Source organism: Microtus pennsylvanicus, chromosome 11 (assembly GCF_037038515.1).
Source record: "Microtus pennsylvanicus isolate mMicPen1 chromosome 11, mMicPen1.hap1, whole genome shotgun sequence".
NCBI classification, from domain to species: domain Eukaryota; kingdom Metazoa; phylum Chordata; class Mammalia; order Rodentia; family Cricetidae; genus Microtus; species Microtus pennsylvanicus.
In genome coordinates this window covers 3920422-4202841 of record NC_134589.1, presented here as the reverse complement: position 1 = coordinate 4202841, position 282420 = coordinate 3920422, and the positions used below count along the sequence as shown (strand labels likewise).

The 282420-nt window shown below is 53.2% G+C and overlaps 3 protein-coding genes and 1 pseudogene across 4 annotated transcripts; 2 read left to right on the top strand and 2 right to left on the bottom strand.

Moving 5' to 3' along the window:
- Positions 1-90633: 90633 nt before the first annotated feature.
- On the bottom strand, positions 90634-93698 carry Socs3 (suppressor of cytokine signaling 3). Its single transcript, XM_075989970.1, has 2 exons — positions 93381-93698; positions 90634-92853 (listed from the first exon to the last, which is right to left on the bottom strand). The coding sequence occupies exon 2, from the start codon at positions 92763-92765 to the stop codon at positions 92088-92090; it is 678 nt and encodes a 225-aa protein (XP_075846085.1). The 5' UTR covers positions 92766-92853; positions 93381-93698; the 3' UTR covers positions 90634-92087.
- A 5078-nt stretch (positions 93699-98776) lies between these two features.
- Positions 98777-98891, top strand: LOC142832018 (U6 spliceosomal RNA; annotated as a pseudogene).
- A 12952-nt stretch (positions 98892-111843) lies between these two features.
- Positions 111844-150092, top strand: Pgs1 (phosphatidylglycerophosphate synthase 1). Its single transcript, XM_075989968.1, has 10 exons — positions 111844-111995; positions 123035-123224; positions 125762-125839; positions 128048-128147; positions 128761-128950; positions 129443-129621; positions 131740-132261; positions 142871-143019; positions 146926-147051; positions 149584-150092. Exons 1-9 carry the CDS (start codon positions 111862-111864, stop codon positions 147043-147045), a joined length of 1662 nt encoding a protein of 553 aa, XP_075846083.1. The 5' UTR covers positions 111844-111861; the 3' UTR covers positions 147046-147051; positions 149584-150092.
- On the bottom strand, positions 149251-256271 carry Dnah17 (dynein axonemal heavy chain 17). Of its 2 annotated transcripts, none has more exons than XM_075989966.1 (80): positions 255936-256271; positions 254276-254469; positions 253238-253430; positions 252953-253052; positions 252728-252813; positions 252471-252596; positions 251914-252066; positions 251646-251732; positions 249091-249258; positions 248650-248766; positions 246160-246425; positions 245351-245546; positions 243787-243933; positions 241832-241940; positions 240777-240880; positions 239271-239411; positions 237498-237641; positions 234499-234681; positions 232210-232464; positions 231281-231450; positions 230553-230775; positions 228497-228613; positions 228295-228396; positions 225873-225998; positions 224646-224894; positions 221276-221398; positions 219946-220293; positions 219768-219859; positions 219345-219471; positions 218640-218792; positions 216552-216677; positions 215885-215971; positions 213997-214122; positions 213204-213364; positions 212314-212470; positions 211357-211461; positions 207749-207906; positions 207227-207365; positions 206851-207078; positions 206494-206631; positions 205472-205604; positions 204728-204855; positions 203955-204103; positions 198948-199230; positions 198676-198849; positions 198316-198523; positions 197699-197864; positions 195446-195548; positions 194297-194444; positions 193867-193958; positions 192614-192775; positions 191767-191931; positions 191211-191402; positions 186198-186464; positions 182753-182914; positions 180608-180841; positions 179039-179203; positions 176834-176929; positions 176530-176747; positions 175585-175792; positions 175254-175369; positions 173145-173337; positions 171900-172135; positions 170974-171096; positions 168852-169056; positions 167764-167928; positions 167084-167224; positions 166808-166978; positions 164344-164466; positions 163554-163747; positions 161774-161922; positions 160146-160287; positions 159585-159831; positions 157530-157721; positions 152770-152949; positions 152417-152599; positions 151625-151807; positions 151235-151378; positions 150736-150961; positions 149251-149676 (listed from the first exon to the last, which is right to left on the bottom strand). In XM_075989966.1, the coding sequence occupies exons 1-80, from the start codon at positions 256269-256271 to the stop codon at positions 149429-149431; spliced, it is 13374 nt and encodes a 4457-aa protein (XP_075846081.1). In that variant the 3' UTR covers positions 149251-149428. The 2 variants fall into 2 exon arrangements, with proteins under 2 accessions (XP_075846081.1, XP_075846082.1); XM_075989967.1 differs by having other exon boundaries at positions 159585-159812; positions 160160-160287; positions 213991-214122; ... (1 more) ...; positions 225873-226025; positions 228310-228396.
- Positions 256272-282420: the final 26149 nt, after the last annotated feature.

Below are 282420 nucleotides of genomic sequence, written 5' to 3'. Positions count from 1 at the left end.
GGAGTTGGAGTCCTCTCTGCAACGCTAAACATTGTGACTCCTGCAGCATGCTGGGAATTGTAGTTCATGTTCGCCGTGCAGCCTGAGAATTTGGGAGCTTTGCTGAAGGGGTAATCTTTTTTTTTTTTTTTTTTTTTTGGTTTTTCGAGGTAGGGTTTCTCTTTGGAAAGAGCTCTGGAGTCTGTCCTGTAACTAGCTCTCGTGGACCAGGATGGCCTTGAACTCACAGAAATCCACCTGCCTCTGCCTCCCAAGTGCTGGGGTTAAAGGCATACACCACCACTGCTGGGCAAGGGTAATCTTTTATGCAGTGCCATTCAGCGTGTACCTGGCCCTGCTCCCGACACTGCAGATTTAACTTAGTTAAGCATCCCTGCCACTAACTAGCCTGGAATACCGCCGAGCCATCTCTCCAGCCCCTCAGGGCCCTTATTTCACACCAGAGGAAACAGACTGCAGGCGCTGCTGAGAGTTCCTGATGTCCAGGAATCACATGTGGTGCCATGTTGACCCTAAAGAGTAGCTTTCCACCGTTGGAGTATTTAATTTTTCCCTTCTGAAACAGGGTCTCATGTATCCCAGGCTCATTCTGAACTCACTGTGTAACCTAGGTGACCTTGAACTTCTGATTGACTGGCTTGGGGTGACGGGTGTGTGGCACCATGCCCAGATTATGCTGTGTTGGGAACTGAATTAGGACTTGGTGCATACTAGGCAAACACTCTACCTAATACGGTACTTATCCAGCTCGCTCTCCCCCTCGCTCTCCTTTCTGATAAAATGAATTTAAAACCTTTAAAATTGTGTGTACACATGAAGTCACCCATTGGGTCCAGAAGAGGGCTTTGGACACCCTGGAGCTGGAGTTACAGGTGTGGGTGCTGGTACCCAAACTCAGGCTCTGTGCAAGAGTGGTATGCGTGTTTTAGTGTTGAGCCGTCTCTCTAGTGCCTGTGTTAAGGTAGCTTGTTTCTTCTTACGCATAGATCTCATTCTGCACAGTCCCCAAGTGCTGGGATTACAGGAATAGGCCACCATGATCAGCCTTCAGTGTGGTTTAACCGAGCACTAGCTAGATTCCAGGCAGGGGTCACAAGGATTGTTTTCACCTGGAGCAGCCACAGAGGTATCTAGGAATCCCCCTCCTTCCTACACCATTGCTTCCATGGAAGCCCAAGAACGCTGTGACAGAGCCACCTACCAGCAAGTAGGAGACCCCTGGGTTGATTCCCAGCACTGCAAAAGATAGATGTGGTGGCTCATGCCTGTAATCCCAGTCCTGTGGGAGGCTGAGGCAGGAGGATGGTTGAGAGTTCCAGGCCAGCCTACACCGGACTCAAAGACTCTGTCTCAGAAAAAGAAAACAATCACAGCCGGGTGGTGGTGGCACACGCCTTTAATCCCAGCACTCAGGAGGCAGAGGCAGGCGGATCTTTGTGAGTTCGAGACCAGCCTGGTCTACAAGAGCTGGTTCCAGGACAGGCTCCAAAACCACAGAGAAACCCTGTCTCAAAAAAAACAACAACAAAAAAAAAAAATCACAAGGAAAAGAAGATTCCCCCACTCCATTCCCAGCTGTGGGTCAGTTTACCCAGGAAGGGCGGTTAGGAGGCTGTACTGACCCTGTGCCTGGCTCACGGAGACTCTGCTCTTTACCCTAATGTTGGAGCTGCAAGACTGCGGAGCTCGGTGCTTCACTGACTCACCAGGACCAAAGGATGACCCCCTCATACAGGGAGGTTGGGAACTCAGCCCTACTTGTTGTCTGTCTGTGGTGTGTGTGGCCTCACAGATCAGTCTAACAAGGTACCCCTCAGGTATTCCAGCCTGTCTCAGATGCTGACCCTGCCCCCTCTCTGTCACTTCGCCATCCTCCTGCTGGGTTCCTGGAGGAAGCAATAGTCTTTGAAGACAGGGAAGTGTACTAAGCAGGTGATGGAGTAGGGGAGGGGGACAGGGAAGGGGCAGCAGGGGCCACAGTAAGGGAGCAGACCCTGTTGGAAGTCCTGGGGGCTGGAGGAGTGAGGAGGAGTGGCCATGAGGCTCAGAGGCCACCTGCAGGGACTCTAAGCGACTCTTCCCCTCTCCCCAACTCCTAGCAGAACCATCCTCAAAGGGTGCAGAGGTCAAGTCCCTGTAGGCCTGGGGCCCCAGGGACTTGCACCTAGTAGAAAGGCTCCTCCTTCCCCATAGCGGGGTGCTCTGGCCCTGACCCACAAGCTCTGCCTAATTCCCGAATTCCAGGCCGTAGAAAACAAGCCCTTATCTCATTGTCTGGCTCCAGCCCTTCTGCTGGGAAGTGGGGGGCGGGAGCGAAGACTCCGTGGGAAGGGGGGTGAATGGGCTGGGAGCAGTCATAGGAGCTCTCAGGGGAGAGATGGGACAAAGGAGCAGCCACCTCCCTTTGACTAGAACTAGAGAATGACCACCTGCTTGTAACCCTCTCAGAGGCTGCAAGGCCGTCCCAAGGGGGCTCCCTGTCCACCGTTAAGCAGCTATGGGGAGGAGGAACAGGGCACAAGGCTTGAGGACCCCACCCAGGGGACACAGCTGGACCACTGGCTTTTGTCTCTCCCAACTGAGTCTGTCTCCTTACAGAGGCAAACAGTTTCTATGGCCAGGTCTTCCTGGTTGGTGCCCCAATATGTGTACAACCAGGAGTGTTTGGAGGAGACTGGGAATCTCTCTCTCTCTGTGTGTCTCTCTCTGTTGTGTGTGTGTGTGCGTGTGTTGTGTGTATGTATCTGAGTGTGTATCTGTATGGATTGTGTGTGTGTGTGTGTGTATGTATCTGAGTGTGTATCTGTATGGATTGTGTGTGTGTGTGTGTATGTATCTGAGTGTGTATCCGTATGGATTGTGTGTGTGTGTATGTATCTGAGTGTGTATCTGTATGGATTGTGTGTGTGTGTGTGTGTATCTGTATGGATTGTGTGTGTGTGTGTGTGTATGTACCTGAGTGTGTATCTGTATGGATTGTGTGTGTGTGTGTGTGTGTGTGTATGTATCTGAGTGTGTATCTGTATGGATTGTGTGTGTGTGTGTGTGTGTATGTATCTGAGTGTGTATCTGTATGGATTGTGTGTGTGTGGGTGTGTATGTATCTGAGTGTGTATCTGTATGGATTGTGTGTGTGTGTGTGTATCTGAATGGATTGTGTGTGCTAGCATGTGCATGATTATGCATGGGTCTGTGTGCATCTCTGTGTGTACCCGTTTGCAGGCTTCCCTCGCTGTACCTGAGGTTTGAGTCGTCCTGGTGAGAGATCAGGAGGTACACAGGCCCCCTGCTAAGCAGGCAGCAGGAAGAGGGGATCATAACTAGGTAATAAAAGTGGCAAATTTCCAGCATGGCCATCCTCTTCCTCAACCTCCTGACTTAAAACAAAAGCTGGCAGCTTTGTTCTCCCACAGTTTGGCATCCCGCTCATGGGCAAGGCTGGATCGGGACATGGGACACAACAGTTCTGGGCTAGGCAACTGTCCTAGCTTTACACTGGGGGTTTGGCCACTCTGTTCTACAGAGGGAGCATGCATGTGCCCTCTACCTCCAGAAAACGCCTTCCTTTACCTGCTGATCCTGTCTGCCATGTTGGAGGTTTCCCTGCTGCTACTGGTCATGTTCCAGACCTTTCCTGCCTTTTAACTCTTCGACTGTATCATTTGTAGACTGCATCACTGGGGACAGTCAAGGACCAGCCACCCTCCCTGGGAGGGGTAGGGAATCTCTTACTACACCAGCTCCTTTTGGGTTCTGACTTTTCCCATGTCCCCAGGCTGACCCCATCCCTTGTCCTCTCTAACTGTGGCCTGTATGCAGTAGTTAACACTAAAGAGTCCCCCATGGCAGAGGTCACCAGGTCTCCTCTCCTCACAGCCAATACACCGGGCAAAATGGCCTGAGTGCCTGCCCTCGTGGGACCTTTTATTCGGTGTTCATGTGCAGGTGCATCCGTGCACGGGTGTGCACGTCCACATGGAGGTCAGAGGTCAGCTTCACGTGTTTTTCCTCTGGTGCCGTCCACCTTATTTTTGAGACAGAGTCTCTCCCCCGGACCTGAGACTCACTGACTAGGGTAGGCTGGCTAGCCTGACAGCCCTTGGAATATGTCGTGTCTGCCCCTGTCCCAGAGCGGGGATTTCAAAGCTGGTTGCAATTATAGCTTTTCACACAGATGCAGGGACGGCGCTCAGGCCCCTGTGCTCACAAGACTGGCAACACAGTAATCACCAGCACAGCTGTCTCTCCAGCTACCCCTCGTCCAGCCAGACTCTTGATGTAGCTTTTTTTTCTGGGGCTTCTCACCAGCACTGCAGCCTCTGGTCCCCACGTGTGCTTCCTCCTGCAGTCTCAGGCCTATGCCCCCTCTGTCGGGACCCTTCCCCCACCCAGCTATCAGCACATGGCTCTGGTCACCACCTCCTCAGTCTCTGGGTTTCAGCTGAAGTACTCTTCCACCAGGAAGCCCCCTGGCTCAGTTCAACAAGGGAGGGAGTGGGCCCTCTTTCTGGGGTCCGCACAGTTCCTTTCTTCCCTCTGTCCACGGCCACGGGTTCATGTTTCTCTTGCTTGCTCTGTTTAGCTGATGCACTAAACCCAAAAGGCCACCTGGGGCCTTTTGTGTCATGCCCTGTGTGCCTAGCCCAGTGCCCAGTTCTGGGACTTGGTGAATGACAGCTGAGAGGCAGGTGAGGGAGGGACACCTGGGGCAACCTGCGTATATGTGTGTCCCTGAGGTCAAGTCATGCTGGTGGCAGCTGAGTGGCTGACAGGGAGAGAAACTTGGTTCAGTGGTCCTTGATCTTGGTCACTGGCTGTGCACACGGAGAACAAGGTCTGTGCCGTCTCTGAGGACAATCTGGAGAGCAAGATCAGCTCCCCCTCCAGCCACTTGAGGGAGGATTCTCAGAGGTTCACATCAGGATTTCTGGGGGAGAGCTTCCTCTGGGGGTACCTTTGACTCTCTGGCACCTGGCCAGGCTGGTGCAGGCTGTGGGGTATGAGCGCACGTGCACACACACACACACACACACACACACACACTCACATGCTGGGTTAGTTCAGTGTGCTGCGTGTGCTTATTCCTGTAATACTGGGCCACTGGCAGGAAGTGAGCAGCGGGGAGGCTGCTGGGAACCCAGGCGGTCCCTCAGAGATAAAGAGAGGCAGCAGATTGGAGCTGTAGATAGCAGCTGGGCCCCAGTAAACACGGGGAAGTGTCTTTCCCATCCACTCTACCCACCCCTCTATGCGGCACTGGTCCAACCCAGTCCCACCACCCTGAGAGACCAGGACGTCACCATTCCCAGCAGGGGGAAGGGTAAGGGCAGGTGCTAGAAGAATGGGGGCTGCTGGCTGGTGAGCAGTGAGCAAGTACTTGGCCCATGTAGCCCCATTATACCATAGCCTCCTGTTTTCATGAAAAATTGGGAACGGGAAAGCAGTTTCTCCAAGTCCTTGTACCTCCCCTCTGAGAAGACCCCACTGGTTGGAAGGTTTTTGCCTTGAGACAGCTGAGCAAACCCAGCACTGTGCCCTGAGGGTGGACTGAGGAGGGGTACCGCAGGCAGGCTTGCTATGCAGACAGGCTACAGTGGGCTTTGGTTCCCATGAGGCCAGGAACGCCTGTCCCCTTTGCACCAGCTCGCCTCGACTCGGGCTGTGTGAGAGCTGGATATGGCCGGATCCCAGGGCTCAGCACAGAGTCTCCTGTTTTCCTTTCGCAGTGATGAAATCGAACTCTCTCACAGAAAAGCAAACGAGGCATATCTGTGCCGTGTCACAAACAAATCTGAACAGCAAATGAACTCCGTGTTGTGGCCACTCCCATCAAGAAGGGGACAGTGAAACTCGCTGTGGTGGTGGCTCAGGCCTGCACTCCCAGCACTTGAGCAGTGGCTGAGGCAGCAGGATTCCCATGAGTCTGAGGTCAACATGGGTGGCAGAGTGAAACTCTATCTGAAAGAAAGAAAAGAAAGAAAGACAGACAGACAGACAGACCATGGCCAGGGTTCTAGAAATTTCCTTCCCATCCACTCTCTCCCTCTGGCTGCCGCCTGTTTTGCCAGCATGCCGTGTTTCTCTCAGGGGAGTGGATTGTTGTTGGATTTGGAACTGTGTATGTGAAATTCTTGTAGTTTGGCACAATCTTCCTGAGAGCCATCCGCCTTTCAGTTGTCCTTCCTGTTTTGTGGTGGCCGCATACCTTTCTGCTCCAGACCTAAGCTTTAGGGTGTCAGTTCTCACCTTCTCCCCCATGGTCGCTGGGTCTTGAACTCAACTCTTCTGGCTTGGTAGCAATCGCCTTTACTGGCTGCGCTGTCTCGCAGGCCCTAGGACGCAGTTCCAGTCAAGATACCCTCAGCTGTGTCTGTTTAGCTTTGTGAGCTGTGCTGCTGGGAGCATCCTTGTTCCTGGCTCCAGGAACCTTCACTTCTGTGGTGCACAGGCCTGGGGGGTGGAGCCAGTGAGTCAGCGTGGGCTACCTCGTAAGCCCTCTCCCCAAGGGATGGAAGTGGTGTGCTCTCCCACTTCCCTGCTGCCTGTTTATCTGGACAGACAGACAGACAGACGCTTGCTTGCGTCACCAGACTTACTCCAGCCCTCTGGGCAGGCAGGCCTGTGCTGTGTGTGTCCTTGGGACTTTCAGGACCTTGCTTTGTGTTTGGGCCATTTGTACTCCCTTTAAGGAAAGGGTCTGTCTTCCTGAGGACCAGGCAGCCAGTGATTAGCTTGTAAATGTTGCAACCTACTCTCCTAGCCGGGAAATGCATGCCCTCCCCACAGGGTTTGCTCTTACCTTGTAAGGCATTTATTTATTTATTTGTTTATCTATATATTTATTTATTGAGATAAGGTCTCTTTCCGTAGCTCTGGCTACCCTGGAACTCTCAACGTAGACCAGGCTGTCCTTGAACTCTTAGAAATCTGCCTGCCTCTGCCTCCCCGGCTTTATGAAGTTCCCCTCAGCACTTCGTGGACGTAGGTTTCTGCCAGGGGACACGGTGCTGTGTGCATCTTCAACGTGTGTACACGTATCCACCACCTGCTGGGCTTGCCCCTTTGGAGGAGCGGCAGTGTGGAGGAGAGCTGTCTGGTCCCTTCTCTGGAGCCTCCACTTGTCCTATGGGTCTCAAGATGGCCATCGTGTCCTGCCCTGGCTTGTATGTCAGACAGGCTATATAGGACACAAGGCGGGGATCGGAGGGGACTGGACCCAAAGGAAGAGCAGTTCAGATGGATCTAGAGAACCACCAGAGATGATGAGTGCGCCGTGGAGGCCAGGGACACCAAAACCAGTGCAGGGGACTCAGAGGTGCTGGGTAGATTGGGAGCTCTACACACACAGCCAGCAATGACAATGAGATTCTACAAGGGGCTGGAGATGTTCTTGGCTCTTGGTGAGCTAGGGAGCCGGACAATCCACAGTCACCCAACCTGCTCAGAGCTTGGAGCTTCTGGACTCATGTCCTGCATCTAAGAAGAGTGATGGTGTGCAGATGCGGAGCAAGCATATCGGAGGGACAGAGGGACGTGGACTTATAAGGAGCGGTAAGGAAGAACTCATGGAAGAGGGAAGGTCCCATGACAGGAGTGGGCAAGACAGAGGTGGCCTTACAGAGACTTTTGAGCTTTCCTGCCAGGCCAGTGAGGAGACCACGCACCCTCTCACCATGTGAACTCTCTCAGCCCAACTGGAGAGGTGATCATGTGTGTTACTTTTCCAGTCAGGGAAGTGGTCACATGTTACAGTCATGACCAGCTCATGATCAGGCCTGCCATTACTTCCTGCTATGAGCCAGCTCCATTTCATGCCCAGGTCCCCTCTGGCCACCTCCAGCACCATCCCCTCCCCAGATGTCACAAAGACTGAGATTAGATGTCTTGGAACTGCAGCATCTGGCTGATGTACCTGTCCTTGGAGGTCCCCTGGGACAAAACCATCAGGATCTGCCTTAAAGAGAACTTGAGGGGCAGCTTTGGAACCTGGGAACCCAACAGAGACAAAGGGTTGGAAGAGGGGAGGGCACCCTGGGGGATTGTGGGGGCTATTGCTCTTGTGTGTGGTTGGGAGGCAGCCAGCCTCCAGGAATCTCAGATTGGGATGGGGGCAGAGGGGAGCATGGGGAGGTACTTGAGACAGCCCAGTTCCCTCCACTCAGGGTCTCCCTGAGAGGCTGGATGTTGTGACCGGTTTGGGCACTGAGTACTGCAGCCTCTGCTCCCCTGCAGGGTTTGAGAGAAGCCCACCTCCTGACCCCTGCCAGCTGCATTTAGAGGCTGTGAGGGCGCCCACCTTCCCGGGTGCCTCAAGTTCCAGGAGGCAGCAGACTAAGCTTTTGGTATTCCCTGACACCTGTTTCTTTCCAGGCCCGCTCCTCCCTTCTGGGTCCTACCCCTCCCTCCAGGCCAGCTCCCTAGCTCTCTGCCCACGTGGCGGCTGGCCCTGCTCCCTTGCTCACAGGGCAGCCTGGCAGCCTGGCTCCTGTCAGCTGGGGCCTGGGCAGTACCGCGTTTGACATTATTTACTGTGCAACTTCCTTCTTCTTCCAGGAACTTGTCCTCTAACTTCAGGCGGCTTCTGATCAGGCAGCAAGGCTTCTAATCTCTCGTATCTCATTTACTGGCTTCTGCGCCTCTCAAGCTTCCTGCTACTGAGCCCGGGCTGAGGTGCCGGGTCAGCACCCTGCCTGCTGAGGAGATCCTCGCCCCTCTGGAGCCCCAGGGCAGACAGGAAGACAGAGGGGTCAGATTCTGGGGCAGGGGTGGCCAGCTGTGGAACAGGCTTGGTACATTAGCCACTGGGCCAGTGCTGCATGCGGTAGAGGACTCTGGCCCCGGGGCTCAGGATGTAGTTCCTCCCTCTGCCCCTGTGGGTTTAGCAGAGGACCTACAAGACGTGCCTCTCTGGAGACCATCCCGTGTTCCCTGAATTCCCTGCTTCTGCAGCCTGAGGCCAGAGCTCAGTGGGTGAGCGTGGGAAGGCTTGGGAGATGGACAGATCTGTGTGGATGTGTTCGAGGCTTTGGGTCTGCTGGAGATGGGGACGGGCAGGACCGGCCCGCTTGTCAACTCTGGTTCCCTAGTGTACACTGGCATCTCGGATCGCAATGAATGTGGGTAAAAACATCCATGTAGCCCCCACCTAGGACCTGAGTCTTTGGACAGTCAGGTTCTGCTTTGCTCAGGGGCAGTGTTCTCACAGATGTCCCCAACTTCAGACTGTCTGGACGACTCTACTGTGGTGTGAAGCAAAATGCGGTAGGTAGAAACGGTTCTTGCACTATTTTTTTTCCTAGACTATCAACAGGTCACGTGAGGGAAAGGGCACACCCCACTGTGACTGTGGCTCCTGCCGGGATGTTCCAGAGCTTAGCAGTGGTGTTCCCATCTGCTGCTTTATGCTTACGATGGGTCAGATGGGTCATCATAGCCACTGTGCATGAAGGACAAGTATAATGTCTCCCAAGAGCTGGACACCTACTGTGCGCCCAACACCTATTGTGCACCCAACACCTAATATGCGCCCAACACCTATTGTGCACCCAACACCTAATATGCGCCCAACACCTACTGTGTGCCCAACACCTACTGTGTGCCCAACACCTACTGTGTGCCCAACACCTACTGTGCCCCACCTTTTCTGTTCACCAACACCTATTGTGTGTCAGAACCTACTAGGCACTGAATACTGCCTACTGGTTACCCACTGTGGGATATTAACTCTAGGCTCTCCAGCAATCATTTACCCCAGAGCCAGGCTTCAAACTCCAGATTCTTCATGTAGCCTTTACACCATATTCTCAACTGATGAGTCACCATTCCAGCCCAATGATAGTCTCCTAATGCTAATCGTGATGAATTTTTATTCCTATTATTTTTATTTTGCTGTTGAGAGAGCAGAGACAGGGTTTTATATACCCCAGTCCATCCTCAAACTTGCTATGTAACTAACAATCTTAAAGTCCCTGCCTAGCGTCACCTCCGTAGGCTGGAAGCTGCAGAAGTAGGTGAAGTCCTGAGTGAAATGTGTATTGTTGGACATGGGTTACATGTCAAGGACCAATGGGAATGGCAAATTCTTCCCTGGCATGAGGCTCAGAGGGACGGCAAAGCCTACCTCGGGCTCCAGAGTGAATGTTGGCAGTGTGTGCAGAAAATACCTACCATACTTTCTCTGCAACCTCCATGTTTACCATCTGAAGACCACTCCTACAGAAATTAGCAGACCCGCTTCCTCGTTCAGTTGTGTGTAATAACCCCGCCTCCTTGTTCATGTGTGTGTAATAACCCTGCCTCCTAATAACCCCGCCTCCTTGTTCAGTTGTATGTAATAACCCCGCCTCCTCGTTCATGTGTAGACAATAACCGGCCTCCCTGTTCAATTGTCTACAAAAGAAAAGTCAAGCTTCTGGGGTGCTGTGGCTTCTTCCACCAGAGCCCAGTCCCCTGGATCTTGGCTTTTCTGTGTCCGCGTGTCTGTGTGTCATTGTCTCTTCATTCCCTGGTCACCCTACTTAATTCGGTCTCTCAACCTGTGCACTGCCGAGGCGCTTGCCTTTGGTTTTGCTTGTTTCTTTGAGACAGAATCTCGCCCTGTGACACGGTTGGCCTGGCACATACTGTGAAGACCAGGTTGACCTAAAACTCACAGCAATCCTGCCTCAGGCTTTCAAGTGCTAGGATCGCAGCCATCATACCTGGCTTTTTGGTGAATATTTTATATACAGTAATGTACACATGCCCGCAGAGACTCACCATATGCAAACTGCGTGTATGTGTTGGTTTTTATGGGAAGGCAGGTGCACCGTACCAGCAGTGTGAGGTTTGAAGGCCATGTTTCTCAGGTCTGATCCTTCTCGTCCTAACACATGCTTGTTGAGCCCAGGCCGGAGGACAGTCCCTCCCCTGGGGTGTCTGGAGGGCTGTTGGCAATGCGGGGTCCCAAGCTGGCTTGATGAAGATAATGGGGGGAGCAGGTGGCCTGGGGGTGATGTGTAAACAGTAGGTTCAGGCCTCTCCCTGGTGGGGAATGGCCCTGCTGGGAGCAGAGACCAGCCTGAGTGTCGCTGACTCTGAGGGGTGGGACCCTGTAACCATACCCTAAGACATTTTCACTCAGCACCGAACAGCAGGCAGAAGTGACACCTGCTTTGGCTGAGACCTTGCACTCCCAGCTGTGGTGTAAACGGAGGTGAGCGGCCATTTGGGGGAGGAAGATGCCAGCCCACCTACCCACCAGTTTGCCTTTGCGGGTCTCCTGTTGGAGAAGTCACGTGAGGGCTGGGAGCTCCACATTGCAGGACAGGGACTCCACTGGTGAAGAAACGGGCTCAGGAGGTAAACAGCCTGTAAGTGCTGCAGGCCTGGAATCTGTGTGGCCAATGTGTGTGTGTGTGTGTGTGTGTGTGTGTGTGTGTGTGGTGGGGCCAGCTGTGTGTGGAGCCAGTGGGGGACAGCGCTGTGAGGGTGGGAGGCACCGCTCAGCTCTCATTCCTCTTTTCCCCTCTCTCCCTGGATGACTCACCACCATTCTTAAGCCTGACTCTTCCTCCAGGGAGTCTCCCAGGATAGCCCCATCTCCGCCAAGATCCCATTCTCCCTGTCTCTCCTGTACCTGATATCTCCAGGCAGTGTCTGTCTTTGTCGCTATTGTCCCATGTCCCTCACCAGGCTGTAGGATGTGTCATTGGTTCTTATTTCAGTATCCCCGTCATGAGGTTGGGCATCATCAGTGGGTGCTCAGGAAGGTTGAGAAGGTCGACGGGGGCGTCCTTCAGAAGATGGGCAATGGTCCTGGGGGCAGGGAACCAGGGGGTAGGTCGTCAAAGGCAAGGAGCTATGCTTGCCCGGGACAGACCAGTGGGATTAGCTCCTACAGTCAGTAGGGGCCCCTCTAGGGTTTTTCGTTTGTTTTTGAGACAGGGTCTCCCTGTGTAGCGCTGGCTGACCTGGATCTCACCTAGATCTGCTTGTCTGGTCTGGGACATGCCAAGTTCCGAACCAGGAACATCGCAAAAGCAAGCCTTCCTTTTAGAGTCCAGTGTGAACCCTCCAGCAGAGGAGGAGGCACGGAGGGCAACTGAGTCCCTCTGAAAGTTTACTCAGACTTCCTGCCTGGGCCACACAGTTCAAGTCTGACCGTCCTCTGGAATCTAGAGGTCATATGTTCAATTTACTCATGTCCTGTATAAGTGTTTACTGAGAACCAAGAACTTTCTGGAGCATTCCAGGCACTGGGCTTGGGTTGCCTTGAGTAGGGGCTGGGCTTCAGGATGCCCAGTCTATGCTAGTGCCCTGACCCCACCCCTGGGGCACCAATCCCCACTGCCACCCTTTCTCTGCTTACTCTGGGGTGGTCCCTGGGCTTCGGGTACAGACATAGAGGGCTCCTCCCTGTGGAGTCCATAGGGGATGGGTCTAAACAGCCTGCCTAGGGCTCCATGGGGGCAGCTATTCCTGGAATGGGAGTTTAATTTCTTTTGTTGGCGAATATGCGTATGGTCTTGATTATGTATACATAGTGCTTATCTCCCCCAAATGTCTGATCAGGATTCTGTGGATAGTCAAGCAAGCATGGCAGGCGACAGGGTGGAGGCAGACACAGGCAGCGCCCAAATCAGCCTGGCCCAGGGGTGCAAGGAGGAGGGACCCCATCAGTGGCAGCCTTGATCCTCCCATGCACTGGTGTTGGGAAGACGCACATGTGTGTGTTGTGCCCATGGGAGACTATGGTTGGCAGGTTTGCCCACGTTTTGCTTTGGTTGCAGGGGCCAGGGGTACCACCCAGGACCAGTTTTCCTGATGCACTTGGAGCAGAGCAGCACAGGTAGCCAGACCCACAAGACCCTAACTGCCTGTGGCCACGTTTGTCAAGAATCCTGGTCCTTGAGAGGTGGAGGCAAGGGGCTTGGGAGTTTAAGGCCAGCCTGGGCTACATAATGAGTTCTAGGATAGATTGGGCAACATTAAACTCTTTCTCCAAAAGCCAAACCAGGGGTTGAAGGAATACCTCAACAGTTAAGAACAGTGGGTGCTCTTGCAGAGGACCAAGTTCAGTTCCCAGACCCATGTGGCAGCTAGCAAGCATCTGTAACCCCAGTTTTGGGGAAATCCGATGCCCTCTTTGGGCATCAGAGATACATGTAGTGGATGCACATACTCGCAACCACATACAATAAAACATTTTGAAGTATTTTTAAGTACTTGCTGCCCTTGCTGAGGACACGGGCTCTGTTCCCAGCATGCACTGGGTGCCACAACCATCTGCTGCCTGTACCTCCAGTTCCTGTGCATCTGAACCCCCCTTTGACTATCAGGCATACAAGTAGTCCACAAATATACGTGCAGGCAATCATTCATACACATAGAATAAATGAATCTTTAAAAAAGGCCAACGCAAGCTGAGCATGGTCATGCACACCTATAGTCCCAGCATTTGAGAGGCAGGTCTCTGTGAGTGTGAGTTTGAGGCAAACCTGGTCAATACAGGGAATGCCAGACTAGCCAGGGTTACACAGTGGGTCTCAAACCAACCAACCACAGTAAAGGTGGGCCGGGAGAACCCAGACCTTGGCAACAGCTATGTAACTTGTTTCTCTACAAGCTCTCCAGTGCCTGGAAACCGAGTGGCCTTACTGTGTTTATTTTGTGGATGAGACCGGGGCTGGAGCCCTGGTTATTCCATTCCGAGCAGCAGCCCCAGGGACTGGGACTAAAGGAGCGGCACAGTGGGTGTGGTCCACCCCTCCTTGCCAGGTCCCAGTTCTGGCAAACCCATTGGAGATTCCTGAAGTGTCCTTGCCCTGCACCTGCCCCTGCTTTTGTCGAGTTGTTGTGGTCTCGGAAGCCAACCTTCCCACGCTGGGTCAGCCTTGATGTGCTCCGTGTGCAAGCACCCTTACCCAGACATCCCTTACCCAGGGCATCAGGGAGGGTGTGGGTGGGATGTTCGGTGTGCACTCCCAACAACTCCCCCCCCCCCCGCCCCGGGGAAAGAAGCTGGACAGCATCTGTGCCAACAGCTACTCACAAACTCAGGAAAGCGAGGGCAGGCAGGGCAGGGCGCGACGAGGAGCTGCCCCTGGGAGCACCTATCCCTTGCTCACACCTATCGTGGGGCTTTCGGAGGCCGCATCGCGCTACGTGTTTGTGTCGGCTGGAAAGGACTGGCAATTGGCGATTTAGCCCGAGTTTTTACCACTGGGATCAGAGTGGGGCTCCTGCCACGTTCCCCCTGGCCTCCGGGACTGGTGTGTGGGGCCAGGTCGGGAGTCTCCCCCTGAAATTGAGCATTTCCACCCCATATCCCGCAGCCTGTGAGTAGTGCTCTCTAGAGGAGAACTCTTCCAGGCCGGAGATTCCCTGCGGCTCCCGGCGGGGGGCTTGCCAGCCTGGTAATTGGTGCATCGATTCGCAGCTGGGGTGTAGGGCTCTCGGATGGGGGCGGGAGGCCGAGTCTTGGGTCGGCCCTGGGGAGACATTGTCAGAGGGAGGCGGGGAAACCGGTGAGGCCAGGTTAGGGAGGGCCTTCTTGCCTCGCTGAGCCACGGAGAAGGGGGACGGGTAGGATCCCCGGGGTGGCCAGGGCCGCTCGGGCCTCCCTTGGGCCCCTGGAAGAATTGGTTCCCACCAGCCAACCTGTTCCCACAGCCAGAAGTTGCCATGGTGACCCCCTCCCACCTTCAACTACAGCTTTTCCAGTAAAACCACTGCCGAGATCCATACTTCCCGACAGGCACGCCTGCGGCCCCCACCCCCCTCGTGGCAGCCGGGAGCAGCTGGGAGTTAACCCTGCATATGCCGGGACTGTTGTTTGGGGGGCGGGGAGCGGGAGCCAGTCGTGGGGGCCATAGGTAGAAGCAAAGGTAGGCAGGGGCATGATCTTGGTCAGCGACTTGAGCAAGTCCGCAGCTTGGAGCAGGGAAACCAAACTGGACTTGACTCAGCCAAGCCCCCTGGGCCTCAGGGAGGCCTTGCTGGGGCCCACTGGCAGCTGTACTCCAGCCTCGGTGTGTGTTGGGGGGGGGCCACTCAACTCAGTGGGTTCTGTCTAGCTTGATCTGAGCCGCAGTCCCTCTCTGGTTTCCTCCTCTGTTCCGCAGGCACAAATTCTTTTCCTGGAGGCGGAAGGGTCCCAACAGCCTGGAGTTTAGCTTTGCAAGTCGCTCTCCTGTGGGCTGTGGAACCCCAGAGGTCTCAGAAACCCCACCCCCACCCCCGGCTTACACTACTTAGGGGTCTGTGGAAGAAGATGGCTTCTTCCGAAAGGCACCGCCTCCTGGGCCCCAGGGACCCATGGTCAGGCCTTTATCAGGGAAGGGGTCCTTGGGGACAATGAGGCTGCAGGCCCAGGGGGCTCCGTCTGTGGCTCTGACCGGCCTCACTCCCACTATGAGCTGCGAGCTGCAGCAAGCTCTAATTGTTCTCTGAAGCCGGATGAGTAATTGAGAGGTCTTTGAAGGGAATTAATTAGGCCACTTATTGACTGTAAATGCTTGCCGTGGATGATAAAGGGGGACTGGCCGCCTGTGTGGGCCCGGCTGGGGCACAATCAGACATTTCATTCGGCTCCCTCTGGGGGTCAGCTGCTCAGCTTGGCAGGGACTTGACCCCCTTGTCTGTCCTGCCCCCTCCTTGAAGAAGGGACCAGGCAGGCCGAGCCCTGCTTCATCTTTGAACCTCTACACCCCCACTTCTGGTATTGGAGGCAGCACACTGTGTGCCATAAATCTTCCCGAAGGTGAGCTGGGTTCCCCGCAGAAGGAATGGGGGTCTTTCCTGTCCCATGTTGGGAGCACTTCCCTAGAATGTTAGGTTCAAGTCCAGAGGCAGGCTGGGGGCATGTTCTTCCACTCAGTTCTTGGAGAGAGGTACCTACGCTGGGGACCTGCTGGGCTGGCGCTGGGCCCCGTCTGTCTAGCCCACCCCCTTGTCCCAGCCCTTTTCTGGGAAGAATGGAGAGACTGGAAATCTAGCGAGCATTCCTGCCCCGCTAGCTAGGGTCAGAGTGTAAACAGCTCTGCAGTTGGACACAGTAGGGGTGAGTGAGGAGGGCAGGGTAGCGCTGGAGTGGTGCCTGTCTGGCTTGCTAGAAGGTGGAACTGTAGCCTAGATCGAGAAGGAGCCGTGGTAGCCCCCAGTTCATATGGCCTCTCTTCCCTTCTGGCCGGTTCTAAGCCAGGTCCATGCTGACTGACTTGCTGATCTTATCTTCCAGTAACTCTAGGCAGATCTTTCCCCACAGAACCAGTACTGTGGGAATCTTCTGGTTTGCAGAGTCAGAAGCCTGTGGCTTGGTTAAGAATTGGGTGGATGAGTGAGTGGATGTATTAGCCCCTTTTTCATGGCGCCAGAGGGGTCTGCCAGGACCAGGGAATGGCAGTGTTGATATCTTGAGGTGAAGGACAGACTCAGCCAATTGGGGGGCAGCACCAGGTGGGGTCCCTTGAGGCTCACCCCAGGAGTTAGCCCTCCATTCTAAAGCTATCACTCGACCCAGTGAGACCTTGCAGATCAGTTCCGGCCTGCAAGGGTGGGCACAGGAGCTGGTACAGGAGGTCAAGTGTGATCATGCTCCAGACGGACCGGCTGTGACAGCTCTGGGACAGCTGGACAGGAAAAGGCTGTGGGCACCAGGTGACTGGATCCGAAGTTGGGGCACCAGGAGGAGATGGCATCAGGTGTCACCTAAGAAACACAGGGATTCCGCTGCTGCCTTCAGGGAGTTAGGGTTGTAATGATACTGACAGGAGGGAGGATAATCTTTTTATTTGTTTGTTTTTGTTGTTGTCGTTGTGTTTTACCAAGACAGAATTTCTCTGTGTAGCCTTGGCTGTCTTGGAACTCACTCTGCAGACCAGGCTGGCCTCAGAGAGATCCGCCTGCCTCCGTCTCCCGAGTACTGGGATTAAAGGTGTGCACCACCACCGCCCAGCCTAGGAGGGGAGATGTCCCAACAAGACACTTGTGAACCTCCCTTTGGCTACTAGACTATTAAAAAGATGAACCCCAAGGCATTGGAATCTCCCCAGGAGTCTCATGCTGGGAGAAGGGAGAGGCTAAAGTCTGGTGACACCATCCTGGCAACTTGTGAGACCGTCCACAGGAGAGAGGAGCTGGCCTGATGAGGGGTCAGGCCCCACCTTGACCAGGACTGCTTAGTTCTTCATGTCTCTTGCCTTCTGTTTAAACATGACACGTACGCCAGGACCCTCAGGTGGACTTGGAGGTCGCTGGATCTCTTTGTGTCTCTTCCCAATGTGCCCACACTAAATACATCTCTTTTCTCTGCTTTTCGCCACAGCTTGTCTCTTAATCGGCCTGCTGGGGACTGGAGGCTGAGCCTAGCTTGTTAATGCCGCCAGGGTCCAGCCAGGCTCTGACCCTAGCAACTTGGGTAACAGGATGCTCTTGGCGCCTGCTTCCTTATGCCCTCCTCACCCTGTGTGAGCTGTCCTCTGCTTTCTCTGGGGGTCAGTCAGTCAGGAGCACTCGCAAAAGAGGCGGGGGGGGGGGTGGGGGGAGGTGGAACCATGATTGCATTCTCTGGCTATATGGGTCTGTGTCCCTTCCCTCCTCCCACCCAGCAGGCAGCGCCTGAGGGCCAGCCCTCTTTATTCCTCTTTCCCAGCTCATACTCCACACACACCCCTCCTTCAGCTGTCCCCGAGGTTCTGTGTGACGAGTTATTGCATATGGGTTTACACTTCACATCTGACTTAGCTGAGCCACCAAGTTAGTAAACACGCCAACAGAAAGCCTTAAACACGTGCCTGCCTGACGACTCCACACTGGAGTAGGCAGATGCCAACTGTCAGTCTCTTTTTTCCTCACCTCTAGGATGGCTTTCCCCACCCCCACCCCGTGTGGTAACTGGGATTGTCTCCAACTTCAGAAGCCACGGATGGCTCTGAGAAAGGGAAGCCCATCTTCCCCAAGGTGGATGAAGCTGCTGGCTTGGGACCAAATGCATGGGATGAGTCGAGGGGAAACAGAGGCAGGCAGGGACTCAGGCCTGTGTGCAGCCCTTGCTTCATTCCTGACAGAGGTGTGCTTCTGTCCCTTCCGGGTTAGAAGGGAGAGAGACTGGGCTCAGTCCCCTCTATTCCGCTAGCCTATGGCCATGTGGCAAAAGTGACCAATCAAAGGCTTCCTCATAAATCCCTCCTCTGAGGATAAGGAGATAAAGTCAAGCAGAGTCTAGGAGCTGGGGTGCAGCCCAGTGATAAAGTCCATCCTTCACACACTCTGAGCTCTGGATTCAGCTCCCAGCACCCAGAGGAGGGCAAAATGAAAATGCAGGATCGTTCCTGGGGCTGTGGGTCAGACGATAAGGACCCATCTGTGATATCCAGGCAGAATATGATGTCTGAAGGATAGAGCACTGAATAGATAGTCTACCAAGTGAGAGCTCCCATCTCAAGGGCGTTAAGGACAGATATCTGATGTCAGCCTCTTTTTTAATTTATTATTTTTTTCGAGACAGAGTTTCTTTGTGTAACAGCTCTGACTGTCCTGGAACTTACTCTGTAGAACAGGCTGGCCTTAAACTCAGAGATCCGCCTGCTTCTTCCTCCTGAGCGGTGGGATTAAAGGCACCACGCTAAAGAACAGTTCAAAGTAAGGTTGCATAACTCTGCTAGGCAGGGAAAGACGCCAATTCTCTTTTTAGTCTGACCTTTATTACTAATGTGTGTGTGTTTGATGTGTGTGCACACACACGTGTAACCAGTGTACAAGTGGAGGTCAGGGGACGGCTTCGTAAAGTTGGCTCTCTCCTTCCACCTTTATGTGGTTTGGGTTCCAGAGATCAAACTAAGGGCATCAAGCTTGTACAACAAAAATATTTGCCCACTGAGCCGTCTTGCCAGCAGTATATTATATTTTTTTGTGGTTTGTTTCTGTTTTTTTGAGACAGGGTCTATATCTGTAGCCCTGAATGTCCTGTAACTCACTGTGTAGACCAGGCTGGCTTCAATCTCAGAGAGATCCTCCTGCCTCTGCCTCCTGGGTGCTGGGATTAAAGGGGTGTACTGCTGGGCCCGACTCTAGCCCAATTTTTAATTTTTATTATGAAAATATTGTGTTAGTCTCTTTTCTATTGCTTTCTGAAATACCAGAACCAAGGCAGCTCATGGCAGGGAGGGTTTATTCTGGCTTATGGTTCAAGAGGGGTAGGAACCACAGCCACCATGTCAGGCATGGCTGCTGGAGCAGCTCAGAGATCACATCTTGGAGCACAAACAGGAAGCTGAGAGTGAGCTGGGATCCGCGTGAGTCTTTAAACTCTCAAAGTCCACACAAGCTTCCTTCAGCAAGCCCACCCCTACTAAGTCCAAACACACCAGCAGTTGGAACCTGAGCATTCAAGGGGCCGAGACTGTAGGAGACATCTCACTTAAAATACCACAAATGTTTGAATTGTCAGCGGGCTCAAGGATTCCCATTCGGGTTCCATAGTTATTAATGTTTCCCCATAGTTGTCTAATCAGCCTCTTATTTCCTGGTAAAGTAATTTTTAAGCTTTTTCCAATTGTGGTAAAACATGCCATCTTAACCATTTTTAAGTGTCCAATTCGGGGGCATTAAGTAATTCGAATTGTGTAACCGCCATCATCCATCTCCTGAACCTTTCATCTTTTCCGGTCAAAGCTCTGTCTCCACAAGACATAACTCCTCATTTTGGGCTCCCCCAGCTCCCAGGGCCACCCTCACCATCTGCCCCGTCAATTTGTCTACTTGCAGGACATACAAGAGGAGTCGCATGGGCTGGGGATGTGGTTCAGTGGGTAGAGCACTTGTCTAGCATGCACGGAACACTGAGTTCGATCCCCAGCACCACCTACAGCCAACTGCGATGCACACAGGGATGCTGGGTAAGAGGTTCAGAAGTTCAAGGCCAGCCTCAGCTACAATTGGAAGCCAACTTGGGCTATTGGAGATCCTGTCTCAAAAAGGAAAAAGGACCCACAGAACATTTGTCCTGTTGAACTGGCTTAACATTTTTAAAAATATTTATTTATACGTATGAGTGTTCTCCCTGCATGTATGTGTGTGCACCATGTGTGTGCTGGGTACCTGATTAGTCCAGAAGAGTAAGTCAGAGTTGCAGATGGTTGTGAGCCACCACGTGGGTGCTGGGAACTGAACCCAGGTCCTCTCTAACAGCAGAAAGTGCTCTTACATACTGAGCCCTCTTTCTAGGTTCTCACCTGGCATATTTTGAACAACACAGTATCTTCTCAGATTCCCTGGACTTAGTGGCATGTGTTGGAATTACCTGTCCCTTTAAGGCAGAAGGACACATCCTCATTGTAGGGCTATGTAATTGGAGACTTTGCTTTTGTTTCCTGGCCATCCAGACCCGAATAATCACACAAAAACTATATTAATTACAACACAGTTTGGCCAATAGCTCAGGCATATTCCTAGCTAGCTCTTACGTCTTAAATTAACCCATTTCTTTTTCTTTTCTTTCTTTCTTTTTTTTTTTTTTTTTGAGGCAGGGTTTCTCTTTAGCTTTGGAGCCTGTCCTGGAACTAGCTCTTGTGGACCAGGCTGGCCTCGAACTCACAAAGATCCGCCTGCCTCTACCTCCCGAGTGCTGGTATTAAAGGCATGCACCACTACCGTCTGGTAAATTAACCCATTTCTATTATTTTATATTTTACTGCTAGGGTCATGGTTTATTACCTCAGACTACATGGCGTCTGCCTGAGCCTGACTTCTTTCTCCCTGCATTCAGTTTAGTTTTCCTGCCTAGATATATTCTGCCCTGTCATAGGCCAAAGAAGCTTCTTTATTAACCAATAAAACATATTCACAGCATACAGAGGGGAATCCCGCATCAGGGCTACCATATTGTCTGTGTGCATTCATGGGTTGGTGCATAGCGTCCAGTTCCAGACACAGCTGATGTGGGGTTGCCAGGTCATCGACTGAGCCTGCATTAAATTTTCTGAAGAACAGCCAAACTGTTTCCAGAACAGACACACCTTCCATCGCCCCAACAATAGCAGGCACACAAGGTCCCCGGGCTGGCTACATCCTTGCCAACACTTGTCTTCTGTGACTTTGGAGGTTTTCATTGTTTTTGCTTTGGTCTTAGGTTGGCCTCTAACTATGTTGCCAAGAATGACCTCAAATTCCTGATCCTCCTGCCTCTACCTCTCAAGTGCTGGGATTATAGGTATGGCCACCACACCCGATTTATGTAGCGCTGAGGCTCAAACCCAGGGCTTCTCGCATCCTAGGCAAGTACTTGCCAGCTGAGCTATCCCCAGTTCTCATGCTTTTTTGGTTTGATTTTAGTTACATTTATATATTTATTTATTAAATGTTTGTGTATATCTGTGGGGGCATACGTATGCCACGCTGTGTGTGTGTAAGACAGAGCACAGTTTGTAGGAATCAGCTCTCTCTAGCTACTGTGTGGGTCCTAGGGATGTAATCTGGCTGGTCAGGCTTGGCCACAGTGCCTTTACCTACTCAGCCATCTGTCCAGCCCACCACCCCAGCCGCTGTCACCACAACACCAAAGTTATAGAGTTGAACGGTGACCCCCTCACCCCCCACCCCCGGAAGACCTTGTTTGAATCTTCAGCATCTCCTGAGTTAAAGCTGGGACTCTGTAGGGCACTTGGGAGTGGGCAGAGCCATCTGAAGCTGGGGTGACCTTGGAGGACTTAGGTCATTGATGGTGTGACTTTGAGGGGAATGTGTGGCTCTGCCCGCTTATTTTTCTCTCTTTTGTTTCTTGGGAAGAAATGCACTTTTCTCTGTCATTTGAGGGAACACAGTGAGGACTAACCTAGACGGTGCAAGGAACCTCTTACCCCATCTCTGTCCCCATCCCTACTTCTCTCTCCCCCTCTCCTCTCCCTCTATCCCTTCCCACCTCTGCTTCTCTCTTCCTTTCTGTTTTCTTCACTTATTATTTATAGACCGTCCTAACTGAGCTTGTCACCAATCCCCGCCTGACCCTCTCATTGTCCTGTCTACAGCTAAGAGCTCAGGCACAGCCGCGGACTCAAAGCATACAACTTTCCTGGTTGCTGACCCTAGTATCCTCACCACAGGCCTCAGGGTGCCTGGGGGTCCTGGTCAGAGAGGAGAGGCTGGCTCTCTGGGTGACCCTGCTGCTCTCCTGTCCTGCCTGATGTTAACATCCTCTAATGGCTTATACAGCCTTGGACCTTGTGGGAACCCACGGTTGCACACCTGTCCCACCTTGACTGGAGGCCAGAGAGTTCGACCTTATTTTTGCTCTCAAAGTTGTTGACCCCAGGTGTGCCTAGAAACGGAGCAATTCTGACCTAGGGTGTGGTTAATTAGTCTTTTGGTGTAGGGGGGATCTGCTTCACCTGGACTGAAGGTCCAAGAATTCAAGACTATTCCTTATAACACGTGTTAATGAAGTCTGTGCCCCCCCCCCCTTGGGGAGTGAAACATAACAAGGCAGATTCAGTATTCCCTGAATGTCCCTCCTGGTGCCGTTCTGTGTTTCTGTCTCTTCTTTCTCTTACACCTCTCTTCCTTTTGCTTAATAATTCTCATCTTCACGCTCCTACCCTGGACCATAGGAGTTCCTGCAAAGCTGATCTTTGGCAGTACCTCAGTCTCCGGCTTCAAGAGGTAGCCGGTCCTCAGCTGGCCTCTGCTAGTACTCAGTCTGGGGATGCTGGAAGCCTGCTGTGAGCCCACTGTCCCATTCACTGCCCGAGGCCTACTGCAGGGCCAGGTACTTGCTAGGGTCAGCTGGCTATTTCTAGGTCACCACTTGACCCTTCTTCCTGCCCTAGACTGGGAAGGTTCACACTGAAGGGAGGCCTTCAGAATCTGGATAGCCAGGAAATAATAGGTCACCTGGGAGTGATGGCTTCTTGCCCCAGAAGGACTGCTGCAGCACCTGAAATCGAACTTCCTCCCTTCTGGGAAGAGAGTAAGAGGGAAGTTGCCCCCCTCTCCAGACCTTGCACCTGTGTGGTGTGGGCCTTGTGGAAGAATGGCCCCCCTTTCCCAGGAAGCGCTGGCATCAGGGAAGTCCATGGCAGGAAGGCAGAGGAGATGGCCCGGGTACCCCTTTTGTCCATCCCCCACTCTCATGGCCTCAAGAGGCCACCTGCTGTGGGGGCAGGGCGTGGGGGCTGCCAGCACAGCAGGCCTGTGGGAGCTGCTCAAAGCCGCTAGGGAGGGGACTTACCAGCAGCCGGCTCTGTGAGACCCCAGGAGGTTTCCTCACTTCCAGTAATGGCAGAGTGGGGGTGGGGGAGGCATCGCCCAAGGTGCCAACTTCTGCCTGCACAGGCCTGGGCCCTGTGCTGCCTCCCACCTGCTCCCCTTCTCCACCCCCAACCACTGACAGTCAGGAAGATACAGCATCTGTAAGCAACAGCTGGAAAGCAGTTCAGGCCAGGTCTGGTGCCTTCTGCTGAGGGACTGGGGCACTCCAGCCCTCAAGCTCTCAAACACCCGCTGGACATGCCTGACCAATCCTGGATCTAGCCTGGCCGGTCCTGGGTCTAGCCTGTTGACTGTGCTTGTCTGGCTGTGTTACATATACACTTGTCTACCTTCAGCCTGACCAGCCCCGGGGAATTACTCTGTTGAAGGAGCGCTCATTTTAGGGGGCATTCCTTTTTTTCCCAATCCCAGTTCCTTCCTCATTCTCCTCCAGGGGGTAGAGATCTCACCCTGGGAGGTTGTTAGGACTTCTCTCAAATCCCAGCCACTTTGGTACAGAGAGTCTTTGTGGCTCACAGGTGACTTCTGGGCAAATTTCCAGGGCCTTCAGAAAGCCCTCCTTTTCTAGAAAAAGGAGCAGAGAAATACACTATGAAAGCCCAGAGTCCATCTGTGACCTGGCCTTACTCAGTTCCTAAGATGTCCTCCCAAGAAAATGTCTGTTTGGAGGATCAACCCTACAGGGGGGCCAGACCAATCTTCTTTATACCCCACCTTCATTGGCTTAGTCTGACTTCTCTCCAGGGGCTGCCTAGTGACTCTCTGACTCTTGCTAAGGGCGTAGGCCTTGCCCCTCGGTGTTCTGGCAGGTCAAGACCCTAGTCCACTCTGTCCCTGCCTCAAATTGCAAAAAAAAAAAAAAAGAAAAAAAGAAAGAAAGAAAGAAAAGAAAGCCATGCCTCTGCTGGGGCCCCAACTTCCTGCAGCAATGAAAGGGGCAGAGAGGCCGCTCGGCAAGACCTGCCAACAGAGTAATCTACAGTTTCCCACTAAGGGCATAGCCAGAGGAGGTCACAGAAAATAGTATGCAAAGTATATGCAGATGAGGCCCCACCCCACCCCAGCGCGGCACACTTCTGGAGAAGGCCACTCTCTCACTGAAGGCATCACAGTGCCTTCATCACCGCCTTCATCATGACCACCACCACCATCATCTCCATCACACACCGTCTTCATCCCCATCATCACCGTGCCACCCCCTCGTCACTGTTACCATCACCATCACCACCTCAGTAACACCATCATCATCACCATCATCTGTGGATGCAGCAATGCAGGGATTCAGGGCATCTGCCACAGGCAGAGTCCAGCCTGGGTCTCAGAGCCAAGGTGGGAAACGTCAGCTCTCAGGGGATAAATCCCTTTGGGGAGGAGCAGCCCGTGAAGGGGACGCACCACAGTGACTAGGAAGTTCCTACTTCAGAGAAAACAGAAGACACTCGAAGCTGCAGACAGACAAGTTGGCTCTTAGTTATCCCTGCGTTCACTCCTCCGCCCCCCCCCCTTACTTCTCACCCACGCCTTCCCTCCTAGCTAGTGGCTCACACGTTTATGTGGCAGGTATTGTAGGGCCAGAGAGACAGCTGAGCGGGTAAATGTGCTGTTGTGAAAGGCTGACAACCTCAAATCCATCTACAGAGCCCACAAAAACATGAAGATTACAGATGTTCCACATCTGTAACCCCACTTCTCCTACCGCAGCCTATGAGGCAGAGGCAGGAACCTCAGGACTGGCTAGCCTGGAGTATGCAGAGGGTAGAAAGCACCCCGCCTCAACAAGATGGATGCAGGGAACCAAGTTGTTTGCAGCCGGCGATGGTCCCTCACGTGTTTAATCCCAGCACTTGGGAGGCAGAGGCAGGTGGATCTCTGTGAGTTCAAGGCTAGCCTGGTGTACAGAGCTAGTTCTAGAACACAGAACAGCTAGGGCTGTTACACAGAGAAACCCTGTCTCGAAAAATGAAAATATCTATAAAAAAGGTTGTCTGCTCATTTCCACAGGAATACCCGACTCCCAGCACACACACTAAATATAATATAAATACACATGCAATCTCAGTGGTCATTGTTACAACGTGAGAAGGCAAAGAAGAACATCTGCCTGTGGTGTTTGAACTTCTACAGGAAAAGGTAGCTATAGGAATGATAAGGAAAGTGAGAGCCTGGTGGTGCTGTCCAGGGGGGTGGAGCTGGAGAGCGTGAGTTCAAGACTGACTGTAGGGGTTTGAAGGAAAATGACATCCAAAGGGAGTCACACTGTTAGGTGGTGTGGCTTTTTGGAGTAGATATGGTCTCTCTGGAGGAAGTGTGTTACTATGGGGGCTGGCTTTGAGGTCTCCTATGCTCAAGCTGTGCCAGTGTTTCAGCTCACTTCCTGTTTCCTATGGATAGAGATATAAGACTCTCAGCTGTGCCGGTTGTGGTGGCACACGCCGTTAGGATTTGCTGAAGGAGGCAGAGGCAGGAGGATCACGAGTTCGAGGCCAGAAAAAAAAAAGAAGACTCTCAGCTGCTTCCCCAGCAGTGTCTGCCTGCATGCCACCATGTCCTACCATGAAGACAGTGGACTCAACCTCTGAAGATGTAAGCCACCCCAATTAAATGTTTTCCTTTATAACAGTTGCCATGGTCACGGTGTCTCTTCACAGCAATAGAAACCTTGACTGAGACATTGACCTAGGCAACTTACCCAGATCCTGAGCAGTAAAAAGCAAATAAAAAGCAAAATAAAGGGGGGGCTGATATTGCAGCTCAGAGTTTTTGCTGGCACTCTTTGTGGCCCTCCCTCACAAAGCCTTCAAGCTGTGGTTTGGATCTGGAATATTCCCCAAAGGCTTGCCCTCCACCCCCTGCTTGATGCTATTGGAAGGGAGAACCTTTAGGAGGTAGACCTTGTAGGGGGTCTCCTAGGCATTGGGGGTGACCCTGGCCTCTTTCTTTCTTTTCTCTCATTAGTATTCTGGCCATAATGTGAGCAGTTGGCTGTTGGTTAACTAGTTGTTTCTGAGACAGAGTTTCACATAGTCCAGGTTGGCCTATAACTGGCTACATAGATGAGGACGACCCTGAAACAACTGATCCTCCTGACTCCCCTGCCAAGTACCTGCTTTTTAAATAGTGCTTGGGCTTGAGCTCAGAGCTTAGTGTCAGGCACCCCCACCCCAACCCAACCCCATGGTCCTGGGGCTGAATACAGGGCCTCAGGGATGCTACATGAGCTACAGTCCCAGTTCCAGGAATGGTGTGGCCCAGGCTGGCTTCAAGCAATGATGCTCTTGTATCCCCCTCTTCAACACAGACAAGCACTCAACCGACTGAGATACACCTCTAGTCCTATTTTGAGATTTATTTAGCTGGATGTGGTGGCACATTCCTTTAATCTCAGATTTGGGAGGAAGAAGCAGGTGGATCTCTATGAGTTCCAGACCAGTCATGGCTACATAGTGAGGCCCCATCTCAAATCGACAACAACAATAATAAAGACTGATTTGTTTGTGGATTTGTTTGTGTTCATACGCTCAAGCATGTTTAGTGCACATACAGAGACTAAAAAAGGGCTTGGGTGTCCTCCACCGCTCTCCACCTGCTCGTTTGAGGCAGGCTTTTCCCCTGAACTGGAAGCCCCCAGCCCCAGCAATGCCCCCGTTGTTGTCTTCCTCAGAGCTGGGGTTCAGATGTGTGCAGGGTGCCCTCCTGGATATGTGTGAGCTGAACTCCACTCTTCGTGACTGTGCAGCAAGCGCTGTTATAGCTGAGCATCTCTCTGGCATACTGTTTGGGTTTTGTGGGTTTTTTCATCTGTTCAGGTTTGAATTTTGTTGTTGAGATGGAGTCCCACCATGTAGCCCTGGCTGACCTAGAACTGGCAACCTTCCTATCACCTCCCAAGTTCGGAAATAACCGGGTAATGTGAACAGTTTTACTCGGCTACATGCTCCTGGCTATGATGTTCAGCTTCTCCACAAACCTCAAAGCAACAGGGCATGGACCATGGACTAAAGCTTCTAAGTCCAGGAACCAAAATCTTCTCAACAGCGAGTTTATGCCAGTCTGATGTAAGCTAGAGTCGTTTGGAAGAGGGAACCTCCACGGAGAAAACGCCTACACTAGATTAGCTTGCAGGCAAGCCTGCGGTTCATTTTCTTGATTGATGACAGTTGTGGGAGGACCCAGCTCTCTGTGGGTGGTGGCACCCTTAGGCTGCTGGTCCTGGGCTATACACAAAAGCAGGCTGAGCAAGTCATGGGGAGTGAGCTAGTAAGTAGCACCCTCTGTGGCTTCTGCTTCAGCTCCTGCCTCCAGGTTCCTGCCCTGCTTGAGTTCCTACCCCGAGTTCCTTCAGTGATGGAGTGTTACCCAGAAGAGTAAGATAAACCCTTCAGGTCATGGTGTTTTTCACAACAAAAGAAACCTGTAGTCAGACTTCCTTTGGACCACCAGCTCCCAAATAATGATATGGAGACTTATTAATTATGAATACTTGTCCTTAGTTTAGGCTTGTTCCCAACTAGTTCTGATAACTTGAATTAACCCGTTTATATTAATCTACATTCTGCCATGTGGCTCATAACGTCTTCTCAGTGCCTACTCCTTCTGCATCTTGCTGGTGAATGCTGACTCTTTTTCCCAGAATTCCTATCTCTACCTGGAAGTCCCACCTATTCTCTCCTGCCTAGCTATTGGTCATTCAGCTTTGTATTAACCAATCAGAAGGTACCTTGGCAGAGACACATCTTCGCAGTGTACAAAAAGATCATTCCACAACAGAAACCCTAACTGAGGCACCTTCTGCTCAATAAGTTGACTGTCTCAGATATTTGTTACGGGAAGGCAAACAGTCTGCAAATGTCCCCAGCACCCCAGCAGGGCTTCACTGTAAGCATTCCCTTTGGTGGCTGGAGATTCATCTTCTCCCTCAGGCCTACCTAAAGTCACCAAGGCCAATAAGACACAGAATGAAAGCAACAACTTCCTGGTTAAATTTGAATTTCAGACACACACTGTTGTCATCGCACAGCCTGATTTGCTGTCTGAAGTGTCCTTGTCATTGAGCACCTTGGACCCTCTGTGGCACACAACCCCAGTTTCCAGCCTGAGTCTTATACATGACAGTCCTCTTTATCACTCTGTCTTGGGCCATCAGGGGCTGGTCGTCCATCTCAGGGGTAGGGTGCTTGCCTCACATGCAAAAGGCCCTGTGTTTCATTCCCAGTATGACTTAAAGACAGAAGAGCCAGGCATGGTGTGTGGCTTGTTCCTACAATCCCAGCACTAGGCCGTTGAGGCAGGAGGATTGGCAGGAGGAGTTATAGGCCAGCCTGTTCTAACTAATGAGTCCAGGATAGCCTGGGCTACAGGATAAGACCTTATCTCAACAACAGCAGTCACAGTAGCTCAGACTTTAGTCCCAGAGCTTGGGAGGTGGAGCCAAAGTCATGAGATGGGGGCCAGCCTTCGTTTTGTTGTCTATTTGAAGCTAGCCCGAGCGACATAATATCCTGTCTGAAAACAAAACAAAGCAGATGATCATTGCTTGTCTTTTCAGCATGAAGACCTGAGTTTGAGTCAGGACCCACATGAAGAGAGGCAGGCATGGTGGTGCATGCTTGTGATCTCGGCGCTGGGGAGGTGGAGACAGGAGGATGACTGCGGCTCCTCGGCCACATGGATGGTCTTACTTGGCAAGTTCCAGGCCAGAGGAGAGACCTTGTTTAAAGGAAAAAATTGTGGTTTTTATCTGAGCAAGGACAGGTTGTGCTTTGTCCTTGACACATAGGTACATATATGTTTGTGTGTGCACACACGTGTACAGACACATACAAACAAAGCATCAATAACCAAATAACTTGAGAAGGGAACATCCATCTATTTGGTCTTCGCTGGAGAGTGGTCAGGTCCCCATCACCTGTGTTTTCTCATTATCCACATGGCCGTTCATGCTTGCCAGCCCGGCCTGTTTGCAGCCACGATGGAAACGCTCATTTGTGTTTTGGGCCCAGCAGCCAATTTCCAACAATCTTGCTGCAACAGGTTCTGGTATTTCACAGTTGTTATTATGGGGAAATTTACATTCTACTGAATTATGACAACATTCAGCTGCTAATGGGATTATTAGTTTTGTTTTTGAGTGTTTTAAAGCCACGGAAATAAAATTTACTTCCAACAATGCAGCTGCAATTTCATGTCCCTAAAACTGACCGTAAATAATAAACGCAATAACCGAGTGCCTGTAAGCACATCAGGCATTTTCTCGGAAAAAGTGGCCCCTCTCTTTCCATCCTGTCGGGACAGTGGCAGGGGAGCTGGACAACAGGGGTTCCTGGGCTGACTTCAAAGGGGGTGAGGCAACTCCACAGGCCACAGCAGGAGCGAGCTGCTTAACTCTACAGAGTCCAGCAGCTGGGGACAGGAGGACCCATCTTGGAGAGTTGCTCCCAGGCACTGGAAAGATGGGGCTTAGTGGGGGAGATCTTGGGGCTCTTGGGATTCTCCGGGGAGTCCTGTGTCAAGTTTCTGAGGATACTGGAACAAAGCACCGGGTAACATGACCAACAGGAATGGGTTGTACGGCAGTCCTAGAGACAGAGGCCCGGAGCCCAGGTCTTGTGAATACCACTCCCTCCAAAGGCTCAAGAAAAGACCCCCTCCTGCTCCTTCAGCAGCTGATGGGCCCTGGTGTCCCTCAGCTGTGGTCACATCACTATAGGTTTCGCTTCTGTGGCCTCGCTGTGCAGTTCTGGGACTGTCATCTCTTCTGCCTCTCTTTAGAAGAAAAGCATTTATTAAAATGCATAGCTCAATAAAAACAACAGAAAAACAGGGGTTTGCAAAGCCAACAGATTTACTATAAAAAGATTTATTGAGCCGGGCGGTGGTGGCGCACGCCTTTAATCCCAGCACTGGGAGGCAGAGGCAGGCAGATCTCTGTGAGTTCGAGACCAGCCTGGTCTACAAGAGCTAGTTCCAGGACAGGCTCCAAAGCTACAGAGAAACCCTGTCTCGAAAAACCAAAAAAAAAAAAAAAAAAAAAAAAAGAAAGATTTATTGAAGGGAGGGGGGTGGAGAAAAATGTATAGCTCAATAAAAAGAAGAAAAAAGAAAAAAAGCATTTATTGTTTATGTGTATGTGCATGTGTTTGTGTGTGGGTCTGTGCACAGGAGTATGAATGCCTGTAAAGGCCACAGGGAGGAGTCACAGACCCTGGAGCTGGTGGGAGCCATCTGTGAACTGCCTGACATAGGGGTGCTGATAACCGAACTCTAGAAAAGCAGCAAGTACCTTTCTTTCTTTCTTTCTTTCTTTCTTTCTTTCTTTCTTTCTTTCTTTCTTTCTCTTTCTCTCTCTTTCTTTTCTTTCTTTCTTTCTTTTTCTCTTTCTTTCTTTTTCTTTCTTGCTTTCTCTTTCTCTCTCTTTCTTTTTCTCTCTTTCTTTCTTTCTTTCTCTCTCTCTTTCTCTTTCTTTACCTCCCTCCCTCTCTCTCTCTCTCTTTCTTTCTTTTCTTTTTCCTTTTTCAAGACAGGGTTTCTCTGTGTAGCCCTGGCTTTCCTAGAACTTACTCTGTAGACCAGGCTGGCCTTGAACTCACAGAGATCCACCTGCCTCTGCCTCCCAGTGCTAGGATTAAAGGCGTGCGCCACCACCGCCTGGCTGGAAGAGGCTTTTGCCAAATAATAATCTCCTTTACCGATAAGGGTAGCAAAGCTTTTGGAGGATCAGCTCAGAAGCAAAGACACTCCCCACCCTGTCCCTGGCATACAAGTTGCTGAACTGGAAGAGCTGGTCCAAGATGCAACCTCAGAGGGGCCCCCTGAAAATGAGAGGATGGAGAAAGAGAGGTGGGCAGGACAGGGACCCAAGGCAGCTCAGCTTGTAGAAAACAGGCTTATACAACACGTGACGGATTCGGGGCTGAATAAAGCACTCCTGGAAATTTCCAGAGAGAGAGAGAGAGAGCCGACTGGAGGTGGTCAGGGCTGGGTCTGGGCTTGGGGAGTAGTAGCGAAAGGTGTTTTTCTTTCTGGGATGGCAAGGATGTTCTTCTCTGGATTGCAGTGATGGTTGCCCAACTCTGTAGACGTATGAAAAGCCCTCAGATCGTGCGCAGGGACTGTGAACTGGATCGCAACAAAACCACTAACAATGGAAAGGAAATAGGCAGGCCCCGTGGCCTTACCCCTGTTTGGGGGGTCCAGATGCTGCTTCCTGCTAGTGTGTAGAGATGATTATGGGGAAGGAAATGTGACACAATTCCATGCCGCCTCTTTTTGGGGGGTCATTTGTGCTGCCTCCCATCCTGAAATGAAGTGTCATAACCCAAAGCAGGCCAAGGGACTCCTGGGAAAGCATTAGGCAGTCTCCGGATGGATGCTGACAGGGAGGTAGGAAGTCTCAGGATGGATGCTGCCAGAGATGCAGGCAGTCTCAGGATGGATGCTACCAGATGCAGGCAGTCTCAGGATGCTGCTGCCAGATGCAGGCAGTCTCAGGATGAATGCTACCAGGGATGCAGGGCTACAGGGTCTCTGGAGAACAGGAGGTGGTAATACTAGGAGGAGAAAGGACCCAGGACTGGCTCGGGCCCGTCTCTGCTCACAGCTCTGCCATTGCCTGTTGTGCCAGTCTATCCTCTGAGTCAACAGCCGCCATCTTGGGGCATTCAGCTGTGGAGCTTGAGAAGTCATTCCTGCTGGGCTTGTTGACTGTTCACTTCTCTCATTGAGGGTCGGGGGGGGGGGGGGGGAGGGGCAGAGACTTCAGCTGAGTAAAGAGTGTCCATAGCAGCTGCTGCGTGCAGGGAGTGCCTGCACTCGGTCACGGAGAGGGCTGGGGTCTGTGGGCTGGGGAGGGCTGGGGAGAGGCTCCATCCTGTGCCTGTGGGGAAGTCATTTTCCTGCTGGGTAAAGAGTTTCCAGTGTGGCCTTTCGAGGGTCGTGGACAACGATCACTCCTATAAGTAATCAAGTCTGATGCCAGGCGGTGGTGGAGCTTGCCTTTGGTACCAGAACACAGGAGGCAGAGGCAGGCAATATCTGAGTTCAAAGCCAGCCTGGTTTACAGAGCTAGTTCCAGGACAGCCAAGGCTACACAGAGAAACTGTCTTGGCCTCCCCACCCCCAAAAAGGCCCAATAAAGCAGTCGGTTCCCTAGAGTACATTTTGGTGGAAATGTGCCTGGGTTTGTTGTTGAGGCCTTAGGAGGAGGGGTAGATGTTATATCTCCCCCACCCCGCCGATATATAATTTTAGCGGTACTGCCTATGGACGGAACTGTGTCCCCCAAACTCATATGTTGAGGCTCTAACCTCTATTGGGATAGCATTGAAAGATAAGCCTGGGGGAGGAGACTGGACTTAGACAAGGTCCTGAGGAGCTCCCACAGGACAGCACTGGGGCAGTAGCGCCACTGGTAGAGTCCTAGGTTAGACCCCACGCAGCATAAACCCGACACGGTAGTGTCCGCCTGTAATCCCAGCATGTGGGAGGGCCAAGCAAGAGAGATCACCCTGTCTCAGAACAACAGCAACAAAAAAGCTGACACTTCAAAAAGTAGGGGCAGTTGATTGGAGTTTGAGGCCAGCCTGGGCTACATAGTGAAAGCCTATCTCAAAGAAGAAGAAGAGAGACTATAGCTCACCCACCGACAGAGTGCCTGCCTAGCGAGTGCACGGCGCTGCTTTCATCCCCAGAACTGCAAGAAGAATCACACGCGGGGATTTTACACGTTGTCACACATTCCCCCACGTCCACAGACAGGCATTCAAGCCTGGATGGCCACAGCTCGAGTGTCCGTCTGCTACACAGTTGTTCAGCCATGCAATGCAACATTACTCAGGCGAGAGAGGAAATTCAAACGCGCGCTACAACATGGAAAAGTCTGAGGTCACTGCCCAGCGATGAGAGCTGGATGCAAGGATGCATGCTTACATGTCTGACAGTTCCTGCTGGCTGAGTTCAGAGAGAGCGAGACAGAATGGGCTTCCAGGCTGGGGCAGGGAGAGCTGGGCGTGTTTAACAGGGCAGAATTTCTGACGGGGAGATGAACGGTGCCAAGCGCCGATGAGACAGAAACACCGTGGTTAACACAGAAAATTTTGTTTTGAAAAAGGTGTGCTAGGGGCCTCAGCTGAGGAATTACCTCCATCCGATTGACCTGTGGGCAGCTATGAGGGGCGTTCTGTTGATGAGTGACCAACGGGGGCAGTGCCAACCCGAGGCAGGTGATCCAGGGCTGTACAAGAAAACAAGCAGGTGCCGGGCTGTGGTGGCACAGTGGTGGCGCGCGCCTTTAATCCCAGCACTCGGGAGGCAGAGACAGGCGGAGCTCTGTGAGTCTTTGTCTCCACAATCAGGTGTCTGGGGAAAGCAGAGTATAAATGCACACTTATTAGCACTTGAGGACTGACTGCTGCGAGTTCAGGGCTTGTCTGAGCTATGCGGTGAGCTCCAGGCCAGGCAGGGCTACACAGCGAGATATTGTCTCAAATCTCCAAAGACTTAAAACGCTAGAGCATTCTGTGGAGCGGCAACTCATCCCTGCAACCGACATCTCCACCCAAAGCGCCTGACCCTGTGCCCCTTCTACGCTGCCCTCTTCTCTCTCTGCCTAGGCTTCAAAGCTGTAGGTTTTCAACACCCGCAGAGCCACGAAGCCTGGGCGGTCTGTGTTACTGGGACTCCCTCCTAAGACAGCTCCCTTTCGGGACTTGTGGTTTTTCTCCTTCGGATGAGCTTTTGCTGCTGCAGGTCCGCTGCTCGAAGGATTGAGGGGACAAAGGCAAGCCTGCAAGCACTTCCACAAACTGAGACCCTAAGGACCCTCCAGCACCCGGGGGTAGCAGGGAGCGGGAGAAGGGGCCAGCTTCCAGCTGCTTCCCGTTCCTCTCCAGGGTGAGACCCGGCCCAGAGGCGCATCGTCACACCGGGCCACTAGGGGGAGCCCTTTGCAGCTCCGTGACCCTCAGCGAAAGCCAAAGCTGAGGTGTCTATGTTCCCACCTGGGAACCTGGGAAGGGGTGGGTGCAGCAGGGGCTCCACCTACACCCGCTGGTGGGCAGCTTAACTTTCAATACTTGGAGGTTAGTTAATACAGGAGGTGACCCCAGGAGAGCAAATGAAGCCCACAGTGAAACATGACGGTGGATGGGTGGGGGTGGGAGCGTTATGTGTCGCGGGTTGACCCGTGACTGAGGGGCTTGCTTATTCTTTCTGGGTGCCTTTCCTTACTGCAGGAGGAGTTTCTGGTACTGGTGACCCCAGAATGCACGAGTCCCTGAGTCAGACACCCCTCATATCTCATTCAATGTTCTATCGACATCTTGAAATTCTTCTTTTGGACTAGGGACCCGATGTTTTCACAGTCCCCTCAGCCCTGCGGATGCGGCAGTTCTGTGTCCTTGCCTTCAGCGCTGAAGCATCCCTGTGGCAACTGGCTGCCCGCAGGGAGGATTGCCCTCTGAACTGCATGCTCCCTTACTGCACTCCCAGACCAGTCAGCCCTGTATCTGCTGAGCAAGCAGGACCTCTGACTAGCGCTCCCTGCAACGGGGGGCTTGAGGCCTCCTGTCAAGGGCCTTGGCTTCTGAGCAGAAGTGACCTCTAACTCCCATCCCATCCCATCCCTGGCAGCAGCTGATGCTGCCATCAAAGGGAGAGATCAGGTGACCCGAAGCATCTGTCCTCTAGTCAGCGAAGGGGAGCTGGCATCTTTCATTCCGGGCCCCGGGCTCCCGTTGGTCTGGTATGCCTGGCCAGGGTGAACGGCCTCTGGGGCAGGCAGTGTTCTGGGAACAGGCAGGGTCCCAGCCAGCAGAGAAGCTGAAGCCAGAACGTAGCTGTATCTCCTCAGCGTCTGCTTGGGCCCACTGAAGCTTCCCGCAGACAGGGACACCTATGCCAGCGACCCACTATTTTTACAGGTGGCTGGAGGTTGCTGGATAGAATGGACGGAAGGCTGGCTCCTGGCCGGGCTGTGTCCCCTTACCTAGTTCACTCTAGAGAGCCCAGGACTGCCTTTTGCCCAGATGAACCTTCAGAGTTGTGATTGCCGCAGCTGCCAACTCAGCTCGACTCTCACGACCTTCCCTCGCCCTCACCTGCTCCTCCACGGTGGTTATGAGTGACATTTCTCTCACCTGGGCCTCACCCACATCCTGTTGAGGCCTCTTCCTCTCAACAAGAGTTTGGCCTGATACCCTCAGAAGGAGCCCTTTTCTTGTGACCACACACCTCTACTCTTTTTTAAAAATTTGTTCGACAACAACAAAAGCTGGGCGGGGTGCCACCTGCCTTTAATCCCGGCACTTAAGAGGAAGGCAGATCTCTGAGTTCAAAGCCAGCCTGATTTACTGGGTGAGTTCCAGGACAGCTAGGGCTACACAGAAACCCTGTCTTGAAACATATAAAACAAAGCAAAAAAGATTTATTTTTCTTTATGTGTATACCCACAGAGGCCAGAAGAGGGTATCTTATCTCTTGTAGCTGGAATTACTTGCAGTTGAGAGCTGCCTGATGTGGGTGCTGGGAAATGAACCCCAGTTCTCTGCGAAAGTAGAATGGGCTCCTAACCACTGAGTCATCTCTCCAGGCCCAGCATCAGCCCTCCCTATCTCTTTCTTTCCTTTGTTTCTTTGTTTCTTTGTTTCTTTCCCTCTCCCTTCCTTCCCTTCCTTTCCCCTCTCCTTTTCCTCCCTCTCCCCCTCTCTTTTGGAGTTACTTTTGTGTGTGTGTGGTGTGTATGTGGTGTCTTGAGTGTGTGATTGTGTTGTGTGATTGTGTATATGATTATGTGTGTGTGGTATGAGTGTGTGTGTGTGGTGTCTGAGTGTGTGATTGTGTATGTGATTATGTGTGTGTGAGTATGTGGTTATGTGTGTGTGGTGTCAAAGCGTGTGATTGTGTGTGTGATTATGTGATGTGTGTAGTGTGAGTGTATGATTATTTGTATGTGGTGTATGTGGTATCTGAGTGTGTGGTTGTGTGTGTGTGGTGTGTGAGTGTGTGATTGTGTGTGTGTAATTATGTGTGTGTGGTGTGTGATTGTGTGTGTGGTGTGAGTGAATGTATGTGTGTGGTGTGTATGTGGTATCTTGAGTGTGTGTGTGTAATTGTGTATGTGATTATGTGTGTGTGGTGTCTGAGTGTGTGATTGAATGGGTGATTATGTGTGTGTGAGTGTGTGATTGTGTGTGTGGTGTGTGGTATATGTGAGTGTATGATTATGTGTGTGTGAGTGTGTGATTGTGTGTGTGGTGTGTGTGGTGTATGTGTGTGTCTGGAACTGTGGTGAAGGTCAGAGGACACGCTGTAGGGATCATTTCTCTTTGCCACGTAAGTTCCAGTAATCAAACTCTGCTTGCCAGACTTGGCAATAAGTGTCTTTCCCACTAGGTCTCGCTGGTCCTACCTCATTTGAGACAGGGTCTCACTATGCAGCCCTGGATTGCCTGGAAGTCATTAAGTAGATGAGGTTACCTTCACCTCTCAGAGCAGCCTGACTGAGTCCTGGCACTAAAGCTATGCGCTAGCTTACCTGCCCGGCTTCTTACCTGCCTGGCTTCGCACTTCCTGGGACAGGTCCTGTCCCTGAACATAGAGCTCATGACTAAGCTGTAGGAAGCTTAGCTCCAGGGACCAGTTCATCTCTGCCTTCATGGTGTCAGGAATTATAAATGACTCTGTGCCTTTTACATGGGATCTGAACTCAGGTCCTCATGTTCTGGTAAGAACTTAACTGACTGAGCCATTTAGAGGATTTTTTCTTCTTGGTGTCTTTGTTTGTTTGTTTTTTTTTTCAAGACTGATTTCTCTATGTAGCTCTGGCTGCCCCAAACATTCTGTAGACCAGGCTGGCCTCAAACTCAGAGATTCACCTGCCTCTGCCTCCTGAGTGCTGGGATTAAAGGCGTGACCACCACTGGCCATTTAGAGGGTCTTATTAGAGTACCAAAAAAGAAGTTCGGTCTCAACAGTGCCCTCTACCACTTCACCTTAGTGGAGTGGGACCCACCCGCAAGCCCCACTCTTAGGGTGAGTGTAACAATCTCTGTCACACAACCCCAAATCATCCACTCATTCATCCTTTCAGCCAGCAGGAAAACACTGGGATCTTCAGGGACAGAGAGACAGGGGCTAGGAACTCAGTACAGCAAAGTCCTGCCCTCAGGGATGTATATGTGCATGTATGTGTGTGTAGTGTGTGTGTGCTGTCTGAGTGTGACTGTGTGATGTGATTGTGCATGCTTGCGTGTGTGTGTGTGTGTGTGCGTGCGCGCATGCGTCTGTGTGTGAAGTCTGTGCCTTTGCTTTGTGCCTGCTGTGGTCTATGCTCTCGCCACCCCACATCCCATTCTTCTACACCCTCTCACCACAGCCATGCTCATTCATGGACCAGAATCCCCACACTTGTCTGATGCTAGGAGCTGAGCCTTGGAAGCCTCAGGAAGTGGTTAGCGCTGAGAGCCTGCTTCTCCTCGTGTGCTGTGAGGACTCACAGAAGGTACCGACTGTTAGGAACCCCTCGTCCCATCTGGGGCCAGCCTGCCTGTGCTCAGGTCTTAGAAGCTAGGGCTAGAAGCCTCTAGAATGTCTTGCAACACATTTCTGCTCTTTTTACAAAAATATTTATTATTTTAATTTGTTTGCCTCCATGTATGTGTGTGTGCCATGTGTGACTGGTACTCCCGGAGGTCAGCAGAGGGTGTTGGTGCCCTACAACTGGAGTTACAGGTGACTGTGAGCTGCCTGACTTGAGTGCTGGGAGCCAGAACTGAGTCCCACCTCTGAGCAAAGCTGCAAGGAAATTGGGGTACAACATAAATGTCCACTGTGCCAAGCATGAGCCTTAGATGCCAGCACAAAGGGACTCTGGCCAGTGCCACCCCAAGCATGCATCCTTCATCCTTTAATGGATTTACCTAGTTAGCAATCAGAAATTTACTGTTTTATATTTCTTCTTCTTCTTCTTCTTCTTCTTCTTCTTCTTCTTCTTCTTCTTCTTCTTCTTCCTCCTCCTCCTCCTCCTCCTCCTCCTCCTTCCTCCTTCCTTCTTCCTCCTTCCTCCTTCTTCCTCCTTCTCCTCCTCCTCCTCTTCCTTCTTGAGACAGGGTTTCTCTGTGTAGCCCTGACTGTCCTAGAACTCATTCTGTAAACGAAGCTGTAATGAGTCTTTCTCTGTCCTGCAAGCCAGCTCCCAAATAAAGACACAGAGACTTACTAGTTATGAGAGCTGGGCCTTAGCTCAGGCTTGTCCCTAACTAGCTCTTATAACTGAATTAACCCTATCTTTTAACCTTCATTCTACCACACGTTTTCTTGCCTTTCCTTTATTGTGTACCTCCAGCTCCCCCCACGTCTGGTTGGTGACCCTGCCGTCTCTTTCCTGGAGTTCTCTTCCTGCGTGGAAGTTCCCCCTATACTTCCTGTTTAGCTATCAGCTAAGCCAACCACAACGATGTATCTTCAGGGTACAAATATCTCACAACAGGCCTCAAATTCAGAAATCTGCCTACCTCTGTCTTCTGAGTGTTGGGATTAAAGGTGTGGGCCACCACCACCTGACTTTTTTTTTTTCTTAAGATGTGTTTATTATGTGTACAGTGTTCTGTCTGCACTTATGCCTGTACGCCAGAGGAGGGCACCGGGTCTCATTATAGATGATTTGTGAACCACCATGTGGTTGTTGGGAATTGAATTCAGGACTTCTGGAAATCAGCCAGTGCTGTTAACCTCTGAACCATATCTCCAGCCTGGCTTATTCATTTTTTAAATGTTATGTGTGTGGGTGTTTTGCTGGTATGAATGCATGTGTACCACATGCACGCAGTACCTGCACAGGCCAGAAGAGGGCACAATATCTGCCGTTGTAAGGCACTCTGGGTGCTAAGAATTGAACCCAGGTTCTCTTAACCACAGAGCCATCTCTCCAGCCCTATAGTTCAACAGAAACCTTACATACATGGGTAATGTGGAAAGTGAAGCCTTTTTCCCTAACCCCCAATTCCCAAGCACAGGGTGCTATGCCTGTTCTGCTGCCTTCCGGGGTACAGTCCTATAGTGAGTTACCGATATACTAATAGTTACTCCCCACCACTCTGACCAATGTCCCGCTAGAAGCATTTTATGGGAGGAGGGGCCTGTTGGCTCACAGTTTGAGAAGGTCCAGTCCATCCTGGTGGGGAAGGCATGGTGGCTAAAGCAGCTCTTGTCTGTGGTCTTATGTGTGTGTGTGATGAAGAGGGGAGAGAGGGAGGGAGGGAGGGAGGGAGAGAGAGAGAGAGAGAGAGGCTGAGTGTGAACCGGTGTGAATGGAGGCTGGAGGCTGTGAGTGTGGGCAGGAGTGAATGAACGGAGGCGCTGAAGCAGGTTCAGAAAAACGTGCTGGCAGGAGACTACACAGCTGTGGGTCCATGGTGGTGGGGTGGGGGTAGGGATTGTGTGATGGAGATACGGAATTGGATCTATGTTCCTCCGCAGATAAATCAGACGGGGGGGGGGGGTGGGCCCTGCAGGTGTGGCATCTCTTCAGGGAGTGAACAGTGAGAGAGCTGAGGAGGTAGGAGTGGACCCCGAGAACCTAGGGCACTGTGGTCTCGGGCCATGAGGAAAGCTGTCAGTAGGCAGGACGATCCCCTTGGTGCTGGAGGTGCTGCAGCGGCTCATGTGGGCACGGCGGCTCATGTGGGCACGGCGGCTCATGTGGGCACCGCGGCTCATGTGGGCACCGCAGCTCATGTGGGCACGGCGGCTCATGCTGGCACCGCAGCTCATGTGGGCACGGCGGCTCATGTGGGCACCGCGGCTCATGCTGGCACGGCGGCTCATGTGGGCACCGCGGCTCATGTGGGCACGGCGGCTCATGTGGGCACGGCAGCTCATGTGGGCACCGCCGCTCATGTGGGCACCGCAGCTCATGTGGGCACCGTGGCTCATGCTGGCACCGCGGCTCATGTGGGCACCGTGGCTCACGCTCCCACAGCGGCTCATGTGGGCACCGTGGCTCATGCTGGCACGGCGGCTCATGTGGGCACCGCGGCTCATGCTGGCACCGTGGCTCATGCTCGCACCGCCGCCTCATGCTCGCACCGCGGCTCACGCTCCCACAGCGGCTCAGCAGTGTTGCTCATTCCACAGGCAGGATCCAGGGACCCTGCAACTTCCTTGACCTTCCCACGGCCACCTGGGTTTCCAGGAAGCTGGCTAGTCAACAGTGCTTGACGGGGTTATGAGTAAGGTGCCTGCCCCTGGCTTTGTTTCTGGGGACTTTCAAGGATGGTTACCCTCTAGCTCTGGGAAGTGGAGCATCTGCCAGGGCCTAAGCTGGGTGCTGAGGAAACCACTTCCCTGCCCCTCATAGAATTCGGGGACACTGTCAATGCTGGTGATGTGCCAGGACGGAGCCCCAGGACCCTAACTGTCCCTCATGACACAGTACACATCAGCACTCTGGCTTGGCTGAGCCTCGAGGACTTCTGTAGACTTCCAGAAGAAGCATATTACCCAGGGAGCTGGGACTTGGGCCTGTTCCACCTGCTTGCCCCGCAGTGTCTGATGCTCTCAGATGGAATGTTTTTTTTTTTTTTTTTGGTTTTTCGAGACAGGGTTTCTCTGTAGCTTTGGAACCTGTCCTGGAACTCGCTCTGTAGACCAGGCTGGTCTCGAACTCACAGAGATCCGCCTGCCTCTGCCTCCCGAGTGCTGGGATTAAAGGCGTGCGCCACCATCGCCCGGCTATGGAATGGTTTTGGAGAAGCCAGGCAGATGTTTACAAGTGGTACCAGACCCTCCAGCCATCCTGTGGCCACCGCTGCTGGACACTAGGAGAGAAAAGGACACAGGCCCTTGAGTGGAGGAGGCCAGAGCAGTATGACCAGAGCTGGAACATGGTAAGGCCTCTTAAACAGTGGCAAGATTAGATCCCAAAGAGAAGGGGTCGAGGTGGGGGTGGGACTGGGGACAGCTTGGTGAGTAAAGCACTTGCCTTGCAAGCAGAGGATCTGAGTTCGATCCCCAGAATCAACAATAAGAAACAACAAGCCGGGCAGTGGTGGCGCACGCCTTTAATCCCAGCACTTGGGAGGCAGAGGCAGGCGGATCTCTGTGAGTTCAAGGCCGGCCTGGTCTACAAGAGCTAGTTCTAGGACAGGCTTCAAAGCTATAGAGAAACTCTGTCTCAGAAAAACAAACAAACAAAAGCCAAAACAACAAAAAAAAAAAACACACGTGGACATGGCTCCACTGGATTGGAGAGGTCGCTTGGGTTTGAGTGGACACTGCTCGAGCAGGCCGATGGTGCACACCTTTAGTCCTAGGCAGAGGCAGGTCTGAGTTTCAAGGCCAGCTTGGTCTGTGGAGTGAGTTCTAGGACAGGCAGGGCTACACAGGGAAACCCTGTCTCAAACCCTTTCCTCACCCTCCCCCATCCCCAAACAGTGCACGTTGCTCTTGCAAAAGAACCAAGTTTGGCTCTAAGTGCACACATCAGGTGGCTCACAAGCATCTGTCACTCCAGTTCCAGAGGACCCAAGCCCCTCTTCTGGCCCCTCTGGTCACTTGTACTCATGTGGACAGTGGACACACTCCCCCCTCCCCTGCTCCGCCACGCATAATTAAAAATATAATCTTGACCAAAGCATTTTTAACGGACATGGTGGCATATACTTGTGATCTCAATCCTGGTGAGGTGGTGAAAGGGAGATCCCCAGGCTCCCCAGCCCATTCGGTGAGCTCTAGGCCAGAGAGAGAGACCCATCTCCGAAAACAAGGTGGGGTTAACGAGATGGCTCAGCGGGTAAAGGCGGTTGTCTTGAAAGCCCAGTGACCTGAGTTTGATCCCTGAGGCCCACATGGTGGGAGACCACTGACTCCAGAGTGCATCGTCTGACCTCCTCATGCTCACTGTTGTGTGTAAATGTCCCTCCTGCACAAATGAATAACAGAGGTGGGCGGTGTCTGAGGAGCCGCATCTGGAGCTGACCTCTGACCCACAACAGACCTAACACACAGAAGAAGGGGAGTGCGGGAGACCTGGCACTTTGTGAAAGGTGAAGGCCAATGGCTCTAAATGGATGGACAGATGGACAAAGTGGTTGGGCTGGAGAGATGGCTCAGCAGTTAGGAGTCCCCGCTGGTGAGGGCGCCATGCACTGAGGGTGCAGAGGCAGAAGAATCCCTGGGTTTGTTGGCCGTCATACTATTCAAAATGCGAGAACTCCAGTTGACAGAAAGTGAGGACAGGACACTTGCATACCCAGGGGTTCATACATCACCTCCCCCCCACCCATGCAAGCCCAGACAAGGAGCTCAAAGAATCATACCGCAGGACCTTGCAATGGAAACGGCCCAGCAATGGCGGCAGTATGGAGAGACTGGAATCGCTGTGCTGGGTGTGGTAGACAGCGTGTCCCCAAAGCAGAGCACAGTCACAGCCTGCTCTACAGGGACTTCATCCCCAGGTGCTGTGGGCCGAGAGTCTGTAGGTGTGCAGAGTATGCAGGTACCAAATGGCAGGTGTGTACCAAACAGCAGGCGCTAAAATGTTCCCTGCTGCTCTGGCAGTGAACAGACAAGTGGAACCCACCCTAGAATCCAGGGGATGGAAGGGACAGGCCTGCGCTTTCCAGCAAACAGTGGCCCCATGCCCTGCCTGGAGCTTTCCAGTGTACTGCTGAGTGGGGGGATCCATGTGTGTCCTGAGTAATTCTACCACAGCAGAAAGCACGGAAGCAGCAAGACCCACGTGGGGTGGCTAACAGTTTTGGGGGTGTCCCTCGGGGGCTTCCTGAATCCTGGAGGTAGTTGGCTTGACCCAGATGCAGGCCACACAGGGGCATTGTTGGGCAATGGGACCAGATGGTTATCTGGGCTTCTGAAGGGTTTTGTAAAATAGACTCTGTCAATCAAAACACTTCATAATGGGAGTAAGGACCCGAACGCTGATCTCCAGCACCAACATAAAGACAGGCATGGTGGTGGCACATCTGTGACCCCTGTGCCGGGGAGATGAAGACACTTGACCTGGGGCTGAAAGGCCAGTCAGTCTGTCTTAGGGCTTCTGTTGCTGTGAAGAGACACCATGACTACGGCAACTCATTTTTTTAAATTTTGTTTGTTTGGTTTGTGGTTGTTTGTTTTCTTTTTTAAATATTTATTTATTTATTATGTATACAATATTCTGCTTCCATGTGTGCCTGCAGGCCAGAAGAGGGCAATGCTCTTAACCACTGAGCCATCTCTCCAGCCCGTTTGTTTGTTTTCTTGAGACAAGGTTTCATTGTGTATCTCTGACTGTCCTGGAACTCACTCTATAGACCAAGCTGACCTCAAACTCGCAGAGACCTGCCTGCCTCTGCTTTGCTGAGTTCTGGGCTTAAAGGTGTGTACCACAACGCCTGACCATGGAAACTCTTATAAAGGAAACATTTAATTGGGGCTGACTCACAGTTCAGAGATCTAGTCCATTATCATCATGGCAGGACATGGCAGAGAGCAGGCAGACACGGTACTGGAGCTGAGAGTCCTACAACGTGATCGGCAGGCAACAGGAAGTGAACTGAGAGATATTGAGTGTGGCTTGAGCACATATGAGACCTCAAAGCCTGCCTCCACAGTGACACGCTTCCTCCACACCTACTCCAACAAAGCCACACCTCCCTATGAGCTTATGGGGGTCAATCACATTCAAACTACCACACAGTCCATCCAATCAATGCACTCTGGGTGGAGTGAGACCCCGCCTCAAAAATTAAAAAGGAGAGCAATAGAGGAAGACACCGTTCATTTCTGACCTTCACATGAGCACACACACCTGCACGTCCGTGCTTGTGTACGTGTGCAGACACTCAGCAGGAACATGCGCGCACACACACACAAACACACACGAGACCTTTAAAAATAGCAGCTTTGAGAAGTTTGTGGGAGGCCTTGGAAGGAAGACATGCTGGAATTACAATTTCAAAAATTAAAAAACATTTTTAAAAGTCACCAAGTATTTTTAAAAACATTTATTTTTATTTTACATGCATTGGTGTTTTGCCTTCATGTATGCCTGTGAAGGTGTCAGATCCAGGACACAGTTGTGACCTGCCATGTGGGTGCTGGGAATAGAGCCTGGGTTCTCAGGAAGAGCAGCCTGTGCTCTCAATTGCTGAGCCATCTCTCCAGCCCCAAAAGAAATAGTTTTTAAAAATCAGGTTTATATGTTGGACATGGTGGTGCAGGCTTCTCGTTCCAGCATTTAGGAGGCTGAGGCAGAGAAATAGTTTGAGGTCAGTCTAGACTGCACAGTAAGAGTCTTAAAGTTGTAAAAACGGGTACGTACGAGTTGGTGGAGTGCGTGTCTAGCATGTAGGAAGTCCTGCGTTCATCCCCAGCACCGCATCACGTAAAATGAGCTAAGAGAAACATCCACGCCAGTAATCCCAGCACTAGGAAGTTGAAGGCAGGAGACATTCAGGGTCACCCTCTGCATTGTGGTGAGTTCTAGGCTAGCCTGGGCTACACAAAGCCCTGCCTCAACTCTCCTTTCCCCACAATTCCCTCGGACTTCATCCTCACTGCACGCCTTGATTTTTTTTATTGATTTGTTTACTTTTTATATTCATTTCTGTTTTATCTGTATGTATGTCTGTGTGAGGGTGTCATATCTTGAAGTTACAGTCCTGAGCCACCATGTGGGTGTTGGGAATTGAACCCAGGTGCTCTGGAAGAGCAACCTATGCTCTTAACCACGGAGCCATGTCTCCTTCCCCAGCCTTGATTTCTGAAGTGGGACTGGCTGTCACAGTCACAGCATTCTGGCTGGTATCAACAGTCACATCCCTCCTCCCCTCTCCCCTTCTCCTGTGTTGCTCCTTACATGGGGAACAACGCATCCTGGCATCTATGTAGACACTACGATTTCTTTTCATCCTTGACTCTTTTCACTTGGTAAGGTCCACCCTCTGGGGAAGGTCTGAAGTCAGCAGCTCACGTCCCCTCCCTCCCATTTGTCACAGCCATTCTTCCTTCTCCCCTGGTTTGCTCTTCTCCACAGTAAGAGCCTCTCAGGCTTCACCCAGACTGGCGGACTCACTGTGGAGCCTGAGCCGGTAGTACACTCCCATCCTCCTGCCTCAGGCTCTAGAGTGCTGGGATTACAAGTACTAACTCTGCCAAGAGAATCTTTTAACATGCCAATCTCTCAGGCAGCTAGTCAGCTTCCAATTTGTTCCCTGGCATCTGGTTGGGAGTGACACCCACCCACACTCTCTCCCAGCCCTGGTCTGCACAGCGCCACCCTGGCCCTTCCCTACTGCTATTGCTCCAGCTGCACCCACCTCCCAGGCTGGTCCCCACTCAGGGTACCCATTTATTTACCGGCAGTCTCTTGCATTACCTACCCAGCACCCACTCCCCTGGGACAGTGACTCCTTGGGTCTTCTCTGCCTGGGCTCTGCTTGCTTAGATCCTCTTTTCCTTCCAGAGGCTCCCAGCTCGGTTTTGCAGGAACCTCTTTGAGGCCTGGGGGAAGCCCACACCCTGTATTTCCTAAGGTGTTTGTGTTGAAAAACGATCTCTTACTTGTATATAGTATATTTCTTATTGGGCTGGAGAGATGGCTAAGAGGTTGGGAGCACTGGCTGCTCTTCCACAGGTCCCGAGTTCAATTCCCAGCAACCACATGGTGGCTCACAACCACTGTAATGAGATCTGGTGTACAAGCATACATGCAGCAGAAAAGTGTATATATATCTTATTTGCTGGCCTTTATTATGCGTTTGGGTCAGATAGAATTCTAACCAAGCCCAAGCTGTCCTCGAACTTACTATGTAGCAAAGGATAACTGTGGACTCAAGACTCTCCTGACTCTGCCTCCCACATGTAGACTTTACGGGCGTGCATGTTCATTTGGCGCTAGGGATGGAACCTAGGGCTACATACGTGATAGACAAGTGCTACCAACTGAACTGCATCTCCAGCCCCCCCCCACTTAATCTTTTTGCTCCTGCAGAATGATTTCTCTTTGACTAGAGGATTCTTTCTTACTGGGGTCTCTTCCCAGAAGAGCAAATACTGAAGCCAGGCCGTGATAGTGTAGACCCTTTCATCCTGACCCTAGGGAGGTAGAGGCAAGTGTCTCTCTGTGAGTTCCAGGCCAGCTAGAGGGTATCCTGTTTCAGAATGAAAGAAGAACAAACAAAAAATTAAATACGATTTAAAGTGCTCTTTCTAATGTCGGAGCCCAGAAACGAGCAGAAATGACCCTGCAAGACAGGGGTCGAAGACAAATCAGTGGGCAAAGGAGAGAAAGTATTTGGTGTCTGCTGCGTCTTAGTGGCATTCAGTGGTACCTTTGCACTTGTCACCAGTTTTTTCCAACACGGAAAACATCTGCCAAGTGGCGGCTGCCGAGTGGCTGGTGGGATGGAAGTGAAAACTCCCAAGGAGGATCCTCCCCACCAGACGCCCTGTTGGCTACTCAGTATGTGGCCAGAGATGCAAGGAACTGGGTGTGGCTGTCCTGCACGTCCAACTGGGAGCCACAGGAGGAAACTGGATCAGGAGCCCAGGGCGTCCTCAGAGCTCTTGCTCGCTCAGGGATGAAGATCAGGTGATATCGCCCCCCCCCCCCCCCCCCCCCGTCTCCTCGGACAGGGCCAGCAGGAACTGGGGTCTTTATTCTCCATGTGAACAGGACTTTGCGTATTATTGCGTATTATTTTCTGTTAATAAATGGTTTCATGGGCTGGAGAGATGGCTCAGTGGTTAAGAGCATTGTCTGCTCTTCCAAATGTCCTGAGTTCAATTCCCGGCAACCACATGGTGGCTCACAACTATCTGTAATGAGGTCTGGTGCCCTCTTCTGGCCTGCAGACATACACACAGACAGAATATTGTATACATAACAAATAAATAAATATTTAAAAAAAAACCAGAATGTAACCACATTGTAACTTTAAAAAAAATAAATAAATGGTTTCATGTGCTCTAGTATACATACATACATACATGTCATATTGCTCTATGAGCATGTGTAGAACAACACTATGACTTCCCATCCCCAGCTCCTATCTGCCCTAGGAGCGGCAGGCATGGCTTCCTTCATCTCTTCTCATCCCATCCTTTAGGATGCTTGGCAGGTGGACCAGGGACTTTGTGACAGGGTCTCAATCCTGACTGTCCTGGAACTCTGCTCTACCTCCTGAGTGTTGGGGTTGAAAGGTGTGTGCTGCCAGCATCCCGACTTCACAGGCGTGTTTAACGAATGAAGACACGCCAGACATCCTCTCTGCACCAGGAAATGAAGTAGAGCCTGAGTGGACAGGCATCCTCATCCCGGCCTGGCATCCTCATCCTGGCCTGGCTCATCCCCTCTTCCTTTCGGTTGCTTCAGGGGTTGCTCACTTCCTACTGAGCCCAGAGGCCGCCCCCAGCTCCAGGTGCCCATTTCCGCCTCTTCCTGCAGCTGACTGTCTCTTCCTGTCCTCCCTTCCCACAACAGCCCCACAGATGAATGCTGCTTCTCCTGCCCCAGGGCCTCCAAGCCCTTCCTTCTCAGGTCTGGGCTGACCTGTTTTATAGCTCCTTTTGTTCCCTCTGTTGGCCTTAGTCTCCTCTGGCAAGTAGGGCCCCATCTTGAGACTTAGAGTGGGGTGGGGGCAGGGCACCCTTGGGTTCGTGGGCATCTTCCTAAAGAGCCCCACCTCCGCCTCAGCGGTCAGGGGAAGGAGAACAGGACTGACAGGCTCCTGCGTCCAGGTTGGCCTTGGAGTCCAGGTCAAGTGGGCCCAGCAGGGTTTCCAAGGCTCCACAGGCTTCCAGGGGAATCAGTCTGGGGGGAGGGCGGCTGGGCCCCTCGGGACAGGAGCCAATGGGCTTCCAGGAAGGGAACCGAAGATACCCCTTCCCGGCATGTCCCTGGGAGGACAGGGATCCAGTTCCCTGTCCTCCTCACTGGGGATAAGGGCGGTGTCCTGAGGGCCTGCAGCAGCTGTGCGCACATGCAGTTCAGCCAGGCACTTTTGGGGGCTGGAGCCTGGGGCCAGAATCTATTGGCCAAGGCTCCAGCCGGTGGGCGAGGTCAGGCAGGGCGGGCAACTTACTGGAAGCCAGACAGCTCTGTCTGTATTTCTGCCAATCTGCCCACTGCGTTCTTTGGCCTCCTGTTTCCATGCAGTCTTTGGGACAGGTCCCAGCCTGGCCCGCCCAGAGCCTGGGTGCCCATGTTTGGGTCACTTGAGCTGTTGCTGGGTAGGCAGGGCTAAAAAGGCATGTTAGGGAAAGATCAGGGCTCTTAGGAGTCAGGGGATGTGTGCAGAGATGTGTGTGTGTGTGTGTGTGCGCACGCGTGCACGAGAACGTGTGTGAACATGGTAGGCGTCTGCACTGAGGCCAGGGTCTGCGTGGGTGGCCTGCGTAGAAGAGCATTAGAGGTGTGGGTGCACCCTGCTTTCTCCATGGCTGCCCCAGGGCTGAGATGTTCTCTTGTGACGGGGCAGTTGGTATCTGGCTCCCCGCCCTAGAGCCCAAGGGCCCGTTACAGACCATCTTTAAGGTTCTTGAGTGTTGGAGTCTCATGTCCCAGCATGTTGACTGTGCCCATTCAAAATCACCCTGCCCAGGTTGGGGACCATGGGAACAGCAAGGAGCAAAGGGTGTGGCCCAACAACCTGCCCTCCTGTGCTCTGGCAGGGGTGCCACAGGCACCAAGGGTTGATGTCTGGCTGTTTGGCTTTAATTTCATTTTGTTATTGTGCTAAAACAATAGCTGAGAATAATGGCTGAGAAGTAGTGTTTGCTTAGCCTGCGTGAAGCCCTGGGCTCAGTCCCCAGCAAAGCATAAACCTGGGGAGGCAGAATACACTTATAATCTGCACTACATAGGTAGAAGCAACAGGGTCTGAAATTCAGGCCTAACCTCGGCTACATAGCCGGCTCAGAGTCCTCACCCCAAGAGGAAGTAAGTCCAAGACATGTGAAGAGTTACTGAGGCCCTCAGGCAGTGCCATGCATGGAGCCACCTCAGAAGCAGGTCCTGGGGTCTTAGTAGGGTCTTCTGATGAAGTCAGCCCAGTGGACATCAGCTGACTGCAGAACTCCACCTGAAGACCCACAGAAACCTCAGGTAGTAAGTGGGATCCTCACTTGAAGCCACCAACGAGGTGCATTGTAATCAGGATGCCACAGGGAAGTTGAACCTTGTCCTGCTGAAGCCTTCTGGGCCTCACTTCCCTCTGACATCCCTGGTTGGATACCATAGATCTCCTAACAGGGGCGTCTGCTTCCACGCTCAGCCTGTTAAGGGCCCATCTCCACCCATTTCCTCGAGACCTCGTGTTCCCTCAAGGTGTGAATGTTCTTACCACAGAGGCTATCGCCATCACCGGCCAACATTGCCGTCGCATCTGTCTCTGATTGGCTGAACTGGGATCCCGTGTGGCATGGCGTATTCAGGGAGGTGGCTGGTATGACCACCACCATGGCATGTTCTGTGCCTAAGTAGAGGACTCCGTGCTCTGCCCATGTTCACAGAGTGCGTGAGCGCCTTAGAGCGTGTCCAGGGAGGGATGGCGGTTCTCCCTGCATGGCCCAAAGCATCTCCAGTTGCAGCTGGGTGCCTGGGGACTTGGAATGTCCACTGATGACATAGAATGAGTCAGTGGATCTACAATGGGTGATGGGTCCACCCCGTTCTAATCCAACTCCCCCAAATACTCCGCTGCAACAACCAAGCTCCCCCAACCAAGCTCCCCTGAGCCAGACTCTAATCAGCCCCTTGGTTCACTATGCTACTGAGTATTGCAGCCACCAGGGCAGGTGCTGTTGCTATTGACCATACCTTCTGAAGTCCAGACTGGGTGAGGTGCCCAAGGCCGGCTTAGAGTTTTCTCTCACAGCTCTGTAGAAGCCAATTAAAACTGGATTAAGAAATTTACAGGAGTTGTTCTAGCAGTTCACACGACAAAAACACAGGGCTGGCCTTGAGCCTCAGGCACAGTTGGATCTCGGTTTGCTAAGGATGTCCTGGGAACCCAGTTCTCCCTCTTCCCCTGTTCCCTAGCCTCTGCCATGCCTCTTCCCTTGGGCAAACTTTCCCCAGTGGTGACAAAATGGCTTCAGGCAGCTCTAGGAATGGCCCCAGGTTAGGGCTACTTGGGTTTTGACCCAGCCCGGACCAACAAGGGCTGCCTGTTCTGACTGGCTAGTTCTGGTCCTGTGTCCATTGCTGAGCTGAAAGAGGTGGAAGAGCAGAAACGGGGGTGCTGAGCAGAAACTAGGGTGCTAAGCAGACGATCGTGGTCAGTCTAGCAGCAGAGCTGGGTCTAATATGGTAGTACCAGTAGGGGGACTCTTAGGAGACTCGGTCATGAGGCCGCCTCTCTTGGTCAGTTTCCTCATCTTGGACTCAAACCTCCAGCGTGGTGAGATAATGTTTGTAGTTTATAAACGCTGACGCATCAAGCCAGTGAGATGGCTCAGCAGGTAACGATGCTTACCACCAAGTCTGATGACCCTCAACCTGCGTGGTGGAAGGAGAGAACCGACTCCTTCAAGTGGTCCTCTGACCTCCACATGAGTGGATGGCATATGCACGCCCCCACACTATATAAATAAATGTAAGAAAAATTAAACTTCCAAGCCTCGGATATTTTGTTATAGCCACACAGACAAGGCACCAAGCATCCTAACAATCAAAGTTGTTGTTCACCGGCAGACAGTGAGCCAACTCAGCATCTGCTTTTCCCCCAACTTGATGCAACCAGGCCCAAAGTGCACACGAGTGTGTGTGTACACACACATACATAACACACACACACCACTCACACACACACACACACACACACACACACACTTCCCCCATAAACCCTGGTGCTAAGCCAGACATGGTGGTATGCACCTCTGATCCCACCAGACTGATGAGGTCACTCACCTTCAACACACCCAAGGGCTCATGGCGAGACTGCCAACAGTATCCTCCTGAAGCTAAACAGCACGGGCCTGCTGCACACGACAAGGGAGTCCTGAGTCTACTATTCATAGAAAGGCAAACAAAAGAGAGAGAGGGCCCCAGGGAACCTCAGGAGTAAAGACAGTATTTTCCCTTGGATTTAGACTCACGCGGAACGTGTTTAAGCATACCACACAGTGCTCTGCGTTGGCCTGACCGCACGGTCCTGGCACCACAGGGTTTCTCGTTTGCGGTCACACACGTGCCTTCAAGCACTGCCACCTTTCAGAAGGGCATTCTGGGAAGCATGCAGGTGCTGGTCTTCATCCCTGCTGTTCCCAGCTTGGGGATTGCTTGAGATACCTCAACCTTTCCTTGGGGGCAGGAGTTAGAGGTCAGACATCTCCCATGTAAGCCTGGCCACTAGCTGGCCACTGGCAGGGGACACGATGCAGATTGAAGCACCCCAGGAGTGGGAAAGCCACAGGCAAGTGAGGCGCAGGCCAAGGGTGGAGGGGCTATGGGCAATAGAAAGGAATCGTACACACATCTCCTTCAGTATGGTCCACCTGTCTTTTATTTTGTCTCTTGGGCTGACAGGTCTTATGTCAACTTGACACCTAAGCTAGAATCATCTGAAGGGAGGAAACCCCAATGAAGATGCCTCCAAAAGATCTTGCTGTAATGCATTTTCTTAATTAGTGATCGATGGGGGAGGGTACAGCCCACGGTGGACTGGTGGGTCTGGGTTCTACAAGAAAGCAGGCTGGGCCAGGCAGTAGTGGCGCAGGCCTTTAATCTCTGTGAGTTCAAGGCCAGCTTGGTCTACAGAGTGAGTTCCAGGACAGGCTCCAAAGCTACAGAGAAACCCTGACTCGAAAAAGAAAAGCAAAACAAAAATCAAAACAAACAAAAAAACAAGTTAACAAAAAAAACTAATTAAATAAAAGAAAGCAGGTTGATCAAGCCATGGAGCAAGCTCATAAGCAGCTCTTCTCCATGGCTTCTGCATCAGCTCCTGCCTCCAGGTTCCTGCCCTGTTTGTGTCCTGTCCTGACATCACTCAGTGATGAACAGTGATGTGGAAGTTAAGCGGAATAAACCCTTCCCTCCCCCAGGTTGCTTTGGTCATGGTGTTTTGTCACGGCAATAGTCACCCTGACAAAGGCATTACTGTTGTCTTATTCTACCTTGAGATGGTGTGACACGACCTACAATCACCCGGGAAGACAGTCTGGATGGGGAAAGGTCTACACTGGGCTGGCCTGTAGGTATATCTGTAGGGTTAAGTTATCTGATACGGAAAGACCCAGCCCACTGTGGGCAGCCTCATTCCCTAGGCAGCAGGTCCTGAACGATACACAGTGGAGAAACGGAGCTTGAGCACAAGCATGCGAGCAAGCGAGTATCCACATGTATGATGCTAGACGTGATGTGACCGGCTGTCTCCTCTGCTTTAATGTCCACAAAGGGAGGGACTGTAAGCTGGATCTGTCAGCCAAAATGAACCCTCTCTCCCCCAAGCTGCTTTTTGTCAGGGCATTTTAGCATAGCCATAGAGCTGAAACCAGGGCAGATAGGACCTCATGCTATAGTCCAGGCTGGCCTTGAGCTAATGGAAATCCTCCTGCCTCAGTCTTCGTCGTTCTAGAAATACAGGACGTATTATCATGTCTGGCTGTTTTTCTCTTTCCTTCCTTCCTTCCTTTTCTTTCTTTTTTTTCCAGTCCTGAAGATCAAACCCAGGGGCCCATTCAAGCAATGTAAGAAATCTGAACACAGTTTAGCAGGGGCCATCAAGGACAATGGAGAAGCCATGAGGCTGTGCCATGGTGTTGTGGGATGTCCCCTGCCATGGAGAGGGAAGAAGACAAATTAAGTGGGTACAAGGTCTCTCTATATCTCCTCTTTTATGGAGGGTGGGGTTTAAAATGGTTCTCATGTGGTCTAAGCCGTCTTGAGCATGCTATGTACCTGGGGTGGGTTAGAATTCCCCATCCTCCTGTTTCTACTGCCCAAGCGCTGAGATCACAGGTGTGTGCCACTATGCAAGGTCTGCCTGGAACTGGAGCGCAGGACCATGTCCCACGTAGTAAGCACTCTACCACTGAGCTTCATCCCTGGTCTCCTCTGTGTGTTCTAAGATCCTGCGAGCTGGCAATTCCCAATGCTAATTCCAATGAATATTCATTTCTAGTGCCAGAGTCCTATTTAATGGGGTCTTTCTCAGGCTCCTGGATGCGTAGAACTGTGGCAGGTCCACCCAGCAGTCCGAAGGCCTCCCAGTCCAGTGCCTGGGGTCCTCTAGAAAGGCAGAATGAGGAGGAGAAGACCCCACATTTAACCTCTTTTCCAGCCATCACGAAGGAGTAGAAACAACCTAGGCATAGGCCTCTCTCACCTGGCCTGGTCTGCCCTGATCTCCTGGACGTGGTGGAGATGCAGTCTCTGAGATTTCTGGAGGCCAGGCTCCTGTCTAGTCTGATCTCTGTCCCTGCCTTTCTGTCTCCCTTTCTTCAAACACTGAGACCCAGAGGCAGCAGGTGGACCCCTGAGCCACCGAATGCACCTGACACTTGCAGCCACCCCTGGAATCCTTGGCCTTTGGACTGGAATTGGGGCCTGCTGCCACAGGACACAAGCCCCACTTCTGACTGAGAAATTCCCTGGACACCTTTTGTTGTTGTTTTGTTGTGTTGTTTGAAACAAGGTCTCTATGTAGCTGTAGCGCAGGCTGGCCTTGAAGCATCCAGAACCCTTCTGCTTCAGCCTTCCAAGTGGTCAGGTTCCAGGAAGGTACCAAGGAGCTATTTCTGAGTAAATATTTACCGACCATCTGAATCCTAAGAAAGCATCTTACAAGTGGGAAAGTGGGCCTCTGGGTAGAATTGTTCTACTAAGGGACTGTCAGCTGGTTTCTGCAAGTGAGGGAGGCTCCCTCTATATGCCAGGGAGAGCTGCTGTCCCATGGGATCAGGAGTAGGGGTACCACGACGTGATGGCGCCCTGCAGATCAGTGGTCCCACAGATCATGCGGACCCCCCACAGCCTAGGCCAGGGCGGGAGCTGGGGATGCATGCATTGATCGCTGGCGTAGACGCGGCGGCGGCCCCGGCATCTGTGCACGCCCGCACCGGGCCGAACTGTCGGGAACAGCTGCGCTGGGTGGCTCGAGCTTACTGGAAACGCGCTCCCGAGCGCGCGGAGGCCGGGCGGCTGCAGCTGGGGCCGCCCTTGGCGGAGGGCAGAGCCAGGGCTGGGCACCCGGGCGCCGGCTGGCTGTGCCACCGTGAAGGGCTGCGTTGGGCGCGTGCCACCCCCGGAGGACCGGCAAGGGAGCACGGGGTGGACTGGGGAAGCCTGGGTCTTTCTGTGGGTGGCTGCACAGCCAGCTACCTCCCTTCCCGGTAGGCAAGCTGGCTGCCACCGGGTGTGTGGGTGGGTGGGAAAGGCTCTGAGCCCTGTGAGGGATCAAGTGGAGGAGGCACCCCGGTGAGTCTCCTCCAGCCTGAGAGCGCTCCCCCCCCCCAACCAAAGGGCAGCAAGGGGTTCACAGAGACGTTTATTGAGCATCTACTGACTGGGAGGCGCCGAGGTGCAGCGATCCAGAGAAGAGGGGGCAATTCCTCCCTTTCAGGAAAACGTTTCAGAGACGCATTCTTATTTATTTATAAGCCATAGGCGCTTTATTACTGGGCTTATATTTTATGTGTCCATAAAAGTTGAAACCTAAAGAGGGTGTATAAAAAATAGAAAACGGGTTATGTTTCTTTCCGTATGAGCTGTGCACATGGCCCACCTTGGAGACTTGGGGTGGGTGCTGCATCTTGACTGAGCCTGCGCTGGAGAAAATACCCCACCTGTCTGTGGACTGCCCTGTGTCTTAGGGGTCCTGGCCCCACAGTCCTTGGCACAGGATAGCAGAGGGCAGAGAGGCATCGTGTTCACATCTTACACCTGTTACTTACTGGCTAGTGACTTGGCCTCTATGGGCCTCTGTTCCCTCCCGCCCCCTCCAGTCCACTCCCTCCCTCTCTCCCCTCTTCATTCCTCCCTTCCTCTCTCCCTCCTTGGCAGGGTCTCAAGTATTCCAGGCTGGCCTCAAACTCACTTTGAAGTAGGGAGGATGATCCTGAACTCTTGACCTTCCTGGTTCCTCCGCCTGCCTGGTGCTGGGCTTACAGGCTTGTACCACTGAGCCCGGTTTAGGCAGTGCTGGGGTTCCAACACAGGGCTTCCTGCAGGCTAGGCAAACACTCTCCCCCAGAGCCACCCTGCCAGACTCTGGGCTGCACTTGCTTCTGTGAAATGGAAGGGACTAGCATTCTTCACTGCAGGATGGAGCTTCTGGGGGCGTCGGGCTGAACCTGCCTGGGTACGAATGGAGCCCGGGCACTGCTGTCTTCTAGTGGTCCCTTAGACTCCGAGAAAGATCCGCTTATTGTGGCAGAGGACAGGGTTCCCTGCAAGGGCAGTTGTCAGTAAAGCCCTTCGTGCAACGGAGGGGCTTCTGGGGAAGAAGTGGCGCGGGAGGCCTTATCCAAAGAGAAGTATAAAGAGACAAAGAGAACAGTCAGTCAGCCATTCAACAAATTTTAGCTGACAGCCAGCTCAGTGCCAGATACGTTTCCAGGCTTTGAACAGACAAGAAGCTCGCTCAGCATCCCGAGAGCCCAGAGAGCCCAGTGTGTCACATTCAGGAGTGGGCACGAAAACATCTGTGGAGCAATGGGGTCACCTGCAGGCCAAGGATAAGGGGCCTCTGGGGACAAGGGAGACCCAGCCCAGGCCCAGGCTCAGGCCCAGAGCCAGGGGGCCACCCTGAGGTGTGGCGGCCCCTGGGCAGTGAGTGACTCAGGCCCCGCCTAGCCTCTCTGCTGCCTGGGTTTGGTTTGTTTAAGAACAAATTAGTCACAGCAGGGCAGCTTTCCCGAAAATAAAATGAGAGTCCCCAGGAAGCAGGGAAAACTGAAGGCAGGCAAGTGAGTCAGCACGTGCTCCCCCTAGGGCTCCGCTTTCCAAATACTAGCCCTCCTCCCCCTCCTCTCCCTCCTCCTGCTCCTCCTCCTGTCTTCCCTCCCCTCCCCTCCCTCCTCCCTCCTCCCCAGCCTCTCCCTCTGCAGCCCCCATCTCCCTTTCTCTCCTTTCTTTCTCCCTTTTCTTCTCTCCCTCCACATCCCTCTCCTGATCGCTTGGGCTCCATGCCCAGGGCCACTCCCCCTCCCTTCCCTCCAACCGTAAGCCCCCATGCATTCCTCTCTTCCTTTAGCCTTGCGTTGCTCCGCAGGCCCAGGCACTGCCCACAAGAGGAAACAGCCAAGGCTTGGCCCTCTGAGGACCACCCTGTATTGGGAAGTCTTCAGCATGCTGCCAGACTGCAGACAGTGACCGTGTTACCTGGACGTGGGGAGAGCTGGGCCCCAACCAGAGAAGGGACCCTTGAGGACTTAGTGCAAGCCTCCTTCCTGGGTGTTCCCTGGCCTGCATGCTGGTCTTTCCTCTCTGCACTTTTGCTGCCTAGAGGAGCCTTAAGGGAATTGGGGCTAGGGGCCAGTTTGGACTCAAAGACAGGGCTCTGGTGTTTTCTCTTTCCCTGCCTCTCCATCAGAATTCCCTGTGGGAGGAAGCCAGTCTCTCTTTGGAGAACACTTTGGTCATACAGCTTTGTACCCCAACCACTGAGGGTCAACAGCAAAGGGTCCTGGCTGCAGGAAGGATCCAGGCCCAGACATCTTGGCTTCTACAATCCTCCCAATGATAGCCATTGTGGACCTAGGACACCTCTCCTACAGGGTTCTAGAGTCTTCCTTCAGTCCTGGTCAGCCCCAGATGGGAGCAATGCTATTTCATTGCCCCCCTCCCCGGGACCGCTGGGGATCTTCGTTTCCAAGACCACCCCCAGGAACCAGAGCAGGCAGCCCCGGGCCTGGGTCACTGGGCTGGGCTGGGGTCTCCAGCCTCTCCTGTCGCTGTTCAATCTCTGCCTGCATCTCTCAATGAATAATTTAGCCGTTTGAGTTACAGTAAAGAGAGCACAGCTTCCCTCCCCAAATCGTTAAGAACTGATATGTTCGGCGGCGGCGGCGTCTTGATTCCTTCTGAGGAAAGTCCCTTTCCTAGCAAAACTGAGCCTGCGGATGGGGACCCCCCCGAACCAATATCCGTAACTGTAATAGGCAATTGGTATATATATCTTGGCTCTAAAACTAGGCTGAAGCCTCAGCCACCAGTTCTTGAGAATAGGAAAGAGTAACAGCCTTGAGCATGGGTGTGAGCACTGTCATGGAGAGAGAAGGAGCCATGGTGACTGACCCCAAGTCACAACTGAAGGTCCCTGGAGAGGCTGGAGATATTGTAGGATCCTGCTGGAAGCGACATGGGATGTGAAATGGAGTGGATGGTGCAAGAGTGTATGTGTGTGTGTGTGCATGTGCTTACACGTATGTGCATGTGTGTGGACCTGAGTGCATATGTCCTATATGGATGGGTACATTCATGAGGGTGTGCAGATGCATGTATGCCCATGGAGGGGTGGATGCATACCTAGGCGCATGTTGCCGTGTATGTGTGTGTGTGTGTGTGTGCTCACGGCCTGTATGCATACAGCATGTGTGCATGTGCAGCTGGTGCATCTGTAACATGCCTGCGCCTGAGCTGTGCAGCTGGGAGAAATGGGCTGGGACAGTGGAACTCCACAGTGCAGAGGGACAGTCTGGTGTCTTCACAGCTGGGAAAGTTGGGGTGTGGAATCTGGGTGAGGCTGGGCTTAGGCCTCCCAGTCAGGTGACTTGCAGTCAGGGAGGGGAGAGGCTCTGGGAAGTTCAGAGAGAGGGAGGGACTGAGGCAAAGGGCCAGGGTGGGGACCTGGGCTGGGAGACTCTCTGAAGGGTGAGGCAAGAGCTAGGGGCTGGAGTTCTGGAGCTGAGAGCCAAGGGTACTAGGAGGTGTGGCTCAGAGGTTTGGTGGAGTCGGTGGGTGTGTGAAAGCAGGAGTGGGGCTTCCGAGCACTGCTATGGCAGGTTGCTACCCTGTGGTCAAGAGAGAGGGACAGAACCTGGCAGTGGAAGCTACTGGCACTCGGCTTCCTGCAAGTTCCCTTGAATGGCTGGGGATGGGGTGGGTGTGAGTGTCATGACTGCTCTGGCCCAGAGCCACTGAACCTGTCCCTGGGCCTGATTTGCTGATCCATACCTCACCAAGCCAACCAGCTTCCCCAGGGGCTCCTTCATCCCTGCCCATCCTCCCAACAGGACCCATTGAACTCACACTCCAGGCTGCAGGGTGGGCCTGAGATGGACCTCACGCCTCTGCCCCCTGCTCTTCTCAGCACCCTATCCTGCCTCTGTTTTCAGGCTGAGAATCCCCAGGTACCGGCCCAGAGCCCTCTGCCCCTGTGTAAGCTGCTAGGTACCAGCCATGTGCAGGAGTTTTCTCTCTTCAGTATACAGAAGACGTCATCCAACCTCCTTCCTAATGGAGGAACTTCCTGGTCTCACAGAAGTGCGCTGGGTGCATATTCTGTTGAAGGGCAGGTGAGCAGCAGGCTGGACAGATGCCCCCCTTGGTCCAGCTTCTTGCAGATGCCCTGGGAATCCCAGAGAACCCCTCCCCCTCTCCTCAGGCTTATGTGACAACCAGCTATGACCTCAGCAGCCTGCAATCAGATGTGGGTTTGCTGGAGTTCCCCGGGAGCCCCCCTTCATTTCTTGTGCTGGTCACCATATCCATTGTCCTAGCTTCTAAGGGCCTAGATCTGAGGCAGCTGGAGCAGGAGCTTCGGAATTAGGACAGCAACCCCTAGGGAGTCTTCCGGTTCTCCCCACTCCACAACCCCATCTCAGCTCCTGAAGAGACGGGAAGGACAAGTTCCACAGAAGAGAGGAGTTTCCTTGGACAGGCGGGAAATAGCCTTGTGTCCAAGCTTGGAGTCTCACAGGAGCCCTTGCTTCCTGGGATGAGCACTGGGGGCCTTCTTGGTTCTCTCCCATCTTCCTCTCTTTCCCTCTGTCCCAGAAACACTTGTTCAGGGAGACCTGTCTGCAGGCAACCCTCAGCTTCTATTTCCTTGGTGGGAATGACTAGGGCATCCTTGCTTTTGGGATCCTATACCTTAAAAGGCCACCCTCCCCAGCTCCTTCGGTCTCACCTTCCCGCCTCTGCTCCGTCCTGTGTCCTGTGGCAGTGGGCTTTCAGCAAGGAAATGGCTTTTTTGCTCTTGGCCCAGGACCTTTGACTATGCTTCCTCTAGGCCAGGGGCCAGCAGGCTTTCCTGAAAAGGACCATGTGGTAAATATTTTAGCTTCTAGTCCTGGAGTGAGAGACGACTCAGATCGTGAACAACCATGCCAGTAAACTCTGGACTCCGAAGCTTGAGTTTCACGCAATAGTGGTCACGCGTTGTGAAGCAGCCTTCTCTCGATTTGCTTTTTAAACACCTAAAAATGCAAAAGCCGGGCTGGGAACGGAGCTCAGTAGGCAGGTGCTTACCTAGCACCGAATGCTGCATGAACCAGGCATGACAATGCACACCTACAATCCCAGCGCATGGGAGACAGAGGCAGGAAGATTGAAAGTCATCCTTAGCCTCACAGTGAGTTCAAAGTTGTCTGAGCTACTATTAGACCCTGTCACAAAAAGTAAAACTCCAGCCCAGTGTGTGGAAGCGCGTGTCTATCTATAGTGACAGCACTTGCCTGGGGGTGGGGCGGGGAAACCGTGTGAGCGCCCAGTCCTAAGGATTGCCTTGAGTTTGAGGCCATAGTGAGATCCTGTCTCAAAAACAAAACAAAACTCAGCAACAAATACGTTTGGCCTGAGGCTACAGCACGTGGGACACCGGTCCAGGCGACTGTTGTCTGCCTGTTGGCTGATGTCTCCTCCCCTGCAGGTATGCTGAGCATGGAGGTCTGGCCTGGTGCCCTGGCCTCTTTCCCAGAAGGCGGCATAACACAGAGCCGGGCACATGGGGGTGCAGAGGAACTCTCAGTTAGACTTGCTTGTCACACATTATCCCCTTTTCTATTCCACATTCAAGCAGGCCACAGCTGCGGTCCCCACCTTACAGATGTCCCAACAGAAGCCCATAGAGATCCTGAAGCTGCCCAGAAGTTGCTCAGCTGGGAGAGACAGTGACAAGCATCAGTCCTGGGAGCTAATTTCTCGGTGGCTGAGCAACCAGGACCACATCTGGAGTGCTAAGACCCCAGGGGATGTGGCCAGAAGCCCGCTCTGCCCAAATCCTCATTCCCGGGCTTGTTCTGGAGCTGGCAGGCTTCTGTTGGTCTGTGTTCACCCCGGAACCCCAGGTCTACACACTGACATTCTCTGTGCTTCATTTCTATGACCAGGCTTAGGGCCTTTGGGTTCTGGGTTGGGAGTCCCCATCTTCACAGTGAAACAGGGCCACCAGGCTGAGACCCAGTGAGTCCCGAGCTGATTCTGCATGCCCCTCCTCCAGCCTTCTGTATGATGAGTCAACCCCTTAACACAGCCTGAACCAGAACCAGTGGCCTCCAGAGACATGTCCTCCTGCTATAGACTTCCCAGTGCTGGCCAGGCCTCTGCTGAGCACTGAGCTACAGCCTCCAGTTCAGCCCTCTCTGCAAGCCTTACTCTCTCCATATGTCAGACATGGACATTGGCTTTGATTGATTCCTTCTTCCAACCTGAGAGTTAGACCTGAGCGGGCCGAGCTAGATAGCCAGGTGGTAAGGCAGGATCTGCCTTTCAGTGCTGTGGTCTCTGGGGGCGGGGTGGAGGGAGGGGCGGAGCTCAGTGGCTACAGGTGGAGGTTGCCTCCTCCTCTGAATCTGCAGCAGTGTCTGAGGCCCTGCAAGGTCCCCGATGCTCAGCACTCCCTTTAGCTCTCTCCTGAAGGACATCCTGGCTTCAAGAATTCACACCTCAGCCCGAGTTCGCCCCCTTCCCCATCCCTGGGGAGCCTAGAGGCCAGGGTCATGACTGAACTGGGGGAAAGGACTCTGGACTCTGGTGACAGTGTGGTGACAAAGCAGGGGCTGCAGAGAGGTTGATACGAGGGTAGCTACAAAGGCAGAGTCCCTAAGTGGATATTGCACTTTCAGAGGCCGGAAGAGGACAGGTGACAAACAGCAGCTGTAATGGCCTCTTCTTTGTGGGTGAGAAAGCGTGGCCCAGTGATGGGAGCCTGAGTCCCTGTAGGGTGAGCATGCCCAAAGGAGATGCGAGGGCCCAGAAGAGCACCTCCTCTGAACCTCTCTGTACCTTGCTTTCCCTCCGGTTACAACCCAACAGCCCAGAGTCTCCAGATGGAAGAGCTGGGCCTCTCGGTAGGCAGAAGTGACCAGTGAGCTGTCAGCTGTGCCCAGGGACACCCATTTGCTGTCACCAGGAAGACGGGGGCGGGGGGCAAGATTTTCAGACCAGGACCAGGAACCACATTGAGCCCTTGAGAAAAAGGAAGGGAGAGGGGAGGAGGGAGAAGAAAGGGAGGAGAAAACCAAGGAAAGAGAGGGGAAAGGAAAGAAGGGAAGATGAACAGATACACACATGGAAAGATGGGAGAAGAACAAGAGATGCGGGAGAGAGGAAAAGGGAAGTTGGCAAGACGACGATGCACTCGGAGGCAGAGACAGTGGATCTCTGTGTTCAAGGCCAGCCTGGTCTGCAGAGCGAGTTCCAGGAGATCCTGGGATACTTAGAGGAGCCGTGTCTTGAAAAATCAAAATAATAATATAAATTAATCTGAGCTCCTGAGAAGCAGAAGCAGGTGAATCTTTGTGAGTATGACACCAGCCTGATTTACATAGTGAGTTCCATGACAGCCAAAGCTACAAAGTGAGGCCCTGGCTCAAACAAAACAAAACAAACAAACAAACAAAATCCCACAATGCTCCCCACTTCCAAAAAAAAAAAAAAGGAAGAGAGAGGAAGGAAATGGGTTTCAAGTAACTCTGCCTATCTGTGAGAGTTATTCAACCACGTACAAGTATCATTTATCTCCTGGCCATCTCCCTGGCTCTGGCCCCAGTTCCAGCTGGGATTGGCAGCCCTGTGCTGGCAGGCCGGTTGCCTTGGTGACACCCCTTTGTTAGGCACCAGCATCAGCAAATGTCAAAGGGTTTTCAGTGGGTCAGCCCCATCCCCTCCCTTTTTCCCTTCTCCTTTTTCCCTCCCAGTTGCTGCTGCCTGAGCTGCAAACTTCCTCCGTCTCCATGGTGACGGAGGAGGCTGTCTCCCTTTTTCCATCCCAAACATCTGTCTCTATAAACACTTGTGCACTTGTGGCACCCCCTCCCCCAGGGCTCCAGCTCTGGAAGGAAATACTTTGTTTATCTGGAGGGTGGGTTTCCTCAGCGCTCCACTCCACTTCGGGGCAGGAGGCTGCCCCCACCCCCTGCTCTGGGTGGCTGCAATCCTAGATGAAGGAGCCCTAGGCAGGAGGCCAGGGCTCGCTGATCCTCTATCAGGCTCCCTGCCATCCAGCAGCTCGCAGCTTGGCTTTCTAGCTGGGTTGCCTTACACAGGTTGCTTAACTTCCCAGAGCTCCATTTCCCCTCAGCAAAGGAAAGGGTTCAAACACTGCTTCCCTCGCCTGCTTGTTGGGCTCTCACGGGATGGCCTGCACGGACGTGTAATCTTGGGTGCTCTCATGAACAGCCCACATGGAAGAATGCTCAACTTCATGGTGGTGCTTGCCCAGGGTGACACAGGAACTTGGCTGGAGGGCCATGGTCTGCCTCAAGAGGCAAGCCCACTGCTTTCCTCTTCTTGGTCCCAGTCTTCAGTTTGCAGGCTCACAAGCTTGGGAAGTTACACCACCTTCGCAACTGAAGACTTCTCTAGGTGTCTTCAGGGAAGAGACTGGGACAAACTAAGAAGCTGGTGCCTTTGCCTGGGACTAGGGACAGGAATGCCTACTGTGAAGGCAGGCGTGGCGAGGCGTAGAGTCAGGAACTGGGGCTTTGTGACTCATCCCCATGTTCCAAGCCATGAGAAAATGGCAGCCAGGCTTGGCCTCTGTGGGAGCCGGCCCTAGACCAGTGACCCAAGTGTCACTCCCCGGGGCCTTATGATACCTGTCCCCAAGCCCAACATAGCACCCTTTCTGCATTCCTAGTCCCTGTACAGGTCAAAGAAAACTCCCCTGTGTCCCAAGAAGAGCCCAGATACATTGCAGGATGACATCCCCATCCCCCCAGGATGGCCCTGGGGTAGGAGGAGCTGTGATTGGATTCAGTCCCACCAACTTCTGGCTTATGGCTCCAAGTTCCTGTAAAAATGGTAACACTCCACGGGTCCTACTGTACAGACTTCACGGTGCTTGGGGGCTTGCCTGGTGAGAGACCTTGGAGTAGAGACAGCGGCCCTTGAGACTGCTCCCACCTCCCACGCTTGTCTGGGAGACACACAACCCGGTCTCATAGAAGTAAAACCAGCTGGGGCTGTCGCTGAGTTCAGTATTTGTCTGCCATGGCACCACAAGCCGGCTGTGGTGACACACACCTGCGGTTTCACTACAGGGGAGGTAGAGTCAGGAGGGCCAGATGTTTGCAGCCACCCTCAGCGGTGGAGTGAGTTTGAAACTCGCTGCATAGCTGAAGATGACCTTGAACTCCCGATCCTCCTGCATCCACCTCCCAGTGCTAGGATGGTAGGCCTAGCTTCTTCTGTTCTTATTCTGGGGCAGAGACAACAGCCAAGACCAGCCCTGAAGGCACTCCAGGTCCTGCGGGGGATTATGGTGGCCACAGGAGGGGAGCAGCGCACATGGGGCCAATTATCCGCTCATACCACCCTCAGACTCCAGCTTTCTGGCTCTGTGGCCAGTCTTTCCCTTTGGGGGGCTGGTGACTCAGCCACAGGTCCCATGTGGCAGGAAGTGGGCACAGTGACTCACAGGGTGGCTCAGCACCCTCCCTGTGGAAGCTGGGATGTCTATGGGCAGAGACCAAAGGAGGACCCCGAGAAAGCAGACTTTACCCCCAGTAGGAGCTGGAGAGTAGGGGCCTTGGGGCACTCAACCTGGGGGTTCTTTCTTCTCTCATTCTTAAGGGTCGAGGGGATCTGCCCTCTCTCAGTAAGCTCTGCCTACAGCCTGTGACATCCTCTAGCTACTTGCGGGCATGTGTGTGGTGTGGGACACTCTTAAAGAATGCTAAGCTGTCTGCACAACCAGCAAGTCCTGGGCTGGTCCCTGACCTCGCTGACTGCCCCCTGCTGTGTGTCTTTGATGGGCTGTGTTAGCACTCAGCAGCCACACAGGCTGCTCTTGGGCTGTCCCCTGGGGCCTGGCCCTCCAGCCTGGTTTAAGCTTCAGCTCAGGGACCTTTCCAGCTTCGGGTGTGGGAACTGTCTCCTGACTCATCAGTTTGACAGCGACGCCTTCAGAACTGTTAAGTGAGCCAGTGAGGTTTGGGCGCTGCAGGGACCGGAGTGTACCCTTCTTTCGGTGCGCTCCAACCCTGCCGCTTTTCTTCTCGGGGCTGGGAATTCTCTTAAAGTTAAAACATGCACCGGGCAGGGTGGCACATGCCTGTAATTCCAGCACTTGAGAGGTGGAAGATAAGACTGGGTCGCACTTGGTTACATATCAAGTTTAAGGCCAACCTAGGATACATGACATATGACACCTTGTTGCACACACACACACACACACACACACACACACACACACACACACACAAAGGGACTGGGGGAGATAGCTCTCTGGGTAAAGTTGCTTGTTGCACGTTGTGCAAGCACGAGTTGTTTGAATCCCCAGCACCCACATAAAGCTAAGCACAGTACCACGTGCTTGCAATCCCAGCACTAAGGATGCAGAGACAGGAGGATCCCTGGGACCGACTGGTCAGCAAGTCCAGCCTGATCTGTAAATTCCAAGTTCAGTAATACACGCCTGATCTGTAAATTCCAAGTTCAGTAATACACCCGGTGTCTGCCTGTGATACAGTATTTAAGAGGTTGAGGCAGAAGGATAGCCATAAGTTAGAAGCCAACCCGAACTATATAGCAGAAGTTGGCATCAAAATAAGCAAAAGCTTAAGATAATCAGGCATGGGGGCTGGAGAGATGGCTCAGTGGTTAAGAGCACTGGTTGCTCTTCCAGAGGTCCGGGGTTTGATTCCCAGCACTGACATGGGGGCTCACAACCATCTGCAGCTCCAGTCTCAAGGGCCTCTGCAGGCACCAGCCATATGCATGATATACAGGCGTAGATGCAGGCAGAACACCCATACACATAAATTAATTAAAAAAAAATAAAAAAGTTTATTTAAAAACATGCTTACACCATGAAGGGCTGGCCCACCACTGGGATACCCCTTATTTGATAGCATAACAGAGAAACCGAGGCTCCAGAGGTAGCGAAGCATGCTTGGGGCCACATAGCTCCACGTGGAAACCTCTCTGGCTGGGCTCTGCACTGCCCTCATGGTGTGCCGGGTTTTCTCCTTCAGCCTTGTGTACTCATTGTGAGTCCAGAGGGCCAAATAGAAAGGTGGCACCCTCCTTCATGGATGCTCCAGAGACTCTTGGTCCTAACACCTCAGAGCTGTACAGGTGTGGCTTGCGTGGACAGAGTCCCTGGGGTAATACTTGCCCTCAGTGGCGATGCCACACCTCCTGCTCAGTCCCTGTCCTCCCTCTTGCCCAGGACTCTGTGCCAGCAGTGCCTAGCAGATCCAGGTGCCAGATCCCACTTCCAGGTTCTGTGATGCCACTTCAGCGACTCTCTTCTCCTCTCCGTGGCCATGCTCTTTTTCAGAGTTGCCCTTCGGCTACTGTTAAAGCCAGAGAATGAGCCTCCCCGACAGTGCTGCATCCCCAATCCATACAAGCCACGGGATGGTAGCTGTGCCCTGGGATACTTCCTGCTCAGGGCATGTGTGGTGTTTCAAAGGTGTTTCCCAGTGCTTGTGAGGCTGAGGCAGGTGGATCTCTGTGAGTTCAAGGCCAGCCTGGTCTATCTAGAGCATTCTGGACCAACTAAGGCCACGTAGTGAGACTACCTCAAAAACAAAACAACCCAAGACATCGAATGAGCAGGGAGCAAGCCCAGCTTCCCCCTTGGCGCACTTCACGGCACAAGCTCCCTCATGGATGCCCCTGTACTGACTTCTATGGCCCAGTTGGTGGGATGGCACTGTAGATACCCACCCACCCACGTGAGCTCTCTGGAAGCTGAGTGAGATGGTTCTCGGTTTTTCTGGTTGCCAGAGTGCTTCAGGAGGCCGCACCATTCCTCTCAGGCCTCCTCAGTTGGAATCTGCCCCCGAGAAGCTGTTTCCAGTGTTATAGTTTAAGTCTTAAATGCCTCCCCACCCCACCAGCTCATGTTTGGGACGCTTGTTCCCTTCCGCAGGTGGTGGAACCTGTAGGAGAGCTTGGTTGGTCAAATTGGCGCCAGAGGCCAAGCTTGGAAGCATCTACCTGCAGCTCCGTTAGCATCAGGAAGGTTGACCCAGGATTGGAGAGATAGCTCAGCATCTAAGAGCCCTTGCACAGAGAGTAAGGACCAGAGCTTGAATCCCAGAACCCACCAAGTGTCCACTAACACCTGAAACCCCAGCGTTAAGCGATCTGGCGTCCTCTTCCGGCCTCTTCAGACACTTCATTCACGTGCACAAACGTACTTGAACACAGATGTACACAGGTACATAATTAAAAAAATAAAATCTTACCCCAGCGCTCAGGAGGCAGAGCCAGGCAGATTTTCGTGAGTCTGAGGTCAGCCTGAGATACATAGAACCCATCTCAAACAAACAAAAGCATGTCTCTGTCGAGCCACTGTCCTCCCCTTCCATGGGATGATGGCTCCGGCTTGTGTCCTCCTCCCTTCACAGGTGTGGATCTCAGACCTTCCCTACTTCTCTTTCCTTTTTCAATGCCCACCACAAGCCACTGAAGTCTGGAGACTGCCCTACGGCTCTATCCTGATGAGGCTGTGGGACACGTGGCTGTGTGGTGGCCTGTGGCACTCGAGCAACCTCCCTCCAGCTACTGGTTCTGAACCACGGAGGCTGTCTCATGACTGAACTCTACATTCAATCCTGTAGCCCTGGCTGTCCTGGAACTCACTCTGTAGACCAGGCTGGCCTTGAACTCACAGAGGTCTACCTGCCTCTGTCTCACTGCTATTGGGATTTAAAAGTGTGCACCACCATGCCTTGCTTCAGTTAAGTTTTTAACATTACATTGTGTGTGTGCGTGAGTGAGTGCATGTGTGCATGTGAATGCATGCATACATGTAGAGATCTGCTCATCTCCCCTTCTTGCTCTTTTCTCAGGGGTGAGTCACAAAATACCACTCCCAAGTGTAAGGGGTACTATCTCCCTCCTGTCTCAGGTGTGGGTACAGAGCCTCTGACACACTGCCAGTCTCCTCCCAGCCTGTCCTCTTGGTCTCCCCTACCCTTCTTCTTCTGAGTGTGTCCAAGATGCAGACAGATCCTAAGGTAGGTGGGTGTACCCCTGAGGGACAATGAAGTCACATCCCTTGTAGAAGTATGCCGTAGCCTCTACTGTGACAGACCCTTGTGCCTGAGCATGAGTGCACGGAAACTTGAGTGTGAGGAGGCAACTTGGTCTTCTCACCCCAGACTGGACCTGTCTTGGACTCTTTATTCCAGCCCTGATGTAGCCCTCTGTGTTACCTTTGTCTTCTAGAAACTTTCCTGAGAGTAGAAGCTTAAAGGCATCTTCCACCCAACACTGCCATCCACTCCTCCACCAGGCAACACACCCCTGCTCCTCAACATCTTTCCCTCTCTGAACCCAACACCCTGCATCACCCTTTGGAGGGTAATATGATCAGAATGCAATTAAGATTCAGATCCACACGATCCACGTGTGCAGAGAAAACTGCCTTCACAGTGCCTGCTTATAATAATTCTCAGCCTACTAAAAGATACCAGTGTAAGATTCTCCCACAAGGAATGTTAAATAGCCTCACCGTGTGCCAATATTTTGTGTGTCAGCCATTGGAAATGATCCATAAGCAATTTCCTGAATCTATATTTTACATTTACATGGATGACATTTTACTATCTGATTCAAATGTAGATACTATAGAAAGAATGTTTGAAGAAGTAAAGAAAGTTTTTCCTCATTGGGGATTACACACATTGCCCCCCACCAAAAACCCAAAAACTAAACAAACAAAACACCAGGAGGCACATGTGGATCCTGTGGATCCGAATCTTAAATGCATCTGGTCACATTACCCTCCAAACCATTCTCCATCCTTCAGCACCCTCCCCCTCCTGAATCCCCCCCTGCACTACCCTCCACTCTGAGATACCCCCCCTGCATTGATTCCCACCCTGTGCTGCCCTCCCATGTCCAGCCCCCCACCCTGCACTGCCCCCACCCTGCACTGCCCCCTCCCTGAGCTGCCCCCACCCTGCGCTGCCCCCACCCTGCACTGCCCCCACCCTGCGCTGCCCCCACCCTGCACTGCCCCCACCCTGCACTGCCCCCACCCTGCGCAGCCCCCACCCTGCGCTGCCCCCCTCCCTGAGCTGCCCCCGACCCTGCCCAGCCCCCCACCCTGCCCAGCCCCCCACCCTGCGCAGCCACCACCCTGCGCAGCCCCCACCCTGCGCTGCCCCCACCCTGCGCTGCCCCCCTCCCTGAGCTGCCTCCAACCCTGCCCAGCCCCCCATCCTGCCCAGGCCCCTACCCTGTGCTACCCCCACCCTGCCCAGCCCTCCGCCCTGTGCCACCCCCATCCTGCACAGCCCCCACCCTGCACAGCCCCCACCCTGCACCTCTTCATCCTGCACCACCCCACCACTCTTCATTCACACTTAGTCCAGTTTTAATTCTCTCCTTTTCTCCCTGTCTTCCCCACTCCCCCTTCCCTTCCTTCTTCCCTTCCTTTCTTCCCTCTCTCTTCTTCCTTCCTTTATTTGTTCCTTCCTCCTTCCCCTTTCTTCTCCCCACCCCCTCCCTTCCTTTTTTCCTCCCCTTCCCTCTTCTCTTGCTCTCTCATTCCAGGCTATCAATGTTTTTCTTTTTTTCCAATACTACATACATACTCTTTCTTCTCAAAGACATTTTCTGATTGAACTGTGTCATTTCTCCCCAGTTTTCTCTTCTCCCACTTTTCCTCTCAGGACCTATAGCTTTAGCTTTATTCCCGCCCCACCCCACCCCATAGAGTTCCCTGGACTTTTGGGGGGAAAATTTACCCAAAAGTTTTTCAACTCCCAGTCTCCCCTGGGTTGTCACGCACAGGGACTCACCCTGAATGGAAGGGGATCCCTCAATGGAATTCCTGCCTGAACTTCAGATGAATGACATGTCATTGCAAGGAAGATGTACCCTGTGCTAACCAGGCAACACCACAGAAATCCAGCTTCCTCTTGAAGACTCTGCACCCAATGCTACTGAAGCAGGGGCCAGTTAGGTATCAACCAGGAAGGGTGTGAAGATTAGCCTTCTAAGCTGCAGACTCAGGGTGGATACAACAGGGTCTATTAGCACCTCCGGGAAGACTGGAGACCAGGAATACAGAAAGGCTTTGTCACACTGGAAGACCTTTGAACCTTTGGCCTAAGGGCTTTCCGATTTGGAGCTGGAGAAAACTGATCTACAGCAAAGGAGGGGCTGGGATCACAGCTCCCTGTAGAGCGCTTATCCCAAGCAGAGCTCTGAGTCCCAGCTTCAGACTTGGATGAACTGGGGGGACTGGGGAAACAACTGTAATCCCAGCACCCCAGATAGTAGAGTCAGGTGTTCAAAGTCAACCTCAGCTACACAGCAAGTTTGAGGTCAGCCTGGGCTACAGACCCTGAGTATAAACAAAGAGAAAGGAAGGAAGGAAGACAGGAAGGAAAGAAGGAAGGAAGGAAGGAAGGAAAGAAGGAAGGAAGGAAGGAAGGAAGGAAGGAAGGAAGGAAGGAAAGAAGGAAGGAAGACAGGAAGGAAGGAAAGAAGGAAGGAAGACAGGAAGGAAGGAAGGAAGGAAGGAAGGAAGGAAAGAAGGAAGGAAGGAAAGAACGGAGGAAGGAAGGAAGGAAAGAAGGAAGGAAGGAAGGCGAGAGGCAGGAAGGGAAGGAAGAGAGAAAAAGTCAAGTATTGTGGCTCACACCAATGATCCCAGGACTTGGTAGACAGATCTCTGTGAAGTCAAGACCAGTGGGGTCTACATAGAGAGCTCTGGGCCAATCGGGGCTACACAGAGAAACTCTGGCTTCAAAGCAAAAAGAGTGAATGGATGGTTGGGCTAGAGGCTCATACTTGTAACCCAGCATCCGGGGACTGGGGACTGGACTAAGTCCAGGTCAGTCTACTCTACGTGTTGAGTTCTAGTCCTTCTGGGCTACATGAGGAGACTCTGTCTCAAAAAGAAGAAAATTTAAAAAGGAACAAAACACAATCTGAACAAACATGCAGATTGGAGGTAGTATCTTTGGATAGCTTTCGTTTTCCTTTAGACATGTAGAACTGTTGTCTTCCTGTTTCTTCATAAGGGTTTAGGAATTTCTAGTCATCCATGATTAACCTCCTATTAAGAAAGGAAACTCACAGGACAAGAACGGAGGGTGTGTGGAGCAGGGCACACAGTAGGCCCACTTCCAGGAGGCCGAGCTATTCTGCTTAGGGGGAAACAAATGGACTGGAATCGAGTTCATAGGGCAAGTGCCCAGACTTAACAGTAGGGGTGGGAGTCACCTCGAGTTCCATGTGAGGGGCTCAGGGTTGGGTAATCAAGAGTGGAAATCTCTGGGAAAACCCTAATGCCCCTGTCGCAACATTCTAGGAAAATGGTCTGCCTGTTGAATAAGAGTGAATCACTCCGGGGAAGGTTCTGGCGGTCAGCACTGTCATATACGGCCATCTCCACCCGTAGGTTCCCCAGTGATGTTCCGAGGTCCTCTGGGGCCTCAGGAGGAGTGGGGGAGGAAGCTCTGATCCGGAATTTCAGCGAGACACATGCAAATGGCTCTTCGGAGGAAGTTATGAGACCATAGAGATGTGGGCAGCCAGTGTTTATGACCCGAAAAACAGAAGTGAGACCGGGTGAGATTTCCCAGCCCCTCCCCCATGGGCCTGTCATTCCTTCGTCCTGACTCTATTTAGTGGTAGGCATCTTTGAAAATGTCCATCTTAGCCGGGCATGGTGGTGCATGCCCTTAATCCTAGCACTTGGGAGGCAGAGGCAGGTGGATCTCTGAATTTGAGGCCAGCCTGGTCTACAGAGAGAGTTCCAGAACAGCCAGAGTTACTCAGAGAAACCGTGTCTGGAAAAACAACAACAAACAAACAAAAAGAAAAAAAGAAAATGCCCATCTTGGGATGAAACCAGCCTGGTAGGGTTCCTTGCCGTCTCAAAATCAGTTACAGATCTGGGGACTGGAGAGAAGGTAAAGAAGATGGTCCCCCTCGTTGGACCTAAGGTTTCACCAGAACCCTCATTTGTAGATGGTGGCTCAGTGGATGAGTGATGAGAACCAAGCTCCAGGCACAGAGACAGGGACCAACCAGCATCTTAGGCTGTATCCCCAGATTGTTAGCTACCCCCTAAGTCTGGGCAAGCTTTTAAGACAGCTGGGATATGCTGGTGTATTTCAGAGTCACATGCTGCTCCTGTGAAGCCCGCCCCCCCCCCCACCGCAGGACCCTGCCCATCCCTAGTAACTTCCACTGTAATGAATTGCCCATTGATGAATCGCCTTTCACGGGGAATGAGGGCTCTGACTTCTCAGGAAGGAAGCTAATTCCCTACTGATGACTGAGTCAAAGCATTAGGTGGCTGTTAGTTCCTCAGAAGGAGGGTGCTGGGCCAGCCGTGTGGGTTCCCCATCACCTGGTTAGGCTCACCCAGACGTAGAGGAAGGGCCCTGGGGAGAAAGTGGTTTCCACTCTTCCTGGGCCCTCGAAACACGCTTCTCTCTCTCTCTTTGTCTCATATCCCCCCTCCTTCTCCTCCCAGGAGATTTCCGTCCCAGGCCTTTAGCCATATTTTTTTTAACTCATATACTCATTAAATATTTTATCTTGAGATAGGGTCAAATTCACTATGTCGCTTAGGATAACCCTGAACTCTGATCCTCCTGCCTCCTCCTCCTCCTGCACAGTGTTGGGATTACCATCCTTACCATAGATCGTCACAGCAGATTCTGCAGTTCCGAGGATCAAACCCGGGCTTCCCTGCAAGTCGGGCAAGCGCTCTCACAACTGAACCACCACCCTAAGGGTTTCATTTTTAGCTCGTGTAGAATTCCCCTTTTGTTCCCATTCAGGATAACGATATTAGTTTAGCATATGTGCATTTTCTGAGTTACACACATTGCTGTCCCCCTTGAAAAGGAAAACAAAAGGCTGAAGAGATGACTCGGTGGTTAAGGGCATTGGGAGCTCTGGCACAGGACCCAGGCTTGGTTCCCAGCACCCGCACAGCTGCTCACAACTGTCTGTAAGTCCAGTTCCAGAGGCCCTGACCCTCACTTCTGCGCGGGCGGCTCTGCATACACACAAAGGCCCATCATACACGCAGGCAATCACTCATAGACATAAAATGAAGATAAAACATTTTTTACTGAAGAAGAGAAGGATGGAGATTGCCAGGGCCAGAGAGAGCCTTGGAGGCTCTCTGAGGATCAACCGCCACTCAGCATTGGTGGTAACCACACCATCCCTGCTTATTTTCATCTGAAGTCCAGGTGATCGCTCACAGAACTGCCTTGGGGATTCTCCCAGCCAGCTCCAGAGACAGAGAGCACTTGCCTAACACGTGGGAAGTCCTGTGTTCCATCCTAGGCACTGGGGGGAAGCTCACACTAGGACAAAAGTCGAAATTCAGGCTGGAACTGAAGTCTCAGAGCCAGCGTCCTAACAAGAGTCAGCTGATGGGGGTGAAGATGCAAGTGTGCCTAGCAAAATACCTTGCTTGGTGATGGAAAACGCCGGGCAGAAGGCTGGGGCTAGGCTGAATGCTTAGAGCTTGCCTAGCGTGCCCTAAGCCCTGGGCTCCGTTTCCAGTGCTGTTGTGAGCCGGGTGTGATTGATTGCATATGCTTGTAATAACAGCATTGGGGAGGTGGTGGAGGGACAAACAGACGTTCACGGTCATTGCTCAGCTTCCTAGCGAATTCAAGGTTAGCCTGGTTACACGAGACCCCATCTCTTAATAGAACAAAAGGGTTGACACAACGAGTTCTAAAACAAATGGAAAGAATGACGAAGACTCTCGAAAATACCTGGCAGGCTGTTTGTGGATAACCGGCCTCACTTGTGTTCCGGAATGCATTTGGCTTAGAGTTTTGGGTAGCGAAGTGTTTTCCAGTGATGTGGTAGGTGTTTAGTCTCTTCTCAACCCTTGATGGAAATTAGCAGTCCCAGGGAGGCTATTCAGGGATCCCTGTGTCAGGGGACCAGGATGGCTTATATAGGGGCCATGTCTAGAAGTGGACGCTGGGCACTAGCATTGATACAAGGAGGGGACAGAACAAGTAATTGACCCATATAGGACAAAGATTAGACCACAGATAAAGATAGGGGACAGAGAGGCCCACGTGTAGTGTGGATCCTGAAGTAGGGAACCGGGTGACCGAAGACTCTGGACACTTGATGCTCACTACCAGAGAAGGTTCTAACTTAGGAAAGGTCCTAGGTCTAGCCAAAAAAAAAAAAAAAAAAAAAGAGGGGAGGGAGTTGGGCGCGGCCTGGGAGGAAGGTGGGGTTGTGAGGAGGGAGGAGAGCCCTGCCCTAGCGTGCCCTCTGTCCCCAGCACGCACCCTGCCGGGAAGCCCTGGGGTCGCAGCTACTCGGGAGGCCCAGCCCAGAATAGCTTTCCTTCCGGGCAGGGCTGCCCGGGCCCGCAGCGCCAGCTCCCGAAATAGGGCCCGGCGGGTCGGGTGGCGAGGGCGGGAGGGGCCGTCCCGGTTCGCAGCGGCACCAAGCAGTTGGGACCCTGGCACCGGACAGGGACCTGAGTGCAAGGACCAAGAAGGAGCCGCAGGCAGAGGCAGAGAGCCAGGCTCGGAGATGGGGAGGGCTAGGATGGAGGAGCGAGGGCTGGCGCTGCGCGCAGGAGGTGGCGAAGGCGGGGACCCAGGCGGGGGGACCACGGAGGAGGGGCGGACTGTAGAGACCCGGGCCGGGATCCCCGGCGTGGGGCCAGCCCGGAGGCGGGTAGGGCGGGCGCTGACCTCACAGCTTGCGAGGAAGCCCGTCGGGGCCGGCCTGGCTGATGGAAGGCTTGAGGAATTCGCAGCTGGCTGCCCGGTCGGGTGTGAACTCGATCCCTTCAGCTCTCAACGTGGCTAGACTAGGGAGCAACAGCTTAGCAGTTGCCATGGCCACGGACTTTAAGCTGGGGGACCAGCACCAGCTGTGGCAAGCACTGTGGGATCCCGAGTCCTATGAAATTTGGTATCCCCAGCAAAGCCCAGGATTGTACGACTGTAATCCCGCCCTTGGGAGGTGGAGACACCTGTGTCAGGAATTCAAGGTCATCGCCTAGTAGTGAGTTCGAGGCCATCCAGGACCACAGCAGACCTATCTCCAAAAGCAAACAAAGGGATAGGCATGGTGGTGCATATCTTTAATCCCAGCTCTCCAAAGGCAGATGGATCTCTATATGAATTCAGACTAGCCTGGCCTACATAGCGAATTCCAGGACAGCTAGCATTACATAGTGAGACCCTGTCTAAACAAAATAGAACAGGGCCAGCAAGCTAGCTTAGAGGGTAAATTTGCATGGTACACAAACCTACCAGTATGAGTTCAGTCCCTGGGACTCACAATGTCACCTTCTGACCTCCAGATGCACAAGAAAGCACCTGATCCCATTCACACCACTAATAGACACATACACACACACACACATACATACACACACACATACATACACACATGTACACACACATACATATATAACGCTTTTTAAATGAAAACAAAACACTGTCGGGCAATGGTGGCACACACCTTTAACCCAGCACTGAGAGGCAGGCAGATCTCAGAGTTTGAGGCCATCCTGGTCTACAGAGAGAGTTCTAGGACAGCCAAGGCTACACAGAGAAACCCTGTCTTGAAAAGGCAAAACCAACCAAACAAAAAACAGACCCGAAACAGTGGTGCACGCCTTTAATCTCAGCTCTCTTGAAGCAGAGACAAGAAGATCTCTGAGTTCAAGACCAGCTTGGTCTATGTAAAAAGACCTCAAAAAAAATTTATTGCCAGGTGGTGGTGGCACGTGCCTTCAATCCCAACACTCAGGAGGCAGAGACAGGCAGATCTCTGTGAGTTCAAGGCCAGCCTGATCTATAGAGTGAGTTCCAGGACAGGCTTCAAAGCTACAGAGAAACCCTGCCTCGAAAAACCAAACCAAGCCAAAACAAAACATTTTATCAGTGGACGGGAGAGCTGACTCAGAGGTTAGGAGCGTTGGTGGTTCTCCCAGAGGACCCATGATCAGTTGGCAGCACCCACACGGTGGTTCACAAACATCTGTGACGCCAGTTCCAGGACATTTTATGCTGTCTTCTGAACCCCAAGGGTACCAGGTGCACACATGTTGTACAGACATACACACAGGGGGAAAAAAATCAAAGGACGGTGTTTCCTCTTCCCCCTCTTGCAGGTGCTGACGGTTAGAAGCCCTGTGGTGGACAGACACCACCTCGGTCCAAGCCTTTTTGTGACCAGGCCAAGTGAATAGGGGCAGGGTAGGAATCCCAGAGATGGCCATCTCACTCTGCACTCACGAACCCTCACCTGCCCTCCTCCAGCTGCTGTGGTCCTTAACCTCTTCTCAGCTTGCTGGACAGCCAGCCAGGGATTGGTTAGATCGCCTTGCAGGAACTTTGAGGAAAATTGCCTGGTTTTATCCTATGCTTTGCACTCGGTGAGTGTGATCCTCTGTCCCTGGGCCCCACCTGCTTCTCTTCCGTCTTGCCCAGGAATGAACTGGCCTCACCCTTGTGATTTGTGTGTGTGTGTGTGTGTGTGTGTGTGTGTGTGTGTGTGTTTGTGTGTGCAGGGCTGGGGGTGGGGAAAAGCCTGGAGATGTAGGCACAGACACCCCTGATAGAGCCTCCCTTGAGGTTTACCTTGAACACTTGCTATCAGAACCTGCAGGGATCCCGGGCTGAGGTCCAAGTCTGTGAAGGGTGGGTCACCTGCCCTGCTGACATGAGCTACAGCTTCCAGCTGTCCTTTGCAGCCTGGTCCCGGGCTGCCCAGATGACACAGCCCCTGGAAGTGACTTCAAAGACCATGGTGTCCTGGAAGTGTGGAATGAATTGCTTTGATCTGGGAAGGGTCTCTGGACATCAGCCTCTCTGACGGCCAAGGCAGGCGTGGGACAACAGCGGTCCCCGGATTAAAGCAGGGCGGGCCTGACTTTACTGTAATTCCCTGGCTACAAGCCTGATTGCGCTGAGGTTGGCTAGGCCCAGGGGAGAGGCCCCTGGAGAAGGGAGGCCCCACATTCCCATCTCCAGAGTCCAGCGTGTGTCCTGCAGAGTGGAGGGAGATGCTTCCGTGCCTTGCTGTGGAAATCTACCGGGATGGGGGAGGCACTGCTAACCTGAGCTGGTCTGTGAGGAAGAAAGAAAACTACCCAGAGAGCCCGAGGGCTTTGGAATTGCTGGTGGTGACCATGACACTGTCTCACCCAACTATCCCCATCTTACGTGGACGTAGGAATTACTACCCCAGGATCCACACAGGGAACAGATCTCAGATCTGGATCTCAGAGGTGAAGGAGGCACACTGGGGTAGAAACCAAGGCTCCTTACCCCACTCTATCTGGCCTCCTGAGTGTGGGAACCAGCGAAGACAGGAACAGCAGTGGGTGGCCCAGCTGACCGCCAGGTGCCTGTCACCTCCCCCTTCAGTCACAGCACCTGCTTGCTTGGTACTCAGCTGACTTCCTGTCCCTGGAAGAGCAGAGTGGCTGTGGGTATGGGGGGGGGCAGGGCGGTCCCTTTCCTGTGCTTCAGGAGCAGCTTAACCCGCACCTCCTTGCCATCCTCCCCTCTGCCCCCCCCCCCCCAGCTCTGTAAGTCAAACCTAGCTGCCCTGAGGGTCTCTCCAGGCGGGGGATTGTCCAGCATCCTGAGCTACAGGTGAAGGAGGACAGGCTGGGCACACAGAGGTCTGCAGGCCTGGGTGGGGAAGGCTCTGGGGACTTCTGTCAGCTACCAAGGTCACAAAGAGATTATCATTCTGCCTCCTGCCAAGCTCAAGCATGCAGAAGTATAAGGTGCTTCTGTAGATGTGTGCGTGTGTAGATGTATGTAGATGCATGTGTGTGTAGATGCATGTGTGTAAATGTGTGTGTGTAGATGTGTTGTATAGATGTGTGTGTAGGTGCATGTGTGTGGATGAGTGTGTAGATGTGTGTGTAGATGCATGTGTGTAAATGTGTGTAGATGTGTTGTATAGATGTGTGTGTAGGTGCATGTGTGTGGATGAGTGTGTAGATGTGTGTGTGATGTGTGTAGATGCGTGTGTGTAGATGTGTGTGTAGATGTGTGTATAGGTGCATGTGTGTGGATGAGTGTATAGATGTGTTGTATAGATGTGTGTATAGGTGCATGTGTGTGGATGAGTGTGTAGATGTGTGTGTGATGTGTGTAGATGCATGTGTGTAAATGTGTGTGTAGATGTGTTGTATAGATGTGTGTGTAGGTGCATGTGTGTGGATGAGTGTGTAGATGTGTGTGTGATGTGTGTAGATGCGTGTGTGTAGATGTGTGTGTAGATGTGTGTATAGGTGCATGTGTGTGGATGAGTGTATAGATGTGTGTGTAGATGCATGTGTGTAGATGTGTGTGTAGGTGCGTGTGTGTAGATACGGTGTGTAGATTGTGTGTGTAGATGTGTGTATAGGTAGATGTGTGTATAGGTAGATGTGTGTAGATGCATTGTGTAGATGCGTGTGTGCAGATGTGTGTGTGTAGATGTGTGTGTAGATGTGTGTGGGTGTGTGCACATGTGACTACGCCTGTGGGTGCCAGAGGACAGCCTCGGATTTATTACTCAGTCGCTGTTCACGCATCCTTTATTTTTTTATAAAAATCGTATTTATTTATTATATGCATATAAGCGCTTCTCCTGAGTGTTTGTCGTTGTACTGCTTGCATGGCTGGTGCCCATGAAGGCCGGAAACGGCCACTGAACCTCTAGAACTGGAGTTGCAGACGGTTGCAAGCTGGGCTGTGGATGCTGGGACGTAAACCTGGTTCTCTGGAAGAGCAGCCACTGTTCGTAACTGCTAGGCTGTCTTTCTAGCTTTACCTACACTTTACCTGAGACAAGGTCTCACCCTAACACTGCACATCCACCACATGGGTCCTGAGGAGGCATTGGGACTTACCTGCTCACACCCACCACACCTGCCTTGAGGGGGCTTTGGGACCCACCCCCTCACATCCTCAAGTCAACATCTTGGACACCTGGAAAGAGCCACAGCTGGTCTTTTCTAAGACGATCCTGGGGCTAGAACTCAGGTTCCCACTCTTGAAAAGCAAGCACTTTTATTGACTGTCTCTCCGACCCAAAAGATGCTTTATTTATTTATTTATTATTGTTATTATTTTGTTTTGTTTTTATTTTTGGTTTTTGGAGACAGGGTTTACTGTGTGGCCTTGGTTGTTCTGGAGCTAGCTCTGTAGTCCAGGCTGGCCTCGAACTCACAGAGATCTGGGATTAAAGATGTATACTACCGCCACCTGGTACTTATTTATTTTTTAAAGATTTATTTATTTTTATGTGCATTGATATTTTTCCTGCGTGTATGTCTGTGTGATGGTACCGAATCCTCTAGAACTAGAGTTACAAGCAGTTGTGAGCTGATGTGTGGGTGCTGGAAATTGAATCCGGGTCCTCTAGGAAGAGCAGCCAGTATTTTTAACAGCTGAGCCATCTCTCTAGCCCCACAAAAACTGCTTTAAAAAATAATTTATCAGAGTATCTTTAATCACTTGGAAAGTAGACAGGCCTGTCTGGTCTGTATGTAGAAAGACACTGTCTCAAAAATGAATACAACAAATTTAGATTTATTTATTTTATTTTCTGTGTATGAGTCTGCTTGTATGCCTAGTTCCTAGGGAGGTCAGAAAAGGGCATTGGATTCCCCGGAAATGGAGTTAGACCTTTGTGTCCCCAACAGTTGTGAGCCACCAAGTGGGTACTAGGAACTGAGCCTCTAGAGGAGCAACAAGTGTCTTCTTTCCGCAAAAAAGCTCTTGAAACCCCCCCCCCCCCCAGCCTCCTCTTTCCAGCTCTCCCCAACGTGGCCATCTGGATTCAACAGGAGCCCCGCAGGGGCGAGCTCCCCAACCAACACTGTCTATCTCAGATCAAGCAGTCCCCAGCTACTGATGGTCACCTAAACTTTTTTCTCAGTGACATTTCACAAAGGTTTGGCTTTGTCTGCTTCCTGTGCGCAGCTCCTGGGTTTCTCCTCCCTCCCTCTGGCCTGAGGGAGCTCAGCAGAAGCTTTCTGGAGGCTGATGTTCCTGTGAGGGGTCATCTGAGGCTGCCAAGCCCGCAGCTCCTCACCAGAGCAACACAGGAAGCACCCCTGTGGCGAGTGAGGCAATGTCTGAGCAGGCCAGCCGTGCCAGGCTGCAGATGTATGCTTCTTCCCGCCGCGCGGCAGCCCCTTTCCCTGCTGCCAGCCAGGACGCCTGCCCGCCCCATCCCCTGACATCATTTCAGCCTGGTTTGGGTACTGAAGGCATCTTTAGTGGGAATAAGAACAAGGAGGGGGCATAACTTCCAAATCTTCCTAAAAGATGTAAAAATTAAGCCATCCCTCCATGCTACAGGCGGGAGACAGGTTTCGAGACAGTAGCTGAGGTTGGCCTTCCTCATGCTCTCCTCCTGAGTGAGTGCTGGGATCGTACAAAGCCTCTCTCGGCCTCTCTCTCCTGCCTTCCCTCTCCCTCCTAAGGAGATGGGTTCTCACTGTGGTGTTCAGATTGGGCCTGAGCTCCTGGCTCAAGCTATCCTCTTGTATCAGCCTTCTTGGTTATGGGACTGTGGGTCTATATCCCTGAGCCTGGCTTTTAAAGAAAATCTCTTCTCGGGGAGAGAGAGAGAGAGAGATCTGGACTCACAACAGTGTGAGAACCGGAAACGGAACCTGCGTCTAAGCAAGAGCAGCAGGCGTTCTGAACTGTTGAGCCATCTCTCCAGCCCGAATGGGAAATCTCAGCTGGAGATCCTACAGGTCTGCTCTTCTGGGTTGACCCCAGTCCACAAACACACTCACGTGCAGCCTGTAGGGTTGCACTGGGCTGACTTAAGCCAATGGCTAGTGTCTTTCTCAGGGGAGGGTGCAGGGCTGGAGAAATGGCTCGGTGGTACTGTGCTTGCTGCTCACGTATGAGGAAGTGAGTCCAAATCCCCGATACCCATGTTAAGGGTGAGGCATGGCTAGGCACCCCTGAAATGGCAGGAAAATCTTAGAGGTTCCTTTGGCCAGTCATTCTAGCCCATTGGTAAGCTCCAGGTTCAATGAGAGACCCTGTCTCAAAAAATAAGATTGCTACCAGGGGCTGACGGGATGGCTCAACAGAAAAAGGCGCTTGCCACTGAGTCCCATGACCTGAGTTTGATCCCCAAGACTCATACAATGAGCCGGGCGGTAGTGGCTCACACCTTTAATCCCAGCACTCGGGAGGCAGAGGCAGGCGGATCTCTGTGAGTTCGGGGCCAGCCTGGTCTACAAGAGCTAGTTCCAGGACAGGAACCAAAAAGCTACGAAGAAACCCTGTCTCGAAAATCCAAAAAAAAAAAAAAAAAGACTCATACAATGGAAGGAGAAAAAACTGATTCCAAAAGTCTTCTGATCTACCCTATGGTAGATCCCTACCAGGGCACCATGACAAATGTCTGCCCTTCCCCCCATACACAAATGAACTAGTAAGGTTGGCAGTGATAGAGACAGACACGATGTAGTTCTCTGCCTCCACCCTCACACACACACCCATACAGACACATAAAGACAGGGGATTGGACACAGGCACACGGAAGAAAAAGCCGTGAGACTGAGTGCTTGGTCTCCGTGAGGCAGACTAATGCAAGGACTCCCCAACAGCCACCAGAAACTGGGCAGGGCAGATGGAGAGCCTGGCACAGCACCAGACTGGGTCTTAGACTCCTGTCCTTGAGAGAGGAGTTTCTGCTGTCTTAAGCTGCCCAGTTGGTGGCACTCTGTGATGGCAGCGCCAGGACACTGGTATCATGACCACAGGTCCAAGGGTCCAGTAAGGAAGACAGAAGGGATTGCATCAGGCCACGAAGCAGCAGCGACCTGGAGGACAAGCAGGGAGCAAGGGTGTATCTGCAGCTTCCTCCTCTCCCCACAGACCAGAAACTGCCTCTGAAGAAGTGGTCACTTCCCTCTAAGAGCCTGAGGGCTTAAAGCCCTGTGGACAGGGATGCAAGGGTGTCTGGATCTGACTGGGTCTCTGGGAAAGGCGATAATGACTCTAAACTTACACCGTTGTCTCATCCACACCAAAGCCTGAGAGGCAGGTTTTGCTGATGACCCAAGGATCTGTCCAAGGTCATGAGCAGAGCCTTTCACAACGCTGTGGGACACACCCACTTGCCTTTCTGCTCCTCTGACATAGCCCCTGCCAGTTCAGGTCTCCTGTGCCCATGGTCAGGCCCGCAGTGCAGCTGGGCCCAACCACACAGTGAGTACTCTAGCTGTGCAGTAGATGCTAAAGCCAGACACTTAGCTTGGGGTCCAAGCTCCACCTGAGCATGCCTGAGTGACCTTAGACTAGTTATGCTGTCTCCCCATTCCATGGTTTCCTCCACTAAAAACACAGGAATAAACTGGCCATAGTGGCTAATACCTGTAATCCTAGTACTCAAAAGGCTGAGGCAGGAGGATTGCCATGAGTGAGACCATCATGCTTTAAATAGGGAGTCCCAGGTCAGCTAGGGAGTAGGTAAAAATACAGATTGTGTCTCAAAAACAAAACCAAACAAATAAGGGAGGTACATCGGTTCACACTTTAATCCCAGAATTTGGCAGGTCAAGGCAAGAAGGATCATTAGTTCAAGGTCAGCATTGGCTCCCTACTGAGTTCCTGGGTAGGTTGCACTACCACAGGACTCTTGTCAAAAAAAAAAAAAGAAGAGAAAAGAAAAAAAAGGACAAATACTGGGCTTAGTGACATGTGCCTTTAATCCTAGAACCCTGAGTGCAGAGGCAGGCGGATCTCTGTGAGCTGGGGGCCAGCCTGGTCTACACAGAGAGTTCCAGGCTAACCAGGGCTAATCTATCTCATAGAGTGACTGGAGAGTTTAATGAGTTAGCCTGCTTCAAGTGCTGAGAATAGCGCCAGCTACACTGGCGGCCCAGCTGCAAAAACATTTGGAAAATAAACACAGCAGGCTGGGTGAACAGGGTTAGGACCAAAGAGGGCTGTGGCATGGTGACCTATCTTCTCCCTCCAGGGTCCAAGAGGAAACCAGGGCCATTGATCTTCTCCCACAGTTCTCATCTGGGCCTAATAGGATCTTCCAGAGACAGTAAACAGCACACCCAAGACTGTGAAGCCTGGCTCAGGTCCTCAATGCTTGCTGCCTAAACTGAGGGGCTGTGATGTGTGTGTGTGTGTGTGTGTGTGCGCGCGCGTGCGCACGTGTGTGTGCATGCGTAGATGTACATCATCTGGTCACTATCATCATCACTGTTAGCACCACCACTGTTGCCCTGTCTGGTTGCCCTGGTAACTCACTATGTAGACCAGTCAGGCCTCTGCCTCCTGAGTGCACCACCATGCCTGGCTTCCACTTTTTATTTATTTGTTTGTTTTTTTATTTTGAGACAGTGTCTCACTGTGTTGCCTTGGCTGTCCTGGAACTCACAGAGATTTGCCTGTCTTTGCCTCCCAAGTTCTGGTATTAAAGGCATAGGCCATTACACACAGTCCCCGCCCCCTCTCTCCCCGCTTTTGTTTTGGGGGAAAAAGTCTCTCATTGATTCTGGAGCTCACTGATTTGGTGACACTAGCTAGCCAGTGAGCCTCAGGGATCCTGTCTCTCTGCCTCCTCAGTGCTATAGGGCTGTCATTGTTCATGTGTGCGTCGGAGATCTGTCTAAACACGGGGCTCCTGCTTACATAGTAAGCCCATTACCCACTGAGCCATCTCCCCCCAGAGCTCCTGAGATCCCTTTGTGATCCTGGTCTGAGCTGGCTTTCTCCTTGGTGGAAAGCTTGGAGCCCTGCCAGAACCCTCACCTTGAACTCTCTGGTGTCTTGGGCTGACTGTCCTGCCCACAAAGGGAACCTAGACCAGGGTGATTCACAACCACTCATCGCCCGTAGAGAGACCATGTATAGCACACTGTCTGTCCGTCATCTTTACACAGGCTCTCAGAATGTGCTGAGCAACAGCGTGCGTGCAGCAACGTGTAAACCCCTATGTCTTGCCTGGCCTCCGGGAACTTCTGTCATCCCTGGCCACTTCCCCATCTTTCTGCCAGGGGCCTGCAACCTCTGCCTGGCATCTGGCTCTCTGAGTTGGCTGCTGTCCAGGCATCTCTCCTACCAGCCACAGAGTCTGGCCTGGTGACCCAAGGGCCTTGCTGTTTTTTGTTTTTTTTTTTTTTTCCTCAGGACTGACAGCTCAGGCCCTATCCTGTGTATCCGTACAGGGTCTCTTCCTGCAACAGCACCCCCCAACCTTGCTGCCCCCAGCTGACCTAGCTCTTTCTCTTAGGCTGGAAAGGCTTGGAAGAGGGCCAGGGGAGGTCTCACACCCTTCCACTGCAGGGCTCTGGTCCAAGCCTGCTCAGGGTCCTTGCTGGTCCTGCAGTGACCTGAGGATCCACTGGGGAAACCCATACCGTGACTTGTAGTTCAGGGTGGCTCACAGCCATCCCCATCCCTGGATGGTGCTGACTGGGCAGCTGTCCTGCCAGACCCCCTTGCCCACTTTCAGCAGGTGCCAAGAGAGTCTGAAAGGACAACAATAACTGGGGACCATATTGGAAGCCAGCCTGCCTCTCTGCACGACTGGCCAGCATCTTTTCCTCTTACTCCTTTACATAAGATTCTAGAACAGAAAAGAATTTCGAGGTCATTTCCCAAGCACCACCTTAATCTTCAGAAAGGATGACTTGGAGGGGTCTGGGATACCCTGGGGCTTTGAGCCAAGTTCCAGATAGTGGGGGACTTGAGCCCTTGCTGAGGGTGGGGGTGTCCGTAGAGTCCTTGCCTGTTGGGAACAGCTAAAGTTCCCCCAATGAGACCAGCTGACAGTTCTGCCCTCATCCAAGGTCCAAGAGGGCAGGGTTTGTCCCTAGAGCTGACCAAGGCATCAGTAACAGCCGACTGTACCTGGTTATCACCTGGAGGGCCGAGTGGAGCCCCTGGGTAGTATGGATGGAGGTTCTCCAGGCAGGTGCAAGTTACGGTGGAAGGGTCTGGATTCTAAGTCAAATCACGGGCTTGTCTGTGCTTGGAGGCAGGACCAAACCTCACCAATGCTCAACTGGAAAATGTGTTATTCTGCACATATCTTGGAATGAGATAACCTATTAGTATCTGTCTGTCTGTCTGTCTGTCTGTCTGTCTGTCTGTCTCCCCCTGCCACCAATACTGAAGGTTGAACCCACGACCTTGCAAATCCTTTGCAGGCCCCCCGACCTTCATCCTAGCCCTTTATTCTGTTTGTTCTTTGGGACAGAGCCTTGCTATGTACACCGGCTGGTGTGGAACGTGCAATCCTCCTGCCTCAGCCTTCCAAGTGCTAGAACTTATGGCCCAGTAAATTTGACCCCTTCGAAGTCTGACTTTTTTTTTTTAAACCACTGTGCTGTGCTCTGAGCACTTAGCATACATGTGATCTGGTAAGACAAAGATGCTGCTATTGTACCCATGAGAGGCTTGGGAGGGAGGGAGGTCTCAGGGCTGTGGCTGTCAAGGGCAGGATGCAGCCATAGGATGTGCAAGTGCCTAGTTCCCAGAGAGGAGGCCACCTAGCTGGGAAGGCTTGTGTCTCACAGTGCAGGGTGGAATAGGGGAGCGGCAGAGGTGAAAGCGAGCTCTCTTCTGTACTTAGAGCCTGCGGGGGGGGGGGGGGGGGGAAGGTTGGAAAGTTGGCTTGGTAGAGAGTGCCAAGGGGAACCAGCACCGTGGATTCCACGGGCTGGGCCGCGGATATGCCATGACAAAGGCGGTATTTTTAGAAGATGAGGTCTGATGGAGATGTGCCCTATTGGGACATACCGAACTTCTCCATGCTCTCCGGGTTTCCCCTTTCCTGCCATTTCCCCTGCTCTTGGGTCTGATGCCTGTTCTCCCCAAGAAGGACACGTGGGAAGAGCACCTGCTGACTGCCTCAGTTCGGTGTCCCTTTCTGGGAAGGCGCTGTCGGTCACTTCCTTCTGGACACCCCGAGCTGTACCTTGTAAACTGTTTTATTTTTATACCCATTCCTTTTTAGGGTACCTTCTCAGCTTTCAGTCTGGATCCCCTTTCATACTGTGAGAAAATATCCGGTTGTCGTGAGCTCCCACATAGGGCAAAGAGTCTACATTTAATTACTGTTGTGTGTGCATACCTGTGTGTGTGTGTGTGTGTGAGGCTGTACTTGCACCCTAAAGCTCAGGACCACTGCAGCCCCTCCTCTCACAGCCTCTTAGCATCTCGTGCCCAAAGACTGTGTTGTGTGAACAACACTCCTGGCACAGCAGCTTCCTGGAAGACAGGGTCCTTGCGGCTTTCATGTCGACACCTTTGGTGTTTATTCTATGTACTTTATAAATGCTAAATAATGTTTCTAAGGCTAGGGTGTAGCTCGGTTGGTAGATTCCTTGTCTACCACATGTGAAGCCCTGGATTTAACCTCCAACGTGCATAAAACTGGATACGGTGGTTTATGTCCATGATCCCAGCACTTGGAGTCATCCTTGGCTACATGTGGGAGGCCACCCTGTGCTAGCTATAACAAACCTGCTTTGTGGAGTTTTCCTTCTAAATCTGGGTATTTGGGGTCTGGGGAGATGGCTCAATGGGCAGGTGCTTGCTGTAAGCATGGGGACGTTAACGAATTCAGACCCCCGGCACCATGGCACCATGTAAATGCCGGGCATTACGGTAGAGTGTGCCTGTAAGTCCAGCACAGGGAAGTGAAGACCAGCAGAGACTTAGAGTTCACAGGGGAGCCAGCCTTACCTAACTGGTCAGTTTCAGATGCAATGAAGAAATCTGTCACAGAAAGAAGGTGGAAGGTCATGGAGATGGCTCAGCAGGTAAAGGCACCTGCCACCAGGCCTGATCACCTGGGTTCCAACCCCCAGACCCATGTGGTGGGTGGTTCAGCCAAGTCTGACAACCTGAACGCTATCCAGGACCCACATGGTAGAAGGAGAGAACTGACTTCTACAAACTGTCCTCTGACCCCCGCGGGCTCCCTGTGGCACAAATATGCATATAGACACACACAGCACACACACAATAAATAAGTGTATAAAATAAGAACTGAGTGTTCCTAAAGCTGGCTTCCCTGCACCGGGGCAAACAACAGCAGGTATTGTCCAGCCAGAACCCTGGCTTCCTTTTGGAAAGGCCTAGGGTCTCAGCTTCTCTCTCTCTCTGCAAGCTGCCTTCCAGGCTGCAGCAATTGCTTAAGTCTGTGCTGCAATCCAGAGAGTACAGGAGTGGGAAGTCCAGAGTTCTCCCTGCTTCTGGGAACAGCCCCCATCCCCCTCCCAGCACAGCTTCCACAGGCCGTCCTCATGAGAGTGGGTCAGGCTCACCCGAGGATTTCACAAACGCTGGCCTGTTCCCAGCACAGCACAGCTGGGAGGGCTCAGTGCTAAGGGCGAGCAGCCTCCTCCACAGCCCCTGTTGTCCTTGGGCTCAGGGCCTCTGGGTCTGGAGCCTGGGGACTGGAAAGGGCTGTGCCTGTCCAGGCTTGCCACAGCTGTGGTACGCCCCAGGCCTTCCCTTCCCACTTCACTTTCCAGCCTGGGCTTAGTCAAGGTGCTAGGAGGAAATTCCCTCTCCAGGAAGAGCGGAAACACAGACTTGCCTTCCCCAAAGTGAGCAGCAGGTGGGTCACCCAGGAGGACCTGGAATTCTCAGGCTCCAGGTCTCCCTTCTGATTCACAAGAGTTGTGAGTTGCGGTTGGATTCCAGGAATCAAGCAATTTTTTTCTACACCCCCTGGGGACCAGCCTTGGTTCTCTTTGCCTTTAGGTCTGGGAAGCACTGGGAGAGTCTAGGCAGACTGAAATAGTCTCATTGATTCTGTCTACCCCCTTCCATGATCCTGGAAGGATGGTCCCTGGATTTAGGGTCTAAGTTTCTCTACCAGAACACATAAATATGTTCTGACTGGAGTCAGTGCCTTTGTCAAGCTATGGGGGTTATTAACCAAGCCAGTGGCTTCCCGTGGCAAAGTTCTGGATATGCAGTGAACATTTGATCTGATCGCACAAACGGCAGTCCTTCCTTATTTAATTTACATGCTTAACTAGCTTATTGTTGGCTTTCGCAAACTTAACTCCTGGGAGCAATGGGGAGCCAAACCCCAGCAGGCCTCGTCTTGCCGAACTCTAACTCCCCTGGACCTAGAACATTCCCTGAAACACAGGATGTGTTGGGCAGATATTTGCTGAGTGGACGAATAAGCGAAGGGCAAGGGGAGGGAGCAGCGGGGCTCCCTGGATGGAAGGGGAGGGCAAGCTTTGCTCTATTAGCCTGGAAGGTGTTCTCGAATCCGGCGGGGCCAGAAATCATGAACCATCCTTGGCCGGGAAAGAAGTCAGAGCTTTCAGTGTCGCCTCCCGGGGGTCAGTGACCCTTGTGACCAATGACGAGCTCCCCCCACCACCCGACACACACCCAGGGAGGTGCGCCGGGCCGCCTCCCGGCCGAGTTTCCTGGCACCGGGCTGAGAATAAACAGCGCTCAGCGCCTGTAATCCTGTTGCCGTGGCGACGGCGCTGCGCGGGAGGGGGCGTGTCGGAGGCGTGACTTGTGGATTAGGAGTGGGCGTGTTGGAGGCGGGTCCCGAAGGGACCGCCCTCCCCGCGCTCAGCTCGGACATTCTTCGCATAGCTGCTCCTGGGCTCCCGCGGTGGCCGGGAAGTGACTCTTCCTGGCAGAGGGTGGCTCGAAGCGCAGAGCCTGAAACCGGAGGAGAACGGGCGGGGCGCATAAAGGGGCTCTGAGGGGGCTCTAACCACTCTGGGCCTGGAGGGCACACCTCAAGACCCCGTGCGTGTTGCTCACCATCACCCAGCCAGGGTTCCTGGGGGCTGTGTCTCTGCCCGGGCTGCTTTGCTTCTCAGCACCCCTGCGGTACCCCCTTCCTGACTGACATCTTTACTCATTCCGTACACTAGGATACTTCGTGAGGGCTTATTTTCCGTTGCCAGCTCCCTGTCTGTGGCCTCCCTCCTTCCCCACGAGCAGGCCTTGGATTTCCCATTCCTGGCTCAAGTCTTCAGGAGGCAAGCTCAAAGCAACACCAGGAGGGAGAATGGGGCCTCTCTGGTGGATTCTTGTAGAGCTACAAGCAGGGTAAAAGAGAGCTGCCTCCCCCTTTTCTGGGGCTCAAACCGCATGGAATTGCCCCACTGTCTACAAGCCCTTTATGGAGCATTTGGGAGCCAGGAGCACCCCTCTTCTGGCAACCAGGACCCAAGTCCCTCACTAGGTCTTTTGGAAAAGGAGAGTTTTACCCCGAAAGGGCCGAGCCACCGAAGGGCTATGTGACAGGGACTGGAGGAAGAGGGAGGAAAGAGGCACTGGCCAAGGGACCCTCTAATTTGTCATTCTGCTGCTCTGAACCGCATTTCCCAGACTGGGATCTGAGCTGGAGATCCAGAAGTCTAGGGGGGCAATGAGTTGCAGGCAGGGAAAACAAACCCCTTCTTTGTTTTGAGTCTCCCCAAACCAAACTGAGCCTCCAGGAGGAAGGCAAGAGATAGGACCCGTGTCCTACGAACACCGACACGTGGCTAAACAGCCGGCTACTTTCAGGGTCAAGGACTGAGGCCAACTAAACGGCCAGGTTCCTTGGTTCCATGGAGGCTGTAATATCCACAAAAGTGGCCCTTGGCAGCAAGTGGCAGGTGGATGCCATTAGGCAGGCTTCAGGACCCTTGTCCTGAGACACTGGGGACTCTGGGAGAGATGTGGTTCTGCCTTAGTGTGCAGTCCTGGTTCCAAAGTTGACAGTCTGTCTAGTGTGTGTCTAGCATGCTGTCCGCACTGGTCTCAAGCCTGGTCCGCTCTGTATCTCTTTAGATCATTCCCCCCCCCCCCCAAGGCCCAGAAAACGGACAGAAAGGGCCTTGTTTATTCTTCCAGTGGCCTTTTAAACACTTGACTCTTGGAGCAGCTGTTTATCAGGTGCTGTGGGACCAAAGGAAGCTCTGGCAGCTCGACTTCAGGGTGCTTATCAGACAGGGAGACCGAGGAGCCCTCAAGCCGGGATCACACTCCTCTCAGAGCTCCTTGGGTTTGGGTAGCAGAAGGAAAACTATCACACAAGTGGTGTTTTTTTCCTAGCAGAAACTTATGCTAACCGTGTGTGTGTGTGTGTGTGTGTATTAGAGACAGAGACAGAGAGAGAGAGAGAGAGAGAGAGAGAGAGAGAGAGAGAGACCAAACACTGGCTTTTTAGGAGACAATGTGGGAGACCAGACACCCCTCAGCCCCAATCCTTTGTTGTTTCTACATTCCTGGGTGCTGTGTCCTCGGCAGGTTGCTTAACTTCCCTGAACCCGCGTCTGCCCCAAGACCAATGGATAAATATTTACGCTCCACCTCTCTAGGCACCAGAAATGACGAATTCAAGTTGTGCCGAGTCCTGCTCATGTCGAAGCACAGCTGTGTCTCATGGGGGTGCTGACAGGCAGCCTCTTTAGTGCCCAGAGGTAGACTAACGGTGAATGGACGGGTATTTTCAGGAGCCTGGCTGGTGGTCCATGGCCCAGAGAGGACCTTTAAGAATAAAAAGATGTGTGTCTGGAGGAGCATGGCCAGAAAGGAGCCATTAACACCTGCCCCAGGGCTCCACCTGCCTTCCAGCCTTGTGTGGGGATCACCCTTCCCCCCACATGCTGTGACATCATCTGTGACGCTGTGCTGAGGTCACGAGTCACCATCAGGACCCCACATCTAGGCTTTCTCGGAACACCTCCCTGCCAAGCAGCCCAGCCAGCGAGCGCTAATAGCTTGGAGCCTCTAACAGCTTCTGACCACAGTGCAGCCTGCTCCCTGCAAGCCCTTTGAAGCCCGCACTTCCTTCGCAAACTTGCTTTGCATATTCTGGTCAGAGCTGAATCAGACTGGCAGGAATTAACCATCGGTAGCAGCCTAGGTGGCTGCCAAGGCTTTGCCGGTGACAGAGGAGGGCTGCTGGGGATGTGACTCTACCTCAGAGCTGTGGGTAGGGACCCAAGAGGCACAGCCAGTCCCCTCATCCCATTGTGAGCGCAAGAGGAAATGAGGGAAAGAAGGCTGGAGTCATTTTTTTTCATTAAAAAATAGTGCTCTTTATTATAAATTACTGAAATGTTTCTTTTCTGAGTATAAATATAAATATATGTGCAAAGTCTGAGTTGAACTGGGATTTGGTTGAGTTTTTCAAGCATCTTCAAACAGCCTCAAAGGCCTGAATGGGGAGAGGGGCGGGCTGGAGGTGGATCTTTATAAAAGTGATTGAGGCAAATTGTAAACATTATTCAAAACAACACAGAGAGCAAAAAGCCACCCCAACACACAGCTGCCCCACCCAGCCCCATACCTGACTCAGAAAACTTGGTTGTTTCTCCCCAAAACAAGACCAGTTCCAGGTAATTCCATGGCTGCTGCATTCCTGTGAGTGGCCACTGCTGGGTGGCAGGTGAAGGTTTCTCCATCACCTCCTGCCTCCCCCTTACCCCAGGTGAGGAGGGAGGCCCTGGGACCTGCTGATCCCGCTGACCAAGAGGTGCCTAGGACTGGCCAATTTCTTCCCAGCGATCACCCAGGAGTCTCCTGCGTGCCAGGGTCTCCTCCCTGCACCCACTCCCCCTGGCCTGCAGCCACGGGGGTGAATCCTTCAGCTCCTCTGCCTGTTGGCTGTGGTTGGCTGTGTTTGGCTCCTCACGTGCCAATCCCTATCCATGGGACAGAGGGCATTTAAGGCAAGTCTCCTAGCAGGACATAGGAGAAGCAAAGAGTCCCCCATCTTGTCTAAGGAAACCTGGGCCCCAAGGTGGCTCATCTGTTCACCTGCCCCCCTCTGGTGTGGGAAAAGGTGGCCAACTGACCCATCCTTCACGTGCCATTGACTCTTACAACGGGGAGGGCTCTGGGAGGTTTCATTAGCTGCCCCAAGGGAGAGAAGCCTGGCACCAGAATGGCTCTCAGCAGGTCACCCCTTGCCTCTCTCCCCGGAGCCAGGAACCACCAACTCCTCACCTAGGCTGGGCAGTGCGAGTGGTCATTGCTTTGGCCAGCCTGCCGCCCTCTCACACCCTTTCTTCTCTTCCGTCTTTCCCCCAGGCCTGGCGCCCACTCAGGATTAAACCAAATCAAAGCACAAACAAATTCCGTGGGAAAGTTTGAAGATTCCCCTGCAGTTCTCATTAGTCCAACACTCGAGGTGTCCTCCCACCCTCCCTCCGCTCCCTTGGGAAGCAGAGGGGATGTGGAGGAAGGGAAGAAGAGGAGAGTCCACTTGTCAATGCTACTGTCCCACCAGGCCAGCTGGCTCTTCTTGAGAGAGAAGCTGGAGCCAGGGAAGGAAAGCAGGTGGCAACTCCCCCTCCCCTCAGACACATTCCGGGTCCTGCCTGCCCCACTCTGCAGAGCGGAGGGCCGGAGGAGGAAGCCTACCTGCCCCTGGCTCACTGAGAGCTACCGACCATTGGGGCTGGATTTTTGTGCTTGTGCCATGTGCGGCGGAGGAGAGGTGGCCGACTCAGGCCCCCCTCTAACCCCTTTGCTCTTTAAAGCGGAGCATCATACTGGTCCAGGAACTCCCGAATGGGTCCAGGCAGCTGGGTCACTTTCTCATAGGAGTCCAGGTGGCCATTGACGGTCTTCCTGCAGAGATGCTGGAGGGTGGCCACATTGGAGGAGAGAGGTCGGCTCAGTACCAGCGGAATCTTCTCGCCCCCAGAATAGATGTAGTAAGCTCTCTTGGGGGTACTCCCGGGGAGCGCCTGGGCAGGTGGTTGCTCTGGCACCTCGGAGGAAGGTTCCGTGGGTGGCAAAGAGAAGGAGGAGGTGGCCGGGGGCGGCATGTAGTGGTGCACCAGCTTGAGTACACAGTCGAAACGGGGCACTGGCTGCGTGCTCCGAGGGTCACTCTGCAGCGAAAAGCTGCCCCCCTCACACTGGATGCGTAGGTTCTTGGTCCCTGACTGGGTCTTGACGCTCAGCGTGAAGAAGTGGCGCTGGTCCGAGCTGTCGCGGATAAGAAAGGTGCCCGCGGGCTCGGCGCTGAGCAGCAGGTTCGCCTCGCCGCCGGTCACGGCGCTCCAGTAGAATCCGCTCTCCTGCAGCTTGCGCACGGCATTCACCACCAGCTGGTACTCGCTCTTGGAGCTGAAGGTCTTGAGGCGCAGGCTGGTGTCCAGGGGGCGGCTCATCCCGGCGGCGGGAAACTTGCTGTGGGTGACCATGGCGCACGGAGCCAGCGTGGATCTGCGCGGCGGTGGCTGCAGCTGCTTCGCGGCCTCCGCACAGCGGCCGCTACCGCATTCCGGGGGGCTGCGGAGAGAAAAGCGCCCAGAGCGTGAGTGCCCGGAACCCTCCAGTGCGCCTGGGGCACCTGGTTGCCCCGCAGAAGGCCGTGTCTGGGACCCAGCCACCTCGCGGGGCTCTCCGGGCCTCAGTCCCTGTCGGCCAACCCCAGACAGTCCCTTCCCCAGACGCCCCGGGAGAACACCCGAGAGAAACTCGCGAGTGGAAGTTGGGTCTCCAGGAGCACCGCCAGGTTGGGGAGCGAGACAAGAGCCCCAGGGACGCACAGGGCGTCGCTCAGTCCGGTGTCCTCAGTGGCGAGGACGAAAAGGGGGGTGACAAACCCGAGATATGTGGGAGAGGGAACTGGAGAAGCCCATGGGCCCCAGTCCGAGTATTACGGGAACCCGGGATCTTCGGCTCCCATCCGCTCTGCCCCCTACCTCGTCCCCTCCCTACCGGGAATGACCCGGGAAGGGGAGGAGAAACCGGGAAAAGCTCCCGAGCTGGATCGAGGCCCCCACCCTTTGCCACACCGCGCCCCTCCTTCCTACCTAGTCCCGTAGCAAAGTCTCGGGCCTTGGGGCTGAGCCTCCTACGGTCCCCAAGGCGAGGCGGTGGCCAGCAGTGGCCCGCGCTGCGCCCAGATGTTGACGGTCGTGAAGTCCACAAAGGGGCTCCCAGTGCGTGCGTCCCCTCTGGCTTCGCTGCACCCGGGGCAGATCAGGCGCGCCCAGGGATGGATCAGGCAAAGGACCCGGACGAGGGGCCACGACAGAGAGCTGGGCCGGGCAGGGGGCGTCAGGGAGCCCGGAGAGGCAGCAGTGATGAGAGCGAGAGAGCCGGAGAGCCGAAGAGTCTGAGTTAGAGCCGCCGGCGAGGCCGCGCGCGCGGGTATTTACGCGGCCAGCATGCCCCGCCCCCCGATTCCTGGAACTGCGCGGCCGGTCTTCTTGTAATGTTTAGTCACTACTCTGCACTGAAAGGCTGTGCGCGGAGGGCGAGGGAGGGGCCGCGGGCGGCCGAGGGCGGGCCTGGAGCTGGGGCCTCCAGGACCCGCCGAGACTCACGGAGAGGGAGACAAAGCGCGGCGCGAGGCTGCCCGACCGGCGGGCGCGGCGCCAGCTTGGCCGAGCGTTCCTGGCAGCGGCCCCTCCCCCGCGCGCTCCGCCCCCAACTTCTCATTCACACTTTCCCCCCCACCCCCTCCCTTCTAAGAAGGTTGGTTTCTGGCAGAGGCGGGGGCTCCGCGATGGGAGCGCGCGGGCAATTCTAGGAGGTCGGCCCGGAGAGGTTCCCCGGCACCCCTTCCCTTTTTCTTGGACCCTGGGTGGGGACGCTCCCCTCGCTCCCACCCAGGCTACCCCTAGGTCCTCATTTGCAGTTCCAAGCAGCCCGTGTCAGCCAAAAGGGATATTGGGCCATTCCTCAGCCAACTCACTGGAGACCTAGGAAGTGTGTGTGTGTGTGGGGGGGGGGGATGCGCGACAGTGACCTGTGGACAGGTCCAAAAGATGAAGCTGGGAGATCCAGCAGTGGAGGAGGTACCGGCTTCGAGGCAGCTACGGGGCCTCGGCTCACCGGCCCACTGCCTGATTCTTTGGTGACAGACGTGGGTGCTGATACCCAGTAGGTGGAGGAAGCCGTTAACTACCTACCACTCTATCAATCATCTGGGTCTCCCAACCTGCCTGGTGAGCTGGATCGGCCCAGGTGCTCTCGGCGCCGCGAGGGAGGAAACCATGACCCCCAGGTCGCGCCCGAGTCCGCTAGAGGGCGCACTGGAGTCTTGCAGGCAAGCAGAGTTATGCTATTTCCCAGGCCCTAGAGAAAGGAGAGTTTGTGGGACTCCTCATTCAAGAAGAGAAGTGGGCAACCTGAGAGAGAGGCGGGTCACGTTCCAGGCCAGGTTCAAACCTGAAATAAATGTCGAATAGGCAGAAAGTCCACAGACCAGTTGTTACGGATTCAGCCCACTGCCAAGTGGCCACTAAGGTGTTAGGATGGACCTTCCCTTGCTCCTAAGAGTTAGGGTATCTGAACTTTTCAGGGGTTGGGGAAAGAGGAGTATTAATAAGAGCAGGCGATTGAGGTGAAAGGTTGACTTGCTCCCGGTCACGTGAATACCTATAAAGGCCTCGCGGCAAGTTTTGCAACAGGCAGTAGGGTGCTGGAGCCGCCTGAGAACCAGCTAAGTGAGCCCAGAGAGGCTGCTCTCGGTGGTTCTGCCCCGCCCTCTTAGATGCCACAGACTTCGTGTAAGACTAGTCTTACACTAAGTGGGGAGCATGCTAGCTACATGCTACACACACGGGATCTTGGGCTTGAGGAGAGGACTGCCAGCTTCCCTTCTTGCGGAACTGGTAGGCGCCTCATTATCTTGGCCCGCTGTGTCCGGTATGCTTCCTGATGATGGGGGACTGATATATACTCAGGCAGAAGCACAACCTCTCCGGGCTCAGACTTGTCTTCTGTTAAATAGGAATGGGTATAGCGATGCACCCACCCCAGAAATCCCGGTCCTCAAGAGGCTTTAGGGGACCTCATTTAAAATATCTCACAGACCTGTGGTGACAGACCAGACCTTGTTCACACATGGAGATATCTTGTGAGAGCCGGTCCTTGTCTTCAAGACACTTGCCGCTCCTGAAATGGATTCTCCCTTTCTCCGTGAACAAACCCTGCTTCACCTCGTCCAGGGAGCGTTATCCAGCAGCCGCCTTCTGTGCTGAGGGCAGTAGAGGACAGGGAGGACTCTCAGGAAATAGCCGTGGAGTTAATGGATGGGAAAATGCTTTGTAAATGACAACGCCCAACACAAGCCAGGTTCATTCAGCCGTTCCACAAACCCTCATATTGTGCCTGACCCAATGAGACACTGTGGTGGTTCCTGGGGTGGGGTGAGAAGGAAATAAAGAGACCGGAGAAATGGCCTAAGAGCACATGCTACACTTCCAGAAAATCGGACTAGTTCCCAGCACCCGTGTAGGATGGATCATCGCAGCGTGACCTTCACAGGAGCCAGCTGCACTGATGCACACATGCCACCTCCCCCCACACATACATAACTAAAATCAAACAAATCTTGGGTCTTGCTTGGTCGTGAGAGTGCATGCATGCCTTTAATCCCAGATTCTGGAAGCAGAAGCAGGCAGATCTCTATGAGTTCAAGGGCAGCCTGCCAGACATAGAGTTCTAGGCCAGCTAGAGCAACATAGACCCTGACTAAATCAAATAGATAAATGAATCTGAGAGAGGGGAAGGGTGGGAGATAGTGCTGGAGCTTTGGAGTCCTGTTTGTAGGGACTCATTCTTCCGAACGAATCCTGACGGGAGATGCTGCCCAAGAGACCAGCAGGGAACTGGACTCAGAGTAGAACGCAAGAGTGCAGGCCTTTTGAAGAGGGGAGGTGGGAAGATGGGACCAGCAGGCATGTCTCTGCTCTCCCAGCATGGATCCTGTGGCTAGAGAAGGCTGGAGCAGCAGACGGGTGGGTGAGCTGAGCACCATGTATGGGCTTAGGAACCTAAGCTGTTCCTTGGCTCCATTGCATGGTAGCTGTGGGACACGGTAGCCGCGTGTCATCACTGGCTCTGCATCCCTTTCCTTTTCCCCCCTGAGTTCCCGTGAGGTATAAGGTGCTTAGGACACAACCTTTGAGGCTTCAGATGTGGCTCAGCTGATAAAGTGCTCACTGTTAAGTCTCAGTCCCTGGGACGAATGGTTGAGGCCACTATTTAAGGCTTACCCAGCAGGCAGGAAGCCCTTGGTTCCATCCCCCAACTCCTGCCTCCCACTCCCCAAGCAAGATGCCTTTGTGTGGTCCTAGCTGTCCTGGGACTCTCTGTAGACAAGACTAGCTTGGAACTCAGAAGCTCCTGCCCTTGCCTCTCGGAGTGCTGGGATAAATGGTGTGCGCTACCACGGCCTGGTTCGGTTGTTTTAAATATTGAGGGCTCTTTCCAGATGCAGTAGAGATGCCTTGAGATGGATTTTAGGCAGCCAGGCCTTTTAATAACATTGGCCGCTTGCACTGGGAGAAGCTGAAATAAGATCCAGCAGCAAGAACCCCGAACAAAGGAAATGCCTTACATTTATAGGCTCTGAGGATAATCGGCTCTGAGCTTAGACGGGAAGGGGCTCCGAGTTTAGCAGCCTAGTGAAAATCCTAGACAGGGCCTCAGATCATAATTTAGGAGCTAATCCTATCACCTACCCTACCTTCAGAATGCTACCTGCTCGGGGTTTAGAAGCTTAGGGTACTGATTAAATAGGGTCTCAGGCCTGGATGATCTCTACAAGGGCAGCCTACAGGGTCTAATGAGCAGTGGATGGAACTACGACTAGTGGCTCTGTAATTCCTGCAACCAAAAGACAGAGGCGTGAGGACCAGAAATTCAAGGTCATCCTAAACTACAGACGGAGTTTGAGGCCAGCCTAAGCTACGTGAGACCCCGTCTCAAACAAAACAGCAACAACAAACACATCCCAAGGGGCTGGAAGGATAGCTCAGTGGTTAAGAACACTGATTATTCTTCTGGAGGATCCAGGTTCAATTCCCAGCAATCTCATCACAACTAGCTAACTCAAACTCCAATGGAGAGGTGATATCCGATAGACTCTTTTGGCCTGTATGACTACCAGGTATGCATGAGATACTTATAAATGTACTCAGACAAAATACTCGCACACATAAAATAAAGACATGCAAAATGAAAAGCAGGAACAAATGAAAATTTACAACCCTGTGTCAAGATGAAGCTAAACATATCCTTCCCGGCCACCAACTGTCAGAACATGGTATCACTGGGGTGGATGAGGAACGAAAGCTCTGTACCTCCCATGAGAAGGGTATGGCCACAGATGTGGTAGCTGCTGATGCGGTAGGAAAAGAGGGGAAGAGTTGTGTGGTTCAAATCAGTGGTGGGAACAGCAAGCAAGGTTTTCCTCTGAAGTAGGTGTCTTGACCCAGGATAGAGGGGCCTGCTGTTGAGTCGGGGGGTTCTTTGTCTAGACCAAGGAGAACTAGAGAGAGGAAGCCTGGGTGCGGGTGCATTCAGGATGCATTGTGGACGCTATTCTCTCTTTAAAGAGGGTGATGTCTGACAATATATGGCTAGAGAGTCCTTAAACAGGACCAAATCATCCAAGAGTCAGCGTCTTGTTACTCCACGTGTCCTGCTGCTAAAACACCATCATAACGGTCCGAAGAAACAATGCGCCAACGAGAACGAGCAGGAGGCTGCTGGACATGCAAAACGTTTGGCCAGGAGAATGAAGGAAGCCGAAGAAAAACACAAGGAACAGGTCATTAAGAGACAGACAGGCATAGGCTGTCCTCGCTGGGAGATTCTGCATCAAAGTCTGAGGCCAGTCAAAAGTCAGTCTTTAAGAGTAGCAAATCACCAGGACTGGAAGTAAACAAACAAACAAAGAAAGAACCAAATAAGTACAAGAAACCTCCTCAGTGGAATGCCAGCCCTCATCAGCTCTGCCCAGTCACTGTGGTCCTTCAGAGGCCTCCCTTGTGTGCTCTGTGGGGCCTCCTGCGGCCTGACAGCTGACTCAGGCTACCTGCTTCCCTGGAGTCGGAGCTACCTTTCCCGGGTTGGCTGACTTGTACTTTCTCTTTACAATTAAGCATTGAAACTACTCCACTCATCGAACCGCTCAGACCGCTGGTTCAGAGAGAATCTGACGGGAAAATGGCGTTTATTTTCCTCTTTTGTGTGTATTTTGAATTTTGTTGTTGTTTTTTGTTTGTTTGTTTGTTTGTTTTTTGAGAGGGTTTCTCTGTGTAATCCTGACTGTCCTGGAATTCACTCTGTGGAATAGGCTGGCCTTGAGCTCAGAGATCTTCCTGCTCTCCCTCCGGAGTGCTGTGATTAAAGGCCTGTGACACCAATATCCAGCATGAAATTTTTATTATTGTTTTAAATTATGCGTATATGTACTCGCTTCGGCAGGACATACGCTAAAGAAACATTAGAACGATACGGATAAGATTAGCATGGCTCCTGTGCAAGGGTTACTCTCAAAAGGTTGTGAAGCCTTCCATATTTTTTAAGAAAGGAAAGACTTATGTATATATATATGTGTGCCTACCTGTGGGTCAGAGGCATCTGGCCCCTTGGATCTGGAGCTTAGAGGTCTTTGTGAGCAGCAATGACTCTTAACCACTGAGCCTGGCCCATGCAAAATCCTCAATGAGTCTAAGGGCCGGCTTGTATGGATTTCTGTTTTCTATGAGCCTTAGGTGCCACAACCAGCATTCTTTCGAATTGTTGGTTTCTGGGTTGGATGGTGTGGGTTCTGGGAAGCCCCATGGCTGGTTTACTGGCGATTATTAGACTTCTAATCTGAAGATAAACAGCCTGGAAAAGTGGGAGGAGTCACTTGGTTAAAGCAGGGCACGTTTCCAGGGACCCACTCTGAGACAAGGACTTGAACTGAGGGTCGGCAGACCAAGGACAAAGCTTAAGCCGTTGCCTGCGCCTGCAACGCCTCTTATCTTGCTGTGTAGCTGAAGGGGAAAAGGAACCAGTTATCTAGTCTGACCCCTCAGCTCCACCTAGCTCCCCGCACCCACCCGAGGGATCAGGAGGCTGCCACCTTCTTCTAATCTTTCCTGTTGCAGAACTTGGATGCATTCAGAATCCCATTTCCAGGCAAAGGTGCAGGGTCATAAAGATAATAAAGATAAGCGTTTGTCCTGGAGAGGAAGAGCCCTGAGGTTTCAGCTGCCAGCCTGTGGCAACCAGCCTCTGCTGAGATCATCCTCTGAGTCCAGATGGGGAGGCATGCTGGCGCCTAGGCAGGCAGGAAGCGCTGGTGTGCCTTGGTGGCCCCACGTGCCATGCTTACCCTGGGCACAGATGCTAAGATAGCCATCCTTGGTTACCAGATATGCAGTACAGGGTTGGGAAGCCTTGCTCATCCCTTGGACTTGGTTTGTTTACGTCTGGAGGTTATTTACTTTATAACTTGTCCATTACTTTATAACTCTGTGCTAGCTTATGGCCTACACCTGGAGCGACAAACCAGGAGCCAAGATGCCCTGCAACTTAGTCTAGTATGGGGCAGGAGCCTGTTTCTCTTCTACTCCCCTTTCTCTGGGTCATCCTGGAAAGAGATGCAGGGAACCCGCTTCTCCTCTGCCCCCTGAAGAGAGAGTGAGGCTCCCAGAGCCCAGGCTTGCCATGGGCACACTTCTCAGCGGCAGCCCAGGTTCACTCTCTGCCCTCCAGGACTGCTTGAGGAGCAGGGGGAAGCCGGTCACAGATAACCTCTCTCCTGCAAGGAGAAGGACTCAGGGGTCACGTATCAAGTTGACCCCGGTTTCTTCCTTTCCGGTTGCTAACAATCTGAAGGGGTGGAGGGAGTCGAGGACAATGGCCCGTGGCTGGGAAGCAGCATTCCAGTTGGCAGGCCTTTGTTGCAGGCAGGAGGGGCCTTAAGCAAAAGAAAAGGTTTGCGGGTCGGGTGTCTGAGGGGCGGCAGCTAAAGAGTTCTTTCAAGCTTGCCGTTCCAGGCCCAGCCTGCCTTTGGCGTTTCCCAGAAAACTCGGAGGAGGGGAAGAAAAAGAAAACACTTCACCCACCCACCACACACTCACTGGATCCTCACTTCTCAGATTCCTGGTGCCCTCCAGGGACTGGATTGGCCGGAGTGCCAGGACCCCTGCCCTGGCGGCCATTCCTCCGCCCACAGAGAGCTTGGGGGTGGGTAATGGATACGTGTGGGGTGGGTGCTGGAGGAGGGTGCAGTCAGAAAGGAATGGGGTGCTGAGAAGGGGAGTGTCTTCCTGCCCATCACAAAGGAGTTCATAAGTTGTGAGTTGGGGCAGAGGATGAGGGAAGTCAGCTTCCAGGCATTTACTCCACCATCCCACCCTCCAAACCAACACACCCTGCTCTGTCCAGGGATGGGGTGGGAAGTGTCATTTGCTCAGAAGCACCCACAAAGGCCAGGCTGGCGCTGGGCTGGGGAACAGACAGCAGGGCAGCTGGGCAGTTCTGGGAAGCCGGGCTGCGGTGAGCCATCTGGGTTGCAATGCAAATGAGGCCTGGCCACGTGCCGAGAGCAGAAGTGGCTGTACCCAGGGAGGAGAGCCCAGCCTGGGGCGGGGTGCGTGCGTGCGTGCGTGCGTGCGTGTGTGTGTGTGTGTGTGTGTGATGCAGACTGGAAGCACCTCCAGAGAGGCCAGGTCTGGAGGGGGACCGTGTACTACAAGGCTGGGACCCTGTGCTCTAGGGACAGGTGCCCCTCACTGGGGCGAACCTGCAACATCTACCCCACCTTCTGTAGGTGACTCTCAGGTATCCTTCAGAGCCACCTGTCTTCTGAGAAGGCACTGGGGTGCACTTGGTGTGCACTGAACCCTAGGCAAGTTCAAAGTAAAAAGGTAGGCCTCCCAAGGTCTCAGGCTTTGTAGTGGGCGGGTGGGTCAGGTAAGAGGGTGGGGCTCTCCACCTAAGGGAGTCTAAGAGTTGACCTTGAGGTAGCCTTCCCAACCCCCTCTCCCACGCGTCTTGTTTAGAGGGTTTTAAATATATTTTAATTATATTTATATCTATTTTAATATAAAATATAAATATATTTTTGCATAAGCGTCTGTGGGAATTTGCCTGAGAGGGCAAGTACCTCCAGGAAGTGAGCAGAGGACCTTGGATTCCCTGGAACTGAAGCTATAGGAGGTTGTGCTGAGAGGCAGCTGACGTGGATGCTGGGAAGTGAACTCACGCCCCGTGGAAGAGCAGTGTGAACTCTTAACCCCTGAGCCCTTTTTCTAGCCTTGGAGTATTTTTGCGTTTTTTTAAAAAATTTTTGCCAGGTTAGCCTGAAACTCAGAGATCCGCGCGCCTCTGCCTCTGGAGTGCTGGAATTTAAGGTGTGTCACCACCGTCGGGCTAATTCATTAACTTGGATTATCTGTCTGAGTACGTGCAGGCGTACACGTGAACCGCGGGGCACACGTGCGGATCGGAGGACTACCCATTAGGATCTGCTTTCTCCTTCTAGCATGTGGAGCATGGGAACCAAACTTCAGGTTGTCAGGTTTGCAGTCGCTCTCACGACCACCACTACCATTGTTTCCATCCCAAGGCTGACCTCAGACTTCTGGCCTTCCCTTCTCCCTCCCTAGTGCTGGAGTCACAGGCACCAGCATCTGGCCCACCTCAGTTATGCAGTGCTGGGAACTGAACTCAGGATTTTGTGACTAGTAGGCAAGGACTCTACCCACTGAGCCACCTTCCTACCCACTGTAATATTATTTGGAGTTTCTTTTTTCTTTCTTTTCTTCCTTTCTTTTATTTTAATTAATTAAATAATTAAATATTTTCTAGTTTTTTGAGACAGGGTTTTTCTGTAGCTTTGGAGCCTGTCCTGGAACTCGCTCTGTAGACCAGGCTGACCTCGAACTCACAGAGATCCTTCTACCTCTGCTCCCCTAGCACTGGGATTAAAGGCCTGCACTCCAATGCCTGGTCTGCAGTTACTTCTTGCTTCTCATTTCACACTTGTTTTACAAACTCACTCCTTTATTCCTTACGTGGGTGGGTGGATCAGGGACTGAGCTGGCCCCTGAAATTTACCCATCTGAGTTTAGGTTCTTCCTGGCAGGACAAGATTCCCCCACAGTTGATATCTGAATTGATTAACTTTGCTAAGTGCCATGAAGACATCATAAGCCTGATCTGGTGACCTAGGTCTGTCATCACCACTTCTGGGGAGGCTGAGGCAGGAGGATTGGAAGTTTAAGGCTTGCTTGGCCTACAGATTTCAAGACCAGTTTGAGACCTTGTCTTAAAATGAGAAGTAAAAAAGTCTCTATGTGTGTGTGTGTGTGTGTGTGTGTTAGACTACTTGCCTAGCGTGTGTGTTTGCATGTGTGTTAGTGCATTTGCCTAGTGTGTGTGTGTGTGTGTGTGAACTTGCCTAGCATGCAGAAGGCTCTAGATGCAATACATTGTTACCATGATGGGAAACCATCCAAAGGGGCTTCCCTGAGGAAGTGACAGATAGACTGATGGGAAGCTGAATCGAGAGAAGTGTCCCCACTTGGGCCACACTGGGGCCCAGACTGTTGACCAAACTCCTGGGCTTTCTCTGGAGTCTGGCTCCTCTGTTCTGCCTGACTTTCTGTACAAGTAGGTAAAGGGAAGACTCAAGGGCATATAGGATTGGCTTCTCACCATCTCAGGGTACCCAGAGCTCTGTTGTCCAGTGTCCCCGGGGCTCACATCTGCTCACACACCCTCCCACTCACTAAGCAGCTGCCCGACACTGTGAGAATAAAGTTTCAACTTCATTCTACCCATGGGAGGGGCCCCCTGGAACTAGTTAACTGGGAATGCAGAGAGAAAGCAGCCATTTGGGACCACTTTTGAAAGGCACAAACTAGTGGCGGTTTCCGTCCTGTGTTTTCTATCCTCTAGCAATACCTGGGATTTTGTTGACAGAAACATAGGAAGGGATAGCCAGGCTGGACCACAGTGGGTGTGGGTCAGTTCGCTCACACAGGATTAAAAAAACAGTTTTTGAGACAGCCTGGAGATGAGGCAGTGAAAAGGCGCAGAAGGCCAAGGAGGCTGCAGCCTGATGATCTGAACCCGTGAAAGGAGAGAAGCAGTTCCACAAAACTATCTTCTGACCTCGCTGTTTGTGCTGTGGAGTGTGTGTGCATGTACACACACACACACACACACACACACACACACAGAGACAGAGGCAGAGAGAGCAAGCTGGGCAGGGTGCCACACGTCTGTAGAACCAGGAGTTCAAAATCACCCTTGACTACACAGTGAGTGTGAGTCAGCCTGGACTACATATATACATAAAATAAAAATAGGTAAATCTTTAGGAAATGAAGCAATGACAAAATCTGGAAACCTTACACCTATGTTCTATATTCTGGGGCTTTATTTGGCATTTGGTGGTGGGCCTGCATCCAGCCTGACCCATTGTTGGGCCTGCATCCAGCATGGCCCGTCGGCCCTTTATTGGGACACTGGACTTTCCAACCCTAACTTTCCTCAGGAGTGTCAGGGAGCCAGACAATCACTCAGCCTGGCCCCTTGTTCCAGGCTAAAAGGATCTTACTCCCCCTGCCTAGCCTGCTCCCCCTCTCTCTCAAGCCAGGCTAGTGCTGAGAGGAGGACCCTTCTGCAGGTCTCTTTCTTCTGTTTCTTTGCTTGGGCCAGGTAGGCAAAGCTGGGGAAGGAGGTGGCGGGGCGTGATTCTGAGGGGACCCCCTCAGATACCTCTGTGGCTACTGAGTGGGCTGCCCTGGGACAACTGGCCACAGATGGCTGTGTTTCCCCACGCGCTGGGCTGCTGGGTCACAAGGCTCTGTGGTGCTGGCTGCATGCCACACCACAAGAGGCCAAGATTCCCCTGAAACCAAGAGCTGCATTTATCCTCACACTGACAGAGAAGCAACCAGGATGCTTTGCCCTGGAGGTATTTCCAGAAATTTGGGTTCTGACTTCTTGTTGATTAGATGCCAGAAAGCCCAGAGTTGCTCTGTGGTAAGGCGGCCGTTGAGCAATAGATGTTTTCTTTTGCTGATGACAAGAGTTTTTGACGTTGAAAAACTGAAATGATAAGTGGCCAGCCCTGACCAGCGGCCCCCTTCTCAGGCCGGGGTGTGTGTGTGTGTGTGTGTGTGTGTGTGTGTGTGTGTGTGTGTGGCTGGCTTCAACTTTTATGCTGGGAAGGAATTCTTTATGGCCTTGGGCTCTTCCAGGTATCTCCTCAGCTCCAGAGGACGTAGGTCCTGGTCCCAGAATTCTACAAGGCCTCTGTAATTTCTCATTCTGTAGTTGTGGGTTAGAAGGGTCCTTGAGAGGGATATGGCTGTAGATTGTAGATGTGGGAGAGTGGGAGAGTACCCCGTCCCTGCCGTGTGTGTGTGTGTGTGTGTGTGTGTGTGTGTGTGTGTGTGTGTGTGTGAGAGAGAGAGAGAGAGAGAACAATGGAGTTTGTACTCTTTTTTTTTGAGACAGGGTTTCTCTGTAGCTTTGGAGTCTCTCCTGGAACTAGCTCTTGTAGACCAGGCTGGCCTCAAACTCACAGAGATCTGCCTGCCTGCCTCTGCCTCCTGAGGGCTGGGATTAAAGGCCTGGCTTTTAATTACCACCAGCCTGGCTAAGTTTGTACTCTTCTTTGACCCTGTGGATCCTAGGCACCAAACCAAGGTTGCCTGACTTGGTAATTGGACAGGTAAGTTTTACCTGATGAGCTATCTCAATAGCCCTAGGAGACAGCTTATTCTGGAGCCAGATATGAATGACTGTGGTCACAGAGCAGGATTCAGCCTACATTATCATGTTCCAATGAAAAGTTTTGCTTTAGGTGGCTGGTGAAAAATGGTCAGGCGCTTGCTGCTCAAGCATGGTGTCCTGAGTTCAAGTCCCAGAACCAACATACAGGTGGAGAGAGAGAACTAACCCTATAAAGTTGTCTGCTGATCTCCACATACAAGCTGTGACATTTGTGTCATCCCCGCATGCAAACACACAGCAATGATAATTAAAATAAAAGAAGAAAACAATTGAGTTTTCAGACAGGTTCTCATAGAAGCCAGGATGCCCTTAAACTCCCTGTGCTGCCAAGGATACGTTGAGATTTCTAATCCTCCTCTTCTCCCAGTGCTGGGAGCCCATGCTGGAGCATGATTGACAAGCTCTCTGTTAGGACCTCATTTCCCTTTTCAATTTCATCTTCTTTATGTGTGCAAGTGTTTTGTCTGCACTATGTTATGTCTGGTGCCAGTGGAGGCCAGAAGGAGGTGTCAGATCCCCTGGAATGGACTTTATAGATGGTCTTGAGTGCTGGGGATTGAACTCAGGTACTCTGGAAGAGCAGCCGGGGCTCTTAACTGTTGAGCCATCTCTCCAGCCCTGCAGCCCATTCCTGAAGGTTTTTACAGCTACAGAGCAGAAGAAAACCATAAACCAAAGCGCTTTCCAAGCCCCTTGGTGGAAACCTCAGGAAGGAGGGGAATCTCTGCTGTAGGTGTCAGATGCCCTCGGATGAGATTTGGGGTTTGGATTGGTGGAAAGCAGGGTTCTGTCAAATGAATTTGTCCCCAAAGGTTTCATGTTATAGCCACAAGGATATTAGGTCAAACACAGAGATGGGTGATGGGTAGCTATTAACAGGGCTAGAGATAGCCCGAGATGATGTTACTGGATATGCAGCCTTCTGATTTCCCATAGTCACTAAGCTCTAATCAGTCAATAAGCCTGGTAGAAGCCTTCACAGAAGTACCAGCTTCTTTTCTGGCAATTAACCAGCCTTCCTCCCCCCCCCCCTTCTTCCTGAAGGCTTATTCTGTAGCTCAAGCTGATCTCAAACTGTGGCAATCTTCCTGCCAGGTAAAGTCTGCATGCATTGGGTTGATAGGTGTGGGTAGCCATCCCTGGCTATGACAAGCTATATTTTGTATTTGTTTTTCAAAGCAGGGTTTCTCTGTTTAGCCTTGGCTGTCTTGGAACTCACTCTGTAGACTAGGGTAGTCTTGAACTCAGGGATCTGCCTGCTTCTGCCTACCAAGTTCTGGGATTAAAGGCAAGTGTCACCATGCCCAGCTTGGCAAGCTATTTTCTTTCTTTCTTTTCTTTTCTTTTCTTTTCTTTTTTTCCCCCGAGATAGGGTTTCTCTGTGTAACAGCCCTCTGTAGACCAAGCTTTAGATCAGACTTACAGAGATTCATCCACCTGCCTCTGCCTCCTGAGTTCTGGGATTAAAGGCATGTGCCACCACCACCCAGCAAGCAATCTATTTTCTAATGTGAAAATTAGAATATTTTTAATAATTTTATTTATCTATTTATTTACTTATTCATTCATCCATTTATTTGTAGACAGAGTCTCACTGAGTCTCCAGGCTGGCCTGGAACTTGATATGTAGACCAGGGTGGCCCTAAACTTACAGAGATACACTTGCCTTAGCCTCTCAGGTGTTGCTATTTCAGGTGTGCCCCTGGTTTATGTGGTGCCGGGTGTCGACCCCAAGGCCTTGGGCCTGCTAGGCAAGCATCAAGCGACCACCCCAGTCCCCCTCTCCTCGACTTTGCTTGTAGTTCTTGTCAGAGATGATCTCTCTCAGGCTGGCGAGCCATGGCCTTCCTCTGGCATGGCTGTGGATGTGGGTGCAGGGAGTGAATCAGAGGCGGCACAGGCCCTTGGCTCAGGATTTCCTGACGCTTCCTGCCTGGGGGAGCAGCCTGCTCTGGGGCATCAGCCGCTGCTCCCTGACGTCAACCCTGCTTCCAATGAATGGCTTTCCTCTTCCGTTTGGGAAGACTTGCTATCTGTCATCAAGCCCATTGACCGTCTTTCTCATCCTGGTACCTCCTGTTTGGGAAAGAGCGAGGGGAGCTAACGAGAAGACAGTGGGTGGAGACAGGAGGCAGGGCAGGACTCAGTGGATGGGTCTCTATGGAGTGAGGGGCCCTATGAGGACAGATACCATCTTGTCTGGGGCCCTCAAGGTGTGTATCAATAACTCCACGCACGGTCACACGCTCTGTCCCAGATCCAGAGTCCTCTGAGCAACGTTGGGATTCAGAGACCCTGCTAGGTGCTCATCTTGACCTGGGCGTCCTTTGAAAGTGCCTCATCTCCCCAGGGTGTTCTCACTAACCAGCTCAAACAAGGTCTCTGGGCAGGAAGTATGTACCTGCCATCACCATGCACATGTAAACGTGCTCCAGGAGCTGGAGAGAAGGCTCAGAGTTAGGGACACTTGCTGATCTTGCAAAGAACCCTATTCTGATTCCCAGCACTCACGGGGTGGCACACGGCATCCTTAACTCCAGTTCTAGGGGATCTGACACTCTTTTCTGACATCTATGAACACCACTCACACATATAAAAGGAAATAAATAAAAAATAATTTTTTGGGGGAGGGTTTTCAAGACTGGGTTTCTCTCTGTAGCCCTGGCTGTCCTGGAACTCACTCTGTAGACCAGGCTGGCCTTGAACTCAGAGATCCGTCTGCCTCTGCCTCCTGAGTACTGGGATTAGATATGTGCCATCAGCCCTGGGCTTCAGGAATAAAATTGATAGGTTACTGCAGGAGTACTGAGGTGTGAGGTGTCACTATCTTCAGTGGTGTAGCCACTGACAAGTTGCTGACCCATGCTCATGCAGGCAATGGTTTTTAAACTCAGTGGGTCGCAGACCCAAAAGATGCGAAGCTGGGGAGCATGGTTTCAGTGGGAGGAAGATACAGGGTGGCCGTGGGAAAAGAGGGACCAATATTCACTATTTTTTAAACATTCACTATTTATGTGCATGGAACTGTCGAAGAATAAAAATGAATTTGCTATTAACAATATAAATATAAGCCGGGCGGTGGTGGCGCACGCTTTTAATCCCAGCACTCGGGAGGCAGAGGCAGGCGGATCTCTGTGAGTTCGAGACCAGCTTGGTCTACAAGAGCTAGTTCCAGGACAGGCTCCAAAAACCACAGAGAAACCCTGTCTCGAAAAAACAAAAAAAACAACCCCCCAAAAACCCCAATATAAATATAAATACTAAAAGATTAATTTTAAAAATAAAGGGGATGCTAGGTGTGGAGGCACACGCCTTCAATCCCAGCACTCGGGAGGCAGAGGCAGGTGGATCTCTGAGTTTGAGGCCAGCCTAGTCTATAGAGCGAGTTCCAGGACAGCCAGGGCTACATAGAGAAACCCTATCTGGAAAAACCAAAAGTAAATGAAGAATGAATGAATGAATGGGTTGGAGGGATGGCTTAGCAGTTAAAAGCACTGGCTGCTCTTGCAAACGACCAGGGTTTAGTTCTTAGTACCATCCCAAGCTCATAACCATCTGTCTTTCCAGCTCCAAGGGGACTGGCACCCTTCTTTGACCTACATAGACACAAGGCATGAGCATGCCACAATACAGATGTGCAGACAAAGCACTCCACACATAAAATACATAAACCTAAAAAAATAAAAAAAATGAATAAAAAAAAAAACCTGCCTCATCTCTGAAAGCCAGTCTACAAAATTTTGGAATCTCTAAGATATTCACGTCCCGGAAGAGTCATGGCTGCCTCACTCTGCTTATGGCTTTGTTTTAGACCAGCCTTGAAGCTCGAGGCTCTCTGTGTGCGGTTTTGGAAGGGGCTGGGCCATCCGTGTTTACTAGAAATGGAAATACTTATTAGTTTCGTTTGCCCATGGAGTCCATACCACTGCATGCAACTGCGACTTATTTTAGAGGAGACATTCCCAGGGAGCCAACCCCACGTCTCGGGTACCGCCTCATGCAGCAATGAACCCATGGGCAAGGCAGCTTGTTTTCTTCCTATGATGGTCAGGATGTTTTGCCATCCCTGTGGTGATCACCGGTGAGGGTGAAGGGGCAGCTGATCAATGCTGTTTACTCTGCACCTCCCGGAACAGGTTTAAGGCACCATAATCTCCTGCTGGTTACTGGAAGTTATGAAATCTGATGATTCACTGTTTTTAACTCAGAAGAAGTAAATCAAATTTTACCTAGCAGTTGTAAAACTATATGTACTTTAAAAAATTAAAGCCAGTCTGAAATACTCACTGCCTGTAAGTGACTTGGAAGTTCCTAAACATCACCAGATGGTCTGTGAGAACACCCCAGCGGGTAGTGTTGTGTTCTCCATGCCTCTCACAAGATGAGCTACTTTTGGGTTCTTTTTTGTTTTTGTTTTTGCGTTTATTTATTTATTGAGATGGTCTTATTATATAGCTCTGACTGTCCTGGAACTCACTCTACAGACCAGGCTGGCCTTGAATTCACAGAGATCCTCCTGCCTCTGCCCTGAGTACTGGGATTAAAAAACTCTCCACCATGCCTGGCATGGTGTAAATATACCCTGTACTTAACCTTTTTTTTTTTTTTTTTGAGATAGGGTTTCTCTGTGTAGCTTTGGAGCCTGTCCTGGAACTTGCTCTATAGACCAGATTGTCCTCGAACTCACAGAGATCCGCCTGCCTTTGCCTCCCAAATGCTGAAATTAAAGGCATGTGCCGCCACCCGCTTGTACTTAAATTAAAAAAAAAACTGTATATATTTAGGCAGAGGCTCATGCATTCCTAGCTGGTCTTGAACTTTCTATGTTGCAATGAATGACCTTTAACTCCTGATCCTCTTGTCTCTGTTTCCCAAGTTCTGGGACCTGCCCCATTTCCTTCTTTTTTGTTTTGTTTTCCGAGATGGGGTTTCTTTGTGTAACAGCCCTGTCTGTCCTGGAACTCACTCTGTAGACCAGGCTGGCCTCGAACTCACAGAGATCCGCCTGTCTCTGCCTCCCAAGTGCTGAGATTAAAGGTGTGCCCCACCACTGCTGGTCCCATTCCTTTCCTTTCCTTTCCTTTCCTTTCCTTTCCTTTCCTTTCCTTTCCTTTCCTTTCCTTTCTTTCTTTTCCTTAGATACTTCTGCTTTTGCTTTCTAAGGGCTCATGAGTGGCTGGGATTACAATGTGGGCTACCATGTCTGTATAAGATTGTCTTTGTACCACTCCTTGACAATATTTTTTGCTGTTTTAAAAATCAGTACAAATTTTATTTATTTTTATTATTTATTGTATTCATATGTATGGTCTGGGGGGGGGGCACAAGTGAGAGAGCCATGGCGCCGTGTGCAGGTCAGAGGACAATTTCACATGGCAAGCACCTTTTCCCACTGAGCCGTTTTGCTGGCCTCTCCTTTCTAATTTTCTTTTTATTTAAATTTCTGCATGTTCACTTATTTTGTGGGAGCAGCAGGCACACACATGCTACGGAGCGCACGCGGAGATCAGAGAACACACTGTCTGTCAGGTCTCTCTCCTTCAACCAGGTGTGTTCTGATGCTTAAACTCAGGTTCTCAGCCTTGGCAGCAAGAACCTTTATTTATTGAGCCCTCTTACCAGCCCCTGGCGACTTTGAACAGGGTGTCACTTCTGCAGGATATCGTTTTTCAAGGAAGATGTGGTTCTCCAATGTTCTGATGCAGCAGAGGGTATCTAACCAACTCCTTTACTGGGATTTCCCCCCCACTTTCAGTACTGTGAAAATGTTGAGATCAATATTCTCGTGGGAATACTTCGGTGGAAGTGAAATTTGGAATGTCAGTGGAAGTGTCACAGCTTTAACGCCACAGCATCTCTGGGGTAAACAGAATTATGATTATGTTTTACAGTGTTTCTAGTTACTAAATCCTGGCCTGTGTGAGCCAGAGAGGGACTTGGTGGCATGTAAGTCTGACAGATGGCAGAGGAGGGTCAAGCTTCAGGGTGCTGAGCCGACACCATCCTGGAGAGATGCCGGTGATCGCGGATACAAGGCAGTGGGTGGCAATCTGATGGTTTTGGGGTGCTGAGCCGTCAAGGCAGGTGATGCAGGGCGCAGGGCTCAGAACAGAAGCTATCTGTCAGGATTCAGGGAGCTGAGCTGTCACCAGCATCCTACTCCTGGAGCGATGCAGGTGATGCAGGGCGCAGGGCTCAGGACAGCAACTTTCAGCCAGGATTCAGGGAGCTTAGATGTCACCAGCATCCTCCCTCTTGGAGCAATGCAGGAGAGTGCAGCGCGCAGGACTCAGGACAGCAGCTATCTGTCAGGATTCGGGGAGCTTAGCTATCATCAGCATCCTCCCTCCTGGAGCAAGGCAAGTAATGCAGGGCGCAAGGCGGGAGCTGTCAAATCAGTCAGGTGTCAGGGCGCTGAGCAACCTTCCTCTTGCAGCAAGGCAGATAGATGAGGGCAGGACGCAGGGCTGCAGCTATCACTCCGACAGGATTCGGAGCACTGCACTGTCACCAGCATACTCCCTCCTGGAGCAGTGCAAGTGAGCTCAGGATCGTGGTCTATGCCGCCTGCCCTCGAGCTCCCTCCCAGTGCTTCACCTAGCCCCAGAAGGCACCCTCTACAGCCCTACCAGCCCAGGCGGCCGCCGCCGCCTCGGCGCCTGCGCACTGGTTCCGTGCACACGCGCGCGTTCGCGCGCCGCTGTCAATAAAGTTCTCGCGCGCCGGAAGCGGAAGCGGCGGGTCTCCATGGCGGCGCCGGCAGCGGGCCCGGTGTTCTGGAGACGGCTGCTGGGCCTGCTCCCTGGCCGGCCCGGGCTGGCCGCGCTTCTGGGCCGGCTCTCCGACCGCCTGGGCAGGAGCCGGGAGCGCCGGCGCCGGAGGTGAGAGCGCTCGGGGCGAGGTGGGCCCGGCGGGCGGGCGGGCCCCTCGCCGTCTCCCCGCGTGCTGGCGGCCCGGCCGCGGCCCCCGTGGGCGTGCACCGTGCAGGAGCCACCCGGGGCGCGCTCGGGGCTGCAGCGGGGTCCCCGGGGCGAAGGCTGGTGTTCTCTGGCCCTGCGGGGTGACTTGGCGGGAGTGAATCAGCCCTGCGGCGACCGGGTGCGAGCTGCCTTGCACACATCCTGCTCGAGACATTTCTCAATCCTGACTCAGTCGGCACTCAGGCCGGTGAAGAGGAAACTCTCGGAACCCTTTCTACGTGTTTTCAAAGGGCCTGTTTCTGGAAAAGTACTGAAGTGGGTTGTGTAAACGGGGAAGTAGGTCTTGAAGCAGTTTGTTCGGGCAGTGGTCCTTTAAAGTAAACATTTGCCAAGAACTGGCTTACCTAAAGAGGCCTAATGCTGTTGTTAATATTTAGGGGAAAAAAAGTGTGTGTGTGTGTGTGTGTGTGTGTGTAAGTCTCTTGTGTGCAAATGATTAGAGACACTGGCCCCAACGAAAGCTTTGAACCTACTTTATTAGTTGAAATATTCAGCATTTTGATTTTATAAGTGTTTTCTTTTTCTTCTGGTGCTGGGGCTCAAACCCAGAAACTCATACACACTAGGCAAGTGATCTAACAATGAACCATATCCCTGGCTCTCTCTCTCCTTAAAATAATTAATTTTTTGTGTATGAATGTGTGTGAGAGCGCTCAGGTGGTGGGAGGGGGACGACCTGTGGAAGTTGGTTCTTTACCATGTGAGTTCAGGTGATTGAACTCGGGTCCTTGGGCTTAACAGCAAGCTCCATGGACCCCCAGTTCTTAGAGACATAGTCGTTTGTAGCTGGGGCTGGCCTTAAACTGGCTAAGTAACTCAGGCTAGCTTAGCACTTCTGATTCTCTTGCCTCATCCTCTCAAACGCTGGGGTCACAGGTGTGAGCTATAATGATCCACTGTCTTAGCTTTTGATATCCGAGTTCCATGGGTAAGATCTTGCGGTCTCGCTAGACAGCTAGGGAAGCAGTGACTTGTGTTGGTTCTAGATGTGGAGCCTTGATTCTCAGACTAACAGAGGGAGCTTACCAGCCAAAGCCCAAGTTTGCTTCGGAGGAACTTTCAGGTGACAGATTCCAGGCAGAAAGGGAGTCTTGGATGTATACTGATCAGAATGTCTCCTTTGTCCAGATGTAGAGGAGGTGGCCACTCTGTTCTATAACTGAGACTTAGCGAAAGACCTGGCCATTCTATTGGGTGGTAAAGTCAGGTGATGCTGACATCGTGCTATCAGACCACTGCAAGATGTAGTTTAAGGTTTCAGAAGTTGGGCCCAAAAGATGAGGGGTTTAGGAAGCTTTGTTAATTTCCTTTTTGTTTTGAAACATTATTAATTATTGTTGAGCTTTGGTGTTGATCACTGAAGGATGCTGGGGCATGCTACACAAATAGCCCTACTTCTGCCAGGTATCAAATCCAGGAGATCAGATATACCACTAGGTATCAAATCTACCACTGAGCAGTGCCCCTAAAGCCATATGTAGCCCAGGTTAGCTTCCAACATGCTTGCTTTGTAGATGAAGATGACTTTGTACTTCTGATCCCTTTGTCTACAGCCTGAGTGCTGGGATTACAGTCACTGTGCCCAGTCTCATGTGCTAGGGGTAATTTCCAGGGCTCCGTGCATGCTAGACAGATAGACCTTACTTACCAATGAGCTATACCCCCAGTGCCCATGCTGCGTGACCCAGGTTAGCCTCGAACTCTGAGCACAGCGATTGCAGTCTTGTACCACCATGCCCACCTGGGGCACTTTCTTTCTCTCTTCCTCCTGTTTTATTTTATTTTCTTAGTGAAAAATCTTTACAGTGTATGTATGTGTTTGTCCCAGGAATTGAACATAGGTTGTCAGGTGTGGTGACAGATACTTTTACCTGCCGAGGTAGCTCATTGGCCCCTCTAAAAAACTAAAAAAAAAGAAAAAAAAAAGATTTTGCTAGTTTGAGACAGGTTCTCACTAGATATTTGGCTGACTTGGAACTCTGTGTAGATCAGGCTAGCTTCAAACTCATAGAGATCCTCCTGAGTGAGTGCTGGGCTTAAAGGTGTGTACCACCACACTTAGACCAAAGGTTTTATTTTTACTTATGTGTATCTCAGTGTGTGTGTCTGAGTGCAGGTGCCTTTGGAGGCCAGAAAAGGACATTGGATCCCTTTGGTCTAAAGTTACAGGCAGTTAGGATCCCATCTTAAGTCTTAACCATTAAGCTGTCTATCCAGCCCATTAATAAATTTCTGAGACAGGATCTCACTACGTAGCCCTGGCTCTCCTAGAACTTCCTTTGTAGACCAGGCTGTCTTTTAAAATTTATATATATATCTGTTTATTTTGAGTCAAGGTTGAATGCAGCCCAGCCTGACTCGGGCTTCTATGTAGTTAAGGGTACCCTTAAACTTAAGGATGGGGGCTGCAGGTGCAGTGTGGCAGCGAGGGTAGTCTAAATTGATTTTACAAGATTCACGTTTGTTCTGGACTCCTAGGCTGGCCTTGATCTAGGGGTGGCTGAAGATGACCTTGAACACCTGAGTTCTGGGATTGTAGGCAGGTGCCTCCACACTAAGCTCAACTTCCCAACATTTCCGCAGTACACGCGGCTCAGTATTTCTTAGCCAAAAGATTAAGCCTACAGTTAAGTCAGAGGGTGTGGGGTGTGGGGGATTGACTGGTGGATTTCTCTGAGTCAGAACCAGAACTTGAGTTTCTCTGCCATGCATTCAGAAGCTCTCTTTACAGTGATAACATTTAGGGTGGGGACGAGGATGACTGTGTCCACCAATGAGTGACCCTGCATGGTTTTGTCCCCGCCTCTGCCTAGTTTGGCTTGCAGCTTTTTTGGTTCTCTGGGGCCTTAGTGTTTGGCATTATTCCTGTCAGTTGTGGCCACTCACTCTCAGCTGCTGGCTTTCGATTCTTCTCCTTTGTTCCACTGTGCCTCCCAATTCCTCATTCCCCGAATGGTGTGGTTTCTTGTAATTCTCTGATCACTGATTCATTGATAATAGCTCTGTGTAGTCATGAGCTTAAGTTATTTTAGATTCTGGCTTGCCTGTCTGACTCAGCCATCGGGGGCTTGGTGAATCCTTGTGGCCAGCAGGAGGAACGGTTCTTCACTGCGTGGTTTCCTCTCAGGCTTAGCGGTGCCCATAGAGACTAAAGAACACGAGAAAACCATTTCTTATTAGTGATCCTGAGATACTGTTGCTTTCTCTGAAGCAAGTGCCTGACTCACCGTCATTGGGAGAACTAGACAGTTGATTTATTCCTCTTGTAGATGGGTCATTGCTAGGCTAGTGAGAGAGATAAAGACAGCCCTGACTTTACAGTGCCCGACCTGTGAGCAGACGTTCCAGGAAAGCAAGGTGGAAGGTCATGGCGGATCCCTGGAGGTGGAAGGCCTCCCTGTGACACAGCACAGAGCTGTTAGCAGTGAAGTGAAGAAGGGGAGTAGGCATTTAAGGGGCAAATGATGTGACCAGGAGTGGCGGCAGCACTTGAACCATTTCTTCTTTTTCTCTTCTTCTTCTTCTTCTTCTTCTTCTTCTTCTTCTTCTTCTTCTTCTTCTTCTTCTTCTTCTTCTTCTTCTTCTTCTCCTCCTCCTCCTCCTCCTCCTCCTCCTCCTCCTCCTCCTCCTCCTCCTCTCTCTCTCTCTCTCTCTCTCTCTTTTTTTTTTTTTTTTCCTGAGACAGGGTTTCTCAGTGAAACAGCCCTAGCAGTCCTGGAACTAGCTCTGGAGATCAGGTTAGCCTTGAACTCTGAGATCCACCTGTCTCTGCCTCCCGAGCACTGTGATTAAAGGCCTGTGCCACCGCTGCCTGCCCTTGAACCATGTCTAACAACTGATGGAGGGTTGCTAGGTAGGAGAGGAGCTATAAGCAAGTCAGTCTCCTGGGCCGGGCCAGAGACCTAGGAAGGCAGATTTTAGGTCCTTGTGTGGTTTGTGAATGGTACAGCCCTGAGCTTTGGGAGGTAGGGGTGCTCCTGTGAAGTCAGGGGCAGTGGGTGAATAAAACTATAGAGGGCCAGATTAGAGTCAGGCCTGCTATGGGTATTGGGGGAAAGCGATGCTGAGGCAGGTCATGTGACCCAAGTGTTTAGGTTGTAGCGCTTGACCACACCGGCCACACCGGCTTTTGGCAGTAAAAGCTGCAGGTTTATGGCTTCTGAGCTACATTGAGGTGCTCAGGTAGAGAGGCCACGCCTTGGATGAGGGGTTTGGACCAGCCATGCACAAGGCGGGCTCCTTAGCTGGAGCAGAAGAGACCTACTGGGAAATGTTGAGAGGGCCTTCTTTCCTAAGCTTGAGTTTGTTTGCCATATAAGGAAATATTCCTCTAAAACTATGTTAGTTGAGCTAAATAAATACACAACTCTTTATTTTTTAAACTTAAGCCTGTTTCCTTTGTGGGGGGCACAGAGAGACAGGGACACTGTCCTTATTTCCTAGCTTGTGAGAGGGAAACGGCGGCCACAGAGGTTCTTTCAGTTGGAGTTTCTTCCTTTGTGGTGGAAGGCTCGTGGTGCGTTCTGAGACACTTCTGCTCTGAGGAGCCCTCACGCTCCCCCAGGTGCTTTCCTTTGGCCATTTCTGATGTTGGGAGTCAGCCTTTCCAACCCACTAGAGCGCTGCCTCTGGTTTAGTTTAGTTTTTGAGACAAGTCTCATGTAGCCCAGGCTAACCTCAAACTCTGTGTAGTTGAACAACTTACCCACTTGCCTGTGCTTCAGGCCACTGTGCTTGGCTCTAACAAGTTGTCAAGATTTTTATGGTTGTGCTGGGGTTTGAGCCACAGGCCTCTTGCACATGCTAAGCACATTCTAAGCGAGCACTTTCTCACCGACCTGTGTTCTCCTCAGTCCCCTCGTGGTTTGTTATTTGTGCAGTTAGGATGGGTGGGAAGGAGAGAATCCGAATCAAAGAGTTGTTTCCTCAGAGCTCAGATGTGACTTTGTGTGACTCACTTGCAGTTGTAGCTTGTTGGCTTGCTATTGACAGTGTCCCTGAGTGCATCTTAACTGGGGTGAGGAGTCCTGCTGGATGTGTGCTGCTAGGCAGATGGAGAACAGCCCGGGATTAAAATGCTGATAGCTAATCCCCTTGTAAATACTGATGAATGGTGAAGGAGGCAGCCTGGCGGGACCCAGGAAGGGCAAACATGGTCGGTTCATGTCGCGCACTTTGTTCTTGGTATGCCTTACTAGCTGTGGGCTTTTCAGCTCTCCAGCCCCCCAATGTCATCGACTTTCTTTTGGCTTGTGGTCAGTGTATCTGGATGCTGGCAGCCGGGCCTCTGGAGCGGTACTTACTGGGGGAGTCCAGTGGCCACGGTCTTGAGTAACCTGCAGCATCACTTCCCTGACTGGACCTAGACTGCAGAAGTCAGGAAGGGCCGCTGCTGCTGGGGTTGCAGGAAGTACCGACTTCTCAGGAAGTGATGACTATTGCTCTTCTCACCAGCTCCCTTTTCACATTGACATGTGTGTGATGGGGAAGTGGGCGGGCAGAGGGCGGCCTTTTCTTAAAAAGTAGTTTCTGAAAATGTGACCAAAGACCACAGCTTCTTCTCAAGACTTATTTTGGGGCCATTTGGACACATTTGACTGGGATCCTATTATCTGTGCCAGGAACCCTCTTTCCCAGAGGGAGCCCCGAGGTCTTGCACAGGACAGTCTTCCTGCTTCACAGCACTGTCCAGAGCCCCGAACAGTGACCTACAGCTTGTGTCTGTCTACAGGTCTACCTTCAGCCGAACAGCTGCCATCCTGACTAGACTTGTCTGTGCACACCCCTCAGGGGCCTGGGAGGGCCAAGAGACCCTCTCCTGAGTAAATAGTCGCTAGGAGGAGGAGAAAGGACCCAGGACTGGCTCGCGCCTGTCTCTGCTCACAGCTCTGCCATTGCCTGTTGTGCCAGTCTATCCTCTGAGTCAACAGCCGCCGTCTTGGGGCATTCAGCTGTGGCAGCTTGAGAAGTCATTCCTGCTGGGCTTGCTGACTGTTCACTTCTCTCATTGAGGGTCGGGGGGGGGGCGCAGAGACTTCAGCTGAGTAAAGAGTGTCCATAGCAGCTGCTGCGTGCAGGGAGTGCCTACACGTGGCCACGGAGAGGGCTGGGGTCTGTGGGCTGGGGAGGGCTGGGGAGAGGCTCCATCCTGTGCCTGTGGGGAAGTCATTTTCCTACTGGGTAAAGAGTTTCCAGTGTGGCCTTTTGGTGGGAGCACATACACCCCAGTAACACCCCTTCGCCCTTGCCGTGCCATGAATCCACTCGAAGTGAGCTCTGGTGCTTCACCCTTGGTGTGCTGGGGACTTTGCACCTCCCCTGGGAAGGAGTTTTAGTCCCAGTGTCCCACTGGTGATAGGTAGATTGGGGTCAATGGCTCCAGGGTTGTGGGGAGCTACAGAGGGTGACGTGAATAGGCAACAGTGTGCTTCTGGGGTGGGGTTTGTCTTTCTCACTCTCTACTGAGAATGGGGGAGCTAGGCAGAGTCTCTCTGCGGCCCACCCACAGGTGAGGCAAGCCAGTGTCTTTCCATAGATGCAGGCAGCTCCCCAGAACTTGGTGTGATGGGCATTCCTGCTGCTCCACCCAAGTGCTTGTGGCTTCCTGCTTGACAATTTTGCTTGACAATTTCTGCTTGACAATTTTGAGCTCAGTTGGCACTATTGTCCTGTGCCCCTCATGGAGTAGTGTTGAGGGGGACACCGCCCTGCCTAGGACGCTCTGGTATATCAGGCTAATTTTGCCATCCATAGGGGGCTCGAAGAAGCGTGTCCATCTTGCTCTGGGCTGGTTGAATCTTAGTCCTCGGGGTGGTGGGAAGAAGCCCGTTGCCATGCTTTCACATCCCCTGTGCCCATGTCACAGGACCCTGTTGGTAGGGTGAATTTATCTGCAGTGTCTACAGGAGGCCTTAAGTTTGGCTGAACTTTCACCCAGAGTCAGGTGTGTTGTGGGTTTGGCCTGAGCAGCTAATTGAGAGAGGATGTTGTCCTGGGTCCTCAGGACTGCAGGCTGAGGATAGCTTTGCACTGTTGACCCCTCGTGCTGAGGGTGACATGTCCTCCTAGGCTTTGGGTGTCAGGTAGGGGAATCATTGGCCTGCAGGCCCTCTTCTGTCTACTCCCTGGACATTCCAGGAGGAAGGAGGGGCCTTCAGAGAGGAAAGGCCCACAGAGCCTGATTTCTGTTTGTACCACTTCCTTCTCTGTGTTACTAGAACTGGGTGCTAGATGCTATCTAGACAGAGATGACTTAGGGGAACCAGCTGTGATGTGGACATTGTGCTTGTGCAGTGACTCGGTTCCTTAAATGGGAACGTGACAAGATGAGTAACCACAGCCTCTGCCTTGAAGCTCTCAGACTTAGTTTTCGATAGGACTCTCTCTCTCTCTCTCTCTCTCTTTCATTTTCCGAGACTGGAATCTGTTCTGAAAACTAGCTCTTGTAGTTCGAGACCAGGCTGGCCTCAAACTCACAGACATCCGCTTGCTTCTGCCCTCTGGAGTGCTGGGATTAAAGGTGTGCACCACCACCATCTGACTTTGCTTCTTTTTCTTTTAAAAAAAAAATCCTTGACTGTCTGTCTATGAGTGCCACTCACTTGCTGTATTAAGTTTTCTTTCTCTCTCTCTTTCTTTCGTTCTCTCCTCCTGTCATCTGAGTTTCAGGTTATTGAATTCTGGTTGTCAGGCTTGGCAGCAAGGGCCTTCCTTCACCACGGACCCAGGCCATGCCGTTTCTTAGTAAACGGCCTGGCTTAGGGGAAATCACTTGTGCAGGTGGGTGGCCCCCGGAGACTGGATGACTGTACAATGGGTCTGGTGCTTGTGGGGATGAGCTTTTTTCTGGGACAGACCTCAGGAGTTGCATTGTGGGAAGCCAGGAACAGCCTCCACAGTGTTGGCCCTAGAACAGAACAGGCTCAAGCTCCTCCAGTCCAGATGGGTCTCCTGTGTGTGTGCTGTCATTGTGGGGTCCTTTACTGGTGCACACCCCCACGAGTGTGTGGAAGCAACATGAAGTCTGGACTGTCTCTACAGTGAATCGGCAAACCCTGCTGGCCTTGTAGCTCCTTCTTGCTCACAAAAATAAACCTGTCAGTACACAGATTGAACAGGAAGTCAGTACACAGATTAAACAGGAAGTCAGTACAGAGAAGCCTGCAACAACTTCTGGACTGAGGCCCCAGTGGAACATTCCCAGGGAGAGCTGCTGGCAGGGGAGAGGCCTGCTCAAGGTTGCCACCCCTGCAGTCACTGCTGCCATTGTGGCTGTTTAGGCCTGCCCTGATACTTTGTAGGGTATGAGTATGGGTGCACACAGCACCCACTGGTTTCTGGACGCTTCTGTTGCTCAGGTTTCACCTTGTCCAGAGCCCCTCCCCTCTGTGTTGCCTGCTGAAAGCCTCCCGCAGCTCCAGGCATCACCTCTCCTCCCCTCCTTCCCCTTTGACCATGTGTGTCTGACAGAACTCTGGCCCTGCTCTGGACTGTCTGGTGTGGATGAGTATCCTCACCTTCCTCTATGTGAGCTGGTGGGCATCTCTGCCCACATGGTGGCTGTGTGGGTCTGAGGGTGTGGCACGGAGTAAAGCAGGCAGACCAGGTCCTCTCTCATCTGCTCTACATGGTGGGCATGTGCCATGAGACGGAGGCTCAGGCTGCACCTCTTGGGGGTCTCCCAGGTTAGCTGGGAGGTTTCCTGGTTCTTCCTCTTCCTCTAAGCCTGCTCAGGCAGCAATCACACTCAGGACTTTTGTTTGCAAACCAGCAGCAACGGGAAGGATGCCCTCCCCTCCCCTTCCCTGCTGAGAGCAGGGAGATGCTGCATTCTCATCTCTGCACAGGTGGCCAGGGCCTGGTGAAGTCTTCCCAGACCCAGGGAGCCACTACCTTCCACTGTTGACTGAAATTTTCTTGGCAGTGAGTTGGTCATGGTAGACCGGTGGGCTTTCTGGGAAGTGCAGCTGGGGGCCATCTGGTGTCTTGCAGTGCTGGAGCCCTGGGCAGAGTCATTGCTGGAGTGGACCAACAGTGAAATCATCTTCCTGGAATCTTCATTGAGCCCCAGGGTGCTGAGGAAATGCTGCCCAGAACCCTTCCCAGTCACACACTGGAAGGCTCCCTGCTGCTCTCTGCAGTCTGGGATTGAGAGTGGTTTGTGTGGGGTTTTGCACGGGGCAGCAGGGGCATGGCTCAGCCTGGATACACGGAGGCTTCCGGGGTGTAGCTTCATGCTTTGTGCGATCAGCCTCATGTTGGTGGGACCCTGGAAGATGTGTCTGACAGCTGAGGGGCCTTCTTGTCAAGGCCGCCCCTCCAAAGATCAGCCCTTTCCCCACGGCACTGCACAGCCTTTCTCCCTACAGCAGTTGTAAAGAGATTTGGTGTTCTAGGTCCTCTGACAGCGGAGCCCAGGAGTCCTGAGTCTCCTGGCTCTTCATTGTTATTCTTCCTGGCCAACCTTGTTTCCAGTATCCTAGGAGGGAATTTAAAAACATGTGTCTTTTGTTTACTTTTTTGGCAATTTTGTACCTTTATACAATGTGTCTTGATCCTGTCTATTCCCCAGCAGAATCTTCATATCCTTTCCTTTTTAAAAATAAAAACATTCCTTTTTGTTTCCGCCGCTGAGCCTGTGTGTGCAGGTGGCATGTGCTGTGCTGCAGTGGACAGACTTGTCTGTCCACTAGTTGTTGGGCCCACTAGCCTGGAGTTGCTGCTGTGAGCTGCCCAGTGTTGGGGACTGAGCGCGTGCTCTCTGCCAGAGCAGCCAGAGCCCCTAACTGCTGAGCTGCTGCTCCTGCCCTCCTTCCCAGCAGTCAGTGCTGGCTGCTGGAATGCCAACTGATGTGGCTGGCATGCCCTTGTGCTGGCACTGTAGCCGCCCCGAGTTCATGGGCGCAGCAGCCACATCACACCCAGAAGCCAGCATTTCACAGCTCCCCTCTTCACCATCCTTGAGCTCGTAAATCCCTGCTGTTCTCTTCCTGGGTGCTCTCTGAGGCTTGGTGAGCTCCATGGAGATGTCCAGTTCAGGCTGAGCACTCAGCAATCACTTACTCTCAACCCTCTAACCAGTTACAAGTTTTCATTAACTGCTGGCCACTACAGAAAGGCTTCTCTGGCCAAGGTTGAGAGCAGCCCATGGGCATAGCCATAGATATTTAGAAGGCAGTTTAACAACACGTCTATTTAGCAAAAAAAAAAAAAAAGAAAAGAAAAACAACAACAAAGCCAAAAACAAAAACAAAGACAGTAATAGGTTCCCCCTAGAGCTTGACTTTCTAAGCCATGGACCTTTGATCAGATTTACAGTACCAGGAATGAATTCCTTCCTGTGGATGGGCCTTAGAGGACAGAAGGTGGCTGGTCACCCCGCATCCTTCATGCCACTGTTGCACCATGGGGCATTTTGCCTGTGGGGGGGCTGGTCACTGCTGGTGCCACCATGGATGACTTTCCTCCCCGCTGGTGTGCATAGCACCACTCAGGTCATCCAGGTGCAGTCCCCAGTGTCCTACAGCTAAGGCGTGTTGTGTCTTCAGCAGTCTTGCTATCTGGTTCTGGGGGAATCCAAGAACAGCATCAATAGCCTGTGTTTGGGGGCCTCTGGGCCATCCCTGACAAGTAACCACCAGTAGCCAGGGTTTTCTGAGGCATGTTGATGTCAAAGGGGCAGATTTAGCCAGGCAGGAACTTTGTGAGCTTTTTTGTGGCTGCTTTTACTCGGCCCCTGAGTTATTGGGAGTGATTTTGGTTGGGTTTGTATATAGGCATTGCCATTTTAGTTGGTGCAACACCGACTGCTTCGAGGTGCTAGGAGGGAGGAGGACTTAAATTATGTGGGGAAATGTGAAATGGCCAAACTCTCCCAAAAGAATCGGTCAGTCCACAGAGGTATTTGACACAGTAGCTCATGTGCATGTTTCTTTAACCAGGTCACCATGGCTGTTACTGGCTCCCTTGCTGTCCCCAACTGTTCCTCAGATCACCTCCCCACCTTGCTGCCTATGTCCCGAGGGTGTGCACAGGTTCCAGTGGATCAGAAACTTGGTCCCGGAATTCGGAGTCCCCAGCTCTCACGTCAGGGTGCTTTCTTCCCCTGCAGAGTTCTTCGAGCTCTTAAAGGTAAGTCGTTTGAGGAACTGAGACAGGAGTTGGATGGGGGCAGGGTGTCAAGGTTTGCTAGGCCCTGACACCCACTCTGGTGCAGCTTTGCTTAGCTTGTGCCTCTTCTGTCAGATTTCACCTTCATCTAGGGCTGAGTTGAGCAGAAACCTCTTGGGGAGCCAGTGTCCCAGAACAGGGAGGAGCGAGAACATGGCTAGACTCTTGAGTGTGGAGGCAGTGAGGACTGGTAGCCCCCAGTCCTCTGCTAAAAGATGAGGGGGGCTGTGATGAAAATCCCTTCCCTGGGTGGCAGCATCATCTGGGTAGCTGTGTTGCCTAGGGAAGTCTGAGGTGTGGGATCTGATGAGTATGTGCAGTGGCCACTTGGTCACAGGGCTCTTCAGATCAGGAGCCTTGCTGGCATCCTGGATCACTGGCGTCTGTCTGGTGTGTACTTCCTTCTCCTTGGAAGTGATGTCCCTTTGCACTGAGGGCTTGCTTTTCACAGTGCTCAGGTTCCCATTACACGTCCAGTTCATAGTCGGACTGCTCACTGGAATGAAGTAATTCAGTGCTAATTAATCCTTAACTACGTGAACTCTGTTCATATTAGCAATGGCTCTGGAATGGAGATCTGGTGACCAGCAGAGTGCTGGGAGATAGCAGAGACCCAGATTCAGGTTCATCTCTGGAGAAAGTGAGCGCTCATCGACAGAAAGCCTGCTGTCTCCCTGCTCTCGCCTCTGTCTGAGCTGGTCCACACTTAGCTGCATTTCTGGCGGACTCATTCTTTGTGTGTGCGCCCATGGGCAGGGCTGAGCTGGGTTCATGCCCATGTGTGGGCCAGTGCCCATGGGGCCCCTTGCTCTTGTTGCACCCTGCTTCTCCATTCTCTTCCTCATTGTCTGTGAGGTTGGTCCTGCAGTGTCCTCCCTCTGACCCGAATAACTGGTTATCCCAGGTGTCAGGAGGCCGGGTCATGCTCTGTACCTGCTCACAGGTGCAGAGCGAACTCTTCTGCTGCTGAAGAGAAGCAGCAGGGGGCCTGCATTACTTTGTCCCTGGACCGGAGGGCAGACTGGAGGACCAGCAGGCTCCCTTGTCTTTCGCCACCTGACATGTGTGACAGATGTTGGCCCTCTGGTCTTTGGCTGTTCCTGTGCCTGCCTTCTACAGGGGTTGTCTGGGATCCTGGCATCCTGTAGTGAGCAGCCCTGTAGACTTTGGTGGTTGGGGCTGAACTGACTCCGCCTGTTTTTTTTTCCTCTACAACCTCGATTTTAATAGATAACAAAACAAAGGAAGTAGCAGCCTGAGGATGTTGTTTGTTTTTTCCTTGTGCCTAAGCATTTCCCAGGGGTGTGTTCATGCATCTGTCTAGTCAATATGCCCAACTTCCTGAGTGGACCGTACTAGCTGGGGTGATAGCCCTTTTTCGGCTGCAGGCTTGTGCTGTGTTTGTGGGCCTCCTTCTAAGTATGCTTTCCTGTGTCCTTTGGAGTTGGTCTTTGCAATTTTGGGAGATAGAGTCCCATGTTGCCTCAGCTGGCCCCTAACTCGATATAAACTCCCATCTTCCTTTCTTATCTCACGAGGGCTGGGATAACAGATGTGGCAGTGTGCACTGCTGTGCTTTGTGTGCTTGCTGACGTTCCTGGGGGGTGGCTGTCTAGGGCTTTGAATTTGAAGATGGATCCTTTATTCTCCTGGGCTGGAGCAGGGCCTAGAGAGGACACTGGCTGTTGAGACAACTTGGGATGTGTTGTCTTTCATGTGTGCCTGTGCCTGTGCATGTGTGTACCCATGCTTGATCACAGACAGCCAGACTTCAGATGTTGGCAAATGCAGCTTTCTGTCCCCTTCCTGCCAGTCCTTCTTCTCAGAGGTATTGAAAAGTCTCCATGCTCCTTTTGGACGGGAGTGCAGCTGTGTGCCTGTGGGGTTCATCCGTGAGGTTGTGTGTTTTCTGTTTTAGCAGCACATTGTGGGGGTGAGCTCTCATCAGGGTGCACAGATCTCCCTCATCCTGGTAAAGTGCCCACCTCACAGTCATGAAGATATGAGTCCCATCCCCAGCACTACAGGAAAGGCTGGGTGAGGTGGCTGGACTCCTAGGGCCTGCTGGCCAGCCAGACTGCTTGGTGAGTTCCAGGCTAGTGTCACCCTATCTCAAAATAAAACAAAACATGGTAGAATAAACCCAAAGTGGTTCCATGTCCCCATATGTGTGTCTACACACTTACATGTGACCAGCACTTAGACAAATACACATATGTAAATATATAATACATACATACATGTGTGCCCCTGATCTCCTTCACTCATTAGTGGTTGTGTGGTGTTTTGTTGTCCCATTAGACTGTGACTTGCTTTGCAGACTGAATATTTGAATTAAGGTTGTGCGCCCTCCTTTGGGAAGTCACTATGTCTGTGCTCGGCTAATTGGAGAATTAACGGTGAGGACATAGAGCCAGCCATTCAGCTTAGATGTGATTTGCCTCCGAGTGGACTACAAAAACAATGAATGTAACATAGAATTGTTACTCCTTTTCCAGGGGCAGATAAAAACAGCCAAGAGGCGAGTCGTGATGGCATCCCTCTACTTGGGGACAGGACCTTTGGAGCAGGAACTGGTAAGGCTTAGGGGCAGGGCAGCAGGTGGAGCCAGCTCCACAGTGTTGACTCCAGCTGCCTTTCTGGCCTCTGCACATAGGTGTCCCTAGTGCATGACGATGGTGTAGGAGACCCAATTGTACTGGCCAGCAGTTCCCCAATTCTTACAGGGCTGTTTGGGCTGCTCTCTCTGACATAACCCAGAGGCTGCATCAGGTCCATGGCCTGCTTTTGTGTGACCCGAAGAATTGCCACTGATTTCCAAGATGCTGGAGGAAACCCAAAGGTTTTGAGTCATGTAAGGTTTATGACATTCACCTGTCAGCGCGTTATAGGGGCACAGGCACACTCGTCCTCTCCCGTGTCAGTGCGGTTGAGGGGCACGGGCACACTCGTCCTCTCCCGTGTCAGTGTGGTTGAGGGGCACGGGCACACTCGTCCTCTCCCGTGTCAGTGTGGTTGAGGAGCACGGGCACACTCGTCCTCTCCCGTGTCAGTGCGGTTGAGGAGCACGGGCACACTCATCCTCTCCCGTGTCAGTGTGGTTGAGGGGCACGGGCACACTCGTCCTCTCCCGTGTCAGTGTGGTTGAGGGGCACGGGCACACTCGTCCTCTCCCGTGTCAGTGTGGTTGAGGAGCACGGGCACACTCGTCCTCTCCCGTGTCAGTGTGGTTGAGGGGCACGGGCACACTCGTCCTCTCCCGTGTCAGTGCGGTTGTAAGGGCACGGGCACACTCGTCCTCTCCCGTGTCAGTGTGGTTGTAGGGGCACGGGCACACTCGTCCTCTCCCGTGTCAGTGCGGTTGAGGGGCACGGGCACACTCGTCCTCTCCCGTGTCAGTGCGGTTGTAAGGGCACGGGCACACTCGTCCTCTCCCGTGTCAGTGCGGTTGTAGGGGCACGGGCACACTCGTCCTCTCCCGTGTCAGTGTGGTTGAGGGGCACGGGCACACTCGTCCTCTCCCGTGTCAGTGCGGTTGTAAGGGCACGGGCACACTCGTCCTCTCCCGTGTCAGTGCGGTTGTAGGGGCACGGGCACACTCGTCCTCTCCCGTGTCAGTGTGGTTGAGGGGCACGGGCACACTCGTCCTCTCCCGTGTCAGTGCGGTTGAGGGGCACGGGCACACTCGTCCTCTCCCGTGTCAGTGCGGTTGTAGGGGCACGGGCACACTCGTCCTCTCCCTTTTTAGTGCGGTTGTAGGGGCACGGGCACACTCGTCCTCTCCCTTTTTAGTGCGGTTGTAGGGGCACGGGCACACTCGTCCTCTCCCGTGTCAGTGTGGTTGTAGGGGCACAGGCACACTCGTCCTCTCCTGTGACAGCCGCATGACTGAGTGGTCTTGGCAGAGACCATCCTGGCTCACAAGAGCTAAAATACTCAGCAGCACTTTTCAGAAAACATTTTTTGATTGTGTTCTAGGCTGATGAGCTAAATACAGTTAGGGCCAACTGGCTGGCTGTTGGGTGTACAAGGGGTACCAGGACGTGGCCAGCCTGGTCCCCTGGACTTTCTGGTGTGTCGTAGCTGTCATTTTCAGTAAGGAAGATAGGGCTAGGAGGAGCCTAAGCCAGCTAATGAGTTCAGAAATGCTGGCTGTAGAGTTGCCCACGCAGGCAAGCGTCTGGGTTGAACTGGAGCCTGTGCATGTGGCTTATCTGTCTTCTCTCTGGGCACTTTTCTCTCAGAGGGATGGAAGGTATGTGGCTGGTGCTGTATGTTCTTCCTTGATTTTTTGTGGTTAGAGACGGGTGGGTTGGAGCTGGGACATGGTGTGGCATTGGTGTGTGGAGCCCGGGGGAGGTAGGCTAGCCTGAAATCTTGCATCTTTGACTGGAGCACAGAGGCCTCCCTCCACTTCCCAGTCATCCTGTTGAACTGCAAGCTTGGGAAGCTCATTTGTTCTCTTGGGAAAGGGACGGGAGGGCCAGTGGGCAGGTTCCATCTTGGATTTACTCATCATCCCGTGGATTCCCAGCTAGTACTACTCCGCATAGAGTACAGCACTGGTGTTTTGTCTGGAGGGGATGTGGAGATGTGAGAGACCCGAGACCCAGGCTGTCAAGCACTGTGGACCTCTGCCCTTACTCCACCTTCCTCTTGAGGCCCAGGCTGGAGACGGGGCTTGGCAGGGGCTGATAGATAGCGCACACAGTCATTTCCATGGCTCATTTCTCAGGGGCAGAAACAGCTCTTTGGTCTCACACGTGTTCCTTGGATTCTCCTAGGTGGATTGTCTGGAGAGTTCTCTGGAGAAGTCACTACAATCGAAGTTTTCTTCCGACCTCAAGGTCTCCATCCTCCTGGACTTCACCCGTGGCTCCAGAGGTAAGTGTTCTGCACTTCCTTTGGTCTGAGGAGTCACCCTCTAACAGACCCGCACAGGGCTGCCTGCCGGTCCCAGTCATGGTTCCTTCTATAGCGGATGGCTGTATGCAGCCCAGGTTGAAACAGTCAGGACAGAACAGAGTTTTCCCTAGTCTGTGGCTACTCAGGGTCTGTCTCTGCCCTGCTTCCTTTGGCCTTACTTTATTTTAAGGCTTTGTGTGGGGGTTCCTGGTAGTGGAGGCCAAGTTCCCAGGGCACCTGCTTCCTTCTCTGAGATTCAGGCCAAGTAACTGCTGTCAGGTATGCACTAAGTCTAGCTGATGGCTGCATCTGGCTCAGGATGGTATTTTTCTTCGGGAGCTGGGGTGAGAGGTTAAGACACTGAGTGGCTCCCCAGGAGGCACTCGCTGACTTAGGAGGAGGAGGGGGTCTAGCGTGGCTGAAGCAGTCTTGCCCTGGAACAGGTGTGTCATGGTTAGAAGCTGCGCTGTTTGATGTGGCTCCTTCACCGGGCCCCAGGTAAAGTGAGGCTCCTAGGGAGTTGGTCTGTCTGGCAGTCAGGACATGTGTCTTTCCTGGAGAAGCCACAGCTGTCTCTGCTGCTCACACATAGGGAGGAAGAACTCGCGCAGCATGCTGCTCCCACTGCTGCAGAGGTTTCCAGAGCGCGTGCGTGTCTCCCTCTTCCACACACCAAACCTCCGAGGACTCCTCCGACTCCTTATCCCTGAGCGCTTCAACGAGACCATCGGACTCCAGCACATCAAGGTGTACCTCTTTGACAACAACGTCATCTTGAGTGGGTGAGCTAGCGCTCCGTCATGTTCTCTAGCTGGGAGTTCAGTTCAAGGCACAAGGCCAGTCTGCCCCCAGCTCCTGAGAGAGGTGCTGTGCTGGTTGTAGATGGCGCTCACCTCCTCTTTGGAAGGCAGCCAGTGTGCTGAGCCTCTGCGCCGGTTCACTGTTTGTCATGGTGACTCACTGTGCACCTCACTTCATGTGAGGAGGACGGATCAGAGGACAGGCAGAGCCCAGGAAGCCCAGCTCTGTGGGCTGTGATGTCTCAGACAGCTGTGTGGCCTACAGCACCTGTTCTCCACCTGGGTTTGCTCCTGTTGTGGGGTGCCATCTCTGTTCTCTTACTCAGTGTCAGCTTGGCTGGTGTCCAGCACAGAGGCTGCTCTGGTTTCATCACACCATGGGATTGTCATTCCTCACCTACTTACCCCGAGTCCTGGGTCAGTAGGCCACACATCCTCTTGGCTGCGCCCTCATCTGATTCTTCGTCTCTGTAGTGCAAACTTGAGTGACTCCTACTTCACCAACCGCCAGGACCGCTATGTGTTCTTACAAGACTGTGCTGAGATCGCAGACTTCTTCACAGAGCTGGTGGATGCGGTGGGGGATGTGTCCCTGCAGCTGCAGGGGGATGACACCGTGGATGTTGTGGATGGCATGGTGCACCCTTACAAAGGTAGGGCAGCCTTCACGACGCTCTGCTGACTCCTGTAGACCACAGGCCAGAGGAGCACCTCTGTGGTGCTTGCTGCAGGTGCAGGAAACGGTGTCAGAGCTTTCAGCATTTGTTTCTTAAGCCAGAGAAATGCGATTTACCGGCTCTTACATGCTTACCTGCCCTGTAAGCAAGAGCCAGCCTGGGAAGGTAGAAGTTTGGGCCCAGGGTCCTTGTACCTTAATCAGGTGAGCCAGGAGACTGCGCTGGTTTTTACAGGAAGTAGCCTGCCTAGTGACCACCCTCCCACCTCAGCCTCTTCCCCAAATCTCCTACCCTAGCAGCCCCATGGAGGTCTGTGGCCGCCTGCCTGGAAAAGTGAACTGGAAGAGCCCAGCTCTGCTGCAAAGTGTTCTGGGCACTCGCATTCCTGTGATTCCTGTGGCTGTGGCTTCTCCTGGCCTTGAAGGGTTGCTGCTGAGTGTGCAACAGACTGCACAGCTGAGGGACAGCTTGGGGAAGGGGAGAAACCTGGCCCTTGTGAGAGAAAAGCTCTCATGTCCTGTGGTCTTCCTGATGACAGTCCTGTCCGGTGCCAGGGAGTTGTGACTGCCCACTGAGGCTGTGGTCTCTTGATGGCCCTGTCTGCCCCAGGGAACATTTAATTGTTACCACTGTGCATTGAAGTGCATCAGTTAAATGTTTTGTGGAAAATTTCTTTCCTTCTGTGTATCCTTAGATTTGTCTTTTGGTCCCCAAGCCTAAAATGTGTACTATCTGGGCCTTGAAGAAATGCTGGTGTACTGCGCCAGGCTAGGCACAACTATTCGGGAATGACTATGTTTAGGGACAGCTGAGATGTGTCATGTTTAGAGCAGGGACAGACATCTTGCTCTGTGGCAGGGTGGGTTTCTGCCCAGTTGGTTTCTTCTCTGTTCCTAGTCTAGCTCATGAGAGGCACCCACGTGTCTGTCCCTGTTCTCAGTGCAGACCGTGTGAGTGTGGGTGACCCAGCATAGCCCTGCTTCGTGCTGCTCTTCTCGCTGACCAGCCTGCCTTGCTGCCTCTGGGTCTCCCATGCTGACCTCCTCTCTGGACTCTGTCCGTGGACCGGTCATCTTCCTGATACTGCAGCGCTGCTTTGCTCTCTGCAGACCTCAGGACAGTGTGTCTGCAGAGTTGTGTGCCATATGTGTCCATTCCCTGTGGGGACAGTGTCCCTGCGGAGCTTGAGCCTGCCCTAGGGCTTCTGTTTGTGGTCACCGTGCTTTCCCGCCACCTGTGTGTTCTTTGTTCTTCATGTGAATATACCATCTTTTTCTGAACACATCTTTCACTTTTATTTCCTTTGGACAGGGTCTCGTGTAGCTTAGGTTGGCTTGACCTTTTCCTCCCATGTTCCAGCACTGTAATCAGGTGCCACCCTGCCTGTTCCTGGCATGTCTTTTATCTAAATGATCTTTCTTACTGAAGTGTATAGCATGCCTCCCAGACAGACACCAAAGAGGTGCAGCTCAGGCCCCGTCACAGTGGCTTCACAGAGCTACCTGACCCCCAACTGTTGTCACCAAGGTACCAAAGTCCTGGTGTTTGCTACCTCACATTCCTCTCCTTGTATGTTTGAGTTTTTGTAGCTGGAATTACCTGTGTCATGCCCTACCATGTCTCCTTGCATTGGTCCTGTGGGCAGGGCCCTTGTCGACTGCTACCCTCTTTGCTCCTTGATCTTAGTCTGTGTTCTGCCAGTAAAAACTTGTGCATTTGCCCATAGCAGTCACATGGTGTGTGCCTTGAGCCAGCAGAATCTGGATGATTTTGTTTTGTTTTGTTTTTTTTTTTAGTTTTTCGAGACAGGGTTTCTCTGTAGCTTTGGTGCCTGTCCCGGCACTAGCTCTTGTAGACCAGGCTGGCCTCGAACTCAGAGATCCACCTGCCTCTGCCTCCCGAGTGCTGGGATTAAAGGTGTGCGCCACCACCGCCCGGCTTGGATGGGTTTTTAAATGGTCTCATGTAGCTCAGGCTGGCCTTGACTGTGTAGCTGAGGATGACCGCAGCTCCTGATCCTCCTGCCTCCACCTCCTGTGTACCACTACTTCTGGCTCTCCATGTTCTCTTTCCTCTTTCTTATGTCCTCTGTAGGTGACCGGGCTGCGTACTGCAGAGCAGCTAACAAACGGGTCATGGACGTGATCCATTCGGCCAGGACCCGACAACAGATGCTGCATGCACAGACCTTCCACAGTGACTCTCTGCTGAGTCAAGAAGAGGCTGCGGCTGCTGGGGACCGGAGACCAGCACCAGACACCTGGATTTACCCACTGATCCAGATGAAGCCCTTTGAGATTCAAATAGATGAGATAGTCACTGAGACCCTGCTGACAGAAGCCGAGCGGGGAGCTAAGGTCTTCCTCACCACTGGCTACTTCAACCTGACCCAGGCCTATATGGACCTGGTGCTGGGCACTCGAGCCGAGTATCAGATCCTCCTAGCCTCACCAGAGGTGAATGGCTTCTTTGGAGCCAAGGGCGTGGCGGGTGCCATCCCAGCTGCCTATGTGCACATCGAGCGACAGTTCTACAGCGAAGTATGCAGCCTGGGGCAGCAGGACCGGGTCCAGCTGCAGGAGTACTGGCGCAGGGGATGGACCTTTCATGCCAAAGGTACGTGGGGGCTGGCCAGAACCCCCATTGGGGGTGTTCTGTGCTCCTGGTCACACAGAGCACGTGTGGAGAGCCCTGCACTGGGTTATCTTCCTAGCAGCCCTTGCAGGTCCTGCCTGCCTATCCCAGGTCCGGGAGGGATGATGCTATCCTATTCAGGGGATGGAGTTGTGCAGAATACTTCCCCTGTATGTGAACACAGCTTTAAAAATGGAAACCACTTGGTGAATATTCCCTTTTTTTTTCCTGATTCTGGGGACCAGCCCCAAAGCTTTCACTTCTACCGCTGACTTAAATTGAATCCTCAGTCCTTTGGTAGCTATTGAGGGACATGTGATGTACTGTCTGCTGAAGGAGCACAAGGAAACACGGAAGGCTTGCTTCTATCTTTGGGGCTCACACCTAGCTGCTGTGCAGGGGACTTCCTGTAGATTGCTGATTTGTCGTGAATAACCTGTTTTCCTGTCTTTCCTCACTTTGATAGATCCTTTTTCTGTTTTCTCGTCTCTGCTTCTTCTCCCCGTAACTGAGAGGATGGAAGCAGCATGCTCAGTTTGTAGTCCTTAGTGAAAGTCATGAGAACTTTGCTTCTTTTCTTTGTGGTTCTGAGGGTGCGGCCCAGAGCCTTGTCCATGGGAGGCTGGCGTCTGGTCACTAGCTGTGCTCTGCACCCAGCCGGTGCCCTGGACCCTCTGCATGCAGCCCTGTGGTAGAGATGGTTATTGCTGCATTGAGTCTTCACTGTGCTCCAAGGAGAGCAGCCCAGGCGCGGCTGGCTCTCAGGTGCTGAGAGCTCTCTGAGGGTTACATGAAACTTGTTGGGAACCTTGAACCTGGCAACAGTTTGCCCAAGGCTCATTGCTGAGGGTTCCTGCTTCAGGGTAACACTGCCCGAGGAATTCATCTTAGCCCCAGTGCTTGACCTATAACTGCAGAGGTTATCTGGGAGTGCTGGGTTCTTGTGGCTTCTCTAGGGAGTCCAGAGGGCTGCTGTGCCTGGCCATCTTTGACTCCTCAGATGGAACTTTTTTCACTCTCTGATCTCTGAATCCGGCCTTTTCTTTTCCCTTCCTTCCTTCCTTCTTTCTTTTCTTTTCTTTTCTTTTTTTTTTGGTTTTTCAAGACAAAGTTTCTCTGTAGCCCTGGCTGTCCTGGAACTAGCTCTGTAGACCAGGTTGGTCTCAAACTCACAAAGATCGCCTGTCTCTGTTTCCCTAGTGCTGGGATTAAAGACATGAGCCACCACTGCCCCGCTGAATATAGCATTTTCAGTGGGGACACTTTTTTGTTTTTGTTGTTATTTGAGATAGGGTCACTATGTAGCTGTCTGGTCTGCAGCTCTCTATGTAGAGTAGACCAGGAGATACTGGAAATCAGATCTGCCTGCCTCTGTCTCCTGAGCACTGGAATTAAAGACATGCACTACCATTCCTGACTAGTGGGGATATATTTTAAGAAATACTGTTCAGCTGAATCCAATTATCTGTATTGCTATTTTAGTTATTTTTTAAAAAATATTTATTTGAGCCTTGTATTGGTTGCGTACACCTTTAATCCCAGTACTTGGGATGCAGAGGCAGGCGGATCTCTGAGTTCGAGACCAGTCTGGTCTACAGAGTGAGTTCCAGACATCCAGGGCTATAGAGAGAAACCCTGTGTAGAAAAACAAAAAACCAAAAAAGAAACAACAAAAAAATTCACAATTGTGTGGGTGTGGGTGCGTGAATGTGTCTCTGTGTATGTGGCCTGCTTATAAAGGTTAGGAGACAGCTGTGGGAATGAGGTCTCTCCTTCTACCAAGTGAATTGCATCCATCAAATTTAGGTCTCAGACTTGGTGGCAAATGCCTTTACCCCCGACCCATCTCACCATTCTTTGTTTCCTTCCATTTGTGGTTCGTGATCCTGGGATGAGTTCTGTGCCTTGCGCATGCATCACATACTCCTCCCAAACAGGACGTTCTGCCCCAGAGACTGGCTTCTCACCATAGGAACGCTTCAGCTGGGAATGGCCAAGTTGCCTGCCTGTCCAGCTGGTCCTGCCTGTGCATGGAAGCCCGCATTCCTGCCCAGGCAGGCAGCTTTGTTTGTGTGGGAAGTGACTGCCCCATTGTTGGTCTCATCTTAGCATGTGGGCTAAGTGAAGCTTGCGTTCAGGTGTCTCTGGGCAGGTAGAGCTGGCCAGAGGGTGTGTATGGAAAGTCTTCAGGTTGGCCCAGTTCCTTCTGGAAATGACAGCAGAACCCAAGGGTGGGACACAGGGAAGAGCTGAGCATCTGGGTGAAGGCTTCACTGGTCCCCGCACAGCCAGAGGCAGGCCAGACAGCATGCTTCTCCAAGTACACCACGACCACCCTAGGCCAGCCTTGCAGCCGCAGAGACTGTAGTCTGAGTCTTGCTTTACTGCGGTGTTCCCCTGAAGAAGCCTCCCCAGTTACACCCAACTGGCTTTTCCTGTGTGTCTCTCCTCGCCTTTTCTCGGACTGTGTGCTCTTGCCCCCTCCTCCCTCCCTCCCTCCCTCCCTCCCTCCCTCCCTCCCTCCCTCCCTCCCTCCCTCTTGCTTGCCCTGATGTGGGTGGGGCCCTGCTATCTCTGAGTGCTGGATCAGTGGGGGAGCAGGGAGAGCCTCATATCTGGATCCTAGAATTGTGTGTGTGTGTGTGTGTGTGTAAAACAGGAAGGAGGACAAGAAGGTGGAGCTAAGTGGGGGTAGATGGTACTTGGAAGTTTGGTTCTGAGATGGGGTCTCACGTAGCCTGAGCTGCTTGCTGTGTCACTGAGGATGACCTTGAATTTTAGACCTCCTGAGTTTTGGGATCACAACCAGCTTAAAGCAGTTTCTTCTGAGTAGGGTCCTGGCCAGGAACTAGAGGTCAGAGGTTACTCTGCCAAGGTGAAAGGCCAGCACCCTTTCCTGCTTAGTGGCTGCTGTCTAAGGTGGGTCACAGCTCTTTCCTGGCACACCTGCGGACAGGTGACCTGTATTAGTATGGGGTGATTGGGCAGGTGGTCCACGGGGTGCTTGTGGGTTTTGCTGGTTGGCTTGTGGTTTGCTGGTTTCTAGCAGGGCCTGTGCTGTGTACAGGATGTGGACCTGCTTGTTTGTGTCTGCTGTGGGCCCCTGGAAAACTGCTGGTTACCATGTAGTTGCTTCTCTTGTTCTCTTGCCCAAGCTCCTACAAGACAGGCTTGGGCTGGTCTCAACTGTTTCTGCTCTGAAAAGCCTCAGAGGAGAGACAGTCCGAGAATCCAGGACACTGCGTGCGTCCTAAATCCGTATGGATCCATGTACCTCAGGAGGTATCACTTTGCAGCATAGCTTTTCCCAGGGACAGGCACAGGATGCTAGGAGGACCCTGTTGAGCTTGCTGGTGACCCTGTGAGGTGGCTTAGTGAAGAAAATGGTTTAGTCCCTTCCCTTTCCTTGGGAAGTCTTCTTGGTAAATGCTCACAGCAGTCGCACTGTGGGTCTCCTTGCAGCAATTCAGAGGACTAGGGTTGCTCTGTAGTGTTTGCTGGGGAGCTGAGTGCAGCTTTGTGGCCCTAGCATTGGGAGCAAAGGGTAGGGATCGAGACCAACCTGGTGTGGACAGAACCACAGGACTGGATTACTCACTGCTGCTCAGATGCCTGCTGGGAAGTCATGGAGGTTGACTCTAGAGCACCGGATGGAACTCACGTCCCTCCCAGGCTTTGCTGACGTCTTAACGCCATTTCAAAGACCCACAGAGACACTCAGTGCGTAGTTTTCTTAGTGGGAATTTTTGGAAGTGTTTCCTGGGAGCTCAGTTGACTTGGGCAGGAGCAGGCGTCGTCTGGAGACAGCAGAGTAGTTCACCAGCAAGAGTGTGTAAGTGAGCAGCAGTGCACAGCCAGTGAGGGCTTCCTGGGAGGAGGCTCTGCTCACAGAGTGGATGACGGGTGCAGTGTCAGTAGAGGGACACCTGGGATCCCCTGATGTGTAAAGTCTCTGCCTTGTCACCTGCACATGAGCATCCCAGCTCACAGTGGCCCTGGCTTAGCAGCAGACTGCTGTGGCGTATTGAGGGCTCCTCGTACCTCTAAGCCCTTGTAAGAGTGCTGTGACTTGCTGCTGCCACCAGGAGTGGGGAGTCACGTTCACAAGTGTACAGGTGAGAGGCTTGGGGTAGAGCTCAGTACTGGAGCAGCTGCCTACAGTCAGATACACGGTGCTGTCCTCGGCACTGCAGCGCCTCCCCACCTCAGCTGGAGTGTGGTTTCTACTCTGTATCTTGCTTTTCAGCTGTCAGGAAGCTAAACACTTGTAAACTCCTAGATGGGCTGTCCTAAGTTGTCTGTGTGCAGGTTTGTTACTGTACCTCTGTCCTTGACTGGAGAGAGTCCTGGGGAGAAGGCAGCGGGGCACAGCTAAGCCACTGACTGTGCCTCTGGTGGTCTCTGTGGCTTGGCTTGTAGGTGTAGTGGGAAGGGTTCTAGGGGATGGGGTAGAGTTTCACTGCATCTCTGAGGCTCAACAGATTTGTCCGAGCAGGTGCTATGGGGTCACTGGGTCTCACCTGGTCCTGGTAGAGTGTGGGGAGTGGGAGGCCCAGGTGTTAGTTAGGTGAAGTCTGGGGTGAGCTCGAGCATGCTTACCCTGGTGCCTAGGGGCAGCGTTAGCAGCACAGGTGTGTGGAGCCCGATGTGATGATCCGTGTTTCAGCTCTGCCTCACGCTGAAGCCTGCCGTTGTTTAGGCCATCATTTTGACATCTTGCCCTGAGCAAGACACGTGTCAGCCTTGTCCCTGCTCTGTCCTGAGAGCTGAGCTCTGTTAGTCAGGGACCACACCCTTGTTCACTGCGCACCAAGCTCCTCTTGCCCATCTGTTTGCCAGGGCCATAGGCTCAGCGGGGCATATCTGTGGGGATCAGAAAGGACTGAGCATACTAACTGCTTTTGGATGAAGTGTTCTAGATTAACAAAACCCTTTGTGTGGTCAGGGATCTTAGGATTAAGAGACTTTTGGCTGCACAGATGGAATCTGTTAATGACTGACTGGACGCCATTATCTTTATTGTCTTCCCGACAGGCTGGGTGGCACCTTGCCCGAAGGTGAGCTGATGAGGCAGCCTGGCAGCCTCACCCAGTTCACCTGGGCTCCCTGTGGTATGGCTGCCACCTGGAGTCAGCAGATCAACTTCAGGGGGATGGGGGCTGTGTGGTGCACACGGCCATCACAGGCAATAGACTCCAGCCCTGAGGCATCAGGAGTTTCTCAATCCCTCTGACACCGGAATTGAGTGGTGCTCCCCTGTGAAAGAGCCGGGCTGTGATGCCTTCTGTCTCCTGGTTTCTACAGGGGTCTGAGACTCTGAAGCACTGAAGGGTTGGGGTGGGAGGAAGTTCATCTTTCTGGAGAAGTTCTCAGAGAAGACTCAGGCCTCCATGTGCAGAGCTCCTGAGTTTCTTTAGGTTTCTTTGTTTATTTGCCTGAATGTATGTGTGTGTGCCCTGTGCCCCCAGAGCTCGGAAGAGTGCGTTGTATCCCCTACTTGTGAGCCAATATGTATGTACTGTGATCCAAACCCAGGTCCTCTGAAAGAACGGTCAGTGCTCTTAACTGCTGAGCTATCTCTTCAGACCAAACTCCTGCCATTTTAATTTTTTTTGAACATTTACTATTTAGCTGGGAGGCTGTCACACTTTGATACTAATCTGGCGTCCCTGTTGTCTGTGCACATGTGCATGCTCATTGGGTTGGGGTTCCTACTCTCCCAGGGATTCTCCATTACAGGAAGCACGCAGCTGACAGGGGGACCCTTGCAGACTAGGGCAGGCAAAAGCTCTAAGCAGAGGAGAGGGGATCCAGGTGGTAGGGTCTCGGTCAGGGAGGCTCTCTGTGCAGAGGCCTGAGTGTAGAGCACATCATGCTTGTCCACGGCAGGCGGGACAGTGAAGTCGCCAGGCCCCCGCTTGCATGGCTGAATGCAGTAGGTGTGCAGTCTGCAGGGTAGAGGGTAGCCAGGACTGTTTGACAGTGCTGTACAGCCTTCGCTGTGTAAGGGCAGATATGTGGCCTCATCGCGTTGTTTTTGACACCAAGTCTCATTGTGTAGTCCAAACCAGCCTTGAATTCATAAGAATCCTTCCCTAGCCTCTCATACTAGGATTGCAGGTGTGAGCCACCACTCCCAGGAAGAGAACAGAGTCAGGGGGTAGCAGGGGTACTAGGTCTCTGAGTTCAGGCCACCCTCTAGTGTTCCAGCTCTGACAGTGACTGCAGTGGTCTGGTCTTTTTTGAGACAGGGTTTCTGTAGCTTTGGAGCCTGTCCTATAACTAGCTCTTGTAGACCAGGCTGGCCTCAAACTCAGAGATCCGCCTGCCTCTGCCTCCTAGAGTGCTAGGTTTAAAGGCGTTGCCACCACCGCCCAGCTTCCCTGCTCTTGCTGGTATTCAGAGCTACTGTGTTTCCCTTGGCTGCAAACCACTCTACCCCCAGTCCACTCCCCAGAGCATTTCTTCCTTCTCCAAGCTGCTGGTTCCTGGAATTGTGAAGATGTTGGGCACAAAGGTCAGGGTCTGAGGTGAAGAATTGGGGTTTGATGACCATTTTAAAGCCCTGTGCTGGAAATGTGCTTCCTCCTCCTGCCCACAGAGCCTCCCCTCCACTCGTGATGGAGGCGCATCTGGAGAGAGCTGGTAGACACAGCTGGGGTCCAAGCAAGGGAGGGAGACGTGTCTCCAGTGCACCAGCCAATGATTAAAGCTCTTGACTTGGAGTCCAGAGGGGAGAGGCCTAGCATGTATGACGTACACCTCACAGGCCTCTGTTGTCACAGTTTTCCTGTGGGCTGCCAGCTCACAGATCATGACGTGGACACTTGTAGCGGTTGTGGAAGCTTGGCCTTAGCTCAGGCTTTTTCTCCAACCAGCTCTTATAATTTAATTAACGTCTTTCTGTTAATCTGTGTCCTATCACATGGCTTGGTTACCTTTCCTTTGTCCCTTATGTCTGATTTGTTCCATTGGTGTCTCCTGTGCATCTTTTTTTTTTTTTTTTTAAGTTTCTCCTGTGCATCTTGATTTATCTCCTCTTCCTCTCATCTGGAAATCCCACCTCTCTCTCCTGCCTAGCTATTTTATTGCACTAGTCCCAGCAGTACATCCTCACGTAGTGTACAGATGTTCTGCCACAGGCTTCCCTGGGACTCAACACCAGTGACCGCTGCCCACCCATAACATGGGCAGCATCTCTCAGCAGTGCTCCATATGTCTCTCGAGCTAAACAGAGGAGACTGGGAAGGAGGGATAGGAGAGAGGTGGGGAAAAGAGGGGGGAGGAAGGGAAGGAGGGAGGGAGAAAGAGAGAGGGAGGGAGGAAGAGGGAGAGAGAGAAGAATTGTCATGTGCAGCCCAGGCTGGCCTTGAACTCTCCATGTAGCAGAGGGGATGTAGCCTCAAACATCTGTTCCTATTGTCCCCATTTTCCAAGTACTGGGATTATTATAGGTCTAGCCCCAGCTAGTCTGGAATTTGAATCTGCTCAAAATGGTCTCAGACATGAAAGCATCTTCCTGAGTGCTAGGGTTCCAGGTATGTGCCACCATGCCCTTTGATTATCAACTTGTTTTTGAGACAGAGTCTTTGTATCTCAGGCTAGCCCTAAACTTGATCTGTAAGCTCTGACGAAGTGACTCAGAAGGCAGAGGTGCTTGCTGTGCAAGCTTGGTGACTTGAGTTCCTATTTTTCGTTCCCAAGACAGGACAGGGTTCCTCTGTAACTTTGGAGCTTCTCCTGGAACTTGCTCTGTAGACTAGACTGGCCTTGAACTCACTGAGATCCTCCTGCCTCTGCCTTCTGTGTGCTGGGACTAAAGGCCTGTGCCACTACTGGCTGTTGATAACTTGAGTTCTATCCCCAGAACCACATAAAGGTGAAAAGAGAGAACAAACCCCATGAAGTTGTTTGACCTCCATGCGTGGGCTCTGGCATGTGCAGCACTCCTCGCCGCCAGATTGTATGTCTCAGACATATACAATAATAATTTAAATAATCTTACCCCCCAAAAGTGATCTTATAGCCAGGTTGACCGATGCTGGGCTCCACTGTGTGCTGAGATCAAGCCCAGGACTCCTGCACGCTAGGCCAGTGGACCCCACCGCCCACTTCATTTTCATTCTGATAAGTAACAAGACTGTAGGGTTCTAGGTAGGGCATTCTCATCCACAAGTCACAAGGGTCTCTGGGCTCTGAGTCCAGGTCACTGTATTTATGCTAGTTACATGTTTTGTGACAAGTGCCAAGCCTTATAGTGACGTCTCCTGTTCCTAGCTGTCCTTGGTACTCGGTGCCACATAATGTCTCTTGTCTAGGAATAGCCCTGCCCTAGTCCACGCCCCAAACATCTTTTCCTTCCCAGACTATAGTCTTTCTTGCTGGTTCCTGGAATGGTGGAGACATTAGGGCCAAAGGTCAGGCTCTGGGGTAAGGAGCTGGGTCCTGGCAGCCAGTTAAGGTAGGGCTAGGAACTGGAGCTTGGGGACAGTAGGCCCTGAGGTTCAGCCTAGGAGCTGGGGTGTGGGGACAGTAAACCCTGAGGGTCAGCCTAGGAGCTAGGGCTTGGGGACAGTAAACCCTGAGGGTCAGCCTAGCAGCTAGGGCTTGGGGACAGTAAACCCTGAGGGTCAGCCTAGGTTTTTGAGGAGGCAGTGGAGGGAGCAGAAGTTACACTTCCCCACAAAGTCATAGTACTTTGGTACTTTTTATATATGGGAACCAGCCTGGCCCCTGAGGCAGGTGACCCCTTGTAGGGATAAGTCCTGCCCCTTAGGGGGCGTGTTCGCCTCGGGCTAATGTCTGCCTATAAATTTGGCGAGCGTGCTCCCAGCCATCGCTTCTGCTTTCCTGGTCTTCGCGGGAACGGTGGTTCTGTAAGTCTATTTCTACATTAAAGCTATAGATATATATATTTTTACAATCTGTCTGCATTCGTTTACGCCGTTACATTTTGGTGTCCAATGTCGGGCTATTTTGCCCCCGACTCAAGCTGGTAGCCCCCTAGCTAACACAGCACCCTCCCGGGTGCTGTTTTTCAGTTCGTGACTCCGGCCCCAGTGCCGAGTCTGAGACATACTCGGCCACACAGGCCCATTCTGCCTGCCTTGGCTAAGTTTTGCAGCGGAACCCCACTGCCTGAATTAGCAGAAGCTCAAGTACCTGCGGTTTTGCAACAACCCCTCTCTCTGAGCGAGATCAGGAGGGTGGTTGGCAGGTTGTCCCAAGCAGACCCAGGTGGGAGTAGTGGCGATGGCCCCACAGCAGCCAGTGGGAAGGATGCTCAGTCTTTTGAGACTGCTGGGGTTCCTGTCCCGAGGCTTCTCTTCCCCAGCTCCATGTTCTGGGGAAGCTCAGGTGGGGACAGAGGGCGGCTTAAGTACATGGACACCAGAGGTGTGGAAGAGCAGGCGTGGCCTGGATCCCTGGGAAGGGTGAGCCATCTGCAGCAGAGCTCAGAGTGTGGAGGTGGGGAGGGACATCTGCCTCCCCAGCTTCTGACTTCCTGCATAAGTAGAGGCTACTGCTAGAGCGGGCAGGAGACTTGGATGTGGCCTTCTAGGACAGGACACCAGTCACAGGAGTAAGCAGCAGCCTTTGTCCCGCTTGCTCAAGGTGTTCTTGGAAATGGTTCTGCGTGGACATTAGGAAGCCGTCTTTTGGTATAGTCGTATGTGTGTTCCATGCAGGCCAGGTGTCCGTGATGTTTGTGCGTGTCTGTAGGCCTCTGCGAGGGTCCTGTTGATGGGTGGCTGTGGTAGGAGCCTGTGAGTGCTTGGTCTTCCTGGAGCTGACAGGGTTTTCCAAGATGGGCTTTCCTGGGCTAGTAAGGGGAAGGGTAGAGGCTAGGCTAGCCCTTGGGGGAGGACTCAGGACTAGTTCTGCAGCTGGGCTGTGAAGCCTTGGATCTTGAGAGCATGGAAAAGGATGCAGAATGGGACCCGCCATGGGCATACCTAGTGGTACTTAAGATTCTTCTAGAACCCATGATCTTTATTTTAGACATGTCCCCACGTGTAGTGTGACATGGCAGTCTTTGTGGCACAGTGCCCAGGTGTCCTCTTACAGCAGTGCTTCTCTGTGTGGACAAACTCGGGGTGTCCTGAGGTAGAAAGGTAGACAGCTTGTATGCAGGCAGACCTGGCCCTACACCCGTGCCACCGCCTCCTCTGCCCATCTGCCTGTTAGTTCAGGGCTCCCAGGAGGGCTGGCAGGCTCTGGCCCACAGGGACCTTGAGCTGCACTTGACCAGCAGTAGACAATCGAAAGAGCTAGGGCTAGAGGCCTCTCTGGAAAAAGGCCCAGGGAGCAGTTAGGGACAGGAATGTCAGAGAAGACCCAAAGTTCCCTCAAAGGAGCCAGCTCCCTGCTTGGGACTTGAGCCGCAGCAGCTGTGGCAGAGAGCAGAGTGGCCTTACACGCAGCAGTCTGGAGCACCTTAATGGTCGTAGGCAGGAGTGTGAGCCTGGTTCAGCCAGCTCCCTGATGCTCGCCCCTGTTGGCCGCTTTCCTCCTAGGTTGAGACAGTGCGTGGCGAAGACTTGGCAGATGCTGAGCTCACTTCCTGTCTGCACATTTCCTTTTCCCGCAGGCCTCTGGCTGTACCTGGCAGGGAGCAGCCTGCCCTGCCTCACGTTGATTGGCTCTCCTAATTTTGGGTACAGGTCAGTTCACCGGGACCTAGAAGCCCAGATTGCCATCGTGACGGAGAGCCGAGCCCTGCAGCAGCAGCTCCATCAGGTTTGTTGGAGTGGTGGGGTTCTTGGGCACATGGGGTGCAGCCATGCCATTGGTGTTCTCACGGGCGGCTTTTGCTGTAGTCATTTCAGATAGGGAGCGAGATTCAGCAGACAGGCAGACAGAGTGTGTGTGGGGGGGGGGGAGAAACTGGGTCCCTCAAGTCTAAGAGGAACCTTGGAAAGCCAGGCAGGCCCTGACCTGTAGCACTGTCAGGATAGGCTTGTACCCCACTCTGGGGCCTTCCCCTCTCTCCATGCTAGAATAGGCCACCATTTCCTCACTGGGACATGGGTATTGCAGAATGGGGTCCAGTCTTTTCTAAAAGCGAGGGTGAATCTCAGGGTTGACCTTGTCCCCCACCCCCTTTAGAGCGAACAACAGAAAGCTGAGAATTCGTGCATGCTCTCCCTGTGAGTTCTCCTGCACCAGGCTCCGCCTTCAGAGCCCTGGACTGTGGTCTTGGAAGCAGGAGCCCCTGTGTGGGTTGAACAAGATTTCCACTGGGGTCTTGGAATGCAGGACCCTTGCTCCCAGCCAGACCTCAGGAACACCACCCATTGGCTTTTATTTTGATTATTTTTTAGCTGTGTATGTTATGTGTGTATGAGATGTGAGTGAGATGTGCATTTGCCATGACACCTGTATGAGGGTTAGAGGTCAGTTCATTGTGAATTCTCCTACTGTGGGTTTCAAGACTGAACAGCTTTATGTCTGAGCCCTTAGACTCCAGTGTTCAGGAGTCACGGCTACAGTATGCTCAGAGCCCTTGCCTGATGGGTGAGGAAGTAGAATTGCTTTGTTCTTTGGACTTGCTACTGTGTCTGGGAATTGTCACTGAGGGCCAGGTGCCAGTAAGGGCTTTGTGACTGGGCAAGAGGAAGTGACAACAGCCATGCCCTGTGTTCAGTTGGGTGACTGGGTGTGCTAGCAGAGTTCCTTCTGAAGAAAGGCATCTATGACTGAGGACACTCTGAGGCCAAGGGCTTCCCATAACAGAGCAACTGCCAGCTTGGGAGCCGGGCTGTGGAGGAGAGGAGCCTGTGGCTCTGGGCTGCAGGGTCTCCTGGCCTGTTGTCCCTGCTGCAGGGAGCTGTGTGCGCAGACGCCTCCATGGAGAGAGCTGTGTGCGCAGACGCCTCCATGGAGAGAGCTGTGTATGGTTCTGGCCCAGGCAAGGACGAGTTATGGGTGATTTCGGCAGGCAAGTGCCTAGGCCTGTGCCCTGGATCCTAGTGCTGACAAGACCCCGCTTCCTGAGATGGGAGCTAAACCCACATCCTGGATCTTGAGAAAGGCCTGGCTGGTTGTGGTCTGAGCTGACTTCTCAAATGACATACTTGGGATATTTTCTTCCCAAACCTATCTCCCAGGGGCTTTTGATGGTGGGAAGGTGGCTGTTCATGCGCATTGATTCAGGGTCTGTGAAGTGCAGAAATGTGTTTCTAGATGGGTCCATTTGCTTCAGTATACTTTAAGGCCTGCAGCTGGCCTCCTGACCCTTCAGTGTCTGATTGCGCCATGTGGTAGAAGCTGCACATGCCCAGCCTCCAGCCTGTAGCGCTACAGTCTGCGGTCCCTGCACTCAGAAGGCCTGCTGCAGTTCTCCTGGGACCCAGGGAAGGGCCCTGTCTGGGTATTGAGTCTTGAAAATGGAAGATATTTTTATCAGAGCCTGACTCCCTCCCTGGTAGAGTAAACAATAAAAACCGAAAGCTTCCTGGTTGTGTTCAGAGAACACAGCTTTTCTCTGTGACCTAAGAGGCTCCTTGCACAGAGCTGTGACCTCTACCAGCTGACTTCCTTCTCTGTCCCTGCTGTGGCGTCTGTGAGGACACCGAAGCACTTCTGGTAATTTAATTGAGATCTTGGCTGGGTGTTTACTGAAGAGCTGAACTGGAGCTGGGTCTGTGGAGACTTTGCCCCTCCCCCAGAGGCCAGTGTTCTTGACTTGGGGACTATCGTGATGGGAAAGACAGCTGTGGGGACACAGTTTGAAAGTTTGGTGTGGACAATGGCCTCAGGATGCTGCCATCGTGATGAAGGTCACAGGTGTGGAAGGTTCAGGAGAGGTAAAGGCAGGCACTGGGTCCCCACCTCTGTGGGCAAAGCCTTTCTGCAGGGGCTTGGGTGAGGCACCTTCTCCTTGTTGGCTGGAGGAACTGCTGAGGAGTCTGTTCCTTCCTGTGGGTGCTGCTGCCCTGTGAGGCTCTTGTCAGGCTCCTGTGCTGATGGTTACCATGCTGTGACCTTAAGTGTGGGTGCAGATGTGATCCAGCTGCTCATGGACATGCGGGTGGAAGAGGACCGTGTGGTGGGACACCCACAGCCTAATAGCATTGAAGGCAAGCGTGTCTGTCTTAGTCTTTATTAGCACCCTTCCTGTGTGTGTGCGCACGTGTGCACATGCCACATGAACGTGGAGGTCAGGACAGCGCGAAGGAGCCCGTTCTCGCCTACTCTGCAGGCTGTCAGGCTTGGCGGCAGTGCCTTCACCAGCAGCCGTCACCCGCCCACACGTGGGTTTAGAACTCGGCTTTAAAGTGAAAGTTTAAACATGGTTTGCAGCAGAAGAAACTGTCTCTCATTCTTTGTTCTGGGAGCCTATGGGGAGGCCTGACTCTTGGCCTTCCAAGTCCAAGGAGCCAACCACTGTGGGTGGGAAATGCTTAAGGAGAATTGCTCTCCTACCTGGACATGCCCAGGCTTTGTCTTGTAGCCCCTGAAGAATGAAGTGTAACATCATACATGGCGTCAATATATTAGATATTTACAACTGCATTAGGGGAGGAACCCTGAGCTGAAAAGTCTGTGAGACAGGCCTGGAGAGCAGGGTGTGTATTGCTCTTGTAGAGGACCCAACTTTGGGTCCCAGCATCCGCATCAGGAGGCTCACAATGGCCTGTGACTTCAGCTCTGGGGGATCAGATGCCCTCTCCAGCATCTGTGGGCACCGCATGCATGCGCTCATCTCTGTGCAGACACACATCAAAGTTCATGTGAGAGGCAGGCCAGGCGGCTTATGCCTGTCATCCCAGCATCTCTGAAGCTGACCCAGGACTGCAAATTCAAGGTCAGCTCAGGTAACTTCTTGAGATCCTGTCTTAGAGTTTTAAAAACAAATGGGGCTGACTGGGGGCTGCAGCTCAGCGGCAGAGCGCTCGCTCACCTAGTAGGCACTAGACTCTAGGCCCAGTTGCCAGCACTGTTTTTTTTTTTTAAAAAAAATTAAAGTAAAAGTAGATCTCCCTGAGGATCTCCATGCCACCATTTGATGGGGGGATTTGAGCATCTGCAGGTTCTGGTGTCTGTAGTGGTCATGGATTCCAAGGGACCAGATATACATATATGTCTGTCTCATGTCTGACTTCTGTCACTTTGCTCTGTGACGTCAGTCTGACATCGCTTTGTCATCTGGGTTAATTCATAAGTGAGTGTTGGATGTTTAGGTGGTTTCCAGCCTTTCCCCACCGTGAATACGGCCACCGCAGATGTCTGTAGCTCTGAGTGTGGTTAAGGGCAGAGGTGCTTTCTTGGTGAGCGTCACTTTCCACCAGCAGCGTTGGCTGGCGGCACAGGGTAACTGCGGTGTGGTGGAAGGGAAGCTGTGCTTTCCTGTGCTGGGGGTAGGACTCGGGGTCCGTGCACAGGCTGGGCTAATCCTGCCCTAACTGGAGCCCTCCTCAGAACCCTGTTTATTACTTTACCTCACACTGATCCTTTTTGTGAGGGGTGAGCAGCTAAAGTGGTTTCTCACCGCTGTAACTTCAGCCAATTCACAGCATTGAGAGAGGGAGCCAAAGTCCTCAGGAAGACGTGTGGGTGGCATCGCTGTTGTGCCAGGTGGTGCTCGAGTATCGCAGGCTGACCCATACACACTTGGTGCTGACTGTCCTCTCTCTTCCTCAGGAGCAGGAGCAGCTCTACTTGAGATCAGGCGTGGTGTCGTCTGCGACCTTTGAGCAGCCAGGTCGGCAGGTGAAGCTGTGGGTGAAGATGGTGACCCCACTGATCAAGAACTTCTTCTGACAACAGGCAGGTGCTGGGAACTCAGAGGAGGCCAGTTGTTCCTCAAGGCTGGACCTTGAGGGGACCCTGTGGCCTTGTTCCTTCCTTTGCCACAGAACAGTGTTTGTGGTCGTGGACAGTCTTAAAGCAGGTGCTGAACTTTGTTCTTTCTCCCTCCCCTCAGTGCTGCTGCTGCCCAGGGCTAGAGCCAGCAACCTCTGCTTTCTGCTGTTCCTGCCCAGGGGTCCAGAGGGCAGTGGGGGGTCCTTTCCTTCCCTGGTCTCTGCTGAGTGTGGCTATGTGGCTGACAGTGCTCAAGGGTGGAGGAACTGTTCTGGTGTGCACTGGGTGGGGGGTACGGTGACACGTGGTAGACTGTCTCCCTGACGTGCAGCAGGTTAGTGGGGGTATCAGAGAGGTAGCTGTGAGTTCTCGTTGGCTTGGGATATACTCTGCCTGCCCAGCAGCCTGAGCGAATGTTGGTCTGTCTGGTGGAGAACATGGTGGCCTTTTGAGTTACCACGCTGTGCAGACCTCTGCAGAGCTGACCACCGTGAGCCACGGGGTCTCTGGATCTTTGCCCCTGCCCCTTTGTCATACCTTCAGTTTTACTCTGAGACAAAGGTTCAGCAGCCCTGGTGGCCTCCAGTGCTAGTGTTAAGGTGTGCGCCACCGTACCTGGTCAGATTTGGTGGCTATCTCACAGCAGGCCATCCCAAGTGCATGTGTCTTGGGCGTTTCTAGAAGCCTGCTTGCCTACCCACTCCTCCCCAGGGTCTCTGAGATGTGGCTGCAAACTTCATTTGCTGCTGCCAGTCCAGCCTGGTGTGTGGAGAAGAGCCTCCTGTAGAGGAGCCCTCTGCAGCAGAGATGGCTGCCTCGACATCTCAGTGGCTGTGACTGAGCGACTGTCACCATTACTGCTGTAGAAGGTGGGGCTCCAGAGTCAGGAACACCTAGCCTTCCACAGGAAGACAACTGCCTTCAGGACTGTGACCCAGGGCCGACTGACATGAGCCACAGCAGCTGCTTGGAGAGGCTGAGGGAGCTCTTGCACTTTCTGCCCTGGGCTGAGCCCTGTCCTCTGCCTGCCACCTTTGGAATCCTGGGTTGGTTCTACCTCTGTCTCTCTGCACACCTAGGCTCCCTAATTCTGACTCCAGGACTTTGTTCCAGATCCCTGAAGGTAACTTGGCCTTTGGGAAGTTTGGAGAATTACTGTTTTTGGAGAATTACTGTTTTATTTCAGACTCCAAAGGCAAAACTGGAAGAAAAAAAAAAACCTGATTTGTGTTTATTTGAAGGGATTGGAACAAAGTTGCCTGGAGCTGTGCTAGCCTAGCAATCTTCTGGGGCTGCGGTGACCCCTCCTGGCCAGCAGAGGCAGATGTTCAGTAGCTAGGCCTGAAACTCCTCTGTCCTCATTGGGGGCTCAGGCATCAGAGCCATGTTCACAGGAGGTCAGACAAGCTGGGTGGTGTTTCCTTGTGGCTTTGAAGTTTAGAAACCCACGTGGTGCCTGCTCCCCAGGGAGCCCTCTCCCGGCACCCTCTTGTCTCTCTACTTGCTTGTAGCCTGATGACTTGGCTGCACATCCAGCATCAGCACCGCCCAGTCCTAAGGGCCTCAGCTAGCGTCACCTGTCTGCTCACCATCACCTGGGGCCATTGGTTACCAGGGAGTGTGTGTTAGGTGCAAAAACCACGGAGCAGCCCGGTTAGCGGGAGTGTTCTCAGGGACGTGTGCACTGAGTGTGTGGGAGACAGAATAGACAAAGCGCAGTGTTTATGGGGGGCGGGGTTTGCTACCCTGGAACACTATTCCTTAGGAGAAACCTTTAACCCCAGAGCACGACATGGCGACAGTGGTTCCTGCTCACTGTGTTCCATGTGGTGGCTTCACTGGGGAAGGATGGCTGCGCAGCTCGCATGGCGGCACCTGTGGCATGGTTTGCTTGTTGTAGTGCAGGGACTTCAGGCGTTCTCTTTGAGAGCCCAGTGTGGGTGCTGCTGTGTGGAAGGCGCACCTGGGCTTGTGTGCAGTATCAGGCCGGGGTGAGGGCCGCACCCTAACCCTCCTGCTTTGCCGGGAGATAAGCTCACTCCTCCCTAAGGCAGGATTTGGGGGTTGGTGCCCAGGATGTTTGCTCCCAGCTGCTGGGAATCGGCTTCACTGCTGGGCTGGGCCCTGGGTGACATCAGGCACTAAGTGCAATCAGACTGGCACAGTGACTGCAATTGTTTTAATCTGTGCCCCATCCACCACCTCTGCACAGTAGTCCAGGGGCACTGGATTTGTAAGAAGTAAAAAAAAAAAATTGCTTCAGTTCCTGTAAAGTTACAGTTGCGCGGGAAGCAAGGGCAGTTTTCTGATTGGAGCCACATGGGGTCGGGCGCTGCAGCAGCTACACCTGCAGGAGCAGCGCCACCGCTGCAAGGATCCACTTGGCGGCCTTTTCTTTGGTCTTCAGGTTAAAGGTCCAGACGTAGGTTGGGCCTCGGATACGCGTCTTGTACACAGGGCATTCATAGATGTTCTTGGTCTCCATTCGGTCCACAGGAATGGCCTTGATGAAGATGACAGGCATGACTGGCGTGAGGTCCTTTAGCCGTGCTTCAGCAATGACTCCGGTCTGGGTGTCCCAGCGAGCTCCTGTGGGCACAACGTAGCTGATGGCCTGGGTATTGTATGGGAGGCTGAGCCACTGTTTGGAGTGCTGACCATGAATAAGGGAGGCACCAGCAGAGATAGAGGCCTGGCCTCCGACCTCTCTGATCTTTTCAGAGACAGGCCAGTGAAGTGGGAGCCCTGAAGAGCTCAGGCCAGGTGTAGTAGTGCCAAACATGGGTACGCACTGAGGACTTGGAGGTGACCCTGCGTGCCGAAATGGCTCTGAGGCTCATCTCAGCCTTCTGAGTGTCAGCGACAGAAACTGGCTGCGGCTGACGATTCCAGCACTGTCCCTTCCTGTGTAATGAATGTCTACCCTCTGTGTACATAGGGAATAAGTTATATACACACACACACATATATATATATATGCCTATATAAACACTGTCTGCCCTTAACCAGACTGCTGTCGTCTCTTGTCCTATCCAGGGGCGCTCATGTGTTGGGCGTGGCTTTCCACAGTAAACGTGGAGAATGGGGGTGTGAGCCTCTGCTGGCTAGGGACCGACACAGCACAGGAGCCATGGCTGGAGTGGGTCTGAGGACACAGCCTTCTTACCTGGCTGGCTGGGTAATGAATTCTGATGGGCACCTCTACCTCTCTGCCCTCCTGTTGTCCTGGCTTCATTGGGCAGCCTGGCCAGCCTTCCTCCTTGAAGCCTTTGCTTGGGGGAGCCTCAGGAGCTCCCAACTCAACAAAGCTCCTGCCTCAGTGTGGAGGCCACATTCCTCATCATGTCTAAACTGTTTAAATGATGCGTACAAATGCTCCTGTCTTAGTAGAGCCCAGGCTGGCTGGGACCTTCCTACTGCCCATAGAGTTCCAGCAATCCTCCAACCTCAGCCTCCCAGGTGCTACAACTGTAGCGTGCACACCATACTCAGCTTGGAATGGGTTTCTGGTCCAGGCCTCAGCCCATCAGTCCCCTCTAAGGTTCAGGGTGGCTCCAAGCCCAGCCACTCCTACCCTAGGCTTGCTCAGCCTGTCTCATCCCCTGCTGAGTGGGAGTGGCTCTGGAAGCTTTCTAGACGGACAGTTACCTTCCATGAAGAGCCCGTACACGTAGGAGCCCTCTCGGGGAGGAGCTGTCATGTCCTCTCGGTTCTTCTTCGTCACCTCTACAGACAGACACATCTTGTCCAGGGGCCACTCGTTTTTCCTTGCCATGGACTGCATGATGGCTGTGAGGAACGACTGCGGGTTGAAGAAGCCGGCCAGCCACACAGTGGTGGGCAGGGCGAAGTCTGTCGTCCAGGCTTCGAGCTCCTGCAAGGAAGCATGGTTGCTGAGGCTGGTTTCACCAGAGAGCCCGCAGCCTCCCGTGAGGGAATGGCCCAATGTTAGACGGTAACCTGGGGCACAGAAGCAGCTTTTGCTCTTGCCTTTGCTGCGTAGAGAGAGCGTCCTGCCCCTCCTTGGGAAGTCAGATGTCTGAGGGACTGAGCCAGGCCTTCCTACCTGCGTCAGCCCTGGTGGCTGCCGGGGACTCTGCGGCCATGGCACAAAGGTTCCTGGAGGCTCCGGGGTCCTGTGACTTACCCTGATACGCTGCAGCAGGTCGGCATACCAAGCCGCCAAGCCCATCATGGAGGGGTAGGCCCGGGCCACCCATGTATCAGGTACAGTGTCGTAGAACAGAGCCGTGGACAGGTCTTCCATGTCTGTTGTGATGGTCAGCTCACCCTAAGGGACGTGGTCAGGTCAGGATGGGGGATAGCCCTCACTGTATGTCCTGGGTTGCCAGCATGGCTCTCTGGCACCTCCAGAGGTCACAGCCAGGCAATAGCCCCCCTTCGTGGGCCTGTATTGGAGGGCACAGGATTCTAGACTAGGAGAGGGGAGGCCCGAGGTGTGCCACTGGCTGTCCCTCTGCGGCCCAGCCAGTTTTACAAGCCCCTGCCCATGCCCTGGTTGACCCGCAGTTTTGACCTTGAGCCCTAGGTTCAGCTCCTTCAGCGAGCGCCTCATCTCGTTGGTGAGGATGTTCATTCTCTCACATTCTTGGAAGGCGACGACCACATAGGGGGTCTTTTCAGCCGCTTTTGCCATGATCTCGGCCATGTTGAAGGTCTCTGGAATCTTCTCAAGGATTTCATCCAGCACAGCCTTCACCTGGAAGCCAGTGCCAGGCAGATTCTGTTACTGCGGCATTCACCCGGGTGGGTGGGTGGGTGTGGTTGTGTGTGTGTGTGTGTGTGTGTGTGTGCGCACGCGCACACTGCAGGCTCAAGTCTACCGGGGAAGAGGCAAGTAGGGTGGGGAGCAGCCACATTTGGCCGGGGTTGTGAGTGCATCAGGCCTGGTAGCCTAGTGACAAGGCACAAACGCTTCAGCTTCTTACCTCCTGTCAGTTGCCCTAGTGGGCTAAATCAGACCTGTGCCCACTAGCTTAGAGCTGAGGTGTGACAGGTCTTTTCCACGATGTAAGAGAAAGTGGGGCAGGTGCTGGAGCCTCGGGGTGCCGAGGCAGGCCAGGCAAAGGAGCTTACACAGTGTTCTGTCTCGTAGTGCCTATGAGCTCCATGTCCTAGGGGGGCCACTTTGCTGCACCCCACAGTTCTTTGCCAGTGATGTCTGTGGCCAGCTTTAAAACCACCCAAGGCTCAGGGACAGAGTGCGCCCAACTCGACAAACTGCCCAGGCTCTGTCCCCAGCCCGGGCTGCTTCCTACTGCTCTAGGCCCAGCCTGTCCGTGTTGCTGGGAGCATGGACAGGTCATACCTTTTCCTCACGTGACACCCCTGTGCCTGCTCCCGAGTCTGTCTCTTTGGGTTGCATTTCCAGGACTGTGCGGAACAGCTTCTCGGAGGTGACAGTAAGGAAGCCAATCTCTGCGTTGGGGTGCAGGCCATACAGGTAAGGACTCTCGGGGGGCAGGTTCTCATCGATGTACTCATGGTAGCCCTGGAAAGGGGTGGTTTATGTGTTGGGGTTCTCTCTGTCAAATACCTAAACCCCTAGAACTCAATTGGGCTTTTTTTTGGGGGGGTGGACCCTCAGGGAGTTGTCAAGATGGATTGGTCTTTGCTGTCCTGGTCACATATTGAGCCCCCAAGGCAGGGCACCCCTCTTACCTTGTAGTCCAGGTTGGGGGGGATCTGAAACCCGGGTGCCAGTAGCACCTCCCCTTCCAGCATCTCCACACGGATGTACTCTGCCAGGTAGGTCCTGCACAGCCGGCGGTCCCAATCATCTGTGATGTGTCCTCCATACATGATTTCACCGAAAAGGTAGCGGAGATCATCCCAGGGCACCTTAGGAAGGGGCAGGGGAACGTGAGGAGCGCCCCACCCCCACCCTCTGTCACTCACATCAGTGAGGCTAGAAAGCTCAGCAGGGTCTGCACCCAGGTTGCTTTCCTTCAGGTACACCTTTCTCCATTCCTGCACCTCAGTACCCGAGTCTCAGGCTAGTCCCTCTGAGACTCTGCTTTGGTTATGGTTTTAGGCTGGCTTCAGCCTCATGTCCTCCTCCATAGGTGCCCCAGGGGTCACGGGCCACCTGCTCCTTCCTGGTTCCCTGGGCTCTGTCAGCCTCAGCATCAGTCTGCATTCTATGCAACATCTGGATTCTGCTCTTGAGAGTCGGTGCTGGCCCTCGCATCTTTCATTGGCTAAAAGTCCAGTCAATTGTGTGTCTGATGTGGACCAGTGGGTCTTCTGACCCATGGGAACCTCTGTGGCCTCTTGTGGAGCCGTGCAGGTCTCTGTGGGAGCTGGATGCTCACAAGTCTAGCCAGAACCTTGGCTCCGTGGGCTTCTGGAGAAGATGTGCACACTCATAGCCTGGCACTGGCTGTCCTGTTGGGTCAGGTGGGCTTTCCTCCCTATTTTGTTTCCCTTCAGCCTACCTTCTGCCCAGCCCCACGTCCCTCGCCCTAGAATCACTGGCCAATACACACATGGTCTTTCAGAGCCTGGGTGACCCTTTATCCACAAAGCCTGGAGCTTCATTCGGCATGTAGCCCATTCCTGCTGCCCACAGCAGCCTGAGGGAGGGCAGGGAGCTGCGTCTGCACATTTTCATTTCCTGGCAGCCACTTGATGCAAAGTCAGTGGCTCTCTGACCTGTGACAGGCCAGCCGTGTTCCGGAGACACTCTTTCTGGTTGGCTGAGCCTGTGGACGGCACCTCTGCACCCTGGCTCTTGGAGCTGCTCTGCCACTCAAGTCTGCACAGCCGACTGTGGCTTGTACACAGACGCCCCTTCCTCAGGGATGATGGCTGGCACTTCTGTAACCACCACAGTGCCCTGCCTGAGAGCTTTTGGTGGAATTCTGGTGAAATTGGTTGATTAATCATTTGTCTTACTTAGTCTTGTGAACTTTCATTCAAAATACAAGGGTGCTCTGAATTCTCATCAAAGAATCTTATGTATAAAAATAAATAAGTAAATAAATAGGTCAGGATCCACATTTAAAACTTTGGAGAGTTGTGTGCATTGTGTGTGTGTGTGCGCGCGCGCGCATGCTTGTGGGGGGGCAGCACATGCAGTGACATGCATGTGGAGGTCAGAGGCCCACCTTGTTTGAGGCAGGATTTCTTTATTGCTGTGCACCCAGGCTAACTGATTCTTGACTTCCTGGGGCCAACATTATAGGCGTGGGCCACCGTGTCTGACTATGAGTGCAGAGATTACAGGCGTGGACCACCGTGTCTGACTATGAGTGTGCAGAGATTACAGGCGTGGACTATCATGTCTGACTGTGAACGTGTTGGGGACCTGAACCCAGGTCATCATGCTTAGGCATTCCGAGCTTTACCCACTGAGCCACCTCTGTGGTCCTGAATTGTTATTTTCTAACTTTGAAGTTTTCTGTTTAATTAAAAAATGCATTTTTAAAAATGAAGATGCATGGGTGGGTGTTAACTGAATGTAGGTGTGTGTAGTGCATGTGTGCCCGGTGCCCACGGAGGCCAGAAGAGGGCCTCAGATCCTCCGCTACCGGCGTTATAGACAGTTTGCACCACCATGTGGGTCCTTTGCGAGAGCAGCCAGTGCTCTTGGCCACCAGAGGGCCTAATCCCCAGAGAGACAGGTGGCTTCTCCCACCTGCTGCGCAAGCCCTGGTACTGTCCTTAAGGCAGGCTTGAGGGATGAGATGGCAGCCACTTGAAACACTACTACCTGAGGTCACTTTGCATCACACAGACCCATGTATCGAGGGAGAGTTCAGGGCTTCCACTGGGAGACATTGCGGTCACTGTCGGACATGGTGTTCTCAGCAGATTGGAGCCCACGTGCTTATGTGGCTGACTGAAGGTCCTCACACACTCCTGACAAGACCACCTCTCCCAGTCGTCTCCCCAGGGGTCCTCTGCTGGCATCTTCTGTTCGTGTTTGCTTAGGAGTGTCACGGGTGGAATGGCAGCCAGGGGCAGTCTCATCACCTACAGGTAGGGACTCTGTCCCTGCAGGCGGTGGTGTCTCCCCAGTTTGCCTTCCTGCTCCAGCCAGGCCGAGGTGGGTTGCTGGGACTGTAGTCCAGGTGGCATCATAGTACCCTGTCTGCATCACGGCTTCGTAGGGGCGAGGGGGGCGAGTGCCCCTACCTGCCTGCAGAATCACTGGAGTGGTCCTCAGAGGGACACTAGCAAGGACAGCTGTGAGATGGTGACCGACGATGCCATTGCTGCTGGAGATTGCTTAGTACCAGGCAGGACCTCTGCATGGAGGGGAAGTTCAGGGGTCCCGGAGCCTCTGGCCAGATGTTCTTAGGCTGCCCACAGGGAGCATCCTTCTCTCCTGACCCCAGGCTTAGTGTCTCACTTGCCTTTGACCATGGCCTCTCCTCTCTCGGGTCTCAGGTATCCCAGGCTGACCTTGGACTTGCTATGTAGCTGAGGGTGGTGACCTTGCACCCCATGCGCTCCAGACCCTCCTCCTTGGACCTCCTAGGTGCTGGGATTATAGGCAGGCACCACACCATGGTGTCTGTTGGGCTTTCTTTAAGGTGATGGCGAGTAGGAGGGGACTCCTGAGACCTGCATCTGATCCAGGATGCCTTCTGTTTGTCCTCAGCTGACCCCTGAAGCTCTGATACAGGCTGCCATCCCTGCGCTGTCAGCCAAGAAGCAGGCTCAGAGGGGGCTGAGAGATCCTGGTCTGTACGTGGAAATTCAAGCCCTCTCCCCACCGGCTGGGCACCGTGTCACCCCAGAGCAGGGCTGGGATCCGGCCACGTTTCCTGCAGATCAAGTTTACTTGCTGCTCGGTATGGTACACGGCTTGGTGCGCTTGACCATCAGCCTTTGAGGAGGACTTGGTGTCTTGTTCCCTTGGGACCCACAGTCTCTGTTGCTATTGAATTGGGGTGCCAAGAGCAAAGTAGAGAAGCCTGAGGTCTGGGTGCGTGTATCCTTCTGGCTTTTTCTTAAGAGAATGCTGGGTCTGAGCCCACTTCCAGGGTGGCAGGTACTGGGTAACCATGGGAGGTGGGGACTGCTGCTAGATCTAGCCTCTGAATGGCCAAGCCTTAGAGAGACTTAGCAGATGTGGCTGCCAGACCCAACTGAGGGACTGACACTTAGGGAGGGAATAAATAGGACTTTAGTGGACAGTGGAGCTGGCATCCAAACTCCACAGTCTGGTCCCAAACCTGTGCTCAGGCTCCAGGTCACACGTGGCCCCACGTTTTACCAGCACAGCCCCTGCTGTGTGCAGTCAGACCCCTGCACTGCACCCTGCCTGCCGGAGCTTCTAGAGGTTGAAATCCAGGGCCTTGGGCCACTCAGCCGCATCCCTAGCTAAATCACCCACGCTAGCCTCAAACTAGAGATGCTCCAGCCTCAACCTTTCCGAGCGCTGGGATTATGGGCGTGCACCTCCACGCCCACCTGAGACCAGCATCCACCTGCTATCTGCAGCTCCTTACATGTTTGTTGAGCTGGGATTATGGGCGTGCACCTCCACACCCACCCGAGACCAGCATCCACCTGCCGTCTGTAGCTTTTTGCGTGTTTGCTGAGAACACAAAGCACCACCCTGTCTTTTCTCAGGGATCTTTGGGCCCATCAGACCTGACCTAGTTTTGGGTGCATGCATGGTATGGCAAACTGTGTCTGTCCTCCGAGTGGACTTCTAGGGAAAAGATTTTATTTACCATCTTAAAAACAAAAAAAAAAGTGCTAGGCGGTGGTGGCACACGCCTTTAATCCCACCACTCGGGATCTCTAAGTTTGAGGTCAGCTTGGTCTACAGAGTGAATTCCACGGCAGCCAGGGCTACACAGAGAAACTATCTCGAAAAGCCGATAAATAAACAAACAAATAAATATAAAGAAGTGTATGCATTCATGTGGGTGAGCGCACATGCATGCAGGTGCCTGCAGAGGCCAGATCACCGGGTGCGGGAGTTTTAGGTGACCATGAGCCACCCTGTCATGGGTCCTGGGAGCTGAACTCGGATCCTTCAAAAGAGCAGCAAGTGCTTTTAGCTACTCAGTCGTGTCTCCAGCCCTCTAGTTACCATCTTACAACTCTGTGTGACTGGGCACGTGTAAGGTTACGCTAAGATGCATCACAGCCATGACCCAAGCTGTCCATCAAAATGCCCTTAGCACCAGCTCCTCCCTTCCCAGATGGCCTGGGACAAGAATGTGGGGCCCCGGGCACTCTAACTCATGGAGCCTGCGGCTCGCTGCTTGCTGGCAGCGTGTTTGATCAGTACCACGGCATCTTCGCTTCTCTATGAACGCTTTGCCAGGTGCCCACCTGTGTGCGCTTTCCCCAATGCTTTGACCATGATGCCAAGAACTGGAGGTAACTGGTCCAGACAGCCAGCAGGGGAGGGGGATTCAGGGGGTTGGGGGAGATCCTGGGTGCACCCTGCTCACCTTGGGGTTGGCTTCCAGGTAGTTGTAGAGTACATTGATGGAGATGGTGAGGTCCCCATTGTTGAAGGGGTATGACCGGTTCCAGCCCTGGGCACCGAACTTGCGCCTCTCGGCCACGACGGCGTGGAAGTAGCACAAGGCAAAGAGGATGCACTTGAACTCGATCTCCTTGGTGCACATCTCCAGGGTGTCCTGTGGGGGGAGACAACAAGAGGGAGCCAATAGGGATGGCTCTGCACAGAGATGCTCAGCTCTGCCTCTGACAGCAGGGGGTGGGGGTGGGGGGGCTAAAGCCCTTGGCTGGCCCAATCGGACCATTCCCTCACAGCAACCGCAGGGACGCTCATCTGAAGACCCAGGGAAGGTAATGCAGGGTTATTCCCCAGGAAATCCACACTACTGTGTTCCTGGTTTGTTTTCTATATGATAGACTTTTATTTATTTATTTATTTTTTTGCCTCTGGGTCTTCTACATATCAGGCTTGGCTGGAACTCACAATCCTATCTCGGTCTCTAAGGTTGCAGGCATGCACACCCACCCTTAATATACATTTAAACTTCAACATTAATTTACTGTGAATGTGTGTGCTGTGTGTGTGTGCACATGCATGCATGTGTGTAGGTCAGAGTTGGTTCTCTGCATCCTGCATGCTTATGTGTGGATTCTGGGGATGGAACTCAAGTTGGCGTGTTGGGTGACAAACTCTCTTGCTTGCTGAGTAACCTCACTGGCCCTCGAGTTTTTCATCATGACTTTGGGGTACCCCTACTTATTAAAAAGAAGTTGGCCGTGAACTGGGGTGTACCTACAGTGCCAGCACCTGAGAGGCTGCAGGCAGGCTGGGGGTGAAGGACCCCCGGCTCTGCCCGTGGTGTTCTACACATCTGTCACCCACAGACTTCTGCAAACGTAAAAAGGACACACAAAAGGTGGGGCTGGCCTCAGGTTTCGGCCGTGTGTGGACTGCAGCTTGCACCAGGACCCTGTGCACTGAGGTAGCCTCCACCATTGCTCCATGTGCTTCCTGTGCCCAAGGTCTACACCCACACCCATCACCAGACTGTCGTCTGCCAGCCAAGTCACGGGCTGCCCTTCAGTTGTCCCCGCGACTGCTGTGTGCTCCTGACCTTCAGCTCTCTCTGACAGTCACCCTTGGATGGCGGTGTAGGCATGGGTTATGGAGGACTCATAGTTCATGTATGAAGGGAGACACGGAAACTCCGTGTTCCTAATGTCCCCTCTGGGTAGGTGTGTGTGAGGAGGATGCAGGGTCCCAAAGCCTCAGAGGTTTAGGCTGCAGCCTGGAGAAGCAGTATGTGATACGGGAGGCTATAGCCAAAACCGTTGGGGGCAGTGAGGTGCTAGGGGCTTGCAGGAGCAGCGGCCCTGGGCTGACAAGTGGGAGGGCTACAGAGTCATTGAGGACTGGGAGGATGGGTCAGAGGAGCCCTGTGTGCAGAGGGTGTGTGGAAGGGCGGTAGAAACCCTCCCAGAAGCCCTAGGGTGCCAGGCAAGTCCCTGCATCTGCCTTCCTCTCTGGGGGGTACAAGAAGTCATGGTACCTGTCAGTGGAGAAGGGCCTGATCACCTGCTGCCCTGTTTAGGGCATTATCAGACTTCCATTGGGAACAGTGTCACGACCACCTGTCAGTCACCCACTGCCCCCAGCAGCGAGGCTTGGTGGCCCCAAATAAACTTCACACCTCCTGAGGGTGGGGTCAGGGGAGTACCTGGGACCTAGGATGGGACGTGGCCTCAGCAGCCACAGTAATGACGGGCACCCCTGCCAACTGACAGGGTCCTGAGGCTGGTCAGAGGCCATGGTGGTTCTGCGGTTTTGGGGGTTGATAGGTTTGCCCAGCCTTTGGGGGATGTACTTTAATGTGACGTGTGTGTGCGCATGTGTGTGTGTTGGTATGTGTGTGTGTGCTGGTGTGATGTGGGTAGGAGGCCAGTACAGAAAAACCTCTAGAACTTAGAGGTAAGTCTTGGCCTGCTGGGCCTCTGATTCCTTAGCCTGGCCATGGCGAGTCACCCAGTCTCACCCTCCCTACCTGAGTGAAAAGGTCCAGTGCCTTGTGCAGGTTGGCATACATGCCCGTGGGGGGCTCGTTGGTGATTTTGATGGCATTTTCCAGGATGCCTTGGGGGATGATGTGCGCCTCCGGGGTGGGGGCGGGCTCTGCGCTGATGAACACGCGGTAGTCCTCGTGGCTGCCCGAGCTGTAGCGTTCCACCTTCTTGTCCAGGGTGCTCAGCCATCTTGCCACCAGGTGGATGTTCTGCAGCAAGGAGCCCTGACTGAGACCCGGATGGACCCCCACTGATCCCCCAACACCGTCTGGCCTCTTAAAAGCACCCTGAGAAATACCCAGTAAGGTGGCTGCCCTATCCCGACCCCGTTTACTCTAACCGATGAGGGATGCTCCCTGTAACTAGCCATAGGGTGACCTTTGTCCCCCCCCCCCGGGCTCACAGCCTAGACAACATGGTCCCCAGTACTCCTCCTGGAGCTAGGGAGGGCTGTGGAGGAGCTCCATGCTGAGGAAGGGTGGGGGTGGTACCCCAAGCACGGGGAGGGTCTGTTCCGTGCCCAGTGACATGGCCCTGGTGGCAGAGGAGTCCTCACCTGCAGAATGACCCAATGTCCTTTCTCGGCAGCCACGTCCAACGCATTCTCAGCCACCACCTCTTGTCCTTGACCCAGGGACACGTTATGGAGTTTCCCATTGTCAATGGTAAATCCCAGTTTTTTCCCTAAAGAGGGGAAAAACAGGAAAAGCACAGGGGTGATTCAGAACAGTGGTTCAGGCTCTGCGGTCCATAGCCAGGAACACCATATGCCTCCCGTCTTGTTTATCGCCGGGGGAAACACACATCCCGGAACACGGCCGTGCTTCAGCCATCTGGAAAGGTGTGGCCCGGGGACATTCGGGAAATGGGTCATGCTGTGCAGCTGCCTCTCTGGTACCACCATCACCACTCCAGGTCTCGTGACCTTGAACAGTGTGACTCCCTCTCCACTCCCCTTGCCCGAAAATTGCTTGGTTGCCCTACAACCCTGTGGATCAGCCTGTCCTGGACATTTCATGTAAATGAGATCACACACTCTTTGAGACCTTCCCCAGTGGCTTCACCACCGGCTTGCGTGAGCCCCATGCTTTCAAGTTTTATCCATGAAGTAGTATGGATTTGGTTCACGGCAGAGTAACAGCCCATAGCGTGCGTGCGTGCGTGTGCGTGATGGGTAATTTTGGTTGTTAGCATGACTGGGTATAGATTTGCCATAGAAACTCCATTCTAGATATCTCTAGGAGGAGGTTTCAAAAACGGAGGACAGTACACCCTGAATGTGAGTGTACCGTCCTGTGAGCTGGGGTCCAAGGAGAACTGGGCAGAACCGCTAACTGCAGTGTTATAATGTGACCGGCCATCTCAGGCTCCTGCCACGGTGCCTTCCCCACCTCAAGAGACAGAACCCTCACACTGTACCAAATAAATTCTTAGGTTACCGTTATCAGGCTTTTGTGTTTTGTTTTGTTTTTGGTCCCAGCTGTGATAAAAGTAACCCAGGCTGGGCTGTTTCTAGTTTTTGGTTGTTTGGTTGTTGGGAAGGAGTACAAGCGGGAAGGTGTCTTAGTTGGGTTTCTGTTAGCCATAGCATGAACAGAGGCATCTTGGGGAGAAGAGGGTTTCCCAGTCACAGTCGGTCATGAAGGGCAGTCAGGGCAGGAGCTCAACACAGTGCTGCTCACTGGCTGGCCCAGGTCACTTTAGCACCCTGGACCACCAGCTTAGGGCGGCCCCGCCCACAGTGGGCTGGATTCTCCCACGTCAGTCACCAACCAAGAAAATGCCTCACAGGCTGGCCCACAGGCCAATCCGGTGGGGGCATTTTCTCGTTTGAGGTTCCCTCGTCCCAGATGACTTTAGCTTGTGCCAAGCTGACCGAGAACTAGTCAGAGTTCTGGGCGGAGGCTTGCTGGAGGACCTCCTTTCTGAGCCTTTAGGGACAGACCAAGTCTCAGGCTGGAAGATGCCGTGGTGACTCTGGGTGCAGAGTGGCCTCCTCGCTGCCCACTTCTCATCCCACTGGTAGGCACGCTGTTTCTCCACCCCAGCAGTGTCCCCGTGAGTTTCTGGTTTTGATTTAGTGGTGCCCATGGAGGTTTGGGGTCTCTCTCCCTGTGGTTTTTATATTGCGTTTCCACGGGGGTACACTTCTGCGGCTGTACTTACTTACCCAGGGCCTCCACGTCTTTGAGGGGGTCGACCCCGGGGGACAGAATGAAGAAGATTGGCGTGGAGGGGCTGCTCTCCTTGTAGGACTTGGAGAATTCCACACTCCGGCCTTCCACAAATTTACTGCCCATCTTTTCTTCCACGAAGTTCCTGAGGGAACACGCTCTGTGGGACCACAGGCAGCTGGGGCCTGCTCGGGACCAGGGCTGGGGGTGTGTGGGTGTGGGTGGCTTTGGTCCAGGTGGGTGGGCCATTCTGGATGGACTTCCTCTAAGACATCAAGGGGAAGGAAGTGGCAGCTTGAGGTTTTCTTTTTTTGGACAGGGTCTGGAGTAGTCCAGTAGCCTGGGCTGACTCGGTATTTGCCGTGTGACTATGACCCTCCTCCTGCCTCCACTTTCCAGGTGCTGGGGCTGCGGGTTTCTGGGTGTTACTATGCACCGGTCATGCAGTGCTGGGAGGTGACCCCAGGACTTTGTGCGTGCTAGGCAAGCCTCTATCAATTGAGCTGGATTTCCATCTTCCTCAACAGTATGCTCCCCCTTCAATCCCAGGGGCCTCCGAGGTCCATGTGGGATGTTGAGGGGAGGAACAAGCTCTGTGCAGAAGGCAGCTTTAGAGCCTCCAGATTCCCTCTTTCTAATCCAGCCCTAGGAATCCCTTGGGTGGTCCTCTCATGCCATCGGGTGCATGGGTGACCTTCGGATCCCAGTGTCTGCCTGTTTCCCTCCGTCATTGGCAGGTGAGATGCTGACTGCCCAGCACTGGCTTTGAAAGCAGGACCATGGCTATATTCCCGTGCTGTGGACTGGCTCCCAGACACAGGCAGGAGACGATGGGAAGGCCCTGGGGGTCTGGGAGGCTTTAAGAGTCTTACTGTGCCTCTGAGATGGTCAGGTGCCATTGCTTGTCCAACATCCTCCCCTCACTGCCACCAGCTCGTCTGTATTGACATTTAGTCTTTTCCTCTGTCCCTTCCCTCCCCACCAATCCTGGCACTGTCCTCTTCCAACCGAGAAAAACAGAACAGGAGAGGTCCTTAGATATGGAGTGAACCTGCATCAGGGCCCTGCTTTGTCAGAGGGGAGCTCTGTGGGGGTGTCAGTGGTTTGAGGAGACCTGGCTGTGTCTAGACTGCATGGAAAGATGGAAGGGGCAGAAGCCAGCCTGTCCCACTCTAAGCCTGGGCCCTGGGGTTTTCTGTGCTCAGTCCCTCCCTTCCTTTAGACCTCCCCGCTCCACCTGGGAAGGCTCAGGTCTCAAATTAGAATTCTTCATTTATGATAGGCACCCAGTTGACAATTTAGACGCAGAGAATTCCCCAGTGCTGATGGCCTTTCTTTTCCTCTCTTTCAACCTTAGGGCCTAGTGTGGGAAAGTCTGCTTTTCCATCCCTGTCACAGGGTCTATCCCTCTACACAGGCCAGTAGGGCCAGCAGTCCTACTGATCACACCCCGAGAACCTAGGATCAACAAGAACCTAGGATCAGGGCTGAGAAGGTGGTTCAGGCCCTAAAGTGCTTGCCAAGCATGGACAGGGCCTGGGGTTCCATCCTCAGCATCGCATACAGATGCAAACCCAGCACTCTGGAAGCAGAGGCAGGAGGATCAAAAGTTCAAAGTCGTTGGATACGTAAGTTTGAGTTGAGGGTCAGCCCGGGATGCTTGAGACCACATCCAAAACATAAAGAAAGGAACTTAGGTCTCCGGGTCAGAGCACCTCTCCCGGCTGCGCCAGCAAAGGGGCCTCCCTCCCTCGGCTCGGTTCCCTGTAGACTCACTTGACGGCGTAGGTCATGCGGTCCGGCCTCATGCAGCGTACCATGCACAGCTTCTGCAGCGCCGTCTTGTTCTTCCACTCCTTGGGGAAGATCTCCTTCTCTGGGGCTTCCGACTCCACCAGCTTCTTCCACCGCTTGGCGGAGCCCTCGATGTCACTGTCCAGGTTCTTGAACTCGTCCATCTCTGACAGGGCCTGAGTCAGAAGTGTCGTTTCAGGGACCACACATGGCCTGAGTCGGGGGTGGGGGGTGGGGGCACCGTCTCTAGATGGCCCTTAGTGGGCCCTGGGGAGAAGTCTCAGAAGATGCAGGTGCTCTGGGCTGGGTGACAGAGTGGCCTGTCAGTAGGGTCTCAACTATTCTTCCTGTCAAGGGCAGGGCAAGCTTCCATGGGGGCCAGTGGCCTGGGGGCTCACAGTAGCCCTCCCCTACAATGAGGGTAATATCAAGGCTGTCCCACCTCAGGCCACTGCCTTCCAGGGATCACAGTTTGGATTGAAACTTGACACCTGGGACCTGAGGGCTCTTGGCAATGGATCTGGGAACCTGAGCAGTGACCAGACCTAGAACAGGGCAGGGCATAGGGATGCTGGGCACAGGATGGCCTGGGACTTGCTGCAGGTCCCTATGGTCAGCGGAGACCAGTGATGTCACATTCAATACAAGTGTGGGTTGTCTCCAAGCTGCAGCCATCTTGGCTCCCACCTTCTTCTGGCCCTGTCACCGTGATGGGGCACAGGCATCCTCCAGACTGGTTGGGAGGGGTTCAGTGCTGAGTGCGAGGACCCACCTTGATCCCGCCCCAGCTCTGATGCTGCAGGAAATCCACAGGGGATGTGACGCCCGCCTTGAAGGGGAACCGCAGGAGGAAGTCCAGCTCCAGTGCATTCAGCTCCTTCTTCATGGATAGGACCTATGGGCCAAGGGGGCTGTGGGGCTCAAGAGCTTCTTTGTTTTTGTGGGGGGTCTTTTTAGCTGAGGACCAAACCCAGGGCTTGGTCTACCACTGAGCTAAATCCCAACCCCATGTTGTGGCTGTTGCTTTTTCTTTTAACTGGGTGAAACACGTAAAACACGTTTTACTCACATTGAAGCCCATTAGGCAAGTGGCACAGGTCTACCCACAAGGGTGTGCAGCCACAACCTAGTTCTACAACATTGCCACCAACCTAAAAGAAAAGTCCCTATCTTCTGAGGAGGTCCCAGGTTACAGACATGTGTACTGTTGGTGGCTGTGCGGCAGCTTAGGCGTCTCCATAAGCAGCCTGCATTATCAGGATGTGTGTGTGTGTGTGTGTGTGTGTGTGTGTGTGTGTGTGTGTGTGTGTGTGTGTGTGAGTGTGTGTGAGTGTGTGGTGTGTGCTGCAGTTCAGGCGTCTCCATAAGCAGCTTGCATTATCGGGACCTGTGTGTGTGTGTGTGTGGTGTGAATGTGTGTGTGCACGCAGCAGTTCAGGCGTCTCCATAAGCAGCCTGCATTATTGGGACCTGTGTGTGTGTGTGGTCCCACTGTGCAGCCCTTGCTGACCTAGAGCCTATATAGAGCAGGCTGTATGAACCCATAGGGCTCTCCCTGCTTCCGCCTCCTAAACGATGGAATTAAAGGGGCTCAGCATCACACCTGGCCTACAGTGGGATCATGCCCCCCAGATCAGTAGTTTCTGGAATGCGGGGTCAGGTGACAGGCAACCAAGATGTGGAGGCAGTGCAAAGACTGTGCCATCTCTTGGGGAGATGGTTTGTTATAAAGGGTGTCAGTCCACCCTGTCCTGTTCTCTTGGGCCAGCGGGAAGCTGGCACCAAATGCCGCACCTGGACCATGGTCCTCCTGGTCCCCAGAACCAAGAGACAAAGTTCTATCACATAGTGCTTTCAAAAGGGATCGAGGCCATTGTCCATCTGTCTTATCTGTCCTTCCTTCCTTCCCCACGGGGATCTAGCTATATTTTACAGCTGATGTTGACTCCCTGGCTCATGCACTCCTCCTGCCTCAGCCTCCTGAGTGCCTAGTATCTGAGCTCACGCTACAGGCCCTACTGAGACGGGCTACACAAACCTTCCAGTACCTCAGCAGGACTTCTGGCGCACCTATGCAAACATCCTTCCTCAGAACGAGTCTTCGTGTGTGCGTGTGGTTGCTTGCATGTATATGGGCACATGTGCTCATGTGTGCATTGTATGCAAGTGGAGGCCAGATGTCAACCTTGGGCTCATTTCTCAGGTGCTGCCCACCTAATTTTCTGAGTCAAGGATCTCTCACTGGGAGCTAGGGCTTGAAAATGAGGCTCGACTGAATCATTTCCCCAGCCCCTGTATTTCTTTCTTCGTGTGTGTAGCGATGCATGTGTGTATAGCGATGCATGTGTGTGTAGCGATGCATGTGTGTGTAGCGATGCATGTGTGTATAGAGATGCATGTGTGTGTAGCGATGCATGTGTGTATAGAGATGTATGTGTGTGTAGCGATGCATGTGTGTGTAGCGATGCATGTGTGTGTAGCGATGCATGTGTGTGTAGCGATGCATGTGTGTGTGTAGCGATGCATGTGTGTGTGTAGCGATGCATGTGTGTATAGAGATGTGTGTATAGAGATGCATGTGTGTATAGAGATGTGTGTATAGAGATGCATGTATGGAGGCCAGAGGACAACTGCTGGGAGCTGGCTCCCTGCTTCTACCATGTGGGTCCTGGGGCTTTGCAGCAAGTGCCCTCACTCACGGAGCCACCTTGACAAGCTCTTCCACTCATTGCTGAGGATGTATTCAGCATCCTTGCTGGGTTAGGGACCATTTTCTCAGCACTGACATACTGTTGTGATATTTCTTTGTACAAGTCTCTCTAACTTCCCTTCACTTGTATCCCATTGGAACATCTGCTATGCTCCCCTGGTGTCCCCCAAATCTAGCTCCCGGAACGGCCCCCACCAGACACCTCAGGCTTTACTACTGCCTGGAAAGCTGGTTAGAAGCTGGTTTCAAGGCTGGGGATGTGACTCAGTCCGTAGAGCATTTGCCCCACATGCAGGATGCCCTGGGTTTGAGTCCAGGTGTGGCAGTGCACAAGGGTAATACCAGCACTAGGGAAGTAGAGGCAGGAGGATCGGAAATGCAAGGTCCACTTCGGCTACGTAGCTATCTGTGTGAGCTGGTGTGTGGGACCCGGAAAGGGGTCCTGAGAATCTGCACTCCTGGCACAAGCCTGGGAATCCCCAGCTGCAGCACTGGCTGCAGTCTGAACACAAAAGCAACGTGATACCTGGAAAGTGACTTGAGCCAGGAAGATGAGCTTGTCCCGCTCAAAGAGCCCACGCGCCGTGTACATGTACACAGAGTAGGTGATCTCGTCTGTCAGATTGATCACGCGTTGCTTCACCTCTTCGGCAGGTGTGGTGTCCTGGATGGCTTTCTCAAACACCACGTTGAAGGCCTGGGGAGTGGCCAGCGTGAACATGGGGGTTCTGAAGCTGCACTGGGGGAAGGTGGGAAGGACCACCCACAGGTGGGCCCTGGACCTGCGCCCAGCGTGGCTGACCTTGAGTGAGAACTGGTAGATGGGGTTGATCTTGTTGAGGTCGTTGAGGATGAAGTACAGCAGGGAGGCCCGAGCTGCCGCTGGCCGGTAGTTCTCTCGCGCCTCATTGATCTTTGCTTCTGTGATTTTTGCCTCTTGGACCTCAGAACAGAAGAAAGGGGCTTGGAGGGAACGACCTGGAAGACAAGCTGCCCACAGGAGGGCCCTGCCTGGTCCTGGCCCTTCATTCCTCAGAAGCCCCCCTTGAGGGCCCACAGACAGCAAGGTGCTGGCTCTCAGTCTGTTACTGTGATAAAATATAGTGGGAGGAAGGGGTTTAATTGGCTCACGGTTCCAGGCTACAGCCTGTTATGGGGAAGGCAAGGCAAGAACTCAGAGCATCGCATTCAAAGTCAAGAGCAGGGAGAGGTGCAGGCCTGCAAGTGTGTGCCGATACCCAGCGAGCTTTCTTCTCTTAGACTCTTTGGGACTCCCTGGCTAGGGAATGGTGCCGCCCACGGTGGGCTGGGTCTTCTCACATCAATTAAAAGTCAAGACTGTCCCCCACTGACATGCCCAACAGGCCCACCTGGTCTAGATAATTCCTCACTGTGACTTTCTTCTCCGGTCACGACAAACTCTCACAGACACCCAGGCTGTAAGCCTTCTGTGTGCTGGGTGGCCTGAGAGGCGGGGCCTACCTTCTCCTCAATCTCATTGGCTGTATGCTTGGTGGTCTCCAGGTTTTCCACCAAGGCAGTGTCTCCCAGAAAGTTCCCCGACGCAGCCGACAGCCGGGCCAGGAGAGAATCTTCTAACTCTTTCAGCACGATCTTGAACTCGTTCTGAGATTTGGTGAGGTTTGCCTACAGGGGTGGCAGGGCCCAAGCGACATTAGTTGGGGCCTGGTCTCACCTCTGCTGCCAGGGCTCTCTGGAGGGGAGGCAGAGGACAGATGCCACCCAGCAGGCAGGCCACCCGTGGAGATGGAGAAGTGAGTGTGGCTGAGGCGGAGTTGGGCAGGCGGCTGGTCCACAGTTGGCTCTGCTTAACCTTCTTTGTGTGTACATGTGTGTGGGAAAGCCAGAGCCTCAGACTCAGTTTACTTTGGGTGTTTTGGTTTGGTTTTGGTTTTTCAAGACAGGGTTTCTCTGTAGCTTTGAAACCTGTCTTGGAACTCGCTCTGTAGACCAGGCTGGCCTCCAGCTCACAGAGATCCGCCTGCTTCTGACTCCCGAGTGCTGGGATTAAAGGCTTGCACCACCACTGCCTGGCTCAGTTTACCTTGTTATTTAAGATGGATTCTCTGGGGCTCACTCTTTAGGCTAGGGTGTCTGACCAACGAGTCCCTGGGACCCTTCCATCTCCGCTTCCCCAGCCCTGGGATTACAAGTACATGGCAGCCTTTTCTGTGTTGGCGGGTGTGTGTGTGCGTGCGCCTCAGGTCCTCATGCCTTTGCTGAAAACATTTTACTGAGTGTGAGCCCTATCTCCAGCCCCGGAACCCTATGTTTCCTTTCTCTGTGATGCTGAGGGTTGAGCCAAGACTTTCAGACATGCTGGACAAATGCTCTGCATGGCCAGGCGCAAACTGGCTTCTGGGGACCCTCTTTGATCCTTAGGGCACAGATCCCTGGTGTAAGCGTGCTGGCTGCTGGTTTAAACTGAGTTAGGGGCTGAATGACGAGAATGCTGGGGAAGGAGGAAGCACTGAGGGAGCTGAGAGACATGGCCCTCCAGGTGACCACCTGAGTGACCCCACATGCCGATGTCTGTCAGAGTCAGTCACCTTGAGCTGTTCGAGATCCGGGCGCTCTTTGGCCACCACGGCGGCCAGGAGCTGGTCCTCGAGCCCGTCCCTGGTGACCAGGAAGTTGATGAGCGTGCACTGAGCCTGCATCTCGGGTTTGTAGTGGGGGTTGAAGTACTTGGTGTGAAGGATCAGGCGGAAACTGGGGTGGTATTCCACCTCCTTGTCACCGATCTTAATAAACCTGGTGGGTGAGGAGCAGAAGCCGGTGAAGCACCCTCGCCGCCGGGTGGCCCACCCACCTCTTCCCTACACTCTGGGGAGGCCAGTGACCACCAGAGGCCATGTCTAGCCTTTCCTCTAGTGGGCACTTGGTCTGCCCAGGGGAGTTTGTTCATAAAGCTGGCTGCAGCTCGCGCTTAGCTGAGCACCTGAACGGAAGAGCAGCCAGCTCTCTCAAGGTCAGTGCGGAACACCAGCACGTGCCAGTGGCCCTCTGCCACGCACCCCTGGAGTGTCACCCTGTGCTGTCCCACTGTGGGTCACCCCCTCCCAGGCTCTGCTCCCCTTCTTTCCTGGTTGAGCTCACTTTCTTGGAGCGAACCCCCTGCAGTCCCTGGGTATCGGCATTCATGTCAGGTCCTTGTCAGAGCCCGAGACACAAGAGTGTTCCTGTGCACCAGAGCCCCGAGTTGGCTTGCCCCCTTTGTGCTGTAAACACAGCGAAATGCTGCAGGTCTGGTCAGCGGAGTTTACTCCACAGCCATGGAAAGGAACTGTGACACTGACGGCGGCTACAACGTGGATGCCCCTTGACAAGGGGATGCCAACTGGAGAGAACCAGGCATGAAACGACGCGTACTGCGCGATGCACGTCCAGAGTGGCAAAGCCACGGAGACGAAAAGATGCTTGAGTGGGTGTGGGTAGGGGGTGTGGGGTTTCCTCGTGGGAGGCACGGGTAATAGTTGCATAACACGGTAAATGTGTGAAGCGCCCTAGAAATGCTTACTTTATGACAGTCATGTTTCTTAGAATTAAAAATGGGGGGGGGCACACCTTTAATCCCGGCACTCGGGAGGCAGAGGCAGGTGGATCTCTAATTTTGAGGCCAGTAGTTCCAGGGCAGTAAGGGCTGCATAGAGAAACCTGGTCTCAAAAACAAACAAACAACAGACAAAAAACAAAACAAAACCAACCCCTGCAAAAAAGACCCAAACCAAACCAAACAAAAAAAGGAAGGAGGAGGGCCAACCAGATGGCTCAGTAGGTAAAAGGGCTTGCTGCTAATCTTTGGCACCCTGAGTTCAATCCCTGGGACCTACACGATAGGAGCTAACTACCATAAGATGGCCTTTGACCTTAATATCCTGGGGCATACACACACACACACACAGAGTAAATAAATGCAAGTAAAATATTTTGAAAATTAAATGTTTTGAAGAGGAGAGGAGAACTCGTGATGCCATTGCAGCCAACAGCTTCAGTGGCATGGTCACTGGGTCACTGCTCAGTCGCCTGTGCTCCAGTTAATAGCCCCACGGTCATGCTCTGCATGCAACCATCATTAAACTCAGGGGGCCATTAAAACGGGGCTGGAGAGATGGCTCAGTGGTTAAGACCCCTGGCTGGCCTTCTAGAGGATCCGGGTTCGATTCCCAGCAACCACATGGTGGCTCACAGAGGACCTGACACCTCCTCAGGCACTAGGCACACATGTAGTACAGAGACATTCATGCAGGCATAACATCCCTACACATAATAGGCACATACACACGCATGCACGCGCACACACGTATGCATAACACTCGTATAGAGGATGTGAAAGCAGAAGGGGAACATGTCGGGAAGAGAAAACCATTAAGAGGGAGTGGGACAAGAGAGGGTAATCGGGGGCAGGGATATAACTGTGGAAAAAGTTTTTGAAAGGACTGTAAGTTTCACGATTTTCAAACGTATACGAAAAAGATAGAGGCAATATGAAGGACCCCATGCACCAGCTGGTCCCTCCCCCTGGGACAGAGCTGGCCTTTCCAGTCCCCTCAGCATTGGATCCTGTCAGCCTTTGAAACCTTTAGTAAAGAGAGGCCCTTCATTGAGCTCCCAGCCGGGGCCGCCCCAGGAGAGATTCACTTTGGGCTGGGTCGTGGGGGTCAGCCTTACCTCCCCTTTTTAATTGTGTTCCTGCCCAGCAATGGGTCCAGCACAGGGTCTACGGTCTCGCCAATGTTCTCGATGAGTAAGATGTCACCCTCTGAGATGGCCTGCTCGATGATGTCCAGATAGCTGGGCACAGAATAGAAAGATAAGACATGGCTTGCGGATCATAGGAAGCAGTGTCTGCCTCAAGAGGTGGCCCTGGCCCTGAGGAACGGAGGCATCCAGGGGGGTCGCCAAGGAGTCAATCCCAGTTCCTCCTTCCTCAGGCATCTGTGTGGGCTTGCAGATTGGGGGTTGGGACGTTTGGGTGGGAGCCTGGTGGCGGGAGCAGGAGGGAGTTTCAGGATGTAGAGCTGAACATTTTCCCTGCTCCGCCAGAGCCTGTTCTAGGGCTCCAGGAGGCTTACGCCTGGCAGCCACCATCACCCTGGTGCTCATGGTTTCTGTTTCCCTTGTGGGAGTAGAATGTAAACCACACACGAGATGAGAGCCTGGAGCCTCCCCAGCAGATAACAGCCAGGAGGACACGAAGAGCCAGGTCTAGTTCCCCTCCCTGTGAAGTGCAGGCGGGAGAAGATCCTGGTTTGACTCTCTGCTGTTCAGACCGGAGTTTATGTTTGCGTGTTCGTGTTCATGTTAGTAGACTACTCAGTCAGTCAGCAGATGCTCACGGCTCAGGCTGCGTGTGAAAGCAAGCCCCAGACTGCTTCCTGGTCCCCAGCTATTCAGTAAACACAAAAGGCCCAAGGCCTGTGTGCACGCATAGGACCTGGCCATCTCCCAGTTATCCCGAGTGCGCAACCATCACAAGGCCTCTCACAAAGCCACTCATAAGGCCGGAGGTGCGTGTGTACGTACAGACCTGGGCAGTACCACCTGCTGCCTAACCCTGCCCGGCCCCGCCCAGCACCACCCGGCCCTGACTGCACCTCTTCTGCCCCAGGCGGATGGCCTTCAGCTCAGTGCCATATTTGTTTTTGATCCACTTGATGCCTTGAAGCTGGGCGTCCACAATTAGCGGCCAGCGCTCCGTGTTGCATAAGATGGTGGCGTTCTCAGTGGACATGCGGTCGCTGGGCAAACCCTGGTTGTTCCAGGAGGCCACGTCTGCATCGTCCGTTAGTAGGGTCAAGGGATCCAGGCCCTCCGTGATGGGGATTGGGACCTGCCGAGGGAGGGATCCGTTGTTTTTTGCGCTCTCTCTCTCTCCTCTCTCTCTCTCTCTCTCTCTCTCTCTCTCTCTCTCTCTCTCTCTCTCTCGTGTGTGTGTGTGTGTGTGTGTGTGTGTGTGTGTGGTTTGGGCACAGTTACGCGCTTGCAGACAGAAGTCAGAGGACAACTTGCAGGTGTTGGCTCTCTCCTTCCGTCTTGTGAGTGCTGGGATCAAATCCAGACTATTAGGATTGGCGGCAGGTTGCCTTACCCACTAAGCTACATTGCCAACCCTTTGCCTTGTGTTTTAATTCACTGTTATTTTATGTGTATAGTGTATATTATGTGTATTTTATGTGTATGGTGCATTGCCTGTTTGTCAATATGCACCACGAGTAGGCACGTGACCTCAGAGGACGGGAGAGGGCAGGAGATCCCCTGGAACTGGAGTTGTAGGTGGTTATGAGCCGCCACGTGGGTGCTGAGAACCAAACCCAGGTCCTCTGCGAGAGTAGCAAGTGCTCTCAACCATGGCGCTACGTCCCCAGGCACACTGTGGCTTATGTTTTGAGAGAGGGGCTTTTACCGAACCTGGAGCTCACCTATTTTGTGAGTCTGGATGGCCAGCAAGCCCCAGGAATGTTTTCACCCCCACACCCCATGCCAGCACGTGGGGTTACAGGTGCTTGCTGCCGTGCCTGGTTTTATCTTAAACTGTGGGTCTCAGGGATCTAGACTCAGGTCTCCATGTCTCTGCAACCAACACTTTACTGAGCCGTCTCTCCCCTGCTCACTTTCTGCCCGTGTTCTCAAGTTGGTACTGGCCACATGCTCTGAAGAGCAAGGCCGTGGAGGAGGCGGCCCTCACACTGCTTGTAGAAGCAGCCTTGTGGCATGCCAGAAGTGATGTCAATCCCAGCAAACGAGGCTGGCTGCGCCCCAGTGAGGATGCAGTTCGGCTGTGGCTGCCCTGGGGGAGCCCCCGAGTCTCCTTGAGTCATAACCACCACTGTACTTCTTACCTTTAATTGATTTATGTAAGGGATCCAGAATTTTTCCATCAGCTCATTCCGGTACTTCTTGGTGAAGTAGCCCACGTAGGAGACAAAGGCAGAGATGAGCAGAACATCTCCACACAGGGTGACCCCCTGACACTTGTAGTTCTCTACCGACTCAGCCCAGCGCACATTTTCCGAAGCCAGGCCTCCCACAAGCCTGCAAGAGTCCAGGGAACAGGTGGAGTGCCTGAGTGAGCTGGAGAGCCTGGGGCACTTATCTAATGGCCTGTCAGTGCAGACAAACTGTCGAGTGGACTTGTATGGACAGCAAAGTGACCTGGGACAGACGGAGCCCATACAATGTTGCTGCGGATGCTCACTTACAATGTTGCGGGTGCTTGCTCCATTCTGCAGTAGGACGCTCTCAAGGGAATTCACAGAAAACAGCACATTTTTGGTGCCACTTGGGGATGCTGAATGTGACCTCATGCCCCCTGCCCAGGCCACTTGTGACTGCATCCTGTCACCATGCCATGCCACTGTGCCCTGCTGGCACACTTGGCCAGCAGGCACCGGAGTCCGTTTGAGAACATGGTGACTACAGGACCATGTATCATCCAGACGGCTGCTGGCCTTGTAGGGGTGGGGTGTGTGGTGCTGCCTAGGTTACCAGCTGGGGGACTGGTACCTAGTCATAACTGGTGCCCTGTGGGTCTCCAGTGCTGACCCAAGTTAATGCTGTGTGTAGGTTCCATGCCCAGTGGCCTTGCTTCCCCTCTCGAACAGATGGTGAGGGTGCACCTGAGCCATCAGCTAAGGTGACCTGGGACTCCCCATCCCCTTCCCCGCCAGCTCCTGAATCATGCTGACCGCTGATCAACGGCTGCCAGCCCCCAGGTTGGGAGAACATAAGAAAGCAGGTAGCCAGAGAGTGGACTCTGTCACTCAAACCCCAGAGCCGGGCTGTCCACCATGGAGCTGTGAACCGTATGCGGTCGCTAAGGACTTGCATGGTGGCGTGGTGGGTGAACACCTGTAATCCCAGCCTTTGGGAGGGAAAGTCAGGAGGATCACTGCAAGTTCAAGGCCAACCTTGGCGACATAGACTATCTCAAAGTAAAACAACAGATCCGTGTCTATGGTTCAATGGGGAGAAGAGTGGCCTAGCACATACAAGGCCCTAGGTTCAATCCTCGGGACTGCATAAATCAAATACGGTGGCATACGTCTGTAACCAGCACTGGGGGATTAGAGGCAGGGGCATCAGAAGGAAGTTCAAGGTCATCCTCTGACACACGGAAGTTTGAGGCTAGCCTAGGCTACACGAGACCTGGTCTCACCAACAGCAGAACCACACTGGGTTTCCAGGGAAGGGAGCAACAAGGTAGCCTGCTGGTAGCTCTCCACAGACCACATGGGAACGTGACAATGATTTCGATACTGGGTATCAAGTCAGTTTCCCTCACACTGCTGTACCTTCCCATGGGGGCTTCTGAGTGTGCAAAGCACCAACGCGGGCTGCATTTGATTCCTGGGACCAGCACTGCCTGCCATCCGAAGCTGTGGCAGTGCATAATGTCAAACGTGAGTGTGCACAGACCTCAGAGTGCGGCACGTGGCCTGTGGAGCGGCCGCTGTGTGGGTGGCTTATGGTAAAGCAGCCAGAGCCACTGTCTGTGGGAGAAACACGGTGCCTGCGCCTGCCAGTCCTGAACAGAGCAGGCCATTTGACTCATAGTCTATACTGGGGGCGGGGTGAGGGGAGGTGTCAGTTGTAGGGAGCAGGAGATGTCCTGAGTGAGTTGCAGGTGAGGGGAGAGCTTTAGTGAGGTTCTCCTCTGGTCCAAGTGTGAATGTCAGCCGTGTGTGAGCTGTCCACCATAGCTTTCTCAGCCCCTCTTGCATAGTTACAGCCTGAAGATCAGTTCAGCTGAGGTGGGGTTTGGTGTTCCCGGGAGGTCTGGAGGTCAGTCCCCAGGGACACCAAGGACAGGCGCTGTCTGAGAGCAGGTGGCTCTGGACTGTGTTCTGGGCAGGCCTGAGTTAACTGGGAATTCTGTCTTCTTCTGAGACATTTGGGGGGCGGGGGTTGTGGATCTGGGAGATAGGAGGTGTGGCCACGGCAAAAACTACCTGTTAGCCAAGGAGATCACCCTGTTGGTGGCATCGGCCTCCTGCTGGCACTTGATTTTCTCAGCTGTTGCTTTCTCAAACGCTGAAGTCAGGTTGCTCAGGTTGGCATTGAGTTCCTGAAAAACCAAGTTGGGAGATGTTCCCAGCTCCCCCAAGCTCAGGGCCTGACGGCCCAAGCATCCCTGACAGTCCCCCTGGCATGCTCCGTGGTACCACCGTCGGTGGTTTCTCACGACTGCAGGCCCTGCCAGTGTGTTTTAAACAGAAACCTGACTGGCAGGGAGTGGGTGGCGCGGTGTCTAACAGGGACCACGGGCTCGAGGGCGCTCACCGCAATCTTGTTTTTGATCCGGGACAGCTTCTCCTGAGCCTCGGCCAGCTCGGCATTGGCCTCCTCCAGGGCCTGCCTCTTGGGGGCCACGTCGCAGTAGACCTCATAGAAGCGCACAATGTTGATGCACCAGGAGCACAGGCCAGCAGCAGCCGTGGACTTGGAGCGGATGAACTCGGGGTCAAAGGTGGGGTTGCCTTGGTAGGGCCTGGAAGGAAATCACGGGCGTCGAGCAGGGCTGCAACAGGACACGAGCCCTAGTCCCCGGTCCCCGTGGCTGGCTCTGTGTCTCAGGCTATGCTAGCCATGGTCAGCACAGCAGCACCGGGAAACATCAATATTCCTTCTTTCTTTTAATCCTTGTGGTGTATTGTAGGTGCTCTTGCGATATGGGCATTTTGTGTACCTGCGTGTGCATACAGGTCAGAGGTCAACCTATACCTCAGGGGTGGCACCTCGGTAAGTCACCATCCGCCTTGTTTCTGAGACAGAGCCTCTAATCGCCCCAAGCCTCCGGCAGCCAGGCCGGCTGATCGGTGAGTCTGGGAATTACACGCGCGCAGCACCACACACGGCTTTCTATTTAGGCTCTGGGATTAAACTCAGGTCTGCATATTTGTACAGTGAGCACCTTCCCTGTGGAGCGCCCGCTCTAGCGCCTCCCTTTGCTGAGTACTTTAATTGGTACAAAAGAAGAAGAAAAAGCAGCATAAAAGTTTGGCGCACGCCTTTAATCCCAGCACTCAAGTGGCAGAGGCAGGAGGATCTCTGAGTTCGAGGCCAGCTTGGTCTACGAGAGCTAGTTCCAGGATAGGCTCTGAAAGCTACTGAAGAACCCTGTCTCAAGAAAACAAAAGAAAAAAAAGTTTGGCCTCTCTCACTGGGGCAAAGTCTCAGCAGGTAAAATCACTTGTTGGGTGCAGCCCGACCCTGCCCCAGGCTCACTTGAAGGCCTTCAGACAGGCCTCAGGGATGTGCTCCTTGTCGAACTTCTTCAGGGAATCTAGGAAGGTGTCCACCTTGCCCATCATGATCTTCGCAGCCTTCCAGCTCTTGTCCTTGGGGATCTTGCCCCCAGGTGCTGTCAGGATCATGACAGCAGCTGTGACATTGACCACAGCATCCGGTGGGGAGCCGAAGGACTTCAGCTCAGTCAGGTTGTTCTACAGAGACCAGCACACTGAGTGTCACCACGGACCCCACTGGGCCACCCCTGCTCCTTTTACTTCCTTTCTACTCCCTGTGTCACCTTGTTCAAAGTATCCAGGGCCTCCTGTGCAGCCAATAGGGCTGGTTCTGCCTTGGCCAGGTCTGTTTCACAGGCCTTCTGTTTCTCAGTGACATTCTAGAAGGCAGACAAACAGGAAAGTTCAGTGTAGGCTGTTCAAACATCCATCCATCCACCCACCCGTCCACACGTCCATCCACCTGTCCACCCATCCATCCACCCACCCATCCATTCGTCCATCTGTCCATCCATCCACTTGTCCTTCTACCCACCCACCCACACATCCACCCATCCATCCATCTATCCACCCACCTACCCGTCCATCCATTTGTCCATCCACCCACCCATCCACCACCTGCCTACCTACCTAACCGCCCACTTGGCCACATCCATCCATTCATCCAGCCAGCCTCTCACACACTTATCTGAGAATAGGCAGGGGAATAGGAGAAAGAGGTGAACTTTTTCTCCAAGCTACAGCCAAGCGCCAGTGGTTGAGTTCCTGCCAGCAGACACCACGTATCTATTGTCTTTGCTGGATACCCTGATCACTGGTGTCTCTGTATGCTCACTCATAATACCCGCCTCCTCCGCCTTGCCTCCTTGGTCCCTGCCTCTTGCCCTCAGATGAGACCAACCATGTGCAGAGAGACATGGATGCTCAGTGGGGATTGGGCCCCTCTATCAGCTCCAACTTTCCTCTCCCTTGTCACTTTGAGATCACATTGTGCGATCCTTCCAGAACAGGGCATCTCAGAACATGTCACCGGTCCCTCTCAGTCACGTGAGTGAGCAAGCATTCAACTTGTGGGAGCACTCGTGGGCATGTGCCAGTGCTTGCTCACTTATGAATGTCAGTGCCAATTCATTCGTGCCTGTGAGCGTTCACCCGCTTGTGGGGGCACGCCTTTGCTTTCTCAGTTGCAAAGGACCCTTAGACTTTTTGTAAGTTCAGAGGTCAGAATGACTTGGTGTCTTTGCTCAGGAGCAGCAGCTGGGTGGCAGGAGTGGGGAGCAGTCACCAGGCCCTGTGTGTGTTGCTGGGCCCCAGGGGAAGGACAAAGGACAGTCTTTCCTCCCTAAGGATCCTTTAGGGACATCCATGGGGCATAACTAAGGAAAAGGACTAACAGGGCAAAGATCAGTGGTGGGAGGGGGTAACCCCTAGTTTTTTTCTAAAGCTCCCCATGTGGGGCATTTGTGGATGGAGGGCTAGGGAGTGGAAAGTGCTGGGACATTAATTACATGATGTCACCAAGAAACAGGGTCAACAAGGTCTTTGGCTTTGGAGCCTATGTCAAATGCTAGTTCAGGAGCCAAGGAAAGTTATGGACCACCCTGAGCCTCAGTTTCCCCATCTCCCTCACAGACTTGTGGCTCTGCAGGTTAAAAGGAGATCAGGGACCCAGTTCCTGGGCAGCCCAGCCTGGGTCTCCTCCCTGCCCAGCACTAGGTGGGAACTACTCAGGCCCTACCTGGCTGGTCTAGGGGAGAAGCTACGAGCCCAGGGTGTGAAAGGCTCCTGGCTGCCATTCCAGAGAGAGTGGGAGGTAACTGTGGGGACTTAATTTATCCACTGTCCAGATATGGGCTTGAGGACACTCCCTAAGCAACTGTTTCTACCTGACCACTGGCTGCACGAGGGGGCCCAGAGCAGAAGCCACAGCACAGGGACCGGTAATTGGGTGGCGTCACCTTGACCCTCACGCCCTCACGGGACACAGAATTCCATTAAGATGTAGAGGCAAGCCAGGCCCAGCGACACGGGTCTGCACTCTCAGCTACTTGAGATGCTGAGGCAGGCGTGTTGTACGTTCAAGGCCGGCACGGGCAACTTAGTGAGAGCCTGCCTCAGAATACAGAATCAGAAGAGGGTTGGGGATGTGACTCCATGGGTCAGCTCTGCTGGGTTAGCATGGGCTCAGCTTCCAGGTTCACCAAAACCAGAAACGTATAAAACAACAGTACAACAAAGGAGGTGAGGTGGGGCCGTCGGGCAGAGCCAGCTGGACTGGGCAGCAGCAGCTTCTGGAGATGCTCAACGGAGGGGCTCTCTGTAAGGAGCTTGGCTGGCTGTGGGCTTTCTCTTAGAACCTAGCCTGCACGAGGGTGGGGCTTCCTTTCCCAGGCGCCCTAGGTGGGGAGGTTTGTTCTTGTACAAATGTCTCAGCCTGAGTCCCATTTGTGGGTTGCCATCTGACCCATCAGGGAGGCCCCAAGACCCACCTTGTTGATGACCTCGACTTTGATTTCCTCCTCGTCCGCGATGGCCTTCTCCTTGCTGACCTTCTCAGTCTCCACGCCCACCACCTGGATCAGCTTGTCTGCGTTCTCATTCTTCTGTTTCAGCTCGGCCTCCTGAACCGCCAGCTTGGCCTTGAGGTCGTCCACCTGGGGAGGAAGGAGGCAGGAGAGGGCAGGAGCCTGCTGAGGACAGTACATGCTGCTGGCCACGGTTGGTGGCTGCCTTGGATTCAGAACAGCCTTGGTTGCTCCCAACTCCCAGCGACTCAGGAGTCTTTTGAATATGTCAAAGGAAAGTTTATGCTGAGCACCAAGTGTATACATGAAGCCACATATTTAAGAACATTCCTAGTGTGCTAGGAGTTAAGGTGACCAGATTTTAAAAATGTCAGCTGAACTGGGTGCTGGAAGTGAACAAGTATGTGAGCCAAGCACTTGGGAGGCAGAAGCAGGGGGATTGCCAAAAGTTTAAGGTTAGCCTGGTCTACATAGTGAGTTCCAGGCCAGAAAGGACTACAAAGTGTCCCCTTAATAAAAATTTCCAGTTGAGAAATTGTTGAAGGTCTTGAGGTGGGAGTGGGATAGGGGGTTTGCAGTCCAGCAAGTGGGAAGAAGGGTGGGAAAGAAATGGAGACTGGGGACCAAAACCTCCAGAGAGCTGGTGGAGAGGCCCATCTTGGCCCAGCATCATAGGGAAGAGGAGGCTGGGCCCCCTGGGAATCATGGGCAGGAGGCTGTGGAGGTACATAACTGAACACCAGGCAGGAACCTCAAAAATCAACTCAGCATGAAAGAAAAGTTTGTAGGAAGCCTGTGAGCAGGCATCCGGTATGAGTGGCATGCAGAAACAGCTGCATTTTCATGGACTCAGGACCTTTGGAAGAGCAGGCAATGCTCTTAACTGCTGAGCCATCTCTCCAGCCCCCAATAGCTGCATTTTCATGGGCTGTCCTGAACTGAGATGCAGGTTTCCCTGGATACAAGCATAACGCCTTCACATGGTGGTTTGAAAGAAAATGTTCCCCAAAGGGAGTGGCACTATTAGGAGGAATATTTGGGGAGGTGTGTGGCTGTGGGGGTGGGTTTTGAGGTCTCTTTTCTCAAGTTTCAGTGTGACAGTCAGTCAACTCCCTGCTGCCTTCTGGTCAAGATGGCAGCTGGCTCCACATCTGCCTGCACACCACCATGCTCCGTCATGATGAGAACAGACTAAACCTCGAAAACTGGAAGCCACAAACTCAATTGTTTTCTTTGAGAAAAGAGTTGCAGTGGTTACGGTATCTTCTCACAACAATAAAAACCTTAAGACACATCCATCACACATGCAGGGTGCCCGCTTCAGTGCTGATGCTGTTAAAGCAGTTCACGCCCGCTGTTTCTGATTAGATTACACCCCTGTTCTCTGCTTTTCAAAGACTGGAGTCAGGCTCATCCCATGGCCTGGGATGTCCAGCCCCACGTATGACTATATCCCATGTGTGCTGTCGCCTCCTTGGGAGCCTGTTACAGTGAGAAGGCTCTACAGCATGCAGCCCAGACATTGACTCCTACCTGAGAAGCCGTGCTCTGCAGCTTCATGAGCCCATTCTCCAGCCGCTCAATTTTGGCAACCAGCTCCATCCTCTTCTTGGCCAGCAGGTTCTGGTAGAGTTTGATCTGCTCCAGGAAAGTCTTGGGTGTGGTATAGTTGTAGCGCCTCTCCGTCGCCAGGTATATCTTGGACATCTCGTTGACGGTGGTGTGCACGTAGGCCATGAAGAGACTGATGGAGGTCTTCACCTCAGGCTGCAAGCCAGGACAGATGAAATGGGCGGGGCTGGTCATCCGGGGGCCCAAGACAACACACCCACTCCTCCTTGGGCCCCAACCTCACCCTGCAGGGCCTAGGAGAAGAGGGGCCACTGCAGGTTCCAGCATATACATTCAGACCCTGGATAAGATGTACCAAGGCCTGACCTGTCTCAGGTGTTGAGAGATACAAGAGAGGGGCTGAGGAGATGCTCGTCAGTGAAGTGACCGCAAACATGAGGAGTTGAGTTCGATCGAGCTCCAGAACCCACTTAAAAGCCCAGTGTGGTGGCTCACGTTTGCCATCCCAGGCCTGGGAAGATGGAGATAGGAACATCCCTGGGTCTTGCTGCCCAGCCAGACTCTAGAGCAGTGTCCCCAACCTTCCTAAGTCTGTGGCCCTTTAATACAGTTCCTCATGGTGGTGACCCCAACCAGAAAATTACTTTTGTTGCTACTTCATATCTGTAATTTTGCTACTGTTATAAATACTTGATATCTCCAATGATCTTAGGCAACCCCTGGGAAGGGGTCATTCAACCCCAAAGGAGTTGCGACCCACAGGTTGAGAACCACTGCTCTAGATGATCAGCAAGCTCAAAGGCAGTGAGAGACCCTTTCTCAAAGGAAGTAGATCATGTTCCTGAGGATGGCACCCAAAGTAGTCCTCTGGTTTACACATGTGCGCATGTACACACGTACACACACATGTACATGTGCGCGCACACACACACACACACACACACACACACACGGTTGTCAAAATGGTTCAGTGGGTAAAGCTAATTGCTACCAAGCCTGAAAGACTGAATTCAGTCCTCTGGGGCTCACTCTCAAGTTTCCTCTGACCTCCATACCTTCTCTGTGGCATGTGTGTGCCACCCCCAAACATGTGTGTTCAAACACTCACATGCATACCCACATACATACATATACACTCACATGCATAAAGCTAACTAATTATTTTAAAGAAAAGGAGAGAAAAGAGCTAAAAAGAGATGCTCCAGGAGAGCAATGCCCCTTGAGCTTGGTAAAATGTCAGATGACTTTATCTAACAGCAAAGTCTATCAGTAACTTTGTAACAAGTGATTTGTCTGGGCCCAGTAGAGCCCATCATTAGTAACTTTGTAGCAAGTGATTTAGTGTCTGGGACCAGTAGAGTTTGTAGCAAATGATCTAGTGTCTGAGAGCAGCAGAGCCTATCGTTAGTAACTTTGTAACAAGTGATCTAGGGTCTGGGAGCAGCAGAGCCTATCGTTAGTAACTTTGTAACAAGTGATCTAGGGTCTGGGACCCAGCAGAGCCTATTGTTAGTAACTTTATAACAAGTGATCTAGGGTCTGGGACCAGCAGAGCCTATTGTTAGTAACTTTGTAACAAGTGATCTAGGGTCTGGGACCCAGCAGAGCCTATCATTAGTAACTTTGTAACAAGTGATCTAGGGTCTGAGACCAGCAGAGCCTATCATTTTGACACACGTGTGCACACATTCCCATGCATTCACACGCTTGTATACTGGGAAAGAGCAGAGATGAGATTTTTGGGTTTGGTTTTGTTTTTGTTATGTGAGACATGTAGCCCAGGCTGGGCCTTACAACTCCTGAGCCTCCTGTCTCCATCTCACAAGAGAAAAGCTTTCCTATGCTGGTTGTATCAGCAAACATTGCCAGGTAATTCCTACACTGGATCCCTGAGCCTGGTGACTCCCTGACATTTGTCATCCTTCCTGAGGATGAACCCTTGGAGGCTCTGCCTCACAAATGGTCCAGAGGCCTCTGTTTCCATCTTGATTGATTTGAAAAGGTGCTCGCCTATGTTGCAGCTCTGCTAGCACCCAGGGTCATTCCCGCTTTGAAGGGACACCTGTGTCAGGGACTAAAGCCTGCATCTGGTGTGTGTTTCCTCACCTGGATGCCCTCTGTCTCTTGCAGGAAGCGAGCACTCACGGACACCAGGGCGTCTTCTGGCCACTCGTGGAACCAGTTGATGGCTGTGCAGTTGACCACGGCAGGGAACTTCCGGGCTCGCACACGCAGGATGGAGCCCACGGGGGAGAAACACAGAATCACCTGGATGTGGGACAAAGCAAACGTCTGTGGGGGGTTGTCGCTGCTGAGGTTAGATGTGTCATTTTGGCAGATGGCCCCTCTGGAAGTGCGGTGCTCTCCAGGTCTCAGTGTCTACGGGTGGGTGTAGTAATAAGGAGCGAGGCGGGGCTGCGTCCCCAACACCCCAGCCGCCTGCCCGGCTAGCTCAGTCGGTAGAGCAAGGGACTCTTAATCCTAGGGTCGTGGGTTCGAGCCCCACGTTGGGCGCCATTTAATAAAGGAACTGCCTTGGCCCTTTTTTATTGGTTAGGACATAGGTAGGTGGAGTAAACAGAACAGAATGCCGGGAGGAAGAGGAAGTGAGGTCAGACTCCACAGCTCTCCTCTTGGGAGCAGACACCTCAGAGAGAGACGCCATGCCCTGCTCCCAGGCAGACACACGTGATGAAGCTCCGACCTAGAATCTTCCCGGTTAAGACCGGTGCTCACAGATTATTACAGATGGGTTGATCGGGATATCAGAATTAGCCAGTAAGGGCTAGAGCAGAATGTGCCAGGCAGTGTTTAAATGAATACAGTTTGTGTGTTGTCATTTCAGGCATAAGCTAGCTGAGCAGGCGGCTGGGGTGTTGGGGATGCAGCCCCGCCGCGCTCCTTATTACTACAGGTGGGGGGCACTCCTGCAGAGCCCCGAGAGCGTGGCTGGGTACCTCAGTGAACCAGTTCAGGTTCACAGCTCGGTGTTGTGCTGTGAAGTACAAGGCAGCCCCACACCTAGCTGGATGAAGAAGGGGTGGGGAATGGGCCCTGCTCTAGGCAGATGAGGACAGACATCTGGGAAGTGGTGATTTCTTCTGAATCCAGCTAGGCATGTAGCATGTCCTGCAGGCCCTGAAGGCTGACTTCCAAATGGGGCCCTGGTTTCCTGGGCTTCCCTGGAAAATGGAGGGGAGCTGTAGAGAAATGTCCCAGGCTCTCCTGATGGATGAGGACTTCTCACGGAGTCTCAGGCTCCCCTCTGCTCACTCTGAGCTTGGCTTTCAGGGGCACAGCAATGGGACGGAAGGGGGTAGGCAGATCTGTAGAATATCTTGACTTCCTGCTGTCTCTAGAGATGATGCCTGGGCCTTAACAGGTAGTGAGGGCAGGCTGCAGCCATCAGGAGCTTAAGTCCCACCAGCAACGTCTGCTAACAAGACTGTGTGAGCCAGGGAGGGGCACAGGGGACACTGTCTTACTACATCAGTGGGGAGCACATGACCACAGATACTCAGCATGGCAGTGGGGTTGGCTCACTCCAGCTGAACTCTGAGGAGCAGTCAAATGTTCTCAGGTGCCTTTGGTATTAGTGAGTTTAGCTTGCTTTTCTCCAGGTAATGTTTGAGGGCAAAGGTTGCTTTTTGCTCTAAAATTTTTATTTATTATTGTGCATATGTGTTACAGAATATTTGTTTAGCTATGCAAAAATGTATTGCATTTGTTTATGTTGCAGAATATTAGTTTAACTATGTAAAGATATGTTGCATTTGTTTAATTTTTTTTCTAAATATTTATTTATTTATTATGTATACAATATTCCGTCTGTGTGTATGTCTGCCGGCCAGAAGAGGGCACCAGATCTCACTACAGATGGTTGTGAGCCACCATGTGGTTGCTGGGAATCGAACTCAGGACCTTTGGAAGAGCAGGCAATGCTCTTAACCTCTGAGCCATCTCTCCAGCCACCTTGCATTTGTTTAATTAAACAAATGTAAAGATGTGCTGCTGTTTTACCTTGCCTAAGGAACCTGATAGGTCTAATAAAAAGCTAAATAGCCAATAGCAAGGGAGGGTATAGGCAGGACTTCCATGCAGGGAGAATAAGTAGGAGGAGAAATTTAAGCTTGGGAAAGAAAAAAGACACCAGGACAGGATAGATAAAAGAACATTTTCTCTAAATTTGCCTAATAAAAATGGACTTGATATTATAAATATAATTCTTACTTGATAATTGTTTTTATTGTATATAGACTCACTATGTTAAAGCTAAAACCTTTTGGAGCTGGAGAGATGGCTCAGAGGTTAAGAGCACTGGCTGCTCTTCCAGAGGACCCGAGTTCAATTCCCAGCAACCACGTGGTGGCTCACAGCCATCGATAGATCTATGCTCTCTTCCAACATAAAGGGGCACAGGCAGACAGAAAACTCATACACACAAAATAAACAAATCTTTCAAAAAAGTTAACACCTTTTTATTTAAGGGGAAATGTTGCTGAATATTTGTTTAACTATGCAAAGACATGTTGCATTTGTTTAACTATGTAAAGATGTGTTGCTGTTTTATCTTGCCTGCCTAAGGCACCTAGTTAGTCTAATAAAAAGCTGAATGGTCAATAGCAAGGGAGGAGGTATAGGTGACTTCCAGGCAAGGAGATACGTAGAAGGAATTTAGGCTCTGAGGAAGAGAAAAAAAGAAACACCAGGGACGGACGTGCCAGGGGTTGGCCAGCCAGCCAGCCACAGAGGAAGCAAGAAAGCAGAACATACAGGATGAAAGAAAGTTCTGATGAATAGAAGCAGGTTAAATTAGGTTAAAAGAGCTAACGGGACAAGCCTCAGCTAAGGCCGAGCATTCGTACTTATGACAAGCCTCCACATGTTTATCTGGGAGCTGGCTGGCGGGGCAGAGAAAATGCTGACTACACATAAGTTTGTATATGACGTGCGTGGACAACCTCGTTCATCTGATCCTCTCCTTCCACCTTCTTGTTGGTTCTAAGAAATGAACTCAGGTCACTAGGTTCATGTGGCAAGTGATTTTACCCACCCTAGCCATCTTCCCACCCCTCAAGGTGTGCCCTTTATTTTTTTTTAAAATTATTATTTATGGGAGAGTGGGAGAGGGAGAAAGACAGAGAAAGAGAGAGAGAGAGAGAGAGAGAGAGAGAGAACAAGTGCCTGCAGAGGCCAGGGAAGCAGGGAAGGAAGATCTGGATGCCCCGGAGCTGGAGTTGCAGACAGTTGTGAGCCATGTGGATTCTGGGAATTGAACTCAGATCTTCTGGAAGAACAGCCAGGGCTCTTAATTGCTGAGCCAGCTCTCCAGCCCCTCAAGGCATTCAGTCTATTTTCAGACTGTGATGTCTGTGTTTATACAAGGTTCCCTCTAGCCCCCAGGAACCTCGGCCCTAGCTCTGCAGCTGCTCCCCATTGCCACCACTCTTTCTCAGTTGGCTTTTACGTCCTGGGAAGAAAGAGTCCCAAGTCTACAGAGAAAGGGGGAAGAGGGCTGAGCCCCCAGGCAACCGTCCAGGTGGAATCCTACCTTCAGCTGTCTGCGCACTTTCTCGATGAAGAATTTCCAGCAGGCCTCTCGGGTGTCGGTCATGCCGAGGGACTTCACCTGCGGCCGCATGGAGGAGATGATGTTTTCCAGGTCGTCTTCCCCAAACAGCCCTGGGATCTCCCCGGAGGCCAGCAGGTCATTGATCAGGACCAGGAACTGCTCCTCAGCCACTTGGGAGTCCGTCATCAGGAACACAGAGGGCACGTTCTTCACTGCGGCCTTGATGTACTGGGTGGCCAGGTCAAGCTGGATCAAACAAGGACAGTGGAGTGAACACCTCATTCATGCTCGCTCAGCAAAGGCACAGGCGGGGCCAACTTTCCAGGCGCCCACAGGAGCCTGAGATCTCAAGGGGACACTGCCATGCTCTGGGCAGCCATCAGCCCCACTTCCTGGTGATGGCTGGGTGGGCGCATGCTAGGTGGAAGGTTATTAATCCTCAACTAGGAAGGCCCCAGTAAAACTAATTCACATCCAGATCTAATGCTGGGAAGAGCGGCCAGTCCCCAGCGTGGCCTGACTACAGCAATCTCCTTCCATATCCCCAGGAGGGTTTAGAGAAATAACCAGTCTCTCCAGGGCTCTCCTCGGGGACTCCAGCCCTGCCGCACAGTGCCAAGCTTCAGCTGCTCTCCACGTCCTCCCCGTGCCTTCAAAACCAGCACCACCTGGCTGGCTCTTAACACTACCAAGTCTGGCTTCCAGCATGAGATGCAGCTGTGGCCCCTCTGAACCATGGCATCTGTGTGCTGAGCCTAAGGAATCACTGCAAAGACATCACCTCAGTGATACTGGGCTCTCCTTAATCACGGCTGCTTCTTCAGCCTCAGCTGAGCAGCAGTGACCACCTCGGCGAAGGTCTCCCTTCAGGACATCAACCACACAGTGAAGGTTTCACCTCAGTAGTCCGGGGCTCTTGTTAATCATAGTTGATTCTTCACTACAGGCTGACAGGCCCTTAGTTCAAACTATCACACAAAGGACCCTGGTAAAGCCTTTAAGGGACTCTCAAGCTTCCCTCTGAAATGTCCCAAGTCAGGCCTCCATTGCCTGCACTGCTCTCAGCAATGCTCATCCTCCAAGACCCCGCAGAACTGCTCACGGAGCTCTCAACACTCAATGCGTCTCCAGCCCCAAGTTCAAACCCACCACAAACCACACAGGCCTGTCACAGCAATACCTACAGCCTGGAACTAATTTCTGTCTTAGTTAAGATTTCTATGGCTGGGATAAGACATCATGACCAAAAGCAACATGGCACACACTGTTAATTCCAGCACTAAGGAGCTGGAGGCAGGTAAATCTCTGAGAGTTCAAGGCCAGCCTGGGCGACATGGGAAAGATCTTTCCCCCCAAAAAGCAGTTTTGGTAAGAAAGAGTTTGTCGTCCCTTACAGCTCTCAGCTTGTACTGCATCACCAAAGGAAGCTAGGGCCAGGAGCTGTAGCCCCAGGCATGGAGGAATGCTGCTTACCGGCTTGCTCCTTGTGGCTTGCTCCACCTGCCTGTCTGCCTGCCTGCCTTAGTCAGGGTTTCTGTCGCTGTGAAGAGACACAACCAACCACGGAAATTCTTGCAAAGGAAAAACTTTTAATTGGGCTGGCTTACAGTGTCAGAAGTTTAGTCCATTACCATCACGGTGCAACATGGTAGCAGGCGGGCGGCCAGGCAGGCAGATGTGGTGCTGGAGAAGCAGGCAAGTGTCCTCCATCTTGCAGGCAACAGAAGTGAACTGTGACCTGGGAGTAGCTTGAACACAGAACTCAAAGCCCGCCCCTACAATGACGCACTTCCTCAACAAAATCACGCCTCCTAGTAGGTACCACTCTCTTTGTGGGCTATTTTCTTTCAGACAATCACACTTGCTTTTCTTTCTTTCAACAGGGTCTCACTACGTAGCCCTGGCTGACCTAGAACTCACTATGGAGACCAGACTGGCCTCAAACTCAGAGATCGGCCTGCCTCTGCCTCCTAAGCACTGGGATTAAAGGTGTGTGCCACCACCGCTGCCCAGCTTCAGCCTGCTTTCTTACAGCACTGAAAATCACCACTGTGGGGGTGGGGGTGGGGGCCAGGGCCTTCCTGAATCAATGGTCAATCAAGAACACACACCACAGGCAACCTGATAGAGCCCTTTCTCACCCGAGGCTCTCGCTTCCAAAATTACACAGCTGTGTCAAGTTGATAAACCTCACCAACCCACCCTCTCTTTCTTACTGTGCTGGGGATGGGACCAGGGGCCTTGCGGTGTTGTATGCATCTGGTAGATGACACACCACTGGGCTACAGCCAGGGTTTTTTTGTTTGTTTGTCTGCATTTTTTTTTCTTTTGCGATTGGGTCTCCCTATAGCTTGGAACTCCCAGGCCTTCTGTCTCTAGCCTTCTGGTATGAGGGTTAGAGGTAGAAGCCACCACACCTGGCCTAATTTCCTTAGTAAAGCCTACCCATTCTCCAAAGGCTCTGCAATTCTCTGAAAGATTTCACACAAGTTCATAAAAGCCCTCCCTCCCCCCCGCACCCCCCCCCCCCCGCCCAAGTGGCTTAGCTCACCCATTGCAAGGAGCCAAAGTCTCCCAGTTTAAGGAAACATCACCAAGGCTCCCCTTTGGGGTTGATTGGTGGTCAAAAGCAAGTCTCAAACTCCATATTTTAGGCAAGCTAATTTTTTTTTTTTGAAAGTGAGGGAGGAAAAAACCCTCTGAATTTGGAAAAGCCAAGGCTGCAAGGGGTTTCTCCACAGCAGTGACCTGGGAATAGCCTTCGGGAGGGGGGGGGGCGCTGCTGTGACAGCCAGGGAGGTCAGAGCCGGGACACTGCTCTTATCTCTCTGGGCCTCCAGCACTGTGGCTCAGTGAATCCACAGTCACCCCAGGAAGCAGGAAGGACACAGCTCACGGAAGGAGCTGCTGGCAGGGCTGCCTCCACAGCCCATGGTTGGACTGCCAAGGCGAGCGGACAAAGCAAGGACCCTGCTAACTGAGTGCTAAGGTCAAGATGGTAGCTTCTGGAAAAGATGTTGGGCCATGGAAGCCTGGAGGAACCCTCTCATCTACATCCTTTTGGGCACACTGTCTCCCAGGGCCCTGGAGAACAGCTGTCTGCCAAACTCCTGCAGCTTTGGCCTTGAAGCCAAGGACACTGACCTGAAGCCACCCCTGTCCCCCATCTCTGCTCTTTGTCCAGTGTCTTGTTCTGGACCACCATCACGACACTCAGCTCTGAGACCACCTCCCTCTCATTCCATGCAGCCCTTACAAACCCCAGGGGGGTCGTGTTCACCGGCCATCTCCGGTGTGCCTGCCACATCTTCCCCATGGGCCACACTCTGCGCCTGTCTACTGTGACTCCCCTCTGTTCTAAGATGTGGCAGGCTTGTCCCTCCCTGGCTTGTACATCCTCCTGGGACAAAGACCAGCGGTTTCTATGTGAAGGGCTTCCAAGCACACTCCTAAATCTCCTCCATCTTTAGCCTCTGGCAGGTGCCTGCCACTTCCAGGACTCACTTTAAAGGACTGTTGTAAAGCATCATGAAAGCATGTGTGCCAGCTTACAGCCACTCAACACCCCCCCACCCCACTCACGCCTGCTCACACCAACTCACACCCACTCATGCCCGGTCACCCCAGTTCATACCCACTCATTCCCATTCACACCAGCTCACGCCCGCTCACACCAGCTCTGTGATGCTGCTATAAGACAGCTTAAGAACTCAGGAGACCACTCCCCTCTTACGATGTGGGGCCCCTTACCCAGCTTTTCCTTCACTCTTCCAACTGGGTCTAGAGAGGGAGGAAGCTAGCTTATCACGGGTGTGGGGTGACTGATTTCCAGACCATAATTACGTTGCTGCGGTGGCTAGTGACCACGAGTAAAATACTGGGCACCCACTGTCGGCTCTAAAGCGAAGACTCGGTAATAAAGTCCCCGCAGGGACAGAACATGAGTTGGCTGGTGGATGGGACAAAACCTTGGAAAACAGGTGGCTCCTGGGGATGGGTGGCAGGGAGGGGGGGGTCCAAGCAGCACTTGAGTTGCTGTGGTGATGTCACTGAGGATAAATGCTTGCATGCAGCCACGGTGCAGAAAAGCCTTGTGCAGGAGGCTCCGTCCCTTTATACTAGGATTCTAAACTAGAGCTGGCTAGTCCTGCCAATGGAATCGACCAGAGTCCAGGAAATAGGGCCAGCGGTAGGAGGCTGGCCCAGAGGAGGTGGTTCCCGGCCTGCACTCCCTACCAGAGCCTCCTGTGCCCTTCAGATCTTCACCTGCACCCCAGATCCCAGGAACCGGGCTCTCCAAGCTCCAGACCTGTGCAACCAGGCCAGGGGCTGCGGCATTTGGCATTTGCCGTGGCGAGGACTCCCCAGGGATTCCCTGGGCAGGTCTGGCATCTCCCAGGCCCCGCGCAGAGGCAGCTCCAGCACAAACACAGATAGGACTGTGTCGTGTACGCTGATCAATCTCAGGTTCCTTCCCCGGCACTCCGATAACTTGTTCTGGCTTAATAGTGTTTGACTGGCACACACACACGCTCCCTGGGGACCAACTTTCGGGAAGGAGAAATCAATGGAAGGCCCAGAGGCACGCCTGGGGCATGGCAGGCCTACTTCACTAATGTGGACTCGGTCAATTCAGGCTGAGCTGTCCGCCGCGTCGGGGTCTGGCATGCAGCGAGAAGCCGAGCGCGGTGGCTCTGAATTCTTTAGCCTGTAGAACTGGGGACAGCTGAGTACGCCCAGTGACCAAGGCAGGAATCTAACCTCTGCATTTCTGTATGTCATCTCCACTCTGCCCTCCCACACCGAGGTGAAACACTGGGTAAACTGAGTCACACATCTTCATCTTGTCCCTGGCCTTGTGCACCAGTCACCAGTGTCCTGGCCTTTTCTGACAGGATCAAGTCACAGGTGACATCTGGTGTGTCTCCTGGTTGGCCTCTCTTCAGGAAGGGACGTAGTGGGCCCTTGCCCTTCCTCCCTTGGAGCCCTCACCTTGAGGTCTGGGACCCCATAGCCTTTCTTGAGGGTGATCTGGAAGACGTCCAGGGCGCTGATGTAGGCAGCCAGGCGTGACAGGCTTTGCTTCCCACTGCCGCCCACACCCACTAACAGGGCGTTTCCCCGAGGAGACTCCAGGATACGGTTGATCTTACAGACGTGTGCCACGGCATCCTCAAACAGCACCTGGAGAGGGAGGTCAGAGGGGTCACCCCTGTGTTGCCCCTGTGGAGGGCAGGGCACAGGCTCTCACCAAGGTCACATGACCACTTGTGGCTCAGAGGAAGTCACCTGCAGGGGCCAACCCCGGGGAGAGCACAGGCTCTCGCTAATCCCTGGTAGGCGCTAAAGGCTCGCGCCCCGTTGCACTGTGGTTTCAAAGGCGGCTTTGTTTGTAAATTACATTTAGGACAGACAACACAGCAGTTTTGGGCACCCACCACGGACCTCGGAAGGTCTCTGTGTGGATAAGGAATACCGCCGCACAGCGACCCAGGAGGGGGATCTATGTCCCGGGCCCTTGACGCCCGGCCGTCACTAGTGTACTCACCAGGTTCATGACTGCATTGACTTCGTTGTAACTGTCCAGGACGTCCATGAGGAGTTTGTTCAGGTGAGCCACATCCGTGACGGGGCAGTATTTGGGGTCACCGATCCCTTGGGCAAAGTGGCAGAAGATGTTGGGTCTGGCGAATAAGTTTTCCTCCCCGAGATCCTGGGGCCAAGAGACAAGATGCTTTGCTCCTGCTCCATCAAGGACATACCTGACAATGGTCTCCATGCCTACCGAGGGGGCGCCCATGAGGCCTGTAGGAGGCCAGGCCATATCTCCAGTGATTCAAACCATGACTGTGTCAGCTTTTAGAGACCACTGGACGCTCCGTCCCCGTGAGGTGGTCCGCGGAGAAGAATGGATGGCACAAAAACATACGGGACATGCCAGGGGATGACAAGGACTGAGGCAGCTGTGCCCCCTCCATACAGGTGGAGGGCAGGAAGCCACTCTCCGAATAGCTAATTCATCCTCTCCCTCCCCACCCCCTTCCTCTCCCCCCTTCCCTGTCTCTCTCTCCCTGCCTGCCTCCTTGCCTCCCTCCCTCCCTCCCTCCCTGCCTGCCTCTTTGCCTCCCTCCCTCCCTGCCCCCCTTCCTCCTTATTAGAGTTTGTGATCTGTTCTGTGGGTGCCAGAAATTGAACCCAGGTCCTCTGGGAGAACCGCTGAGCCATTTCTCCAGCTCTGGCTTATTCTTATTGGACCCACAGCCACATGTTGGGGTCCTTACATGGGTCTCCCTGTCTCCCACAAAGGGTCTTCCTGGAGGATGCTGTGGGCATCCTTAGCCCTGGACACTGAACTGGATGTGGGCACGTCAAGGGAACCCGGCAGCCTGACTTACATCAAAGTATTTCTTGGTAGATGCGATGGTGACTCTGCGCAAGGTCTCCTGGTCTTTCTCGTCAACCATCTTGTCCCCATACACCCGCTCAGCCTCATGCAGCCAAAGGCGGACAAGGTCCAGTGGGCTTTTCAGAATCTCTGCTGTGGAGAATAAGATGCCCTGCCCCAGACACACGGCGCATGGTCAGCTCTGCCCCCACTCGGGACAGCCAGCAGCTCCACCTGTGCTGTGAGGGCAAGTCAAGCACCACCTTTGGAAGGAATGTGGGGGAAGTGGCTACGTCCTTAGGGAGTGATCCACTTAGCTTCTTCATGGCTTCTGCTTGGGACCAGGAAATCCACTCACTGTGGGGGTCATACACACACAGTTCAGAAGCTGAAAAGTGTGTCTGTGTCCTGGGAGGCTTGGGGAGTCTCCTCCCAGGGCAGGGTTAGGGGTCCATATTCTAATGAGGAGCATTGTAGAGAGAAAGGACAGAGAGGCAAATTGTGACTGGGTGCATTCAAGGTGGTGGTGGTGGTGCGGACATTGACAAGGGCCAGGCTTTCAAAGACCCCAGCTCAGGTTCAGGCAGTGTGGGTCCAGCCCGGGGAAGGGGAGGGTACTGGCAAGCCTCGACAGGTTCGGCAGGTGTTTGCCAAGCCCCCACCCTGAGCTGTGGGACCATCATGGTAGCAAGACAGTCCCTGTGTCTATGGGGCTTGTGTCCCACTGGGAAGATTTGAGCAGAGGAGAGAACAGGACATGGTACACGGTGCTGTGAGTGCCGCACAGGACAGTGGGAGGGACGTGGGTGCGCAGAGGCCTCTGCAAGGCTGTGACTTTTGAGCCGATGGTTGGAGTGGGAAGGGACCAGCACTATTTAGCCTTGAGCTTTAGATTTCCCATCTGTCAGATGGAGGGCATGAGCTGAGGGGACAGCGGGTGTATAAATGGCCAAGTCTAATGCCTGGTTCAGGCTGAGCAGTCACTAAATGAGGGACCATGACATCACCGTCAATATCACATCCTTCGTAATCTTCAGCCCGTCACCCCCACCCCCACCATCATATCCCTGCCATCACGTGACCGACATCATCATCATCACCACCACCACCGCTGCCATCTCCATCACCCACCATCCTCAGTGTCATCCTCGTCATCAGCCCACGCTCATTTCCCTTTCCCTTCTGAGCACCGCAGAGGAGGAGAGCCCCCATGGACCAGGGACGTGGCCACGGGCAACGTGACGCACAGCTACAGAGCAGTACCTGGAAGATGTTGGAGAGGTCCCTGAGGTTGAAGATGTAATGAAACTTAATGGCCGTGGGAAGGAACGTCGCCGCAATTTTCTGGTGCAAGGCTGTTGCAGGAGAGAGGCACATCGATTCTTACCGACTCTTAATGGCCTCGGGAAGTGCAGGGCCTAAAGTTCCTAAAGCAAATGGACTGCAAGGGTGACGATTTAACCAAGAAATCCGCGCAGCTCTCTGAGGAGGGCGGGCGCTCGCAGCCGTTGTGAACTGCCCCTCCTCTCACTCCCCTCCCCCAGGCAATTGGATTTCACATCTCTCCGGTCTGTAACACAGCACCGTTTAAAAAAGATCGATTCCAAAGGATAGATAAAATATTTACGGCGGCGGGGGGTGGGGGGGGAGACCCGTCAGCCCGTAAAGCGGTGGGTCTCACCGGCTGGCTTACCCAGGGCCGCAGTCACCAGATGACTGCTCAGTCTCTGGATCACCATGGGTGTCGAGCGGTAGGACAGATGCTGTGCCAGAATCGTGTTGTAGATGGTGATGAGGGCGTCCTGCCCGGGGAAGCTCACGGCGAACACACAGAAGTGGCGCTGCACAGACAAGCGCAGGCTTCGGTTAGGGAGCCGAGCTATGAGCTGGAGGCCATGGCTAACCCTCTGGGGAGAGCGGACCCTGTTGCCACTGTCTAATGTTTGGTGGGGGGCATAGTAAAGACGCATAGAGAAATCACACGAGACACCCATTCTATGTGAAGCAGCCATGCACATCGTCCTGAAAATATTCCCAGAGGCACAGCATGGAGCACACCAGGTCTGGGGGTGTCTCCCAGGTCCCTGTGCACAGCTCTGGTCTGGGGGGATATCCCGGGTCCCTGTGACTCTGGATATTTGGAAAGGTCAGCCTGGGCACAGCTGCAGATGTAATACTTGATACCCTGCTAAAACTGGGCCCCAGGCATCCCTACAATAACTTTGGGGTTTAAGTCTGTCTCCAGTGTCATATATAAAAAGGTATCTGTGGGCTGGAGAGACAGCTCAGAGGTTAAGAGCACTGAATGCTCTTCCAAAGATCCTGAGTTCAATTCCCAGCAACCACGTTGTGGCTCACAACCATCCATAATGAGATCTGGCGCCCTCTTCTGGCCCGCAGGCACACCTGCAAGCGGAACACTGTATACACAATAAATATATCTTTAAAAAGAAAAAAAGGTGTTTGTAAATTATCTGAAATTCAGGTGCAGTTGGGCATCTGTGAGACCAAACCCAGGATCCTGCGCCCTGTGCTCTGTTAGTCAAGTGTTCCTCAGAGCCTCAACCCCTTAGGTGTTCCAAGACACTGCTGGCCACGGGGCCCACCTGGCCTTGAACTCATAATTCTTCCTTGTCCCAAGGGCTGGGATTACAGGTGTGCACCACCACACCTGGCACATCTGGCAGCCTTCCAGAGTCATGAGGAGGGCTGTCTGGCCTCTCGTCCTTTCTGTTCCCCTCAATTCCTGATACTCAAGGCTAGTGAGATCTGCGGAGCAGGGCAGCCCAGCGCTAACGCCCCAATCCGGGGCCAGAGCTGAAGGTGCTGGACCTCTGCCTACCTGGAGTCTGGGGTCGATGGTGAAGGAGCCGGACGTAGGGTTCATGCAAGCCACATACTGACAGTTGTGGACGTCCTTCAGCGTCAGTTTCTGCCTATCGTACCTGTTTGGGGGGGGGGGGGAACAGTGCACCGCAGGCCCAGAGAAGCCCCCCTCCCCAGCATCACCCTGTGCGTGCCTAAGGAAGACCACTAGGGGGCAGCGTCAGGTGAGAGAGCTGACTGCATGCTGTTCCTGAGGGGAGCTTGGGAATGGCCCTGAGCTCCAGCCCAGCTCTCAAGGGGAGGAGGTTCACCCTGTGGGACTGGATGACCACTGGGCACCTTGCTACTCCTGCCTTCACTCGGCATCACCGCCAGGATGCAGGAGCCCGTGTGGCAAGCGTAACCATAAGGGCATTTGTCGGGTAGCAAGCCAAAACTGCTTCCTGCCCCGGCGCACATGTTTTGAGACAAGGTCTTATTAGGTAGCCCAGGCTGTCTTCGGACGGGTGGCAATCCTCCTGTCTCAGCTTCCTGAAGGCTGGGATCAAAGGCCACCACACACATGCTCGGTAGAGATCACTCAACTTGGTTTTTTATTGAGACAGGGTCTCGGGCGTGCTCAGCTGAGTAGCCAAGGGTGACCCTGAACTTGTGATCCGCCTGCTCCCACCGCCCAGGTGCTGGGATTACCAGCAGACACCGCTAGGACACGCTTGGTTTATCCACTGCTGGAAACTGAACCCAGAGTCCCCTGCGTGCTAGGCCAGCACCCTACCCTCCAAGCCATGCCCCCAGCCCTCACTATTAGGGGAGCTGAGCGCTCGCTCTGTGATGTCACTATCCTCTCTGTGTGTCTCCCACTCCCCCCACCCCTCACCTGCTGTGGCTGCTACCCCTTGGTAGAGCCCGGAATTCCCTTCTCTGCCCCACCTTCCTCAGAACCCGGGTCCCTGCCTTATCTGGATCAGGCACCAAAAGTGCCTTTTCCTGAGATGACTGCAATAGGATCCTTTTGTCCCTGCCATTGCTGGACCTCATCTGTAGAGAGGTTCTGCCACACTGTGTGTATGTGGGGGTGGCAGAGGGCAAGCTGCAGGAGAAGGTTTTCCGCTTCCCCTGGGATCCGATTTGGGTTGTTGGCCTTGGTGGCAAGCTCTGGCACACCATCCTGCTGGGGTGTTTTGAAAACCCAAATCGAGCCACTCCTCCCCTTCCTCAAGCTTCCCGAAGGTGAACGTGGGCTGAGCTGCATCTGGAGATTAACCAGCGGGAGAGCCGCTCTGGCAAGAGAGCACAGGGGGCTTGCAAGTCTTCCCAGTGTTTGGTGGAGAGCTCTACCGAGGTCCATGTGGGGGTTAGGCTGCCACTGAGTCTCCAGAGGCCTCACAGGGGAGCCCCCGGAGGGAGGGGAGCACCCCACCACTTCACTGCTGCCTTCTCCTTCACTAACTCAACAGCGCTTGCCCTGAGGGCCACCGTGCGGACACCACCTGGGCTGTGCTATCACCCTCTCAGTAGGTGGCTATACCCACAGCTCAGGGACTCTGAGATCTTCTTTCCTGGGCCCCATGGGTCAGTGCTGCCCATGGGGAAAGGTGGGCTGTGGGGTGAGTGTTAGGACTGTAACCTTGAACAGGCAGCCTGGCCATCTTGAGCATGACCCCCCCTCCCGTTTCTGGGCAGTCCTGAGGGGGGCTCTGGGAGCCTACTGACTGGTTTCTGGTGTTTGTTTGTTTGCTTTTTATCTCATCTACTCCCAGCTCTGGCCCAGGCTGCTTCCCGATTTGAAGAGGTAAGGTGCCATGTGCACCCTCCTCCCCCTTCCTTCTTCAGTCCATCCTTGAGCAGCGTTCCCTTCTGTCACAGGCCCCTTGCTCATGGCCTTCTCTCAGCCAAGGCTGCTCTCCCCAAGAAGTCCCTCAGCAGTCCCAACGGCATCTGCCTCCCAGCTCTCCAAGGGGCATCTGTGACCCACCAGGGGCTCCTCTGTGATGGATCCAGGCTTTTCCTCAGAGTGCTCCCTTGGCCCACCACAGCAGGTAGGTACTTCCTTGAGTGGGAACCCGAGTGGGAACCCATCTGTTCTCCCTCGTAGGGGGTCTTGGCCACAGTTGCTGACATGTTTGTGGGGTGGCAACAGAGCAGAACCCGAATGATCTTTCCACTGCTCCGACCCTGCCCCATGACCCACGATCCCATGGTCTAGTCCCACGCCCCACAGAGAGGTGGCAATGCCTCCAAGCTCCTCAGCCCACTCGCTGCCCCTCACCAGTGCCCGTGGTCCATGTGCTGGCGGATCAGGGTGTGTGGGGCCACAGTGCCGTACTTGTCCACCTCCGGCATGTTCATGTCATCGATGAAGTAGATTAGTTTCTTGGTGCCTGGGGGGCCATAGTTCCTCCCTGACTTCTTTTCCAGAGGCTTCTCCAGCACCCCTGGGAAGGACAGAAGGTCATCTACTACCCACACATCCTAGACAATGCAGGGCCCTACAGGAGGTGAGGGGTCAGGATGGCAGGGTGTGCCTGGCCCAGAGAGAGACCCTCAGTGGCGTGTCATAGGCAGCGGGGATCCACCATGATCCACCATCTGCCACTCAACTTGGCCTCTGTTTTAAAACACCATTCAGAGGAGGAGGTGGCAGGACCCTTGATCTGGCTCAACCTTAGTAGGGCCACCCCTAATTGACATGAGATTATTTCAGCTGGAGGATCAGTCATCTCTGGGACCCTCAAGGACCCTCAGTGACCACTGCTGCAGTATCTGCCCAGGACACCACCCAGGAGCCTCCACGGGGACAAGACTAGCCTTCAGAAGCGCCCAGGCCTACAGTGGGAGGAGGTGGTGGGCAGGTGGGCAGGTGTGAGGACGGGGCCAGGCTCTCACCCTGCAGCATGGCTGACGTCGTGTAGAAGTTGAAGGGCACAGCCTGCACCAGGTAGTCATCGGTGCTGAGGCTCTCCAGCTTGTCCCCCATCAGCACCGACTTGCCGGTGCCGGCATTACCCACCAGCATCACCGGCCACGCCTTCCCCATGAGCAGGTCCATGAAGTACCGGATGCGGGTGGTTTCCGTGGTATGGACTAGGGAGGCCTAGGGGTGGGAGGGAGAGGGGCAAGGGTGACGGACAACAGGGACGACAGATCCAGTTCCAACTGGTGTACTGGTTCCACTGTGTTTCTAAGTCCCCAGCGTGGGAGGAGACCCTGAGCCCTCCTCTGGGCCCTGGCTTTGGGGGAGGTTACCTGCAGCGGGATGTCAGGGTCCAGCTCAAAGGCAGGCACTTTATCTGTCCAGGGCAGGAATTTTTTTGTTTCGGGGTCAATGTAGTAGTCGAAGATGGTCCCCTGCGAGGGTAGCTTGATCGTTTTAAATTCATTGATCCACCACCTGCTGAACTCCACTCGATAGTCAATGAGCTGTAAGGACAGGAAGAAAAGGAAGAGCCCAAGGGCTCAGCTAAGAGAGCTGCAGGGTGGCCTGGGTCTGGACGGAGGCTCCCTGGGGCTCCTGTCACCTGGTCCTGGAACATGGCACCCCCGAAAGCCCAAAAGCAGGCGAATACAAAGTAGAGTTCATACAGCTCCTTGGGGGAGTCGGGCGGGGCGTTCTTCTCCGTGAGCAGGCACTCTAGCAGGTAGAGGATGGTCTGGATGACTGTGATCTCGGGCACGGGGGTGATCCGCTTGAAGCCGACCCGCAGCTTGTCCAGGCATGTGGGCAGGTACTTGTCGAAGAGGATGGTCAGGTTGGCCTTCTCGGATTGCACCTTGCGCCTCTCGATCCAGCTGCTCACCACCCTGAGGGGGAGTGATGGCCACTGTCAGCTGGCCGAGGGCCCTTCACAGTGCTGGGGTGGGGGAATGGCCAGGGAAGCAGGGTGCGACTTAGCCTCCCATATGGCGGTGCCCTGCAGACCCTCAGAGGGCCTGACAGGGATGCCGGGCCAGTGGGGCGTCTGAGTTTCTCCTCTGGATTGGTAGTTTTGGGAGTGATGTAAATCCAAGGCAACTGGGATGGACCAGCTCACCCACTTGCCTCCCCCCACCCCACTTCTTTCGACCATGTCCCTTGAATCCAAAGCTGTCATCAAACCAGGTATCCAAGGATGAGAGCATATGAGCCTTCTATTTCCACTTCTCAAATGCTGGACTTACTGGCTGACAATAACCATGCCTGGATTATGTGGTGTTAGGTAAACCAGCGGACTAGGTAAGCGCTCTACCCATTGAACTACAACCCCAACCTCCAGACAGTCATTCTTATTGCCACCCAGGAAGCATCTTCCCCCAGCTGAAGCTAATACTAAGGGCTGGGGACTAGGAGAAGATCTCATGAGGTCATCTGGGGGTTGAGTGGGGGGCGGGCAGCTAAGGATGGAAAAGAGGAGAGGAAGTGGGACCCTCATGACATCATTCAGACCTCTGTATCCAGCTGTGTGACTGGAGGACCCAGTTAGTGGCTGGAACCCATACATACACATATGTGTAGACATCATATGACACATTCATTGCAAGAGTCCAAGTCCATGCACTAGATGACCCCTGGGACCCACTCCACATTGTACAGCATAATGTCATGCCCCAGCGCGGTTGTGAGGGGCAGGGAAGCTGCAGCTGGCTGCCTGGGCTCGCCTGGTGGACCACATAGCCAGATGCAGCTGGAGGCAAGTCCACTCAACAGCTTTGGGTTCCCGATTTCTCATCTACAATCCCATCATGTTTACGTCACCCCCTCTCCTGAGGACGGCGCGGGCTGCTCCTTTTAAAGCCCACAGAGGGGAGCCTGGCCCGTGGCAAGTGCCAGAGGACTCTCTGCTAAAAGCATAACTAGTGCCGGGCTCCCTCGAGGGTCAGCGAGCGGAGGGCGTGCGTCATTTCCAGGATGCCGAGGCATAAGCAGGAAGCTCGTGTTATGAAACACGAGGCCACAGTCCACAGCCCGGATCCGCCAGGCTCCCCACGAGCCTGTTGGGGGTGCTGCTGCTTCCTGCTCTGCTGTGGAGACAGGAAGCTGAGCCTGGACCCCAACACCTGCACACCTGTGTGGTAGAGAAGCCTTCACGTCTATATCCCACACACGGTGTGGGTGTGAACTTCACACGCGGGTGGTCCTCGGTCGGGTGGGCTGGCACGCAGGTCTGGACGCGGGCTGCTGCTTCACTGCCTGAGTTAAGGACTCCCATGTTACACTGCCTTGGTGATGTCACTGGTCGCAGTCCCCTGCATGCTGGGTTCCATCTGTGCATACACTCAGGCAGACATACCTGAAGACGCAAGTCAGGCACTTCTGGCTTCACTCCCAGAAGCGACTGGGGAATGTCATCGGCCTATGTCCCCTTGGGCTGGCCGGCTGCTGGCTGGCTCCTGTGGGAGTCCTACTTGAGGGCTGCTGCTCCACGTGGGGACCCTGTACCTGCCTCTTGTGGTTCCTTCAGCAGAACTCATCCTCTTCCGATTGCTCCAGACACCCCAGAGTGTGCAGTTCCTGCCTCTGTCCTCACAAGTTCACCTCTGGCTCTCCTGCCTGCTTCCCACTGCTGTGTCCCCTGACCCCATCGCCTGCATCCTAGAGCCGTCGTGTCCTGATGTCTCCCATTTCTTGGAGTGACCATGATTTGACTTCTTTCTCCTTGCATTTCATCTTCTATCCGGGTTTCAGTTCAGCCCCCCCTTCCTGTCTTCTGTTCTCCCCAAAAACTCAAGCTGCTGCAAGGGACCCATACCCACCCAGAAACTAAGTGTGTGGCCTCACAGAGGGAGGGAGACTTTGCGGGCACAATCAAAGTCTGGATCTTAAGATGTGGTTGTCCTGAGCTACAGTGGACCCTGAATCTGGTGCTGGCAGTGGGCCATGTAGAGACAGTCGTGGGTGGTCACGAGCCACCAGGAACTGGTAAAAGTTGGGATCAATCCTGTGCCATAGCCTCCAAGGATCCAGTGTGCGCCATCGTTGACCTTGGGCTTCCTGCCTCAGCTCTCAGGGGCTACCTGGCGTGCAGCTCTTCCTTACGGCAATGCCGGGAATATGACAAGTACTTCTGGGCAGATGACTCTAAGGTTCCTGTCTCAGCAGCTTCCAGCCCCCTGGTGTCTGGCCAGGTCCCAGTCCTGTGCCCGCCAGGGGGCCATCCTCCTCGGCACCCTCTGGAAGCCTGGCCTGGCTCTGCAGCCTGCCTCCCCGTGGACATCTTTACCTCCCACTGAAGAGGGACAAGGCACTGAAGTACGAACTCCATTTCCTTCTCTCTACCACAGTTGTGTGTGCCTGGACACCTCAGGCCAGCTTCCTGTGCCCAAGACTGGGTCTCACCTTGACAAGCCTCTCTTCTCTCGCAGCTCCCCCCCCCCGCCCCCAACACTTAAGTTTAAACTCAGAACTCTCACAGACAGCTACTTCCAGCGCCACCTCTGTGCTGGCGGCTGCCCCAGTATTCCACGGCTTCCTCTTGGTGAGCACCAGGCTGCCAGGTCCTGGCCAACTTTCTTCCTTGAGCCTGCTGTCTCTCAGGTGTGACCCTGTCAGTATCCTGCTCCTTGCAGTTTCTCCTCAGAGCTCTGCAGCTCACCACTGCCCCTTGTGTCTCTTCTGAGATCACTTTTGGGTATCTGTTTCTCTCCCAAGACTATGTGAGTTGGGTGAGGAGAACTGACGTCTGCAATCATGACCCACGTCTCTCCTGGAAAATCAGCTTCCTCAGCATGGAATGCTCAGGGTCCCGCTGACACAAAAGGTATGAAGAAAGGATCAGGTGGACAGATGGGGGTGGGACTGGGGATAGGTGGGTGGATAGATGGGTTGATGATTGGGTAGATGGGTAGATAAATGGATGGGCAGATGGGTAGAAAAGTGGGTGGGCAGATTGATTTCTGGGTGGGTAGATAGGTGGGTAGATGGGTGGGTGAATGGGTGGGTGGATGGATGGATGGATGGATGATGGATGGATGGATGGATGGATGGGTGGATGGATGGATGTGTGGGTGGATGGGTGGATGGATGGGTGGATGGATGGATGGGTGGGTGGATAGGTGGGTGGATAGGTGGGTGGATAGGTGGGTGGATAGGTGGGAGGGTGGATGAATAAATGGACAGATGGGTAGATGAACTGATGGGTGAATGCCCATCATTTCCAGCTCAGGTATCCATCCTTATCTTATAGTTCTTAGAACATGGGTGGATTTCTGCTCCAGCTGACTAAGGACATTGGCTTCAAGGTGCCCCTTCAGTGTCCCCTGAAGTTTTACTCTTCTGTTGATCATTGGCCACATGTCCAAGCAGGAAAGTATCAACACCAAATCTGTTCCTTAAGACTTTAAAGCACTCTCAAGTTCATGCCTTCCCCCACCCTCATCCCCACGCCTTCCCGCACCCTCATCCCCACATCTTCCCCCACCCTCATCCCCACGCCTTCCCCCACCCTCATCCCCACGCCTTCCCCCACCCTCATCCCCACGCCTTCCCCCACCCTCATCCCCACGCCTTCCCCCACCCTCATCCCCACGCCTTCCCCCACCCTCATCCCCACGCCTTCCCCCACCCTCATCCCCACATCTTCCCACACCCTCATCCCCACATCTTCCCCCACCCTCATCCCCATGCCTTCCCGCACCCTCATCCCCACGCCTTCCCGCACCCTCATCCCCACGCCTTCCCGCACCCTCATCCCCACGCCTTCCCCCACCCTCATCCCCACGCCTTCCCACACCCTCATCCCCACGCCTTCCCCCACCCTCATCCCCACGCCTTCCCACACCCTCATCCCCACATCTTCCCCCACCCTCATCCCCATGCCTTCCCCCACCCTCATCCCCACGCCTTCCCACACCCTCATCCCCACGCCTTCCCGCACCCTCATCCCCACATCTTCCCCCACCCTCATCCCCACATCTTCCCCCACCCTCATCCCCATGCCTTCCCCCACCCTCATCCCCACGCCTTCCCGCACCCTCATCCCCACATCTTCCCCCACCCTCATCCCCACGCCTTCCCACACCCTCATCCCCACGCCTTCCTCCACCCTCATCCCCACGCCTTCCCCACCCCCATCCTTATTGTCCACACGTTGTCCACAGGCAAGGCTGGAACCATTCTTCACGTTACAAATGGTCCTCAGCCTTCATTCACCCAGGGCCTCCCCATAGGTGCCAGACCTCCTTTGGGAATCTGAGCCCAGATCCTGTACTTCCCGAGTGCCCCCCCCCCTCGTGGCAGCTTTGAGTTCAGTCTTCAGGGACAGCAGTATCTCCAGCCCCTCCTTATTCCAGCACCCTGAGCGCCCAGCTTTTATACCAGAGGGGTTCAGCAGCTGCCATACGGTGGTGTCAGTGAGTGTCTGTCATATTCTCACCCCTTCACCGCAGCGACAGTGAGGTGAACACACTTGCAAGCGTGTACCCTTCGGATACAGCCCACTGAACGTGAGGTGGAGGGGCCCCGTGGTACTTATATGCGTGGATGGGTACGTGAACCCCTGACCACTTTCTCTGCCGCAGTTTGGAATAAAGAGAGCCCAAGCCCTACTCACGGGTTCCACCCAAGATCAGCAGGGTTGATGTAGAGAATGCCAGCCCTGGAGACGGTGGCTGGGGTGGCTGTCCTCAGGTGACTGATCTCGAACACCAGCCTCATGGTGCGATTCAAGGGGATTCGCTCATTGCTGGCCAGCGTGAGGACCTGGGGAGGCAGCAGTCTCTAAGTGAGGAGCCACTGAGGCAGACACACAGACCACACTGAACCCACGTCTCTCAGCTTTCCTTTCCTCCAGCCCCCGCATGCCTGCCTGGTTCCTAGCCAACACAGACATCCCTTCAAAAACCACAACTCTCCCCTCTATGGGAACCCTTCCATGTTGTCTTCTGCCCAGTTGAGAAGCCCTGATTTTGAGACAGGGTCTTGCTGTGCAGCCCAGGCAGGTCTTAAATTCATGATCCTCCTGCCTTGTCCTCCCCGGCGCTGAGAGGAATTGTTTTCTCCAGCCGCTTCTAGATTATTCTGGAGCCATCTCTACCTCCCAAGTGTGTCACTATGATGTGCACCTGTGAGTTGGAGGATGGGCCCCTAGCTGTATTCTGGCCATCACTGAGGCAGAAACATGGGCGGGCTCAGGAGAGCATGGATCGGTGTCCTGATTGGAGAACACCTTGTGGCAGGTGCTGTCTGCAGTTCATGACTTTCCTTGCGGACTTCCCGCAGGACTCCCAGCCGCCCTGCTCCACCCTCTACCCCTAGCACTGTGTGTAAGTTCCCACTCTCTCGGTGGGGATGGGGGTGTTCAGCTGGGAGTCCAGGGTCACCCACCTTGTTGTCATCCATGACTGTGTTGAGGGACTCGATCCACATGGGATCTATGTCCCCATCCAGGACAATCCACTTGGGACCATCGTGCGTGATGTTGGCCAGGTCCCGCATGATGGTTGAGAATAGGCCTGTAGGGAGGCAGGCTGGTGACATGCATGGCCACTCCCGAGGGGCTAAATGGCATGCCAGCTACTCCGGAACCTTCACTCGCTCGCGCCCAGGTGGATCTGACCTTGGCCTTGCTTGCTCTCACTTTCTCAGAGATAGCTGGTCCCCATTTTAAGGGACAACAGTGGTTTTCTTGCTCCTCGTGGTACTGCCCACACCTCTGCCCTTGCCTTCTTCCGACCCTCCCATCCCTTTCCACCATTGGCCCCTCTTTTGAGGCCCTTGTGGGCAGAGGCCCACCCTTCTCTGATAGAGGTGCCCTGCTGGAGGCTGCCACACTCAGCTCAGCTCCACCTGTGGGTCTTCCTGAGGAAAGGGGGCTCTACTTGGACTCTTGAGTCAGTTCCATGCCTGCTTCCTGCCTGCCTGGTGGTGCAGGAGCACTGTGCCCCGGGCACCCCAGGACTGGCTCTGTTATCTCTCCTGCAGTGGTGTGGACCTGCACGGGCTGTGATTCCTCCCAGGCCCAGGGAGCCTGCTGAGGTACCAGGCGGGGACTCAGAAAGCCTTGCTGTGCTCCTGCCCTGAGCACAGCGACTGTCTCAGAGGTGATTCCTCACAGCCCGCCCCACCTACCATCTTTCCACTCCCTGGTCGCTGGGTTGATGATGCCAAACAGCTCGTCACAGGTGACAGCCTTTGGGTCCAAGTCCACCGCCACCGGCTTCCTCTTCAGATTCTGATAGGTCTTGTTGAGGGATTTGAGGACCTGGGAGGGTAGGAATCGTTCACCGACTCAATGCCCACAGCACCTGCCCCAGAGCCTGGCACACAGTCTGCATGGGGCCACCCTCTATGCAGCCCCAGGTGTGTTAGTGAACTGAGCAGCAGATGCTGCTGAGTCTGTGTCCCCTGGACAGCAGTGCAGGCTGGGTGATGGGAGCTGACTTCATCCTACTGATCCCAGAGAGAGAGAGCCTGAGACTATTCTGGGACCTAGAAAAGCACGCAAGCTCCGTGCTCGCTACACAAGTAATGCATTGAGAAAAACAAAAGAAACTGAAGAAAACGGCTCATGACTTTCACTCAGAGAAATGGGTTTCAAGGACATTCAAGGTTATTGTGTGTGTGTGTGTGCTCACACGTGTCCGTCATGTGTGCCAGAGGATAACCTTGAGTGTCACCTTCAGGAACACCATCAACATCCTTCTGAGACAGCCTCTCTCACTGTGCCTGAGTTTAGCAGTTAGGCCAGCTAGGGCTGGTGGCCAGCAAGCTCCAGGGATTCTCCCGTCTCTGCCTCTCTAGTGCCCCGCCCTCCATGCTTGGCTTCTTATGTGGTTCTGGGGACTGGGTCTCTGTGCTTGTGAGGCGAGCACTGTACCAACTGAGCTGTCCCCTGGTCTCTCTGTCTTCAGAAATGGGTCTTGGTAAGAGGCTAAGCATCCCGCCCTGGAGGCATATGGTCAGACACGTGACTGGCTCAGAATATGCCAGAGTTACTGCCACTGGTGTTGGCCGGTGCCACCCTCCAGGGCTTACCATGGCCTCAAGCAATGCCAGTGGGGGAGCCTCAGGGAGGCAGGTGGGATGTATGGGCGGCGGGTGATGGGGTGGAGTCAGGGGGCTGGGACAACAGGCAGATGCTGGTGACTTGCCTGGGATTTGCCACTGCCTGCGTTCCCAATGACAAACACCGAGTGTCGAACTTGAAGCAGCTCCTCCAGCTGCACAACCTTCAGCACGAAGCTGTCCTCCGCCTGCAACTTGAGCTCCACTATACTCTGCTTGATGATCTGGGGGACAAGGCAGAAGATGGAGCAAGAAGACGGCCTTTGGTGTGGATGAGCCTCCAAGTGTTGGCATTAATGTCACCCAGAGCCCCAACCCCAGATCCTTCTGTGACCCTCAGATTTCTGAAACCCAGGATTGGCTGGGGAACATGGCCCCAGGATCCTTATGACAAAGACCAGGCTTCTCTGGGTTTGATGGAGGTCGGGGGAGGCGAGAATTACCTTCTCAAAATTCAGGTCTCGCTTCCGGGGCACGTCCAGGGCGGGGAAAAGGTCCCCGATCAGCCCCATGAACACGGGCAAGTCATCAGTCACGATCTTGGGGATATTGAAGTCCCTCAGCGCCCTCATGAGCACCTGGTCCTCTGCCCGGGTTGGGTCCCCCCTCTTCAAGGAGCCGGCCACCACCAGCACAGACTTGATGGCCCGCAGGCCCCAGTCATAGTGATCCTGTGGGGGTGGGGACAGGGATATGAACGCCCATTCTTACAGTGGTCAGCTGGCCACTCCAGGCTCAGAGTGGATCTCAGGGAAGGCAGAAACAAGCGTGGGTCCCCTGAGACTTGACCAGGATCCCCCTGGAACTGGAAGAACACACCTGCTTGGAGAGCAGCTCTTTACACAGGGTGTAGAGGGTGATGAACTTCCGGGCCAGCAGCCGGGCTTCCAGGAAGCCCTCGGCCACCAGCATGATCTCACAGATCAGCTCGAAGTCAGGCACCACCATCGCACAGGGCCTGGGGGGTGAGCAAGCAGCTGTCTCTCCCCGCTTCAGCTCCCCTGGCTCCTCGGTTGTCCCCTGTCCCTCTTCCCCTGGAGTATGTGTCCCTGCCAGCCAACCCAGGCACATGGAGCTGGGTTCCAGCTTTTCCCCATGGTTCCTCACATATCCGGGTCAGGAAGCTCCGGGCCTCACGCCTGCTCTAACCAGAATACTCATGAACAGAAGTGTCTCAGCTGGGGAACTGCCCTCACTTGGGGAGCCCCAGGGCTTCTGACAGACCTGCCTGCTTTCTTGCCAGTCTTGGGAGCTAGCTCCTCCACCTCCACTCACTCTTCAGCCCTGACACTGCTAGCCCCTCCCCCCTCCCCCACCCCTCTCCCACACACCCCCTTTTACCTGAACAGGGCCTTCAGATTCTCAGGCAGCTCTGTGCGTCCGGCGTAGCCAGGATTCATGGTGATGAAGATGCCCACAGTGGGGATGAGGCTTATTATCTCCCCCAGGAAGTTAAACTTCTTTTTCTTGGCCCGAATTGCATCTTGGACACACTTTACCTAGACAGTTGGTACGCAGACACACACCAGCATGGAACCGTCTGTGTGTGCAAATGTGTGTGTGCATTTGTGTTGGTATGCACATACGTGAAAGACAGATAGCAATGGGTGTCCTCCTCTATTGCTCTGCACTTCGCTGTTTTTGAGACAGGGTCTCTTGTTGAATGTGTAGCTCACCGGTCGACTGGACTGCCTGCCAGAGCGTCCCTGGGCTCCTCCCACCTCCCCCTGCACAGCACTGCTTCTGATTCTGTTTATGTTTCGAAACAAGGTCTCACTATGTAACAGCCCAGGCTGGCCTCAAACTCAAGAGATCCGCTTCCCTCTGCCTTCTGAGTAGTGGAATTAAAGGCGTGGTCCATGATACCTGGCAATATCTGCCCTCCCCCTTAAAATATTTATGAGTATGTTTGCATCTGTATGTACACGTGTGTTTGGCTGCCCAAAGAGGCCAGAAGAGGATGATGGGTCCCCCAAAGCTGTAAGCAACCTGGCATGGGTGTAGGGAACCGAACTCGGGTCCTCTGGGAGAATAGATGCTCTTAACCTCCGAGCCATTTCTCCAGGCCCCACATCAGGCCTTTTCTATCATGAGTTCTGGGAATCAAGCTCAGGTCTATATAGGTCTGTGTGGCAAGCACTTTACTGGTGGGACTATCGCCCCCCTGTACCCTCAACTCCAGTCACAGGACCCTTTACTGATGGGACTATCGCCCACCCCTTGACCCCACCCCAGTTATAGAACCCTTTACTGGTGGGACTATTGCCCCCCTGTACCCTCAACTCCGGTCACAGGACCCTTTACTGATGGGACTATCGCCCACCCCTTGACCCCACCCCAGTTATAGAACCCTTTACTGGTGGGACTATCACCCCCTGTACCCTCAACTCCGGTCACAGGACCCTTTACTGATGGGACTATCGCCCACCCCTTGACCCCACCCCAGTTATAGAACCCTTTACTGGTGGGACTATCACCCCCCCATACCCCTACTCCAGTCACAGGACCCTTTACTGACTGGACTATCGCCCACCCCTGCACCCCATTCCAGTTACAGGACCTGGCAGCTGTGACCAGCAATGCCCTCACACTGTCGCTGCCCATGGTTCCTGCCGGTGCTGCCCTGTCCTGTGATCTTGCCACTCACAGGTGTCAGGGGCAGGGAGGCTTTTGGCTCAAGAGCACCCTCTGGCCATGACCGTGGCTAAATTCTGTCAATTTTCTGATAAGAACCCACCAGAGTCCCTTTAGTATCTGTAGACAAGAGTCTCTGAGGCCACCTCCGGCTTATCAAGGAGGCATCTGGTCTGTGCTTGGGATTTTAGAGAAACCTGCAGGATGCAGCTGCAATATATAAAATCACCACTTGAGGGAGCTCCTGGCTTGTGATCGAAATCTCTGGGCCTGATATCAGCTCCTCTGCCCAGCCCACAGCTTGCTGGCCTGGTCTTGCTAGGCAGTGCTGTGTGGGTCATGGTGGAGCCCACAGGGCTCACACCTGGGCAGGACTAGAGGGCAAGAACTGGGAGCATCGCCTGCTGCCAGAAGCTTCCCAGCATTCTGTTCCCAGGTCTTTCGTGCCCACAAACAAAACATGCTCCCTGGACCGCTCTAGGGTTTGGTCCCTGACTTGGGAGTGGGGCAGAGCTTTGGGTGCATACTGGGTCGGGGCTGGTAGTTAGGCCGGAATGAGGAGGGTGGCGGAGCGGCTACCATTTTGGCAAACTCAGTTGGCCTTTCTCAGACTGGGAAATGGGGGGCTGCCAAGAGCTCTGGAGGTAAGCTTCCCCCGGGTCCTCTCTCTGCTGCACCCCTGCATGGGTGGTCAGGAGCCCTGCCCCCTGCCCACCCCACTGACTTTTCCTACTGAAATCCCAACAGGATTAGCAGCTGCTCTGCTACAAAGCTCTGGCTTGTCATTGGGCTGACAGGTGGTCGGTGGGTAATAGACAGCAGGGTGAACCTGGGCGCCTAGACCTTCACCCGACTCACTTTTCTTAGGTTAATTCTCTTTGGTGGTCAACTTCTGTGCCAGGAACCAACGTCTTGTGACAAGACTGGAACCCTCACCCCCAGCACCCCTTCCTGTGTAACCTTGGAGCTCTTGCTAGCGCTTCTGCTGCCTGCACACCCCCACCCCACCCAGGACAAGAATGCTGTCCCCCGTCTTCCTTTCCCATTTCCCACTATTCCTTTTTCTGTCTGGGTTTGGGGCAAGTAGCTAGGCCTGGCTTCTCAGGACCCCCAAAGTGGGGCCTCTGGCCTGGGGCTCCAGAGATGGGATTGCAAGTTGACCTGGGCCTGGAGGCTAGCCTCAGCTGACCACAGCACCTACTGTTTCTCCAGCCTATCGGGCACCAGGGGCTCCTGTCTGAAAAGATGACAATGACCATTCAACACACATGGCAGGGCCGTGCAGGTGAGTGTAAAAGCTGGGGGTGCTGGCATAACCGTTCTCACCCCGTTCGAGGACCCTGCTCCTTTTTGTCTTGCCTTGGGTTCCCCACCGCTGTCCTGTGCCCTGCTAGGGAATTCTCTAGACAGAGGGCCACACTTCCCCCACCCACTCCTGACCTGTTAGTCACCTCCACAGTTCCCCTCCCCCCCAATTCCTCCTCTGCTAAAGCACTTCGCTGTCCTCTGCCTCTCTGCTGCCAGGCTCAGTGGTCTGGCCTGGCCACCTCCACACTGAACTTAAGCTTCGGTAAGGGTTTCTCTAGCCTTGGATATCTACTGAATACACTGTAGCCAACCAATGCCTAAAGACACTGTAACTTCATTCCTGAAGCACATGGCTGAGTCCCAGGCATGTCCATTGCGGGCAGCCAACTGTTGTCTGAACCATGTTCGGGTAAGACAGAGCCAACTGTGACCAACCCAGCTGCCCCACTTTGCTCAGCCTGTAGACACAGACTGCTTACACGGCGGGATGGTACATTCTGGACCACTTGGGCTTAGCCTGCTGCCCGACTGTACAATCACAAAGGCAACTAAGGGTTATAAAATATCCTCTCTCCCTCTCTTTTCAAAACAGAGACTCAATCTATAGTCCTGCCTAACATGCAGTTTGTTGCATAGACCAGTCTGGCCTTGAACTTGTGGCGATCCTCCTGGCTTTGCATCCCAAGGTGGCAGGGATTATAGGCATGCGCTACCACACCCAAGGTAATTTTCCATGTTAGCATCTCCAAGCAGTATCCGTTACTCCTCCCCGTCTCCCTAGGCACAGGGGCTGCCATCTCTGACTCTATTTCCTCTGTGTGGAAACTACTGAGGGCCAGTAGGAACCAGGGCAGGGGTTGGTCCGAGGCATCTTTGTGTCATCCCATCGCCCAGTGCCCAGCTGTTGGGGTGGACAGGCAGAGGGTCTCTGGTGTCTCAGATGCCACAAAGTTGGGCAAAGCTCCAGGCTCCTCCATTGAACCACAGACCGAGCAGAAGGGCCCTACCTGCACAGCGATCACAGACAAGACCTCCACGGAGATCCGGTTAAACTCATCAAAGCAGCCCCAGGCTCCCGTCTGGGCTAGGCCCTTGTAGATGTTCCCACAAGACTACAAAGAGAAAGACATATCAGGGGAGGGAGTGGCTTCCAAAGGCCTGCAGGAAGCAGGTTTGCATCTTGGCACACTCCTGTGGATCTGGCACATGCCTGGGACAGCATCCTTTCACGCCTGACCCGTCTATGGGCACGGTCCCAACGTCTCTCTAAGCAGAAGGCTCAGGCAGAGATACAGCTAGAAAGTCCTCAGCAGTCCCCCTTCACCTTCTCATTTTATGCATGAAGGAAGGATCCTCCAGGTGGGCCGGGGCTGCCAGCTCTTTGGAGGACCTTTCCCTATGAGTGTGCTATTCTGTCTCCTACAGGGCAATCGACACAGCCACGGGGTCCAAACGGAAATCCCTTGTCAGGTCACCTGACCTCACTTTCCTAGGGCCCATGAGCGGGGCATGATGGTATGACCGTCACTCAGGAGGGGTCATGGGCATTGTCCTCAGCCTCAGGATGGGACCCGTAGGCTGTGGGACTCATCCAAGGGGAGGGAGTCCCCTGAAGACTGAGGGCCCCCACACTCCTCCTGTTACTGCTGGGGCCTCTCCCCTCCCATTCAGTTCTCTGAGTAGACATGACCCCTAAGTTTCTGTGCTCGATGGGACTGACTCCTCCATCTCTTGTCCCCTTCAGAGTCCATCAGGACACTACAGTCACCCTAAGCCCATGTTGAACATGAAGCGGGTCCTCACTTCTTCTCTGTGGTCTCTCATCATTGGGACAATGGTGGTCATGAGTGGGGGTCCCTCTAGGACACATGGACCTCCAAAAGCGCCGGCAGGGCATTCTGAATGCCTCGTCACTGTCCCCAGGGTTCTGTTTGTGGGGACCACACATTCTTGAGTCCACATACCTTGTAGTCCATCTGCTCGGAGCAGTTGAAGACGTACACCATGGTGCCCAAGGCTCTGCCCAGGTCCTTGGTTGTCTCAGTCTTGCCTGTGCCAGCCGGGCCAGCAGGGGCTCCACCCATTATCAGGTGGAGAGACTGCGTGAGGGTGATGTAGCACCTGCCAAGGACCCCCAGTTACCTGTGGCACTGTGACCCCAGGCCCGCTCCGCACTGTGACCCTGTGACCACAGGGCCAGCTCCGCACTGTGACTCTGTGACCCCAGGGCCCGCTCCACACTGTGACCCTGTGACCCCAGGGCCAGTTTTTTTTAAACTGTTGGACTATAGCACTTGCTGAGCCCTCGAAGGACAAAAGGCAGAAAGCAGGAACACTGATGGGACTGAGGGACAGGCGTGGTGCCGGCGTGGTGCAGGCGTGGTGCCGGCATGGCCCTCCTGTGGGTTTGGGTAGTGGGCCCTCTGGACTCGTCAGACACGGTTTCTGGGCTGAGTGCGGCTATTGTCCTATAATTTACTCAACGCTCACACACTCGTTGGGGATTGACGTGCCATGCTCCCTGCTTTGAAGACCTCAGAGAGCTGAAGTAACTAACTCCCAAGAGGACACGGTCAACGTCAGACCAAGGACTCAGCCTAAAGCTGCCCCCACGGTCCCCCACTCTGCCTGGTGTCTGGGCTGGATCATAAGCCCAGGACCTCCTCACCTAGATGTGGGTTCTTCTAGTCTCAGAGCTGAGGGTGAGAAGAACTGTGGAGAAGGGGTCCAGGGGGTGTGTGGTGAGGAGGGAAGAGTGTCGGGTCCTCGCCTGTCTGTGAGCGGGGTGATGACCAGCCGCGGGGTGTTGCCCAGGTACTTGTAGGAGTACTGGATCTGGGTGTCGGGTGCTCACCTGTCTGTGAGCGGGGTGATGACCAGCCGCGGGGTGTTGCCCAGGTACTCATAGGAGTACTGGATCTGGGCATCGCAGATGTTGGCAAAGCAATGCTTCTTCTCCTCGTCCCAGCGGTGTCGGAGCTGCGACTGCCAGGTGAAGGCCTGCGAGCTCTCCACCTGCGGAAGGACACCGAAGGTGTCTTGGCTCCAGGCCAGTCCCTGGGGCTCCCCTCTTGATCCTATATATAACTGTTCCCACACCCTGGGGGGCGGCCTGCTACAAAGAGGAACACGTGCAGTTGGGGAGTTGGCCGCGTCGGTAAAGAACTTGCTGAGAGTCTAAGACACCTGAGTTCAATCCCCAGGACCCGTGTAATGTGGAGTCAGCCAGTGTGACGGTGGTGTGTGCTTGTAATCCCAGTGCTGTGGAGGTGGGTGCAGGACCCCTGGGGCTCCCTGGCCAGCCAGTCTTACCTGCTCGCTGAGTTCCAGGCCAATGTAAGAGACCCTGTCTCCAAAAAGAGATAGACAGTGCCCACTGGCCCCCACAGGTGCACACACATGAACAGACATGAAGGAATGGAAACTTGACCTACTCATCTGACCTCTATTGATTGTGTGCGTGCGTGCGTGCGTGTGTGTGTGTGTGTGTGTGTGTGTGTGTGTGTGAAGGACAGCAACTTCCTCCTCCGACACCTCCCTGGAAGGAGGAGATGGCAGAGGCTGGATTCCTCCAGTGTATGGCCAGCCCCGATCCCAGTTCCCAGGCCTCCCCAGCCCCCCGAGAACAGGCGTGCTCCTGCCTTGGCGGTGATCATTTTGGCCACCACGTCCCGGGCGTGCACGTCAATGGTGCAGATGGTCATGATCTTCATCCTGTCGCCAGCGCTGAGATTCCCGATGAGCAGCGTGATGAGCGCATTCAGCTGGCTGATCTACAGAAAGGGACAGCAGTGCTGGGACCCTGGCTGGCAGCCACCACCCTCGGGGGACCGTTGGGCTGGATGCCCGGGCTGTGGGGTGTCACAGAGAGTGTGTGGATAAGTTCACCAGCCTGTGTTTACCACAGTGAAAGAATGGAAAAGTTCCTCTCCTCCATGTGGAGATACCATGGGGCCCCTGAGGAGGAGGAGCATGTGCATTCAGTAGAAACAGCTCCCTGGGGGCTGGAGAAATGGCTCAGCGGTTAAGAGAACTGGGTGTTCAGCCAAAGGAGCCGGGTTCAATTCCCAGCACCCATATGGCAGCTTACAACTGTCTGTAAATCCAGTTCTAGGGAATCAGATGCTAATGCACATGAAATTAAAAAAAAAAAAAAACAACCCAGCTTCCTGTTCCTGTAAAGTCGGCATAATGGATCAAACAACACACAAGGGAGGTTCTGAAGAAACAAGAGAAAATGCTGACGGAGGCCCTGGGGAGATGGCGAGATGGGGCAGCCAGGTGAGGGCTTTCGGACGCACATAAAGAAGTGAGGCCTGGTGGCCCGTGCTTGTAAACCCACCAACAGGGAGGCGGAGACTGGGTGATCCCTAGGGCTCACTGGCCTAATGGGCAAGTTTCAGACCCTCACCCAAATATAAGGTCGACTGTTTCCTGAGGAACCAGCCAAGGTTCTCTCTCTCTCTCTCTCTCTCTCTCTCTCTCTCTCTCTCTCTCTCTCTCTCTTCTCTCTCTCTCTCTCTTTCTCTCTCTCTCTCTCTCTCTCTCTCTCTCTCTCTCTCTCTCTCTCTCTTAGCTTTAGACCTACCCAAGTACATTAAGGGGAAAAAGAGTACTGCCAAGATGGCTCAGCAGATAAAGGTGCCTGCCATCAAGCCTGACGACCAGAGTTCGATTCCTGGAAGGAGAAATGACCCCCACAAGCTGTCCTCTGACCTCGTCATAACACTGGGGTGCACATGTGGACACAGACACACACACGCACATACATACACACACACACTTCCACACATAAGCGCGCGCGCACACACACACACACACACACACGCACATACATATACACACACACACATACACACACACTTCCACACACGCACAAATAAACGCTTAAGAGAACCTAGTGTTGGTATCTGATTCCTGGGGGAGATGCTGAGTTCCGTATTCCTGAGGTTGATACTGAGTGGTTATGTGACTGCTTCTGACCCACAGGATTGATATCTGATTTGGATACTGAATGGTTACGTGATTGATTCTGACCCACAGAATTGGTATCTGATTCCTGGAGGAGATGCTGAGTCCTGTATTCCTGAAGTTGATACTGAACATGATTGCTTCTGACCCACAGGACGATGAACACAGTGAACACCTGGAGAAGGGACCCCGCTGTCTAGCTTTATGTCAATTTGATACAAGTTGGAGGAATTTGAAAGAGAGCCTCGGCTGAGAAAATGTCCACACCAGACAAGCCCATGGTTCATTTTCTTAATTAGTAGGTGCTGCCACCCCTGAGAAGGTGGTCCTGGGATGTGTAGGGAAGCAGGCTGAGCAAGCCTTGGGGAACAAGCCAGGAAGCAACATCCTCCATGGTCTTGGCGTCCGTTCCTGCCCTGACACCCTGGCTGTAAGCTGAACTGAACCCATTCCTCCCCACGTTGCTTTTGGTCATGGTGTCTTATCACAGCAGTAGACACCCTGGTTAATCCAAGGGGCTTCTGGCTACTGCCTGCCGGTTTCAGGGCCCCAGGGTTCCCGCACCTGCTTTTTGTTGTAGTCTTTGATCGCATTTTCATATCCTTCCTCCAGCCTCGCAAATGCCAGGCCCACCTCAGTTGTCCACCAGATCTGTGTGCACGTCAGTGCCACCTGGAAATGACGCCGGACATGAGAAACTGTTCTTTATGGATGATGAGATGAGGTCATAGGTGGGCAGGGATGGCACACGCCTTTAGTCCCAGCACTCGGGAAGCAGAGGTAAATGGGTCTCTGAGTTAAAGGCTAGCGTGGTCTACAGATTCAGTTCCAGTGAAGCATGGAGAACTCTGTCTTGAAACCCCTTAATCCTAACCCACCCCCAAGATAAAAGATGACATCATGAGGCTAACCAGACAGCTCAGTGGTTAAGAGCACCAACTGCTCTTCCAAAGGACCTGGGTTTGATTCCCAGGACCTACATAGACGTTTACAACCATCTCCAGTTCCAGGAGATCTGATGCCCTCTTCTGGCCTCCACAGGCACTGCATGCAAGCGGTGCACTTACATATACACAGGCAAAACAGCCATACACATAAAAGTAAAGGAAAAAATTCTCTTTAAAAGACCTCATGCCAAACAGATAAACCCATTCTCAACAGAGAGAGGGCAAGCTGGGGCCACGAGATCCCCCGTGGACCTGCACTGCAGGGGGTCCCAAGCAAGTCAGACCTGGGCTGGGTAGTCAAAGATCCATTGCTCCCTCGGCTTTTCCTCATATGTCACTACGGCTTCTGGAATTTCGTGGCGCAGCGTGGCACACATTCGGTCCAGCACCCGATTCAGCCACACTTCCACCTGGGGAAAGACCTCACATTGACTTGGCAGCCCCTCCCCCACCACATCTCATCCCAGTGATTTGCATACCTGAGGCAGGCAAGCTAGGGATAGCTTAGTAGCCTGAGACCCTGCCTGTCCTGGCCTTCACACATTCCTTTCCCAACAGACCTGCTGGCCCCCTAGGACCTCCACTGTGGTGAGCTTCAGTATCACCCCTTTCTAGACAGAACCACCAATCCTCTGATCTGTGGCTAACTAGTAACTCCCTTCCTGTGACCAAACACATCCTGGATCTAGAAGCGGTGCATGGGTCCTGTGTGGACCAGCTTTGGGAACATGGGCAGTGAGTCAGAATGTGTCTCTTAGTCAACTTTTAGGGGGAATCCCGTTAACTATCTCATGGGTTTGCAGGACTGGGCATGCACACGATCAAAACCAGGGACATGAAGAAGGATGTGTGCAGTGAACAACAGCCTATAGAACCCAAGCCTGTCAATTAAAGGAGAGCCCTGCCCCTGACCTTTAACAACTCCTCCACCAACTGGATCCACAAAAGGAAGTGGTGGGCACAGCCAGGGCTCTAAGCCGTCCATCTGAGCACCCGCTGCCCTTACTGCGTATCTACTCGACACCTCTGCTTTGCTTCTTAACAACACCCCTCCCCGCACCCTGGCTGCTTTACTACCTGTGTGAGCTTCTTCAACTCTTTAAACAAGATGCCAAGAACTTGGATGTTTAGTCCAGGCCACCAATAACATGCTCGCCAGGGGCAGAAATGCTAAGGTTTTCAGCGAGTAGCATAATGGCCCATCCGGGGCCAGTGAGATGGCCCAGTAGGTAGAGGCACTTGCTGCATGAGCCTGGGACAGGGTCAGTCCTCAGAATCCACATAAAGGTGGAAGGAGGGGACCAAGGACACAAATCTGCCTTTCAGCCTCTGCGCGAGTCCAGTGACACACTTGCTCACACACACACATACACAAAGATAAGATAAAGTGCAAAGAAAAAAGCCCCCAATGCCGACCCACTTAATAGCCACATTAGTAAGCCAACAATACCTTTGCAAAGACTTGTAGAGTATACAATTATCCCTAAATCAGAGAAGGGAGCAGGCAGGCATCCAGAGAAGAGTCTATCTCAGTGGGAGCCCGACTACCTTGCTCCCTCCTGGGGCCCTGGACTCATTCCCAGCACCACAGCCTTCACGACTGCCCCGGGATGGAGGAATAGAGTCCTCTAGGGAGGGTGGACTATCTTTTCTAGTTATCATTATCATGAGGGGACCTAGCCCCCAATGAGGAGACCTTGCCATTGTCCCCGGGAAGCAGGAGGGACACAGGCGTGAGCTGGCCTCTAGAGCTCCCCCACTCTCGTGTGAGTTTCTGGCTCACCCCTCATCACATTCCCCTAGGGTTAATGGCCGAAGCATTTCAGTGACTGGACACCGAGGCGGGGGAAGGGCCAGGAGGAAGCTGGCTGCCAGCAGAACCAGGCAGTCCAAGTGTGGCGACAGGCTTGCTGGGAAGAACCAGGACCTCAAGGTTGCCCTGAACCCACGGAAGCACCATGGCCACTTCCCGTGACTGGGGCTAGGGACTGGCAGTTCAGAGAGCACAGCCCCATTCCTTTACCCCTTAGATGCAGTCACACCACACCCTGCAGGAAGGCTGTTTGGTAAAGTCTCTCAGTGGGGACCAGGGAGATGGCTCAGCAGACAAAGGTGCTTGCTGCCAGGCCTGACAACTTAATATCAGTCTCTGGGGCCAACGCGGTGGAAGGATTCCTGGAAGTTGGCCTCTGACCTCCACTTGCAAACCATGACACATGCACTCCACACAAATAAACACATTTATAAATCAGATAGAAAAGAGCCCCCCCCCCCCTCCGCCCAAGCATTTCTTTGAGCGGTAGAAGAGAGGCATGCACAGTGCACAGCCTGTCCCCCTCCCCCCAGCCTCACCGCTTGATGGGCAGGCTCACCTGGCCCGAGAGGTTACACTCCTTATCAAAGTCCACGAACTCGTCCTCCTTGCTGTACATCCCCAGCCCAAACTTGAGCGGTTTCCCTTCAGCGTCCAGACGGAACTTGAGCTTACACAGACTGTCGAAGAGCTTGGACAGGTGGCGGCTCACCTGGGGGAAGGACCCTGGAGTTGCCCATGGCTCCGGGCTCCCTGCAGTGGGTCTGAGCCTTCTCTTTTCCATCCTTTCTCTTCCATCTTGGGAATATCTGCCCTGTCTTTGACTGATGCTGAGTGTGGCTCAGCCGACCACAGACATCAGCCAGAACTGGCGTTGGGCAGGGCACAGTTACCAGAGCCTCTGCTGAGGTTCCAGGCATGCACCCTTTTCCATGCCTGGCCTATAGTTTTATTATTGAAATGAAACATGACCTCTCTTTTCAAGGAGTCCTGGGAAGTGTCTTCCTAGATTTCAGAGTATGCCTTAGGGCAAAGCTTATGAGGACCACAAGGAGAACAGCTCAGAGTGTCTTCCAGGTGCCCACGAAGCCCCCACCCCACCCCTGGTCCCTGCAACTTCTCATCCATTCCATAAAAGGAAAACAAGCAGAGCTGGGTCAGCCGCCTTGCCCAAAGCCGCACTGTGTGCAGAGTGCATGGTGGGTTTGTCCTCTAACCCAGGGCTCCTAGGTGCAGGGGTTTCCACAGCTGGGGCCCTGTCTACCTCCACAGGGTCATTTCCGTTGGAAAGAATGTCCAGCAGGTCAGCCGAGGAGACAAAGTAGAACCTTGGGAAGGCCAATCTCTTTGTCTCCAGGTATTCAGCCAAGGCCTTTTCACACACAGCCAAACTAAGAGGGAGGAAGAGGAGCCCGTTGGTCTTTTTCTGCAGGGCCCTCGGCCAGCTCATCCTCTCAGATAGCTGAAGGCACAGACCCAGACGATTCAGATCAGCCTTTTCTCCATAGACCCGGATGAACTCAGAGACTCTAGCCAGATGCCCTCATTCCCCACCAGTTCTGACCACCTCCCAGCTCCTAATCCATCTCAGTGATGAACGTTCTTAGTCTATGACCTGTGCCTTTGCACAGCTGGTGCCACACGACAGTGCTCCAACGACACCTCAGATGGACGTATGGGGACCCACCTCTTCTTCAGCATCTCCAGTTTATCATAGAGACCCGGTTTGTTGGTAGCTTCCACCACGTTCGGGGTCTTCACGGCATCTGCCATCAAGGCCTGGAAGGAGAAGGGGAGGACAGAAGCGTCAGGGCCCATCTCGTCCACAGCGGCCGTTTCTGGGAACACCCAGGGGCTGAGCTCGCCTTGAACTCCTGGTCGATGCTGTCAAAGCGCTTGGAATCCTCCGGGAGCTGGGCTCTGATGTCTTCAGAGCCAATGAAGATGCTCTCCAGGTGGCTCCAGGTTCTTTGGACCTCAAACCAGATAGAGATGACAGAGTCTGCCGTGGACAGCTTCTGCTGCCAGCTGGTCACCTCCTTCAGGAAGTGGGACAGGTACTTGGACATCATCAGATTCTGCAGCTGCACCTGGTTGTCCTCCAGGGTCTCCACCAGCACCTCATCGGACTTGAGCATCATGGTGCCCGTTCGCGGGTGCGGCTCGTGCTCGAATTCCATGGTGGTCCAGGTAACGTCCAAGGTTTTCAGGACCTTTCAGGGCGACAGAAACAGGGAGCATTTTGAAGGCAAAGCGTAACCCACAAGCTCAACGTGTCTTGTGCACTTGATCCCTACCCGGTGCTGCAGTTTGGGAAGGTCTTGCAACCTTTAGGAAGCTTCCTGCCGCCATGCCTTCCTCCAGGAGGGACTGTGCACCACCCCTCCACACACACGTAAGCCAGAATAAACTCTCCCTTAAGATGCTCATCAGTCATTTTGTCAAAAACGGCCAATTCCCAAGCCTCGAGCATCGGGGGTGGTGAGCTCAGGGAGGGACTTGGAATAAAGCTAGGGAGTGCACTGACTTTCTGGACTGAAGGTGTTTTTGAAATGGCAGGTGTTAAGTTCACACCAACCTCCACCCTGTTTCGGGCTTTTGAGACAGAGCCTTACTATGTAGCCCTAGCCAGCCTCCAAGTCACAGAGATCCATCTGCCTGTCTCCTGGGGGCTGGGACTAAAGGTGTGTGTCACCCTGTGTCAGCTACTTATGGATATGTGAGTGTGCACTCGTGTGTGCACATGTATGTGTGAGTGCTGGATGCCCATGGTGGTCAGAAGAGAACACCTTGGCGCTGGAGTCACAGGCAGCTGTGAGCCGCCTGCTGTGGGGGATGGGATAGCAGTAAGCGTTCTTTACTCTTGAGCCATGTCTGCAACCCCCCACCCGGATCTGTTTCACAGATCAGGGGATTCATTCCTAGGTGAGCGATACCCCAGAGTCTCCTTAGAGTGTACCGTTGTGTGCTTCAGAGAGAACAGCCAGGAGCGCCAGGAATGGGGCTATTTGATGATACTGAGCTATGCAGGTACTGGATCAAGATTTTTCTGTCTTGAGCTCTTTTGAGGGAAGGCATCTAGACCTCCCAGAGCCAGAGGCTGAAGTCTGAGGTTGGTCCCTCACAGTCACCACACCCATCAGAGAGTCCCAGGATCCCCTGCAGGGAAGCACACGCGGCAGCTTTGGCGCCCACCTTCTCCATGCCCGACTCCTTCACGGCCTTGTCCACAATGTTGCGGACCTCGTCTTCATACTTGTGGAGATTCAGCTGCAGCAGGTCTGCCAGGGTGGTCTCCTCCGACATCTCAAACTTCACCTAAGGGAGAAAACAGGTGTGTTTCGTGTGAGGCCAGGCGTCGTGCAGCGGCAGGAAGCGGGCCTCTCAGAGGAGCCTTGGCCACTGGGCCACGCTGTGATCTGACTCAGGGGCTCCGTGACTCAGGCTGGTTCCTTCTCCAAACCTCACTGCTTTTTCTATAAAGCCACGTAAACCACAGAACCCTCTGGAGCGGGGGTGAGAAGCGCATACGCATACCCGCACACACTCACTTAGGATCTCAGGGCATGACCCACCGACGGTGAGGACCTCAGGATGAGGTCATCCTGGATCTCTGGGTGCACCCTAAGTCAGGTGGCAGAAGGAAGAAGTGAGGCTCCGAGGCACAGCTGGAGGAGGCCACAGAGTGGCCCCAGACCAGCAAACTCACGGATCCCTGGAAGCTGAGAACAGCACCCTGGTTCTGGATCCTCCTTCCTGACATTTTCAGATCTGGGAGGGCATGGCTTTGTTAGTGAAGAACCCACCCTGCCAGAGCAGCCCGGGAAAAAAGGCCATGCTGCATGGACCTTCTGGGTAGCCGGTAAGTTACTGGTTCTCCATGAGCACAACAATACGCTGCCATCACCCCACTGCTATGGCTTGATCCTTAGGGACACCCCAAAACCCATGCGTCAAAGGCTTAGTTTCCAGCCTGAGGTGTTAGAAGAAATGGTGGGATCTAGCAGGGAGAGGTGAGGCCATTACAGGTATGCCCTCGAAGGAACACTGATGGACTGGTTCCCTCCTCTCCTGCTGCCTCCTGGACACAGGGAGTGAGCAGCCCTGCTCTCCTGTACCCCTGCCGTGGATGACATCACCACAGTCCCCGAACTGCAGGACCAGAGGACCATGGAGACATCCTCGGAGTAAACTTTCTCCTTTTACGGTGACCTCAGGGGCCGCAGCGGCAGATGCTAACACATATACCCCTAAATTCGCATTCTCACGGTCACAAAGACAGGCTTCCGGGCATGGACTCTGAGCCGACAGACGTCTCACCCTAGGGTGGCTCTGACACATGTTGATCATGCTTAGGGAAGCACCCACCACGTCCCACCACACCCTTAGGTGTTCCACTCGTCTCCAGGGGGTATTTTCCTCGTATTGACTTTTGTTCTTTTTGAGATAGTGTCTCACTACACAACCCAGACTGGCCCTGAACTCTTAATCCTTTTGCCTCAGCCTCTCCAGGGCTGGGATTGCTGGCATAGGCTGCCTTCCTGACTCTGCCCCAAAGATGTTAAGAGATGTTAAGAGTCATGGGACACCTGCTGAGGAGAGCGGCTAATGGAGTGGAACCAGCCCAAGAGAAGGAAGTGTGCTGCTGCCAACAAAGCTGAAAGGAACTGGAGATCTGAAGAGCGCTTTGACACCGGACGTCGAGATGCATGTTCAGTTGCTCACCCCTGCATGGGCTGGGAAGCCCCATTTCTGTCTCTGTCTCTCTCCAAACCCCACCTGGCAGGAGAGTCTCTGAACAAAGGTACCCAAAACTATTGCAACTTCTTCCCCTGATGCCACCAGCTGCTCAAGTGCCTGCCTAAGCGCTCAGCTTTTGGCCAGACTTAGGCACAAACCCAGCTTGTGGCAGTCACATCATCTCCCCTTGCCCACAATCTATAAACTTTCCTGCTCTCACCTGGGCATGTGACTTCTCTGGCCTCCATCTCTGGGAGAGGTGAACTCACCTGGGAGTTGCTTTGTTCAATAAGCCTGCTGCTACACCTTTTCAGTTTGGCTTGATATGGTTTATTGTGTTGGCAGAGAAACTTATTATTGAGGGGGGGGGGAGCAGAAAACCTATTAATGCAGAGTTTGGTGTTTTCTCAGCTGATTTTCTGATGTGGGATTTCCTTCTGTCTGCTATGATTATGTTTATAAAGAAGCTATTTTGACCTATGGCAGGACAGAATAGAGCTAGGCAGGAAAACTAAACTGAATGCTGGGAGAAAAAAGGTGGAGCCAGAGAGACTCCATGCTGCTGAAGGAGGCAGTTACCATGTAGTCACCCAAGAAGCAAGAGGTAACAAACCACGAGCCTCATGGTAAAATATAAAATAATAGAAATGGGTTAATTTAAGATGTAAGAGCTAGCTAGGAATATGCCTAAGCTATTGGCCAAACACTGTTGTCATTAATATAGTTTCTGTGTGATTAATCAGGTCTGGGCAGCCAGGAAACAAATGAGCAGTCTCTGTTTAAAGTTTTCAGTCTTGCTTTGGTCCAGTATTTCCTCACTATGCTCCCTTCTCTATGTTTTGGAATGGTAATGTAGATCCTGTGCCATTATATGTGGGAAGTACGTGACAATCAGAACTGGCTATGTAATTTGCAGGGCCTGATATGAACTGAGTACGTCAGGCCTTGGAAGGTGATTGAGTTTCAAGGTCATGGCAGCCAACACTAACCTGCCAAAAGATGTGCTCACTAGTGCAATAGTGGCATGGTGGCCATAGGGTGAACAAACACGTTTTGACAGGATTTGATGCCTACTCCACAGGGGAGAAACTTACGCCTGTTAGTGTAGACCTCGTCAGAAGTCCATGGCTTGGGAGGTATAGGCCATAGGGGGAACAAACTACTGTGTTTTGCTGAAGGGACACGGTGCCACACTGCCTTCTAAATATTTACGATTATACCCAGAGATGAATGCTGCTCTCGGCCAGAACCAGAGAAGCTTCTGTGTGCAGTGGGCATAGTTAGTATAATGACTCATAGCTGGTCAAACCGGTAAAAATTCACAAGGCCCCACAGCAAGAAATGGCTGCTGGTGGAATGGTGGGAGGAGTCATTTTCTTCAGCGCCGTGGCCACTGCTAAGTTACCTCTGCTTTAGCTAAATAACCCCACCTCCATGCTCAGGGAAGCCCTAAACTAAACTAAACTAAACTCAGGGAGCTACAATAAATAAGACAAGCAAACAAAAAGACATGAAAATAAGGGGGGGGGGGGGTTGGGAAGGAGAAAGGGTTTGGTGGGAATAAGAGGGGGTGAGGGATAGTAATGGGCGGACGAAGACAACCAAAATACATTGCACACCTGTAACAAGTCAAAGGATTTAAAACCAGCAGAGTCGAAGGCAAACATGCACCCCCACCCCCACCCCAGCTCCGAACCACGGTACAGAAGCAGCTCAGGTCCAGCTTTGTCAACCTCGTGCACTGACACCCCACCCCCACCGCCCAGGCAACCCAGGCTAGCCCACCTGCTGGCCCCTCGGTCCGCCCTGCATCAAGCCGTGGTACCTGGGTGGCCTGCATGAGCTGTTGCCAGTGGCGGTCTCGGATGGCGGGGTTCTGCAGCTCGCTCACGGCACGCAGGGATGTGATCATGTTTTTCACCGTGTTGTCCAGCCCCACGAAGGCATCCCAAGTTTTCATCTCCTTGTCTAGAGACCTCACGTCCTTGGCAAACTTCTTACAGTCAATGTCCATCTGCTCCACATTGATGTCCTTCCATTTGGTGGTCTTCCAGTCGTCGATGCTAGTGTTGACCTGCAGGGACAGCATCTTCCCTTGGTGCCGGCAGGCGCCCTGCTCCACCCTCTCTCAGTGACCAGAGCCCTGCGCCGCCGTCTGCTGTTGGAGAGTTTGGGGGATGTGAGACACGCTGTATTGTCTTCACTTTCAAAAAAAAAAGTGTTAAGAAAACTCTGTTAAAAAAGAAACTGTAAAAGAGCTGCTCAGCGGAAATGCAAAGTCCTCCAGGATCAGCGCATCTTACATCGCGGTCCAGGTGCTCACAATTGTATGAACCAGTCAGTCAGTCTAGTAGCAACCTGAGGCCGAGCTCTGGCCACTCAGGACCCCTTGCGTTAGAGATAAGAGCACAGCAGGACCCGACTGCCAGGTGTGCCGCCTGCTGGCTCTGACGTGGCTCCCGCTCTTTTACCTCAATGAAATACTGTGGGTTGTATGGCCATTTTCCTGAGACCACAGACCCATTTCTTACATCAACAGTGCCCAGCGGGGGGTGGGGGACGTTCACAACCCAGGAGAACCACGTGAGACTTGGTCTTTCAACAATGAGGGGCTCAGGAGGCCCCATCCTCTCTGAGGTGCCTGGGGGAGGCAGAACTATAGTCCTCAGTGATGCAGCCATTGCTAAGTTGCCCTGGCTGGAGTAAATACACTTACACCTATACTTGGGCTAGCAACTGGAACTACACTCAACAGGCCACCAAAAACAAACAAACAAACAAACAAACAAACAGCCCATGCAAGTAGGAGGGGTCATAGTGAGAAGAATGGATAGGAAGGAGTCTGAGGGAAGGGAGTCTGAGGGAAGAGAGTGGGGCGGGAGGGAGGCAGCAGAAGGAGGCCACACTGTCCAGACAAAGCCCGACTGCAAAGGCCTCTGGGAAGTGGCCCCAGCTGGGGTCAGGTCCCCTCTCAGTGCCCTTACAGCCTCCTGCAGAGTCCCCAGGCCCCTTCACCCCTCCACCCCACCTCACGGGGCCTGGCCTGCCTCACCATGACGATCATGTCCCACAGCTCCTTCAGCAGGCGGACCTCCCTGTGGCAGGCCTTCAGCTGCTTGTAGTCCGGCACCGTGACCTCGAACAGGCTGGCGGACTTGCACAGCGCCTCCATGACGCCCTCCATGGCCGAGATGCTTTTTTGTTGCTGGGATGGGAGAGGAGGGGACATCAGTGGGCTGCTCCCCAAACCTGAGTGCCCCGCCCTGCCCCCATTCCTGCCTTCCCGATCTCTTCTCTCCACCTTGCCCCAACAAATCTTCTCTGTCTTCCAGTGACGCCTTCCTATCCCTTAGTGGAGACCAATGGCCCAGCCAAGATGGCAGCTGCCCTCTGTGATGCCCTTCCCTCTGGGATGTAGTCAGAGACAGCTTGTCTCTACAGACTCTGGTCTGTGTGGAAGTAGATGAAGTCCTGAGGGAATGTGTGTTGTTGGCATGGGCACAGCCTCACACCCAGGGACATGGCATGGCCTTTCCCAGGTCAGGCTCAGGGAGATGGTAAAGATATTGCCCCCTCTCTGTTCTCACTGCCCAAATGTTAGAGTCAGTATCCGGTGCCCAGGTTCGCCACCATGGCTCGACCATCTTACCCTAGTCAGGGCAGGAACGCATGAGTTCTCAGAGGGGTCAGTTCTGAACTCAATAGGTCTCTTAGACTCGCTCCAGGGTCCAGACCCTGGGGACCTCAACTTGCTGGGCAGATGTGAACCCCCACAAAATCCTGTGTGGGATGTTGACAGTGTGTGCAGAAATTATCAACCATAGCTTCCTTCTCCCTTCTCCCGGATGTTCACAGCCTGAGACTGCTGACTTAGACCCTCTGCTGAGATGATGCTAAACTAATCTCTTTTGACAGTGTACAACAAACCCGCCTCCTGGATTCAGACGTATACAATAAATGTACTGAGTTTCTGGGCTGCTGGGTCATCATATATACATAGAGTCCAGCTTTTCTGTCAGTGTGTCTGGGAATCTATTTGTAATTGGGGTTCATCCCTAAAACCAGAAAAGAAAAGCAGCCAAGCCACTAGAGAATTCTTACCTCTACCAAGGCTGGGTGATGACAAACTAAACAGACTAAGCTTCTCTCTCTCTTCCTATTTTATATTCCCTCTATGCTGGGATTAAAGGTGTGTGACTCCCTAGGACTGGGATTAAGGGTGGGAGCCACCACCACCTGGCTTTGTTTCTGCATCAATCTTGGGTAGCCCAGGGTGGCCTTGAACTCACAGACTTGACTCTGTCTCCCAAATCCTGGGATTAAAGGTGTGTGTCACCATTGCATGAACGATAGTGGCTTTAGCTTGCCTCTGGTCTTCAGGCAAGTTTTATTTCTGAGAATACAAATAACAGAGCGCTCCATGGGGCCCCAGTTAGGTCACCCCCAGGCTGGGAAGGCTGTGGCATAGCCACGCTGCCTTTTATTCCTTAACTTGTTTTGGAGATAGGGTCTCCTGGGGCCCAGGACGACCTAAACTTCCTCCAAAGCTGAAGCTGTCCTTGAACTCCCGACCCTCCTGCCTATACCTCTCAGGAGCTGAGACGACTGGTGTGTACCACCACACCCCGAGTGAGAGCCTCAGTCCTTGTGGGGATCGATCCCCCAGCACCCATCGCTTCCATGCCATAGTTTCATTTATTAAAACTGACAAGAGCAATGCAGGATTGCTTTAAGGCGGGGGTGGTGACATTGAGATTGTGGCTTAGGAAATGGGCCACATGTGAAGTGGCCATGAAGAAAAGGGGGAACCTTGACCCCAAGAACGGGAGCTCAGGGCAGAGGAAATGTGAGGCGACTGGAAGGACCTTGTGGGGTTCACCGAGCGAGCCGAGGTCCCCCAGGTCTGGATCCAGGGGTGGGTGCAGGAGGCCTAAGAGGCCCAGAGATGATCCAGGCTCTGAGAACCCCAAGCGTTCCTGCCCTGGGAGGATCTTCCTTGGCCAGGGCGAGATGGCCGGGCTGTGGCTGTGGACCCAAGCATCAGATGCTGACTCTAACATTTGGGCAGTGAGAACAGAGTGGGGGCACAGGCAAAACCTGGCGGCTGGTTGTCCGGGAGAGGAAGGGACAGGAGTTAAGTCCAGGTGACAGGAGACGGCTTCGTGGGGAGGTAGCTGGGCATGAGCGTGACCAAGGCAGTGGTCTGCATGACGTCTGTATGACCATGGGCGGTGGCCCTGGAATAGCTTTCTAAGCAGTGCGTAGAGTGGAGGCTGTGTGGCTAGGAAGGGGACACCTCATCGATACGTCCACACTTACACACATCCGCGCGCGTGCACATACAGAGTCCCACGCACGCACACGCTTGGCCTCAGGTCAGTCCCATTTACGTCACGCTCCTACATGCGAGAGTAAAGACTTGAGAGAAGACCAGCATTCCATGAGGCTCCCAGAGCTGCCACTCGGATCTCAGCACAGCGCGTAAGTACCTTATTCAGAGACTTGTAGGGCTCAGGGTCACTGAAGGAGAAGGGGGCCTCGCGTCTGAATTTCTCCCTGAATTCGTGCTGCTTGAGCTGCAAGAGAGCAAGAGAGGGGGCCCAGGCCCCACCGGCTCAGGACACCCGGTGCACTGCCGCCAGTGCCGCAGCCCCCGGCCCGGGCCTGGCAGGCTACCTCGAACTGCTGGCACTTGCGACGCAGGATGTTGACCTCGTTGGCCTGGAGGGGCGCCACGTTCTGCTTCACCTGAATGGCCAGCTTCTTGGTGTTGGTCCACTGCTCAGGCAGCTCCTGTGAGTGACAAAGGCCAGGGAGGTGTGTCTGGTGTTTGCCTGCATGTAGGTATGTGTGCCACACGCGTGCAGCGCCTGGAGAGGGAAGAGGAGGGGTCGGATCCCCTGGAACTGGAGTTACAGGCGGTTGTGAGCTGTCGTGTGGGTGCTGGGAACTGAACCCAGGTCCTCTGCGAAAGCAGCCAGGACGTCTCCCCAGCCCCCCATGTCTCCCTTTATAGACGCTGTGCCGTGAGATAGCTGCAGGCTCAGGAGGTACCTCTAAAGTGGAGCAAGTGCTCATGTGGTCCTGCTCAGCCCCAGAATGGCGAACCGAGCTCTGTGTCCTCCGCCATCCAGAAGTTCTTCCGGCCTTCATCGTGTTCATCGGCTTGAACCTATCTAGGATGTACACTGTGCGTGTGTGTGTGTGTGTGTGTGTGTGTGTGTGTGTGTGTGTGTGTGAGTGTGGATGCAAGTGTGCCTAAGTATGTATTTGTGCATGTGTATGCTCATGTGTGCATGGGAGTGCCTGTGTGTATGTTTGTGCGTGTGTGCCCGTCTACCAGTATACAGTTTTAAGCCTCTTATTTAGGCAGAGGTCTGTGTCTGTCAGGCTAAGGACCCAGCATCAGGAATTAGAAAGGGATAACATCCAGGCCATTGAACCCCCCTGAGCATTATGAGACATTCCTACTCAACCCACCGTATGTGGCACCCTTACACCCCAAGCTGCCCCCTGGCATGGCCTGGGAGTCCCTAGGAACTGGCCACATGCTACAACTGGACCTTGAGTGGGGTGGCTGTGGCAGTCACAAGCCTGTTGCTAAAGGTTCACACCCAACCAACTCTGGGACCTTCGACAGCACAGGGCCAGACAGCACTGCGGGGCCATGGGCCTATGGCTCCTTGTCTCTTGTTGCTCCTGAGCTGTGGATGTGGACAGTGGCTAGAGTTGGTGCAGCTGGGCAGTGGGAGAGAGAGAGGGAGAGAAGGACAGAGGGAGGGAGCGATGTTAGTTAGCTAATGGGCTTGGGACGAGATGGGAAAGACAGAGCCGCCTTAGAGGGCCCCCACAGAGGGACTTCCCCCATCCTGCTCAGCCTATATCTCCGCAACAGAGACTTCTTCCGTGTTGACGATAGATGTCTGCTGTGGGATTCCCCTCTGTGTGCTGTGAATACCATTGGTCAATGAATAAAGGCGCTTTGGCCTACAGCAGGGCAGAATTGAGTAAGGCAGGAATTCCAAGCAGATAGAGGAGGAAAGAAGGCAGAGTCAGGGAGAGGCCGTGTAGTCACTGGAGGAGAAAGACGCCCACACACTGCTACTGGTAAACCACAAGCCCCGTGGTAAAATATAAAATAATAGAAATGGGTTAATTTGAGATGTAAGAGCTTGGTAGAAATACGCTTAAGCTATTGGCCAAACAGTATTGCAATTAATATAGTTTCTGTGTGATTATTTGGGTCTGGGTGGCCTAGAAATGAACAAGCAGTCTCTGTCTACAGATGACATGTGAGCAGTGAATGGCAGGGCCTAGAGAGCTTCTGCCCCCCTCTTCACTCGCTCCTCTTCAGGGGCTCTCTCTGCCCTGGTCTCTATCAGCCTTCACACCCATCTGGAGTGACTGCCACACTCCAGAGGAGACGTGGGACATGGAGATAATTTTTTTGTTGTTTTGTTTTTTTTTGAGATAGGGTTTCTCTGTAGCTTTTGGTGCATGCCTGTCCCAAAACTAGCTCTTGTAGACCAGGCTGGCCTCGAACTCCCTGCCTCTGCCTCCCGAGTTCTGGGATTAAAGGCGTGCGCCACCACCGCCCGGCAACATGGAGATAGTTTTAACCCCATGGAACCATCAGTAGGTTATCCCAGGCCTCTGGGACAGCAGAGTCTAGCAGGTGTGGAGCCTGCAGTGATCCGGCACAGCCCCCCTATACCGCTCTGCCCGGCCCTACCTGGAGCTTCAAGTAGGTCTCCTCCGGCATCTCCTCCCCATAGGTCTTGAGCAGTTCGATGGTCTGCTTCAGGGGCTCGAACATGCTGTCGGTGGCCACCAGCCTCTCCTTGACTTTCATCAAGTGCCCCATCACCTCCACCAGCCCGTCATAGTCCCCCTCCTTTAGTGGCTTCTTGAGGCCTGATCGAGTGACGGTCATGAAGCCTTCAAGTTCAGCAAGACTGCAGGAAGAGGGGACGCTCTGAGAGGGTTTGACTCCTCTCAGGGCGCCACCTCAATGTCAGCTTAGTAAGGACACTTGACTGCCATGCAAGGTGCCACCTGAGAGGGGACAGCCGCTTCCTCCATATGCCCCCTCAGCCTAGACACACAAAGATCCTAGCAGCTTAGACCAGGCTGATTCTTGAGTCTTAACTTAAAGCCACAGCCCAGAGCGGCCAGCAAGGCTCCCAGATGAAGCGCATGCTCATGTTGCTGCCCCGATGTTACAGCTCCTGGCGGACTGTCCCAGCAGCCTTCGGCCAGACCCAAGGCTTCCTCACAGTGAGCACGAGGGGTATGTGGCCTTCCCCCCTTGGCTTCCCCCTCCTACCTGCCCCAGACTGGTCACACACCTAACCACAAGCAGAGGTGGAAGGCCCCCATTGGCGAAGTTCCTGGTTTCTCTCCCAGGCTGTCCCAGGGAGACATGGGTGTCTCTGCAGAGGGTCGTGCGAGCGGTCTCACCTGTTGATGACGTGGTTGCTCAGGTATCGCTTGAACAGCAGACTCCAGCGCTTGATGATGTTGAGCAAGGCCTGCTTGAAGGGGCGGCAGTCACACTGCAGCCAGCCATGGAAAACCTTGGTGTTCTCACACCTGGACACCTCCTCGTACAGTTTCTCGTAGGAGTCGATCTGCCCAACACAGGCCATGGGCTCCGTCAGACGTGGCCGCGCTTACCCTGAGAGCCTGCTTTCTGTCTGACTCTGAAGGGCAGCCAGGTGGCCCAGGGTGCTAACACCACCCAGCTACCTGTTTGCCCTTGTGCTAGCATCCCAGGGTGCCTTCTGCTCCACCCCTACAAGGGGACAGTCAGATGGAGGGGAACAGGACTGGGAAGCCCCTCAGCTCATGGAAGTGCTTGCCCACTCTGGGCCACCCCATCCCGGTGAGGTGGCTCCCTCTCACTCAGTTTGGAGATCTGTGGGGACAGTCTCATTGTCTGGATTCCAGATGCTCCGACACCTGGTCCCTTGCTGACCCTAGAGGCCGATTCCTGGACAGCAGACCCCTTGCCTAGAGCCGGCCTGAGTGTGGGACTCTTACTGGGCTCTCACAGAGTCTTACACTCAGGATCAACAGTCGTCTGTCCTAGTCACACAGGACAGAACAGCAGCCAGCTCAGCACAGGACCCTCACCAAGCTAACTGAAGCCGTTTCTGCTGAGCCTGCTAAAGGCTCGAGAAACCCTCCTGGAACACTAGTGCTCCCCCATGTGGCGTGCTGTGGTATAGCATGGTTACTCCTCCTAGCCTCATCAGCCCTGAGCGGCTGTAAAACCCACATCTTAATCACGCACCACCCAGGTTTCAAATGAGGCTCCTAGGCTGTTCACCAGAAGATGCAGGAGAGGGCATGGTGGAGGAAAATGCATACAGTTCCAGGGTACACACCTGCTGCTGGAACTGAGCCAGGCTGGGCGGCGTCTTGGGGATGGTGTCGTCCACCCGGGTGTCCAGCTCCTCGGGGGTGGGCGCATGCCCAAAGATGAGGAAGTTCTTCATAAACTCTTGAAGGTCATCCACCCAGAGGTAGGAGTACCTCTCGAAGGAGTCCTGGTACTCCTCAGCCACCTTCATGGCCCCAATGACCAGGCTGGACACTTCCTCCCGCATCTCGATGAGATCTGTAATGTCCTCCAGGTCTGTCTGCAGGCATGGAGGTGGGGACAATGGATGGGACATTTGCCTTCCTGAGTCACAGGTTTGCCCCTAACCCGGAAGAGTAGCTCTCTAGGGATGAAGGTGCTCTTAAGTAACCCGGACAGGGAGGGCCTGCCAGGGTGCAGTGCCCCCTTGGTAGAAGTTCTGCTGAGGAAGACTTTGGTCTGTCCCACCCCACGGTGACAGACCTTGGCTGGGTGACGTGTGCCGGGAAGGGCAACGGGGACACAGACAGGGCACGCATGGACTGTGTCGGGTGGGAGTGGGCATTTGACAAACAGTAACAAACCCAGAAAATCACCCTCTTGGTAAATCTCAGTCAGGGTTACATAAGAGAGATGGAAGGCGCTTGGGTCTGCACCTGGCCATTTATGAGGTCTGTAAATTCCTCACGCTATGTGGAGCCCTGCACCGGACACTTGCTCCCAGCTGGAGCCCTGCTTCTGGCTAGGAACGCCTCGGAGCACAGTGTTTTGTTTTTGCACATTTCTACATGTTTAACGATTTCTGTTAAGTCTCATTTTTATTTTGCTCTTGGCGCCCTTCTGTCCTTCACTAGTTCTTCCTTGTGTAAGTTTAAATCTTCTAGTAAAAGCAGGTGAGTGCACACACATCCCCTGCCCTTCCGCTGCACACAGGACACCGCCTTTCAGCTACTAGAGAATCCGCGCCACCGGGCAGTGCCAACAAGACAGAAACCTAGGGGAGGAAATGGCTCCATGTTGTATAGCTATTCTCCAGAATCAAACATCCCTTCTCTGAGGAGGCTCCCCCAGGACTCAGGAGGCAGAGGAAACTCCCGACACAGGATCCACAAAGATGATCCCCAGGTCATTTGAGCAGTAACTACTGGCAAGAGGACACTCTCCTACTGACAGGCCACCGGCTCACTAAGCTAGACTTGAGTGGGGCGGGCTCAAGGGGTTACTGTCGGTACTCTATCTGAAGTGGACTGATATTTGTTCTTGTCTCCCCAGGAAACGTCACCTGACATCCCCTTCATGTCACCTGTCCCTCACATCCCCTTGCCCTCGTCCTGGCTGCCACCAGTAGGCACTCAAAAGTTCAGTGTGCACCCACAGAAAGACTTGTTTCTGTCGGTTTAAATGAGATCCCAGCAGAAACAGTGCCCTAGCCTCACGGGTATTTGGTGATCAGGACGTCTTCCCGGGTCTGGCTCCTTGTCAGTCAGTACTCAGCTGGGGGACAGACTATCCATCAGAGGGCTCCAGTCTGGGGGACAGACTACCCATCAGAGGGCTCCAGTCTGGGGGACAGACTATCCATCAGAGGGCTCCAGTCTGGGGGACAGACTATCCATCAGAGGGCTCCAGTCTGGAGGACAGACTACCCATCAGAGGGCTCCAGTCTGGGGGACAGACTATCCATCAGAGGGCTCCAGTCTGGGGGACAGACTATCCATCAGAGGGCTCCAGTCTGGGGGACAGACTACCCATCAGAGGGCTCCAGTCTGGGGGACAGACTACCCATCAGAGGGCTCCAGTCTGGGGGACAGACTATCCATCAGAGGGCTCCAGTCTGGGCGTGACACCGGAACTCTCTCCAATCTGTGTTCCACTGTACCCACAAATGTCCTAGCAGTCTGCCTGCTCCCCCACATCAGACTCCTGTGCCCAGAACTGGACCACACTTGGCAATCAATACACTCAGATCAGGCGGGTAGGGATGGTAGCAGATGGCATCTGGGAGAGTTAATCTCCATCGTCGGCTTGACCAGGTTTAGAATCACCTCTGGGTATGGCTGTGGAAACTTCTAGAGTGGCTGAACGCAGGCGGCATCATTCCCAGGCTGTTTTATCAGGGAGAAAGCCCGCTGAATACAAAAACCATCACTCTCTGCTTCCTGGCTGCAGACACAGCCCTGGCAACCCCACAGGACATAACCACACCAATCGCTTTCTGAGCTGTCGTCACCAAACTCTGCTGAGCTAGGCCATAACCAGCTGGTACCCACCCAAGCAGGGAGACACAGAAAGGTGGCAATGGACCCAGGCTGACCTTGTAGTTGGTTCTGCCCTTGGCCAGGCGAGGGATGAGCCTGGCCACATTGTAGAGGTCATTGATGAGGCCCTCGATCAGCACCAGGAAGCCATCCTCTCCGCCCATCTCCAGAGACGGGTTGTACGTCAGCCCTTCATCATCCAGCTCCATGCGGATCTCAAACAGGGGAGCGACGCTCTCCTGAAACAGGTCATGCGGGGCTTAGGGTCTCGGCTGCTGCTAAATGAGGCCCAGCTGCCCACTCCGGGCTCCGGTTAATAAGCGGCTCTCTCTTGCTGGCTCAGACCACGTCAGCCCTGTGCACAGCCATGGGCTCGAGGCAGCAAGGATAGGATGGGGAAGAGTGCGTGAAAGCAGACGGCTGAGCTCAGTGCTGCCAGTCCCCGGCTGCCCGGCCCTGGGAGCATCATTTCATGGAAAGCCAGCATTACCATTTTATAGGATGGAGACTGAGGCTACCCATCACTCCTAGGACACGGAGTGTGTAGGGCTAGGCAAGTCCTCATCTCCCCACATGGCTGCAGCCAGTCCATACCTGGACGCCTCTGGTGAGGCTGCAAAGTCACAGGGCACAGGACCCATCTGCCAGGAGAGCTACCGAGGTTTACTCTGGGGCTCTTCCCATGATATCAGAGGTTCTCGGGTTGTGTGCCATGGGCTGCAAGTGGCCAGGCTGTCCTTTCTGTGGTCACCTCAGACTCAGGAGGTCCCATCAGATCTGTGACAGATAGACTCTGCCCCCTTCCCCCAAATTCTCTATGATGAGGAGAGCTGTTTGCTAGCATTGAGAGGGACTTTAGGGTATCAATGGTCAGTCAGCATGAAGGATAGCCGGGCTTTTCTGAGCACTAACGCAGAGTTTGGCTCCTGCCAGGGGGTCAGGGCCATTGGGAACTCTCTGACAGTGTCAAGGAGGAATATTCATGGTTTTGATGGCGATGCCCCTTGATCTGCCACTGTAAATGACACCTTGACAGTTTACCACTGATGCTTAGCAACCATGTGGAGTTGCTTTGTGAGCCTTATGGCTGGGAGTAAGGCCTGCTGGCACCAACAGACTCTGGGTCTACAGTTTGTCAGGGTTGTGGTTGACATGGGTCTTTCAATAAGCCTGTGTGGGCAGATGGGCAAAACTCTGACCCTGAGACTGGATTCTGACGGCAGTGGACTTGAGGCTGCCAGCCTCTACCTTTCAGCCTTTCCTTCTTCCTCCATGAAATGATACAACATTAAGGTCTGCTCCAGCAGAGCCCCTGGCTGACCTTAGACTGTGAGCTGCGTATACGTCTATCGTCTGTAACCCACTCACCCTCCAGCACTCAGCTACAGCGGCAGAAAACTCACTAAGACAACCACTGACCGGCAGTGGAGATGCGTGCTGGGTTCACTCATGACCCAGCTGCCCTCTGTGGCTTGTGGGAGGCCCCTCTCGATGCTACCACCCTGTCTTCTGCGGGGTTCCAGGGGGTCTTTGCCTTCTCCTTCAGGATCTTTTAGGAACTGTCGCATTAAGGTGTAGAACCGGGATGTCCCCAGGAGCTCCCGTGTCCCTGGGTAGCAGTGATGGGACCATGTGAACTCTGGCCTCTTTGATAGACTAATCCGTTGATGGAGTTGTGGCTTAAGGGATTTGAGGAATGGGTTTGGTCATGAACGAGAGCTTCCTCTTACTTCCTGTCTGCCGTGGTGTGAGCAACTTGGCTCCATCCACGGCTCCCTGCCATGGGGCTCTGCGCACCACAGCCCAGAAGCAACGGACTGGAGTCTTTGAGATGGCGAGCTATAAACTAGATCTTTCTTCTTTGAAGTTATGCCTCAGGTTCTCAGGCATTTTGTCACAGCAGCAAAACACTGACTGATACACCTGTCACAGGGCACGGTAGGGAAGGTGTCATCCCCCCGGAGGACACAACTCAGTGGGACTCACTAGCACACCTTGGTGACACAGAAGTGAAGCTGCTGACATCACGGGGAAGAGCCCCTTCTGCCATAACCACGGGAAGGGAACAGGGCTGCCTGGCATTTACCTGGCAGCAAGGCGGGAGCATTTTCTCAGACCTAGACAGGCATCACAGTGCATTTGGGTTATGGCAGATCTCAGGCGACTGGTCGTCCTGAGGGCCTGGAATTGGGGGTGTTCTCTGGCATGCAGGACCTTTAGTTTTAAAACCAGGGCAAGCTGGGCACCACAGACTTAAAATTTATTAATCCACAAAGCTGCCTGCTTTTTCATCAAGCAAATCAAAAGCATGGATTCCAACACCAATCTCTCTCTCTCTCACACACACACACTCACACACACACACTCACATTCACTCACACTCACACACACACACTTACACACACACACACTCACACACACACACACTCTTTCTCTCACACACACACTCACACACACACTCACACACACACACCACACACACACACTCACACACACTCACACACACACACACTCACACTCACACACCACACACACACACTCTCACACACACACACACACTCACACACACACACACCACACACACACACTCACACACACACTCACACACACTCACTCACGCACACACACCACACACACACACTCACACACACACTCACACTCACACACACACTCACTCACACTCACACACACACACCACACACACACTCACACACACCACACACACACATACACACACACACTCACACACACATTCACTCACACTCACACACACACACCACACACACACACTCACACACACTCACACACACTCACACACACACACTCACTCACACTCACACCACACACACACCACACACACACACACTCACACACACTCATACACACTCACTCACACTCACACACACTCACACACACTCACACACACACTCACACTCACACACACACACCACACACACACACTCACACACACTCACACACACACACCACACACTCACACACACACTCACACACACTCACACACACACACTCACACACACACACCCCAATAACTTACGTCCGTAGTCATGTTGTCCATCAGGTAATTCAGAGATTTGCGGATGAAGCCGTCAAACTCGTCTAAGACCATGCTGTCGATATAGTTGACATAGTCCTTCCAGGACTGGCTGGTTGTGTCTGCTCTGAACAGTTCTGCATTTTCCTGCATATGGAAACACACCATTGGCTGCGATCTCACTGACGCCCACGACAAGATGCATCATCCTTGTCTTTGACCATTTGGTTCAGAGACACTCAGAGCAGACGTTTTAAGTTCTTTTAATGTGTTGGGCTCATGAAGGCTTCATGTAGGGAGCTTACCCCCCACCATCCTGTAAGGTATGCCTCTTCTAATCTTTTAGTGTTCAGCTCAGACGTCACCTCCTCCTAAAGACTGTCCCTTGAGCATCCCTGACCCCACCCACATTCTTCTTAGCAACCCGCTGTTTCTACTACTACTACTACGGCACAAGCAGCAGCTCTCAGTTATCTTGTCTTTGGTCTGTATCTTCCTTCGGTGGGTGGCCATCTTTGTGACAAGGAGCCTCAGTTATCCTTTTTGCAATTGTACCTCTGATGCTTGGCAGTATTTGGGTCACACGTGGTAAAGGGCTTGATGCACAGGGGAGGGAGGGAGGGACGGACGGACGGACGGACGGACGGATGGATGGATGGACGGACGGATGGGTTGATGGGTGGGCCAACAAGTAGGTAAATGGATGGGTGGGTGTATGGCTACAAATATTAATGGGAGGAGAACTGGGTGGGAGGCGAATGAATAGAAGAGTGGATGAGTGGGTTGGTAGATGGATAGATAAATAGATAGGCAGATGAATGGATGGGTACATGAGTGGATGGGTTGAGGATGAATGGAGGGGTGGATGAGGAAAAGGATGGACGGACAGATGGATGGATGGATGGAAGGATGGATGGATGGATGGAATGAAGAATGGACGGATGGACAGACGGATGGACAGATGGATGGATAGAGAAGTATGTAATAGATGGAAGAGGGACAATGGGTAGATCTACAAGACACTGAGTGCTACAGGGTCGGTTGCAAAGATGAATGTAACCCGGCCTGTATTCTCAGGCCAAGGAGAAAGGAGCCAGAGTCACAGGTAACTTTAGTGTGGGGTAGAAAGAAATGGCCCGAGTAGCTGTCACAGTGGTGGATTGGACGGATATGTTAACAAAGCCCAGTACGCAGGCAGCACTGTCTTGCTGAAGCTGGAACTGGTGAGGTTGTTCTCATTGGCTCTCTGGCCTCCATTCCACTCAGCCTTGCTCCTCCTGCTGGGCTTCTATCAAACACACCCACTTTCTAGATGGCAAAGCAGGTGTGTAGCCCATCTGCCTGACACACGCTGGCTGTGATGTGCCGCATGCACACAGGGGAGAACTTATGTGTCCACTGTCTACACTCATGGATGGGGAACCCATGAAGGGTATACACAAACGCGCGGCAGCCTGTCCCTATTGGCCTAGGGTGATGACGTCACAGGTTCATATGTGCTGTGGGGCACCAGAACAGGGATAGGAAACAACAGTGACCCTCAGGCTTTGAGGCTCAGCCAACGCAGCCAACTGCTGCTCTTGGGTCAGGCCATCTAATAGACTCTGTAGCCATTACTACAGTTGTTGTCTGTCATTTTAAAATAAAATGTTCAGCTGGGCGTCCTCTCTCTCACCTCCACAAAGAGCAAGCAGCTTCCCAAGACCGCCCCCCCCCCATCCCAAGGGTCTCCTTACTGTGACTTGGATTCTCCACCCGCCCCCAGGGTCTCCTTACCGCCACCATGGCTTGGATTCTCACGCCCGCATCCTTGACGGCAGCATAGCGCTTGTTCAGGTTGGCCACCCTTCCGTCCAGGTCCAGCAGGGCCTCCTTCTTGTTGTCCTTCCTCTCGAATAGGGGGTTGGCTGACCATTCCTGGTGAGAAGTCACAAGAGTGACGCACTTGGCTTGGCCCCTATTCCACGTTCTCTTGGGCGTGGGCCTCCTTGTCCCTTGCCAGCCTTTCGCTGTGCCCCCCTGTGCACCTGTGCCTCACTTCCTCTTGGGGACACAAGTGTGCCATTCAAGTGAAAAGAGTGGTGAGGGGTGACGCTGCTTTTCCACTTCTGTTTTAAATTTAGGTTTTATTTGTGTGTGTGCCTGTTTGTCTGTATGTTCACCGCATGCATGGAGCGCCCACAGAACAGAAGAGGGTGTCGAATCCCCTGGAACTAGAATTAGAGGTAGCTGTGAGCCACCCGGTGTGGGTGCTGGGAACAGAGCCAGGGTCCGCTGCAGGAGTAGCAGTGTTCTTAGCTGCTGAGCCATCTTTCAGCCTCCCATCTTTTTGTTTTTATTGTTGTGGGTGGTGCTTTGTTTGCTTTCTGAGGCAGGGTCTTCCTGCCTACACCTGGGTGGGCCTCAACCTCGGGATCCCTGCTTCAGTTTCCCGAGACTTCAGGATTAATATACTTAGGGCGTAGCTGCCTGTCCCCTGCCCTGCACATGAACGTGTGGTGGCTTTGACATATAATAAAATTATATATCTGAGAATTGACGGGAGGAAAGATTTTTTAAAAAGACTTCCTGGCCTGGGGAGGATAAATGCTTGTCGTGCAAGCCTGATGACCTCAACACAGAACCCCAGCACCCGTGTAAAGTCTGGGTGCTCCAGTGCATGTCTGTAAGCCTGATGAGGGGCTGGGGGCAGGGGCGGCTGCATCCTGGAACTCATTGGGTAGCCAGGTTAGTCAGCTGGGAACTCCAGGCTCAGGAGCCCTGTCTCTAAAGGTCAAGGTGGAAAGCACCCAGGGAAGACACCTGATATTAACCTCCATTCACCACATGTGTACCACATACACACACACATTCAATGTGTGCACAGACCTGCACACACCAAACACACACGCACTCTCAACTTCCTTTTGAACATATAGCCACAAATGTTTCTCAAATTAAGGCCACTGAGACCCATGAGGGAGGCTAGAGAAGGGTCCCTCCGCTTTCTGGAAATTGTTCGAGGTGGAAGAACTGCCGTCTGTCTTCCCCATCGAGCAGGGTGCCTCTTCTCTGACTGGCTGTGTCCCAGCTTGGCACAGCCAGGGCCCCGCACAGTCTACTGAGAGCAACAGAATGGAGCCGAGTCAGTTCTGCTGAGGGACCAGGCTCCTTTTGCTTTGGGAGCACACTGACGTCACGGTCCAGAACATCAGGTGGAATTCCCTGGCTGCCCAACACACAGCAGCACCTGCCGGAGGCCTCCACACAGCCCCAGCACCTTGCCCTTGGCGGCTCACTCACCTGCATGGCCTGTCTGATCCCTTCTATGTTCTGCTTGGCTTTCTGCATCCGGTTCTGCAGATTGTACAGGACCTCCCGCATCTCCTGGATGTACTGAAACACGTCTGCAACACAAAGCATGAACAACGTGACCCCCAGGAAAGGCCCGCAAAGAGCCACACCCTTCACATCTTTCTTAGACAGGCTCAGTACTCCACGGGGATGCTTCTGCAGCTGCAGCGTCCCACTCTAGAGCACGAAGCGCAAGTTGCCCTTGTTGATTTCCCTGGAGTAAAATGGCGGAAGTCACTCACAGTCTGCCACTGTGGTCATAGGTTGTCTTCACTGCCCAGTGTGTGGGTCCTGCCTCACCCCCAGGCTCCTGGGACTGAAGCCCTCTCTCATTATGAGTGGGGGAGGAGGAGGCTGGGCATAAAGCTGCCATAGCCTGGAGTAGGAGGAGGGCTGTGCTCTATAGCAGCTGGAGGGTGAGGGAAGGAACGTAGCCACCTTCTAAAGGAGCATTCAAGGGGGCCTGCATGTCTTACATATGGTGACATTTGGTCCCACCCTCCAGCTGAGACAGCGGAGCCCAGTGGGACTGAAAAGAGTGGCTAAAGGCACAGCAAAGGTCTCAGGAGGAAGAGAGTAGCAGAGGGTGGCTCGTCCAGACCTCAGAGGGCACCCAGGGTTGCAGGGGGAGTTAGGGCCACGTCTCGTTTGCTGGCGGGATGGAGGAAGGAGATCCTGCCACCCCGCATCCTTCCTCTCCTTCAGCATCTGCCTCTAACAACAGGGACAATATGTCTTCCCTACTGACTTGCTAAGTGCCTGTGGTAGACACGAGGAAGACCAGGTCTGGGTCTCCCATCTGGAAATGGTTGGACTCTTGGCAGCTCCCTAAGGGTCTTTGCCCGTTCTGTGAGTGACAGGGACAGGCTTTGTGGCCTGGGCGAGGAGGTGGGCAACAGCAATTCAAGCGACTCTCTGGAGCCTGGAGGCAGAAGTGGCTTCCCCGGAGTGCCAGAGGCAGGGGCTGTCCAGGTAAACCTCCAGAGCAAAGGGGGCTTAGGTACTTTCGCCATTCCAGAAGAGTGTCGTCTCGGCACTCATCAGCTTGACGTCAATTTCTTCTAGTTCTGACTTGATCAGTGGGAATTCCACATCCATCACTGTCGTCTTTATCTGCGGAAGGAAGGCTGCGGAGTTAGGGGTTTGCTCCCAAATCTTGATTCTAGACTGTCTAGAGTTCAACAGCATGAAGGGCCACTTACAAATGCCACCACAATCAGTATTGTCTTGGAATTATGTCAAATTTCATGCTGGGGCTGGAGAGATGCTACAATGGTTAAGAGTGTGCATTACTCTTCCAGAGGGACCCGAGTTCAATTCCCAGCACTCACGTCAGGTGGCTCACAGCTGGAACTCCTGCTGCAGAGGGCCTGATGCCTCCAAAGATATCCATGTAAGTATGGTGTTCACACACACACACACACGACTGAAAATAAAGTTCTAAAAACGAAACTACATTGTATTTCAGCTGATTCTGATTTCTTGCCAGGGTTAAGAAAATGCTTCATTGCTTGCTATCTATGTCAACGCAGTAGAAAGGACAATGGCAGGAAACATTTGTGTAATGAAGGCTCTGTCTGCAGAACCTCTTTGGGGTCAGCCATCTAAGTCTGAAGTCCAGCAATGTCTTGAGGGAGCCAGGGTCTGGGAGCAGTGGCTGAACCTGTCTGTCACGATGTAGAGCCCACTGCTTCTGCCCCACTCTGCCTTGTGTACCCAAAAAGTAGTTGATCCTTGAAAAAGTGAATTCACAAAACCAGAAAATCAGAAGTATCCAAGGAAGAGTCAGGCTCTAGCTAAGACACAAAACAGAGACTCCTCCCAGGGGCGGAGCCTTTCCTTGGAGGATGAGCCCCAAGATGATGTCATCTCATCAGTTTGTCTGTGCCCAAAGCCTGTGGGTGGATTTCAGGGGAGCCCTGTATACTGACTCCAGCTGCTGGCTTCTGGTGGCTGACCATGACGATGCTGCGATCGACAGGTTATACACTTCTGACCTGGAACTGGAAGATGATGGGTCTGTGCTGTTGGGGGCTGCTTGGAGTGTGACGCTAGGTCACGGCAGCAGTGGAGAGACTGCCAGCATCCTGCCTGGCCCACAATCTATGGCTGGGGAACCATAATACCTGTGCTTGCCTGCTCCAGATCATACCTGAGAAAGTTAACTTAGAGGTTTAGGCTCTTGGCTCCCAAAGTTTTATTCTGAGGTTGATGGAATTGTTGTGGGGCCTGTGGTGAGGTGGACGTCATGGGGGTGGGGATGCGAAGCAGAGGTCACCCCATGGTAATCAGAAGACCACAGAGGAGGCAGGAACTGAGGCCCCGGTATTGTCATCTGTGTCTCCATCATCCTATGTCCCTTCCATAAGGCTCACCCCTGACTATGCCAAGCCACCCGGTAGCACTGCAGACTGGGGACTGAGCCTCCAGTACATGGCCAGACTCTCACGTTGCCTTTCTCTGTCTCTGGGTGGAATTTCAGAGTGGGGCAGGCTGCCTGCTATGCTCCGTGCCCACGGCCCACCGACAGTTTCTGTTTCTGCTGCTGGAGCAGGCTGGCCTCAAGGCTAACCAAGGCCTGGGACTCTCATTTGTCAGTGATGTATGTGTTAGGTCCCCAGATCAGAGGGACGAGGGGAGAGACGAGGCGAGAGATGAGGGGAGAGACTCGTCATTCCCACCTGGGTTTCAGGAGGTGCCCCTCCCTGACTTACACAGAAGAGATGGACGTGATGTGGGATGACGTTGGTATGTATTACCCAAAAGCTCGGGAACTTCCAAAGCCTTTACCGAGAATTGTGCAATGTTAGCCCAAGTCTAACACAGACGGCACTTCCCGTGGCGACGCTCTGAGTCATCACCGCCTTTGTGGCTTCTTCCATATGAGTAAGGAAGGGAGGCACATTTGACTAGGAAGACGCCCAAGTGTGGCATACTACGCAAGACAACACGAGCTCACCTCATTGTACCAGCCGACGATGAGCTCCAGGTTGCCCACGAACTTCCGGAAGGTTTCATTCTCCGAGAAGAGCGTCTCTGCACTCGTGGGGATGTCTTTCTGCTGCTGGAAGTTCAAATATTTGACTTCTCGCAGGACTGCCACCAACTAAAGGGCCGGACAAGAGCAGGAAACGGTCAGCAGGTGACCCCAGCCACGGGCCCACTGCTGCTGGCTCTTCACAGCCAGGGAACTTGAAGGTGGGTGGGAAGTGGTGCTGGCTGGCATCTTCACTCTACTCAATGGGACCCAGCCAGGGCGAGCTTGACATCATCGTCGTGGGCAGATGATGTCATCATTCTCTTCCATCCTTTCTCCTGCTCAAGGCTACTGAAAGGCTTCCTTAGGGGTTCCCCTGGGTTCTCTCTCTCCTCTCTCTCTCTCTCTCTCTCTCTCTTTCCTCACACCTGCTCTGACCAGGGGATTGACATGGCAGGTGACCTCCTGCAAGGCTTGACTCAGTTCTGAAACTGCACCTGCTCCCTTCCTCCAGCCCTATAGTGGGTCCCTCTCCACTTCCTTCCTAGTTCCTTTACCCCTGGGCACTTGAGGTCACCGCTGCTGTGTGGGTCTTCATCTCTTTGTTTATACTAACTGGTTGTCCTCTCTCTGCTCCCTCCCTCCCCACTTCCTACCAGGAGGGCAGAAAGGAGGCTGTGGACTGGCTTCACCGGGGTGTACCGAGCCCACGCATGGCAGTGCCACCACCAAAGGGAAGAATGGATCTTAAGGAAAGGAAAAGCCTTAAGAAACGCTCATCCCGGCCCCCTCCCTGCCTTCCTGGTGTCACTGTCCATGTCCAGACAGGACAGGTCGTGCATGGCCGTGCAAAGAGGACTCGGCCTCACTTGGCTTCCAACCCATATGCACACTCGAACCATCTGGGTTCAGCCCTGCATGTGCCCCTGGCTGACAAGCTGGTCCACCTCAAAGCTGGGTCACGTTCAAATTCACCTTTTCTCTTAGGGCCATGTGAAAGACAAGCAGACAAGCTTGCTAAGAGGCTCCACAGGCCCCAAATCCCAGCTACTCAGAAATCTGAGGCAGGAGGATTCATGTCAGAATGAATAAAAGCCAGATAGACAGGGCAACTCAGCAAGACCCTGTCCCACAATGAAGTAAAAGAGGTTGAAGAGATGTAGCTCAGGGGTAGAACATGTGCCTAGCATGTGTGAGGGCCTGTGAGGTCAAATCAGTAAAAATAAAGAACAAGTCTATCTTAAAACACTCCGTCTGTGTCTCTCTCAATGGTAAGGATCATGGACACCAGGGCCTCTCGGTTTGTAGGCAAAGACCCTTCCATCGAGCTGTACTCCAACCTTGAAGACGTTTCAGGCTATCATCTAACATATCCTGAACACTTGAAAACACTCAGCGAAGCTGTGGGCGCCTGTGGCTCACGCATAGCCACCTCCATGGATGTTCACTGGTGGCGGTGGTGGAGTCAGCCTGTGGCATGGTGAGCCCAGGCTTTCCCCCCCTCCCCACCCCCTCCATGCCCACCAGGGACCCGCCAGGGACCCACCGCCTTGCTGAAGTTGACTTGGATCAGGCTGGAGAAGGGGTCGCGCTGGATGAGTGGCTGGCCCAGGTTGAAGTGGCAGTCCTGGTCCACGCCCTCCACCCACTGCTGGTAGATCTTCTCCCGGTAGCTCTTGAGGAGCTCCATCATCTCGTCGTACTTCTCGTACACCAACTTGGCCTCCATGCTGGACATGACCCTGGGTTGGAGGCGGACAGAGCAGTGAGGTTTCACCCTCTAGGGCTTTCTAATGCCCCCATCAGTGGCTGCCAACTGAGGGCGCTGAAGCAGGCTGCCGGCTACCTTCCTTCCAGGACGACAGAGTGAAGGTACCGTCAGATGGTGGCTGAGCCGTACATGAGAAAATAGAGATCTGAGTCCTTAGCCTGCCCATGAGCCAAAGCAAATGCCCCAGGAGTCCACATGGTAGCCTGCCTTGCGGGAACCCCAGCTGGCCATAGCTGTTGGGAATGTACAGCCTCCTTTCCTATGTGGGACCAACTAGACCGGCGTAAAGCCAGTGTGACCCCATGGGTTCCACAGAGTGCCAGCTTCACCAGCAACAACCTCCATCTGTGCACACCTGCCGCATCCCCACGGTTGCTGCAGAGCGTTCCTTCCCGCCCTGTCCCACCCCACCCCCACACCAAATTCAAGAAATGGGGTCTAATGACGTCTTTGCTCTAGCAAGCACGGTGAAGACCCTGTTTGGTCCCAGTCAGGTGGTCTTGATTTATTTCTGTGAGGTGGAAGACCCTGCACGCAGGATGCACGGGCTACCTGGACCCTTCCCAGCCCAGCCCGGCACTCACGGGTGCTCAATGTGCTTCAGGTGCTTCATGGACACCTCCAGCCTCTCCTGAAGCTCCAGGCTCCACTTGAGCTGCCCAGCCACAGGAGGCATGTTTTTGTGGATGGGTGGTATCTGGTCTTCGGTGGAGGCTGCCATCTGGGCATCATACATGAGCTTGGCATTATCCAGCTCAGTGTTGAACATCTCCAGCATGACCGAGTACCTGGGCACCACCTCAACAAGAATCAAAGGCCGCTCCAGGAGGCCCCCACACATGTACAGGAGCTGCGGAGACATGGGAGGAGGTGTTGCTGTTGCCAGAGTTTGGGCTTCCAGCTCTGTCGCTGGTACTGGCCCTAACCCAGGGTTACTGGGGTTGTTGATGAAACAGGAATGGCCTAACTTCAGGACTGAGGAACATGGGCCTTGTTGGAACAGAAATTCCCCTGGAGTCTTTCTCTGTGTGGCAGCTGTTAAACGGAGCCTGTGTGAGCCCGTGCTGCCTTAGGCAGAGACACCTGCTTGGGAACTAGCAAAGGCAGATAAGCCCAGAGCTCGGGAGATTTTACTCCAGACCCGGGGTCACGCGCGCGTGTGCGCGCACAGACAGACAGACAGACACACACACACACACAAGAAACGAGGGGCTGCTCACGGAGAGGGGATAGCATGGGGTCCCCTAACGTCTGGAGTCCATAGCAAACACCTAGCGTCCCTGTGGACTCCCGTAACCTTTCCCTTAGCAGGGGCTCCAAGGCCTATGTGGGTCTTACACTGACCTCAGGTTTTGGTTTGGACCATCACTAAAAACAACCTTTTAAGACCTGAGGACCAACATGACCCGAGGAAGGGAAGGGAAATTTTCAGTCCCCTGGAAGTAGAACGGAGCAGTGTGGGTCTGCAGAGGAAGCGGGAGCTGGGCACTGCCGCGGGCCCTCCTCTGTGGTAACCCAGAGGCATCCTTCCCTGTCACAGCACCTGACCTGTAACAGCTGAGGAACCGGGTCTACCAACCTCACCATTGCTCTTTGTGGCTTTTTGGTCTCTGGTTTTTGGGACGTAAAGTCCTTTCACTTTCTGCTAGGAGAAGGTCATGTGAACAGTGCTCTAGAACTTTCCAGGCCACGTGTGCCATGCTGATGACAGGGAGACCTAGCATCTATAGCGTCAGGTCGGGGACGCACAGGGACGGCGGGAGGTGACTCCCCAGGGTCTCCCCATATGGGACTGTTTTTCTAAGTGCCATCGTTTTAAAGTGAGAATTTAGAAAATGGCTGAGTATAGAAGCAAGCCTGCGTTCTAATGAGGGAGAAAGCCCTGGGACAGGCCAATTTTATCACTCTGGGATGAGTGAGGCTCCACCCATCCATGGCCCACCTGCCTCTGACAGAAAAAAACAAAACAAAACCCAATGATCCGTTGTCAACACTCAAGAAGGTGGGTGGCGGGCTGGAGAGATGGCTCAGAGGTTTAGAGCACTGACTGCTCTTCTAGAGGTCCTGAGTTCAATTCCCACAACCACATGGTGGCTCACAGCCATCTGTAGTGAGATCTGGTGCCCTCTTCTGGCCAGCAAGCATACAGACAGAACAGAACACTGTATACATAATAAATAAATAAATCTTAAAAAAAAAAAAGAGGGTGGCTCAGCTCATGCCCAAGGCTGGGGGACTCCCCAGCGTGTCCCCTTCTTTGAGATCTGAGAGACAGGGGTGTGTATGGTGTCACCTCATGTCTTGGTCAAGGCATCAGATACTCAACTTGTCTGGTTTTGCTGAATCTGTTTTCCCTGAAGGTCAGGCTATTGTTAACCTTGGTTATCAACTTAACTGTGGGCTCCTGCTGGGGTGTGTGTGTGGGGGGGGAAGGTTGTGGACAGAGACACCTGGGGAATTAGGACGACAAACATCTGGGGACTTCACCCAGACCTTTCCAGAGACCTGTGCTGTGCTCTGTCATTTCTAGACACAAGCCACACCTGTTTCTTGACTGTGGCTCCCACTTGCTTGGGCTGAATTGGAAATGAGGCCGGGCAGGAGGTGGGGTGGGGTGGGAGGTTGTTACCCCTCCCTCCCTGCAACAACAGATGAGGTCTCCTTTCTGACTTAACTGAAGGTGTTCTTTATCCACAGCTGTGCAGACGCTGCATTAATGTGCATTCATTGCCTGAAGTCCCAAGCAATCCTAGACCTCTCCCTGTCACCCAGCCCCCAGGGCCCCCACTATCTCTGCATTTGTCTTTATAAAAGACACAGGTTAAACAGCACAGGGTGGGTTGCACCCGACTCTACAGGGGAGAGGTCTTGGAGCTCCTGTTCAAGAACCTTCCTCAGTCTCCTCTCAATGAGAGAGGTCGCCACTGCCCTGGGGTGCCCAGGCCACTCTGACTACCTTCAGTGTGTGTGTGTGTTCCCTACTGACCTGCCTTGGAACACAAGCTCCCTGGCCAGCTCGTGTGCCTCTGTGGTCCTTCCCTGGGGTCGGCCCTGCAGTGACACACAGTGCTCACCTTTGCTGAGGACTCGATGGAGCTGCTATCATCAAAGGCTTGGCAGAAGATAGTAGCCAGCCTCCTGTCCAGGTCCTGGATTTTGGTCTCAAAGTCCTTGTAATCTTCATCAAAACTCTAAAAGGAAGTGAAGGGCAGCCATAGTCAGGCAGCGGGGAGCTGTTGCAAACCACTGACAGGCTGGCAGGCCTCATGGCTTAGTTCAGCCAAGACGGGGCTGACCGCACAGCTCAGTGGTGGAGAGCAGGCCTGGGTCAGATCACCAGCACTGCTGTCTCCCCTCCCTGACCCCAGGTCCTGCCCATGCATCTGTCCATTGGCATGGGGACTGTAGCTTCTGTACTTTTGGTGACAACTTATTGGAGTCCTGGGACTGCCCACTCGCCCCACCCAGTGTCACTCCACCCCGTGGGCCAGGGTCAGTCCTCACCCACGGCTTACCGGGTCTCCGGGGTCCAGAGGGTCGTATTTGCACTCAGCAAAGACCTTCACCAGCTCAAAGACCTCATCGTAGATCTGGGTTACCAGGCTCCCAAGGATGTTCCCCCGCACGCCCCCCAGCTCAATCTTCTCCAGCTTCAGAAATTCAATGGCCGTTTTGTAAAGATTCTAGCACGGAGAGAAAGAACAAGAACCCATGTGCTCCGTGCACTCGTCTCCGGGGCCAATAAAATAAAATAGGGGCCCCGGGACCTTCTCTGAATCAGCGAGGGAAGCCCTCAGATATCACACCTAGGGCCGGCACCGCAGGAAGCACGTGAGGCATGCAAGGGACATGCGTGGGGTGCACTCTTTAGCTGTTTCTAGAACACGGAGCAAAAGAGTGGGGGGGGGGCTCCTCCAGGAATCACCTCTGCGTTAAGAGCATGGGGAGCCAGGAGGATGATGCCTGGGATCTGGTCCAGGCCCCATGCTGGCCAAAGAGCCTCCCTAGATGCTCCAACTCCACTTCCTCAACTCTGGAAAGTACTAGAAAGGTACCGGGGTCTCTCATGCTCTGGCTCAGCTTCAAGTTTCTCTGTCCCCTGGAGAGCATCCCACTCTGAGAGGGATCAGTGGACACTGGCGCCCGGTCCAGGCAGTTCTCCATGAGGATCCCCCACTGCCCAGTTTTCCCCAACTATGGCGGCCCATGACAATCCCTTCCCAGAAGATGCTTCAGGGTCGTGCTCTTTGCATCCAATCGCTCAGCAGATGCTTCTCTGTGTGGTAGTCTTGTCTCCACAACAAGTTCCCCAGTGTTTCCTGAGCACAGTGAGTAGCATATGCTACTTCTCTCCTCCGTCCTCCTCTTCCCCATCCCCTCTTCTGGAGTCAGGGTCTTACATAGCTCAAACTGGCGGCAAACTCACTATATAGTTGATGACCCTGAACTCCTGATCTTCCTGCTGCCCAAATGCTGGGGCTACAGTGTAAACCACTGCCCTCAGGGGTGCTGGCAATGAAACTCGGGGCCCTGTGCATGCTGGGCAAACACTTTGTCAACTGAGCCACGTTCTCAGTTTGTCCTTTTTTTTTTTAGTGGATTTAGGGCTATGCACACAACATTAAAAGCCAATTACCTCAGGCAAAAGATTTGAAGACAAAAAGCAAGGTGTGTTGAGAGGGTGAGGGGCTGGGGGCATCTGAGCCGCTAGAAGTGCTCGCTGTGCAAACATAAAAACTTGAGTTCAAATCCCTAGCACCTACATACAAAATCTGGGCATGCACTGGGGGTGGGGGTTGGAGAGATGGCTCAGGGGTGGAGAACACTTCCTGCTCCTCACAAAGGACCTATGTTTGGTTCCCCGTATCCACACAGAAGCTCATGGCCGTCCTTAGTGTCAGTTCCAGGGGATCCAATGCCCTCTTTTGGTTCTGTGGGCACCAGGCATGGATGTGGTACACACACGCGCAGGCCAACACTCATACACATGAAAACATCTGCCTCATATGCTAGAAACCCCAGTGCTGTGAGGGGAAAGACAGGAGAATTTCCAGGGCTCAATGGCTGTCTGTTTGCCTCGAGTGAGGAAGGTGGAGCCTGATACATGTCTTCTGGTCTCCACCCAGGCACAGGAACACGTGTGTTCACCGCAAATGTAGTCTGTTAAATGACGCAGGGGCTCCTCATCCCACCCAGCTGAAGCCCTCTCACCGCTCCTCCTCAGGGGAGACCATCTTGACCCCTTCTTGAATTGTCACTTGACCTGTCTCACTCCGGGTCCACACACAGAGGGGTCTGAAGTCTCCCTTTGTGCTAATTGTGTGGATTAACTTTGCCTTTGGTGCCAGGGACAGCTGAATCCATTTTCTTTTCACTTAAACAATGTTAGACTTTGATCACGCCCTTAGCTAGAGATCAACTGTTTTTACAGGTTCTTCCCCCACAATCTTCTGAATTATACGTCGTCAACTGCTCCCATTGTTCTGAGAATTGACCGACCATAAGACATTTTGTGGTTCGTTAACAGTCCGACCATAAATTCATAACAAGTACCTTTCCCCTGATCATAAAAATAACTGCGAAATTTCACTTTTAACCCCTTGCTTGCTTGGTATAAAGAGACTGCTCTGCCTTTAACCTGGGCCGTTTGCATCCTCTTCCTAGAGGAGACTGAAAATATGGCCTCTCTGTGAATACATTTTTGTCTTACAATGTCTTGGTGTTGGCTCCTGGCTTTCAATACCACAACATCTGGCTGCTGGCTTGCTGACAATGGCCACTGTATTGGCTGGGGGACAAGACTGGAGCTAAGGGCCAAGTAGTTGCTGGGTTTGGGCATGGAAGGGGTCTCAAGAACAGTCTCTCCAAGATACAGGAGCTTGCCACTCACTTAGAAAATTCTAACTAGGAGATGATCCTGGAAGTTTTTTGTTTTGTTTTGTTTTTTTCTATTTCTTCCCAGAGTAAGGAAGCCCCCATACATGCTGGCAGATGCTCTACCACTGAGCCCCAGCCCTGGGAGCCTCTTCTGAGGGACGTGGAGGCAAAAGGGAATGGAATTCAGTTTTACCTCAATGGTCTGCACACGGTGAAAGAAGGAATTCATGCGGGAGAAGGCAAGGGATGAGGGAAATTCCCACGGCACAGGCGGCTTGTCCTTTAGAAGGCAGAGGATGAGGGAGGTGAGAGAGAGAAGACCATAGCTGCTTCGGCTAGTCCCACCTGCCCACCCGTCAGGGGTGGCACTGGCATGACCCAGGGTACCGAGATCCCCATCTGCCCACCCATCAGGAGTGGCATTGGCGTGGCCCAGGGTGCTGAGACCTGGCTGCGGGTACCTTAAAGAAAAGCTTCATGTTTGCACAGCAGAATTCGTAGGCGTGGAAGAGCTCCCTGAGGACGCCCACGGACAGCGAGATGCCGTTCAGAACCTCCTCGATCTCACCCTGCAAGCCCTTCAGCACCTCGTCCGGGCTCAGGTAGGTTCTAGTCTAGACACAAGAAAAGACAGGCATCCTAAGGCATCCTTGATGAGTCCCCAGGTGGCGTCCTGGCACAGTGGGTACTGGAAGAGGACCAGTTCCCACCCTCAGGGCTCGTTTTGTGTCAAGGTGACAGCAAAAAGGGATTTTTGCCCACAGCAGATCAGGGATCACCAGGCGTGGAAGACACACGGTCTTCTCCTGATCCTATGGCTAGATTACAAGCGTGATTTTAATATGCTTTGGTGGCCTGGGTTCCAGCCCTTCAGCTGGTGCTGGCGACTGGCTAGCAAGGCACCCTGGGAAAAACTCTTGAGAGCCACCCCAGGCTTGGCCTCTGCTTGGAGCCTGAGAATGCCCAGGCCAAAAAAGAACAGAGGGTGGGGGAAGACCAGGCTGGGGGAGGTGGTCACCATTTCAATGATTTGGTTGCAGAACTCCCGAAGGATGACGATGACCCTGGAAGGTGTGTTGTAGTGCTCCGACGTGGCCCATATGAAGCAGATGGTGCTCAGCACCTTGACGATGAAGCTGGGGAGCTGGGAGAGACAGCCCAGATTGTTACAGAGGACTCCCAAGGGGATTCTGTACCAGTCGGCTGCTGAGGGCTCTACGATGCCACGGGCCTGCCTCGCCCACCCGCCCAGTTGGCTCTTCCTTGTCAACACACCACTGTGAAGTCAGCCTGTTCCATCTCCTCTAACAGGATGCGCAGGGGCTTCAGATAGAGGACGATGTCATTGGCTTCCTTCAGCCCTGCGTATGAAGGGACACAGCGGTCAGAGCTGAAGGGACTCGGTGAATATGGGCAGCAGTAGAGGTTTCAGCATCCTTCTCAGGAGTGGGCTGACCGCCCCCCCCCATAGGTCCAGGGGCTTCATGGCGTCTGGCTCACCTTGGGTGACATTCATGTAGACATTTTGTAAGGCTGGCCAATAGCAGCTTTTGGCTTTTTCTAGAATCTCAACTATCTTGTTCACCTTGGGTCTGTTTAGCTGGGGACAAAAGAAGCCACAGCCTCTCAGTTCAACCCTCCAGCAAGAGCAGACTGACTTGGGGCTGCCAAGGCTGAGAAATGTACCAGGAATGTACCTTGGGGTCCCCGGAAGGGCAATACCAAGCTACCCGCCGCCCAAGTGGCCCAGTAAGAAGTCAAGTTCTGGGCGGAAGGGGGCCCTACCTGCTCGTGGATGCACTGCAGGTTCATGAGCCGGGCGTCCCAGAATTCAAATTCCACACGGGGCAGCGGGTGCAGGCCATCCAGCAGGGCCTGAGCCGAGTCCTTGCTCAGCACGTCCCGGATTTGATGGGACCAATCAATGATGATGGTTTCGATGGAATGCAGGAGCGAGTTGTCCAGGGAGGAGGGGATCCTGCCAAGTGCAAGGTCAGGATGATGCTCTTGCGGCCACACACACATGGATTGCCTCAAACCCTGTGCTGTTGCGGAGGAAACCCACCTGTCCCCCACCAGCAGTCCGTAGACAAAAAAAGCTCCAAGCTACAGGCACTGCCACAACCCACTGCCACTGCCACCGCCATCAGCACTAGCTGGTGTCTGCTCTCATGTCCTTGGCATAATCCAACTACCTAAGGGAGGCTGAAGACATTCCCCTCCCCGGGGAACAAGGCCCAGAGCAAAGAGGAACGGGCACTTTCAGAGATGCCCAAGGAGCCAGAGACAACCCAGATAAACACCATACAACATGGCCTGTATTGGGGGCTTAATACACAGTCCCTGAAGGACCAGTCAGGATGGAACTTAGGAGTCATCGTCCAATGGTTGTTGTGGACAAGTTCACGCAGGTAACTTTTGCTTTTTAATTGTTTCACATACCAGGGTGCCTCAAGAGTCCCTTGACCTCTGGCTGCCACCATCTCTACACCTTGACTTATGCCTTCCTGTCCAACATCCCTCCTACTCCCTTCGCTGCCCTTCAGCATGGCGTCTCAAAGCCAGCGTACGAGGCTACCCTTGGAGCCTCGTTGGGACTACGCTTGTGTGTAAATGGGGAGGAGACTACATGTAGGTGGGTCCCCCTCCTGGGTGTAGACGCTGCAGGATGGTTGGATAGGGATTCCCAGGGGCTCCAGTGTCTGGTGCCCTCTCCTACAGACTTGGTGCCATCCCGCACTTGACCATCCCAGGAAAGCCAAGGCATGGACTCCGCCTGCAGTTACGTCTGAAGTTCACGGTCCCCCTCAGGCTGCCGCCTACCTCTCCATGGATTCCAGCGTGCCGTCCAGGCTGCCCAGGTGCTCTGGGATGGGCAGCAGAGTTTTCCCCTTGATCTTGCCTCCCATCACAAACATTTCGTTCTTCAGCCTGTGGACTTGCTTGACAATATCTTCTGAGACCACCCGGGGCCAGCCATCCATGTTCTCACTCTGGTTTAGCAGAGAATAGAGCACCTGAAAGGGACATGACAGTGACTCTACCTGACTCTGCTCTTCTGGAGGATTTGGAAGACCTATGTGCCCAGAGCTTTCTCCTGGAGATGGGGTAGCTGGAGTTCTTGGAGCAGTGATGGCCCAGCTACCTATCTTTGAGCATCTGAACCATCACCACACCTCGCCCCATAACACATTTATGCTACATACCTTGCAGGAAGTTTAGGGTGAGGGCTGAGAAAGGCTGAGTTATGTCTCTAGGCATACACACACACACACACACACACACACACACATATATATATATATATATATAGTCCTACCTCCTGTATCTTGCTATGTGGATGCACCTGGAAACAGTCGTGTGTGTGTGACACACACACATGAACCCATACATGAATCCATGCAAAGGTATGTGACCATGTAGAGGCCACACAGGCCAGTGTGTTTTCCATCATTTTTTTAAGATTTATTTATTATATATAAAGTGTTCTACCTGCATGTTTGCCTACACACCAAAGAGGGCACCAGATTTCATTACAGATGGTAGTGAGCCACCATGTGGTTACTGGGAGTTGAACTTAGGACCTCTGGAAGAGCAGTCGATGCTCTTAATCTCTGAGCCATCTCTCCAGCCTGTCCATCTTCTTCTTTGAAGCAAAGTCTCTCACTGAATCTGGAACATTTGCCATCTGGACTGGCTGGCCAACATGCCAATGGATCCTCCTGTCTCTACCTCCCGGGGTTTTGATTGCAGGACCACTAACTTTTATGTGGTGCTGGAGATGGGAATGTGTGCCCTCATGTTTGTGCAGCAAGCCCTGTGCCCACTGAGCCATCTCTGCCTGGCCTAATATGGCTTTTAAAGAGGCAATGAGGTCAGTTAGACCAGTAGGCTGAGCCCCAACCTCGTAGGACTTGAGTTCTCATAGAAAGAGATAAGGGCAAAAAAATTCATCCCAGAGGGAACAGGAAGAGATGGTCATCTACAAGCCAAGGTCAGAGGTGTGGTAGGAGAGGGCCAGCTGGCCCTGACCTTGGGCTCCCAGCTTCAAGAGCATCTGGAACTACAGATGGCCACTGAGTGGATCGCGGCCTTCTCACTGAGGCTTCCCACTCTTGGCAGCCAGCCTCCTGGCTTCACGTTTCTCTTTGATGAAGCACAGGCAGGGTCCCAGGTCCTTTTGTTCTATTATGACTGGGAGGGCTAAGTAACCCAGCCTACTGGTGTGGCCCACCAGAAGCTATCCTCCACCCCACTGAATCTGCTGAGGGCAGGTACCAGGGCATGGCAGTGGCATAGAGGAATAGGGAAATAGGAATGGTCTTGGAGCTAGCTAGGGCTCCTGCCACATCGCTTGGAGCAGGTCTGTCTGCATTTCCAGCCAGCTCTCACTGCAAGAGCAATGAGGACTTGGGCCCCTCACTCTGAGTCCTCCCAAAGTCTCGGTGCTCCGGCCCCACCCTGCCAGTCTAGGCACGCGTACCTCTTCCACAACAGCGATCAGCTGGTCCACTGGTGTGGGGCTGATGTCCCCGTAGAGGAGGTTGGTCTTATAGTTGTCCTTGGTGATGTTCTCTGGCTTTGTCTTGATAAAGTAAATACCCTTGGACTTGAGGGACTCTGGGAAGCCCAAGCAGGGGATGATCATTCCCGCAGCATTGAGTGTCAACACCAACACAGAGACATCAGTTTTGTCAAAGAATTCCGTGAGCAGGGCCATGTTCTCCTCGGCTCCGATCAGTTTGCCCCACTTGTCTACCTTGTACTTGAGGACGATGAAAGACACTGCCTCCAGATACTCGACTCTGACATCCGGCATGATGGTCGTTAACCCCTTTCCTTATGGTACAGTCTGCTGAAAACAGGTAGGTGTCAGCTGGTCTCTGAGCTCCCAGAACCCCACAGATTCCCCGTTAGCCAATCCAGTGGAAGGGGACTCACTGGCCTTTGTTTTTATCTGTTGGCTCGGCTGTTGACAAGGGAGGGGCCCCTGTTCCTGGTGCGGGGTCAGCAGGTAAAAGGTGTACACTTGTGTTATCGTGACCATAAGATTAAATAAACTGGAAAAGACAGAGGGGGACATGGAGGGGGGAAGAGAGAAGTGGCCACATCAGTGTGGGGGTGGGGTGGGCAAGGCAAAAGGGGACAGGGATGAGGGAAAGTTCGAAAAGAAACTGAGGAAGGATACCCAAGAGTGACCTCTGACCTCCATGTATGGATATGTGTATACACGCACACACAACACACACACATACATACATACAAACTTGGGCTGCTCAACTAACTCCTCTAGGGCTCCGTGTTTCAGTCCGTTCTAGAACCAGCCATTGTCAATGTCAGCGTTTGCAGGCCACATCGGAAGCCATCGGATCCCAGCCTTTGACTTGGGCAAAGCCAAGTTGGAGGCTTCTGAGGTGTTACAGCATACAGGTCCTCAGAGCCACATCCCACACCAGAGCTGGTGCTCAACCCTGCCCACATCTGAGTGAGGTGGCGCTGTGCGGTTTCAGTGACCCAGGGCTTTCCTAAGTGCCCAAGGCTTCTCGGTGACAGGAGGCAAGGTCAGGAGAGAGGAAGGAGGAGAGCCGGGGGAGAGAGTGGTCCGTGAGCCAAACCTGTCTGGTTTGGGCCCTTCTGTGAACAAGGGGAATGACAGTTGCCTCTCCACCCCATAGGGGGAGCCACGCAGTGACATCAGCTAGCCATGCAAGGGCTTACTTGGTGCTGCTGCTGAGCCACCCGCCCCCACCCCCAGCACCATGTCATTTAAAGCTGGAGTGTGAGTGTTTAAGGGGGCCCTCCTTGTCAAGCTGATGTTATGACTAAGGTTGACGGGACTGCCCCTGGTTTACCGGTTTTGTGGATTTGGGGTTTCACAACTGGTCTCATCTCAAATCCGCAGTGTCATTTCCTGGGGTGCTGGCCACGAGGTGACAGTTTATAACACTGTCCCACAAAGTACTTCTCAGGCCCACCAGCCCCTCGGACTATTCATGAGGGGTAGCTGGCAGGATTGAGGCTGGGCTGGCTCAAGGGCAGCTACAGGGAGGGCATACCAGTAAGCCTGAGCGAGGAAGGAGTGGGGCCATGACGGCCAGCTCCAAGCGGAGAGCAGGGACAGCACTTGGTGAGTGGTAAGGCCGCTGCCAGCCAGGACCCGGGCTTCTACCCTATGTGCCAAGGCCCCTCAGCTCCTCCACACCCTAACGTGGCTTAGGACTGCTCACCAGATCCATGCAAGTATGTGCTTCGGTCAAGAGACAGAGAGCCTATTCCCAGCAATGAAAGGAAACGGCTTCTGGTCCTTGAGAGGCTCCAACTGCCACAGAACTATGGAGTGTCAAGGTACCAGAGACTTCTAGAACCTTCTCCTGGCTACCTAAGTAGGCAGAGGGAGTACAGCAGATGGCTAGCCACTGTTCCCAGAAGCAGGAGTCTGGGCTCTGAGCCCAGGTCCAGTTTTACTCTGTAAAATGCCTACTAGATGGCATGTACATCTACTTTTATTAAGACCTTTATTATTTCAGCTCAAATAATTTTATTACTTTTATACTAAATATATTTATTATTAATAATGATTTATTATTATTATTTTGGTTTTTCAATAGTGTTTCTCTGTGTAACAGCTCTGACTGTCCTGGAATTTGCTCTGTAGACCAGGCTGGCCTCAAACTCACAGAGACCCATCTGCCTCTGCCTACCAAGTGCTGGGATTCAAGGTGTGCACCACCATGCCTAGCTCAACCCCAAGTCAACTAAGAGAGGCTAAAAAGTTCAGTGAGCCATCAGGATGTAAGATCTGCATTTAGGTACTTCAGATGGCATGTTGTGCAGGCTGGCTGCCAACTCCTGTGCCCAAGCAATCCTAAGTGGCTGGAGTCGACGATCTGTGCCATCATGGCCAACTGGACTGAAGACGGATGTCTAAAAATCCTCTGTATTTCTATACACTAGCAGTGAACACTATGACAGTGAATTCAGAAAGAACTCTTCTCTTGACCAGTCCTTGGGAAGCGGGGAGGTGACAGTTTGATAACTTAGCCCAGAAGGTACTCATCATGTCCCTCTGCTCACACTCTCTTGAGCCACGGTTATTTACATGGCCACCATGAGCTGCATGGGAAGCTGGGAGATGTAGTTTCTAGCTGGCATCCATGTGAGTACTTGGAGAGTTGGTTAAGCAGATAGGTGAAGGGGATCCCATGGATGAGTGCCAACTTTTCCGACACTCCCAGATCGATCCCTCCTTAGAGCTCAAGGCTACTATGAAAGCTCCACTTACTCCACGCTCAACTTGTCCAGAACCTACCTGTGTTCCCTCAACATCCCGCACATACCTGGCTCAATGCTCAGCCTCCTGTGCATCTAATTCTGCCATGGCCCTCTTCATTCAGGTCCTTCTTGTCCTTCCTGAAAGGCCTTGTTCAGTTCTTGCCATCCATTCTCCCAGCATCATTAAAACATCTATCATGACAAAATCCCTTAAAAACCATCACTAGCCTCCTGTTTTTAGGATGAAGCCCCTCTCCCCACTCATCCTCATCCTCAGGACCACAGCTACAGCTCACCGGCCTCTGCAGCCCCACCCCCGCCCTATGGGCAAGCATTTTCAGCTTCATGGGCTCTCACCCAGCAGTGCTGCAATTAGTCAGCCTCGCAATCGGCCTGTGCTGCCGGCCTCTCTAATCCCTGGTGATAGGCATCGTCGCTCCGGGATCTGGCACTGAGCCTGGCCCAGAGCAGGCTCCGAGAATATTCCGGAAAGGATAAGGCTCTATGAAGTCCTCTTGCTGTCAAGACATGTGTCAAACCTCACCCAACACAGTGTTCCCCAAACTCGCTAGCCTCCAGAAAGTAATTCCTTGCACGTACATCTCAGACTCAAGGAGCAGCTAAGGGACAAAACTTTCAGCCAGACCAGCTTCCATCCAAATCCTGTTATCCCGAGGCATCCAGGTCCCAAAGCCACATGGGACCAGGAGATGGCTCAGCAGGTTAAGTGCTTGCTGCACAGGCATGTAAAGAGCCAGGCACGGTGACAAGTATTTGTCATCCCAATGTCGTGGAGGTAGGGACAGGAGGGTTCTGGGGCTCAGTCCGTCTAGAATCAACATGCTCCAGGCTGAGCGAGAGCCCTAACTCAAAAGACAAGATGGAGAGCCACCAAAGAAGACATCTCACGATGGCCTCTGGCCTCTCTGTGCATACACACATTGAGACAGCCTCTCCAACCCCCATTGCAAGAACTTTCTCCTTGACAGGGAAGGGAGTAGGCAGTGTTTGGCCCAAGTACCATGGTACCTGCAATCTGTTTTCATCAAATAGAAGATATTTTGTAACTTTCATTGGTTTGCTGGAGATAGAACTCAGATCAAAAACTCTATCCTTAGCTGTATGTGGTAGCGCACACCTTTAATTCCAGCACTTGGGAGGCAGAGGCAGGCAGATATCTGTGAATTTGAGGCTAGTTTGGTTTACAAAGTGAGTTCTAGGACAGCCAGGGCTGTTACACAGAGAAACCCTGTCTTAAAAAAAAAATCCTCTATCTTTGAAAGGCACCTGAGAAGCTTCCAGAACTAATACGGTTAGACAGGCAGAAGCAAAGCTTTCGAAACTATTGCGTGGGTTGAAGCGGGAGCTGGCTCACTATAGGCAGTGAGGGAAAAGAGCTCACAAGTGTTAGGATGAAAACAGACTGAGGGCTTGTAGCTGTCCTGAGGGGAGTCGGGGCTCTAAGAGGCAAGACCAGTGTCTGTAGCACCTGGTTTCCATAAGACATGTCTACCCCAGGAGTGTAAGCAGGGCACTGGCTGGCTGGCTTCTATGAGACACGCCCACTCCGGGAGTATAAGCAGGGCTCTGCTACCTTTTTGTATCTTCCTGCTTCTAACGCAACTAATTATAAGAGATTAAACTGTAGCTGATAACAAACCTCCACCTGTAATGCAACTAATTATAGCAGATTAAACAATGGCTGCTGACAAGCCTCCACCTATTTCAAGAAATCTGTAGAGGACCCAGGGTTCAGTTCCCAGCACCTACACTATTGCTCAAAACCGTCTGCCATTCCAGTTCCAGGGGGTTTGAAACCCTTTTCTGACTAGTGTGGGCGCTAGCCATGCGCATGGTGTATATGCAGGTATGGATGCACGCTAAGCATGGTGTACATGCAGGCATGGATGCACGCTAAGCATGGTGTACATGCAGGCATGGATGCACGCTAAGCATGGTGTACATGCAGGCATGGATGCACGCTAAGCATGGTGTACATGCAGGCATGGATGCACGCTAAGCATGGTGTACATGCAGGTATGGATGCACGCTAAGCATGGTGTACATGCAGGCATGGATGCACGCTAAGCATGGTGTACATGCAGGTATGGATGCACGCTAAGCATGGTGTACATGCAGGCATGGATGCACGCTAAGCATGGTGTACATGCAGGTATGGATGCACGCTAAGCATGGTGTACATGCAGGTATGGATGCACGCTAAGCATGGTGTACATGCAGGCATGGATGCACGCTAAGCATGGTGTACATGCAGGCATGGATGCACGCTAAGCATGGTGTACATGCAGGCATGGATGCATGCTAAGCATGGTGTACATGCAGGCATGGATGCACGCTAAGCATGGTGTACATGCAGGCATGGATGCACGCTAAGCATGGTGTACATGCAGGCATGGATGCACGCTAAGCATGGTGTACATGCAGGCATGGATGCACGCTAAGCACTCACACAAAATAAAGGAATCTAAAAAGGTTTGGTTTTTGTTTTTTAGTGTGAGGCAACCAAGAAAACCTGCAGCTACTTCTTGGTGGTGGCGATGGGTTAGGTTCCAGTGTAGCTATACACAATCCCGTAGCCAAAAGGACAAGAGAGCGTAGTCAGCTAGCAAGATGCCTACGAGGCCAAGTGAAGGTTGGCAGCTTTCAAAGCAGGACTCAGGGATGGACCACCATAGCTGGGTGGGCATCATGGACAAAACATGGTCCCCTGCCTGGTTGGACCAGGGAGACATCCAATCTCAACAAAGCTCCTCCATCTCTGTTCAGTTTCTGTCATGGTCCAATAAATCCCCTGGCACTGTTAATTCATCTCTTGGGAAGCCCTCCCACTTTGGGGACCCTCTCTTAATGAAGCTTACTTCTGCTTTGCTTACACTCGTGAGTGTCCACATCTTGGCAGACGAGGAACTCAGAACCACTGTCTCAGGTTGACTTTTGGTGGCAGTAGAGTTTCTGGAACCGTAGTCTCTCAGTTGGGAACACCTGGGCCAAGAAGGGGCCCACTGTCCTCAAAACTTCATGATGGTAAGAAGCAACCATTCCATGGACCATTTCAACATGAACTGCACTCAGTCGGCTATGTGATGGCCCAAGATCAGAACAGGAGGGTGGTGATTTAAAAGAAAATGGCCTTCATACGGAGTGGAGCGGCACTATTAGGAGGTGTGGCCTTGCCGGGCGGTGGTGGCGCACGCCTTTAACCCCAGCACTCGGGAGGCAGAGGCAGGCGGATCTCTGTGAGTTCGAGGCCAGCCTGGTCTACAAGAGCTAGTTCCAGGACAGGAACCAAAAGCTACAGAGAAACCCTGTCTCGAAAAATTAAAAAAAAAAAAGGAGGTGTGGCCTTGTTAGAGGAAGTGTGCCACTGTGGGGATGGGCTTTGAGATCTATGCTCAGGCTCTGCCTAGTTGTTCACTTTCGCTTCCTGTAGCCTGTGGATCAAGATCTAGAACTCTCAGCTCCTTTTCCAGCACGCTGCCATGTCCCACCATGGTGATAATGGACTGAACCTCTGAAACTGTAAGCCACCCCACTAAAGGTCTTCCTTTATAAGAGTTGCTGTGGCCAAGGTGTCTCTTCACAGCAATTGAAGCCCTAACTAAGACAAGGGGCAATGTCAAGCCCCAGAACGTCCAATTGATATGGCTTTGACTCATGAACCAATAGGATGGGGAGTTTGGGGAGCAAGTACTGGCCTACAGAAAATGTGACAGGAATTTCTCAGGATCCTCTAACTATAGAAATCACTGTCTTACACCAGGTCAACACTCCAACCATTTTTGCCCTTTTGCTGGCAGCCCTTTTGTCACCATGTGCCCAATGTGAAGGGTTTTACATGGACCTGAAGGTGCTATGCTAACCCTACTGGGGGCAAACTATGCCCTAGGAGGGACACCCTCTGACAAGTTCCCTAGGAACAACCCTTCCTGGCCCCCAAGTTCAGACTCTTGTTGTTAGATACTAGCCTCTTGAATTTGCTATTATCCTATTTCCCAGAGTCTAAGTAGAGGCAAGTGGGGACATTCTGGTCCAGTCAGGGCCCCACAGAGTTGAGTTCTGGCCCCTTGGGTGGAAAGCTGATAATAAAGTAAATTAGTAATTGGGTTTGAGACAAAAGCTATCCATGATGCTGCTGAACTCATCCTCAGTGACTCTGAGGGACCTCAGAACTCAGAATGCCTGTCACCTAGCCCTGAAGACACTGTGTCTCTAAGGGGAGAGAGTTTGGGTGAGGCCTGAAGGCCTCCCAGAGAAGGTCCTGCTGGGCCCTGTGGACTCCAGCCCAAGTCACATGACTAATTCTGGGGTTGCTGAAAGGGGGCCATGCCACAGGCCAATCTCACAGCTCACTCCAGCACAGCTTGCCTCATTGACAGCCTCCTTATGAGACCGGTTCCTCCCAGACCTCACCACACCAGTTCCTCAACTAGAGGAGCTGTGGAAGAGTGTCTTTCTAAAAGGGCAAGGCCCCTTCATCTGGGATGATGTGGGATGTCCTTTTATACATGTGTTGCTTTATTGGCTGATGAACAAAGCTGTTTGTTCATCATTCATCTGCCGCGTGGCAATATGGGTGGGGGAGAGATGCCCGCCCCAGGCCGTGCCCATCAATGCCTGAGGCAGGTGGGAGAGCTGCCCCCGAGGCCATAAGAGCAGGAGAAAGCTGTCCCTGCCCCTCATCAGCTGCTGCACTTGGGAGAGTGGCCCTCACACCTCACCTGGGCGACACAGTAGAGCCGACCCTGAAGGTGTAGATGTGGAAGAACAGACCCTGAGGATATGAAAGCAGAACTGGCCCTGCCCCTTGCTTATCGCTGCAAGGGGTAACTAGCCAGGGCAATGCTGGAGAGCTCCCCCTGGTGGAGAGGACAGGGAAGAGCTGATGGGCTGACCAACCCTGCAACTACCCAGGCCCAGAACCAGGGTTATGTGTTGGCCCGCCCCAACATCCACCCCATCTATGAGCTGCTGAAGTGGGGGGAGAGGCAGAGTGTCTGTCCTGTGGACCCAGGACTGCAGGATCTCCACCACACAGGGCAGCAACAGGATGTCCAGAGAGAGTCCCAGTGAGGGCCCAGCATTGATGGTGTAGTAGAGACCAGGGGCCTCAAACCAGACCAATGATTCTTTGCGAGGAACACCTGCATGTAAAGACGTGTGGATAAAGGGGTTCACTGCGTGACTCACTGTATCTCACTACAGCTTCCATGACGAGATTTCCCCCTTCTTCCCCTCCCTTTTTCTCTTAAATTTTATTTGTTTTATTATGGGGTGGGAGCATGAGGATGATGTGAAAGACACAAAGAACACATGAAAAGAAAGTTGCAAATAAGAAATCGGTCTTCACGATTCAAATGATTTAATTAAAAAAGTTCCTCACCAAAAAAAAAAAAATGTTCCTCACAGATCTACCTAGGCACTTGGGTTTTAGTTAATTCCAGATGTCGTCATCAAGTTGACAACCAACAATAACCATCACACCAGTGTATGGGACTGAGGAATGATTGACAGCTGCAAAGACCCAGGGTATGGAGAAGGTTCTCACCTCATAGGAGAGACTGAGCATCTATACAGAGTAGCCGGGCCGTCTGTGATGAGCCCACCTCCACCTCATGGATTGCTCAGTGACCGCAAAGGGCCTCATGGGAGCCTCTCTCGGTGTTCCTGCTTTTCCTGCATTCTCCGCTCTGCAGCTCAGCTCCATCCACCAGCACCGTTGCTGAGACTCGCTAATTGCAGTAAGATGAATGAATGCCCCCCCCACCCTGCTTGCCCACACCATTAAGTTTACAGGACTCAGGGGCCTCCTTCTCTGCCTCTACCCAGTTAACACAGAACCTCCTCCTCCTAGCTGAGCTTCCCGGGTGGCAGAGAGCTGGCTTTTACGAAATCTTTTGTCTCTGCCTCCAGTTCTCCCACCCTTCTGCCGTCCACGATCCCTGTGTTTCCCTGCTCCCAAAGGCTCATTGTCCTGGGTGGTTTTTGTTAACTGATGAGAACGTCCTGTTAAAATCAAAAGCTGCTGGTTGAGAAGGCAGGAAGCTGTGCTAGCCTGGCACAGCGGGCTTCCCTCTCTGGTTTTCAGAAGGTAGGCTGAGCAAGTGGCTTTTGGTTATGGTGTTTTATTGCGGCCATAGAAACTCTAACAAAGACAGAGGTCAGTGTTGGCTTCCGCTTAGGACTCTCAGGTCATTATCTACAGGGAAACCAGGGCAAGAAGACTCAAGGCAGGAGCCTGGAGACAGGAACCTGGAGGCAGGAGCCTGGAGACAGGAACCTGGAGGCAGGAGCCTGGAGACAGGAACCTGGAGGCAGGAGCCTGGAGACAGGAACCTGGAGGCAGGAGCTTGGAGACAGGAACCTGGAGGCAGGAGCCTGGAGACAGGAACTGAAGCCATGGTCTTAGAGGAGTGCTGCTTACTGGTTTGCTTCTTGTGACTTTACCCAACCTGCTTTTTCATTTCATCCAGAAAGTGGCACTGCCCACAATGGCCTGGGCCCCTCCCACATCAGTCATTTATCTAGAAAATGCTCAACAAATTTGCCTGTAGGCTAATCTTATGGACACATTTTCTCAACTGAGAAAACCTCTTCCCAATACATTGTGGGATAACCACCAGAAAAGACGTCTCAGATATGGGTTTGAACAGTGGCTCTCAACCTGTGGGTCACGACCCTTTTAGGACTGGAATAACTCCTTCACAGGGCTCACATATCAGATATTCCGCATATCAGATATTTACATTACGATTCATAACAGTAGCAAAATCACAGCTCTGAAGTAGCAATGAAGATAATTCTACGGTTGGGGTCACCACCACATGAGGAACTGTGTCAAAGGGTCACAGCGGCCCGGCGGTGGTAGTGCACATCTTTAATCCCAGCACTTGGGAGGCAGAGGCAGGCGGATCTCTGTGAGTTCAAGACCAGCCTGGTCTACAAGAGCTAGTTCCAGGACAGGCTCCAAAACCACAGAGAAACCCTGTCTCGAAAAACCAAAAAACAAAAAATAAAAAAATAAAAAATAAAAAAAATAAAGGGTCACAGCGTTAGGAAGGCTGAGAACCACTACAATAGAAAGTCTTCATTAGCTGGCTGGTGACTACACTGGGTGTTTGGGATCCCAGTGTCACCCTGAGCCTCTCTCAGGGTGAGCTTTTAAGCACAAAACCACATCCTGGGTTGACATACTTCTTCCGTTAACAAGAGCAGTTAGCCAGAAGTGGAACTACAGGAGTCAAAAGGCAAGGTTAGAACATTCAGAGGCTTTCCTAGAACCATGGGCTTTGGTGGATTAGGCCTTTGCTGGTGGTGCTGTCTACACGCTGTCTTACTGCCTGGATGGTACTTCCATCATGGCATCCATTGTGCTAAGGCCGGGGCCCTGCTCCAAATGACTCCAGTTTTGTCACGTTGACTTACAACGACCAGAACTAATAATCTTCCAATGACCTTCCAGGGAGGTGTGTGGACACTCCCCCACCCCCGGAAGGGAGTTCTCGGAGAGGCTCCACATCCAGTGTGGGTCACACGCAAGCAGCCGAGCTCAATCTCTGACTCCTGTCCAGTTCTCTGAGGGCCTTGCTGAGGTGCTGTGGTACCCAGTCTTCATGGTCAGCGTCACTGGGCTCAGGCCTGTGGAAACGCAGCTATGTCGGCTAGCGTGACCTGGGGAGGCTTTGGGATAAGATCAGATGTGGAGAAGTCTCACTAAAAAGAGAAGACCCACCTTGAGTGAGGGTGGCCCCATCCCCTAGACTGGGGTATGGATGGCACCAGCCCCTGGGCTGGGGTCTTGCACTGAATAAAGTGAGCTGAGCACTGCATCTGCCTCTGCTTCCCGCCTGCAGATGCAATGTGACCGGCTGTCACATGCTCCTGCCTCTGTGTCCTCCCACAAGTGAGAGCCCAGAGAAACCCTTCCTTCCTTAACTAACCCAGTATGTTGGTGAACATGCACCCCGCATGTGAGGCTGGGAGCTGGCAAGGTGGCCACTTCAAGCACCAGTGTATGAAGACACGCTGGAAGGCGGGCTTGTCAGAGCAACTGCCTGGTGTGACAATCCTGAGTCCTTCCTGAGAGGGCAGTTCTTAGGGCTGGAGAGAGCGCCATTGGCAGTGCTTACCTGGTACTCACAAGGCTCTGCTCGCTGGCCTGCTCCTCAGCACCCCACCCACTGAGGAACATGACTGACATCCCACCACTTGGGAGGTAGAGGGAAGGGGATCTGAAGTCTAAAGTCCTCCTCGCTACACAGAGGGTTTGAAGCCAGCCTGAACTAAGTGACACTTGGTCTCAGAAGAACAACAGACCAATGGGGTGGCTCGGTGGGCATAGGCATGCACTGCTAAGCCTGACGACCTGCATTTGATGTCTGGGACCCCATGATGGGAGGAGAGAATGGGTTACTGTAAGCTGTCCTCTGATCTCTCTGTAGGCACGGACACACACATGTATCCATGTGTACACACAAAAATAGACATAAAATGTCACGAAGCCACGGAGACTCCGGTTTTCCTTCTGGTGTGCAGAACTCTACACTCTGGATCCAAGTGTGTGCTGGGACACGTGACTGGCCGTGTGGCAGTGCCTAACTCACAGTGACTCCCTTCCTCTTCCCTGAGCACACACTGCAATGAGGCCTTAGCCTCTGGGAGGCTGAGATCCCTTCTCCGCTTTTCCACGGGAGCATGGCTCAGTATATCCTGAGTGCCGCCCACATCAACACGTCATACACGATCAGCTCCAGTCCCTGTCACCATTGCTCCAGCTTTGCCCGACAAACTGCCCAGTGCTCTTCAGCCCAGCAGTGGAGCTCACCAGATTGAGGCTCCTAGGCAAATTGCAAAGACTCGCACAGGAAGCAAACATCAAACTGAAAGCCAGCAGAAACAGTAGAGGGCTGAGTGCCAGAGGAGGAGTGGGGGAAGACAGGGGAGGCAGCCTTCAGAACCAGGTAGGTTACACACAGCAGGAAGGAGAAGACAGGCAGGCCGGGCAGGAGGACGATGACATAAGAAGCCTCAGGATCGACACCAGGGCATGGTGCTTTGGGCATTACTGAGACTCACACAGAGCTTGTGGGTACTGACAGTGGTCAGGGAATAAATGGGGCCTGGGGAAGGACAAAGCAGGGGGAGGGGCACCATGAAGTGTTTGCACATCTAGGACTAGGAGCCTCCTCACATCGAGAAGCTAGGAAGCAAGAAAAGGAAGTCTGCAGCAGCCTTAAGATGCAGGCATCCCAACCACAGGGCCCCCGCTGTGCCTCCCAGTAGGAGGTGGGCATCTATGGCTCCTGCATGGCCTGGCCCTGTGATTTCCTGTGGACGGCAGGATGCAGAGGACGTGAGGTGGGAGTGCTGGGACTGATCTGGCCTCAGACTCCCCTGTGGTGATGCTGTAACAAATAAAGCTTGCCTGAGGAGCCCAGTGAAGAGCAAGACACTAGTTAGCCGCAGAGGCCAGGCAGTGGTGGTGCACACCTTTAATCCCAGTACTCCAGAGGCAGACAGATCTCTGTGAGTTCAAGGCCACCCAGGGCTACGGTAGAGCAATCCAGACTCAGAGAAACAGAGCCAGGCGTGGTGCTCACACCTTTAATCCCAGCACCAGGGAAGTGAAGACAGGAAGTGTAACACCCGATTTGGTGTTACACCCTCGGTATACAGTTCGCGCGCCACTGTACCGAACGCGAGTCGGGCAAGGGCCTGGAGATTGAAAAGAAGACACAGAGAGACCAGGGTCATTCGAAAGGAGATCAGCCGAATGCCACTTTATTCAGCATTGGGGGAGTCCTTATCTACCTGACTGCAGCACAAGGATCTCCGCCCAGGCAGGTGGGAAATTACCATATTAACAATGGAGTAAATGCCCTGCAGCTAACCACCAGGCGGGACAAGCATAGCACAGAAACACACAGGAACCTTAGTTAGTTGATCATAAACTGTCCCCATGAATGCACCACAGGAATAAGGGAGACCAGTGCCCAAAAGGAAGCAATATGGCTGGGCAGAGAACGGAACAGAAAAGGCAGGAGGAAATGGGAGCGCATGGCATTTGGTCTGAGGATTCACAGAAACAGGATCTTGTTCCCTTGGTTCCGGGGAGTTCGTAGAGGTAAGAACCAGTGGCTGGCTGCTCTGCTGCTCAGATCTTTCAGCCTTCACCCCCTACCTCCGGGTTTTTATTATTAAGACCGGTTAGAAATTTATGTTACCCTCCCTGCTCCAATATTCGGTCCCATCCCACCCCTTCCCACCTTCATCCAAATAGCTGCATTCTCCATCCTGGGCTGAAGAGCTGGAGACAGCAGGCATGCCGGGAATGACGCATGCTCATGCCTGGGACACCCTCAGATTCTCCAGAACACAGCACAGAGGTCACAGGCTCCAGCCAGGCTTGGGGTCACCTGTAATCCCAGCACTTGGAAAGTGGAGGCAGGAGGATCGGTATCTCCTGAAGGCCAGCCTAAGCTACAGAGTGAGTTCAGGGCCACCCTTGGCTAAGTGAGACTCAATCTTAAAAGACACACACACACATAGCCAAGCAGTGGCGTGTGCACACCTTTAATCCTAGCACTCAGGAAGCTCAAGGCCAGCCTGGTCTATGGAGTGAGTGCCAGGACAGCCAGGGCTACACAGTGTGAGCCTCGGTGGGTGGTGGCGGGGGGATTGCTACACCACTGTGCGGCTAGGAAACAGCCCTGTTAAGACCGCTGCACAGAAGGGACTTCCCCATCGAGGCTGTGTACCCACGCTTGCATCAAAAAGGCAGAGGTGGCTTTGATTTCGTAACATGTAGCAATCACATGTCACAACTCACAGTCTATCTTGCCTAATGTTCTGAGGCCTATGTGGCCTTTTCCTGCATGTCAAGGCAACATGCAAACTTAGGATTTGCGTAATGAGTGGTCTAGACTGTCTGAAAGAGCTGTTTCTGTATCACAGCTGGCAGATTGAGGATCTTCCTCCTAGACTTTCAGCACAGCTGTAAGACAGAGGACCCTGTCGAGTCTCTTCGTGGCTGTCATGAGGCCCTTACATCTGGACGCTATAAGGCAGAGTTCTGGGGATGAGAGTTTTCCTCCTTCTGCCATGTGGGTCCTAGTGATCAAACTCAGGCCATCACGCTTAGGGCACACATCTTTACCTGCTGAGCCACCTCAAAGGCCTAAGGCCTTGTCTCTTCAAGAGCCCACCAACACAACATCAGCACACCGGTGACCTAGTACCCCCCTCCTCCGGGAGACACACTCTAATCATATCCAGCTGCAGCAAGTCCCCATGGACGAAAGTCAGAAATCCTCCCCAGTCAGTCCTTCGCCCCATTCCTCTCTTTGGTGGCACTTTGGAGGGTACAGGGAGACGCAGAATGCTGTCAATCCTCGCCACCACCTTCGGGGCTTTGGTAGACCAGTGTGAGGCAGGAATGGGTCTCGATTGAGTAAGAGATGGACCATCCCAGCAAGCCACATTCCTCCTCTATGTCGTGTGGGTCCTTGTGGCAACTGTGAGATTCCCAAGCCTTGCCTCCTCTGCACAGGACTCCTGATGCCACAGCAAGGGCAGGAGTGGGAAGCCCTGTGCAGGCAGCACGGGCAGGTCACGGCAGCCTCTGAGGACACGATGAAGACCAGGACGCCCACAAGAAATGTGTGGATTCAGCAGGAATGGAGACAGTGTATGCACCTGGCAGAGAACCAAAAAGACAGCTAACCCATCTCCGCCACGCGGCAGTCAGCCCAGGAATCTACATCGACTGTTTATACTTCATCTGCTATCATAAAACATGCCTGGGGACACCCAGAGGACAGCCAGCTCCTGTCCTTCAGCCCAAGAAGCTACAGGCACCCAAACCAGCTATGGGTTATATAGGAGAATGTTCCACGAATGGGCACATAAATGGCCAAAGTCCTGGCCCAGCCAGGTGACTCCTAGTGAGACATGACTACTGCCAGCTCTGGCTAAACAAGGCCTCTACTAAGGACTGGTACTGTGATAAATTCTTGGGCAAAGCCCACTATCGTCATGGCCGTTCTGGGACTAAGGCTGCTGAGACCCTACTCACCACCTGGTTCTCCTTGCTCTGAGATGCCAGAAGGTAACTTGCATTGAGCTGTGGTCTTGACGGTGCCTGCTGGGCTGATGTTTGAAGCCTTTTCCCTGACCTGAATCCACAGGCTATCTTTGTACACCATCACCCTGGGGGTCCCAGCACTGACAGAGCCCAGTTGCCAGGTTCTTGCTATTGTCTGCCCCTTCCACCTGTCAGTCTCCCATTTGCTGACTGGAAGGGCCTCGCTGCTTGCGTGGCATTTGCTAATGGGGACGTCTGGCCAGCTGGCCATCAGACATGTACACCTGCCTTTGAGGTGAATGTCAGTCAGCACCTCCTGCAGTTCCCATAAGCAATGTTGACTCTGGGGTCCTACTGCAAACACCATTACATAATAGGTTTGTAACAAGGGCTACGAATTGGGGATTCCAGAAGCTCCCCTGGGATTGGGGGCGCGTAGCTCCATAGGCAGAGTGCTTCCTAGTCCTGGATTCAGTCCTCAGCTCTAAGTAACACTGGGAGTGGTGGCCAGCACTCAGGAGGTGGAGACAGGAGGACGTCAAATTCGAGATCACCCTCGGCTACACAGTGAGTTAAAGGCCAGCCTCGGTAATGTGAAAAACCTGTCTCAAAAACAAACAAACAGGCCAGGCGGTGGTGGCGCACGCCTTTAATCCCAGCGCTCGGGAGGCAGAGGCAGGCGGATCTCTGTGAGTTCGAGACCAGCCTGGTCTACAGGACTGGCTCCAGGACAGGCCCCAAAGCCACAGAGAAACCCTGTCTCGAAAAACCCAAAAAGAAAAAACAAACAAACAAACAAAACCAAGGAGCGATTCTAAGGAGTGTAAGGTCTAGCCAGGCCTGCTGGAGACAACCTCTACCACAGACACCTTGGTGCCTACCTGGAGAACGCAACCTTCCAAGTGGTCCTCAGCCAAACTCATGGAGTGGGAAGAAAGGCCCATCCAGCCTGGTCCTCCATCTGCCTCCACGGAGACAGAGGACAAGCAAGAACACAGCCGGTGTGAAGAGGATCTCACACTCCCTGGAAGGGCAGGGATTTGTTTGTTTAACAAACATGGTATCATCTCTCCCTTTTAGCTTCCATTCTTCACACTGATAGCCACCACCAGGCAGCCAGATCACCACAAATTCTATCCAGGAACCAAAGAGAGAATGAAAACAAAAAGCAGACATCAAAGAAGAAAGGTAGAGCTCTGCTGGTGAGTAGTGGAGCACGGCGGTGGAGGACAGCGGTGGAGGAGGGTGATGGAGGACGTTAGTGGAGGACGGCAATGGAGGAGGGTGATGGAGGACGGTGGTGGAGGACAGCGGTGGAGGAGAGTGATGGAGGACAGCGGTGGAGGACGGAGGTGGAGGAGGGTGATGGAGGACGGCGGTGGAGGACAGCGGTGGAGGAGGGTGATGGAGGATGGCGGTGGGCGGTGGAGGAGGGTGATGGAGGACGGTGGTGGAGGAGGGTGATGGAGGATGGTGGTGGAGGGCAGCGGTGGAGGAGGGTGATGGAGGATGGCGGTGGGCGGTGGAGGAGGGTGATGGAGGATGGCGGTGGGCGGTGGAGGAGGGTGATGGAGGACGGTGGTGGAGGAGGGTGATGGAGGACGGTGGTGGAGGACGGCGGTGGAGGAGGGTGATGGAGGACGGTGATGGAGGACGGCAGTGGAGGAGGGTGATGGAGGACGGTGGTGGAGGAGGGTGATGGAGGACGGTGGTGGAGGACGGCGGTGGAGGAGGGTGATGGAGGACGGTGATGGAGGACGGCAGTGGAGGAGGGTGATGGAGGACGGCGGTGGAGGACAGCGGTGGAGGAGGGTGATGGAGGACGGTGGTGGAAGACGGCAGTGGAGGGCAGCGGTGGAGGACGGCGGTGGAGGAGGGTGATGGAGGATGGCGGTGGAGGAGGGTGATGGAGGATGGCGGTGGGCGGTGGAGAAGAGCAGCTGAACAGAGGGATTGGTGGCACAGGGGGACTCAGCAACCAGGTTACTGGATGTTACAGAGTAAACCATATGTAGAATGCAGGGAACAAGTGTGCTAAACCAAGCTGCCCAGAGGTCCTTGCACGAAGAGCTGCGCCCTACGGTGGCACACACATCTATAGAAAGTCCAGCTAGGACTGCTCTCCCAGGACAAGCAGCCAAGTGTCAGCCAATCTACAACAGACCAAAGACCATAGCTGTTCAAACCATAAGGCAGATGCATGCTGTAGCCAGCATGACCATCCCTACATGTTTCCTTCCTGTCCCTCCACTCCATTTATGTCCCCAAATACCTTCCTCTCTGAGAGTGTCTACTATAACAGATAAGTAAATAAAAACCAAATAAGATCTCATTCTGTCGTCCTTCAGGAAGTCCCCCACCCCCAACAGCTACCAGATTGTCTCTGTGTTCAAGGACCCTGGGCTCAGGAAGCAGCACCCCCTCCATGCCAGTGCTGAGGCATGGCAGGCATGAGTGGCCAGCAGGTTCCTCTGGGGAGAGAGGACACAGAAGACGGCCACAGGACTGGCCTCTGGGTCACAGGGGGCTGCAGAAGCCATGTCTCCGTAGGAGCCCAGCATTGGGAGACAAGCGCGGGAGGGTGGGGTGGGGTGGGGGGTGAACTCTTCAGTGTGCCACAGCCCCATACCACTGGAGTGTCTATCAGCCACCAGAGACCTCCCCACTCCATTCTCTCGCCATATCCCTACCAGCCTACAGGAATGGCAACTTAGGTTCAGGACAGGACAGACAGAGGAGTGGCCAGGTCTCCCTGCCAGCCAAAAGCTATGGGCCTAGTGCTCGAACAGGGGCTGATGTTTATCTGAGTGCAACAAAGTGAAACCAGTTGGTTATCAGTAGGGGGGAAATGCCTGACAGACATGTTTACAGGTTAAGTTAAATTTGGTTTTCTTGTTGCTAGGCAGGAGAGAGGCACTGTCAACCGGCTGAGGATGCATAAAAATAGATCTTCACGTTTGCATGCAACTGATGGCGAAGGTGGAGCCGCAGCCGCCTTAAGTCACAGAGATGTGGCACTGGAGCCAAGCCTGTGCCAGAGCAAAACCCTAGCCAACCGCACCCCAGAGAAGGTAGGGCTGCAGTCACAGAGGCAGCAACCATAGAGCACCCTCCTGACCCCAAGGAAAACACAGATTCCAGCTGTTTAAAAGATCCAGGGGACTGAAGAGATGGTTCAGAAGTTAAGAGCACATACTGCCTCTTACAGAGGACGCGAGTCTGGTTTCCAGAACCCTGGTCAGGCAGCTCACAACTGCCTGTCACCCCAGTTCTGGGAACTCTGATGCCCTCTTCTGGCCTCTGTAAGCACTGCACCCACATGGCATACATTCACACACACACACACACACATATACACAATTAAAAATGAATAAACCTTAAAAGAAAATAGATTAGAAAGTTGGGTAGAGTGGCAAATGTCTATAAACCCAGCACTCAGGTGGTAGAGGCAGGGGAATCCTGACTTAGAGGCCAGCCTGGGTGTACGATCATGTCTTTAAAAAAAAAATCAAAAGAAAACAAACAATCAACAAAACAAACAGCTAAAAGTTAAATGAAGATAAGAGCAAAAAATGCTAATTAGGACTGAGAATGTAGATGTGATTCAAATAGGCAGATTAAAAAAACACAGATCTGTATAGACCCTTCCGTGCAATAACTGCTTACTCTACAGTATCTCCAATCGACTTTTCTGACCATGTACTCCAAGGTCCTCCAGTACTCTGGAGAAGCAGAGTTCCACCTCCCCTTGCACCCTGCATCCATTACAAGCTCCCCTGGGATCCCTGTGCACCCTGACACTGAGGACTGCCAGACCGCAGGACACTGACAAGGACACTGGGCCTAAGGGAAGCAGTATAAACCAACCAGCCAACCTAAGAAAACCGAGACATGATGAAGGGTGTCCCCCACTGCTGAGTCCTACTGTGTCCCCTCCTCCCCACACTCCCAGGCTGAAGGGCTAGCTGGCAGGCGTATCTGGAAGTAGCATCAGTACTGCGGTGGCTAAGATGAGATCATGCTGGAGCTGGTGGGCCCAGATCCAACACGACAGGCATCTTTAGACAAAGGGAAAATGTGATCACACGCAGGAGAATGCCACGAGAATACACAGGCAGAGCTCAGGCGACAAAGGCCACAGCCACCCCAGAAGGCATGAGAGGTCTGGTATAGCCCCAGAGGGGACACCCAGCAGAGGCCTTACTCTGACTTGGGACCTCCAGAACTCCAGGTCCTCTTACATGTTTTGATAAACCTCCTGGGCAATGACCATGTCTTTAGGTTGGCACACAGGACCTGAGCAGGGCACAGTTCTAGTGTGTGGCATGGCAAAGCCTCAACAAGAACAGGAAGGAAAGGTAGGCTCAAGATCCCAGACTCCCCAAGGCCATGAGCAGAATTGATGCTGTGGCCTACTGGGCTCCTTCCTGACAGCAAGGATAGTTCATTGGCCATTAGTGGGATTGGTCATCTGAGTAAATTGAGACTGGAAAACCATATGATTATGTCAATTCTCAGAGGTCTTTGGGGGGAAAAAACCCAAACCTTCTCAATTAAAACTAACTTATCGGCAAACCATAGAAACAATGAAACTGAACATTATAAGATGCATGTATGGAGACCTCAGGGCCAAGGCACAGTTAATTTTTTTCTGTGCTCTGTGGCTAAGACAGGGACCGAAAAACACCACTGCTGGCAGAGGAAGTCCATTCTGAGTGGCAAAATGGTGAATGAACTCATGTGAGTAGAGTCGTTCCTCAGAAGCCACAGGGCACTGGTTCCAGGAAGTCCTCCAAAGTCTGAAGCCGCTCAGGTTCCTTCATGTGGTACCGGCATGTCACCTGCGTGTGTCCTCCCGGTGAGTCACTCCCAAGACACTGTAATTCCTGTGGCGACATCAGTGCATGCACACAGGTTCTGTGCATGTGTGGTAATACCCACCCGGGGTTGGCTGAACCTGAGGATTTGAAGGGGCAGGGCAAGCTCACTATGTTCAGAGCTCCAGGGACTGAGGGCAGGGTCCCGCACGGTCCTTGCAATTTATATAGGAAAAAGGGTGGTGGATAATCCCACAGGCAGAATGTGGTCCCAAGAGAAGGATCCCTAAGGGGCTACTGAGGTCAGAGAGAGGTGAACGCAGCTGGAGACATTCTCTTTGCAAAGACCGGCAGGGAAGGAAACACACTTTTTAGATGTGTGGTAAAGGGGAGGCCACAGTCCTGGAGGCTGCCGCGAGCAGCACCTGGGCAGACAGGGAAGAGTCCGGCTGGGATGCACACAGATCCTGGAAAAGGTAGGGGTGAGGGCTGCTGGGCCTTGACTCCAGAACTTGGAAATGCTACAGACTGCAGGTTTCCATACAGGCTCTGGCCTGGTTTCTGCTTGGTGGCAGTCTGTGACAGCGAGTCTTCCTCTCTACTGTATACCTCTGATGACTCTTTATTGATATCAAATCCATCAAGAGACCACCACCAATGCCAAAAACAAGCAGACAAACCTTGATGAAGCCTGCCGAATGCCACGGGTCAGACACAAAGACCAAATACCATCTGTTGCCATTTGTGAGGTCCCTGGAGTGGTCAGTTCACAGGGAACTAATAGATCAAGGTCACCAGAGGCTGGAATGAGGAGCCAGTGTTTCACCGCAGACTTGACTCTGGGATACGGATAGCAGGGATAGATTCACCAACAACACTAGTGTGCTGAGCACACTGTGTGGACCGGGGAATTGTTTTGCTAAGCACACACTATCATGTACAAACACCATTTCAAGAGCCTGGAGGGTGAGATAAAAATCCACTCATCTATATTTCTAAGTCCTGATATTTGATTTTGTCCGACTGCATTTTAGGATGAATTCCACATAGCACATGGGATTACCAGATTTGGTTTGTAGACCAGGAGGGAGCAGCTGGCAGCACTCTGCACGCATGTTTTGCCCCTCACAGAGCTCAGTCATGGCAAAGTTAAACAGTGATTATGCACAGGTCTAAGACACGCAGCTGAGTGCAGTCTAGCGAGAACGCCACACATGGCCTTCTGCTCCAGGTCACACGGGGTCCACTTAGTGCTGTCTAAAGGGGACAGACAGACAGGCACATGTAGAGCCTGGAGGACTGATCACCAGAGGTTTTCCCAGATGCTGGCTGAGAGGAAGTGGGTGCTTAGGAGCCCTCCATCCCCATGGGAATGCAGGAAAGGGAAGGGCTGTGGGGATGCATGAAGTTCTCCTTAATTCTAACTTTCGCTTCTGTGAACTTTTTAAAAAGAGTCTCCGTGTGTGGTGTGTGTTCAGCGTATAAGTGTAGGTGCATATGCACCATGGCACTTGTGTGAAGATCAGAAGACAGTCCAGGAGGTTGCTCCTCACCTTCCATCTCCTTTGAGAATGTTTTGTTACTTGCCACCCTGTACTCCAGGCTGGCTGGCTCACAAGCTTCCACGACTTATCCAGTCTCCCCCTCCCTTCTCACCACGGTAATGCTGGGATCACAGACCTGCACTACCATGTCCCGCTTTCTGTGGGCTCTGGGGAACTGAACTCAGGTCTTCACGTTGCATCTCGAGAACATTATCTACTAAGCTGTCCCCCGAACCCCACCTTCGTGCACTTCAGCCCCAGATTTAACACGAGACTCACTATATCTATGCACGTAGGAGCCCCCACTGGACAGGGACAACAGTTGGGGACTCTCCAGGCCTCCACCAAATGGGGAAACGAAGGCGCTGCTGCTGCTGGGGAGTCCGGTCAGCTCTGGGGTGCTTCCCGCCAATGCTCTCCTGACCTGCTTCCAAAAGTTCAACTGAGAAGGCTGCCACTGAGTCTCAGAAGTCAGGGCAGAGACACTGACACGACCTAGACATGAATCCCAGGAAAAGGCCATAACCAATGAACAGAGGGCGCCGGGGCGGGGCTTAGTGGCAGGAGACTTGCCCAGCATCCTCAGCTGCACAGAATGGACAGTTCCAAATCTGTGTGACGAAGCACAGAGACTGTGGGACAAGGGAGCAGGGAGGGGAAGGGCAACAGGGGTGGGAGGGACTTGAGGAGAGATGAGGGCTAAGAGTTAAAGGAAAATATTACATACACGTATGAAACTGTCAAAGAATAACTGTAATCAATAAAAATTAAATAACATTCTAAAGAAGTCTCTCTCTTACACACACACACAGACACACACACACAGACACACACACACACAGACACACACACACACACACACACACACCCTGAAAATAAAAATATGAAGGACATGTAAGTACATGTTTATAGTCCCAGCATTTGGATGCTTGAGTTCAAGGCCATCTTGGGCTGCACAGCAAGACTCTTAACACAAGAGTCCCTGCCCTGGCCACGCCCACTCCTTTTAAATTCTGACCTCCACCCCTCCATTGCTCTCTTCCTGTTTCCTCTCCTGGTGTACACGGGGCTTTGCCTCTCTCCTCCTCCTCCTCCTCCTCCTTCTTCTCTCTCTTCTCTTTCTCTCTCTCTCTCCTTCTCTCTCTCTCTCTCTCTTTTCTCTCTCTCTTTCCCTCCTTGTTAATAAATTCTTATATGGCTAAAAAAAAAAAAAGAAAGAAATAAAGACTACAGCGAGAGGTTAAGAAGGGCCACAGCATCCCAGAAGGTCCCTGAGCTTTCAAAGCAAAGTACACCTCTCACTAATTCGAGATGCAAGGACGGAAAACAAAAGCTACTGTAAGCGGGAAGCCACATGAGTCATTAGTTTAGAATAATCTGTTGTTAAAGTACGGGATGCGACCACAAATGATCCCACTTGCGTCTGCATAATTCAGTCAGCAAAACAAACACTGACCTCACTCAGCAGGCGTCTCTCAGCTCAGCACGGAACTACAGGGAAAACTTTCCCAGCAGAGTTCACTGTTCCTTACCCTGGGCCACGCTGCCAGGTGACCTGGCACAGGGACCTTCACCTAGGAGGGCTCAGGCTCCTCACTCCTCAGGGGAGCAGGGAGCACTGGGCTCTCTTAGTTTTGTCCAGTTCTAAAATCCCTTGGGTTTCATAAAGACACATTAGGTTTTCTCAGACAACTCTCGTAACACAAGTCAAGCCATTTCGACAGATCTGTTTAACTCCGCACTAGTTGGGGAGATCTAGGGTCCCCTTCCTGGCTTGTAAAAACAGGTCTCAAGGTTCATCATTCAGCGTTTCTCATGCAATGAGCTCTGCTTTGACTGGATCTCAACACCCATTATTCAGTCTCTCACGCAGTGAGTTCTAACTTTCCCCACGGAAGTGGCGGATAGCAGCATTATCTGATCCCATTTCTTGTTTTGTACTGGCTTCCAGAAAGCCGGTGGGAGCCTGTCTTGTCTGTGGACCATGCTCTCCTGCATGTATCTCAGTATTGCTTGAACTTAATGCCCCCATTAGGTGGTAGCAGGATTAAATACATGTGTCTCCCTGGGGTGCTGTGGCTGTCCTCTTCACAGCAGGCCCCAGGTTCCAGAACCCATCAAGAGGGCTAGCGAGCACCGCGCTTGCTGTCAGAAGGTGGTTCTCAACCTTCCTAAGCCCAGCTTGTGGAACCTTTGCTGACTCCAAGGTCATTATTATACACTTTTATGTTTTCATTTAGAGGCTTCTTGGCTTTATGTCGGAGGATCAAGTAACACCCATCTTGAAATATTTTGGAGTGTGTAGCTTACTCATGCAGTTGGTTCCCGTGCTGCTTGTTGAAAAGGCTTTGCTGTCCCCACTGGATTGCCTCACTGACTTTATATGAGTGATAACAGATTTCCTCATTAGGTTACCATGGGATCTGCCTTTGTTTGCTGTTTCTCTTGTCTTTTGGCTGTGTGTGCCTAGCTCTGTTCATGCATCATCGTTTTCAACGTGTTGGGCTGTGTGGACAACATGGAGGCTCTCTGGACTAGGCTGTCTTCCTGTGGAGAGCTGAGATGGGATCTCATTGGACTTCCTGTTTTAGGAAGGTCTACTTGGGGAGAAGTTCTGAGACAGAAGATACCCCGGGCTTCTCCACTGGGCCTTGCCAGACAGCTGGGCAGCTGGGCAGCCTGCCTTCTCCGCTGTATCTACATCTCCAGCAGCGCCTCTGCTCCTTGGGACCTGATGCCTCTGCTAGCCCTTGCTTGCATAGCACATAGCGTGGTTTCTGCATTTCCCACAGGCAACCCATTTAAATCAGGTCCTCACCAGGACAGGCAAGGGTCTCAACTTCTAACCGCCCCATTCGACACCACCCATGTCACTATAGTATGAACAGCTCAAGCTGGGCCTGTGCACTCAAGCGGTAATTCTAGTGCTTAAAGCGCTGGAACAGGAAGATTGCGTATTGGAGGCCAACTTGGGCTACACAGTGAACCCCAGATTCTTGGGCTGATTAGTGAGACACACACATGCCCCAACAGAAAGACAAATGAATGACTTGGGCACCCCTGCAAAGCCCTGGCCCCTGGGTGCTTTCCTGGAGCCCAAGAACTGGCCTGAAAAACACGCTGACTGAAGAACACTGTATGTGTGCCTGTTCCCCTGCCGTCTGACAGAGACCAAGACAGCATGAACGTCCATGACCCAGCCGCAGTCTGCCCAGTGTGGCAGTGGGGGTGAGGTGGGGGTGTATTTGCAGATTTAAACCAAGGGCTTGGCATGTCAACAATCATGCCATGCCCAGCTATGTCATTAGAAGTATCAGGAACTTGCTAGTCATGCTGGTCCTGCCCACTCTGGGCTGCCCTGGCCCTTGGTGAAATCAACCCACTCATGAAGGCTGGCCTTCTCCTCAGGCAGGCCCCTCCTCTACCTGGTGTATGGTACAATTCCCTAGAGCACATACTAGGGAATGATGTGACCAATGGCTGTACCCTCCCAAGACCTTGGAAACGGCCATGTTCTGTATTTCTCTGTGGGTTAGGGGGCATCCACCTGGCACCCCACACCACCCTTTTCCCTCTTGCCTTTTATAGCCAAGGCTGTCTGCCAACAGTGCTAGGATAGCATTCTGTCAACACCATTGCCTTCCATGTTCTCACTCACCTGGATGTAAAAGCCTGGAGGCACCATGGCCTAACTCCCCCCTACTATGAATGTAGAGTTATCAAGGATTAGTCCCTAACCTACAGCCCCTGACCAGTAGGGCTCAGGTATGCATCACAGCCTCAGGTGCTTTAGCAGTGGCTTCCTTCCAATCTGATAGCTCACCTCAGAGACAGTCCTCTTCTGGATCCTCACAGTGAGATTCTTAATTAGTAAAAGGCCCGTGAGACAGGAGCCGAGGCTGAGTGCAGAGGCACAGGCTTGTTGTCCCGGCACTTGGGAGCTAGAGGCAGTGACTGCTCTACCCGTCTCAGCCAGCCTGGTTTGCACAGGGAGTCCCAGCCTGTAAGGACTACACAGTGAGCTCCCAAAGAACAAAAATAAAACAAAAACCAGGGCCAAACACAAAAGCAAAACAAACCAAGTGTTGGTATGAGCAGACACACTCAGACACGCACACGCCAAGGATACAGAGGCCTACACAATAAACAACATATCCGTGACTGTCCCTGTTAGCCTGGGTTCTGCTAAGTTCCCACACACACACGCCTGAGAGGTCTGTGTCACATTCTGATGTGATGAAGCAACTTGGGATGGAGACGGGGGACAGTGCTTCCCTGCCTGTGCCCCCATCACCCCCATCTCTGCTCTTAGCTTGGGTTTGCTCCAGCTGCTAAGCAGTGGATACTGGATACTTCATTTCCCAAGGACTGGTACTCCTCCTTCACTAAGACAGCCTCTAACCGGAAGGATCAGAACCGTGGATGGGACAGACAGACGGACCCAAGTCTGGCCCTCCCCTGAGCATTTTCCAACACTGGCTAGTTTCAGAGAAAGCTGGCCCCCAGTGGGTAAACTTTCTGCTTTCACCTTCTACTGGGCCCAGAGAACCTCCGACACTGAGTGTGGCTGTCACGCTCAGGGTCACACTCACAGTGGAGTGAGCCTCACAGCTGGCAAACAAGCTACGCAGGGCTACACAGGTCAACCCAGTGGCAAGGCTGGAGCCTAGGAGGAACGCCAGAGACAAGGCACTACCCTGCCCAGCAGTGATGAGGTCACTTCCTGTGGCCAGCACAGCACCACGGGCAGCAAGCTAGCCATCCATGGCTCCTACCTTTGCAAAGCATTGTTTCTGTTTAAGCCACTCTGACAGTCTAGGAGTAACACACACAGGGAAGGTTTGGTATTGTCTCACTGCCCACAGTCTACTGCTCTGCTGCTCTCTAGCAGACGCTGGCGGTCAGTCTAGTGCTCAGGAAGAGATGAGTCAGGAGCGGCAAACACGCCCTGACCCGGCTGTCCTGTCTCCAGCACAGCTGCTGTGCTGTTCTGTTGCTCTATTTCTGCTGGGGGCGTCTCAGCCAGGCCGTTTTGGAGTCAGGTCATGGACACAGTTCTTGGCTTTCAAGTCTAGGAGACCCCAGGTGGCGTTTGTTGAAGGAAAGCGAATGAATGAACAGGAGCTGTGAAGGGCGCAGAGACGAGCTCGGGATAGTGTTTTTGACTGAACTGACCGGGGAGCGACTTTCACGGGCCTGGAGCCGCACAGAAGGAAGTGGTAGAAGCAGCTCATC

Bases quoted from the DNA above. Each gene is read 5' to 3' on its own strand.
- Socs3 (XM_075989970.1), bottom strand. From the start codon at position 92,765: ATGGTCACCCACAGCAAGTTTCCCGCCGCCGGGATGAGCCGCCCCCTG.
- Pgs1 (XM_075989968.1), top strand. From the start codon at position 111,862: ATGGCGGCGCCGGCAGCGGGCCCGGTGTTCTGGAGACGGCTGCTGGGC. The intron at 128,951-129,442 runs GTGAGCTAGCGC...TCGTCTCTGTAG, and splicing joins AACAACGTCATCTTGAGTGG to TGCAAACTTGAGTGACTCCT. The intron at 129,622-131,739 runs GTAGGGCAGCCT...TGTCCTCTGTAG, and splicing joins CATGGTGCACCCTTACAAAG to GTGACCGGGCTGCGTACTGC.
- Dnah17 (XM_075989967.1), bottom strand. From the start codon at position 256,271: ATGCCGGATGTCAGAGTCGAGTATCTGGAGGCAGTGTCTTTCATCGTC. The intron at 248,767-249,090 runs GTAAGCCGTGGG...ACTTCCTTTTAG, and splicing joins CTCTGGACCCCGGAGACCCG to AGTTTTGATGAAGATTACAA. The intron at 172,136-173,144 runs GTAAGAAGTACA...CTCCCTCGGCAG, and splicing joins CTTACATAAATCAATTAAAG to GTCCCAATCCCCATCACGGA.